General features: G+C 45.6%; 264 non-coding genes across 264 annotated transcripts; all 264 read left to right on the top strand.

Moving 5' to 3' along the window:
• The first annotated feature begins 34,469 nt into the window (after positions 1–34,469).
• TRNAS-ACU (transfer RNA serine (anticodon ACU)) lies at positions 34,470–34,541 on the top strand. The gene has a single exon. It is a non-coding gene; the product is annotated as a tRNA-Ser (tRNA).
• A 115-nt stretch (positions 34,542–34,656) lies between these two features.
• TRNAC-GCA (transfer RNA cysteine (anticodon GCA)) lies at positions 34,657–34,728 on the top strand. The gene has a single exon. It is a non-coding gene; the product is annotated as a tRNA-Cys (tRNA).
• Positions 34,729–35,033: 305 nt separating this feature from the next.
• TRNAC-GCA (transfer RNA cysteine (anticodon GCA)) lies at positions 35,034–35,105 on the top strand. The gene has a single exon. It is a non-coding gene; the product is annotated as a tRNA-Cys (tRNA).
• A 300-nt stretch (positions 35,106–35,405) lies between these two features.
• Positions 35,406–35,477, top strand: TRNAC-GCA (transfer RNA cysteine (anticodon GCA)). The gene has a single exon. It is a non-coding gene; the product is annotated as a tRNA-Cys (tRNA).
• Positions 35,478–35,968: 491 nt separating this feature from the next.
• Positions 35,969–36,040, top strand: TRNAC-GCA (transfer RNA cysteine (anticodon GCA)). Its single transcript has one exon. It is a non-coding gene; the product is annotated as a tRNA-Cys (tRNA).
• A 679-nt stretch (positions 36,041–36,719) lies between these two features.
• Positions 36,720–36,791, top strand: TRNAC-GCA (transfer RNA cysteine (anticodon GCA)). Its single transcript has one exon. It is a non-coding gene; the product is annotated as a tRNA-Cys (tRNA).
• Positions 36,792–37,280: 489 nt separating this feature from the next.
• On the top strand, positions 37,281–37,352 carry TRNAC-GCA (transfer RNA cysteine (anticodon GCA)). The gene has a single exon. It is a non-coding gene; the product is annotated as a tRNA-Cys (tRNA).
• A 115-nt stretch (positions 37,353–37,467) lies between these two features.
• Positions 37,468–37,539, top strand: TRNAC-GCA (transfer RNA cysteine (anticodon GCA)). The gene has a single exon. It is a non-coding gene; the product is annotated as a tRNA-Cys (tRNA).
• A 112-nt stretch (positions 37,540–37,651) lies between these two features.
• On the top strand, positions 37,652–37,723 carry TRNAC-GCA (transfer RNA cysteine (anticodon GCA)). The gene has a single exon. It is a non-coding gene; the product is annotated as a tRNA-Cys (tRNA).
• A 489-nt stretch (positions 37,724–38,212) lies between these two features.
• On the top strand, positions 38,213–38,284 carry TRNAC-GCA (transfer RNA cysteine (anticodon GCA)). Its single transcript has one exon. It is a non-coding gene; the product is annotated as a tRNA-Cys (tRNA).
• Positions 38,285–38,773: 489 nt separating this feature from the next.
• Positions 38,774–38,845, top strand: TRNAC-GCA (transfer RNA cysteine (anticodon GCA)). Its single transcript has one exon. It is a non-coding gene; the product is annotated as a tRNA-Cys (tRNA).
• Positions 38,846–38,960: 115 nt separating this feature from the next.
• Positions 38,961–39,032, top strand: TRNAC-GCA (transfer RNA cysteine (anticodon GCA)). The gene has a single exon. It is a non-coding gene; the product is annotated as a tRNA-Cys (tRNA).
• A 112-nt stretch (positions 39,033–39,144) lies between these two features.
• Positions 39,145–39,216, top strand: TRNAC-GCA (transfer RNA cysteine (anticodon GCA)). The gene has a single exon. It is a non-coding gene; the product is annotated as a tRNA-Cys (tRNA).
• Positions 39,217–39,893: 677 nt separating this feature from the next.
• Positions 39,894–39,965, top strand: TRNAC-GCA (transfer RNA cysteine (anticodon GCA)). Its single transcript has one exon. It is a non-coding gene; the product is annotated as a tRNA-Cys (tRNA).
• Positions 39,966–40,081: 116 nt separating this feature from the next.
• On the top strand, positions 40,082–40,153 carry TRNAC-GCA (transfer RNA cysteine (anticodon GCA)). The gene has a single exon. It is a non-coding gene; the product is annotated as a tRNA-Cys (tRNA).
• A 486-nt stretch (positions 40,154–40,639) lies between these two features.
• On the top strand, positions 40,640–40,711 carry TRNAC-GCA (transfer RNA cysteine (anticodon GCA)). The gene has a single exon. It is a non-coding gene; the product is annotated as a tRNA-Cys (tRNA).
• A 489-nt stretch (positions 40,712–41,200) lies between these two features.
• On the top strand, positions 41,201–41,272 carry TRNAC-GCA (transfer RNA cysteine (anticodon GCA)). The gene has a single exon. It is a non-coding gene; the product is annotated as a tRNA-Cys (tRNA).
• Positions 41,273–41,388: 116 nt separating this feature from the next.
• On the top strand, positions 41,389–41,460 carry TRNAC-GCA (transfer RNA cysteine (anticodon GCA)). Its single transcript has one exon. It is a non-coding gene; the product is annotated as a tRNA-Cys (tRNA).
• A 488-nt stretch (positions 41,461–41,948) lies between these two features.
• TRNAC-GCA (transfer RNA cysteine (anticodon GCA)) lies at positions 41,949–42,020 on the top strand. The gene has a single exon. It is a non-coding gene; the product is annotated as a tRNA-Cys (tRNA).
• A 115-nt stretch (positions 42,021–42,135) lies between these two features.
• TRNAC-GCA (transfer RNA cysteine (anticodon GCA)) lies at positions 42,136–42,207 on the top strand. Its single transcript has one exon. It is a non-coding gene; the product is annotated as a tRNA-Cys (tRNA).
• A 488-nt stretch (positions 42,208–42,695) lies between these two features.
• TRNAC-GCA (transfer RNA cysteine (anticodon GCA)) lies at positions 42,696–42,767 on the top strand. Its single transcript has one exon. It is a non-coding gene; the product is annotated as a tRNA-Cys (tRNA).
• A 301-nt stretch (positions 42,768–43,068) lies between these two features.
• On the top strand, positions 43,069–43,140 carry TRNAC-GCA (transfer RNA cysteine (anticodon GCA)). The gene has a single exon. It is a non-coding gene; the product is annotated as a tRNA-Cys (tRNA).
• Positions 43,141–43,438: 298 nt separating this feature from the next.
• Positions 43,439–43,510, top strand: TRNAC-GCA (transfer RNA cysteine (anticodon GCA)). The gene has a single exon. It is a non-coding gene; the product is annotated as a tRNA-Cys (tRNA).
• Positions 43,511–43,811: 301 nt separating this feature from the next.
• Positions 43,812–43,883, top strand: TRNAC-GCA (transfer RNA cysteine (anticodon GCA)). The gene has a single exon. It is a non-coding gene; the product is annotated as a tRNA-Cys (tRNA).
• A 116-nt stretch (positions 43,884–43,999) lies between these two features.
• Positions 44,000–44,071, top strand: TRNAC-GCA (transfer RNA cysteine (anticodon GCA)). Its single transcript has one exon. It is a non-coding gene; the product is annotated as a tRNA-Cys (tRNA).
• A 488-nt stretch (positions 44,072–44,559) lies between these two features.
• Positions 44,560–44,631, top strand: TRNAC-GCA (transfer RNA cysteine (anticodon GCA)). The gene has a single exon. It is a non-coding gene; the product is annotated as a tRNA-Cys (tRNA).
• A 491-nt stretch (positions 44,632–45,122) lies between these two features.
• TRNAC-GCA (transfer RNA cysteine (anticodon GCA)) lies at positions 45,123–45,194 on the top strand. Its single transcript has one exon. It is a non-coding gene; the product is annotated as a tRNA-Cys (tRNA).
• Positions 45,195–45,683: 489 nt separating this feature from the next.
• On the top strand, positions 45,684–45,755 carry TRNAC-GCA (transfer RNA cysteine (anticodon GCA)). Its single transcript has one exon. It is a non-coding gene; the product is annotated as a tRNA-Cys (tRNA).
• Positions 45,756–45,870: 115 nt separating this feature from the next.
• On the top strand, positions 45,871–45,942 carry TRNAC-GCA (transfer RNA cysteine (anticodon GCA)). Its single transcript has one exon. It is a non-coding gene; the product is annotated as a tRNA-Cys (tRNA).
• A 112-nt stretch (positions 45,943–46,054) lies between these two features.
• TRNAC-GCA (transfer RNA cysteine (anticodon GCA)) lies at positions 46,055–46,126 on the top strand. Its single transcript has one exon. It is a non-coding gene; the product is annotated as a tRNA-Cys (tRNA).
• A 677-nt stretch (positions 46,127–46,803) lies between these two features.
• On the top strand, positions 46,804–46,875 carry TRNAC-GCA (transfer RNA cysteine (anticodon GCA)). The gene has a single exon. It is a non-coding gene; the product is annotated as a tRNA-Cys (tRNA).
• Positions 46,876–46,991: 116 nt separating this feature from the next.
• On the top strand, positions 46,992–47,063 carry TRNAC-GCA (transfer RNA cysteine (anticodon GCA)). The gene has a single exon. It is a non-coding gene; the product is annotated as a tRNA-Cys (tRNA).
• A 302-nt stretch (positions 47,064–47,365) lies between these two features.
• On the top strand, positions 47,366–47,437 carry TRNAC-GCA (transfer RNA cysteine (anticodon GCA)). Its single transcript has one exon. It is a non-coding gene; the product is annotated as a tRNA-Cys (tRNA).
• Positions 47,438–47,549: 112 nt separating this feature from the next.
• Positions 47,550–47,621, top strand: TRNAC-GCA (transfer RNA cysteine (anticodon GCA)). Its single transcript has one exon. It is a non-coding gene; the product is annotated as a tRNA-Cys (tRNA).
• A 489-nt stretch (positions 47,622–48,110) lies between these two features.
• Positions 48,111–48,182, top strand: TRNAC-GCA (transfer RNA cysteine (anticodon GCA)). Its single transcript has one exon. It is a non-coding gene; the product is annotated as a tRNA-Cys (tRNA).
• A 116-nt stretch (positions 48,183–48,298) lies between these two features.
• Positions 48,299–48,370, top strand: TRNAC-GCA (transfer RNA cysteine (anticodon GCA)). Its single transcript has one exon. It is a non-coding gene; the product is annotated as a tRNA-Cys (tRNA).
• A 488-nt stretch (positions 48,371–48,858) lies between these two features.
• Positions 48,859–48,930, top strand: TRNAC-GCA (transfer RNA cysteine (anticodon GCA)). The gene has a single exon. It is a non-coding gene; the product is annotated as a tRNA-Cys (tRNA).
• A 115-nt stretch (positions 48,931–49,045) lies between these two features.
• Positions 49,046–49,117, top strand: TRNAC-GCA (transfer RNA cysteine (anticodon GCA)). The gene has a single exon. It is a non-coding gene; the product is annotated as a tRNA-Cys (tRNA).
• An 861-nt stretch (positions 49,118–49,978) lies between these two features.
• TRNAC-GCA (transfer RNA cysteine (anticodon GCA)) lies at positions 49,979–50,050 on the top strand. Its single transcript has one exon. It is a non-coding gene; the product is annotated as a tRNA-Cys (tRNA).
• Positions 50,051–50,166: 116 nt separating this feature from the next.
• On the top strand, positions 50,167–50,238 carry TRNAC-GCA (transfer RNA cysteine (anticodon GCA)). The gene has a single exon. It is a non-coding gene; the product is annotated as a tRNA-Cys (tRNA).
• A 303-nt stretch (positions 50,239–50,541) lies between these two features.
• Positions 50,542–50,613, top strand: TRNAC-GCA (transfer RNA cysteine (anticodon GCA)). Its single transcript has one exon. It is a non-coding gene; the product is annotated as a tRNA-Cys (tRNA).
• Positions 50,614–51,288: 675 nt separating this feature from the next.
• Positions 51,289–51,360, top strand: TRNAC-GCA (transfer RNA cysteine (anticodon GCA)). Its single transcript has one exon. It is a non-coding gene; the product is annotated as a tRNA-Cys (tRNA).
• A 116-nt stretch (positions 51,361–51,476) lies between these two features.
• On the top strand, positions 51,477–51,548 carry TRNAC-GCA (transfer RNA cysteine (anticodon GCA)). The gene has a single exon. It is a non-coding gene; the product is annotated as a tRNA-Cys (tRNA).
• Positions 51,549–52,039: 491 nt separating this feature from the next.
• Positions 52,040–52,111, top strand: TRNAC-GCA (transfer RNA cysteine (anticodon GCA)). The gene has a single exon. It is a non-coding gene; the product is annotated as a tRNA-Cys (tRNA).
• Positions 52,112–52,223: 112 nt separating this feature from the next.
• On the top strand, positions 52,224–52,295 carry TRNAC-GCA (transfer RNA cysteine (anticodon GCA)). Its single transcript has one exon. It is a non-coding gene; the product is annotated as a tRNA-Cys (tRNA).
• A 677-nt stretch (positions 52,296–52,972) lies between these two features.
• On the top strand, positions 52,973–53,044 carry TRNAC-GCA (transfer RNA cysteine (anticodon GCA)). The gene has a single exon. It is a non-coding gene; the product is annotated as a tRNA-Cys (tRNA).
• A 116-nt stretch (positions 53,045–53,160) lies between these two features.
• On the top strand, positions 53,161–53,232 carry TRNAC-GCA (transfer RNA cysteine (anticodon GCA)). The gene has a single exon. It is a non-coding gene; the product is annotated as a tRNA-Cys (tRNA).
• A 303-nt stretch (positions 53,233–53,535) lies between these two features.
• On the top strand, positions 53,536–53,607 carry TRNAC-GCA (transfer RNA cysteine (anticodon GCA)). Its single transcript has one exon. It is a non-coding gene; the product is annotated as a tRNA-Cys (tRNA).
• Positions 53,608–53,721: 114 nt separating this feature from the next.
• On the top strand, positions 53,722–53,793 carry TRNAC-GCA (transfer RNA cysteine (anticodon GCA)). The gene has a single exon. It is a non-coding gene; the product is annotated as a tRNA-Cys (tRNA).
• A 1,050-nt stretch (positions 53,794–54,843) lies between these two features.
• TRNAC-GCA (transfer RNA cysteine (anticodon GCA)) lies at positions 54,844–54,915 on the top strand. Its single transcript has one exon. It is a non-coding gene; the product is annotated as a tRNA-Cys (tRNA).
• Positions 54,916–55,031: 116 nt separating this feature from the next.
• TRNAC-GCA (transfer RNA cysteine (anticodon GCA)) lies at positions 55,032–55,103 on the top strand. The gene has a single exon. It is a non-coding gene; the product is annotated as a tRNA-Cys (tRNA).
• Positions 55,104–55,406: 303 nt separating this feature from the next.
• Positions 55,407–55,478, top strand: TRNAC-GCA (transfer RNA cysteine (anticodon GCA)). The gene has a single exon. It is a non-coding gene; the product is annotated as a tRNA-Cys (tRNA).
• Positions 55,479–55,592: 114 nt separating this feature from the next.
• TRNAC-GCA (transfer RNA cysteine (anticodon GCA)) lies at positions 55,593–55,664 on the top strand. Its single transcript has one exon. It is a non-coding gene; the product is annotated as a tRNA-Cys (tRNA).
• Positions 55,665–56,339: 675 nt separating this feature from the next.
• On the top strand, positions 56,340–56,411 carry TRNAC-GCA (transfer RNA cysteine (anticodon GCA)). The gene has a single exon. It is a non-coding gene; the product is annotated as a tRNA-Cys (tRNA).
• Positions 56,412–57,087: 676 nt separating this feature from the next.
• Positions 57,088–57,159, top strand: TRNAC-GCA (transfer RNA cysteine (anticodon GCA)). Its single transcript has one exon. It is a non-coding gene; the product is annotated as a tRNA-Cys (tRNA).
• A 301-nt stretch (positions 57,160–57,460) lies between these two features.
• TRNAC-GCA (transfer RNA cysteine (anticodon GCA)) lies at positions 57,461–57,532 on the top strand. The gene has a single exon. It is a non-coding gene; the product is annotated as a tRNA-Cys (tRNA).
• A 489-nt stretch (positions 57,533–58,021) lies between these two features.
• Positions 58,022–58,093, top strand: TRNAC-GCA (transfer RNA cysteine (anticodon GCA)). Its single transcript has one exon. It is a non-coding gene; the product is annotated as a tRNA-Cys (tRNA).
• Positions 58,094–58,395: 302 nt separating this feature from the next.
• On the top strand, positions 58,396–58,467 carry TRNAC-GCA (transfer RNA cysteine (anticodon GCA)). Its single transcript has one exon. It is a non-coding gene; the product is annotated as a tRNA-Cys (tRNA).
• Positions 58,468–60,251: 1,784 nt separating this feature from the next.
• Positions 60,252–60,323, top strand: TRNAC-GCA (transfer RNA cysteine (anticodon GCA)). Its single transcript has one exon. It is a non-coding gene; the product is annotated as a tRNA-Cys (tRNA).
• A 304-nt stretch (positions 60,324–60,627) lies between these two features.
• TRNAC-GCA (transfer RNA cysteine (anticodon GCA)) lies at positions 60,628–60,699 on the top strand. The gene has a single exon. It is a non-coding gene; the product is annotated as a tRNA-Cys (tRNA).
• A 302-nt stretch (positions 60,700–61,001) lies between these two features.
• Positions 61,002–61,073, top strand: TRNAC-GCA (transfer RNA cysteine (anticodon GCA)). The gene has a single exon. It is a non-coding gene; the product is annotated as a tRNA-Cys (tRNA).
• Positions 61,074–62,857: 1,784 nt separating this feature from the next.
• Positions 62,858–62,929, top strand: TRNAC-GCA (transfer RNA cysteine (anticodon GCA)). The gene has a single exon. It is a non-coding gene; the product is annotated as a tRNA-Cys (tRNA).
• A 304-nt stretch (positions 62,930–63,233) lies between these two features.
• On the top strand, positions 63,234–63,305 carry TRNAC-GCA (transfer RNA cysteine (anticodon GCA)). The gene has a single exon. It is a non-coding gene; the product is annotated as a tRNA-Cys (tRNA).
• A 302-nt stretch (positions 63,306–63,607) lies between these two features.
• On the top strand, positions 63,608–63,679 carry TRNAC-GCA (transfer RNA cysteine (anticodon GCA)). Its single transcript has one exon. It is a non-coding gene; the product is annotated as a tRNA-Cys (tRNA).
• Positions 63,680–64,537: 858 nt separating this feature from the next.
• On the top strand, positions 64,538–64,609 carry TRNAC-GCA (transfer RNA cysteine (anticodon GCA)). The gene has a single exon. It is a non-coding gene; the product is annotated as a tRNA-Cys (tRNA).
• Positions 64,610–65,286: 677 nt separating this feature from the next.
• On the top strand, positions 65,287–65,358 carry TRNAC-GCA (transfer RNA cysteine (anticodon GCA)). The gene has a single exon. It is a non-coding gene; the product is annotated as a tRNA-Cys (tRNA).
• Positions 65,359–65,474: 116 nt separating this feature from the next.
• Positions 65,475–65,546, top strand: TRNAC-GCA (transfer RNA cysteine (anticodon GCA)). Its single transcript has one exon. It is a non-coding gene; the product is annotated as a tRNA-Cys (tRNA).
• Positions 65,547–65,848: 302 nt separating this feature from the next.
• On the top strand, positions 65,849–65,920 carry TRNAC-GCA (transfer RNA cysteine (anticodon GCA)). Its single transcript has one exon. It is a non-coding gene; the product is annotated as a tRNA-Cys (tRNA).
• A 116-nt stretch (positions 65,921–66,036) lies between these two features.
• On the top strand, positions 66,037–66,108 carry TRNAC-GCA (transfer RNA cysteine (anticodon GCA)). The gene has a single exon. It is a non-coding gene; the product is annotated as a tRNA-Cys (tRNA).
• An 864-nt stretch (positions 66,109–66,972) lies between these two features.
• Positions 66,973–67,044, top strand: TRNAC-GCA (transfer RNA cysteine (anticodon GCA)). Its single transcript has one exon. It is a non-coding gene; the product is annotated as a tRNA-Cys (tRNA).
• A 116-nt stretch (positions 67,045–67,160) lies between these two features.
• TRNAC-GCA (transfer RNA cysteine (anticodon GCA)) lies at positions 67,161–67,232 on the top strand. The gene has a single exon. It is a non-coding gene; the product is annotated as a tRNA-Cys (tRNA).
• A 490-nt stretch (positions 67,233–67,722) lies between these two features.
• TRNAC-GCA (transfer RNA cysteine (anticodon GCA)) lies at positions 67,723–67,794 on the top strand. The gene has a single exon. It is a non-coding gene; the product is annotated as a tRNA-Cys (tRNA).
• Positions 67,795–69,032: 1,238 nt separating this feature from the next.
• On the top strand, positions 69,033–69,104 carry TRNAC-GCA (transfer RNA cysteine (anticodon GCA)). The gene has a single exon. It is a non-coding gene; the product is annotated as a tRNA-Cys (tRNA).
• Positions 69,105–69,220: 116 nt separating this feature from the next.
• TRNAC-GCA (transfer RNA cysteine (anticodon GCA)) lies at positions 69,221–69,292 on the top strand. The gene has a single exon. It is a non-coding gene; the product is annotated as a tRNA-Cys (tRNA).
• Positions 69,293–69,595: 303 nt separating this feature from the next.
• TRNAC-GCA (transfer RNA cysteine (anticodon GCA)) lies at positions 69,596–69,667 on the top strand. The gene has a single exon. It is a non-coding gene; the product is annotated as a tRNA-Cys (tRNA).
• A 300-nt stretch (positions 69,668–69,967) lies between these two features.
• TRNAC-GCA (transfer RNA cysteine (anticodon GCA)) lies at positions 69,968–70,039 on the top strand. Its single transcript has one exon. It is a non-coding gene; the product is annotated as a tRNA-Cys (tRNA).
• A 489-nt stretch (positions 70,040–70,528) lies between these two features.
• TRNAC-GCA (transfer RNA cysteine (anticodon GCA)) lies at positions 70,529–70,600 on the top strand. Its single transcript has one exon. It is a non-coding gene; the product is annotated as a tRNA-Cys (tRNA).
• A 315-nt stretch (positions 70,601–70,915) lies between these two features.
• TRNAC-GCA (transfer RNA cysteine (anticodon GCA)) lies at positions 70,916–70,987 on the top strand. The gene has a single exon. It is a non-coding gene; the product is annotated as a tRNA-Cys (tRNA).
• Positions 70,988–71,844: 857 nt separating this feature from the next.
• On the top strand, positions 71,845–71,916 carry TRNAC-GCA (transfer RNA cysteine (anticodon GCA)). Its single transcript has one exon. It is a non-coding gene; the product is annotated as a tRNA-Cys (tRNA).
• A 666-nt stretch (positions 71,917–72,582) lies between these two features.
• On the top strand, positions 72,583–72,654 carry TRNAC-GCA (transfer RNA cysteine (anticodon GCA)). The gene has a single exon. It is a non-coding gene; the product is annotated as a tRNA-Cys (tRNA).
• An 865-nt stretch (positions 72,655–73,519) lies between these two features.
• On the top strand, positions 73,520–73,591 carry TRNAC-GCA (transfer RNA cysteine (anticodon GCA)). The gene has a single exon. It is a non-coding gene; the product is annotated as a tRNA-Cys (tRNA).
• Positions 73,592–73,893: 302 nt separating this feature from the next.
• Positions 73,894–73,965, top strand: TRNAC-ACA (transfer RNA cysteine (anticodon ACA)). Its single transcript has one exon. It is a non-coding gene; the product is annotated as a tRNA-Cys (tRNA).
• A 116-nt stretch (positions 73,966–74,081) lies between these two features.
• Positions 74,082–74,153, top strand: TRNAC-GCA (transfer RNA cysteine (anticodon GCA)). Its single transcript has one exon. It is a non-coding gene; the product is annotated as a tRNA-Cys (tRNA).
• A 116-nt stretch (positions 74,154–74,269) lies between these two features.
• Positions 74,270–74,341, top strand: TRNAC-GCA (transfer RNA cysteine (anticodon GCA)). The gene has a single exon. It is a non-coding gene; the product is annotated as a tRNA-Cys (tRNA).
• Positions 74,342–74,642: 301 nt separating this feature from the next.
• TRNAC-GCA (transfer RNA cysteine (anticodon GCA)) lies at positions 74,643–74,714 on the top strand. Its single transcript has one exon. It is a non-coding gene; the product is annotated as a tRNA-Cys (tRNA).
• A 115-nt stretch (positions 74,715–74,829) lies between these two features.
• TRNAC-GCA (transfer RNA cysteine (anticodon GCA)) lies at positions 74,830–74,901 on the top strand. Its single transcript has one exon. It is a non-coding gene; the product is annotated as a tRNA-Cys (tRNA).
• Positions 74,902–75,950: 1,049 nt separating this feature from the next.
• TRNAC-GCA (transfer RNA cysteine (anticodon GCA)) lies at positions 75,951–76,022 on the top strand. The gene has a single exon. It is a non-coding gene; the product is annotated as a tRNA-Cys (tRNA).
• Positions 76,023–76,137: 115 nt separating this feature from the next.
• On the top strand, positions 76,138–76,209 carry TRNAC-GCA (transfer RNA cysteine (anticodon GCA)). The gene has a single exon. It is a non-coding gene; the product is annotated as a tRNA-Cys (tRNA).
• Positions 76,210–76,322: 113 nt separating this feature from the next.
• On the top strand, positions 76,323–76,394 carry TRNAC-GCA (transfer RNA cysteine (anticodon GCA)). Its single transcript has one exon. It is a non-coding gene; the product is annotated as a tRNA-Cys (tRNA).
• A 117-nt stretch (positions 76,395–76,511) lies between these two features.
• Positions 76,512–76,583, top strand: TRNAC-GCA (transfer RNA cysteine (anticodon GCA)). The gene has a single exon. It is a non-coding gene; the product is annotated as a tRNA-Cys (tRNA).
• A 304-nt stretch (positions 76,584–76,887) lies between these two features.
• On the top strand, positions 76,888–76,959 carry TRNAC-GCA (transfer RNA cysteine (anticodon GCA)). Its single transcript has one exon. It is a non-coding gene; the product is annotated as a tRNA-Cys (tRNA).
• A 303-nt stretch (positions 76,960–77,262) lies between these two features.
• On the top strand, positions 77,263–77,334 carry TRNAC-GCA (transfer RNA cysteine (anticodon GCA)). The gene has a single exon. It is a non-coding gene; the product is annotated as a tRNA-Cys (tRNA).
• A 295-nt stretch (positions 77,335–77,629) lies between these two features.
• Positions 77,630–77,701, top strand: TRNAC-GCA (transfer RNA cysteine (anticodon GCA)). The gene has a single exon. It is a non-coding gene; the product is annotated as a tRNA-Cys (tRNA).
• Positions 77,702–77,814: 113 nt separating this feature from the next.
• Positions 77,815–77,886, top strand: TRNAC-GCA (transfer RNA cysteine (anticodon GCA)). The gene has a single exon. It is a non-coding gene; the product is annotated as a tRNA-Cys (tRNA).
• Positions 77,887–78,376: 490 nt separating this feature from the next.
• On the top strand, positions 78,377–78,448 carry TRNAC-GCA (transfer RNA cysteine (anticodon GCA)). The gene has a single exon. It is a non-coding gene; the product is annotated as a tRNA-Cys (tRNA).
• A 301-nt stretch (positions 78,449–78,749) lies between these two features.
• TRNAC-GCA (transfer RNA cysteine (anticodon GCA)) lies at positions 78,750–78,821 on the top strand. The gene has a single exon. It is a non-coding gene; the product is annotated as a tRNA-Cys (tRNA).
• A 487-nt stretch (positions 78,822–79,308) lies between these two features.
• TRNAC-GCA (transfer RNA cysteine (anticodon GCA)) lies at positions 79,309–79,380 on the top strand. The gene has a single exon. It is a non-coding gene; the product is annotated as a tRNA-Cys (tRNA).
• A 115-nt stretch (positions 79,381–79,495) lies between these two features.
• Positions 79,496–79,567, top strand: TRNAC-GCA (transfer RNA cysteine (anticodon GCA)). Its single transcript has one exon. It is a non-coding gene; the product is annotated as a tRNA-Cys (tRNA).
• An 865-nt stretch (positions 79,568–80,432) lies between these two features.
• On the top strand, positions 80,433–80,504 carry TRNAC-GCA (transfer RNA cysteine (anticodon GCA)). Its single transcript has one exon. It is a non-coding gene; the product is annotated as a tRNA-Cys (tRNA).
• Positions 80,505–80,617: 113 nt separating this feature from the next.
• On the top strand, positions 80,618–80,689 carry TRNAC-GCA (transfer RNA cysteine (anticodon GCA)). The gene has a single exon. It is a non-coding gene; the product is annotated as a tRNA-Cys (tRNA).
• Positions 80,690–80,988: 299 nt separating this feature from the next.
• On the top strand, positions 80,989–81,060 carry TRNAC-GCA (transfer RNA cysteine (anticodon GCA)). The gene has a single exon. It is a non-coding gene; the product is annotated as a tRNA-Cys (tRNA).
• Positions 81,061–81,362: 302 nt separating this feature from the next.
• TRNAC-GCA (transfer RNA cysteine (anticodon GCA)) lies at positions 81,363–81,434 on the top strand. Its single transcript has one exon. It is a non-coding gene; the product is annotated as a tRNA-Cys (tRNA).
• Positions 81,435–81,919: 485 nt separating this feature from the next.
• On the top strand, positions 81,920–81,991 carry TRNAC-GCA (transfer RNA cysteine (anticodon GCA)). Its single transcript has one exon. It is a non-coding gene; the product is annotated as a tRNA-Cys (tRNA).
• A 487-nt stretch (positions 81,992–82,478) lies between these two features.
• TRNAC-GCA (transfer RNA cysteine (anticodon GCA)) lies at positions 82,479–82,550 on the top strand. The gene has a single exon. It is a non-coding gene; the product is annotated as a tRNA-Cys (tRNA).
• A 302-nt stretch (positions 82,551–82,852) lies between these two features.
• TRNAC-GCA (transfer RNA cysteine (anticodon GCA)) lies at positions 82,853–82,924 on the top strand. The gene has a single exon. It is a non-coding gene; the product is annotated as a tRNA-Cys (tRNA).
• A 491-nt stretch (positions 82,925–83,415) lies between these two features.
• TRNAC-GCA (transfer RNA cysteine (anticodon GCA)) lies at positions 83,416–83,487 on the top strand. The gene has a single exon. It is a non-coding gene; the product is annotated as a tRNA-Cys (tRNA).
• Positions 83,488–83,973: 486 nt separating this feature from the next.
• On the top strand, positions 83,974–84,045 carry TRNAC-GCA (transfer RNA cysteine (anticodon GCA)). The gene has a single exon. It is a non-coding gene; the product is annotated as a tRNA-Cys (tRNA).
• Positions 84,046–84,534: 489 nt separating this feature from the next.
• TRNAC-GCA (transfer RNA cysteine (anticodon GCA)) lies at positions 84,535–84,606 on the top strand. The gene has a single exon. It is a non-coding gene; the product is annotated as a tRNA-Cys (tRNA).
• A 114-nt stretch (positions 84,607–84,720) lies between these two features.
• TRNAC-GCA (transfer RNA cysteine (anticodon GCA)) lies at positions 84,721–84,792 on the top strand. Its single transcript has one exon. It is a non-coding gene; the product is annotated as a tRNA-Cys (tRNA).
• A 116-nt stretch (positions 84,793–84,908) lies between these two features.
• TRNAC-GCA (transfer RNA cysteine (anticodon GCA)) lies at positions 84,909–84,980 on the top strand. The gene has a single exon. It is a non-coding gene; the product is annotated as a tRNA-Cys (tRNA).
• Positions 84,981–85,467: 487 nt separating this feature from the next.
• On the top strand, positions 85,468–85,539 carry TRNAC-GCA (transfer RNA cysteine (anticodon GCA)). Its single transcript has one exon. It is a non-coding gene; the product is annotated as a tRNA-Cys (tRNA).
• A 488-nt stretch (positions 85,540–86,027) lies between these two features.
• TRNAC-GCA (transfer RNA cysteine (anticodon GCA)) lies at positions 86,028–86,099 on the top strand. Its single transcript has one exon. It is a non-coding gene; the product is annotated as a tRNA-Cys (tRNA).
• A 302-nt stretch (positions 86,100–86,401) lies between these two features.
• On the top strand, positions 86,402–86,473 carry TRNAC-GCA (transfer RNA cysteine (anticodon GCA)). The gene has a single exon. It is a non-coding gene; the product is annotated as a tRNA-Cys (tRNA).
• Positions 86,474–87,693: 1,220 nt separating this feature from the next.
• Positions 87,694–87,765, top strand: TRNAC-GCA (transfer RNA cysteine (anticodon GCA)). The gene has a single exon. It is a non-coding gene; the product is annotated as a tRNA-Cys (tRNA).
• A 116-nt stretch (positions 87,766–87,881) lies between these two features.
• Positions 87,882–87,953, top strand: TRNAC-GCA (transfer RNA cysteine (anticodon GCA)). Its single transcript has one exon. It is a non-coding gene; the product is annotated as a tRNA-Cys (tRNA).
• A 303-nt stretch (positions 87,954–88,256) lies between these two features.
• TRNAC-GCA (transfer RNA cysteine (anticodon GCA)) lies at positions 88,257–88,328 on the top strand. The gene has a single exon. It is a non-coding gene; the product is annotated as a tRNA-Cys (tRNA).
• A 675-nt stretch (positions 88,329–89,003) lies between these two features.
• On the top strand, positions 89,004–89,075 carry TRNAC-GCA (transfer RNA cysteine (anticodon GCA)). Its single transcript has one exon. It is a non-coding gene; the product is annotated as a tRNA-Cys (tRNA).
• Positions 89,076–89,751: 676 nt separating this feature from the next.
• TRNAC-GCA (transfer RNA cysteine (anticodon GCA)) lies at positions 89,752–89,823 on the top strand. The gene has a single exon. It is a non-coding gene; the product is annotated as a tRNA-Cys (tRNA).
• Positions 89,824–89,939: 116 nt separating this feature from the next.
• On the top strand, positions 89,940–90,011 carry TRNAC-GCA (transfer RNA cysteine (anticodon GCA)). The gene has a single exon. It is a non-coding gene; the product is annotated as a tRNA-Cys (tRNA).
• Positions 90,012–90,124: 113 nt separating this feature from the next.
• Positions 90,125–90,196, top strand: TRNAC-GCA (transfer RNA cysteine (anticodon GCA)). Its single transcript has one exon. It is a non-coding gene; the product is annotated as a tRNA-Cys (tRNA).
• A 491-nt stretch (positions 90,197–90,687) lies between these two features.
• Positions 90,688–90,759, top strand: TRNAC-GCA (transfer RNA cysteine (anticodon GCA)). Its single transcript has one exon. It is a non-coding gene; the product is annotated as a tRNA-Cys (tRNA).
• A 114-nt stretch (positions 90,760–90,873) lies between these two features.
• Positions 90,874–90,945, top strand: TRNAC-GCA (transfer RNA cysteine (anticodon GCA)). Its single transcript has one exon. It is a non-coding gene; the product is annotated as a tRNA-Cys (tRNA).
• A 116-nt stretch (positions 90,946–91,061) lies between these two features.
• TRNAC-GCA (transfer RNA cysteine (anticodon GCA)) lies at positions 91,062–91,133 on the top strand. The gene has a single exon. It is a non-coding gene; the product is annotated as a tRNA-Cys (tRNA).
• A 672-nt stretch (positions 91,134–91,805) lies between these two features.
• TRNAC-GCA (transfer RNA cysteine (anticodon GCA)) lies at positions 91,806–91,877 on the top strand. Its single transcript has one exon. It is a non-coding gene; the product is annotated as a tRNA-Cys (tRNA).
• Positions 91,878–92,366: 489 nt separating this feature from the next.
• TRNAC-GCA (transfer RNA cysteine (anticodon GCA)) lies at positions 92,367–92,438 on the top strand. Its single transcript has one exon. It is a non-coding gene; the product is annotated as a tRNA-Cys (tRNA).
• Positions 92,439–92,552: 114 nt separating this feature from the next.
• On the top strand, positions 92,553–92,624 carry TRNAC-GCA (transfer RNA cysteine (anticodon GCA)). The gene has a single exon. It is a non-coding gene; the product is annotated as a tRNA-Cys (tRNA).
• Positions 92,625–92,740: 116 nt separating this feature from the next.
• On the top strand, positions 92,741–92,812 carry TRNAC-GCA (transfer RNA cysteine (anticodon GCA)). The gene has a single exon. It is a non-coding gene; the product is annotated as a tRNA-Cys (tRNA).
• Positions 92,813–93,484: 672 nt separating this feature from the next.
• On the top strand, positions 93,485–93,556 carry TRNAC-GCA (transfer RNA cysteine (anticodon GCA)). The gene has a single exon. It is a non-coding gene; the product is annotated as a tRNA-Cys (tRNA).
• Positions 93,557–93,860: 304 nt separating this feature from the next.
• On the top strand, positions 93,861–93,932 carry TRNAC-GCA (transfer RNA cysteine (anticodon GCA)). Its single transcript has one exon. It is a non-coding gene; the product is annotated as a tRNA-Cys (tRNA).
• Positions 93,933–94,046: 114 nt separating this feature from the next.
• TRNAC-GCA (transfer RNA cysteine (anticodon GCA)) lies at positions 94,047–94,118 on the top strand. The gene has a single exon. It is a non-coding gene; the product is annotated as a tRNA-Cys (tRNA).
• Positions 94,119–94,234: 116 nt separating this feature from the next.
• TRNAC-GCA (transfer RNA cysteine (anticodon GCA)) lies at positions 94,235–94,306 on the top strand. The gene has a single exon. It is a non-coding gene; the product is annotated as a tRNA-Cys (tRNA).
• Positions 94,307–95,533: 1,227 nt separating this feature from the next.
• TRNAC-GCA (transfer RNA cysteine (anticodon GCA)) lies at positions 95,534–95,605 on the top strand. The gene has a single exon. It is a non-coding gene; the product is annotated as a tRNA-Cys (tRNA).
• A 116-nt stretch (positions 95,606–95,721) lies between these two features.
• Positions 95,722–95,793, top strand: TRNAC-GCA (transfer RNA cysteine (anticodon GCA)). The gene has a single exon. It is a non-coding gene; the product is annotated as a tRNA-Cys (tRNA).
• Positions 95,794–96,096: 303 nt separating this feature from the next.
• Positions 96,097–96,168, top strand: TRNAC-GCA (transfer RNA cysteine (anticodon GCA)). Its single transcript has one exon. It is a non-coding gene; the product is annotated as a tRNA-Cys (tRNA).
• Positions 96,169–96,655: 487 nt separating this feature from the next.
• On the top strand, positions 96,656–96,727 carry TRNAC-GCA (transfer RNA cysteine (anticodon GCA)). The gene has a single exon. It is a non-coding gene; the product is annotated as a tRNA-Cys (tRNA).
• A 116-nt stretch (positions 96,728–96,843) lies between these two features.
• TRNAC-GCA (transfer RNA cysteine (anticodon GCA)) lies at positions 96,844–96,915 on the top strand. Its single transcript has one exon. It is a non-coding gene; the product is annotated as a tRNA-Cys (tRNA).
• Positions 96,916–97,590: 675 nt separating this feature from the next.
• Positions 97,591–97,662, top strand: TRNAC-GCA (transfer RNA cysteine (anticodon GCA)). The gene has a single exon. It is a non-coding gene; the product is annotated as a tRNA-Cys (tRNA).
• Positions 97,663–97,778: 116 nt separating this feature from the next.
• Positions 97,779–97,850, top strand: TRNAC-GCA (transfer RNA cysteine (anticodon GCA)). Its single transcript has one exon. It is a non-coding gene; the product is annotated as a tRNA-Cys (tRNA).
• Positions 97,851–97,963: 113 nt separating this feature from the next.
• On the top strand, positions 97,964–98,035 carry TRNAC-GCA (transfer RNA cysteine (anticodon GCA)). The gene has a single exon. It is a non-coding gene; the product is annotated as a tRNA-Cys (tRNA).
• Positions 98,036–98,333: 298 nt separating this feature from the next.
• On the top strand, positions 98,334–98,405 carry TRNAC-GCA (transfer RNA cysteine (anticodon GCA)). The gene has a single exon. It is a non-coding gene; the product is annotated as a tRNA-Cys (tRNA).
• Positions 98,406–98,708: 303 nt separating this feature from the next.
• TRNAC-GCA (transfer RNA cysteine (anticodon GCA)) lies at positions 98,709–98,780 on the top strand. The gene has a single exon. It is a non-coding gene; the product is annotated as a tRNA-Cys (tRNA).
• Positions 98,781–99,084: 304 nt separating this feature from the next.
• On the top strand, positions 99,085–99,156 carry TRNAC-GCA (transfer RNA cysteine (anticodon GCA)). The gene has a single exon. It is a non-coding gene; the product is annotated as a tRNA-Cys (tRNA).
• A 116-nt stretch (positions 99,157–99,272) lies between these two features.
• Positions 99,273–99,344, top strand: TRNAC-GCA (transfer RNA cysteine (anticodon GCA)). Its single transcript has one exon. It is a non-coding gene; the product is annotated as a tRNA-Cys (tRNA).
• Positions 99,345–100,205: 861 nt separating this feature from the next.
• On the top strand, positions 100,206–100,277 carry TRNAC-GCA (transfer RNA cysteine (anticodon GCA)). Its single transcript has one exon. It is a non-coding gene; the product is annotated as a tRNA-Cys (tRNA).
• Positions 100,278–100,392: 115 nt separating this feature from the next.
• On the top strand, positions 100,393–100,464 carry TRNAC-GCA (transfer RNA cysteine (anticodon GCA)). The gene has a single exon. It is a non-coding gene; the product is annotated as a tRNA-Cys (tRNA).
• A 116-nt stretch (positions 100,465–100,580) lies between these two features.
• On the top strand, positions 100,581–100,652 carry TRNAC-GCA (transfer RNA cysteine (anticodon GCA)). The gene has a single exon. It is a non-coding gene; the product is annotated as a tRNA-Cys (tRNA).
• Positions 100,653–100,955: 303 nt separating this feature from the next.
• On the top strand, positions 100,956–101,027 carry TRNAC-GCA (transfer RNA cysteine (anticodon GCA)). Its single transcript has one exon. It is a non-coding gene; the product is annotated as a tRNA-Cys (tRNA).
• Positions 101,028–101,143: 116 nt separating this feature from the next.
• TRNAC-GCA (transfer RNA cysteine (anticodon GCA)) lies at positions 101,144–101,215 on the top strand. Its single transcript has one exon. It is a non-coding gene; the product is annotated as a tRNA-Cys (tRNA).
• Positions 101,216–101,331: 116 nt separating this feature from the next.
• TRNAC-GCA (transfer RNA cysteine (anticodon GCA)) lies at positions 101,332–101,403 on the top strand. Its single transcript has one exon. It is a non-coding gene; the product is annotated as a tRNA-Cys (tRNA).
• A 486-nt stretch (positions 101,404–101,889) lies between these two features.
• Positions 101,890–101,961, top strand: TRNAC-GCA (transfer RNA cysteine (anticodon GCA)). Its single transcript has one exon. It is a non-coding gene; the product is annotated as a tRNA-Cys (tRNA).
• Positions 101,962–102,264: 303 nt separating this feature from the next.
• TRNAC-GCA (transfer RNA cysteine (anticodon GCA)) lies at positions 102,265–102,336 on the top strand. Its single transcript has one exon. It is a non-coding gene; the product is annotated as a tRNA-Cys (tRNA).
• Positions 102,337–102,824: 488 nt separating this feature from the next.
• TRNAC-GCA (transfer RNA cysteine (anticodon GCA)) lies at positions 102,825–102,896 on the top strand. Its single transcript has one exon. It is a non-coding gene; the product is annotated as a tRNA-Cys (tRNA).
• Positions 102,897–104,513: 1,617 nt separating this feature from the next.
• TRNAC-GCA (transfer RNA cysteine (anticodon GCA)) lies at positions 104,514–104,585 on the top strand. Its single transcript has one exon. It is a non-coding gene; the product is annotated as a tRNA-Cys (tRNA).
• A 2,174-nt stretch (positions 104,586–106,759) lies between these two features.
• TRNAI-GAU (transfer RNA isoleucine (anticodon GAU)) lies at positions 106,760–106,831 on the top strand. Its single transcript has one exon. It is a non-coding gene; the product is annotated as a tRNA-Ile (tRNA).
• A 304-nt stretch (positions 106,832–107,135) lies between these two features.
• TRNAC-GCA (transfer RNA cysteine (anticodon GCA)) lies at positions 107,136–107,207 on the top strand. Its single transcript has one exon. It is a non-coding gene; the product is annotated as a tRNA-Cys (tRNA).
• Positions 107,208–107,321: 114 nt separating this feature from the next.
• TRNAC-GCA (transfer RNA cysteine (anticodon GCA)) lies at positions 107,322–107,393 on the top strand. Its single transcript has one exon. It is a non-coding gene; the product is annotated as a tRNA-Cys (tRNA).
• Positions 107,394–108,059: 666 nt separating this feature from the next.
• Positions 108,060–108,131, top strand: TRNAC-GCA (transfer RNA cysteine (anticodon GCA)). The gene has a single exon. It is a non-coding gene; the product is annotated as a tRNA-Cys (tRNA).
• A 1,241-nt stretch (positions 108,132–109,372) lies between these two features.
• Positions 109,373–109,444, top strand: TRNAC-GCA (transfer RNA cysteine (anticodon GCA)). Its single transcript has one exon. It is a non-coding gene; the product is annotated as a tRNA-Cys (tRNA).
• A 301-nt stretch (positions 109,445–109,745) lies between these two features.
• TRNAC-GCA (transfer RNA cysteine (anticodon GCA)) lies at positions 109,746–109,817 on the top strand. Its single transcript has one exon. It is a non-coding gene; the product is annotated as a tRNA-Cys (tRNA).
• A 302-nt stretch (positions 109,818–110,119) lies between these two features.
• On the top strand, positions 110,120–110,191 carry TRNAC-GCA (transfer RNA cysteine (anticodon GCA)). The gene has a single exon. It is a non-coding gene; the product is annotated as a tRNA-Cys (tRNA).
• A 116-nt stretch (positions 110,192–110,307) lies between these two features.
• TRNAC-GCA (transfer RNA cysteine (anticodon GCA)) lies at positions 110,308–110,379 on the top strand. Its single transcript has one exon. It is a non-coding gene; the product is annotated as a tRNA-Cys (tRNA).
• A 488-nt stretch (positions 110,380–110,867) lies between these two features.
• On the top strand, positions 110,868–110,939 carry TRNAC-GCA (transfer RNA cysteine (anticodon GCA)). Its single transcript has one exon. It is a non-coding gene; the product is annotated as a tRNA-Cys (tRNA).
• A 301-nt stretch (positions 110,940–111,240) lies between these two features.
• Positions 111,241–111,312, top strand: TRNAC-GCA (transfer RNA cysteine (anticodon GCA)). The gene has a single exon. It is a non-coding gene; the product is annotated as a tRNA-Cys (tRNA).
• A 115-nt stretch (positions 111,313–111,427) lies between these two features.
• On the top strand, positions 111,428–111,499 carry TRNAC-GCA (transfer RNA cysteine (anticodon GCA)). Its single transcript has one exon. It is a non-coding gene; the product is annotated as a tRNA-Cys (tRNA).
• Positions 111,500–111,615: 116 nt separating this feature from the next.
• Positions 111,616–111,687, top strand: TRNAC-GCA (transfer RNA cysteine (anticodon GCA)). The gene has a single exon. It is a non-coding gene; the product is annotated as a tRNA-Cys (tRNA).
• Positions 111,688–111,990: 303 nt separating this feature from the next.
• Positions 111,991–112,062, top strand: TRNAC-GCA (transfer RNA cysteine (anticodon GCA)). The gene has a single exon. It is a non-coding gene; the product is annotated as a tRNA-Cys (tRNA).
• A 116-nt stretch (positions 112,063–112,178) lies between these two features.
• Positions 112,179–112,250, top strand: TRNAC-GCA (transfer RNA cysteine (anticodon GCA)). Its single transcript has one exon. It is a non-coding gene; the product is annotated as a tRNA-Cys (tRNA).
• Positions 112,251–113,111: 861 nt separating this feature from the next.
• TRNAC-GCA (transfer RNA cysteine (anticodon GCA)) lies at positions 113,112–113,183 on the top strand. Its single transcript has one exon. It is a non-coding gene; the product is annotated as a tRNA-Cys (tRNA).
• A 115-nt stretch (positions 113,184–113,298) lies between these two features.
• Positions 113,299–113,370, top strand: TRNAC-GCA (transfer RNA cysteine (anticodon GCA)). The gene has a single exon. It is a non-coding gene; the product is annotated as a tRNA-Cys (tRNA).
• A 116-nt stretch (positions 113,371–113,486) lies between these two features.
• TRNAC-GCA (transfer RNA cysteine (anticodon GCA)) lies at positions 113,487–113,558 on the top strand. The gene has a single exon. It is a non-coding gene; the product is annotated as a tRNA-Cys (tRNA).
• Positions 113,559–113,861: 303 nt separating this feature from the next.
• TRNAC-GCA (transfer RNA cysteine (anticodon GCA)) lies at positions 113,862–113,933 on the top strand. Its single transcript has one exon. It is a non-coding gene; the product is annotated as a tRNA-Cys (tRNA).
• Positions 113,934–114,237: 304 nt separating this feature from the next.
• Positions 114,238–114,309, top strand: TRNAC-GCA (transfer RNA cysteine (anticodon GCA)). The gene has a single exon. It is a non-coding gene; the product is annotated as a tRNA-Cys (tRNA).
• Positions 114,310–114,795: 486 nt separating this feature from the next.
• TRNAC-GCA (transfer RNA cysteine (anticodon GCA)) lies at positions 114,796–114,867 on the top strand. The gene has a single exon. It is a non-coding gene; the product is annotated as a tRNA-Cys (tRNA).
• Positions 114,868–115,170: 303 nt separating this feature from the next.
• TRNAC-GCA (transfer RNA cysteine (anticodon GCA)) lies at positions 115,171–115,242 on the top strand. The gene has a single exon. It is a non-coding gene; the product is annotated as a tRNA-Cys (tRNA).
• A 488-nt stretch (positions 115,243–115,730) lies between these two features.
• TRNAC-GCA (transfer RNA cysteine (anticodon GCA)) lies at positions 115,731–115,802 on the top strand. The gene has a single exon. It is a non-coding gene; the product is annotated as a tRNA-Cys (tRNA).
• Positions 115,803–117,418: 1,616 nt separating this feature from the next.
• On the top strand, positions 117,419–117,490 carry TRNAC-GCA (transfer RNA cysteine (anticodon GCA)). Its single transcript has one exon. It is a non-coding gene; the product is annotated as a tRNA-Cys (tRNA).
• A 2,736-nt stretch (positions 117,491–120,226) lies between these two features.
• TRNAC-GCA (transfer RNA cysteine (anticodon GCA)) lies at positions 120,227–120,298 on the top strand. The gene has a single exon. It is a non-coding gene; the product is annotated as a tRNA-Cys (tRNA).
• Positions 120,299–122,485: 2,187 nt separating this feature from the next.
• On the top strand, positions 122,486–122,558 carry TRNAS-GGA (transfer RNA serine (anticodon GGA)). Its single transcript has one exon. It is a non-coding gene; the product is annotated as a tRNA-Ser (tRNA).
• A 493-nt stretch (positions 122,559–123,051) lies between these two features.
• Positions 123,052–123,123, top strand: TRNAC-GCA (transfer RNA cysteine (anticodon GCA)). The gene has a single exon. It is a non-coding gene; the product is annotated as a tRNA-Cys (tRNA).
• Positions 123,124–123,429: 306 nt separating this feature from the next.
• TRNAC-GCA (transfer RNA cysteine (anticodon GCA)) lies at positions 123,430–123,501 on the top strand. The gene has a single exon. It is a non-coding gene; the product is annotated as a tRNA-Cys (tRNA).
• Positions 123,502–126,440: 2,939 nt separating this feature from the next.
• Positions 126,441–126,513, top strand: TRNAS-GGA (transfer RNA serine (anticodon GGA)). Its single transcript has one exon. It is a non-coding gene; the product is annotated as a tRNA-Ser (tRNA).
• Positions 126,514–127,006: 493 nt separating this feature from the next.
• Positions 127,007–127,078, top strand: TRNAC-GCA (transfer RNA cysteine (anticodon GCA)). Its single transcript has one exon. It is a non-coding gene; the product is annotated as a tRNA-Cys (tRNA).
• Positions 127,079–127,195: 117 nt separating this feature from the next.
• On the top strand, positions 127,196–127,267 carry TRNAC-GCA (transfer RNA cysteine (anticodon GCA)). Its single transcript has one exon. It is a non-coding gene; the product is annotated as a tRNA-Cys (tRNA).
• A 117-nt stretch (positions 127,268–127,384) lies between these two features.
• Positions 127,385–127,456, top strand: TRNAC-GCA (transfer RNA cysteine (anticodon GCA)). Its single transcript has one exon. It is a non-coding gene; the product is annotated as a tRNA-Cys (tRNA).
• Positions 127,457–130,386: 2,930 nt separating this feature from the next.
• TRNAC-GCA (transfer RNA cysteine (anticodon GCA)) lies at positions 130,387–130,458 on the top strand. Its single transcript has one exon. It is a non-coding gene; the product is annotated as a tRNA-Cys (tRNA).
• A 1,240-nt stretch (positions 130,459–131,698) lies between these two features.
• Positions 131,699–131,770, top strand: TRNAC-GCA (transfer RNA cysteine (anticodon GCA)). The gene has a single exon. It is a non-coding gene; the product is annotated as a tRNA-Cys (tRNA).
• Positions 131,771–136,824: 5,054 nt separating this feature from the next.
• Positions 136,825–136,896, top strand: TRNAC-GCA (transfer RNA cysteine (anticodon GCA)). The gene has a single exon. It is a non-coding gene; the product is annotated as a tRNA-Cys (tRNA).
• A 302-nt stretch (positions 136,897–137,198) lies between these two features.
• Positions 137,199–137,270, top strand: TRNAC-GCA (transfer RNA cysteine (anticodon GCA)). Its single transcript has one exon. It is a non-coding gene; the product is annotated as a tRNA-Cys (tRNA).
• Positions 137,271–137,385: 115 nt separating this feature from the next.
• Positions 137,386–137,457, top strand: TRNAC-GCA (transfer RNA cysteine (anticodon GCA)). Its single transcript has one exon. It is a non-coding gene; the product is annotated as a tRNA-Cys (tRNA).
• Positions 137,458–138,321: 864 nt separating this feature from the next.
• Positions 138,322–138,393, top strand: TRNAC-GCA (transfer RNA cysteine (anticodon GCA)). The gene has a single exon. It is a non-coding gene; the product is annotated as a tRNA-Cys (tRNA).
• A 117-nt stretch (positions 138,394–138,510) lies between these two features.
• On the top strand, positions 138,511–138,582 carry TRNAC-GCA (transfer RNA cysteine (anticodon GCA)). The gene has a single exon. It is a non-coding gene; the product is annotated as a tRNA-Cys (tRNA).
• A 116-nt stretch (positions 138,583–138,698) lies between these two features.
• Positions 138,699–138,770, top strand: TRNAC-GCA (transfer RNA cysteine (anticodon GCA)). Its single transcript has one exon. It is a non-coding gene; the product is annotated as a tRNA-Cys (tRNA).
• Positions 138,771–139,257: 487 nt separating this feature from the next.
• Positions 139,258–139,329, top strand: TRNAC-GCA (transfer RNA cysteine (anticodon GCA)). Its single transcript has one exon. It is a non-coding gene; the product is annotated as a tRNA-Cys (tRNA).
• Positions 139,330–139,442: 113 nt separating this feature from the next.
• TRNAC-GCA (transfer RNA cysteine (anticodon GCA)) lies at positions 139,443–139,514 on the top strand. Its single transcript has one exon. It is a non-coding gene; the product is annotated as a tRNA-Cys (tRNA).
• A 678-nt stretch (positions 139,515–140,192) lies between these two features.
• TRNAC-GCA (transfer RNA cysteine (anticodon GCA)) lies at positions 140,193–140,264 on the top strand. The gene has a single exon. It is a non-coding gene; the product is annotated as a tRNA-Cys (tRNA).
• A 1,227-nt stretch (positions 140,265–141,491) lies between these two features.
• Positions 141,492–141,563, top strand: TRNAC-GCA (transfer RNA cysteine (anticodon GCA)). Its single transcript has one exon. It is a non-coding gene; the product is annotated as a tRNA-Cys (tRNA).
• A 116-nt stretch (positions 141,564–141,679) lies between these two features.
• On the top strand, positions 141,680–141,751 carry TRNAC-GCA (transfer RNA cysteine (anticodon GCA)). Its single transcript has one exon. It is a non-coding gene; the product is annotated as a tRNA-Cys (tRNA).
• Positions 141,752–143,742: 1,991 nt separating this feature from the next.
• TRNAC-GCA (transfer RNA cysteine (anticodon GCA)) lies at positions 143,743–143,814 on the top strand. The gene has a single exon. It is a non-coding gene; the product is annotated as a tRNA-Cys (tRNA).
• Positions 143,815–144,493: 679 nt separating this feature from the next.
• Positions 144,494–144,565, top strand: TRNAC-GCA (transfer RNA cysteine (anticodon GCA)). Its single transcript has one exon. It is a non-coding gene; the product is annotated as a tRNA-Cys (tRNA).
• Positions 144,566–145,806: 1,241 nt separating this feature from the next.
• On the top strand, positions 145,807–145,878 carry TRNAC-GCA (transfer RNA cysteine (anticodon GCA)). Its single transcript has one exon. It is a non-coding gene; the product is annotated as a tRNA-Cys (tRNA).
• A 675-nt stretch (positions 145,879–146,553) lies between these two features.
• TRNAC-GCA (transfer RNA cysteine (anticodon GCA)) lies at positions 146,554–146,625 on the top strand. Its single transcript has one exon. It is a non-coding gene; the product is annotated as a tRNA-Cys (tRNA).
• A 304-nt stretch (positions 146,626–146,929) lies between these two features.
• TRNAC-GCA (transfer RNA cysteine (anticodon GCA)) lies at positions 146,930–147,001 on the top strand. Its single transcript has one exon. It is a non-coding gene; the product is annotated as a tRNA-Cys (tRNA).
• A 116-nt stretch (positions 147,002–147,117) lies between these two features.
• On the top strand, positions 147,118–147,189 carry TRNAC-GCA (transfer RNA cysteine (anticodon GCA)). The gene has a single exon. It is a non-coding gene; the product is annotated as a tRNA-Cys (tRNA).
• A 488-nt stretch (positions 147,190–147,677) lies between these two features.
• TRNAC-GCA (transfer RNA cysteine (anticodon GCA)) lies at positions 147,678–147,749 on the top strand. Its single transcript has one exon. It is a non-coding gene; the product is annotated as a tRNA-Cys (tRNA).
• Positions 147,750–148,049: 300 nt separating this feature from the next.
• On the top strand, positions 148,050–148,121 carry TRNAC-GCA (transfer RNA cysteine (anticodon GCA)). Its single transcript has one exon. It is a non-coding gene; the product is annotated as a tRNA-Cys (tRNA).
• A 115-nt stretch (positions 148,122–148,236) lies between these two features.
• Positions 148,237–148,308, top strand: TRNAC-GCA (transfer RNA cysteine (anticodon GCA)). Its single transcript has one exon. It is a non-coding gene; the product is annotated as a tRNA-Cys (tRNA).
• Positions 148,309–148,424: 116 nt separating this feature from the next.
• Positions 148,425–148,496, top strand: TRNAC-GCA (transfer RNA cysteine (anticodon GCA)). The gene has a single exon. It is a non-coding gene; the product is annotated as a tRNA-Cys (tRNA).
• A 303-nt stretch (positions 148,497–148,799) lies between these two features.
• TRNAC-GCA (transfer RNA cysteine (anticodon GCA)) lies at positions 148,800–148,871 on the top strand. The gene has a single exon. It is a non-coding gene; the product is annotated as a tRNA-Cys (tRNA).
• Positions 148,872–148,987: 116 nt separating this feature from the next.
• TRNAC-GCA (transfer RNA cysteine (anticodon GCA)) lies at positions 148,988–149,059 on the top strand. The gene has a single exon. It is a non-coding gene; the product is annotated as a tRNA-Cys (tRNA).
• Positions 149,060–149,547: 488 nt separating this feature from the next.
• Positions 149,548–149,619, top strand: TRNAC-GCA (transfer RNA cysteine (anticodon GCA)). The gene has a single exon. It is a non-coding gene; the product is annotated as a tRNA-Cys (tRNA).
• A 300-nt stretch (positions 149,620–149,919) lies between these two features.
• Positions 149,920–149,991, top strand: TRNAC-GCA (transfer RNA cysteine (anticodon GCA)). Its single transcript has one exon. It is a non-coding gene; the product is annotated as a tRNA-Cys (tRNA).
• Positions 149,992–150,106: 115 nt separating this feature from the next.
• On the top strand, positions 150,107–150,178 carry TRNAC-GCA (transfer RNA cysteine (anticodon GCA)). Its single transcript has one exon. It is a non-coding gene; the product is annotated as a tRNA-Cys (tRNA).
• Positions 150,179–150,294: 116 nt separating this feature from the next.
• Positions 150,295–150,366, top strand: TRNAC-GCA (transfer RNA cysteine (anticodon GCA)). The gene has a single exon. It is a non-coding gene; the product is annotated as a tRNA-Cys (tRNA).
• Positions 150,367–150,669: 303 nt separating this feature from the next.
• Positions 150,670–150,741, top strand: TRNAC-GCA (transfer RNA cysteine (anticodon GCA)). Its single transcript has one exon. It is a non-coding gene; the product is annotated as a tRNA-Cys (tRNA).
• A 303-nt stretch (positions 150,742–151,044) lies between these two features.
• TRNAC-GCA (transfer RNA cysteine (anticodon GCA)) lies at positions 151,045–151,116 on the top strand. Its single transcript has one exon. It is a non-coding gene; the product is annotated as a tRNA-Cys (tRNA).
• A 116-nt stretch (positions 151,117–151,232) lies between these two features.
• Positions 151,233–151,304, top strand: TRNAC-GCA (transfer RNA cysteine (anticodon GCA)). The gene has a single exon. It is a non-coding gene; the product is annotated as a tRNA-Cys (tRNA).
• Positions 151,305–151,790: 486 nt separating this feature from the next.
• Positions 151,791–151,862, top strand: TRNAC-GCA (transfer RNA cysteine (anticodon GCA)). The gene has a single exon. It is a non-coding gene; the product is annotated as a tRNA-Cys (tRNA).
• A 303-nt stretch (positions 151,863–152,165) lies between these two features.
• TRNAC-GCA (transfer RNA cysteine (anticodon GCA)) lies at positions 152,166–152,237 on the top strand. Its single transcript has one exon. It is a non-coding gene; the product is annotated as a tRNA-Cys (tRNA).
• A 488-nt stretch (positions 152,238–152,725) lies between these two features.
• TRNAC-GCA (transfer RNA cysteine (anticodon GCA)) lies at positions 152,726–152,797 on the top strand. The gene has a single exon. It is a non-coding gene; the product is annotated as a tRNA-Cys (tRNA).
• Positions 152,798–152,913: 116 nt separating this feature from the next.
• Positions 152,914–152,985, top strand: TRNAC-GCA (transfer RNA cysteine (anticodon GCA)). The gene has a single exon. It is a non-coding gene; the product is annotated as a tRNA-Cys (tRNA).
• Positions 152,986–153,101: 116 nt separating this feature from the next.
• On the top strand, positions 153,102–153,173 carry TRNAC-GCA (transfer RNA cysteine (anticodon GCA)). The gene has a single exon. It is a non-coding gene; the product is annotated as a tRNA-Cys (tRNA).
• A 486-nt stretch (positions 153,174–153,659) lies between these two features.
• Positions 153,660–153,731, top strand: TRNAC-GCA (transfer RNA cysteine (anticodon GCA)). Its single transcript has one exon. It is a non-coding gene; the product is annotated as a tRNA-Cys (tRNA).
• Positions 153,732–154,034: 303 nt separating this feature from the next.
• On the top strand, positions 154,035–154,106 carry TRNAC-GCA (transfer RNA cysteine (anticodon GCA)). The gene has a single exon. It is a non-coding gene; the product is annotated as a tRNA-Cys (tRNA).
• Positions 154,107–154,594: 488 nt separating this feature from the next.
• Positions 154,595–154,666, top strand: TRNAC-GCA (transfer RNA cysteine (anticodon GCA)). The gene has a single exon. It is a non-coding gene; the product is annotated as a tRNA-Cys (tRNA).
• A 3,675-nt stretch (positions 154,667–158,341) lies between these two features.
• On the top strand, positions 158,342–158,413 carry TRNAI-GAU (transfer RNA isoleucine (anticodon GAU)). The gene has a single exon. It is a non-coding gene; the product is annotated as a tRNA-Ile (tRNA).
• A 304-nt stretch (positions 158,414–158,717) lies between these two features.
• Positions 158,718–158,789, top strand: TRNAC-GCA (transfer RNA cysteine (anticodon GCA)). Its single transcript has one exon. It is a non-coding gene; the product is annotated as a tRNA-Cys (tRNA).
• A 114-nt stretch (positions 158,790–158,903) lies between these two features.
• TRNAC-GCA (transfer RNA cysteine (anticodon GCA)) lies at positions 158,904–158,975 on the top strand. Its single transcript has one exon. It is a non-coding gene; the product is annotated as a tRNA-Cys (tRNA).
• A 115-nt stretch (positions 158,976–159,090) lies between these two features.
• Positions 159,091–159,162, top strand: TRNAC-GCA (transfer RNA cysteine (anticodon GCA)). The gene has a single exon. It is a non-coding gene; the product is annotated as a tRNA-Cys (tRNA).
• A 116-nt stretch (positions 159,163–159,278) lies between these two features.
• TRNAC-GCA (transfer RNA cysteine (anticodon GCA)) lies at positions 159,279–159,350 on the top strand. The gene has a single exon. It is a non-coding gene; the product is annotated as a tRNA-Cys (tRNA).
• Positions 159,351–159,838: 488 nt separating this feature from the next.
• TRNAC-GCA (transfer RNA cysteine (anticodon GCA)) lies at positions 159,839–159,910 on the top strand. The gene has a single exon. It is a non-coding gene; the product is annotated as a tRNA-Cys (tRNA).
• Positions 159,911–160,026: 116 nt separating this feature from the next.
• TRNAC-GCA (transfer RNA cysteine (anticodon GCA)) lies at positions 160,027–160,098 on the top strand. The gene has a single exon. It is a non-coding gene; the product is annotated as a tRNA-Cys (tRNA).
• Positions 160,099–160,213: 115 nt separating this feature from the next.
• On the top strand, positions 160,214–160,285 carry TRNAC-GCA (transfer RNA cysteine (anticodon GCA)). Its single transcript has one exon. It is a non-coding gene; the product is annotated as a tRNA-Cys (tRNA).
• Positions 160,286–160,401: 116 nt separating this feature from the next.
• TRNAC-GCA (transfer RNA cysteine (anticodon GCA)) lies at positions 160,402–160,473 on the top strand. The gene has a single exon. It is a non-coding gene; the product is annotated as a tRNA-Cys (tRNA).
• A 303-nt stretch (positions 160,474–160,776) lies between these two features.
• On the top strand, positions 160,777–160,848 carry TRNAC-GCA (transfer RNA cysteine (anticodon GCA)). The gene has a single exon. It is a non-coding gene; the product is annotated as a tRNA-Cys (tRNA).
• A 116-nt stretch (positions 160,849–160,964) lies between these two features.
• On the top strand, positions 160,965–161,036 carry TRNAC-GCA (transfer RNA cysteine (anticodon GCA)). Its single transcript has one exon. It is a non-coding gene; the product is annotated as a tRNA-Cys (tRNA).
• Positions 161,037–161,152: 116 nt separating this feature from the next.
• Positions 161,153–161,224, top strand: TRNAC-GCA (transfer RNA cysteine (anticodon GCA)). The gene has a single exon. It is a non-coding gene; the product is annotated as a tRNA-Cys (tRNA).
• A 486-nt stretch (positions 161,225–161,710) lies between these two features.
• TRNAC-GCA (transfer RNA cysteine (anticodon GCA)) lies at positions 161,711–161,782 on the top strand. The gene has a single exon. It is a non-coding gene; the product is annotated as a tRNA-Cys (tRNA).
• A 303-nt stretch (positions 161,783–162,085) lies between these two features.
• TRNAC-GCA (transfer RNA cysteine (anticodon GCA)) lies at positions 162,086–162,157 on the top strand. The gene has a single exon. It is a non-coding gene; the product is annotated as a tRNA-Cys (tRNA).
• A 488-nt stretch (positions 162,158–162,645) lies between these two features.
• On the top strand, positions 162,646–162,717 carry TRNAC-GCA (transfer RNA cysteine (anticodon GCA)). Its single transcript has one exon. It is a non-coding gene; the product is annotated as a tRNA-Cys (tRNA).
• Positions 162,718–164,334: 1,617 nt separating this feature from the next.
• On the top strand, positions 164,335–164,406 carry TRNAC-GCA (transfer RNA cysteine (anticodon GCA)). Its single transcript has one exon. It is a non-coding gene; the product is annotated as a tRNA-Cys (tRNA).
• A 2,174-nt stretch (positions 164,407–166,580) lies between these two features.
• On the top strand, positions 166,581–166,652 carry TRNAI-GAU (transfer RNA isoleucine (anticodon GAU)). The gene has a single exon. It is a non-coding gene; the product is annotated as a tRNA-Ile (tRNA).
• A 304-nt stretch (positions 166,653–166,956) lies between these two features.
• TRNAC-GCA (transfer RNA cysteine (anticodon GCA)) lies at positions 166,957–167,028 on the top strand. The gene has a single exon. It is a non-coding gene; the product is annotated as a tRNA-Cys (tRNA).
• Positions 167,029–167,894: 866 nt separating this feature from the next.
• On the top strand, positions 167,895–167,966 carry TRNAC-GCA (transfer RNA cysteine (anticodon GCA)). The gene has a single exon. It is a non-coding gene; the product is annotated as a tRNA-Cys (tRNA).
• A 1,059-nt stretch (positions 167,967–169,025) lies between these two features.
• Positions 169,026–169,098, top strand: TRNAS-GGA (transfer RNA serine (anticodon GGA)). The gene has a single exon. It is a non-coding gene; the product is annotated as a tRNA-Ser (tRNA).
• Positions 169,099–169,591: 493 nt separating this feature from the next.
• On the top strand, positions 169,592–169,663 carry TRNAC-GCA (transfer RNA cysteine (anticodon GCA)). The gene has a single exon. It is a non-coding gene; the product is annotated as a tRNA-Cys (tRNA).
• Positions 169,664–169,780: 117 nt separating this feature from the next.
• Positions 169,781–169,852, top strand: TRNAC-GCA (transfer RNA cysteine (anticodon GCA)). The gene has a single exon. It is a non-coding gene; the product is annotated as a tRNA-Cys (tRNA).
• Positions 169,853–169,969: 117 nt separating this feature from the next.
• Positions 169,970–170,041, top strand: TRNAC-GCA (transfer RNA cysteine (anticodon GCA)). Its single transcript has one exon. It is a non-coding gene; the product is annotated as a tRNA-Cys (tRNA).
• Positions 170,042–171,846: 1,805 nt separating this feature from the next.
• TRNAC-GCA (transfer RNA cysteine (anticodon GCA)) lies at positions 171,847–171,918 on the top strand. The gene has a single exon. It is a non-coding gene; the product is annotated as a tRNA-Cys (tRNA).
• A 1,227-nt stretch (positions 171,919–173,145) lies between these two features.
• Positions 173,146–173,217, top strand: TRNAC-GCA (transfer RNA cysteine (anticodon GCA)). The gene has a single exon. It is a non-coding gene; the product is annotated as a tRNA-Cys (tRNA).
• A 2,946-nt stretch (positions 173,218–176,163) lies between these two features.
• Positions 176,164–176,235, top strand: TRNAC-GCA (transfer RNA cysteine (anticodon GCA)). Its single transcript has one exon. It is a non-coding gene; the product is annotated as a tRNA-Cys (tRNA).
• A 492-nt stretch (positions 176,236–176,727) lies between these two features.
• TRNAC-GCA (transfer RNA cysteine (anticodon GCA)) lies at positions 176,728–176,799 on the top strand. Its single transcript has one exon. It is a non-coding gene; the product is annotated as a tRNA-Cys (tRNA).
• Positions 176,800–177,289: 490 nt separating this feature from the next.
• TRNAC-GCA (transfer RNA cysteine (anticodon GCA)) lies at positions 177,290–177,361 on the top strand. The gene has a single exon. It is a non-coding gene; the product is annotated as a tRNA-Cys (tRNA).
• Positions 177,362–177,477: 116 nt separating this feature from the next.
• On the top strand, positions 177,478–177,549 carry TRNAC-GCA (transfer RNA cysteine (anticodon GCA)). The gene has a single exon. It is a non-coding gene; the product is annotated as a tRNA-Cys (tRNA).
• A 2,987-nt stretch (positions 177,550–180,536) lies between these two features.
• Positions 180,537–180,608, top strand: TRNAC-GCA (transfer RNA cysteine (anticodon GCA)). Its single transcript has one exon. It is a non-coding gene; the product is annotated as a tRNA-Cys (tRNA).
• Positions 180,609–182,223: 1,615 nt separating this feature from the next.
• Positions 182,224–182,295, top strand: TRNAC-GCA (transfer RNA cysteine (anticodon GCA)). Its single transcript has one exon. It is a non-coding gene; the product is annotated as a tRNA-Cys (tRNA).
• Positions 182,296–182,597: 302 nt separating this feature from the next.
• On the top strand, positions 182,598–182,669 carry TRNAC-GCA (transfer RNA cysteine (anticodon GCA)). The gene has a single exon. It is a non-coding gene; the product is annotated as a tRNA-Cys (tRNA).
• Positions 182,670–182,784: 115 nt separating this feature from the next.
• TRNAC-GCA (transfer RNA cysteine (anticodon GCA)) lies at positions 182,785–182,856 on the top strand. Its single transcript has one exon. It is a non-coding gene; the product is annotated as a tRNA-Cys (tRNA).
• A 684-nt stretch (positions 182,857–183,540) lies between these two features.
• Positions 183,541–183,612, top strand: TRNAC-GCA (transfer RNA cysteine (anticodon GCA)). The gene has a single exon. It is a non-coding gene; the product is annotated as a tRNA-Cys (tRNA).
• Positions 183,613–184,290: 678 nt separating this feature from the next.
• Positions 184,291–184,362, top strand: TRNAC-GCA (transfer RNA cysteine (anticodon GCA)). The gene has a single exon. It is a non-coding gene; the product is annotated as a tRNA-Cys (tRNA).
• Positions 184,363–185,787: 1,425 nt separating this feature from the next.
• On the top strand, positions 185,788–185,859 carry TRNAC-GCA (transfer RNA cysteine (anticodon GCA)). Its single transcript has one exon. It is a non-coding gene; the product is annotated as a tRNA-Cys (tRNA).
• A 489-nt stretch (positions 185,860–186,348) lies between these two features.
• On the top strand, positions 186,349–186,420 carry TRNAC-GCA (transfer RNA cysteine (anticodon GCA)). Its single transcript has one exon. It is a non-coding gene; the product is annotated as a tRNA-Cys (tRNA).
• Positions 186,421–187,104: 684 nt separating this feature from the next.
• Positions 187,105–187,176, top strand: TRNAC-GCA (transfer RNA cysteine (anticodon GCA)). Its single transcript has one exon. It is a non-coding gene; the product is annotated as a tRNA-Cys (tRNA).
• A 115-nt stretch (positions 187,177–187,291) lies between these two features.
• On the top strand, positions 187,292–187,363 carry TRNAC-GCA (transfer RNA cysteine (anticodon GCA)). Its single transcript has one exon. It is a non-coding gene; the product is annotated as a tRNA-Cys (tRNA).
• Positions 187,364–187,854: 491 nt separating this feature from the next.
• TRNAC-GCA (transfer RNA cysteine (anticodon GCA)) lies at positions 187,855–187,926 on the top strand. The gene has a single exon. It is a non-coding gene; the product is annotated as a tRNA-Cys (tRNA).
• Positions 187,927–251,798: the final 63,872 nt, after the last annotated feature.

The following is a 251,798-nucleotide window of genomic DNA, read 5'->3' as shown; positions in this document are numbered from 1 at the left end:
TTTTGCCTGCCATCTTCTGTAAAATGTAGTCTTGTAGCAGAAGTAATGTACTATAAAGCACAGTAACTTAAAAGTCATAGAGGTGAATCTATAGCAATGGCAGTCCGTGTGATTACAATGGGGTCCAGGCTCAGAGCTGTTTGGCTACATCTATGCAGGTGGCAATATAATTTGACAAATAAATATAATAATTATTAAAATTATGTTACCTTAATACAACTGCTATCTGGAGAGTTTTCTGTATTGCTAGAGGAAATGTTTTGAGATGGAAATAAGAGAGACATGAGTCCCTTAATAGTTTTACTACAGGGCACCATCACATCTATTTATGGCTTTGCTTACTTACAACTAGGAATGGGCTTCCAGTTTGGATTGGACCAAATTCTGTCTGTTCGGTGGACAGCCAAGCTAAATGGGTGTTCATCCTAATTGAAATATCAGCGAAAGAACGAACGCTAGATCTGTATGACAGGAGCAGCTGGCATGAAAGGTAATCACCTCAAAAACCTTCTATAACACACATATATCATACACCATGCTGCGCTTAAATAGGTCAATTAGTATCCTTAATGAATATCTGTATAGCGTCTCTGCTTGCAAGAAGAAACAGGTATCCCACAATATTACAAATTGGTGATGAATCGTGACAATATATTAGATTATCATATAGTGACTTCGGTGGTAAGTGTAGCTGTAGAATGCACTAACCAGATAGCGCTTAGTATTGCGCATATAGTAGATGGAATTAGATCATCTGAGGTTGGACATCTAGTATTCGAATCTGATGATAAACACCTCCAGGAATATTGGTATTGCAGCCAGTATAACCCGAGTATTGCGATCCAAATCCACCAGGGGGAGCCGGCGGTCAAGATGTCATCAGAGATCCACAGTTCAAAATCCCAAGCATGTAAGGTGTAGCAGGAATCTTCCAGAAGGTGCTACTGGTTAGTATGTCATCCTCAGGGCTCTTAAAAAGGTGGGCTCAAAGGAAAAAGAGCCCATGCACAAAAAGTTCCATAGTGCAACACTGCTTTATTGGAATTGCGAATCAAAATATACAATAGTAACACTTACACTATCTATTGCCAATTAGCATCTGGCCAGATGAAGCATCCACGTGGAGAGGTCACTGAGAGCAACTTCCTGACATGTTTCGTGCGATAGCACGTTATCAAAAGTTTTATCAAAAGTGCTTTTGATAACGTGCTATCACACGAAACATGTCAGGAAGTTGCTCTCAGTGACCTCTCCACGTGGATGCTTCATCTGGCCAGATGCTAATTGGCAATAGATAGTGTAAGTGTTACTATTGTATATTTTGATTCACAATTCCAATAAAGCAGTGTTGCACTATGGAACATTTTGTGCTTGGGCTCTTTTTCCTTTGAGCCCACCTTTTTAAGAGCCCTGAGGATGACATACTAACCAGTGGCACCTTCTGGAAGATTCCTGCTACACCTTACATGCTTGGGATTTTGAACTGTGGATCTCTGATGACATCTTGACCGCCGGCTCCCCCTGGTGGATTTGGATCGCAATACTCGGGTTATACTGGCTGCAATACCAATATTCCTGGAGGTGTTTATCATCAGATTCGAATACTAGATGTCCAACCTCAGATGATCTAATTCCATCTACTATATGCGCAATACTAAGCGCTATCTGGTTAGTGCTTTCTACAGCTACACTTACCACCGAAGTCACCATATGATAATCTAATATATTGTCACGATTCATCACCAATTTGTAATATTGTGGAATACCTGTTTCTTCTTGTAAGCAGAGACGCTATACAGGTGTTCATCCTAGCCAAACCTAGCTGCAATGGGAAGTGACACATTGAACAGGGATATTAGTACTACTGCTAAATGTGACATCAGGAGGTAGGTAGCTGGCTACATATACTAATATTTCTATTTGACATATACTGGGAATGTACATTCTGAAGTAGCAGTGCATCCGCTAGCAACCAAAAGGAATGACTACCACAAACAGAACAGGTACAGGAGTGAATTAATGGCAAGAGGGGTGATTGTTGCAGGGGACTTTATTATTAGTTGAACATGTATGTCATTTATGTTTCCAACATAGAAAATGCCAAACAGTGTGTTGTCTTCTGGGAGTTCAGGTTCAGGATATTGAGGATGAAACTGACAAATTTGGGTGGGGCTAAAAAAAGACCCCATCAGTCATGATATACATTGATATCAATGAGAAATCTGGGGTGATGCAGAAAGAACTGAGAAAATATTTTAGAGAATTGGAGAAATACTACCAGTTCCAAAAAGTACACCAGCAAGACTGTGGGAGCTCAGGGATTTAATAAAAAAAGTTGCTGAAAGTCGGCGCAGGAAGGAAGGGCTTGGTAGTAAATGTATGTGCTACTTTAACTGCTTGCCCTCCTGAGGATTTACCCCCCTTCCTGACCAGGCCTTTTTTTGGTTTACGGCACTGCGTTACTTTAACTGACAATTATGTGGTCATGCAACGCTGTACCAAAATGAAATTTACGTAATTTTTTTCCCACATATTGAGCTTTCTTTCATTGTTATTTGATCGCCTGTGCATTTTTTATTTTTTACGCTATACAAAAAAACAACAATTTTGAGAAAAAAAAATATATTTTTGACTTTTTGCTATTAAACATGTCCAGTAAAAAATTTAAAAAATCAAATTTCGTCATAAATTTAGGACAAAATGTATTCTGTGACATGTCTTTGCTAAAAAAAAATCCAAATACGTGTAAATCAATTGGTTTATCTGAAAGTTATAGTGTTTACAAATGGCGGTATAGATACTGGAATTTTTTTTTTTAAACTAGTAACAGCGGCGATTAGCGACTTATTGCATGACTGCGGTGGGCTTTCTGACACTGGGGGAAACTGACTAACTGTCACTGACATCCCCAATGACAACAGTGCAGTGATCAGTGCTAAAAAAATTCACTGACACTGTACTAATGGCACTGGGCAGGAAGGGGTTAACATGAGGGGAGATCAAAGGGTTAACTGTGTGCTGGGTGTGTTTTACTAGTGGGCTGTGTGTTTGTGCTTCACTGTAATCAAACTGCTTTGCATGGCTGTGCTGTGCACAGCCATACAAAGCAGTGTACACAAGCTCACAGGGAGGAGAACTGCTTTGTTCACAAACAGTTCTCCCCCCATTAAAGATGCTTGGCAATCAAAGGGTGTCTGCGAGTAATCACCGACCGGAACCCAGTAATTGACAGCCACGGCTGCGAATGGCGGTGCGGGAAGGGTGCGCGCACCCCCTACTCGTAAATGCAAAATCACGTATATATACACATGATTTTGCGCACCCGTGCCGCCCTGTAGCAGTATATCTGCTATAGGGCAGTCAGGGAGTGGTTAAAATTAAAATGGAGCATGAAAAATATGACATGTATTTTAGTGAATGCGTTGTGTCTTTAAAAAAAAATGCTACATTGAAATTGACTAATCCAGCTTATAATTTAATAGAAATAACAGAATCCTGGTTTAGTGATAATCATTATTATATAATTAATTTGAAAGGTTATACTGGGTTTAGAAAAGATAGGAAAGCAGGTAAAGGGTATGTTTGTCTGTTTTTAACTTTTTTATATGAGTGAGCTGTGAATGAAGATACCATACATGTTATACAGTATATGTTATTTTTTAATAAACCATATACCATATACCAGGGGTCTCCAAACTTTTTGTACAAAAGGGGAGTTTACTGTCCTTCAGACTTTGGGGGGGGGGGGCAGACTATGGCTATTGGGAGTAGAAAAGGTCCTGACCTCATGAGGAAGAGACCATGCTCCATTGTTTGTGCCAGTGGGAGGAATAGTGAACCAGGAGTTGGATAAAAGCAGGCAACGGGCAATCTGGAGACCACTGCCATATACTATATGTAATGTGCAGATCTGGAAGATTTTGTGCAAAAGTGATCACTTACCTATCTATAAGAGGGGTAGTAAAGAAGAAGCTGACAACCACAGGCCAGTGAGTGTAACACCTGTACTAGAAAAATTTATGTGATCACTCCTAAATAGAAGGATCAATAATCATTAAGGCCTGCACAGCCTCAGTACTACAGGCAACAGGATTACACCGAGGGCAGGTTATGCCAGGCTAATCTGAATGAATTATTTCTATATCTCACATGTTTTAGACCACAGCAGTGCTATGAAAATGGTCTATCAGTTACTGCTTGGACCTTGAAGAAGGGGGCACACTTTGAAAGCTTGTTCTGAAAAATTGGATGTTCATGCAAATAAAAAAAAAGTATCACTGACAGTACTCAATTGTTTCTGTTGATTTCAGAAAAGCATTTTATATGTGTAGCGCTACCCCCAAAGGAGCCACTTGTATGATGTCCACAGGCTCCCCTTACTTGCCTAGCAGCCAGGCACAGTGTATTTCTTTAGCCAAATACACATACACACACACCACACACACACACTTCAGCTTGCTGTCTTCAATGACCAGTCTAGGGGATGCTTTTTTATGGAGTTTTTTTGTACACTCTGTGTACACTCCAATAAACGTGAAAATTTATGTACACTCAAATAACAAAAAAAATAAAATAAAAATAAAAAATATATAAATAAAATATTATATTAAATTATATTACTATTAATCAATATAACCACATAAAATGAAACAAATTAATCAATCCATGAATCAATGAAGTGAACACTCCGTGACCACCTCTAAACAGTGAGATTAAATACAATTACCCTTATGGAGTAATATCAAGCATAGCAGGATGTACTGTATACAGCAGTCACTTCCAAGCTTGCATCCACCGTATATATAGCAACCTTCAATTCTCCAAATTCCTCATAAAGGTAAAGAAGAGATCCATGTAGTATATATAAAGAATATAGCAAAATTTAATATATATCTTACATTTGGGGTTAATTATGTACAGCATAACTTTCTGGCCAGTCTCAGCAGTCTACATGGCTTCAAGACACATTTTTCCAGTTTTCAAAATGGCCGTGCCGCTACTTTCGGTTTTGCGTATGACATCAGACGTCACGTCCCCTGATGTGTTTCATCACTTCCGAACTTCTTCTGAAGTCTTCCTGGGAAAGACACTGAACCCATGTGCTCCCCGAATATAAATACCACTCCCAGCATTCAATGGGGCAATTCTCCCCTACAATTGACCAGGGCTGTATCCATATTCATGCTGTGCATTTGCCAGGCCCCTGCCCATGTTCTGGAAGGCTCTCATAACTTCCTGAAGGGGGGCAGAACTCAGACCAACTCCAACAGCACCAGGGCAGCATGAGCAGACCTAACTAATCCATCACAGCACTCTGTTAAGCAGAATACCACACCTGACAGCCTCTCTGGTAAATAGAGAACCACAGCTTAACCTGACTATACACATCCTAGCACCTAACTAGAAGGGTGCTACACTTAGTTTCTACATAATTGGTTTCATAAATATGTTGTGCAAGCTTAACCCTTGAGTGGTTCAGTGTTAATGCAGAACAATGACCAGTCACTAGTGGTGTACCACATGGCTCTGCACTAGGTTGTGTTCTATTTAATCTGCATGTAAGTTATATAACTGAACTTTGCCAGTTAAGATTCTAACAGAGACACCACTCCTTCACTTTGGTCTGGAAGTCCTTCAAATTGCTATGTCATTGCTAATGACACCAAGGTATAGAATACTGTCGACATTCATGGCAGTCATTCACAGTGGGTGGGTACCATTCATTGTGATCCACTGTGAGTGAGGTCTCTGTTGAAACTTGGAGGAAGGGAGAGAGTGTGTGTGAGGTTGCAAAACATTTGGGAGAGTTGAGTTGGGTGGGGATGAAGTAATGCTGGGGAAGATCTAAGGAGAAAGAGTGAGATGGTGGTACCAGGGCAAAGAAGAGGAGTCAAGAGTTTTCCTTTCACCTCAGACACTGGGTGATACAGAGGCTCCCACCCAGATGTGCCCCTCACAGCATGGCACCCAATGTGTGTGACTCTTCTGCCCCTGCTTTGGGGTTTTGCCGTGCATGCAGTAAAAATAAGTACAGATTCTGCAAATTCTAACTTATTTACGCAGCAATTTTTCAAATGCGTTTTTTTTATATACTTTTTTGAATTTTATGCACAAAAACACAATATATTGCCCAATTGTTTGATAAAATATAAAAGATGATGTTATGATTAGTAAATACCAAACATGACATGCTTTAAAATTGCAAATGCCCATGCAACGACGACAAACTACGTACATTTTTCATATCCATATGAGATCTTAAAAGCCTTTACAAATTACCACTTTAGATTTACATAGTAGCTGTAGTGCTAAAATTACAGCCCCAGACCTGATGTTCGCGGTGATACCTCACATGCATGGTGCAATCTTTGTTTACATACCAGCACAGGACCGATACTAGAGTTCACCTTTGCACACAAGCACGGGGCACAGGGGTGATTTTTTTAAATAATTTGTTTAGATTTTTTTTATTTTACACTGCCCCCTTAATTTTTTTAAATTGCTTTTAATGTTATCACAGGAAATGTAAATATCCCCTGTGACTGCAATAGGCAGTGACTGGTACTCTTTTCTGAGAAATCTAGGGTCTATTATACTCTAGATCTCTACTCTGTCCTTAAAGCATTTGATCACACCAAGATCAGTGTGGTCAGATGCTTTCCCAATTAAAAAGTGGCGCTGTTTATATTTTGTCGGCTCTGCTATCCACCTGTGCTGTAAATAAAAAGGGGAAAGGCTCGGCTGGGAGAATGGCCTGCATCGGAAGAACTGCCAGCAGCATTTGGAGCACACTGATGGGGAATGCCTAACCAGTACTTTACCACTTATGGAATGCCACCTTGGGGAAGGTATGCACTGGGTAGCCTGAAGTTAATTAGTTAGGAATAAATCGTGATTTCACATTGTTCGACTTATTGCTGAAATAATAAATAAATAATAAATTAATAAATAATGTTTTTCACCTCTTTTCAGCCTGATCTGAAGTTATTCATAGAGTCTGTAAAGCACACACGGGGTGAAGCGTAAGAAGGGAAGGTTAATAAAACTAAGGAGTTGGTGGAAGAAATGTATTTGCTATGGGTAACCATAAACTGGTGGGAATGTAATAGCAGCCAGTCAGCGAATAGTGGTACCAGGCATGGTTGACAGGTTCTCCAGTAGCGAGGGGGTTGGTGCTCTGACTCCCTCCCTAGCGGTCGGTTCTCCAAAAGCATTTGAGACTGAACTGAAAGGCTTTAATTCAACTTCAACAGCTTAGAAACATTGTCTGTTGTGAACTGTCAAGACAAATTTCTCCATAATACCTATAACTAGACAGGTGAATATGTTAATGGTGTAGTGTACATACAGTAGTCTGGGTATAGGTTCATTTTAAGCCAACTGGTACTTACCCAAACTGATATGTGGCAATTACAATGTTGTAATGCTGACCATTACACCTAATTCACTCTGGCACTCCTGTGTTTAGCTTTTCTAAACACAGAAGAAGTTATATGGGACGCATATACAACTTTCCAAGATAATTTTTTCCTGCACTTAGGACCGGTTCACACCAGAACACGGTGCACTAAGAGCATTCAGGGAGCGTTTTCTACACCACATTCAAAACACACTGTTTTTGCAATCTACTGTGGGTGTCAACACATTGCTAACAGCACCCTAAACACAAATTGCAAACACAGTGCATATGCAGGCACTAGATCGCGCAGTAATGCAGTACCATGCAATTTGGTGTGGTGTGATTTTTTTAAAGTAGTGAATGCACTACTTTTTGTGTGTTCTAGAATGAATTGCAGCCCAATCGTATCACAGGGAATGAAAAGAAATGTCACAGGAACGTGGACCGTGTTCCTATGTGATTCTGCTGAACCAGCCCTGCTTTAAAGTAGGTTTAGATGCATTTACATGTATTTAGAATTTCTAAGTGTATCTTCGGAGCACAGAATTCTATGTTCTCTTAATGCAAGTAACCTGCGTGCACCTAAATGCAGTGAATGGCACCATTACATGCATTTATGTGCATTCAGAATTGTCTGCATATAAATGCAGGTTTCACAGTGACATAAATGAGGCCTACAGTTAGCAATTTTGTGGAAGCTTGAAAGCTTTCCATCAGCATTTGTTTGAAAAAATGCACTTGCATAGAACTGAAAATGTGCTACCCTTGATTTCAGTAGTTTCACAGTTTCTTCTACAAAAAAAAGGGAGTGCGCTGTCTCTTAAAAAATTCCAAAGTGCAATTGTGCATACAATATAACTATATCAAACCATATTATTATAGAGAAACGTGATAAAGTGAGCTCAATACATGCAATAACCTGAATAAATATAAAGATGCAGCACAGTTGCTAAATGGTTAGCACTTCCGCCTGGCAGTACTAGGGTCGTTGGTTTGAATCCCAACCATTGCACCACCAGCCTGGAGTTTGCATGTTCTCCCTGTGCCTGCATGGGTTTCCTCCCACAGTCCAAAGACATGCTGGTAGGTGAATTGGATCCTGTCTAAATTGGCCCTAGTATGTGTATGTATGAATGTACGTTAGGGACCTTAGATTGTATGCCCCTTGAGGGTTAGGGACTGATGTGAATGTACAATATATATGTAAAGTGCTGCGTAAATTGATGGCGCTATATAAGTACCTGAAATAAATAAGATGACATTACAAATAAGGTTGTGTCAAAACACCATACTCAACTTTCAAATAAATAAAAATAAAGAGTAGATATCCGTAGATATGGACAAATGTGTGTATGGAAAATATTAAGCTAGATGCCGAAATATGTCAAAAACATGCAAACGTAAAAAGTGTATGTGATATAACCCAGCACTCCACTTTCAAATAGAAAAAACATTTAAAAAGTGTATATGCGTACAGATGGACAAATGTAAATATGGACAAAAGTTAAATGAACGAGCATAAATATTGCAAACAAAGTGTAAGATGGAGAGCATTCAGTGCTGCAGGAACAGAGGGTGCCAGGAAATCACACCACCCACATGTAAGGTGAACTCCTTACCAGAGACACTGATCCCATATAAAGATCATGAAGAACCTTGCTGTCCCACAGCACAAAATATTCAGACACAGAACTCCATCTAGATATGATCCTGTGTAAGTGTGCTTAGCACAGAGAAGTTAAAAACAAGAAGGGGCCACCATAGTGCAGTATGTTAAAACCAAGGGCTTTTAATATGGTAATGTACTTACAGTACAACAAGAAGACAATCACATGCTAATATCAAATGATGAGCATTACCGGATTCTGCCAGAGTGCATAATAGATTCATGTGCTTGGTCCCTGTTTTTAAAGTAGTTGTTTTACATCTAGTATCTAGATTGTGTAGTGGATACAAAAGTCTTTACATATTTTCTGTTTTTGCTACCACAAGGAAATTATCTGCTTAGTTTCACAGTTTGTTTAAAACATGCCCTTTGACTGGAATTTAAATTGTTTAATCATTCAAAGCCAGAAGGAAACAAAAGCCATGGGTGGCAGATTGTTGTAATGGGTTCTCTTTCAAGTGTTTGTTCTATATTTTTTTTATAATTGAAAGCTTATGGAAACTATCCAGGCTTAATAGCTCATGAATAGTGTAACACTCACCTCCGCTTTCTTTTATTGGGTCCTTTCTGCCCTGCACCTGTGATGGCCTGACCTGACTTGGACCCGAGAGCACCAGCACACCTTGAAGATTTAAATTGGTTTTATTTAATGGAAAAGCCCTAGAAAGGAATGGGTAAAATAAAAACAGCTTACAATACAGAAGGGTATTCACAGGGTGTCATTGTTCGTTTGCCAAGTTTGCCTGGGAAGCAACAGGTGCAAAAGCACGTACTATGTGGGCGTTAGAGAGCAATACTGGCTTGTTATGAAGATTAATGACAATCAAGCACAGCAATACAAAGGGCATTTGCAATGGCAATGCAGTCTACATACTGTACTACGTATTGCAGAAATGCCCTGTCTACCATTGGCCAGTGGGACTATGTAGAAAGTCTGCCGGTGATGGGACCTTTGCATTGGAGTGCTCAGTAAAGTAAACAAGATGGTGGCCAGGGGCCTCTCACAACTGATGACTCTACTGGTCCCAAACGGTCCTCACACAAGTAAGTTCTCTGCAGAATATAGCAGGTGGTGGCAGCGGGAACACCTGCCCAGTAACTAACACACTGGAATGGAAGCACAGTGTCTCCTTCCTCACTACAGATAGTAGGACTCAGTAAAGAAGCAGCCTAAAGCCTGGCCCCTGCACACAGTTTGGCATGTGATTCAGGTAGAACTCACCTTTCTTGGCAGAATAGATCCTCTGGCAGCCGCATGTGGTCAGCAGCTCATAACAGACAGTCTTGTGTCTTGCTCTGCCTGAGCTCTAGGCAGCAAAGTCCCTTTGCAGTTTTCCACCTTTAGCACAGCTCAGTAATGGAGAGTCTACATGTGTACCTAAGCTCGGTAGCACACAGACCAGGCAATAGCCCAGTCCAGCAATTTGCTCTCATAAGCACAAAGGAAACTCTCACCAGGATCTAAGTTCCAGCAGTCTGTGAGCCCTCAGTAATGTTCTCCTCCTGCAACACACTCCAGGGCACCATGTGCTCACCTCCTGGGTCCCATGGCACTCTGAATGGGTCTCAGAGCCCTCCAATCACATCCTGTTAGATTGTCTACTCACCACCTGCTTTATCCCCTTGGACGTTGCACTGGAATGCTGCAAACATGTGCAAAGCACGCAGTTGTGGGGCATTTGCAGTGTGGCCCAATGGGTTGCAATAAACGACAGGTAGTATAACTCCTGATGAGGCATGTGTATACCTTCAGCTGCTGCCTCTGCAGGTAAAGGGGGTAGAAGTCTATGTTCCTGTGTGCGGTGCAATTTCATGTAAATAAGAAGTGTATCACACCAGACCACACAAAAAGTATTGCATGCACTGCTTTTCAAAAACACACTGCACCAAATCGCATGTTACTGCAGAACCATGCAATCTGGTGCAGGAAGACACAGCGCTTTTGCAATCTGCATTTGGAATGCCACTAACAATGTATTAGCACCCACAATAAATGACCACGGCAATATGCTTTGTAGTGTGTGAAATGCAAGCTGAACATGCCTCCCCTGCACGCTTTCTGCTGTGAACTGGACCTAACAACAGGACACTGTACCTGGTGATCTTTGACTTCTCCTGTGTTGTTCAGATAGATCACCTCTCTAAGGTTCCCTACCCTGATATAAAGTTTTAGAACAGTATATGGCTCTATTTAAGACTATGGGGAAGTGTGCAAATGCGGCAGAGCTGGATAGATTTGTTGAGGACACAGAGACCACGGAACTGGAAATAATACATAAATGGTAAAATAGGGAAGCCCAGATTCAAACAATACAGAACATGTTGCCCTCATTCTCAGCAATCTCACTGTATCCTCATCCTGCTGCAAAGTTCTGTACAGATAAAGCAGGCAGGAGAACAAATGGTGCACTGTGACTGCAACCTGAGGCCAGCTTCTGGCTGATAATGAATGATCAATCAGAATCTTGGCACAGACTTCACCTGAAAACATTCTGCCACAATCTGCCAGGACACTGCAACAACAGCGGGACACTCAAACAACTTGTGTATAAGGTTCACTCCCCAGCTCTCCTGCATTAGGCAGTGCTTCTTGGGTTTCGGCATAGATTGGGTTCTGTCCCTGTCCCCACAGCACACAGATTTAGTGGCCAGTTACAGGATGATTGCTTTGAGCTTTAGCCAATCGCCATTAAGCAAAGCAGCCAGGAGGTCCACTCAGAGAAGGATTTCTCAAACAGAAAAGAATATCAGTCTCTGGGATTCTACTAGCATATGTGGGACAGCCTACAGTTTCTGGGAAGGTCCTTGTGGTTCAGGGACAGTTGGGAGCAGTGTTGCCAACCATCAGTGTTTTTACTTGCAGCCAGCAGAAAATGGGCACTTTTCTGCTGCCAGTAAATGTCTGTGACAGGAAAAGGTTGCCAGTTAAAAATATGGAGCTGGTTGAAACCATCCGAGTGCCTGCTACAGTAGCCGGTGAAGGGTGGGTCTGGCAAAGGTGGTGCCTGAGCATGTCATGTGATGTCATGGTGCAAGGAAGCCAAGCAGAACATCGGAGACTTGTGTGTGGGTCTGCAGTAGGGGAGCAAGCAGGGGCGTAGATAAGAGGGGGAGTCAAGGGGGATCAAACCTACCCCCAGAGCATATGTCAATGACATGTCAGTCACGGCCTGTTGGTTTACTATTCCATCAGGCCGGGATTCAGGAGAGTATAGGGTAGGGCTCAGCAACCTCCAGCCGCCCTTGATCGTATGTGGCACATGACAGCAATCCTGGAAAATAAGTGGGCTGGGAGAGAGGTGGGTGTGCACCAGCCACACTGCTTTCCATACATACGGCTGCACTACAGTACCTTGCTGGCTTTCATGTGCGGGAGGCAGGTCTGAGACTCACCTCCCGCACATGAAAGCTGGCAAGGTGCTGCGGCCACATATAGGGAAAGCAGTACAGCTGGGAATGTGGCATGCCCAGCTCTCTTCCCGCCCACTGAGACCTACCTCCCGCACATGAAAGCCAGCAAGGTGCTGCATATAGGGAAACTAGTGTGGATGGTGCACCATGCATGCCAACTTCTTTTCCCACTGGATGCTGGTGTAAGTTGAGCTCTTTCTCTTAATCTGCGCAGTGGAGAGGTTGGATCGGATGCCCCAGGACCGGAGAGTGCTCTTTTTGTTAATGGTAAGTCATTTTATTTTCCCCTCTGTGACTACAGCAGTCTACTAATCAGCCAGCTCATGGCCAGGCTTTTCTAATCAGTGTGCGCCTGTTGCCACTGGGCACTCCTCTCTCTCAGCAGCCGTGCTTGGCTCAAGCCGAAGGGCAGACTGTCACCGTTCAACTCAGAAAAGTTGGCTGTGCATGTATTTGGCAATGAAGTATTTAGTATTCTTTGTATGCACTACTAAAAGTAGTCCTCAAAAAGCCAGTTATAAAACTATCCTCCTTTGTAACTGGTGAGTAATGTTTTATAACTGGCTTTGCAGTACTGACAAGGCCAGTTATAAAGCATTACTCGCACAGCCAGTTATAAAGGAGTATTGCTTAAAGCGGAGTTCCACTCACCCTGTCAAAAAATAAAAGTCATCAGTAGAGATGAGCGAATCGAAGTAGGCGAAGTGGAATTCGTTTCGAATATTAGGAACATTTTGATTCGCGTCGAATCCGAAAATAAGCAGACTTCGGATGCGCGAATCGAAATTTTTCCAAAAATGGCGGCGACATGTGCGGCGACGGAGCGGGGATGTCTGGGAAGGCGCGCAGACAAGGCGCGCTGACCCATAATGCATTCATTCATGACATGTGATCGCATTAGCCAATCAGCAGCCAGCCAGCCAGCACAGTGTAATTTTTTTTTTTTTTTTTTTTTTTTTTTAAGTCCGCAAACGTGGAACTGTAACGAAAAAACCCGTAAGTGTCCGCAAAAAAGTGCAAGTGCAGAAACACACACACGAAAAACGTGCACTTAGGGGTGTGTTTGTCCTACCCCCGAAAGGGTTGGACCGTTCACCCGATCCCCCGGGGCACGAAGCTCCTGACAGGGACAAGGTTCCCATTTGGTCCTCCTGGCCAAAAGGCCTGGTGGACCACCGTTCCTTATGCCCAGCCGAAGCCGGACATCCAGTACTAGGCAAGGGGGTTCTCCCGAAGAGAAAACCCCCTAGGGATCAGGGGAGGAAGGAACCGTATGGCCACACATCCTCCCCCTAGACTTCAGGTAAGGCCCGAGGACCCACACCCTCCATCCGTGAAAAACACACACATAAGAAAGCAAAAAGTGACAAAACGTGGGAGTGGTTAAAATAAATAGAATAAAATAAAAAAGTGGTACCGTGCCTAATAGTGCACAGACCAGGCCCTGAGGCCTGTAGCAAAAATTGCCCTGGACTTAGCCAAAAGACCTGGTCCTTAGGGCGCTGTGCAAAAAGAGGTGAAAAACAGTGGCCATGTGTCATCTTCACACCGTGGGGTCCCACACCCAAGTGTTACTAGTGACACCCCTGAGAGCGTCTTCCCCAGGGGGCACTGAGTTTGCGGACTTTTTGCGTCCCCGACCCCAGGCCAGACCAAGGTAGCCTGCTCAAACCAGGAGGAACTGGGTCTTTCCGGTCTCCCCAGAGGAATTACTCCCAAGGCCCCAGAACGAATCATGGCGCTCCCTGGTTTCTGTCCCTCCGGTACTAGCCTTCCGGACCCCCATCATACCAGTGAGGGTACTGTACAACAACCATCCCCGTAAACTAGAATGGTCGGTAGCACCCCCACTGGACACTGATAAGAACAGATACTACACTTGATCTTAGCCAAAAGGCCAGCACAGTGTAATGGTCGAGCTATAAATGGCGGCCATTTTAGAATTCTCCATTTGCCTCCAGTCATTCAACAGAGGCAGAGCTGTCTATATGCAGGGAGAGAGTTAGGGACAGAGAAACGTTAGTTAGGGCCACAGAATCGTTACTTAGGGCCATAGAAACGTTACATAGGGCCACAGAAACGTTACTTAGGGCCACAGAATCGTTAGTTAGGGCCACAGAAACGTTACTTAGGGACACAGAATTGTTACTCAGGGACAGACAGAATTGTTACTGAGGGATACAGAATTGTTACTGAGGGCCACAGAATTGTTACTTAGGGCCACAGAAACGTTACTTAGGGCCACAGAATTGTTACTTAGGGACAGACACAGAATTGTTACTGAGGGACACAGATTTGTTACTGAGGGCCACAGAATCGTTACTTAGGGCCACAGAATTGTTACTTAGGGACAGACACAGAATTGTTACTGAGGGACACAGATTTGTTACTGAGGGCCACAGAATCGTTACTTAGGGCCACAGAAACGTTACTTAGGGCCACAGAATTGTTACTTAGGGACAGACACAGAATTGTTACTGAGGGACACAGATTTGTTACTGAGGGCCACAGAATCGTTACTTAGGGCCACAGAATTGTTACTTAGGGACAGACACAGAATTGTTAGTGAGGGACACAGATTTGTTACTGAGGGCCACAGAATCGTTACTTAGGGCCACAGAAACGTTACTTAGGGCCACAGAATTGTTACTTAGGGACAGACACAGAATTGTTATTGAGGGACACAGAATTGTTACTAAGGGCCACAGAAACGTTACTTAGGGCCACAGAAACGTTACTTAGGGCCACAGAATCGTTACTTAGGGCCACAGAAACGTTACTTAGGGCCACAGAAACGTTACTTAGGGACACAGAATTGTTACTCAGGGACAGACAGAATTGTTACTGAGGGATACAGAATTGTTACTGAGGGCCACAGAATCGTTACTTAGGGCCACAGAAACGTTACTTAGGGCCACAGAATTGTTACTTAGGGACAGACACAGAATTGTTACTGAGGGACACAGATTTGTTACTGAGGGCCACAGAATCGTTACTTAGGGCCACAGAAACGTTACTTAGGGCCACAGAATTGTTACTTAGGGACAGACACAGAATTGTTATTGAGGGACACAGAATTGTTACTGAGGGCCACAGAAACGTTACTTAGGGCCACAGAAACGTTACTTAGGGCCACAGAATCGTTAGTTAGGGCCACAGAAACGTTACTTAGGGCCACAGAAACGTTACTTAGGGCCACAGAATCGTTACTTAGGGCCACAGAATTGTTACTTAGGGACAGACACAGAATTGTTACTGAGGGACACAGATTTGTTACTGAGGGCCACAGAATCGTTACTTAGGGCCACAGAAACGTTACTTAGGGCCACAGAATTGTTACTTAGGGACAGACACAGAATTGTTACTGAGGGACACAGAACCGTTACTTAGGGCCACAGAAACGTTACTTAGGGCCACAGAATTGTTACTTAGGGACAGACACAGAATTGTTACTGAGGGACACAGATTTGTTACTGAGGGCCACAGAATTGTTACTTAGGGCCACAGAATTGTTACTTAGGGACAGACACAGAATTGTTAGTGAGGGACACAGATTTGTTACTGAGGGCCACAGAATCGTTAGTTAGGGCCACAGAAACGTTACTTAGGGCCACAGAAACGTTACTTAGGGCCACAGAATCGTTACTTAGGGCCACAGAATTGTTACTTAGGGACAGACACAGAATTGTTACTGAGGGACACAGATTTGTTACTGAGGGCCACAGAATCGTTACTTAGGGCCACAGAAACGTTACTTAGGGCCACAGAATTGTTACTTAGGGACAGACACAGAATTGTTACTGAGGGACACAGATTTGTTACTGAGGGCCACAGAATCGTTACTTAGGGCCACAGAATTGTTACTTAGGGACAGACACAGAATTGTTAGTGAGGGACACAGATTTGTTACTGAGGGACACAGAACCGTTACTTAGGGCCACAGAAACGTTACTTAGGGACACAGAATTGTTACTCAGGGACAGACACAAAATTGTTACTCAGGGACACAGAATTGTTACTGAGGGACACAGAATTGTTACTCAGGGACACAGAATTGTTACTGAGGGACACAGAATTGTTACTCAGGGACACAGAATTGTTACTCAGGGACAGACACAGAATTGTTACTGAGGGACACAGAATTGTTACTGAGGGACACAGAATTGTTACTGAGGGCCACAGAACTGTTACTTAGGGCCACAGAAATGTTACTCAGGGACACAGAATTGTTACTCAGGGACAGACACAGAATTGTTACTCAGGGACACAGAATCGTTTAATTAAAGAGTATGTCAGACAACATGCAGAGGAGTGGCAGAGGAGGCAATGTTTTAGGAGCGAGCAGACGTGGCAGCAGAGGACGGGGTCGAGGCAGCACTATTCGCAGCCAGAGGCCAGTGCTCCCGGTGTCATCCAGCGGTCGTGTCTCCACCGACAACCCTGCCATCATCGATTGGTTGGCTCGGTCGTCTTCCTCTTCCCAGGTCACCTCTGACACCTACAGCCAACGGTCGGTGGGTACGTCAGACACAACCGTTAGTTGGCATGGCCCGGGACCAAGCCCACTGAAATCACGTGTCCTCTACCTGCCCCTGTCCTTTGGTGTTCCCTCACCAAGCGAAGTATTGCATGCTGTGGGCTCAGCCCCACTGTACAGTGAGGAAGAGCAAACAGAGGGCGGTCAGGAACGGGGGGAAACATCCGCCTCTTCAGCAGCCAGGCGAAGAAGTAGTGGCTCGGAGAGTGGCTCGGTAGCCGGTCTAGAGACAGGTCTGTCTCCTGACCCACACGCAGCCGAGGGGGCTAGTAGTGAGGCGGAGACCCTAATTGATGATGATGAGGCTGATCGCACTTGGCAGCCTCGTCGTCATCAGGCTATTGCTTCCGCATCATCAGGAGAAGAGGGTGGCAGCTTGGCAGCGAGCAAAACAGTCGGTGGGTTGCCCAGGAGGCAGCAGGGTCGCAGCAGTGTCAGTGGAGGCAAACGGCCACGGAGTACAGCACCAGCTCCACTGCAGCCTACCACCACAGCCAGTAGTGGTGCCGGTGTGCACGGAGGAAGCAGCAGTCAGCCAGTGAGGAGTATTGGGGGCAAAGTTTCCTACTCGGCGGTGTGGCAATTTTTTGTCAAGCCGCCCGAGGAAGTAAACATAGCCGTATGTCGACTATGTGGCCAGAAAGTCAAGCGTGGCCAGGGGGCCCATGTTGGGACTACAGCGTTGCGGCAGCATATGCAGCGTTGCCATTTGGTGGCCTGGGAAAACCGTGATAAAGATACGGCGGTTCTGCCCGCCCCAGCCCCCGCTCCATCACCCGCTCCGTTACTTGCTCCGTCACCCGACGTCAATCGCCCTCTATCAGCCAGTCAAGGCTCCAACACCTCTGCTGAGGGGAGTTGTCGCTCGTTGCCATCTTTCGCTCGTTCAGATGCTCCTTCTCCTGCTACTCCTCTTCACGGATTCCGTCAGCAGTCTTTCTTGGAATCCGTTTCCAAGAGACAACAGTTTGCGAGCACGCACCCGACGGTGCAAAAGCTGAACGTCCTCCTGTCCAAGTTGCTGGTGCTGCAGTCCCTCCCTTTCCAAGTGGTGGACTCAGCACCTTTCCGAGAAATGATGGCTTGTGCCGCACCGCGGTGGAGAGTGCCAAGCCGTCATTTCTTCGCCAAAAAGGCAGTGCCAGCCCTGCATTCACATGTAGAAGAGATGGTGGGCCAGTCTTTGAGCATGTCGGTCTCTGCCAAAGTGCACGGCAGCGCCGACGTGTGGAGCTGTAACTACGGTCAGGGACAGTACATGTCATTTACGGCCCACTGGGTGAACGTGGTGCCGTCACAGCCGCACCAGCAACTTGGACAGGTCACGCCGCTTTTGCCTCCACGTTTGCACGTCCTTGGTCCACAAAAGATGTCCGCCTCTACCACCTCTTCTTCCTTCGTGTCCTCAGCCGCCACCCCCGTGCCAAGTCCCATTACCCGACCGGCATATCGCATGTGCAGGGCGCAACGGTGTCACGCTGTGCTGCACCTGGTATGCCTTGGCGAACGTAGTCACACAGGGGAGGAACTTCTGAGTGTAATGAACAGAGAAATCGACAGATGGCTGTCTCCGCGCAAACTGAAAATCGGAACCATGTTGACCGACAACGGAAAGAACATGGTGTCTGCTCTGCGTCAAGGAAGGTTGTGCCATGTGCCATGCATGGCTCACGTGTTCAATCTGGTTGTCAAGTGGTTCCTAAAATCCACCATCCCACTGCAAGACATCCTTAAAATGTCACGTAAACTTTGCATGCATTTCAGCCATTCCTACACCGCAAAGCACACCCTCCTTGAGCTGGAGCGGCAGAACGGAATTCCACAGCATCGCCTGATCTGCGACGTTGCAACAAGGTGGAATTCAACCCTACACATGTTAGACCGCCTTTACGAACAGCGAAAGGCCATCACCGATTTCCTGATGTTACAAGCGGATAAAGGTACTCCCCTGTGTAACTTCGATGTCAGCCATTGGCAGCTCATGCGTGACACCTGCCGCTTGCTCAGGCCCTTTGAGGAGGCCACGCTATTCGTGAGTCGCCAGGACTATGGGATGAACGACGTCATTCCTCTGTTGCAATGTCCTGGAACAAATGCTGTTAACAATGGCTGGTCAGGGTGCGGTAGACGTGGCGCACAGATCTCAACGCCACATGACCCCTGTGGGGGCAGGACAGGAAGAAGAGGAGGAGGTAGAGGAGGACATTTGTGCTCAGGAATTATTGAGTGAAATGGGTGGTTTTTCCACTCAGCGGACAGGAGTGGAGGAGCAGGAGCATGTGGTAGAGGAGGAGGAGGAGGAGATAGAGGACGCAGACGCACCGTGGCAGTATGCTGTGGAGATGGAGGCAGGGAGTCCCTCGCATTCCTTGGCACAAATGGCCCATAGCATGCTCGGTTGCTTGCGTAGCGACAGCCGAATAATAACCATCAGACAGAGGGATGACTTTTGGCTGTCCACCTTGTTGGACCCTCGCTACCGTTCAAAAGTGGTGGCCTTTTTCACACCTGCTGAGAGGGAGGCCAAAATAACGTACTATAAAAAACCACCTATGTAGTCAGTTGGTCTCTGCCTTTCTGCGCCAACGTCCATCCTAAGACACTGTGGGCCCTGTGCGCTCGCGTTCCGCTGCCATGGCAGCAGGGGAGGGGTGGGGTGGTAGGAGCAGTGGTAGCTCCACCAGCAGCGGCTGCCTCAGTCTGCAGTCGATGATGAGTAGCTTTCTTCACCAGCGCAGTGAGGAAACTACTAACCAGCCGCAGCAGCAGCAGCATCAGGTGGACCTGGAGCAGGACCTCAAACAACAGGCTTGGGCCTACTTGGACAGCACCCTGCCAACCGAGGTAGACAATCCCCTTGACTACTGGGCAACGAAACTTGACCTTTGGCCCCAACTAGCTGAATTTGCCCTTGAAAGGCTGTCATGCCCGGCCAGTAGCGTGGCATCGGAGCGCGTGTTTAGTGCGGCAGGAGGTATTGTAACTCCGCGGAGGACACGACTGTCCACCCAAAGTGTGGAGAGACTCACGTTTGTGAAAATGAATCAGGCGTGGATTAGTCTGGATTTCAAACCACCAGTTCCTGACACAACTGACTAAATCCGCCATGAATCATGCCCCTGCCATGTGCCACTTTCAGGTCTACTCACACTGCTGGTGTGTTCCATTTTTTGTCATAGGGTGCTGGCAGATTACGGGCCTCCCATAGCTGCTGCCAGGCCCCTAATCTGCCATGGGCCCCTGTACCGCCTCCTCATGCTGCTGCCAGGTCCACAGTGTCTCATGCCATGTGCCACTTTCAGGTCTCCTCACACTGCTGGTGTGTTCAATTTTTTGACATAGGGTGCTGGCAGATTACGGGCCTCCCATAGCTGCTGCCAGGCCCCTAATCTGCCATGGGCCCCTATACCGCCTCCTCATGCTGCTGCCAGGTCCAGAGTCTCTCATGGGTCCCTGTACGGCCTCCCATTGCTGCTGTCTCCATCGCCACACTCTGCCATGTGCCACTTTCAGGTCTCCTCACACACTGCTGGTGTGTTGAATTTTTTGACATAGGGTGCTGGCAGATTACGGGCCTCCCATAGCTGCTGCCAGGCCCCTAATCTGCCATGGGCCCCTATACCGCCTCCTCATGCTGTTGCCAGGTCCAGAGTCTCTCATGGGTCCCTGTACGGCCTCCCATTGCTGCTGTCTCCATCGCCACACTCTGCCATGTGCCACTTTCAGGTCTCCTCACACACTGCTGGTGTGTTGAATTTTTTGACATAGGGTGCTGGCAGATTACGGGCCTCCCATAGCTGCTGCCAGGCCCCTAATCTGCCATGGGCCTCTATACCGCCTCCTGCTGCTGCCAGGTCCAGAGTCTCTCATGGGTCCCTGTACGGCCTCCCATTGCTGCTGTCTCCATCGCCACACTCTGCCATGTGCCACTTTCAGGTCTCCTCACACTGCTGGTGTGTTCAATTTTTTGACATAGGGTGCTGGCAGATTACGGGCCTCCCATAGCTGCTGCCAGGCCCCTAATCTGCCAAGGGCCCCTATACCGCCTCCTCATGCTGCTGCCAAGTCCAGAGTCTGTCATGGGTCCCTGTACGGCCTCCCATTGCTGCTGTCTCCATCGCCACACTCTGCCATGTGCCACTTTCAGGTCTCCTCACACAATGCTGGTGTGTTGAATTTTTTGACATAGGGTGCTGGCAGATTACGGGCCTCCCATAGCTGCTGCCAGGCCCCTAATCTGCCATGGGCCCCTGTACCGCCTCCTCATGCTGCTGCCAGGTCCACAGTGTCTCATGCCATGTGCTACTTTCAGGTCTCCTCACACTGCTGGTGTGTTGAATTTTTTGACATAGGGTGCTGGCAGATTACGGGCCTCCCATAGCTGCTGCCAGGCCCCTAATCTGCCATGGGCCCCTATACCGCCTCCTCATGCTGCTGCCAAGTCCAGAGTCTGTCATGGGTCCCTGTACGGCCTCCCATTGCTGCTGTCTCCATCGCCACACTCTGCCATGTGCCACTTTCAGGTCTCCTCACACTGCTGGTGTGTTCCATTTTTTGTCATAGGGTGCTGGCAGATTACGGGCCTCCTATAGCTGCTGCCAGGCCCCTAATCTTCCATGGGCCCCTATACCGCCTCCTCATGCTGCTGCCAGGTCCAGAGTCTCTCATGGGTCCCTGTACGGCCTCCCATTGCTGCTGTCTCCATCGCCACACTCTGCCATGTGCCACTTTCAGGTCTCCTCACACACTGCTGGTGTGTTCAATTTTTTGACATAGGGTGCTGGCAGATTACGGGCCTCCCATAGCTGCTGCCAGGCCCCTAATCTGCCATGGGCCCCTGTACCGCCTCCTCATGCTGCTGCCAGGTCCACAGTGTCTCATGCCATGTGCCACTTTCAGGTCTCCTCACACTGCTGGTGTGTTCAATTTTTTGACATAGGGTGCTGGCAGATTACGGGCCTCCCATAGCTGCTGCCAGGCCCCTAATCTGCCATGGGCCCCTATACCGCCTCCTCATGCTGCTGCCAGGTCCAGAGTCTCTCATGGGTCCCTGTATGGCCTCCCATTGCTGCTGTCTCCATCGCCACACTCTGCCATGTGCCACTTTCAGGTCTCCTCACACACTGCTGGTGTGTTGAATTTTTTGACATAGGGTGCTGGCAGATTACGGGCCTCCCATAGCTGCTGCCAGGCCCCTAATCTGCCATGGGCCCCTATACCGCCTCCTCATGCTGCTGCCAGGTCCAGAGTCTCTCATGGGTCCCTGTACGGCCTCCCATTGCTGCTGTCTCCATCGCCACACTCTGCCATGTGCCACTTTCAGGTCTCCTCACACTGCTGGTGTGTTCCATTTTTTGTCATAGGGTGCTGGCAGATTACGGGCCTCCTATAGCTGCTGCCAGGCCCCTAATCTGCCATGGGCCCCTGTACCGCCTCCTCATGCTGCTGCCAGGTCCAGAGTCTCTCATGGGTCCCTGTACGGCCTCCCATTGCTGCTGTCTCCATCGCCACACTCTGCCATGTGCCACTTTCAGGTCTCCTCACACACTGCTGGTGTGTTCAATTTTTTGACATAGGGTGCTGGCAGATTACGGGCCTCCCATAGCTGCTGCCAGGCCCCTAATCTGCCATGGGCCCCTGTACCGCCTCCTCATGCTGCTGCCAGGTCCACAGTGTCTCACGCCATGTGCCACTTTCAGGTCTCCTCACACTGCTGGTGTGTTCAATTTTTTGACATAGGGTGCTGGCAGATTACGGGCCTCCTATAGCTGCTGCCAGGCCCCTAATCTGCCATGGGCCCCTATACCGCCTCCTCATGCTGCTGCCAGGTCCAGAGTCTCTCATGGGTCCCTGTACGGCCTCCCATTGCTGCTGTCTCCATCGCCACACTCTGCCATGTGCCACTTTCAGGTCTCCTCACACACTGCTGGTGTGTTCAATTTTTTGACATAGGGTGCTGGCAGATTACGGGCCTCCCATTGCTGCTGCCAGGCCCGTAATCTGCCATGGGCCCCCGTACCAACTCCTCATGCTGTGACGTTGCAACAAGGTGGAATTCAACCCTACATATGTTAGACCGCCTTTACGAACAGCAAAAGGCCATCACAGATTTCCTGATGTTAAAAGCGGATAAATGTACTCCCTGTGTAACTTAGATGTCAGCCATTGGCAGCTCATGCGTGACACCTGCGCTTGCTCAGGCCCTTTGAGGAGGCCACGCTATTCGTGAGTCGGCAGGACTATGGGATGAACGACGTCATTCCTCTGTTGCACGTCCTGGAACAAATGCTGTTAACAATGGCTGGTCAGGGTGCGGTAGACGTGGCGCACAGATCTCAACGCCACATGACCCCTGTGGGGGCAGGACAGGAAGAAGAGGAGGAGGTAGAGGAGGACATTGGTGCTCAGGAATTATTGAGTGAAATGGGTGGTTTTTCCACTCAGCGGACAGGAGTGGAGGAGCAGGAGCATCTGGTAGAGGAGGAGGAAGAGGAGACAGAGGACCCAGACGCACCGTGGCAGTATGCTGTGGAGATGGAGGCAGGGAGTCCCTCGCATTCCTTGGCACAAATGGCCCATAGCATGCTCGCTTGCTTGCGTACCGACAGCCGAATAATAACCATCAGACAGAGGGATGACTTTTGGCTGTCCACCTTGTTGAACCCTTGCTACCGTTCAAAAATGGTGGCCTTTTTCACACCTGCTGAGAGGGAGGCCAAAATAACGTACTATAAAAACCACCTATGTAGTCAGCTGGTCTCTGCCTGTCTGCGCCAACGTCCATCCTCAGACACTGTGGGCCCTGTGCGCTCGCGTTCCGCTGCCATGGCAGCAGGGGAGGGGTGGGGTGGTAGGAGCAGTGGTAGCTCCACCAGCAGCAGCTGCCTCAGTCTGCAGTCGATGATGAGTAGCTTTCTTCACCAGCGCAGTGAGGAAACTAATAACCAGCCGCAGCAGCAGCAGCAGCAGCATCAGGTGGACCTGGAGCAGGACCTCAAAGAACAGGCTTAGGCCTACTTGGACAGCACCCTGCCAACCGAGGTAGACAATCCCCTTGACTACTGGGCAACGAAACTTGACCTTTGGCCCCAACTAGCTGAATTTGCCCTTGAAAGGCTGTCATGCCCGGCCAGTAGCGTGGCATCGGAGCGCGTGTTTAGTGCGGCAGGAGGTATTGCAACTCCGCGGAGGACACGACTGTCCACCCAAAGTGTGGAGAGACTCACGTTTGTGAAAATGAATCAGGCGTGGATTAGTCTGGATTTCAAACCACCAGTTCCTGACACAACTGACTAAATCCGCCATGAATCATGCCCCAAACATGTGCCACTTTCAGGTCTCCTCACACTGCTGGTGTGTTCCATTTTTTGTCATAGGGTGCTGGCAGATTACGGGCCTCCCATAGCTGCTGCCAGGCCCCTAATCTGCCATGGGCCCCTATACCGCCTCCTCATGCTGCTGCCAAGTCCAGAGTCTGTCATGGGTCCCTGTACGGCCTCCCATTGCTGCTGTCTCCATCGCCACACTCTGCCATGTGCCACTTTCAGGTCTCCTCACACTGCTGGTGGTTTCCATTTTTGTCATAGGGTGCTGTATGGCCTCCCATTGCTGCTGCCTCCACCGCCACACTGTGGCTCCACACTCTGGTTTTGGCCCCGTGACTGCCCAAATGAGTGAAGTGTGCGGTGATTCTAAGATCGACGGCACTCATCTGCATGTCATACTGACTGTCAGTATTATTTCTCTTCCCCAGCAGACTCCAAGGGCATTTAAATTAAAGGTACAGTGTTCTGCACTAATATAAAGGCTCTCTGAAGCCTAGAAACACCCTTTTATAAGTTAAATTCGCAGCGAATATATTCGACTCGAATCAAAATTTTTCCACGAATTCGCCGAATCAGTCGAATCGAATTTTTGAATACTTCGCTCATCTCTAGTCATCAGCTACAAAAACTGTAGCTGCTGACTTTTAAAAAACAGCCACTTACTTGTCCCTCAGTCCTGCAGTGTGTCCCCGCAGCCCGTTTCACCGGCCATCCTGTATTCCAGGAGGCCGGCATCTTCAGTGTGGGCACCCGGCTGTGATAGCTTGCGGCTTCACAGCCGGGTACCCACTGCGCATGCGCGGGTAGCGTTGCGCTTCATGAATGGTCCTATAGTCTTCTGGGACCTGTCACGTGTCCCAAAAGACTACAGGGAGGCAGGGAGGACACCTTCGGTTTCCGATCTCCTAGGCGATCGGACCAGAAGAGGGAGCGGGTACCTATCAAATTCGGGTATCCGCTCCCCCCCGCCCCCCAAAGGTGCCAATCCTTAATGGGGAGTGGGATAGCAGTCCTTAAAGCGTAACTTCCCCTTTTGGGTGGAGCTCTGCTTTAATAACTGGGTTTGTGAGTAATCCTTCATAACTGGCTCTGTGGTAATTCTCAATAACTGGCCTTGTGAGTAATGTTTAATATTTAGCTTTTCAGTAGTCACAGTAGCCAGTTATTAAGAATAACCCACAAAGCCAGTTATGAAGGATTACTCACAAAGCCAGTTATTCAGCAAAAGTCCTTTATAACTGGTTCTATGAGTAATGCTTAATAACTGTCTTTGTGACTACTGAAAAGCTAAATATTAAACATTACTCACAAAGCCAGATATTAAACATTACTCACAAAGCCAGATATTAAATATTACTCACAAAGCCAGTTTTAAAGCATTGCTCACAAAGCCAGCTATTAAGCAAAACTCCTTTTATATCTGGCTTTGTGAGTAATACTTTATAACTGGTTTTGCAGTACTCACAAAGCCAGTTACTAAGCAGTACACACAAAGCCAGTTACAAAGCATTGCTCAAAACCAGTTTTAAAGTGTTGCTCACAAAGCCAGTTAAAAAGAGTTACAAAGCCAGTTATAAAGGAGTGTTGCTTAATAACTGGCTTTCTGAGTTACCCTTTATAACTGGCTTTGTGAGTAATGCTTTATAACTGTCTTTGCAGTACTCACAGAGCCAGCTATAAAGTGTTACTCATACTGGCTTTGTGAGTACTCCTTTATATCTGAATTGGGCTTATTTGAGATTGCAATTTGCAGAAATTGACTTTGATTTGAGGTGCGAAGGTGCAGGAATTGAGGGGTGATCCAAGGTCTCAAGGTGCAGGAATTAGGGTGATTTGAGGTCTGAAGGTACAGGAATTGGGGGGGGGGGGGTTGAGCTGAGAATGAGCAGTAATTGGTGTGATCTGAGGTGCGAATGTGGAGGAATTGGAGTGATCTGGGGTGTGAATGTGTAGGAATTGGAGTGATCTGAGGTGTGAAGGAGCAGGAATTGAGGGGTGATTTAAGGTCTCAAGGTGCAGGAATTAGTGTGATTTGAGGTCTGAAGGTACAGGAATGGGGGGGGTTGAGCTGAGAATGAGCAGTAATTGTGGTGATCTGAGGTGCGAATGTGGAGGAACTGGATGATCTGAGGTGTGAAGGAGCAGGAATTGAGGGGTTATCCAAGGTCTCAAGGTGCAGGAATTAGGTTGAGTTGAGGTCTGAAGGTACAGGAATTGGGGTGATCTGAGGTGTGAAGGAGCAGTGATTGGTGGGATCTGAGGTATGAAGGTGGAGGAATTGGGGTGATCTGGTGTGTGAATGTGCAGGAATTGGGGTGATCTGAGGTGTGAAGGAGCAGTAATTGGTGTGACCTGAGGTGTGAAGGTGGAGGAATTGGGGAAATCTGGGGTGTGAATGTGCAGAATTTGGGGTGATCTGAGGTGTGAAGGAGCAGTAATTGGTGTGACCTGAGGTGTGAAGGTGGAGGAATTGGGGAGATCTGGGGTGTGAATATGCAGAATTTGGGGTGATCTGAGGTGTGAAGGAGCAGTAATTGGTGTGATCTGAGGTGTGAAGGTACGAAGCTCATTATTGATTTCCTACTATTATTTAAGTGGTTTACAGCATTTGCTTTGTAAAGATTCCTTTTCGTGATTGAGATTGTGCTTTTTTACAGCGTGAAAGCAACATGACACGTACAGCAGGTGTCAGTTTATGGTCACCTAGTTAAAAGGACAGGGATATGGGTAGCATTACAATGAGTGTTATTAGGCTTGGTTCACATTAGCCAAAGCTCTGAAAAGTGATCTGCAGTGGATTGCTTTTCATTGTGCAGCTAAGCGGATGGAGGCCAAATGGCAATTTATAATGTTGCTAATGTACTGAGAGGGTGAGCTGGGAGAATGGTTTGTACTGAGGCTGAGGAGTTCTATGCTGATGGGTGTCTTCCTTACTGACAATAAATTATTGTGTAATAGGGTTTGGCTCAAGGTTGTGGCACAGCACTATTGACTTGATTAGAATTGAGTTTGATAGTCTACTTGGCGTGTCACGTCCAATTTTCTGTGGCTGAAGGAGGCATGTGAACAGCCTCCTTCAGCCATATTGTAGACCTATGTAAAGAGCCTGACAGACTGACCTTTTTAGAAATCAGACATTGAAGCCTAACTCCATGTTTACTATTTGCATCACTAACAGATGTTCCTGCTGGGAGCACCGTGTAAACTGCATGGAGCATCATGTGTTCTGGCAGCAGAATGGATACTTTCCACCCCGTTCCCAAAACAAAATTCAGGTTGGGCATTAACAAATACAAGGCTTCCTGTGATTGACTGAGGCTTGCGGATAACATCACTATCTCCCCCCCCCGCCCCAACTTTGTATGTGTTGATAAAGACAAAGCTTCCCGTGAATCAGTGTGATGATGAGAGACCTTCAGATCCCTTATTTGTTTCATATTTGTTTGCTGTCACGGATTTTGTCACCAGTAGAGTTCTGCCTACAGGCGATTGCATATATTAGGCAGTATATGTCATACTCCTGACCCCTGCAATAATTATTCTATATTGTACAATACATGCTGGTTGCTCAGCAGTCACTGTTAATGAAGTTCTTCATAGTAGACTGTGTGCAGAAAAGCAGATGTAATGGTAGATCTTCCTATTTTACAGATCAGTGTACTGAGGATTGTTCATGTCTGTTAGACTCTCTATAGAGAGAAAACAGGTGGCGCACACACCTAGTGCATTATCCAAGGTTTATTGTAGGAGTGAAAGAATAATAAAAACATACTCACAGACGAAGCATGTATCTAAAAAGCATAGAAAAATGACAATGGCCACAATGGCAGGCAAGGTGTTCTCACTGTCAGTGCGGTCAAATGGCTGACGCGTTTCGGGGATGAATCCCTTTCCTCAGAGCTGATGACCAGCCTCTGATGCAGATGTATGATGAAAGGAAAGTAGGAGCCTTGCTGTTGATGCCTCACTTGTAATTAAAATTAAAATACATTTATAGAGTACAAGGACTGTCATATGTTACTGTGTACACAGGGAATAGGGTCAAGTTTTAAGCGCAATTTGTCACACCCACAATTTATCACATTGTGGCAGGAGTGCTGTCAAATCATTGTACCTTGAGTACCCAAGGTTGACCCCCCCCCCAAGAAAAAAATGATCTACGGCCCTGGGAGCAAGGCAAACCAAGAGCATCAGTGCTGTTTGGGCTGGAGTGGACTACAGGGATCACCTGGCGTGGAGAGAGACTTTCACTAAGACTCAGGAGGGGACGTATTATGTTGGTGAGATGTCATCATCATCATCTATGCTGCTGTCACTGTGATAGTCAGTTTTGTGTGTGTGCCTGCCCATTTTAATGTCTTGCTCTCCTGAGTCCTGTCCCTGAGCTACTTACTTATTATATCAAAAATAAAAAAAGAAATATGTTTTTTGCTTTAATAACTACTTCAAATCACATTTCTAATTGCATATTGTACTTCTTTTAGCCTAAATACTGAAATTTGCTCTTAAAACTGTAATTTTGTAACTTTTGGAAATGCCAGTAAAAACTTGGCTGTGCCAGTAAAATTTGGGTGTCATGTCAGTGAATTTCAATCTGGTAGGTTGGCAAAACTGTTTGAAAGGTATGCACAGTGTAGCATAAGGACCTTGTCAGGAGCCGCCACGGCGTGTGGCTTAGCGCAGGCGCAGTGTGCCGGCTCGCACTGGTGTGCGGGCACTAGGTCTTGGCCAGCCGCGGCAGAGACGTAACTCGCGCATGCGCACTCGGGGCCGCGGGTATTTAAATCTGCTCTGCGCTGACACTGGTTGCCGTTTGGTCTATCCTGTGTTCCTGCTCCTGTATCCTTGCTATTTGATCGCTGCTGACCCGGATTGTTCCTGACCGCTGTACTCTCCTGCTCTGACCCCTGGCTTGCCTGACCTCTCTCTTGGATGCCCCTAATTTGCTCTGACCTATTGTTGCTGACCCGCCATGTGACCCGACCATTCTCTGCCTGCTGCCTGGTACTGCGCTGCACCCACGGTTACCAACTCGGCCTGTCTGACCACGCTTCTGCTCATCCATCCGTTCTGCTCGGGCCCATCCGCCTCTTCACATCAGGCTCTCAGTTTGCAGATACCTCTGGCGGATCCCTCTACCACGGGTAGGTGTACTCAGGGGTCTCGGTCTGCTCCAAGTCCATCCCCACCATCAGGGGCCCTGGTGAACAAGCAGACTGGGACTTAGACTCCACGCTCTAGGGAACCCTATTCCGTGGATTGCTAGAGGTACCGCCAGGCGATTCATTACAGTACCTTTCGACCCATCAGTGTCCATCACCAGTGTACCTGTCACCCATCAGTGTCCATCAGCAGTGTAAAAAATAGAAGAATGCCACAAAATTGGTCAATCACCCTATGTAATTACACTCTAACTCATCAATCATATAGATGTGGGTTAATAGCAAAAATTTAAAGCATATAAATAAATAAACAGCCCTAAAGAAATCCTGTAAAGTAATGGTTTACATTAAACCAAAGCAGAGTAGTTAATGGTACAAAAATTCTCTCATAAAAAATGTATGAAACCTTGCAAGGTGAAAAATACCGATCAAAATAATAAAAACATAAGCAATTTGGATTGCAGAAGCCTAAAGCAGGTAAATGGGATCATATGGACCCCACAGAACAAAAAATATTCATATAGGCCCAAGCATTATCACCACTTATAAAAAAAAAATCCACGATGAAATATGGCACCATATAATCACAAGGGGCAACAAAATTGACCATACTGTATATTATACATATAACTAATAGGCCTGGTCCCATTGATAAAATAACATAGACTGACAATAAATCATGTGTGTCATTTTATGGCCTGGTATAGAATAAAGCATAGCATTTGTATGAAATAGTACCAATCATCCCTTAGTAGAAGGGTAGTTAGATAGACAGGTACAGTACCAAACGGCCATGACGGAGCCTGGAAGAGGACCATGCCCACTAGAGGACATATGCCAGCACCTGGCAGCTCTGACCCAAGCCATCAAGACACTGCAAGATGGATACACACATCTGGAGAACCGCATTCAGATGCTAGCGGCACCTGCCACCACCTCCCAGAGTCCAGCTACCCCTGCTTCATCCGGGGAATCTCCAGGACCATCTACTGAAGCTATAGCCGCGCTGCCTACTCCAGAACCCTGCGTTCCACTGCCGGAACGTTTCAGCGGGGACCGAGCACGGTTCAGGGCCTTCTGGAATGCGTGTCCACTCTACTTTAGTCTGCAGCCACGCACATTTTCCACGTAGGCAGTTAAAGTGGGATTTATCGTATCCCTGCTCCAGGATGAACCCCAGGACTGGGCTCACTGTCTGATGGAGAACCACGATTCCCACCTGGAAACAGTAACAGATTTTTTCGATGCTATGGCCATGTTGTACGATGACCCGCAGCGGGCAGCCTCCACAGAAATGGCCCTGTACTCCCTCCAACAAGGCTGCCAGGCAGCAGAGGAATAAGCGTCAGAATTTAGACGATGCATGGGGGATACCCGGTGGAACGACGCTGCTTTACGCCACAAGTTCCGCATAGGGCTCTCCAAGGTTCTTAAGGACGAGTTATCTCGGGCAGGCCTACCCGATTCTTTGGAGGACCTCATTACCTTGGCCATTCAGATAGACCGCAGACTGCGGGAACGCAGATTTGAGAGGACCAGCCAGGGTCAGAGAGCAACATGGGTACCCCCTCGGGGCTCAGTCCAACCTTTGCTGGGAGGAAACCGGATCCCAGAGCCTGTGGATAACCCCGAACCCATGCAGCTTGGATTGGCTCGGCCATCATTATCGGCCGAAGAACGCCAGAGGAGAAGGTCTAGGAATCTGTGCCTGTATTGTGGAGAAGCCGGTCATATGGTGCGTTCCTGTCCAGTGAAAATGAATAAGTCTGCCTCTCTTTTTTCTTCTGTATCTGCTGAAAGTCTCAACCAGTCCAATTACTTAGCCATACCTGTTTCCTTTCAGCTCCCAGGAAGAACTGTGTTGGTGACGGCAATAATTGATTCCGGAGCATGCAGTTGCTTTGTGGATTTAGATTTTGCCCATCAACAGAAAATCCCCCTCCAGACTAGGGAACGGTGTCTTAACATATTTTTGGCTGACGGGTCACGTATCAAGTCGAGGTTGGTAGACCGGGAGACTCCTCCTATCTGCACCACAGTAGCTAGCCATCATCGGGAGTTCCTCCGACTGGACGCTATAGCCTCCCCTCTTTTCCCAGTCATTCTGGGGCTTCCTTGGTTGTGGGCCCATAACCCCCAGATTGATTGGGAGACCGGGTCCATTCAGTTCCAATCCCCGTATTGTCAGAAATACTGCCACGCCTCGGGCCCCGCGGCTCCCCAATTCCTCCTCTGCATGGACGGAGATACCAACCTAATTCAGGCCATCCCTCCAGCCTATTACAGTTTCTTGGACATCTTCAGCAAACGGGGGGCAGACGTTCTCCCTCCACACCGAACATGACTGTCCCATAGACCTCCTACCCGGTTCTGAAATTCTGTTCGGTCGGATTTTCCCCCTGTCTGAGCTAGAACTAGGGGTCCTCAAGGAGTATATCGATGAGAATCTCCAAAAGGGGTTCATCCGCCCCTCCACGTCACCAGCCGGGGCTGGAATCTTTTTTGTGGAGAAAAAAGATAAGTACCTACGGCCCTTCATTGATTATCACGATTTGAACAAGATCACGATAAAAAATCACTACCCACTGCCCCTGGTCCCAGAACTCTTCCAGAGAATAAAGTCAGCAGTGATCTTTACAAAACTAGATTTAAGGGGTGCAGTTAGGGATCCGGGTATGACCAGAAATGTGTGGACTGACACAGGGAAACGCAGACTTCAGGTATAGTGTGAATAAGACAATTTATTAAGACTAAACAAAACATAGACGCAGCGAAAGACTAAACAACAACACAGTGTAAACAAACCAACCCAAACCTCCAACAGATAACAATAGAAACAATACTAAGCGTAGTCGGGCAGGCCGGGTCGGTAGCAAATGGGCAGGCAGGGCACAAGGAGCAGGCGGAAGAGTAGTCAGGAATAGCCGAGGTCAGGACAGGCGGAGTTCATGCAGAGTCTGGGATCGAAGCAGAATCTGGATCAGGCAGAAAGCAGACAGGATGCAGGTACAGGGGCCCATGGGAAACATACACCAAGGCCCTGATCACAGGCCTGGCCATGCCTTAAATACACCTGTTGTAATAAGCTTCAGGTGATGGCTCATTGCAGGAGTGAGCCTCTGATTGCTGAGAGCACCCGCTGGCCAGCCCTGGTACTGCAGCCCACAGGGCAGGTGAGTCCCACCACCACTGGCAAGTCCATTCCTGACAGTACCCCCCCCCTCAAGGAGCGGCCTCAGGACGCTCCAAACAGTCCGTAATGGCCCAAATGTTCCACCGCCTGGGTCTGGCAACTGGCTGGACATCCCACTGCCGGAATCAAGCGATTGGCTGGGTCTCCTGCTGATAGGCCTATCTTTTTGTAGGAGACTGCAGGAAGGCAGATTGCTGGACACAGGATTTCCAGAAGCAGGCTGGGCATCAGGAGCTGGTACGTCAGGCTGGGCAGCAGGCAGAGGCACGTCAGGCTGGGCAGCAGGCAGAGGCACATCAGGCGGGACAGCAGGCAGAGGCGCGGCAGGCGGGACAGCAGGCAGAGGCACGGCAGGCTGGGCAGCAGGCAGAGGCACGTCAGGCTGGGCAGCAGGCAGAGGCACGTCAGGCTGGGCAGCAGGCAAGGCAGTGGGCACCGGGCCATCAGGCGGAGCAGCGGGCACCGGGCCATCAGACGGAGCAGCAGGCAAGGCAGTGGGAACCGGGCCATCAGGCGGAGCAGCAGGCAAGGCAGCGGGCACCAGGCTATCAGGTGGAGCAGCGGGTACCAGGCCATCAGGTGGAGCAGCGGGTACCGGGCCATAAGGTGGAGCAGCAGGTACCGGGCCATCAGACGGAGCAGCGGGCACCGGGACATAAGGCGGAGCAGCAGGAAAGGCAGCGGGCAACGGGCCATCAGGCGAAGAAGCGGGCACCGGGCACCGGGCAATCAGGCGGAGCAGCGGGCACAGGGCCATCAGGCGGAGCAGAGGGCACCAGGCTATCAGGCGGAGCAGCAGGCAAGGCAGCGGGTACCGGGGTCATTAGGCGGAGCAGCAGGTACCGGGCCATCAATCGGAGCAGCGGGCACCGGGCCATCAGGCGGAGCAGCGGGCACCGGGCCATCAGACGGAGCAGCAGGCACCGGGCAATCAGGCGGAGAAGCAGGCAAGGCAGTGGGCACCGGGCCATAAGGCGGAGAAGCGGGTACCGGGCCATCAGGCGGAGCAGCGGGCACCGGGATATTAGATGGAGCAGCGGGCACCGAGTCATCTGGCAGAACCGAGGGCACTGGGTCACCAAGCTCGACAGCGGGAACCGAGTCATCTGGCAGGACAGCGGGTACCGAGTCATCTGGCAGAACCGCGGGCACTGGGTCACCAGGCGGAGCAGCAGGCACTGGGCTATCAGGCGGAGCAGAAGGCACCGGGCCATAAGGCAGAGCAGCGGGCACCGGGCCATCAGGCGGAGCAGCGGGCACCGGGCCATAAGGCGGAGCAGCAGGCAAGGCAGCGGGTACCTGGACAAGAGGCAGAGCAGCGGGCACCGGGCTAAAAGGCGGAGCAGTGGGCATCGGCCATCTGGCAGAACCGTGGGCACTGGGTAACAAAACACAACGCTAGAAAAACCAGAGGGGGCATAGCGCAGTGGCAGAGCATTCGACTGCAGATCAAGAGGTCCTCAATTCAAATCCGGGTGCCCCGTCTACATTTTGCACAGAAAAGGGAAGCCGGCGAACGTGTTTGCCGATTCTCTCCGATGTGTTTAGAGCGATAGAAACAGTAGAAAAAAAAAAAGTAAACAACGCCAGAAAGGCCAAAGGGGGAAGAGCATTTGACTGCAGATCGAGAGGTCTTCGGTTCAAATCCGGGTGCCCCCTCTACCTTTTGCCAAGAAAAGGGAAGCCGGCGAATGTGTTTGCCGATTCTCTCCTATGTGTTTAACGAGATAGAACGAATAGAAAAAAAAACATATAAAAAACGCCAGAAAAGCCAAAAGGGGCATAGCTCAGTGGCAGAGCATTCGACTACTGATTGAGAGGTCTTCGGTTCAAATCCGGGTGCCCCCTGTACATTTTGCCCAGAAAAGGGAAGCCGGCGAACGTGTTTGCCGATTCTCTCCGATGTGTTTAAAGAGATAGAACGAATAGAAAAAAAAATGTAAAAAACGCCAGAGAAGCCAAAGGGGGCATAGCTCAGTGGCAGAGCATTCGACTGCAGATCGAGAGGTCTTCGGTTCAAATCCGGGTGCCCCCTCTACCTTTTGCCCAAGAAAAGTGAAGCCGGCAAACGTGTTTGCCGATTCTCTCCGATGTGCTTAAGGAGATAGAACGAATATAAAAAAAAATGTAAAAAACACCAGAAAAGCCAAGGGGGGCATAGCTCAGTGGCAGAGCTTTCAACTGCAGATCGAGAGGTCTTCGGTTCAAATCCGGGTGCCCCCTCTACCTTTTGCCCAGAAAAGGGAAGCCGGCGAGCGTGTTTGCTGATTCTCTCTGATGTGTTTAAGGAGATAGAACGAATAGAAAAAAAAAAATGTAAAAAACGCCAGAAAAGCCTAAGGGGGCATAGCTCAGTGGCAGAGCATTCGACTGCAGATCGAGAGGTCTTCGGTTCAAATCCGGGTGCCCCCTCTACCTTTTGCCCAGAAAAGGGAAGCCGGCGAATGTGTTTGCCGATTCCCTCCGATGTGTTTAAAGAGATAGAACGAATAGAAAAAAAAAATGTAAAAAACACCTAAAAGCCAAAGTGGGCATAGCTCAGTGGCAGAGCATTAGACTGCAGATCGAGAGGTCTTCGGTTCAAATCCGGGTGCCACCTCCGCCTTTTGCCCAGAAAAGGGAAGCCGGCGAACGTGTTTGCCGATTCTCTCCGATGTGTTTAAAGAGCTAGAACGAATAGAAAAAAAAAGAAAAAAACCCAGAAAAGCCAAAGGGGGCATAGCTCAGTGGCAGAGCATTCGACTGCAGATCGAGAGGTCTTCGGTTCAAATCCGGGTGCCCCCTCTACTTTTTCCCAAGAAAAAGGAAGCCGGCAAACGTGTTTTCCGATTCTCTCCGATGTGTTAAAAGAGATAGAACGAATAGAGAAAAAAAATGTAAAAAACGCCTGAAAAACCAAAGGGGGCATAGCTCAGTGGCAGAGCATTCGACTGCAGATCGAGAGGTCTTCGGTTCAAATCCGGGTACCCCCTCTACATTTTGCCCAGAAAAGGGAAGCCGGCGAACGTGTTTGCCGATTCTCTCCGATGTGTTTAAAGAGATAGAACGAATAGAAAAAAAAATGTAAAAAACGCCAGAAAAGCCTAAGGGGGCATAGCTCAGTGGCAGAGCATTCGAATGCAGATCGAGAGGTCTTCGGTTCAAATCCGGGTGCCCCCTCTACCTTTTGCCCAGAAAAGGGAAGCCGGCGAACGTGTTTTCCGATTCCCTCCGATGTGTTTAAAGAGATAGAACGAATAGAAAAAAAAAATGTAAAAAACGCCTGAAAAGCCAAAGGGGGCATAGCTCAGTGGCAGAGCATTCGACTGCAGATCGAGAGGTCTTCGGTTCAAATCCGGGTGCCACCACCACCTTTTGCCCAGAAAAGGGAAGCCGGCGAACGTGTTTGCCGATTCTCTCCGATGTGTTTAAAGAGCTAGAACGAATAGAAAAAAAAAATGTAAAAAACGCCCAAAAAACTAAAGGGGGCATAGCTCAGTGGCAGAGCATTCGACTGCAGATCGAGAGGTCTTCGGTTCAAATCCGGGAGCCCCCTCTACCTTTTCCCAAGAAAAAGGAAGCCGGCAAACGTGTTTTCCGATTCTCTCCGATGTGTTAAAAGAGATAGAACGAATAGAGAAAAAAAATGTAAAAAACGCCTGAAAAACCAAAGGGGGCATAGCTCAGTGGCAGAGCATTCGACTGCAGATCGAGAGGTCTTCGGTTCAAATCCGGGTACCCCCTCTACATTTTGCCCAGAAAAGGGAAGCCGGCGAACGTGTTTGCCGATTCTCTCCGATGTGTTTAAAGAGATAGAACGAATAGAAAAAAAAATGTAAAAAACGCCAGAAAAGCCTAAGGGGGCATAGCTCAGTGGCAGAGCATTCGAATGCAGATCGAGAGGTCTTCGGTTCAAATCCGGGTGCCCCCTCTACCTTTTGCCCAGAAAAGGGAAGCCGGCGAACGTGTTTTCCGATTCCCTCCGATGTGTTTAAAGAGATAGAACGAATAGAAAAAAAAAATGTAAAAAACGCCTGAAAAGCCAAAGGGGGCATAGCTCAGTGGCAGAGCATTCGACTGCAGATCGAGAGGTCTTCGGTTCAAATCCGGGTGCCACCACCACCTTTTGCCCAGAAAAGGGAAGCCGGCGAACGTGTTTGCCGATTCTCTCCGATGTGTTTAAAGAGCTAGAACGAATAGAAAAAAAAAATGTAAAAAACGCCCAAAAAACTAAAGGGGGCATAGCTCAGTGGCAGAGCATTCGACTGCAGATCGAGAGGTCTTCGGTTCAAATCCGGGAGCCCCCTCTACCTTTTGCCCAGAAAAGGGAAGTCGGCGAACGTGTTTGCCGATTCTCTCTGATGTGTTTAAAGAGATAGAACGACTAGAAAAAAAAAGAAAAAAACCCAGAAAAGCCAAAGGGGGCATAGCTCAGTGGCAGAGCATTCAACTGCAGATCGAGAGGTCTTCGGTTCAAATCCGGGTGCCCCCTCTACATTTTACCCAGAAAAGGGAAGCCGGCGAACGTGTTTGCCGATTCTCTCCGATGTGTTTAAAGAGATAGAACGAATAGAAAAAAAAAATGTAAAAAACGCCAGAAAGGCCTAAGGGGGCATAGCTCAGTGGCAGAGCATTCGACTGCAGATCGAGAGGTCTTCGGTTCAAATCCGGGTGCCCCCTCTACCTTTTGCTTAGAAAAGGGAAGCCGGCGAACGTGTTTGCCGATTCTCTCCAATGTGTTTAAAGAGATAGAACGAATAGAAAAAAAAATGTAAAAAACACTAGAAAAACCAAAGGGGGCATAGCTCAGTGGCAGAGCATTCGACTGCAGATCGAGAGGTCTTCGGTTCAAATCCGGGTGCCCCCTCTACCTTTTGCCCAGAAAAGGGAAGCCGGCGACCGTGTTTGCCGATTCTCTCCGATGTGTTTAAAGAGATAGAACGAATAGAAAAAAAAAGAAAAAACCCAGAAAAGCCAAAGGGGGCATAGCTCAGTGGCAGAGCATTCAACTGCAGATCGAAAGGTCTTCGGTTCAAATCCGGGTGCCCCCTCTACTTTTTGCCTAGAAAAAGGAAGCCGGCGAACGTGTTTTCCGATTCTCTCCGATGTGTTAAAAGAGATAGAACGAATAGAAAAAAAAAATGTAAAAAACGCCTGAAAAACCAAAGGGGGCATAGCTCAGTGGCAGAGCATTCGACTGCAGATCGAGAGGTCTTCGGTTCAAATCCGGGTACCCCCTCTACATTTTGCCCAGAAAAGGGAAGCCGGCGAACGTGCTTGCCGACTCTCTCCGATGTGTTTAAAGAGATAGAACAAATAGAAAAAAAATGAAAAAAACCCAGAAAAGCCTAAGGGGGCATAGCTCAGTGGCAGAGCATTCGACTGCAGATCGAGAAGTCTTCGGTTCAAATCTGGGTGCCCCCTCTACATTTTGCCCAGAAAAGGGAAGCCGGCGAACGTGTTTGCCGATTCTCTCCGATGTGTTTAAAGAGATAGAACGAATAGAAAAAAAAAATGTAAAAAACGCCTGAAAAGCCAAAGGGGGCATAGCTCAGTGGCAGAGCATTCGACTGCAGATCGAGAGGTCTTCGGTTCAAATCCGGGTGCCACCACCACCTTTTGCCCAGAAAAGGGAAGCCGGCGAACGTGTTTGCCGATTCTCTCCGATGTGTTTAAAGAGCTAGAACGAATAGAAAAAAAAAATGTAAAAAACGCCCAAAAAACTAAAGGGGGCATAGCTCAGTGGCAGAGCATTCGACTGCAGATCGAGAGGTCTTCGGTTCAAATCCGGGAGCCCCCTCTACCTTTTGCCCAGAAAAGGGAAGTCGGCGAACGTGTTTGCCGATTCTCTCTGATGTGTTTAAAGAGATAGAACGACTAGAAAAAAAAAGAAAAAAACCCAGAAAAGCCAAAGGGGGCATAGCTCAGTGGCAGAGCATTCAACTGCAGATCGAGAGGTCTTCGGTTCAAATCCGGGTGCCCCCTCTACATTTTACCCAGAAAAGGGAAGCCGGCGAACGTTTTTGCCGATTCTCTCCGATGTGTTTAAAGAGATAGAACGAATAGAAAAAAAAAATGTAAAAAACGCCAGAAAGGCCTAAGGGGGCATAGCTCAGTGGCAGAGCATTCGACTGCAGATCGAGAGGTCTTCGGTTCAAATCCGGGTGCCCCCTCTACCTTTTGCTTAGAAAAGGGAAGCCGGCGAACGTGTTTGCCGATTCTCTCCAATGTGTTTAAAGAGATAGAACGAATAGAAAAAAAAATGTAAAAAACGCTAGAAAAACCAAAGGGGGCATAGCTCAGTGGCAGAGCATTCGACTGCAGATCGAGAGGTCTTCGGTTCAAATCCGGGTGCCCCCTCTACCTTTTGCCCAGAAAAGGGAAGCCGGCGACCGTGTTTGCCGATTCTCTCCGATGTGTTTAAAGAGATAGAACGAATAGAAAAAAAAAGAAAAAACCAAGAAAAGCCAAAGGGGGCATAGCTCAGTGGCAGAGCATTCAACTGCAGATCGAAAGGTCTTCGGTTCAAATCCGGGTGCCCCCTCTACTTTTTGCCTAGAAAAAGGAAGCCGGCGAACGTGTTTTCCGATTCTCTCCGATGTGTTAAAAGAGATAGAACGAATAGAAAAAAAAAATGTAAAAAACGCCTGAAAAACCAAAGGGGGCATAGCTCAGTGGCAGAGCATTCGACTGCAGATCGAGAGGTCTTCGGTTCAAATCCGGGTACCCCCTCTACATTTTGCCCAGAAAAGGGAAGCCGGCGAACGTGCTTGCCGACTCTCTCCGATGTGTTTAAAGAGATAGAACAAATAGAAAAAAAATGAAAAAAACCCAGAAAAGCCTAAGGGGGCATAGCTCAGTGGCAGAGCATTCGACTGCAGATCGAGAAGTCTTCGGTTCAAATCTGGGTGCCCCCTCTACATTTTGCCCAGAAAAGGGAAGCCGGCGAACGTGTTTGCCGATTCTCTCCGATGTGTTTAAAGAGCTAGACAGAATAGAAAAAAAAAATGTAAAAAACGCCAAAAAAGCTAAAGGGTGCATAGCTCAGTGGCGGGGCATTCGACTGCAGATCGAGAGGTCTTCGGTTCAAATCCGCGTGCCCCCTCTACATTTTGCCAAGAAAAAGGAAGCCGGCGAACGTGTTTTTCGATTCTCTCCGATGTGTTTAAAGAGATAGAACGAATAGAAAAAAAAAATGTAAAAAACGACAGAAAAGCCAAAGGGGGCATAGCTCAGTGGCAGAGCATTCGACTGCAGATCGAGAGGTCTTCGGTTCAAATCCGGGTGCCCCCTCTACATTTTGCCCAGAAAAGGGAAGCCGGCGAACGTGTTTTCCGATTCCCTCCGATGTGTTTAAAGAGATAGAACGAATAGAAAAAAAAAATGTAAAAAACGCCTGAAAAGCCAAAGGGGGCATAGCTCAGTGGCAGAGCATTCGACTGCAGATCGAGAGGTCTTCGGTTCAAATCCGGGTGCCCCCTCTACCTTTTGCCCAGAAAAGGGAAGCCGGCGAACGTGTTTGCCGATTCTCTCCGATGTGTTTAAAGAGCTAGAACGAATAGAAAAAAAAATGTAAAAAACGCCAGAAAAACTAAAGGAGGCATAGCTCAGTGGCAGAGCATTCGACTGCAGATCGAGAGGTCTTCGGTTCAAATCCGGGAGCCCCCTCTACCTTTTGCCCAGAAAAGGGAAGCCGGCGAACGTGTTTGCCGATTCTCTCCGATGTGTTTAAAGAGATAGAACGAATAGAAAAAAAAATGTAAAAAACACCAGAAAAGCCTAAGGGGGCATAGCTCAGTGGCAGAGCATTCGACTGCAGATCGTGAGGTCTTCGGTTCAAATCCGGGTGCCCCCTCTACCTTTTGCCCAGAAAAGGGAAGCCGGCGAACGTGTTTGCCGATTCTCTCCGATGTGTTTAAAGAGATAGAACGAATAGAAAAAAAAAGAAAAAACCCAGAAAAACCAAAGGGGGCATAGCTCAGTGGCAGAGCATTCAACTGCAGATCGAAAGGTCTTCGGTTCAAATCCGGGTGCCCCCTCTACTTTTTGCCAAGAAAAAGGAAGCCGGCGAACGTGTTTTCCGATTCTCTCCGATGTGTTAAAAGAGATAGAACGAATAGAAAAAAAAAATGTAAAAAACGCCTGAAAAACCAAAGGGGGCATAGCTCAGTGGCAGAGCATTCGACTGCAGATCGAGAGGTCTTCGGTTCAAATCCGGGTACCCCCTCTACATTTTGCCCAGAAAAGGGAAGCCGGCGAACGTGTTTGCCGACTCTCTCCGATGTGTTTAAAGAGATAGAACAAATAGAAAAAAAATGAAAAAAACCCAGAAAAGCCGAAGGGGGCATAGCTCAGTGGCAGAGCATTTGACTGCAGATCGAGAGGTCTTCGGTTCAAATCTGGGTGCCCCCTTTACATTTTGCCCAGAAAAGGGAAGCCGGCGAACGTGTTTGCCGATTCTCTCCGATGTGTTTAAAGAGCTAGACAGAATAGAAAAAAAAAATGTAAAAAACGCCAGAAAAGCTAAAGGGGGCATAGCTCAGTGGCAGAGCATTCGACTGCAGATCGAGAGGTCTTCGGTTCAAATCCGGGTGCCCCCTCTACCTTTTGCCCAGAAAAGGGAAGCCGGCGAACGTGTTTTCCGATTCCCTCCGATGTGTTTAAAGAGATAGAACGAATAGAAAAAAAAAATGTAAAAAACGCCTGAAAAGCCAAAGGGGGCATAGCTCAGTGGCAGAGCATTCGACTGCAGATCGAGAGGTCTTCGGTTCAAATCCGGGTGCCACCTCCACCTTTTGCCCAGAAAAGGGAAGCCGGCGAACGTGTTTGCCGATTCTCTCCGATGTGTTTAAAGAGTTAGAACGAATAGAAAAAAAAAATGTAAAAAACGCCCAAAAAACTAAAGGGGGCATAGCTCAGTGGCAGAGCATTCGACTGCAGATCGAGAGGTCTTCGGTTCAAATCCGGGAGCCCCCTCTACCTTTTGCCCAGAAAAGGGAAGTCGGCGAACGTGTTTGCCGATTCTCTCTGATTTGTTTAAAGAGATAGAACGACTAGAAAAAAAAAGAAAAAAACCCAGAAAAGCCAAAGGGGGCATAGCTCAGTGGCAGAGCATTCAACTGCAGATCGAGAGGTCTTCGGTTCAAATCCGGGTGCCCCCTCTACATTTTACCCAGAAAAGGGAAGCCGGCGAACGTGTTTGCCGATTCTCTCCGATGTGTTTAAAGGGATAGAACGAATAGAAAAAAAAAATGTAAAAAATGCCAGAAAGGCCAAGGGGGCATAGCTCAGTGGCAGAGCATTCGACTGCAGATCGAGAGGTCTTCGGTTCAAATCCAGGTGCCCCCTCTACCTTTTGCTTAGAAAAGGGAAGCCGGCGAACGTGTTTGCCGATTCTCTCCAATGTGTTTAAAGAGATAGAACGAATAGAAAAAAAAATGTAAAAAACGCTAGAAAAACCAAAGGGGGCATAGCTCAGTGGCAGAGCATTCGACTGCAGATCGAGAGGTCTTCGGTTCAAATCCGGGTGCCCCCTCTACCTTTTGCCCAGAAAAGGGAAGCCGGCGAACGTGTTTGCCGATTCTCTCCGATGTGTTTAAAGAGATAGAACGAATAGAAAAAAAAAGAAAAAACCCAGAAAAGCCAAAGGGGGCATAGCTCAGTGGCAGAGCATTCAACTGCAGATCGAAACGTCTTCGGTTCAAATCCGGGTGCCCCCTCTACTTTTTGCCAAGAAAAAGGAAGCCGGCGAACGTGTTTTCCGATTCTCTCCGATGTGTTAAAAGAGATAGAACGAATAGAAAAAAAAAATGTAAAAAACGCCTGAAAAACCAAAGGGGGCATAGCTCAGTGGCAGAGCATTCGACTGCAGATCGAGAGGTCTTCGGTTCAAATCCGGGTACCCCCTCTACATTTTGCCCAGAAAAGGGAAGCCGGCGAACGTGTTTTTCGATTCTCTCCGATGTGTTTAAAGAGATAGAACGAATAGAAAAAAAAAATGTAAAAAACGCCTGAAAAGCCAAAGGGGGCATAGCTCAGTGGCAGAGCATTCGACTGCAGATCGAGAGGTCTTCGGTTCAAATCCGGGTGCCCCCTCTATCTTTTGCCCAGAAAAGGGAAGCCGGCGAACGTTTGCCGATTCTCTCCGATGTGTTTAAAGAGCTAGAACGAATAGAAAAAAAAAGAAAAAAACCCAGAAAAACCAAAGGGAGCATAGCTCAGTGGCAGAGCATTCAACTGCAGATCGAGAGGTCTTCGGTTCAAATCCGGGTGCCCCCTCTACCTTTTGCCAAGAAAAAGGGAAGCCGGCGAACGTGTTTGCCGATTCTCTCCGATGTGTTTAAAGAGATAGAACGAATAGAAAAAAAAAAATGTAAAAAACGCCAGAAAAGCCTAAGGGGGCATAGCTCAGTGGCAGAGCATTCGACTGCAGATCGAGAGGTCTTTGGTTCAAATCCGGGTGCCCCCTCTACCTTTTGCCCAGAAAAGGGAAGCCGGCGAACGTGTTTGCCGATTCTCTCTGATGTGTTTAAAGAGATAGAACTAATAGAAAAAAAAAGAAAAAACCCAGAAAAGCAAAAGGGGGCATAGCTCAGTGGCAGAGCATTCAACTGCAGATCGAGAGGTCTTCGGTTCAAATCCGGAGGCCCCTCTACTTTTTGCCAAGAAAAAGGAAGGTGGCGAACGTGTTTGCCGATTCTCTCCGATGTGTTTAAAGAGCTAGAACGAATAGAAAAAAAAATGTAAAAAACGCCAAAAAAACTAAAGGGGGCATAGCTCAGTGGCAGAGCATTCGACTGCAGATTGAGAGGTCTTCGGTTCAAATCCGGGTGCCCCCTCTACCTTTTGCCCAGAAAAGGGAAGCCGGCGAACGTGTTTGCCGATTCTCTCTGATGTGTTTAAAGAGATAGAACGAATAGAAAAAAAAAGAAAAAAACCCAGAAAAGCCTAAGGGGGCATAGCTCAGTGGCAGAGCGTTCAACTGCAGATCGAGAGGTCTTCGGTTCAAATCCGGGTGCCCCCTCTACCTTTTGCCAAGAAAAAGGAAGCCGGCGAACGTGTTTTTCGATTCTCTCCGATGTGTTTAAAGAGATAGAACGAATAGAAAAAAAAAATGTAAAAAACGCCTGAAAAACCAAAGGGGGCATAGCTCAGTGGCAGAGCATTCGACTGCAGATCGAGAGGTCTTCGGTTCAAATCCGGGTGCCCCCTCTACATTTTGCCCAGAAAAGGGAAGCCGGCGAACGTGTTTTCCGATTCCCTCCGATGTGTTTAAAGAGATAGAACGAATAGAAAAAAAAAATGTAAAAAACGCCTGAAAAGCCAAAGGGGGCATAGCTCAGTGGCAGAGCATTCGACTGCAGATCGAGAGGTCTTCGGTTCAAATCCGGGTGCCCCTTCTACCTTTTGCCCAGAAAAGGGAAGCCGGCGAACGTGTTTGCCGATTCTCTCCGATGTGTTTAAAGAGCTAGAACGAATAGAAAAAAAAAAAGTAAAAAACGCCAGAAAAACTAAAGGAGGCATAGCTCAGTGGCAGAGCATTCGACTGCAGATCGAGAGGTCTTCGGTTCAAATCCGGGAGCCCCCTCTACCTTTTGCCCAGAAAAGGGAAGCCGGCGAACGTGTTTGCCGATTCTCTCCGATGTGTTTAAAGAGATAGAACGAATAGAAAAAAAAATGTAAAAAACGCCAGAAAAGCCTAAGGGGGCATAGCTCAGTGGCAGAGCATTCAACTGCAGATCGAGAGGTCTTCGGTTCAAATCCGGGTGCCCCCTCTACCTTTTGCCCAGAAAAGGGAAGCCGGCGAACGTGTTTGCCGATTCTCTCCGATGTGTTTAAAGAGATAGAACGAATAGAAAAAAAAAGAAAAAAACCCAGAAAAGCCAAAGGGGGCATAGCTCAGTGGCAGAGCATTCGACTGCAGATCGAGAGGTCTTCGGTTCAAATCCGGGTGCCCCCTCTACTTTTTCCCAAGAAAAAGGAAGCCGGCAAACGTGTTTTCCGATTCTCTCCGATGTGTTAAAAGAGATAGAACGAATAGAGAAAAAAAATGTAAAAAACGCCTGAAAAACCAAAGGGGGCATAGCTCAGTGGCAGAGCATTCGACTGCAGATCGAGAGGTCTTCGGTTCAAATCCGGGTACCCCCTCTACATTTTGCCCAGAAAAGGGAAGCCGGCGAACGTGTTTGCCGATTCTCTCCGATGTGTTTAAAGAGATAGAACGAATAGAAAAAAAAATGTAAAAAACGCCAGAAAAGCCTAAGGGGGCATAGCTCAGTGGCAGAGCATTCGAATGCAGATCGAGAGGTCTTCGGTTCAAATCCGGGTGCCCCCTCTACCTTTTGCCCAGAAAAGGGAAGCCGGCGAACGTGTTTTCCGATTCCCTCCGATGTGTTTAAAGAGATAGAACGAATAGAAAAAAAAAATGTAAAAAACGCCTGAAAAGCCAAAGGGGGCATAGCTCAGTGGCAGAGCATTCGACTGCAGATCGAGAGGTCTTCGGTTCAAATCCGGGTGCCACCACCACCTTTTGCCCAGAAAAGGGAAGCCGGCGAACGTGTTTGCCGATTCTCTCCGATGTGTTTAAAGAGCTAGAACGAATAGAAAAAAAAAATGTAAAAAACGCCCAAAAAACTAAAGGGGGCATAGCTCAGTGGCAGAGCATTCGACTGCAGATCGAGAGGTCTTCGGTTCAAATCCGGGAGCCCCCTCTACCTTTTGCCCAGAAAAGGGAAGTCGGCGAACGTGTTTGCCGATTCTCTCTGATGTGTTTAAAGAGATAGAACGACTAGAAAAAAAAAGAAAAAAACCCAGAAAAGCCAAAGGGGGCATAGCTCAGTGGCAGAGCATTCAACTGCAGATCGAGAGGTCTTCGGTTCAAATCCGGGTGCCCCCTCTACATTTTACCCAGAAAAGGGAAGCCGGCGAACGTGTTTGCCGATTCTCTCCGATGTGTTTAAAGAGATAGAACGAATAGAAAAAAAAAATGTAAAAAACGCCAGAAAGGCCTAAGGGGGCATAGCTCAGTGGCAGAGCATTCGACTGCAGATCGAGAGGTCTTCGGTTCAAATCCGGGTGCCCCCTCTACCTTTTGCTTAGAAAAGGGAAGCCGGCGAACGTGTTTGCCGATTCTCTCCAATGTGTTTAAAGAGATAGAACGAATAGAAAAAAAAATGTAAAAAACGCTAGAAAAACCAAAGGGGGCATAGCTCAGTGGCAGAGCATTCGACTGCAGATCGAGAGGTCTTCGGTTCAAATCCGGGTGCCCCCTCTACCTTTTGCCCAGAAAAGGGAAGCCGGCGACCGTGTTTGCCGATTCTCTCCGATGTGTTTAAAGAGATAGAACGAATAGAAAAAAAAAGAAAAAACCAAGAAAAGCCAAAGGGGGCATAGCTCAGTGGCAGAGCATTCAACTGCAGATCGAAAGGTCTTCGGTTCAAATCCGGGTGCCCCCTCTACTTTTTGCCTAGAAAAAGGAAGCCGGCGAACGTGTTTTCCGATTCTCTCCGATGTGTTAAAAGAGATAGAACGAATAGAAAAAAAAAATGTAAAAAACGCCTGAAAAACCAAAGGGGGCATAGCTCAGTGGCAGAGCATTCGACTGCAGATCGAGAGGTCTTCGGTTCAAATCCGGGTACCCCCTCTACATTTTGCCCAGAAAAAGGAAGCCGGCGAACGTGCTTGCCGACTCTCTCCGATGTGTTTAAAGAGATAGAACAAATAGAAAAAAAATGAAAAAAACCCAGAAAAGCCTAAGGGGGCATAGCTCAGTGGCAGAGCATTCGACTGCAGATCGAGAAGTCTTCGGTTCAAATCTGGGTGCCCCCTCTACATTTTGCCCAGAAAAGGGAAGCCGGCGAACGTGTTTGCCGATTCTCTCCGATGTGTTTAAAGAGCTAGACAGAATAGAAAAAAAAAATGTAAAAAACGCCAAAAAAGCTAAAGGGTGCATAGCTCAGTGGCGGGGCATTCGACTGCAGATCGAGAGGTCTTCGGTTCAAATCCGCGTGCCCCCTCTACATTTTGCCAAGAAAAAGGAAGCCGGCGAACGTGTTTTTCGATTCTCTCCGATGTGTTTAAAGAGATAGAACGAATAGAAAAAAAAAATGTAAAAAACGACAGAAAAGCCAAAGGGGGCATAGCTCAGTGGCAGAGCATTCGACTGCAGATCGAGAGGTCTTCGGTTCAAATCCGGGTGCCCCCTCTACATTTTGCCCAGAAAAGGGAAGCCGGCGAACGTGTTTTCCGATTCCCTCCGATGTGTTTAAAGAGATAGAACGAATAGAAAAAAAAAATGTAAAAAACGCCTGAAAAGCCAAAGGGGGCATAGCTCAGTGGCAGAGCATTCGACTGCAGATCGAGAGGTCTTCGGTTCAAATCCGGGTGCCCCCTCTACCTTTTGCCCAGAAAAGGGAAGCCGGCGAACGTGTTTGCCGATTCTCTCCGATGTGTTTAAAGAGCTAGAACGAATAGAAAAAAAAATGTAAAAAACGCCAGAAAAACTAAAGGAGGCATAGCTCAGTGGCAGAGCATTCGACTGCAGATCGAGAGGTCTTCGGTTCAAATCCGGGAGCCCCCTCTACCTTTTGCCCAGAAAAGGGAAGCCGGCGAACGTGTTTGCCGATTCTCTCCGATGTGTTTAAAGAGATAGAACGAATAGAAAAAAAAATGTAAAAAACACCAGAAAAGCCTAAGGGGGCATAGCTCAGTGGCAGAGCATTCGACTGCAGATCGAGAGGTCTTCGGTTCAAATCCGGGTGCCCCCTCTACCTTTTGCCCAGAAAAGGGAAGCCGGCGAACGTGTTTGCCGATTCTCTCCGATGTGTTTAAAGAGATAGAACGAATAGAAAAAAAAAGAAAAAACCCAGAAAAACCAAAGGGGGCATAGCTCAGTGGCAGAGCATTCAACTGCAGATCGAAAGGTCTTCGGTTCAAATCCGGGTGCCCCCTCTACTTTTTGCCAAGAAAAAGGAAGCCGGCGAACGTGTTTTCCGATTCTCTCCGATGTGTTAAAAGAGATAGAACGAATAGAAAAAAAAAATGTAAAAAACGCCTGAAAAACCAAAGGGGGCATAGCTCAGTGGCAGAGCATTCGACTGCAGATCGAGAGGTCTTCGGTTCAAATCCGGGTACCCCCTCTACATTTTGCCCAGAAAAGGGAAGCCGGCGAACGTGTTTGCCGACTCTCTCCGATGTGTTTAAAGAGATAGAACAAATAGAAAAAAAATGAAAAAAACCCAGAAAAGCCGAAGGGGGCATAGCTCAGTGGCAGAGCATTTGACTGCAGATCGAGAGGTCTTCGGTTCAAATCTGGGTGCCCCCTTTACATTTTGCCCAGAAAAGGGAAGCCGGCGAACGTGTTTGCCGATTCTCTCCGATGTGTTTAAAGAGCTAGACAGAATAGAAAAAAAAAATGTAAAAAACGCCAGAAAAGCTAAAGGGGGCATAGCTCAGTGGCAGAGCATTCGACTGCAGATCGAGAGGTCTTCGGTTCAAATCCGGGTGCCCCCTCTACCTTTTGCCCAGAAAAGGGAAGCCGGCGAACGTGTTTTCCGATTCCCTCCGATGTGTTTAAAGAGATAAAACGAATAGAAAAAAAAAATGTAAAAAACGCCTGAAAAGCCAAAGGGGGCATAGCTCAGTGGCAGAGCATTCGACTGCAGATCGAGAGGTCTTCGGTTCAAATCCGGGTGCCACCTCCACCTTTTGCCCAGAAAAGGGAAGCCGGCGAACGTGTTTGCCGATTCTCTCCGATGTGTTTAAAGAGTTAGAACGAATAGAAAAAAAAAATGTAAAAAACGCCCAAAAAACTAAAGGGGGCATAGCTCAGTGGCAGAGCATTCGACTGCAGATCGAGAGGTCTTCGGTTCAAATCCGGGAGCCCCCTCTACCTTTTGCCCAGAAAAGGGAAGTCGGCGAACGTGTTTGCCGATTCTCTCTGATGTGTTTAAAGAGATAGAACGACTAGAAAAAAAAAGAAAAAAACCCAGAAAAGCCAAAGGGGGCATAGCTCAGTGGCAGAGCATTCAACTGCAGATCGAGAGGTCTTCGGTTCAAATCCGGGTGCCCCCTCTACATTTTACCCAGAAAAGGGAAGCCGGCGAACGTGTTTGCCGATTCTCTCCGATGAGTTTAAAGGGATAGAACGAATAGAAAAAAAAAATGTAAAAAATGCCAGAAAGGCCAAGGGGGCATAGCTCAGTGGCAGAGCATTCGACTGCAGATCGAGAGGTCTTCGGTTCAAATCCAGGTGCCCCCTCTACCTTTTGCTTAGAAAAGGGAAGCCGGCGAACGTGTTTGCCGATTCTCTCCAATGTGTTTAAAGAGATAGAACGAATAGAAAAAAAAATGTAAAAAACGCTAGAAAAACCAAAGGGGGCATAGCTCAGTGGCAGAGCATTCGACTGCAGATCGAGAGGTCTTCGGTTCAAATCCGGGTGCCCCCTCTACCTTTTGCCCAGAAAAGGGAAGCCGGCGAACGTGTTTGCCGATTCTCTCCGATGTGTTTAAAGAGATAGAACGAATAGAAAAAAAAAGAAAAAACCCAGAAAAGCCAAAGGGGGCATAGCTCAGTGGCAGAGCATTCAACTGCAGATCGAAACGTCTTCGGTTCAAATCCGGGTGCCCCCTCTACTTTTTGCCAAGAAAAAGGAAGCCGGCGAACGTGTTTTCCTATTCTCTCCGATGTGTTAAAAGAGATAGAACGAATAGAAAAAAAAAATGTAAAAAACGCCTGAAAAACCAAAGGGGGCATAGCTCAGTGGCAGAGCATTCGACTGCAGATCGAGAGGTCTTCGGTTCAAATCCGGGTACCCCCTCTACATTTTGCCCAGAAAAGGGAAGCCGGCGAACGTGCTTGCCGACTCTCTCCGATGTGTTTAAAGAGATAGAACAAATAGAAAAAAAATGAAAAAAACCCAGAAAAGCCGAAGGGGGCATAGCTCAGTGGCAGAGCATTCGACTGCAGATCGAGAGGTCTTCGGTTCAAATCTGGGTGCCCCCTCTACATTTTGCCCAGAAAAGGGAAGCCGGCGAACGTGTTTGCCGATTCTCTCCGATGTGTTTAAAGAGCTAGACAGAATAGAAAAAAAAAATGTAAAAAACGCCAAAAAAGCTAAAGGGGGCATAGCTCAGTGGCGGGGCATTCGACTGCAGATCGAGAGGTCTTCGGTTCAAATCTGCGTGCCCCCTCTACATTTTGCCAAGAAAAAGGAAGCCGGCGAACGTGTTTTTCGATTCTCTCCGATGTGTTTAAAGAGATAGAACGAATAGAAAAAAAAAATGTAAAAAACGACAGAAAAGCCAAAGGGGGCATAGCTCAGTGGCAGAGCATTCGACTGCAGATCGAGAGGTCTTCGGTTCAAATCCGGGTGCCCCCTCTACATTTTGCCCAGAAAAGGGAAGCCGGCGAACGTGTTTTCCGATTCCCTCCGATGTGCTTAAAGAGATAGAACGAATAGAAAAAAAAAATGTAAAAAACGCCTGAAAAGCCAAAGGGGGCATAGCTCAGTGGCAGAGCATTCGACTGCAGATCGAGAGGTCTTCGGTTCAAATCCGGGTGCCCCCTCTACCTTTTGCCCAGAAAAGGGAAGCCGGCGAACGTGTTTGCCGATTCTCTCCGATGTGTTTAAAGAGCTAGAACGAATAGAAAAAAAAAGAAAAAAACCCAGAAAAACCAAAGGGGGCATAGCTCAGTGGCAGAGCATTCAACTGCAGATCGAGAGGTCTTCGGTTCAAATCCGGGTGCCCCCTCTACCTTTTGCCAAGAAAAAGGGAAGCCGGCGAACGTGTTTGCCGATTCTCTCCGATGTGTTTAAAGAGATAGAACGAATAGAAAAAAAAAAATGTAAAAAACGCCAGAAAAGCCTAAGGGGGCATAGCTCAGTGGCAGAGCATTCGACTGCAGATCGAGAGGTCTTTGGTTCAAATCCGGGTGCCCCCTCTACCTTTTGCCCAGAAAAGGGAAGCCGGCGAACGTGTTTGCCGATTCTCTCTGATGTGTTTAAAGAGATAGAACGAATAGAAAAAAAAAGAAAAAAACCCAGAAAAGCCTAAGGGGGCATAGCTCAGTGGCAGAGCGTTCAACTGCAGATCGAGAGGTCTTCGGTTCAAATCCGGGTGCCCCCTCTATCTTTTGCCAAGAAAAAGGAAGCCGGCGAACGTGTTTTTCGATTCTCTCCGATGTGTTTAAAGAGATAGAACGAATAGAAAAAAAAATGTAAAAAACGCCAGAAAAGCCTAAGGGGGCATAGCTCAGTGGCAGAGCATTCGACTGCAGATCAAGAGGTCTTCGGTTCAAATCCGGGTGCCTCCTCTACTTTTTGCCAAGAAAAAGGAAGCTGGCGAACGTGTTTTCCGATTCTCTCCGATGTGTTAAAAGAGATAGAACTAATAGAGAAAAAAAATGTAAAAAACGCCTGAAAAACCAAAGGGGGCATAGCTCAGTGGCAGAGCATTCGACTGCAGATCGAGAGGTCTTCGGTTCAAATCCGGGTACCCCCTCTACATTTTGCCCAGAAAAGGGAAGCCGGCGAACGTGTTTGCCGATTCTCTCCGATGTGTTTAAAGAGATAGAACGAATAGAAAAAAAAATGTAAAAAACGCCAGAAAAGCCTAAGGGGGCATAGCTCAGTGGCAGAGCATTTGACTGCAGATCGAGAGGTCTTCGGTTCAAATCCGGGTGCCCCCTCTACCTTTTGCCCAGAAAAGGGAAGCCGGCGAACGTGTTTTCCGATTCCCTCCGATGTGTTTAAAGAGATAGAACGAATAGAAAAAAAAAATGTAAAAAACGCCAGAAAAGCTAAAGGGGGCATAGCTCAGTGGCAGAGCATTCGACTGCAGATCGAGAGGTCTTCGGTTCAAATCCGCGTGCCCCCTCTACTTTTTGCCAAGAAAAAGGAAGCCGGCGAACGTGTTTTCCGATTCTCTCCGATGTGTTAAAAGAGATAGAACGAATAGAAAAAAAAAATGTAAAAAACGCCTGAAAAACCAAAGGGGGCATAGCTCAGTGGCAGAGCATTCGACTGCAGATCGCGAGGTCTTCGGTTCAAATCCGGGTGCCCCCTCGACCTTTTGCCCAGAAAAGGGAAGCCGGCGAACGTGTTTGCCGATTCTCTCCGATGTGTTTAAAGAGCTAGAACGAATAGAAAAAAAAAATGTAAAAAACGCCAAAAAAGCTAAAGGGGGCATAGCTCAGTGGCGGGGCATTCGACTGCAGATCGAGAGGTCTTCGGTTCAAATCCGCGTGCCCCCTCTATATTTTGCTTAGAAAAGGGAAGCCGGCGAACGTGTTTGCCGATTCTCTCCAATGTGTTTAAAGAGATAGAACGAATAGAAAAAAAAATGTAAAAAACGCTAGAAAAACCAAAGGGGGCATAGCTCAGTGGCAGAGCATTCGACTGCAGATCGAGAGGTCTTCGGTTCAAATCCGGGTGCCCCCTCTACCTTTTGCCCAGAAAAGGGAAGCCGGCGAACGTGTTTGCCGATTCTCTCCGATGTGTTTAAAGAGATAGAACGAATAGAAAAAAAAAGAAAAAACCCAGAAAAGCCAAAGGGGGCATAGCTCAGTGGCAGAGCATTCAACTGCAGATCGAAAGGTCTTCGGTTCAAATCCGGGTGCCCCCTCTACTTTTTGCCAAGAAAAAGGAAGCCGGCGAACGTGTTTTCCGATTCTCTCCGATGTGTTAAAAGAGATAGAACGAATAGAATAAAAAAATGTAAAAAACGCCTGAAAAACCAAAGGGGGCATAGCTCAGTGGCAGAGCATTCGACTGCAGATCGAGAGGTCTTCGGTTCAAATCCGGGTACCCCCTCTACATTTTGCCCAGAAAAGGGAAGCCGGCGAACGTGCTTGCCGACTCTCTCCGATGTGTTTAAAGAGATAGAACAAATAGAAAAAAAATGAAAAAAACCCAGAAAAGCCGAAGGGGGCATAGCTCAGTGGCAGAGCATTCGACTGCAGATCGAGAGGTCTTCGGTTCAAATCTGGGTGCCCCCTCTACATTTTGCCCAGAAAAGGGAAGCCGGCGAACGTGTTTGCCGATTCTCTCCGATGTGTTTAAAGAGCTAGACAGAATAGAAAAAAAAAATGTAAAAAACGCCAAAAAAGCTAAAGGGGGCATAGCTCAGTGGCGGGGCATTCGACTGCAGATCGAGAGGTCTTCGGTTCAAATCCGCGTGCCCCCTCTACATTTTGCCAAGAAAAAGGAAGCCGGCGAACGTGTTTTTCGATTCTCTCCGATGTGTTTAAAGAGATAGAACGAATAGAAAAAAAAAATGTAAAAAACGACAGAAAAGCCAAAGGGGGCATAGCTCAGTGGCAGAGCATTCGACTGCAGATCGAGAGGTCTTCGGTTCAATTCCGGGTGCCCCCTCTACATTTTGCCCAGAAAAGGGAAGCCGGCGAACGTGTTTTCCGATTCCCTCCGATGTGTTTAAAGAGATAGAACGAATAGAAAAAAAAAATTTAAAAAACGCCTGAAAAGCCAAAGGGGGCATAGCTCAGTGGCAGAGCATTCGACTGCAGATCGAGAGGTCTTCGGTTCAAATCCGGGTGCCCCCTCTACCTTTTGCCCAGAAAAGGGAAGCCGGCGAACGTGTTTGCCGATTCTCTCCGATGTGTTTAAAGAGCTAGAACGAATAGAAAAAAAAAGAAAAAAACCCAGAAAAACCAAAGGGGGCATAGCTCAGTGGCAGAGCATTCAACTGCAGATCGAGAGGTCTTCGGTTCAAATCCGGGTGCCCCCTCTACCTTTTGCCAAGAAAAAGGGAAGCCGGCGAACGTGTTTGCCGATTCTCTCCGATGTGTTTAAAGAGATAGAACGAATAGAAAAAAAAAAATGTAAAAAACGCCAGAAAAGCCTAAGGGGGCATAGCTCAGTGGCAGAGCATTCGACTGCAGATCGAGAGGTCTTTGGTTCAAATCCGGGTGCCCCCTCTACCTTTTGCCCAGAAATGGGAAGCCGGCGAACGTGTTTGCCGATTCTCTCCGATGTGTTTAAAGAGATAGAACAAATAGAAAAAAAATGAAAAAAAACCAAGAAAAGTCGAAGGGGGTATAGCTCAGTGGCAGAGCATTCGACTGCAGATCGAGAGGTCTTCGGTTCAAATCCGGGTGCCCCCTCTACCTTTTGCCCAGAAAAGGGAAGCCGGCGAACGTTTTTGCTGATTCTCTCCGATGTGTTTAAAGAGCTAGAACGAATAGAAAAAAAAAATGTAAAAAACGCCAGAAAAGCTAAAGGGGGCATAGCTCAGTGGCAGAGCATTCGACTGCAGATCAAGAGGTCTTCGGTTCAAATCCGGGTGCCCCCTCTACCTTTTGCCCAGAAAAGGGAAGCCGGCGAACGTGTTTGCCGATTCTCTCTGATGTGTTTAAAGAGATAGAACGAATAGAAAAAAAAAGAAAAAAACCCAAAAAAGCCTAAGGGGGCATAGCTCAGTGGCAGAGCGTTCAACTGCAGATCGAAAGGTCTTCGGTTCAAATCCGACAGCCCCCTCTACTTTTTGCCAAGAAAAAGGAAGCCGGCGAACGTGTTTTCCGATTCTCTCCGATGTGTTAAAAGAGATAGAACGAATAGAAAAAAAAAATGTAAAAAACGCCTGAAAAACCAAAGGGGGCATAGCTCAGTGGCAGAGCATTCGACTGCAGATCGAGAGGTCTTCGGTTCAAATCCGGGTACCCCCTCTACATTTTGCCCAGAAAAGGGAAGCCGGCGAACGTGCTTGCCGACTCTCTCCGATGTGTTTAAAGAGATAGAACAAATAGAAAAAAAATGAAAAAAACCCAGAAAAGCCGAAGGGGGCATAGCTCAGTGGCAGAGCATTCGACTGCAGATCGAGAGGTCTTCGGTTCAAATCTGGGTGCCCCCTCTACATTTTGCCCAGAAAAGGGAAGCCGGCGAACGTGTTTGCCGATTCTCTCCGATGTGTTTAAAGAGCTAGACAGAATAGAAAAAAAAAATGTAAAAAACGCCAAAAAAGCTAAAGGGGGCATAGCTCAGTGGCGGGGCATTCGACTGCAGATCGAGAGGTCTTCGGTTCAAATCCGCGTGCCCCCTCTACATTTTGCCAAGAAAAAGGAAGCCGGCGAACGTGTTTTTCGATTCTCTCCGATGTGTTTAAAGAGATAGAACGAATAGAAAAAAAAAATGTAAAAAACGACAGAAAAGCCAAAGGGGGCATAGCTCAGTGGCAGAGCATTCGACTGCAGATCGAGAGGTCTTCGGTTCAAATCCGGGTGCCCCCTCTACATTTTGCCCAGAAAAGGGAAGCCGGCGAACGTGTTTTCCGATTCCCTCCGATGTGTTTAAAGAGATAGAACGAATAGAAAAAAAAAATGTAAAAAACGCCTGAAAAGCCAAAGGGGGCATAGCTCAGTGGCAGAGCATTCGACTGCAGATCGAGAGGTCTTCGGTTCAAATCCGGGTGCCCCCTCTACCTTTTGCCCAGAAAAGGGAAGCCGGCGAACGTGTTTGCCGATTCTCTCCGATGTGTTTAAAGAGCTAGAACGAATAGAAAAAAAAAGAAAAAAACCCAGAAAAACCAAAGGGGGCATAGCTCAGTGGCAGAGCATTCAACTGCAGATCGAGAGGTCTTCGGTTCAAATCCGGGTGCCCCCTCTACCTTTTGCCAAGAAAAAGGGAAGCCGGCGAACGTGTTTGCCGATTCTCTCCGATGTGTTTAAAGAGATAGAACGAATAGAAAAAAAAAAATGTAAAAAACGCCAGAAAAGCCTAAGGGGGCATAGCTCAGTGGCAGAGCATTCGACTGCAGATCGAGAGGTCTTTGGTTCAAATCCGGGTGCCCCCTCTACCTTTTGCCCAGAAATGGGAAGCCGGCGAACGTGTTTGCCGATTCTCTCCGATGTGTTTAAAGAGATAGAACAAATAAAAAAAAAATGAAAAAAAACCAAGAAAAGTCGAAGGGGGTATAGCTCAGTGGCAGAGCATTCGACTGCAGATCGAGAGGTCTTCGGTTCAAATCCGGGTGCCCCCTCTACCTTTTGCCCAGAAAAGGGAAGCCGGCGAACGTTTTTGCTGATTCTCTCCGATGTGTTTAAAGAGCTAGAACGAATAGAAAAAAAAAATGTAAAAAACGCCAGAAAAACTAAAGGGGGCATAGCTCAGTGGCAGAGCATTCGACTGCAGATCAAGAGGTCTTCGGTTCAAATCCGGGTGCCCCCTCTACCTTTTGCCCAGAAAAGGGAAGCCGGCGAACGTGTTTACCGATTCTCTCTGATGTGTTTAAAGAGATAGAACGAATAGAAAAAAAAAGAAAAAAACCCAGAAAAGCCTAAGGGGGCATAGCTCAGTGGCAGAGCGTTCAACTGCAGATCGAGAGGTCTTCGGTTCAAATCCGGGTGCCCCCTCTATCTTTTGCCAAGAAAAAGGAAGCCGGCGAACGTGTTTTTCGATTCTCTCCGATGTGTTTAAAGAGATAGAACGAATAGAAAAAAAAAATTTAAAAAACGACAGAAAAGATAAAGGGGGCATAGCTCAGTGGCAGAGCATTCGACTGCAGATCGAGAGGTCTTCGGTTCAAATCCAGGTGCCCACTCTACCATTTGCCCAGAAAAGGGAAGCCGGCGAACGTGTTTGCCGATTCTCTCCGATGTGTTTAAAGAGATAGAACAAATAGAAAAAAAATGAAAAAAAACCAAGAAAAGTCAAAGGGGGTATAGCTCAGTGGCAGAGCATTCGACTGCAGATCGAGAGGTCTTCGGTTCAAATCCGGGTGCCCCCTCTACCTTTTGCCCAGAAAAGGGAAGCCGGCGAACGTTTTTACTGATTCTCTCCGATGTGTTTAAAGAGCTAGAACGAATAGAAAAAAAAAATGTAAAAAACGCCAGAAAAACTAAAGGGGGCATAGCTCAGTGGCAGAGCATTCGACTGCAGATCAAGAGGTCTTCGGTTCAAATCCGGGTGCCCCCTCTACCTTTTGCCCAGAAAAGGGAAGCCGGCGAACGTGTTTGCCGATTCTCTCTGATGTGTTTAAAGAGATAGAACGAATAGAAAAAAAAAGAAAAAAACCCAGAAAAGCCGAAGGGGGCATAGCTCAGTGGCAGAGCGTTCAACTGCAGATCGAGAGGTCTTCGGTTCAAATCCGGGTGCCCCCTCTATCTTTTGCCAAGAAAAAGGAAGCCGGCGAACGTGTTTTTCGATTCTCTCCGATGTGTTTAAAGAGATAGAACGAATAGAAAAAAAAAGAAAAAAACCCAGAAAAACCAAAGGGGGCATAGCTCAGTGGCAGAGCATTCAACTGCAGATCGAGAGGTCTTCGGTTCAAATCCGGGTGCCCCCTCTACCTTTTGCCAAGAAAAAGGGAAGCCGGCGAACGTGTTTGCCGATTCTCTCCGATGTGTTTAAAGAGATAGAACGAATAGAAAAAAAAAAATGTAAAAAACGCCAGAAAAGCCTAAGGGGGCATAGCTCAGTGGCAGAGCATTCGACTGCAGATCGAGAGGTCTTTGGTTCAAATCCGGGTGCCCCCTCTACCTTTTGCCCAGAAATGGGAAGCCGGCGAACGTGTTTGCCGATTCTCTCTGATGTGTTTAAAGAGATAGAACTAATAGAAAAAAAAAGAAAAAACCCAGAAAAGCAAAAGGGGGCATAGCTCAGTGGCAGAGCATTCAACTGCAGATCGAGAGGTCTTCGGTTCAAATCCGGGTGCCCCCTCTACCTTTTGCCAAGAAAAAGGGAAGCCGGCGAACGTGTTTGCCGATTCTCTCCGATGTGTTTAAAGAGCTAGAACGAATAGAAAAAAAAAATGTAAAAAACGCCAGAAAAACTAAAGGGGGCATAGCTCAGTGGCAGAGCATTCGACTGCAGATTGAGAGGTCTTCGGTTCAAATCCGGGTGCCCCCTCTACCTTTTGCCCAGAAAAGGGAAGCCGGCGAACGTGTTTGCCGATTCTCTCTGATGTGTTTAAAGAGATAGAACGAATAGAAAAAAAAAGAAAAAAACCCAGAAAAGCCTAAGGGGGCATAGCTCAGTGGCAGAGCGTTCAACTGCAGATCGAGAGGTCTTCGGTTCAAATCCGGGTGCCCCCTCTACCTTTTGCCAAGAAAAAGGAAGCCGGCGAACGTGTTTTTCGATTCTCTCCGATGTGTTTAAAGAGATAGAACGAATAGAAAAAAAAAATGTAAAAAACGACAGAAAAGCCAAAGGGGGCATAGCTCAGTGGCAGAGCATTCGACTGCAGATCGAGAGGTCTTCGGTTCAAATCTGGGTGCCCCCTCTACATTTTGCCCAGAAAAGGGAAGCCGGCGAACGTGTTTTCCGATTCCCTCCGATGTGTTTAAAGAGATAGAACGAATAGAAAAAAAAAATGTAAAAAACGCCTGAAAAGCCAAAGGGGGCATAGCTCAGTGGCAGAGCATTCGACTGCAGATCGAGAGGTCTTCGGTTCAAATCCGGGTGCCCCCTCTACCTTTTGCCCAGAAAAGGGAAGCCGGCGAACGTGTTTGCCGATTCTCTCTGATGTGTTTAAAGAGCTAGAACGAATAGAAAAAAAAATGCAAAAAACGCCAGAAAAACTAAAGGAAGCATAGCTCAGTGGCAGAGCATTCGACTGCAGATCGAGAGGTCTTCGGTTCAAATCCGGGAGCCCCCTCTACCTTTTGCCCAGAAAAGGGAAGCCGGCGAACGTGTTTGCCGATTCTCTCCGATGTGTTTAAAGAGATAGAACGAATAGAAAAAAAAATGTAAAAAACACCACAAAAGCCTAAGGGGGCATAGCTCAGTGGCAGAGCATTCGACTGCAGATCGAGAGGTCTTCGGTTCAAATCCGGGTGCCCCTTCTACCTTTTGCCCAGAAAAGGGAAGCCGGCGACCGTGTTTGCCGATTCTCTCCGATGTGTTTAAAGAGATAGAACGAATAGAAAAAAAAAGAAAAAACCCAGAAAAGCCAAAGGGGGCATAGCTCAGTGGCAGAGCATTCAACTGCAGATCGAAAGGTCTTCGGTTCAAATCCGACAGCCCCCTCTACTTTTTGCCAAGAAAAAGGAAGCCGGCGAACGTGTTTTCCGATTCTCTCCGATGTGTTAAAAGAGATAGAACGAATAGAAAAAAAAAATGTAAAAAACGCCTGAAAAACCAAAGGGGGCATAGCTCAGTGGCAGAGCATTCGACTGCAGATCGAGAGGTCTTCGGTTCAAATCCGGGTACCCCCTCTACATTTTGCCCAGAAAAGGGAAGCCGGCGAACGTGTTTGCCGACTCTCTCCGATGTGTTTAAAGAGATAGAACAAATAGAAAAAAAATGAAAAAAACCCAGAAAAGCCGAAGGGGGCATAGCTCAGTGGCAGAGCATTTGACTGCAGATCGAGAGGTCTTCGGTTCAAATCTGGGTGCCCCCTTTACATTTTGCCCAGAAAAGGGAAGCCGGCGAACGTGTTTGCCGATTCTCTCCGATGTGTTTAAAGAGCTAGACAGAATAGAAAAAAAAAATGTAAAAAACGCCAGAAAAGCTAAAGGGGGCATAGCTCAGTGGTGGGGCATTCGACTGCAGATCGAGAGGTCTTCGGTTCAAATCCGGGTACCCTCTCTACCTTTTGCCCAGAAAAGGGAAGCCGGCGAACGTGTTTGCCGATTCCCTCTGATGTGTTTAAAGAGATAGAACGAATAGAAAAAAAAAGAAAAAAACCCAGAAAAGCCAAAGGGGGCATAGCTCAGTGGCAGAGCATTCGACTGCAGATCGAGAGGTCGTCAGTTCAAATCCGGGTGCCCCCTCTACCTTTTGCCAAGAAAAAGGAAGCCGGCGAACGTGTTTGCCGATTCTCTCCGATGTGTTTAAAGAGATAGAACGAATAGAAAAAAAAAAATGTAAAAAACGCCAGAAAAGCCTAAGGGGGCAGAGCATTCGACTGCAGATCGAGAGGTCTTCGGTTCAAATCCGGGTGCCCCCTCTACCTTTTGCCCAGAAAAGGGAAGCCGGCGAACGTGTTTGCCGATTCCATCCGATGTGTTTAAAGAGATAGAACGAATAGAAAAAAAAAATGTAAAAAACGCCTGAAAAGCCAAAGGTGGCACAGCTCAGTGGCAGAGCATTCGACTGCAGATCGAGAGGTCTTCGGTTCAAATCCGGGTGCCCCCTCTACATTTTGCCCAGAAAAGGGAAGCCGGCGAACGTGTTTGCCGATTCTCTCCTATGTGTTTAAAGAGATAGAACAAATAGAAAAAAAATTAAAAAAAACCCAGAAAAGCCAAAGGGGGCATAGCTCAGTGGCAGAGCATTAGACTGCAGATCAAGAGGTCTTCGGTTCAAATCCGGGTGCCCCCTCTACCTTTTGCCCAGAAAAGGGAAGCCGGCGAACGTGTTTGCCAATTCTCTCCGATGTGTTTAAAGAGCTAGACCGAATAGAAAAAAAAAATGTAAAAAACGCCAGAAAAGTTAAAGGGGGCATAGCTCAGTGGCAGAGCATTTGACTGCAGATCGAGAGGTCTTCGGTTCAAATCCGCGTGCCCCCTCTACATTTTGCCCAGAAAAGGGAAGCCGGCGAACGTGTTTTCCGATTCCCTCCGATGTGTTTAAAGAGATAGAACGAATAGAAAAAAAAAATGTAAAAAACGGCTGAAAAGCCAAAGGGGGCATAGCTCAGTGGCAGAGCATTCGACTGCAGATCGAGAGGTCTTCGGTTCAAATCCGGGTGCCCCCTCTACCTTTAGCCCAGAAAAGGGAAGCCGGCGAACGTGTTTGCCGATTCTCTCCGATGTGTTTAAAGAGCTAGAACGAATAGAAAAAAAAAATGTAAAAAACGCCAGAAAAACTAAAGGGGGCATAGCTCAGTGGCAGAGCATTCGACTGCAGATCGAGAGGTCTTCGGTTCAAATCCGGGAGCCCCCTCTACCTTTTGCCCAGAAAAGGGAAGCCGGCGAACGTGTTTTCCGATTCCCTCCGATGTGTTTAAAGAGATAGAACGAATAGAAAAAAAAAATGTAAAAAACGCCTGAAAAGCCAAAGGGGGCATAGCTCAGTGGCAGAGCATTCGACTGCAGATCGAGAGGTCTTCGGTTCAAATCCGGGTGCCCCCTCTACCTTTTGCCCAGAAAAGGGAAGCCGGCGAACGTGTTTGCCGATTCTCTCCGATGTGTTTAAAGAGCTAGAACGAATAGAAAAAAAAATGTAAAAAACGCTAGAAAAACTAAAGGAGGCATAGCTCAGTGGCAGAGCATTCGACTGCAGATCGAGAGGTCTTCGGTTCAAATCCGGGAGCCCCCTCTACCTTTTGCCCAGAAAAGGGAAGCCGGCGAACGTGTTTGCCGATTCTCTCCGATGTGTTTAAAGAGATAGAACGAATAGAAAAAAAAATGTAAAAAACACCACAAAAGCCTAAGGGGGCATAGCTCAGTGGCAGAGCATTCGACTGCAGATCGAGAGGTCTTCGGTTCAAATCCGGGTGCCCCTTCTACCTTTTGCCCAGAAAAGGGAAGCCGGCGACCGTGTTTGCCGATTCTCTCCGATGTGTTTAAAGAGATAGAACGAATAGAAAAAAAAAGAAAAAACCCAGAAAAGCCAAAGGGGGCATAGCTCAGTGGCAGAGCATTCAACTGCAGATCGAAAGGTCTTCGGTTCAAATCCGACAGCCCCCTCTACTTTTTGCCAAGAAAAAGGAAGCCGGCGAACGTGTTTTCCGATTCTCTCCGATGTGTTAAAAGAGATAGAACGAATAGAAAAAAAAAATGTAAAAAACGCCTGAAAAACCAAAGGGGGCATAGCTCAGTGGCAGAGCATTCGACTGCAGATCGAGAGGTCTTCGGTTCAAATCCGGGTACCCCCTCTACATTTTGCCCAGAAAAGGGAAGCCGGCGAACGTGTTTGCCGACTCTCTCCGATGTGTTTAAAGAGATAGAACAAATAGAAAAAAAATGAAAAAAACCCAGAAAAGCCGAAGGGGGCATAGCTCAGTGGCAGAGCATTTGACTGCAGATCGAGAGGTCTTCGGTTCAAATCTGGGTGCCCCCTTTACATTTTGCCCAGAAAAGGGAAGCCGGCGAACGTGTTTGCCGATTCTCTCCGATGTGTTTAAAGAGCTAGACAGAATAGAAAAAAAAAATGTAAAAAACGCCAGAAAAGCTAAAGGGGGCATAGCTCAGTGGTGGGGCATTCGACTGCAGATCGAGAGGTCTTCGGTTCAAATCCGGGTACCCTCTCTACCTTTTGCCCAGAAAAGGGAAGCCGGCGAACGTGTTTGCCGATTCCCTCTGATGTGTTTAAAGAGATAGAACGAATAGAAAAAAAAAGAAAAAAACCCAGAAAAGCCAAAGGGGGCATAGCTCAGTGGCAGAGCATTCGACTGCAGATCGAGAGGTCGTCAGTTCAAATCCGGGTGCCCCCTCTACCTTTTGCCAAGAAAAAGGAAGCCGGCGAACGTGTTTGCCGATTCTCTCCGATGTGTTTAAAGAGATAGAACGAATAGAAAAAAAAAAATGTAAAAAACGCCAGAAAAGCCTAAGGGGGCAGAGCATTCGACTGCAGATCGAGAGGTCTTCGGTTCAAATCCGGGTGCCCCCTCTACCTTTTGCCCAGAAAAGGGAAGCCGGCGAACGTGTTTGCCGATTCCATCCGATGTGTTTAAAGAGATAGAACGAATAGAAAAAAAAAATGTAAAAAACGCCTGAAAAGCCAAAGGTGGCACAGCTCAGTGGCAGAGCATTCGACTGCAGATCGAGAGGTCTTCGGTTCAAATCCGGGTGCCCCCTCTACATTTTGCCCAGAAAAGGGAAGCCGGCGAACGTGTTTGCCGATTCTCTCCTATGTGTTTAAAGAGATAGAACAAATAGAAAAAAAATTAAAAAAAACCCAGAAAAGCCAAAGGGGGCATAGCTCAGTGGCAGAGCATTAGACTGCAGATCAAGAGGTCTTCGGTTCAAATCCGGGTGCCCCCTCTACCTTTTGCCCAGAAAAGGGAAGCCGGCGAACGTGTTTGCCAATTCTCTCCGATGTGTTTAAAGAGCTAGACCGAATAGAAAAAAAAAATGTAAAAAACGCCAGAAAAGTTAAAGGGGGCATAGCTCAGTGGCAGAGCATTTGACTGCAGATCGAGAGGTCTTCGGTTCAAATCCGCGTGCCCCCTCTACATTTTGCCCAGAAAAGGGAAGCCGGCGAACGTGTTTTCCGATTCCCTCCGATGTGTTTAAAGAGATAGAACGAATAGAAAAAAAAAATGTAAAAAACGGCTGAAAAGCCAAAGGGGGCATAGCTCAGTGGCAGAGCATTCGACTGCAGATCGAGAGGTCTTCGGTTCAAATCCGGGTGCCCCCTCTACCTTTAGCCCAGAAAAGGGAAGCCGGCGAACGTGTTTGCCGATTCTCTCCGATGTGTTTAAAGAGCTAGAACGAATAGAAAAAAAAAATGTAAAAAACGCCAGAAAAACTAAAGGGGGCATAGCTCAGTGGCAGAGCATTCGACTGCAGATCGAGAGGTCTTCGGTTCAAATCCGGGAGCCCCCTCTACCTTTTGCCCAGAAAAGGGAAGCCGGCGAACGTGTTTTCCGATTCCCTCCGATGTGTTTAAAGAGATAGAACGAATAGAAAAAAAAAATGTAAAAAACGCCTGAAAAGCCAAAGGGGGCATAGCTCAGTGGCAGAGCATTCGACTGCAGATCGAGAGGTCTTCGGTTCAAATCCGGGTGCCCCCTCTACCTTTTGCCCAGAAAAGGGAAGCCGGCGAACGTGTTTGCCGATTCTCTCCGATGTGTTTAAAGAGCTAGAACGAATAGAAAAAAAAATGTAAAAAACGCTAGAAAAACTAAAGGAGGCATAGCTCAGTGGCAGAGCATTCGACTGCAGATCGAGAGGTCTTCGGTTCAAATCCGGGAGCCCCCTCTACCTTTTGCCCAGAAAAGGGAAGCCGGCGAACGTGTTTGCCGATTCTCTCCGATGTGTTTAAAGAGATAGAACGAATAGAAAAAAAAATGTAAAAAACACCACAAAAGCCTAAGGGGGCATAGCTCAGTGGCAGAGCATTCGACTGCAGATCGAGAGGTCTTCGGTTCAAATCCGGGTGCCCCCTCTACCTTTTGCCCAGAAAAGGGAAGCCGGCGACCGTGTTTGCCGATTCTCTCCGATGTGTTTTAAGAGATAGAACGAATAGAAAAAAAAAGAAAAAACCCAGAAAAGCCAAAGGGGGCATAGCTCAGTGGCAGAGCATTCAACTGCAGATCGAAAGGTCTTCGGTTCAAATCCGACAGCCCCCTCTACTTTTTGCCAAGAAAAAGGAAGCCGGCGAACGTGTTTTCCGATTCTCTCCGATGTGTTAAAAGAGATAGAACGAATAGAAAAAAAAAATGTAAAAAACGCCTGAAAAACCAAAGGGGGCATAGCTCAGTGGCAGAGCATTCGACTGCAGATCGAGAGGTCTTCGGTTCAAATCCGGGTACCCCCTCTACATTTTGCCCAGAAAAGGGAAGCCGGCGAACGTGTTTGCCGACTCTCTCCGATGTGTTTAAAGAGATAGAACAAATAGAAAAAAAATGAAAAAAACCCAGAAAAGCCAAAGGGGGCATAGCTCAGTGGCAGAGCATTTGACTGCAGATCGAGAGGTCTTCGGTTCAAATCTGGGTGCCCCCTTTACATTTTGCCCAGAAAAGGGAAGCCGGCGAACGTGTTTGCCGATTCTCTCCGATGTGTTTAAAGAGCTAGACAGAATAGAAAAAAAAAATGTAAAAAACGCCAGAAAAGCTAAAGGGGGCATAGCTCAGTGGTGGGGCATTCGACTGCAGATCGAGAGGTCTTCGGTTCAAATCCGGGTACCCTCTCTACCTTTTGCCCAGAAAAGGGAAGCCGGCGAACGTGTTTGCCGATTCCCTCTGATGTGTTTAAAGAGATAGAACGAATAGAAAAAAAAAGAAAAAAACCAAGAAAAGCCAAAGGGGGCATAGCTCAGTGGCAGAGCATTCGACTGCAGATCGAGAGGTCTTCGGTTCAAATCCGGGTGCCCCCTCTACCTTTTGCCAAGAAAAAGGAAGCCGGCGAACGTGTTTTCCGATTCTCTCCGATGTGTTAAAAGAGATAGAACGAATAGAAAAAAAAAATGTAAAAAACGCCCAAAAAACCAAAGGGGGCATAGCTCAGTGGCAGAGCATTCGACTGCAGATCGAGAGGTCTTCGGTTCAAATCCGGGTACCCCCTCTACATTTTGCCCAGAAAAGGGAAGCCGGCGAACGTGCTTGCCGACTCTCTCCGATGTGTTTAAAGAGATAGAACAAATAGAAAAAAAATGAAAAAAACCCAGAAAAGCCGAAGGGGGCATAGCTCAGTGGCAGAGCATTCGACTGCAGATCAAGAGGTCTTCGGTTCAAATCTGGGTGCCCCCTCTACATTTTGCCCAGAAAAGGGAAGCCGGCGAACGTGTTTGCCGATTCTCTCCGATGTGTTTAAAGAGCTAGACAGAATAGAAAAAAAAAATGTAAAAAACGCCAAAAAAGCTAAAGGGGGCATAGCTCAGTGGCGGGGCATTCGACTGCAGATCGAGAGGTCTTCGGTTCAAATCCGCGTGCCCCCTCTACATTTTGCCAAGAAAAAGGAAGCCGGCGAACGTGTTTTTCGATTCTCTCTGATGTGTTTAAAGAGATAGAACGAATAGAAAAAAAAAATGTAAAAAACAACAGAAAAGCCAAAGGGGGCATAGCTCAGTGGCAGAGCATTCGACTGCAGATCGAGAGGTCTTCGGTTCAAATCCGGGTGCCCCCTCTACATTTTGCCCAGAAAAGGGAAGCCGGCGAACGTGTTTTCCGATTCCCTCCGATGTGTTTAAAGAGATAGAACGAATAGAAAAAAAAAATGTAAAAAACCTCTGAAAAGCCAAAGGGGGCATAGCTCAGTGGCAGAGCATTCGACTGCAGATCGAGAGGTCTTCGGTTCAAATCCGGGTGCCCCCTCTACCTTTTGCCAAGAAAAAGGAAGCCGGCGAACGTGTTTTTCGAATCTCTCCGATGTGTTTAAAGAGATAGAACGAATAGAAAAAAAAATGTAAAAAACGCCAGAAAAACTAAAGGGGGCATAGCTCAGTGGCAGAGCATTCGACTGCAGATCGCGAGGTCTTCGGTTCAAATCCGGGTGCCCCCTCGACCTTTTGCCCAGAAAAGGGAAGCCGGCGAACTTGTTTGCCGATTCTCTCCGATGTGTTTAAAGAGCTAGAACGAATAGAAAAAAAAATGTAAAAAACGCCAGAAAAACTAAAGGGGGCATAGCTCAGTGGCAGAGCATTCGACTGCAGATCGAGAGGTCTTCGGTTCAAATCCGGGTGCCCCCTCTACCTTTTGCCAAGAAATAGGAAGCCGGCGAACGTGTTTTTCGATTCTCTCCGATGTGTTTAAAGAGATAGAACGAATAGAAAAAAAAAATGTAAAAAACGACAGAAAAGCCAAAGGGGGCATAGCTCAGTGGCAGAGCATTCGACTGCAGATCGAGAGGTCTTCGGTTCAATTCCGGGTGCCCCCTCTACCCTTTGCCCAGAAAAGGGAAGCCGGCGAACGTGTTTGCCGATTCTCTCCGATGTGTTTAAAGAGATAGTACGAATAGAAAAAAAAAATGTAAAAAACACCAGAAAAGCCAAAGGGGGCATAGCTCAGTGGCAGAGCATTCAACTGCAGATCGAGAGGTCTTCGGTTCAAATCCAGGTGCCCCCTCTACATTTTGCCCAGAAAAGGGAAGCCGGCGAACGTGTTTGCCGATTCTCTCCGATGTGTTTAAAGAGATAGAACGAATAGAAAAAAAATGAAAAAAAACCCAAGAAAAGCAGAAGGGGGAATAGCTCAGTGGCAGAGCATTCGACTGCAGATCGAGAGGTCTTCGGTTCAATTCCGGGTGCCCCCTCTACATTTTGCACAGAAAAGGGAAGCCGGCGAACGTGTTTGCCGATTCTCTCTGATGTGTTTAAAGAGATAGAACGAATAGAAAAAAAAAGAAAAAAACCTAGAAAAGCCGAAGGGGGCATAGCTCAGTGGCAGAGCATTCGACTGCAGATCAAGAGGTCTTCGGTTCAAATCTGGGTGCCCCCTCTACATTTTGCCCAGAAAAGGGAAGCCGGCGAACGTGTTTGCCGATTCTCTCCGATGTGTTTAAAGAGCTAGACAGAATAGAAAAAAAAAATGTAAAAAACGCCAAAAAAGCTAAAGGGGGCATAGCTCAGTGGCGGGGCATTCGACTGCAGATCGAGAGGTCTTCGGTTCAAATCCGCGTGCCCCCTCTACATTTTGCCAAGAAAAAGGAAGCCGGCGAACGTGTTTTTCGATTCTCTCTGATGTGTTTAAAGAGATAGAACGAATAGAAAAAAAAAATGTAAAAAACAACAGAAAAGCCAAAGGGGGCATAGCTCAGTGGCAGAGCATTCGACTGCAGATCGAGAGGTCTTCGGTTCAAATCCGGGTGCCCCCTCTACATTTTGCCCAGAAAAGGGAAGCCGGCGAACGTGTTTTCCGATTCCCTCCGATGTGTTTAAAGAGATAGAACGAATAGAAAAAAAAAATGTAAAAAACCTCTGAAAAGCCAAAGGGGGCATAGCTCAGTGGCAGAGCATTCGACTGCAGATCGAGAGGTCTTCGGTTCAAATCCGGGTGCCCCCTCTACCTTTTGCCAAGAAAAAGGAAGCCGGCGAACGTGTTTTTCGAATCTCTCCGATGTGTTTAAAGAGATAGAACGAATAGAAAAAAAAATGTAAAAAACGCCAGAAAAACTAAAGGGGGCATAGCTCAGTGGCAGAGCATTCGACTGCAGATCGCGAGGTCTTCGGTTCAAATCCGGGTGCCCCCTCGACCTTTTGCCCAGAAAAGGGAAGCCGGCGAACTTGTTTGCCGATTCTCTCCGATGTGTTTAAAGAGCTAGAACGAATAGAAAAAAAAATGTAAAAAACGCCAGAAAAACTAAAGGGGGCATAGCTCAGTGGCAGAGCATTCAACTGCAGATCGAGAGGTCTTCGGTTCAAATCCGGGTGCCCCCTCTACCTTTTGCCAAGAAATAGGAAGCCGGCGAACGTGTTTTTCGATTCTCTCCGATGTGTTTAAAGAGATAGAACGAATAGAAAAAAAAAATGTAAAAAACGACAGAAAAGCCAAAGGGGGCATAGCTCAGTGGCAGAGCATTCGACTGCAGATCGAGAGGTCTTCGGTTCAATTCCGGGTGCCCCCTCTACCCTTTGCCCAGAAAAGGGAAGCCGGCGAACGTGTTTGCCGATTCTCTCCGATGTGTTTAAAGAGATAGTACGAATAGAAAAAAAAAATGTAAAAAACACCAGAAAAGCCAAAGGGGGCATAGCTCAGTGGCAGAGCATTCAACTGCAGATCGAGAGGTCTTCGGTTCAAATCCAGGTGCCCCCTCTACATTTTGCCCAGAAAAGGGAAGCCGGCGAACGTGTTTGCCGATTCTCTCCGATGTGTTTAAAGAGATAGAACGAATAGAAAAAAAATGAAAAAAAAACCAAGAAAAGCAGAAGGGGGAATAGCTCAGTGGCAGAGCATTCGACTGCAGATCGAGAGGTCTTCCGTTCAATTCCGGGTGCCCCCTCTACATTTTGCACAGAAAAGGGAAGCCGGCGAACGTGTTTGCCGATTCTCTCTGATGTGTTTAAAGAGATAGAACGAATAGAAAAAAAAAGAAAAAAACCCAGAAAAGCCAAAGGGGGCATAGCTCAGTGGCAGAGCATTCAACTGCAGATCGAGAGGTCTTCGGTTCAAATCCGGGTGCCCCCTCTACCTTTTGCCAAGAAAACGGAAGCCGGAGAACGTGTTTTTCGAATCTCTCTGATGTGTTTAAAGAGATAGAACGAATAGAAAAAAAAATGTAAAAAACGCCAGAAAAACTAAAGGGGGCATAGCTCAGTGGCAGAGCATTCGACTGCAGATCGCGAGGTCTTCGGTTCAAATCCGGGTGCCCCCTCACCTTTTTGCCCAGAAAAGGGAAGCCGGCGAACGTGTTTGCCGATTCTCTCCGATGTGTTTAAAGAGCTAGAACGAATAGAAAAAAAAATGTAAAAAACGCCAGAAAAACTAAAGGGGGCATAGCTCAGTGGCAGAGCATTCGACTGCAGATCGAGAGGTCTTCGGTTCAAATCTGGGTGCCCCCTCTACATTTTGCCCAGAAAAGGGAAGCCGGCGAACGTGTTTGCCGATTCTCTCCGATGTGTTTAAAGAGCTAGACAGAATAGAAAAAAAAAATGTAAAAAACGCCAAAAAAGCTAAAGGGGGCATAGCTCAGTGGCGGGGCATTCGACTGCAGATCGAGAGGTCTTCGGTTCAAATCCGCGTGCCCCCTCTACATTTTGCCAAGAAAAAGGAAGCCGGCGAACGTGTTTTTCGATTCTCTCCGATGTGTTTAAAGAGATAGAACGAATAGAAAAAAAAAATTTAAAAAACGACAGAAAAGCCAAAGGGGGCATAGCTCAGTGGCAGAGCATTCGACTGCAGATCGAGAGGTCTTCGGTTCAAATCCGGGTGCCCCCTCTACATTTTGCCCAGAAAAGGGAAGCCGGCGAACGTGTTTTCCGATTCCCTCCGATGTGTTTAAAGAGATAGAACGAATAGAAAAAAAAAATGTAAAAAACGCCTGAAAAGCCAAAGGGGGCATAGCTCAGTGGCAGAGCATTCGACTGCAGATCGAGAGGTCTTCGGTTCAAATCCGGGTGCCCCCTCTACCTTTTGCCCAGAAAAGGGAAGCCGGCGAACGTGTTTGCCGATTCTCTCCGATGTGTTTAAAGAGCTAGAACGAATAGAAAAAAAAAGAAAAAAACCCAGAAAAACCAAAGGGGGCATAGCTCAGTGGCAGAGCATTCAACTGCAGATCGAGAGGTCTTCGGTTCAAATCCGGGTGCCCCCTCTACCTTTTGCCAAGAAAAAGGGAAGCCGGCGAACGTGTTTGCCGATTCTCTCCGATGTGTTTAAAGAGATAGAACGAATAGAAAAAAAAAAATGTAAAAAACGCCAGAAAAGCCTAAGGGGGCATAGCTCAGTGGCAGAGCATTCGACTGCAGATCGAGAGGTCTTTGGTTCAAATCCGGGTGCCCCCTCTACCTTTTGCCCAGAAATGGGAAGCCGGTGAACGTGTTTGCCGATTCTCTCTGATGTGTTTAAAGAGATAGAACTAATAGAAAAAAAAAGAAAAAACCCAGAAAAGCAAAAGGGGGCATAGCTCAGTGGCAGAGCATTCAACTGCAGATCGAGAGGTCTTCGGTTCAAATCCGGGTGCCCCCTCTACTTTTTGCCAAGAAAAAGGAAGGTGGCGAACGTGTTTGCCAATTCTCTCCGATGTGTTTAAAGAGCTAGAACGAATAGAAAAAAAAAATGTAAAAAACGCCAGAAAAACTAAAGGGGGCATAGCTCAGTGGCAGAGCATTCGACTGCAGATTGAGAGGTCTTCGGTTCAAATCCGGGTGCCCCCTCTACCTTTTGCCCAGAAAAGGGAAGCCGGCGAACGTGTTTGCCGATTCTCTCTGATGTGTTTAAAGAGATAGAACGAATAGAAAAAAAAAGAAAAAAACCCAGAAAAGCCTAAGGGGGCATAGCTCAGTGGCAGAGCGTTCAACTGCAGATCAAGAGGTCTTCGGTTCAAATCCGGGTGCCCCCTCTACCTTTTGCCAAGAAAAAGGAAGCCGGCGAACGTGTTTTTCGATTCTCTCCGATGTGTTTAAAGAGATAGAACGAATAGAAAAAAAAAATGTAAAAAACGACAGAAAAGCCAAAGGGGGCATAGCTCAGTGGCAGAGCATTCGACTGCAGATCGAGAGGTCTTCGGTTCAAATCTGGGTGCCCCCTCTACATTTTGCCCAGAAAAGGGAAGCCGGCGAACGTGTTTTCCGATTCCCTCCGATGTGTTTAAAGAGATAGAACGAATAGAAAAAAAAAATGTAAAAAACGCCTGAAAAGCCAAAGGGGGCATAGCTCAGTGGCAGAGCATTCGACTGCAGATCGAGAGGTCTTCGGTTCAAATCCGGGTGCCCCCTCTACCTTTTGCCCAGAAAAGGGAAGCCGGCGAACGTGTTTGCCGATTCTCTCCGATGTGTTTAAAGAGCTAGAACGAATAGAAAAAAAAATGTAAAAAACGCCAGAAAAACTAAAGGAAGCATAGCTCAGTGGCAGAGCATTCGACTGCAGATCGAGAGGTCTTCGGTTCAAATCCGGGAGCCCCCTCTACCTTTTGCCCAGAAAAGGGAAGCCGGCGAACGTGTTTGCCGATTCTCTCCGATGTGTTTAAAGAGATAGAACGAATAGAAAAAAAAATGTAAAAAACACCACAAAAGCCTAAGGGGGCATAGCTCGGGGGCATAGCTCAGTGGCAGAGCATTCGACTGCAGATCGAGAGGTCTTCGGTTCAAATCCGGGTGCCCCCTCTACCTTTTGCCCAGAAAAGGGAAGCCGGCGACCGTGTTTGCCGATTCTCTATGATGTGTTTAAAGAGATAGAACGAATAGAAAAAAAAAGAAAAAACCCAGAAAAGCCAAAGGGGGCATAGCTCAGTGGCAGAGCATTCAACTGCAGATCGAAAGGTCTTCGGTTCAAATCCGACAGCCCCCTCTACTTTTTGCCAAGAAAAAGGAAGCCGGCGAACGTGTTTTCCGATTCTCTCCGATGTGTTAAAAGAGATAGAACGAATAGAAAAAAAAAATGTAAAAAACGCCTGAAAAACCAAAGGGGGCATAGCTCAGTGGCAGAGCATTCGACTGCAGATCGAGAGGTCTTCGGTTCAAATCCGGGTACCCCCTCTACATTTTGCCCAGAAAAGGGAAGCCGGCGAACGTGTTTGCCGACTCTCTCCGATGTGTTTAAAGAGATAGAACAAATAGAAAAAAAATGAAAAAAACCCAGAAAAGCCGAAGGGGGCATAGCTCAGTGGCAGAGCATTTGACTGCAGATCGAGAGGTCTTCGGTTCAAATCTGGGTGCCCCTTTACATTTTGCCTAGAAAAGGGAAGCCGGCGAACGTGTTTGCCGATTCTCTCCGATGTGTTTAAAGAGCTAGACAGAATAGAAAAAAAAAATGTAAAAAACGCCAGAAAAGCTAAAGGGGGCATAGCTCAGTGGTGGGGCATTCGACTGCAGATCGAGAGGTCTTCGGTTCAAATCCGGGTACCCTCTCTACCTTTTGCCCAGAAAAGGGAAGCCGGCGAACGTGTTTGCCGATTCCCTCTGATGTGTTTAAAGAGATAGAACGAATAGAAAAAAAAAGAAAAAAACCCAGAAAAGCCAAAGGGGGCATAGCTCAGTGGCAGAGCATTCGACTGCAGATCGAGAGGTCGTCGGTTCAAATCCGGGTGCCCCCTCTACCTATTGCCAAGAAAAAGGAAGCCGGCGAACGTGTTTGCCGATTCTCTCCGATGTGTTTAAAGAGATAGAACGAATAGAAAAAAAAAAATGTAAAAAACGCCAGAAAAGCCTAAGGGGGCATAGCATTCGACTGCAGATCGAGAGGTCTTCGGTTCAAATCCGGGTGCCCCCTCTACCTTTTGCCCAGAAAAGGGAAGCCGGCGAACGTGTTTGCCGATTCCATCCGATGTGTTTAAAGAGATAGAACGAATAGAAAAAAAAAATGTAAAAAACGCCTGAAAAGCCAAAGGTGGCACAGCTCAGTGGCAGAGCATTCGACTGCAGATCGAGAGATCTTCGGTTCAAATCCGGGTGCCCCCTCTACATTTTGCCCAGAAAAGGGAAGCCGGCGAACGTGTTTGCCGATTCTCTCCTATGTGTTTAAAGAGATAGAACAAATAGAAAAAAAATTAAAAAAAACCCAGAAAAGCCAAAGGGGGCATAGCTCAGTGGCAGAGCATTAGACTGCAGATCAAGAGGTCTTCGGTTCAAATCCGGGTGCCCCCTCTACCTTTTGCCCAGAAAAGGGAAGCCGGCGAACGTGTTTGCCAATTCTCTCCGATGTGTTTAAAGAGCTAGACCGAATAGAAAAAAAAAATGTAAAAAACGCCAGAAAAGTTAAAGGGGGCATAGCTCAGTGGCAGAGCATTCGACTGCAGATCGAGAGGTCGTCGGTTCAAATCCGGGTGCCCCCTCTACCTTTTGCCAAGAAAAAGGAAGCCGGCGAACGTGTTTTCCGATTCTCTCCGATGTGTTAAAAGAGATAGAACGAATAGAAAAAAAAAATGTAAAAAACGCCCAAAAAACCAAAGGGGGCATAGCTCAGTGGCAGAGCATTCGACTGCAGATCGAGAGGTCTTCGGTTCAAATCCGGGTACCCCCTCTACATTTTGCCCAGAAAAGGGAAGCCGGCGAACGTGCTTGCCGACTCTCTCCGATGTGTTTAAAGAGATAGAACAAATAGAAAAAAAATGAAAAAAACCCAGAAAAGCCGAAGGGGGCATAGCTCAGTGGCAGAGCATTCGACTGCAGATCGAGAGGTCTTCGGTTCAAATCTGGGTGCCCCCTCTACATTTTGCCCAGAAAAGGGAAGCCGGCGAACGTGTTTGCCGATTCTCTCCGATGTGTTTAAAGAGCTAGACAGAATAGAAAAAAAAAATGTAAAAAACGCCAAAAAAGCTAAAGGGGGCATAGCTCAGTGGCGGGGCATTCGACTGCAGATCGAGAGGTCTTCGGTTCAAATCCGCGTGCCCCCTATACATTTTGCCAAGAAAAAAGAAGCCGGCGAACGTGTTTTTCGATTCTCTCTGATGTGTTTAAAGAGATAGAACGAATAGAAAAAAAAAATGTAAAAAACAACAGAAAAGCCAAAGGGGCCATAGCTCAGTGGCAGAGCATTCGACTGCAGATCGAGAGGTCTTCGGTTCAAATCCGGGTGCCCCCTCTACATTTTGCCCAGAAAAGGGAAGCCGGCGAACGTGTTTTCCGATTCCCTCCGATGTGTTTAAAGAGATAGAACGAATAGAAAAAAAAAATGTAAAAAACGCCTGAAAAGCCAAAGGGGGCATAGCTCAGTGGCAGAGCATTCGACTGCAGATCGAGAGGTCTTCGGTTCAAATCCGGGTGCCCCCTCTACCTTTTGCCAAGAAAAAGGAAGCCGGCGAACGTGTTTTTCGAATCTCTCCGATGTGTTTAAAGAGATAGAACGAATAGAAAAAAAAATGTAAAAAACGCCAGAAAAACTAAAGGGGGCATAGCTCAGTGGCAGAGCATTCGACTGCAGATCGCGAGGTCTTCGGTTCAAATCCGGGTGCCCCCTCGACCTTTTGCCCAGAAAAGGGAAGCCGGCGAACTTGTTTGCCGATTCTCTCCGATGTGTTTAAAGAGCTAGAACGAATAGAAAAAAAAATGTAAAAAACGCCAGAAAAACTAAAGGGGGCATAGCTCAGTGGCAGAGCATTCGACTACAGATCGAGAGGTCTTCGGTTCAAATCCGCGTGCCCCCTCTACCTTTTGCCAAGAAATAGGAAGCCGGCGAACGTGTTTTTCGATTCTCTCCGATGTGTTTAAAGAGATAGAACGAATAGAAAAAAAAAATGTAAAAAACGACAGAAAAGCCAAAGGGGGCATAGCTCAGTGGCAGAGCATTCGACTGCAGATCGAGAGGTCTTCGGTTCAATTCCGGGTGCCCCCTCTACCCTTTGCCCAGAAAAGGGAAGCCGGCGAACGTGTTTGCCGATTCTCTCCGATGTGTTTAAAGAGATAGTACGAATAGAAAAAAAAAATGTAAAAAACACCAGAAAAGCCAAAGGGGGCATAGCTCAGTGGCAGAGCATTCGACTGCAGATCGAGAGGTCTTCGGTTCAAATCCGGGTGCCCCCTCTACCTTTTGCCCAGAAAAGGGAAGCCGGCGAACGTGTTTGCCGATTCTCTCTGATGTGTTTAAAGAGATAGAACGAATAGAAAAAAAAAGAAAAAAACCCAGAAAAGCCTAAGGGGGCATAGCTCAGTGGCAGAGCGTTCAACTGCAGATCGAGAGGTCTTCGGTTCAAATCCGGGTGCCCCCTCTATCTTTTGCCCAGAAAAGGGAAGCCGGCGAACGTGTTTGCCGACTCTCTCCGATGTGTTTAAAGAGCTAGAACGAATAGAAAAAAAAAATGTAAAAAACGCGAGAAAAACTAAAGGGGGCATAGCTCAGTGGCAGAGCATTCGACTGCAGATCGCAAGGTCTTCGGTTCAAATCCGGGTGCCCCCTCTACCTTTTGCCCAGAAAAGGGAAGCCGGCGAACGTGTTTGCCGATTCTCTCCGATGTGTTTAAAGAGCTAGAACGAATAGAAAAAAAAATGTAAAAAACGCCAGAAAAACTAAAGGGGGCATAGCTCAGTGGCAGAGCATTCGACTGCAAATCGAGAGGTCTTCGGTTCAAATCCAGGTGCCCCCTCTACCCTTTGCCCAGAAAAGGGAAGCCGGCGAACGTGTTTGCCGATTCTCTCCGATGTGTTTAAAGAGATAGTACGAATAGAAAAAAAAAATGTAAAAAACCCCTGAAAAGCCAAAGGGGGCATAGCTCAGTGGCAGAGCATTCAACTGCAGATCGAGAGGTCTTCGGTTCAAATCCAGGTGCCCCCTCTACATTTTGCCCAGAAAAGGGAAGCCGGCGAACGTGTTTGCCGATTCTCTCCGATGTGTTTAAAGAGATAGAACGAATAGAAAAAAAATGAAAAAAAAACCAAGAAAAGCAGAAGGGGGAATAGCTCAGTGGCAGAGCATTCGACTGCAGATCGAGAGGTCTTCCGTTCAATTCCGGGTGCCCCCTCTACATTTTGCACAGAAAAGGGAAGCCGGCGAACGTGTTTGCCGATTCTCTCTGATGTGTTTAAAGAGATAGAACGAATAGAAAAAAAAAGAAAAAAACCCAGAAAAGCCAAAGGGGGCATAGCTCAGTGGCAGAGCATTCAACTGCAGATCGAGAGGTCTTCGGTTCAAATCCGGGTGCCCCCTCTACCTTTTGCCAAGAAAACGGAAGCCGGAGAACGTGTTTTTCGAATCTCTCCGATGTGTTTAAAGAGATAGAACGAATAGAAAAAAAAATGTAAAAAACGCCAGAAAAACTAAAGGGGGCATAGCTCAGTGGCAGAGCATTCGACTGCAGATCGCGAGGTCTTCGGTTCAAATCCGGGTGCCCCCTCACCTTTTTGCCCAGAAAAGGGAAGCCGGCGAACGTGTTTGCCGATTCTCTCCGATGTGTTTAAAGAGCTAGAACGAATAGAAAAAAAAATGTAAAAAACGCCAGAAAAACTAAAGGGGGCATAGCTCAGTGGCAGAGCATTTGACTGCAGATCGAGAGGTCTTCGGTTCAAATCAGGGTGCCCCCTCTACCTTTTGCCAAGAAATAGGAATCCGGCGAACGTGTTTTTCGATTCTCTCCGATGTGTTTAAAGAGATAGAACGAATAGAAAAATAAATGTAAAAAATGACAGAAAAGCCAAAGGGGGCATAGCTCAGTGGCAGAGCATTCGACTGCAGATCGAGAGGTCTTCGGTTCAAATCCAGGTGCCCCCTCTACCCTTTGCCCAGAAAAGGGAAGCCGGCGAACGTGTTTGCCTATTCTCTCCGATGTGTTTAAAGAGATAGAACGAATAGAAAAAAAAATGTAAAAAACGCTAGAAAAACCAAAGGGGGCATAGCTCAGTGGCAGAGCATTCGACTGCAGATCGAGAGGTCTTCGGTTCAAATCCGCGTGCCCCCTCTACTTTTTGCCCAGAAAAGGGAAGCCGGCGAACGTGTTTGCCGATTCTCTCCGATGTGTTTAAAGAGATAGAACGAATAGAAAAAAAAAGAAAAAAACCCAGAAAAGCCAAAGGGGGCATAGCTCAGTGGCAGAGCATTCGACTGCAGATCGAGAGGTCTTCGGTTCAAATCCGGTTGCCCCCTCTACCTTTTGCCAAGAAAAAGGAAGCCGGCGAACGTGTTTGACGATTCTCTCCGATGTGTTTAAAGAGATAGAACGAATAGAAAAAAAAAAATGTAAAAAACGCCAGAAAAGCCTAAGGGGGCATAGCTCAGTGGCAGAGCATTCGACTGCAGATCGAGAGGTCTTCGGTTCAAATCCGGGTGCCCCCTCTACCTTTTGCCCAGAAAAGGGAAGCCGGCGAACGTGTTTGCCGATTCCCTCCGATGTGTTTAAAGAGATAGAACGAATAGAAAAAAAAAATGTAAAAAACGCCTGAAAAGCCAAAGGGGGCATAGCTCAGTGGCAGAGCATTAGACTGCAGATCGAGAGGTCTTCGGTTCAAATCCGGGTGCCCCCTCTACCTTTTGCCCAGAAAAGGGAAGCCGGCGAACGTGTTTGCCGATTCTCTCTGATGTGTTTAAAGAGCTAGACCGAATAGAAAAAAAAAATGTAAAAAACGCCAGAAAAGCTAAAGGGGGCATAGCTCAGTGGCAGAGCATTCGACTGCAGATCGAGAGGTCTTCGGTTCAAATCCGCGTGCCCCCTCTACTTTTTGCCAAGAAAAAGGAAGCCGGCGAACGTGTTTTCCGATTCTCTCCGATGTGTTAAAAGAGATAGAACGAATAGAAAAAAAAAATGTAAAAAACGCCTGAAAAACCAAAGGGGGCATAGCTCAGTGGCAGAGCATTCGACTGCAGATCGCGAGGTCTTCGGTTCAAATCCGGGTGCCCCCTCGACCTTTTGCCCAGAAAAGGGAAGCCGGCGAACGTGTTTGCCGATTCTCTCCGATGTGTTTAAAGAGCTAGAACGAATAGAAAAAAAAATGTAAAAAACGCCAGAAAAACTAAAGGGGGCATAGCTCAGTGGCAGAGCATTCGACTGCAGATCGAGAGGTCTTCGGTTCAAATCCGGGTGCCCCCTCTACCTTTTGCCAAGAAATAGGAAGCCGGCGAACGTGTTTTTCGATTCTCTCCGATGTGTTTTAAGAGATAGAACGAATAGAAAAAAAAAATGTAAAAAACGTCAGAAAAGCCAAAGGGGGCATAGCTCAGTGGCAGAGCATTCGACTGCAGATTGAGAGGTCTTCGGTTCAAATCCAGGTGCCCCCTCTACCCTTTGCCCAGAAAAGGGAAGCCGGCGAACGTGTTTGCCGATTCTCTCCAATGTGTTTAAAGAGATAGTACATATAGAAAAAAAAAATGTAAGAAAAGCCAAAGGGGGCATAGCTCAGTGGCAGAGCATTCGACTGCAGATCGAGAGGTCTTCGGTTCAAATCCGGGTGCCCCCTCTACATTTTGCCCAGAAAAGGGAAGCCGGCGAACGTGTTTGCCAATTCTCTCTGATGTGTTTAAAGAGATAGAACGAATAGAAAAAAAAAGAAAAAAACCCAGAAAAGCCAAAGGGGGCATAGCTCAGTGGCAGAGCATTCGACTGCAGATCGAGAGGTCTTCGGTTCAAATCCGGGTGCCCCCTCTACCTTTTGCCCAGAAAAGGGAAGCCGGCGAACGTGTTTTTCGAATCTCTCCGATGTGTTTAAAGAGATAGAACGAATAGAAAAAAAAATGTAAAAAACGCCAGAAAAACTAAAGGGGGCATAGCTCAGTGGCAGAGCATTCGACTGCAGATCGCGAGGTCTTCGGTTCAAATCCGGGTGCCCCCTCGACCTTTTGTCCAGAAAAGGGAAGCCGGCGAACGTGTTTGCCGATTCTCTCCGATGTGTTTAAAGAGCTAGAACGAATAGAAAAAAAAATGTAAAAAACGCCAGAAAAACTAAAATGGGCATAGCTCAGTGGCAGAGCATTCGACTGCAGATCGAGAGGTCTTCGGTTCAAATCCGGGTGCCCCCTCTACCTTTTGCCAAGAAATAGGAAGCCGGCGAACGTGTTTTTCGATTCTCTCCGATGTGTTTAAAGAGATAGAACGAATAGAAAAAAAAAATGTAAAAAACGACAGAAAAGCCAAAGGGGGCATAGCTCAGTGGCAGAGCATTCGACTGCAGATCGAGAGGTCTTCGGTTCAATTCCAGGTGCCCCCTCTACCCTTTGCCCAGAAAAGGGAAGCCGGCGAACGTGTTTGCCGATTCTCTCCGATGTGTTTAAAGAGATAGTACGAATAGAAAAAAAAAATGTAAAAAACGCCAGAAAAGCCAAAGGGGGCATAGCTCAGTGGCAGAGCATTCAACTGCAGATCGAGAGGTCTTCGGTTCAAATCCAGGTGCCCCCTCTACATTTTGCCCAGAAAAGGGAAGCTGGCGAACGTGTTTGCCGATTCTCTCCGATGTGTTTAAAGAGATAGAACAAATAGAAAAAAAATGAAAAAAACCAAGAAAAGCAGAAGGGGGTATAGCTCAGTGGCAGAGCATTCGACTGCAGATCGAGAGGTCTTCGGTTCAAATCCGGGTGCCCCCTCTACCTTTTGCCCAGAAAAGGGAAGCCGGCGAACGTGTTTGCCGATTCTCTCCGATGTGTTTAAAGAGCTAGAACGAATAGAAAAAAAAATGTAAAAAACGCCAGAAAAACAAAAGGGGGCGTAGCTCAGTGGCAGAGCATTCGACTGCAGATTGAGAGGTCTTCGGTTCAAATCCGGGTGCCCCCTCTACCTTTTGCCCAGAAAAGGGAAGCCGGCGAACGTGTTTGCCGATTCTCTCTGATGTGTTTAAAGAGATAGAACGAATAGAAAAAAAAAGAAAAAAACCCAGAAAAGCCAAAGGGGGCATAGCTCAGTGGCAGAGCATTCAACTGCAGATCGAGAGGTCTTCGGTTCAAATCCGGGTGCCCCCTCTACCTTTTGCCAAGAAAAAGGAAGCCGGCGAACGTGATTTTCGAATCTCTCCGATGTGTTTAAAGAGATAGAACGAATAGAAAAAAAAAATGTAAAAAACGACAGAAAGCCAAAGGGGGCATAGCTCAGTGGCAGAGCATTCGACTGCAGATCGAGAGGTCTTCGGTTCAAATCCAGGTGCCCCCTCTACCTTTTCCCAGAAAAGGGAAGCCGGCGAACGTGTTTGCCGATTCTCTCCGATGTGTTTAAAGAGATAGTACGAATAGAAAAAAAAAATGTGAAATACGCCAGAAAAGCCAAAGGGGGCATAGCTCAGTGGCAGAGCATTCGACTGCAGATCGAGAGGTCTTCGGTTCAAATCCGGGTGCCCCCTCTACATTTTGCCCAGAAAAGGGAAGCCGGCGAACGTGTTTGCCGATTCTCTCCGATGTGTTTAAAGAGATAGAACAAATAGAAAAAAAATGAAAAAAAACCAAGAAAAGAAGAAGAGGGTATAGCTCAGTGGCAGAGCATTTGACTGCAGATCGAGAGGTCTTCGGTTCAAATCCGGGTGCCCCCTCTACCTTTTGCCAAGAAAAAGGAAGCCGGCGAACGTGTTTTTCGATTCTCTCCGATGTGTTTAAAGAGATAGAACGAATAGAAAAAAAAAATGTAAAAAACGACAAAAAAGCCAAAGATGGTATAGCTCAGTGGCAGAGCATTCAACTGCAGATCGAGAGGTCTTCGGTTCAAATCCGGGTGCCACCTCTACATTTTACCAAGAAAAGGGAAGCCGGCGAACGTGTTTGCCGATTCTCTCCGATGTGTTTAAAGAGATAGAACGAATAGAAAAAAAAAATGTAAAAAACGCCAGAAAGGCCTAAGGGGGCATAGCTCAGTGGCAGAGCATTCGACTGCAGATCAAGAGGTCTTCGGTTCAAATCCGGGTGCCCCCTCTACCTTTTGCCCAGAAAAGGGAAGCCGGCGATCGTGTTTGCCGATTCTCTCCAATGTGTTTAAAGCGATAGAACGAATAGAAAAAAAAATGTAAAAAACGCTAGAAAAACCAAACGGGGCATAGCTCAGTGGCAGAGCATTCGACTGCAGATCGAGAGGTCTTCGGTTCAAATCCGGGTGCCCCCTCTACCTTTTGCCCAGAAAAGGGAAGCCGGCGAACGTGTTTGCCGATTCTCTCCGATGTGTTTAAAGAGATAGTACGAATAGAAAAAAAAAATGTAAAAAACGCCAGAAAAGCCAAAGGGGGCATAGCTCAGTGGCAGAGCATTCGACTGCAGATCGAGAGGTCTTCGGTTCAAATCCGGGTGCCCCCTCTACATTTTGCCCAGAAAAGGGAAGCCGGCGAACGTGTTTGCCGATTCTCTCCGATGTGTTTAAAGAGATAGAACAAATAGAAAAAAAATGAAAAAAAAAAAGAAAAGACGAAGGGGGTATAGCTCAGTGGCAGAGCATTCGACTGCAGATCGAGAGGTCTTCGGTTCAAATCCGGGTGCCCCCTCTACCTTTTGCCCAGAAAAGGGAAGCCGGCGAACGTGTTTGCCGATTCTCTCCCATGTGTTTAAAGAGCTAGAACGAATAGAAAAAAAAAATGTAAAAAAGCCAGAAAAACTAAAGGGGGCATAGCTCAGTGGCAGAGCATTCGACTGCAGATCGAGAGGTCTTCGGTTCAAATTCGGGAGCCCCCTCTACCTTTTGCCCAGAAAAGGGAAGCCGACGAACTTGTTTGCCGATTCTCTCTGATGTGTTTAAAGAGATAGAACGAATAAAAAAAAAAGAAAAAAACCTAGAAAAGCCTAAGGGGGCATAGCTCAGTGGCAGAGCATTCGACTGCAGATCGAGAGGTCTTCGGTTCAAATCCGGGTGCCACCTCTACCTTTTGCCCAGAAAAGGGAAGCCGGCGAACGTGTTTGCCGATTCTCTATGATGTGTTTAAAGAGATAGTACGAATAGAAAAAAAAAGAAAAAAACCAAGAAAAGCCAAAGGGGGCATAGCTCAGTGGCAGAGCATTCAACTGCAGATCGAGAGGTCTTCAGTTCAAATCCGGGTGCCCCTCTACCTTTTGCCAAGAAAAAGGAAGCCGGCGAACGTGTTTTTCGATTCTCTCCGATGTGTTTAAAGAGATAGAACGAATAGAAAAAAAAAAATGTAAAAAAACGACAGAAAAGCCAAAGGGGGCATAGCTCAGTGGCAGAGCATTCGACTGCAGATCGAGAGGTCTTCGGTTCAAATCCGGGTGCCCCCTCTACCTTTTGCCCAGAAAAGGGAAGCCGGCGAACGTGTTTGCCGATTCTCTCCGATGTGTTTAAAGAGATAGAACAAATAGAAAAAAAAAGAAAAAAAACCAAGAAAAGCTGAAGGGGGTATAGCTCAGTGGCAGAGCATTCGACTGCAGATCGAGAGATCTTCGGTTCAAATCCGGCTGCCCCCTCTACATTTTGCCCAGAAAAGGGAAGCCGGCGAACGTGTTTGCCGATTCTCTCCGATGTGTTTAAAGAGCTAGAACGAATAGAAAAAAAAATGTAAAAAACGCCAGAAAAACTAAAGGGGGCATAGCTCAGTGGCAGAGCATTCGACTGCAGATCGAGAGGTCTTCGGTTCAAATCCGGGAGCCCCCTCTACCTTTTGCCCAGAAAAGGGAAGCCGGCGAACGTGTTTGCCGATTCTCTCTGATGTGTTTAAAGAGATAGAACGAATAAAAAAAAAAGAAAAAAACCCAGAAAAGCCAAAGGGGGCATAGCTCAGTGGCAGAGCATTCGACTGCAGATCGAGAGGTCTTCGGTTCAAATCCGGGTGCCCCCTCTACCTTTTGCCCAGAAAAGGGAAGCCGGCGAACGTGTTTGCCGATTCTCTCCGATGTGTTTAAAGAGCTAGAACGAATAGAAAAAAAAAATGTAAAAAACGCCAGAAAAACTAAAGGGGGCATAGCTCAGTGGCAGAGCATTCGACTGCAGATCGAGAGGTGTTCGGTTCAAATCCGGGTGCCCCCTCTACCTTTTGCCCAGAAAAGGGAAGCCGGCGAACGTGTTTGCCGATTCTCTCCGATGTGTTTAAAGAGATAGAACGAATAGAAAAAAAATGTAAAAAACGCCAGACAAGCCTAAGGGGGCATAGCTCAGTGGCAGAGCATTCGACTGCAGATCGAGAGGTCTTCGATTCAAATCCGGTTGCCCCCTCTACCTTTTGCCCAGAAAAGGGAAGCCGGCGAACGTGTTTGCCGATTCTCTCTGATGTGTTTAAAGAGATAGAACGAATAGAAAAAAAAAGAAAAAAACCCAGAAAAGCCTAAGGGGGCATAGCTCAGTGGCAGAGCATTCGACTGCAGATCGAGAGGTCTTCGGTTCAAATCCGGTTGCCCCCTCTACCTTTTGCCCAGAAAAGGGAAGCCGGCGAAAGTGTTTGCCGATTCTCTATGATGTGTTGAAAGAGATAGTACGAATAGAAAAAAAAAGAAAAAAACCCAGAAAAGCCAAAGGGGGCATAGCTCAGTGGCAGAGCATTCAACTGCAGATCGAGAGGTCTTCGGTTCAAATCCGGGTGCCCCCTCTACCCTTTGCCAAGAAAAAGGAAGCCGGCGAACGTGTTTTACAATTCTCTCCGATGTGTTTAAAGAGATAGAACGAATAGAAAAAAAAAATGTAAAAAAACAACAGAAAAGCCTAAGGGGGCATAGCTCAGTGGCAGAGCATTAGACTGCAGATCGAGAGGTCCTCGGTTCAAATCCGGGTGCCCCCTCTACCTTTTGCCCAGAAAAGGGAAGCCGGCGAACGTGTTTGCCGATTCTCTCCGATGTGTTTAAAGAGCTAGACCAAATAGAAAAAAAAAATGTAAAAAACGCCAGAAAAGCTAAAGGGGGCATAGCTCAGTGGCAGAGCATTCGACTGCTGATCAAGAGGTCTTCAGTTCAAATCCGCGTGCCCCCTCTACTTTTTGCCAAGAAAAAGGAAGCCGGCGAACGTGTTTTCCGATTCTCTCCGATGTGTTAAAAGAGATAGAACGAATAGAAAAAAAAATGTAAAAAACACCTGAAAAACCAAAGGGGGCATAGCTCAGTGGCAGAGCATTCGACTGCAGATCGAGAGGTCTTCTGTTCAAATCCGGGTGCCCCCTCGACCTTTTGCCCAGAAAAGGGAAGCCGGCGAACGTGTTTGCCGATTCTCTCCGATGTGTTTAAAGAGATAGAACGAATAGAAAAAAAAAATGTAAAAAACGACAGAAAAGCCAAAGGGGGCATAGCTCAGTGGCAGAGCATTCGACTGCAGATCGAGAGGTCTTCGGTTCAAATCCAGGTGCCCCCTCTACCTTTTGCCCAGAAAAGGGAAGCCGGCGAACGTGTTTGCCGATTCTCTCCGATGTGTTTAAAGAGATAGTACGAAGAGAAAAAAAAATGTAAAAAACGCCAGAAAAGCCAAAGGGGGCATAGCTCAGTGGCAGAGCATTCGACTGGAGAATCGAGAGGTCTTTGGTTCAAATCGGGTGCCCCCTCTACATTCTGCCCAGAAAAGGGAAGCCGGCGAACGTGTTTGCCGATTCTCTCCGATGTGTTTAAATAGATAGAACAAATAGAAAAAAAATGAAAAAAAAACAAGAAAAGCAGAAGGGGCTATAGCTCAGTGGCAGAGCATTCGACTGCAGATCGAGAGGTCTTCGGTTCAGATCCGGGTGCCCCCTCCACCTTTTGCCCAGAAAAGGGAAGCCGGCGAACGTGTTTGCCGATTCTCTCTGATGTGTTTAAAGAGATAGAACGAATAGAAAAAAAAAGAAAAAAACCCAGAAAAGCCTAAGGGGGCATAGCTCAGTGGCAGAGCATTCGACTGCAGATCGAGAGGTCTTCGGTTCAAATCCGGTTGCCCCCTCTACCTTTTGCCCAGAAAAGGGAAGCCGGCGAACGTGTTTGCCGATTCTCTATGATGTGTTTAAAGAGATAGTACGAATAGAAAAAAAAAGAAAAAAACCCAGAAAAGCCAAAGGGGGCATAGCTCAGTGGCAGAGCATTGAACTGCAGATCGAGAGGTCTTCGGTTCAAATCCGGGTGCCCCCTCTACCTTTTGCCCAGAAAAGGGAAGCCGGCGAACGTGTTTTTCGATTCTCTCCAATGTGTTTAAAGAGATAGAACGAATAGAAAAAAAAAATGTAAAAAATGGCAAAAGAGCCAAAGATGGTATAGCTCAGTGGCAGAGCATTCGACTGCAGATCGAGAGGTCTTCGGTTCAAATTCAGGTGCCCCCTCTACCTTTTGCCCAGAAAAGGGAAGCCGGCGAACGTGTTTGCCGATTCTCTCCGATGTGTTTAAAGAGATAGTACGAATAGAAAAAAAAAATGTAAAAAACGGCAGAAAAGCCAAAGGGGGCATAGCTCAGTGGCAGAGCATTCGACTGCAGATCGAGAGGTCTTCGGTTCAAATCCGGCTGCCCCCTCTACATTTTGCCCAGAAAAGGGAAGCCGGCGAACGTGTTTGCCGATTCTCTCCGATGTGTTTAAAGAGATAGAACAAATAGAAAAAAAATGAAAAAAAACCAAGAAAAGTCGAAGGGGGTATAGCTCAGTGGCAGAGCATTCGACTGCAGATCGAGAGGTCTTCGGTTCAAATCCGGGTGCCCCCTCTACCTTTTGCCCAGAAAAGCGAAGCCGGCGAACGTGTTTGCCGATTCTCTCCGATGTGTTTAAAGAGCTAGAACGAATAGAAAAAAAAAATGTAAAAAACGCCAGAAAAACTAAAGGGGGCATAGCTCAGTGGCAGAGCATTCGACTGCAGATCGAGAGGTCTTCGGTTCAAATCCGGGTGCCCCCTCTACCTTTTGCCCAGAAAAGGGAAGCCGGCGAACGTGTTTGCCGATTGTCTCTGATGTGTTTAAAGAGATAGAACGAATAGAAAAAAAAAGAAAAAAACCCAGAAAAGCCTAAGGGGGCATAGCTCAGTGGCAGAGCGTTCAACTGCAGATCGAGAGGTCTTCGGTTCAAATCCGGGTGCCCCCTCTACCTTTTGCCAAGAAAAAGGAAGCCGGCGAACGTGTTTTTCGATTCTCTCCGATGTGTTTAAAGAGATAGAACGAATAGAAAAAAAAATGTAAAAAACGCCAGAAAAGCCTAAGGGGGCATAGCTCAGTGGCAGAGCATTCGACTGCAGATCAAGAGGTCTTCGGTTCAAATCCAGGTGCCCCCTCTACCCTTTGCCCAGAAAAGGGAAGCAGGCGAACGTGTTTGCCGATTCTCTCCGATGTGTTTAAAGAGATAGAACGAATAGAAAAAAAAATGTAAAAAACGCTAGAAAAACCAAAGGGGGCATAGCTCAGTGGCAGAGCATTCGACTGCAGATCGAGAGGTCTTCGGTTCAAATCCAGGTGCCCCCTCTACATTTTGCCCAGAAAAGGGAAGCCGGCGAACGTGTTTGCCGATTCTCTCTGATGTGTTTAAAGAGATAGAACGAATAGAAAAAAAAAGAAAAAAACCCAGAAAAGCCAAAGGGGGCATAGCTCAGTGGCAGAGCATTCGACTGCAGATCGAGAGGTCTTCGGTTGAAATCCGGGTGCCCCCTCGACCTTTTGCCAAGAAAAAGGAAGCCGGCGAACGTGTTTTTCGATTCTCTCCGATGTGTTTAAAGAGATAGAACGAATAGAAAAAAAAATGTAAAAAAAAACAAAAAAGCCAAAGATGGTATAGATCAGTGGCAGAGCATTCGACTGCAGATCGAGAGGTCTTCGGTTCAAATCCAGGTGCCCCCTCTACCTTTTGCCCAGAAAAGGGAAGCCGGCGAACGTGTTTGCCGATTCTCTCCGATGTGTTTAAAGAGATAGTACGAATAGAAAAAAAAAATGTAAAAAACGGCAGAAAAGCCAAAGGGGGCATAGCTCAGTGGCAGAGCATTCGACTGCAGATCGAGAGGTCTTCGGTTCAAATCCGGCTGCCCCCTCTACATTTTGCCCAGAAAAGGGAAGCCGGCGAACGTGTTTGCCGATTCTCTCCGATGTGTTTAAAGAGATAGAACAAATAGAAAAAAAATGAAAAAAAACCAAGAAAAGTCGAAGGGGGTATAGCTCAGTGGCAGAGCATTCGACTGCAGATCGAGAGTTCTTCGGTTCAAATCCGGGTGCCCCCTCTACCTTTTGCCCAGAAAAGCGAAGCCGGCGAACGTGTTTGCCGATTCTCTCCGATGTGTTTAAAGAGCTAGAACGAATAGAAAAAAAAAATGTAAAAAACGCCAGAAAAACTAAAGGGGGCATAGCTCAGTGGCAGAGCATTCGACTGCAGATCGAGAGGTCTTCGGTTCAAATCCGGGTGCCCCCTCTACCTTTTGCCCAGAAAAGTGAAGCCGGCGAACGTGTTTGCCGATTCTCTCTGATGTGTTTAAAGAGATAGAACGAATAGAAAAAAAAAGAAAAAAACCCAGAAAAGCCTAAGGGGGCATAGCTCAGTGGCAGAGCGTTCAACTGCAGATCGAGAGGTCTTCGGTTCAAATCCGGGTGCCCCCTCTACCTTTTGCCAAGAAAAAGGAAGCCGGCGAACGTGTTTTTCGATTCTCTCCGATGTGTTTAAAGAGATAGAACGAATAGAAAAAAAAATGTAAAAAACGCCAGAAAAGCCTAAGGGGGCATAGCTCAGTGGCAGAGCATTCGACTGCAGATCGAGAGGTCTTCGGTTCAAATCCGGGTACCCCCTCTACATTTTGCCCAGAAAAGGGAAGCCGGCGAACGTGTTTGCCGATTCTCTCCGATGTGTTTAAAGAGATAGAACGAATAGAAAAAAAAATGTAAAAAACGCCAGAAAAGCCTAAGGGGGCATAGCTCAGTGGCAGAGCATTCAACTGCAGATCAAGAGGTCTTCGGTTCAAATCCGGGTGCCCCCTCTACCTTTTGCCCAGAAAAGGGAAGCCGTGTTTTCCGATTCCCTCCGATGTGTTTTAAGAGATAGAACGAATAGAAAAAAAAAATGTAAAAAACGCCTGAAAAACCAAAGGGGGCATAGCTCAGTGGCAGAGCATTCGACTGCAGATCGAGAGGTCTTCGGTTCAAATCCGGGTACCCCCTCTACATTTTGCCCAGAAAAGGGAAGCCGGCGAACGTGTTTGCCGACTCTCTCCGATGTGTTTAAAGAAATAGAAAAAAAATGAAAAAAACCCAGAAAAGCCGAAGGGGGCATAGCTCAGTGGCAGAGCATTCGACTGCAGATCGAGAGGTCTTCGGTTCAAATCTGGGTGCCCCCTATACATTTTGCCCAGAAAAGGGAAGCCGGCGAACGTGTTTGCCGATTCTCTCCGATGTGTTTAAAGAGCTAGACAGAATAGAAAAAAAAAATGTAAAAAACGCCAGAAAAGCTAAAGGGGGCATAGCTCAGTGTCGGGGCATTCGACTGCAGATCGAGAGGTCTTCGGTTCAAATCCGCGTGTCCCCTCTACCTTTTGCCAAGAAAAAGGAAGCCGGCGAACGTGTTTTTCGATTCTCTCCGATGTGTTTAAAGAGATAGAACGAATAGAAAAAAAAAATGTAAAAAACAACAGAATAGCCAAAGGGGGCATAGCTCAGTGGCAGAGCATTCGACTGCAGATCGAGAGGTCTTCGGTTCAAATCCGGGTGCCCCTTCTACATTTTGCCCAGAAAAGGGAAGCCGGCGAACGTGTTTTCCGATTCCCTCCGATGTGTTTAAAGAGATAGAACGAATAGAAAAAAAAAATGTAAAAAACGCCTGAAAAGCCAAAGGGGGCATAGCTCAGTGGCAGAGCATTCGACTGCAGATCGAGAGGTCTTCGGTTCAAGTCCGGGTGCCCCCTCTACCTTTTGCCCAGAAAAGGGAAGCCGGCGAACGTGTTTGCCGATTCTCTCCGATGTGTTTAAAGAGCTAGAACGAATAGAAAAAAAAAATGTAAAAAACGCTAGAGAAACTAAAAGAGGCATAGCTCAGTGGCAGAGCATTCGACTGCAGATCGAGAGGTCTTCGGTTCAAATCCGGGAGCCCCCTCTACCTTTTGCCCAGAAAAGGGAAGCCGGCGAACGTGTTTGCCGATTCTCTCCGATGTGTTTAAAGAGATAGAACGAATAGAAAAAAAAATGTAAAAAACGCCAGAAAAGCCTAAGGGGGCATAGCTCAGTGGAAGAGCATTCGACTGCAGATCGAGAGGTCTTCGGTTCAAATCCGGGTGCCCCCTCTACCTTTTGCCCAGAAAAGGGAAGCCGGCGAACGTGTTTGCCGATTCTCTCTGATGTGTTTAAAGAGATAGAACGAATAGAAAAAAAAAGAAAAAAACCCAGAAAAGCCAAAGGGGGCATAGCTCAGTGGCAGAGCATTCAACTGCAGATCGAGAGGTCTTCGGTTCAAATCCGGGTGCCTCCTCTACTTTTTGCCAAGAAAAAGGAAGCTGGCGAACGTGTTTTCCGATTCTCTCCGATGTGTTAAAAGAGATAGAACGAATAGAAAAAAAAATGTAAAAAACGCCTGAAAAACCAAAGGGGGCATAGCTCAGTGGCAGAGAATTCGACTGCAGATCGAGAGGTCTTTGGTTCAAATCCGGGTACCCCCTCTACATTTTGCCCAGAAAAGGGAAGCCGGCGAACGTGTTTGCCGATTCTCTCCGATGTGTTTAAAGAGATAGAACGAATAGAAAAAAAAATGTAAAAAACGCCAGAAAAGCCTAAGGGGGCATAGCTCAGTGGCAGAGCATTCGACTGCAGATCAAGAGGTCTTCGGTTCAAATCCGGGTGCCCCCTCTACCTTTTGCCCAGAAAAGGGAAGCCGGCGAACGTGTTTTCCGATTCCCTCCGATGTGTTTAAAGAGATAGAACGAATAGAAAAAAAAAATGTAAAAAACGCCTGAAAAGCCAAAGGGGGCATAGCTCAGTGGCAGAGCATTCGACTGCAGATCGAGAGGTCTTCGGTTCAAATCCGGGTGCCACCTCTACCTTTTGCCTAGAAAAGGGAAGCCGGCGAACGTGTTTGCCGATTCTCTCCGATGTGTTTAAAGAGCTAGAACGAATAGAAAAAAAAAATGTAAAAAACGCCAGAAAAACTAAAGGGGGCATAGCTCAGTGGCAGAGCATTCGACTGCAGATCGAGAGGTCTTCGGTTCAAATCCGGGAGCCCCCTCTACCTTTTGCCCAGAAAAGGGAAGCCGGCAAACGTGTTTGCCGATTCTCTCTGATGTGTTTAAAGAGATAGAACGACTAGAAAAAAAAAGAAAAAAACCCAGAAAAGCCAAAGGGGGCATAGCTCAGTGGCAGAGCATTCAACTGCAGATCGAGAGGTCTTCGGTTCAAATCCGGGTGCCACCTCTACATTTTACCAAGAAAAGGGAAGCCGGCGAACGTGTTTGCCGATTCTCTCCGATGTGTTTAAAGAGATAGAACGAATAGAAAAAAAAAATGTAAAAAACGCCAGAAAGGCCTAAGGGGGCATAGCTCAGTGGCAGAGCATTCGACTGCAGATCAAGAGGTCTTCGGTTCAAATCCGGGTGCCCCCTCTACCTTTTGCCCAGAAAAGGGAAGCCGGCGAACGTGTTTGCCGATTCTCTCCAATGTGTTTAAAGCGATAGAACGAATAGAAAAAAAAATGTAAAAAAGGCTAGAAAAACCAAAGGGGGCATAGCTCAGTGGCAGAGCATTCGACTGCAGATCGAGAGGTCTTCGGTTCAAATCCGGGTGCCCCCTCTACCTTTTGCCCAGAAAAGGGAAGCCGGCGAACGTGTTTGCCGATTCTCTCCGATGTGTTTAAAGAGATAGTACGAATAGAAAAAAAAAATGTAAAAAACGCCAGAAAAGCCAAAGGGGGCATAGCTCAGTGGCAGAGCATTCGACTGCAGATCGAGAGGTCTTCGGTTCAAATCCGGGTGCCCCCTCTACATTTTGCCCAGAAAAGGGAAGCCGGCGAACGTGTTTGCCGATTCTCTCCGATGTGTTTAAAGAGATAGAACAAATAGAAAAAAAATGAAAAAAAATATGAAAAGCCGAAGGGGGTATAGCTCAGTGGCAGAGCATTCGACTGCAGATCGAGAGGTCTTTGGTTCAAATCCGGGTGCCCCCTCTACCTTTTGCCCAGAAAAGGGAAGCCGGCGAACGTGTTTGCCGATTCTCTCCCATGTGTTTAAAGAGCTAGAACGAATAGAAAAAAAAAATGTAAAAAAGCCAGAAAAACTAAAGGGGGCATAGCTCAGTGGCAGAGCATTCGACTGCAGATCGAGAGGTCTTCGGTTCAAATTCGGGAGCCCCCTCTACCTTTTGCCCAGAAAAGGGAAGCCGGCGAACGTGTTTTTCGATTCTCTCCAATGTGTTTAAAGAGATAGAACGAATAGAAAAAAAAAATGTAAAAAATGACAAAAGAGCCAAAGATGGTATAGCTCAGTGGCAGAGCATTCGACTGCAGATCGAGAGGTCTTCGGTTCAAATTCAGGTGCCCCCTCTACCTTTTGCCCAGAAAAGGGAAGCCGGCGAACGTGTTTGCCGATTCTCTCCGATGTGTTTAAAGAGATAGTACGAATAGAAAAAAAAAATGTAAAAAACGGCAGAAAAGCCAAAGGGGGCATAGCTCAGTGGCAGAGCATTCGACTGCAGATCGAGAGGTCTTCGGTTCAAATCCGGCTGCCCCCTCTACATTTTGCCCAGAAAAGGGAAGCCGGCGAACGTGTTTGCCGATTCTCTCCGATGTGTTTAAAGAGATAGAACAAATAGAAAAAAAATGAAAAAAAACCAAGAAAAGTCGAAGGGGGTATAGCTCAGTGGCAGAGCATTCGACTGCAGATCGAGAGGTCTTCGGTTCAAATCCGGGTGCCCCCTCTACCTTTTGCCCAGAAAAGCGAAGCCGGCGAACGTGTTTGCCGATTCTCTCCGATGTGTTTAATGAGCTAGAACGAATAGAAAAAAAAAATGTAAAAAACGCCAGAAAAACTAAAGGGGGCATAGCTCAGTGGCAGAGCATTCGACTGCAGATCGAGAGGTCTTCGGTTCAAATCCGGGTGCCCCCTCTACCTTTTGCCCAGAAAAGTGAAGCCGGCGAACGTGTTTGCCGATTCTCTCTGATGTGTTTAAAGAGATAGAACGAATAGAAAAAAAAAGAAAAAAACCCAGAAAAGCCTAAGGGGGCATAGCTCAGTGGCAGAGCGTTCAACTGCAGATCGAGAGGTCTTCGGTTCAAATCCGGGTGCCCCCTCTACCTTTTGCCAAGAAAAAGGAAGCCGGCGAACGTGTTTGCCGATTCTCTCCGATGTGTTTAAAGAGATTGTACGAAGAGAAAAAAAAAATGTAAAAAACGCCAGAAAAGCCAAAGGGGGCATAGCTCAGTGGCAGAGCATTCGACTGGAGAATCGAGAGGTCTTTGGTTCAAATCGGGTGCCCCCTCTACATTCTGCCCAGAAAAGGGAAGCCGGCGAACGTGTTTGCCGATTCTCTCCGATGTGTTTAAATAGATAGAACAAATAGAAAAAAAATGAAAAAAAAACAAGAAAAGCAGAAGGGGCTATAGCTCAGTGGCAGAGCATTCGACTGCAGATCGAGAGGTCTTCGGTTCAGATCCGTGTGCCCCCTCCACCTTTTGCCCAGAAAAGGGAAGCCGGCGAACGTGTTTGCCGATTCTCTCTGATGTGTTTAAAGAGATAGAACGAATAGAAAAAAAAAGAAAAAAACCCAGAAAAGCCTAAGGGGGCATAGCTCAGTGGCAGAGCATTCGACTGCAGATCGAGAGGTCTTCGGTTCAAATCCGGTTGCCCCCTCTACCTTTTGCCCAGAAAAGGGAAGCCGGCGAACGTGTTTGCCGATTCTCTATGATGTGTTTAAAGAGATAGTACGAATAGAAAAAAAAAGAAAAAAACCCAGAAAAGCCAAAGGGGGCATAGCTCAGTGGCAGAGCATTGAACTGCAGATCGAGAGGTCTTCGGTTCAAATCCGGGTGCCCCCTCTACCTTTTGCCCAGAAAAGGGAAGCCGGCGAACGTGTTTTTCGATTCTCTCCAATGTGTTTAAAGAGATAGAACGAATAGAAAAAAAAAATGTAAAAAATGACAAAAGAGCCAAAGATGGTATAGCTCAGTGGCAGAGCATTCGACTGCAGATCGAGAGGTCTTCGGTTCAAATTCAGGTGCCCCCTCTACCTTTTGCCCAGAAAAGGGAAGCCGGCGAACGTGTTTGCCGATTCTCTCCGATGTGTTTAAAGAGATAGTACGAATAGAAAAAAAAAATGTAAAAAACGGCAGAAAAGCCAAAGGGGGCATAGCTCAGTGGCAGAGCATTCGACTGCAGATCGAGAGGTCTTCGGTTCAAATCCGGCTGCCCCCTCTACATTTTGCCCAGAAAAGGGAAGCCGGCGAACGTGTTTGCCGATTCTCTCCGATGTGTTTAAAGAGATAGAACAAATAGAAAAAAAATGAAAAAAAACCAAGAAAAGTCGAAGGGGGTATAGCTCAGTGGCAGAGCATTCGACTGCAGATCGAGAGGTCTTCGGTTCAAATCCGGGTGCCCCCTCTACCTTTTGCCCAGAAAAGCGAAGCCGGCGAACGTGTTTGCCGATTCTCTCCGATGTGTTTAAAGAGCTAGAACGAATAGAAAAAAAAAATGTAAAAAACGCCAGAAAAACTAAAGGGGGCATAGCTCAGTGGCAGAGCATTCGACTGCAGATCGAGAGGTCTTCGGTTCAAATCCGGGTGCCCTCTCTACCTTTTGCCCAGAAAAGGGAAGCCGGCGAACGTGTTTGCCGATTCTCTCTGATGTGTTTAAAGAGATAGAACGAATAGAAAAAAAAAGAAAAAAACACAGAAAAGCCTAAGGGGGCATAGCTCAGTGGCAGAGCGTTCAACTGCAGATCGAGAGGTCTTCGGTTCAAATCCGGGTGCCCCCTCTACCTTTTGCCAAGAAAAAGGAAGCCGGCGAACGTGTTTTTCGATTCTCTCCGATGTGTTTAAAGAGATAGAACGAATAGAAAAAAAAATGTAAAAAACTCCAGAAAAGCCTAAGGGGGCATAGCTCAGTGGCAGAGCATTCGACTGCAGATCAAGAGGTCTTCGGTTCAAATCCAGGTGCCCCCTCTACCCTTTGCCCAGAAAAGGGAAGCAGGCGAACGTGTTTGCCGATTCTCTCCGATGTGTTTAAAGAGATAGAACGAATAGAAAAAAAAATGTAAAAAACGCTAGAAAAACCAAAGGGGGCATAGCTCAGTGGCAGAGCATTCGACTGCAGATCAAGAGGTCTTCGGTTCAAATCCAGGTGCCCCCTCTACATTTTGCCCAGAAAAGGGAAGCCGGCGAACGTGTTTGCCGATTCTCTCTGATGTGTTTAAAGAGATAGAACGAATAGAAAAAAAAAGAAAAAAACCCAGAAAAGCCAAAGGGGGCATAGCTCAGTGGCAGAGCATTCGACTGCAGATCGAGAGGTCTTCGGTTCAAATCCGGGTGCCCCCTCGACCTTTTGCCAAGAAAAAGGAAGCCGGCGAACGTGTTTTTCGATTCTCTCCGATGTGTTTAAAGAGATAGAACGAATAGAAAAAAAAAATGTAAAAAAAAACAAAAAAGCCAAAGATGGTATAGATCAGTGGCAGAGCATTCGACTGCAGATCGAGAGGTCTTCGGTTCAAATCCAGGTGCCCCCTCTACCTTTTGCCCAGAAAAGGGAAGCCGGCGAACGTGTTTGCCGATTCTCTCCGATGTGTTTAAAGAGATAGTACGAATAGAAAAAAAAAATGTAAAAAACGGCAGAAAAGCCAAAGGGGGCATAGCTCAGTGGCAGAGCATTCGACTGCAGATCGAGAGGTCTTCGGTTCAAATCCGGCTGCCCCCTCTACATTTTGCCCAGAAAAGGGAAGCCGGCGAACGTGTTTGCCGATTCTCTCTGATGTGTTTAAAGAGATAGAACAAATAGAAAAAAAATGAAAAAAAACCAAGAAAAGTCGAAGGGGGTATAGCTCAGTGGCAGAGCATTCGACTGCAGATCGAGAGGTCTTCGGTTCAAATCCGGGTGCCCCCTCTACCTTTTGCCCAGAAAAGCGAAGCCGGCGAACGTGTTTGCCGATTCTCTCCGATGTGTTTAATGAGCTAGAACGAATAGAAAAAAAAAATGTAAAAAACGCCAGAAAAACTAAAGGGGGCATAGCTCAGTGGCAGAGCATTCGACTGCAGATCGAGAGGTCTTCGGTTCAAATCCGGGTGCCCCCTCTACCTTTTGCCCAGAAAAGTGAAGCCGGCGAACGTGTTTGCCGATTCTCTCTGATGTGTTTAAAGAGATAGAACGAATAGAAAAAAAAAGAAAAAAACCCAGAAAAGCCTAAGGGGGCATAGCTCAGTGGCAGAGCGTTCAACTGCAGATCGAGAGGTCTTCGGTTCAAATCCGGGTGCCCCCTCTACCTTTTGCCAAGAAAAAGGAAGCCGGCGAACGTGTTTTTCGATTCTCTCCGATGTGTTTAAAGAGATAGAACGAATAGAAAAAAAAATGTAAAAAACGCCAGAAAAGCCTAAGGGGGCATAGCTCAGTGGCAGAGCATTCGACTGCAGATCGAGAGGTCTTCGGTTCAAATCCGGGTACCCCCTCTACATTTTGCCCAGAAAAGGGAAGCCGGCGAACGTGTTTGCCGATTCTCTCCGATGTGTTTAAAGAGATAGAACGAATAGAAAAAAAAATGTAAAAAACGCCAGAAAAGCCTAAGGGGGCATAGCTCAGTGGCAGAGCATTCAACTGCAGATCAAGAGGTCTTCGGTTCAAATCCGGGTGCCCCCTCTACCTTTTGCCCAGAAAAGGGAAGCCGGCGAACGTGTTTTCCGATTCCCTCCGATGTGTTTAAAGAGATAGAACGAATAGAAAAAAAAAATGTAAAAAACGCCTGAAAAACCAAAGGGGGCATAGCTCAGTGGCAGAGCATTCGACTGCAGATCGAGAGGTCTTCGGTTCAAATCCGGGTACCCCCTCTACATTTTGCCCAGAAAAGGGAAGCCGGCGAACGTGTTTGCCGACTCTCTCCGATGTGTTTAAAGAAATAGAAAAAAAATGAAAAAAACCCAGAAAAGCCGAAGGGGGCATAGCTCAGTGGCAGAGCATTCGACTGCAGATCGAGAGGTCTTCGGTTCAAATCTGGGTGCCCCCTATACATTTTGCCCAGAAAAGGGAAGCCGGCGAACGTGTTTGCCGATTCTCTCCGATGTGTTTAAAGAGCTAGACAGAATAGAAAAAAAAAATGTAAAAAACGCCAGAAAAGCTAAAGGGGGCATAGCTCAGTGTCGGGGCATTCGACTGCAGATCGAGAGGTCTTCGGTTCAAATCCGCGTGTCCCCTCTACCTTTTGCCAAGAAAAAGGAAGCCGGCGAACGTGTTTTTCGATTCTCTCCGATGTGTTTAAAGAGATAGAACGAATAGAAAAAAAAAATGTAAAAAACAACAGAAAAGCCAAAGGGGGCATAGCTCAGTGGCAGAGCATTCGACTGCAGATCGAGAGGTCTTCGGTTCAAATCCGGGTGCCCCCTCTACATTTTGCCCAGAAAAGGGAAGCCGGCGAACGTGTTTTCCGATTCCCTCCGATGTGTTTAAAGAGATAGAACGAATAGAAAAAAAAAATGTAAAAAACGCCTGAAAAGCCAAAGGGGGCATAGCTCAGTGGCAGAGCATTCGACTGCAGATCGAGAGGTCTTCGGTTCAAGTCCGGGTGCCCCCTCTACCTTTTGCCCAGAAAAGGGAAGCCGGCGAACGTGTTTGCCGATTCTCTCCGATGTGTTTAAAGAGCTAGAACGAATAGAAAAAAAAAATGTAAAAAACGCTAGAGAAACTAAAAGAGGCATAGCTCAGTGGCAGAGCATTCGACTGCAGATCGAGAGGTCTTCGGTTCAAATCCGGGAGCCCCCTCTACCTTTTGCCCAGAAAAGGGAAGCCGGCGAACGTGTTTGCCGATTCTCTCCGATGTGTTTAAAGAGATAGAACGAATAGAAAAAAAAATGTAAAAAACGCCAGAAAAGCCTAAGGGGGCATAGCTCAGTGGCAGAGCATTCGACTGCAGATCGAGAGGTCTTCGGTTCAAATCCGGGTGCCCCCTCTACCTTTTGCCCAGAAAAGGGAAGCCGGCGAACGTGTTTGCCGATTCTCTCTGATGTGTTTAAAGAGATAGAACGAATAGAAAAAAAAAGAAAAAAACCCAGAAAAGCCAAAGGGGGCATAGCTCAGTGGCAGAGCATTCAACTGCAGATCGAGAGGTCTTCGGTTCAAATCCGGGTGCCTCCTCTACTTTTTGCCAAGAAAAAGGAAGCTGGCGAACGTGTTTTCCGATTCTCTCCGATGTGTTAAAAGAGATAGAACGAATAGAAAAAAAAATGTAAAAAACGCCTGAAAAACCAAAGGGGGCATAGCTCAGTGGCAGAGCATTCGACTGCAGATCGAGAGGTCTTTGGTTCAAATCCGGGTACCCCCTCTACATTTTGCCCAGAAAAGGGAAGCCGGCGAACGTGTTTGCCGATTCTCTCCGATGTGTTTAAAGAGATAGAACGAATAGAAAAAAAAATGTAAAAAACGCCAGAAAAGCCTAAGGGGGCATAGCTCAGTGGCAGAGCATTCGACTGCAGATCGAGAGGTCTTCGGTTCAAATCCGGGTGCCCCCTCTACCTTTTGCCCAGAAAAGGGAAGCCGGCGAACGTGTTTTCCGATTCCCTCCGATGTGTTTAAAGAGATAGAACGAATAGAAAAAAAAAATGTAAAAAACGCCTGAAAAGCCAAAGGGGGCATAGCTCAGTGGCAGAGCATTCGACTGCAGATCGAGAGGTCTTCGGTTCAAATCCGGGTGCCACCTCTACCTTTTGCCCAGAAAAGGGAAGCCGGCGAACGTGTTTGCCGATTCTCTCCGATGTGTTTAAAGAGCTAGAACGAATAGAAAAAAAAATGTAAAAAACGCCAGAAAAACTAAAGGGGGCATAGCTCAGTGGCAGAGCATTCGACTGCAGATCGAGAGGTCTTCGGTTCAAATCCGGGAGCCCCCTCTACCTTTTGCCCAGAAAAGGGAAGCCGGCAAACGTGTTTGCCGATTCTCTCTGATGTGTTTAAAGAGATAGAACGACTAGAAAAAAAAAGAAAAAAACCCAGAAAAGCCAAAGGGGGCATAGCTCAGTGGCAGAGCATTCAACTGCAGATCGAGAGGTCTTCGGTTCAAATCCAGGTGCCACCTCTACATTTTACCAAGAAAAGGGAAGCCGGCGAACGTGTTTGCCGATTCTCTCCGATGTGTTTAAAGAGATAGAACGAATAGAAAAAAAAAATGTAAAAAACGCCAGAAAGGCCTAAGGGGGCATAGCTCAGTGGCAGAGCATTCGACTGCAGATCAAGAGGTCTTCGGTTCAAATCCGGGTGCCCCCTCTACCTTTTGCCCAGAAAAGGGAAGCCGGCGAACGTGTTTGCCGATTCTCTCCAATGTGTTTAAAGCGATAGAACGAATAGAAAAAAAAATGTAAAAAAGGCTAGAAAAACCAATGGGGGCATAGCTCAGTGGCAGAGCATTCGACTGCAGATCGAGAGGTCTTCGGTTCAAATCCGGGTGCCCCCTCTACCTTTTGCCCAGAAAAGGGAAGCCGGCGAACGTGTTTGCCGATTCTCTCCGATGTGTTTAAAGAGATAGTACGAATAGAAAAAAAAAATGTAAAAAACGCCAGAAAAGCCAAAGGGGGCATAGCTCAGTGGCAGAGCATTCGACTGCAGATCGAGAGGTCTTCGGTTCAAATCCGGGTGCCCCCTCTACATTTTGCCCAGAAAAGGGAAGCCGGCGAACGTGTTTGCCGATTCTCTCCGATGTGTTTAAAGAGATAGAACAAATAGAAAAAAAATGAAAAAAAATAAGAAAAGCCGAAGGGGGTATAGCTCAGTGGCAGAGCATTCGACTGCAGATCGAGAGGTCTTCGGTTCAAATCCGGGTGCCCCCTCTACCTTTTGCCCAGAAAAGGGAAGCCGGCGAACGTGTTTGCCGATTCTCTCCCATGTGTTTAAAGAGCTAGAACGAATAGAAAAAAAAAATGTAAAAAAGCCAGAAAAACTAAAGGGGGCATAGCTCAGTGGCAGAGCATTCGACTGCAGATCGAGAGGTCTTCGGTTCAAATTCGGGAGCCCCCTCTACCTTTTGCCCAGAAAAGGGAAGCCGACGAACGTGTTTGCCGATTCTCTCTGATGTGTTTAAAGAGATAGAACGAATAAAAAAAAAAGAAAAAACCTAGAAAAGCCTAAGGGGGCATAGCTCAGTGGCAGAGCATTCGACTGCAGATCGAGAGGTCTTCGGTTCAAATCCGGGTGCCACCTCTACCTTTTGCCCAGAAAAGGGAAGCCGGCAAACGTGTTTGCCGATTCTCTATGATGTGTTTAAAGAGATAGTACGAATAGAAAAAAAAAGAAAAAAACCAAGAAAAGCCAAAGGGGGCATAGCTCAGTGGCAGAGCATTCAACTGCAGATCGAGAGGTCTTCGTTTCAAATCCGGGTGCCCCCTCTACCTTTTGCCAAGAAAAAGGAAGCCGGCGAACGTGTTTTTCGATTCTCTCCGATGTGTTTAAAGAGATAGAACGAATAGAAAAAAAAAAATGTAAAAAAACGACAGAAAAACCAAAGGGGGCATAGCTCAGTGGCAGAGCATTAGACTGCAGATCGAGAGGTCCTCGGTTCAAATCCGGGTGCCCCCTCTACCTTTTGCCCAGAAAAGGGAAGCCGGCGAACGTGTTTGCCGATTCTCTCCGATGTGTTTAAAGAGCTAGACCGAATAGAAAAAAAAAATGTAAAAAACGCCAGAAAAGCTAAAGGGGGCATAGCTCAGTGGCAGAGCATTCGACTGCAGATTAAGAGGTCTTCGGTTCAAATCCGCGTGCCCCCTCTACTTTTTGCCAAGAAAAAGGAAGCCGGCGAACGTGTTTTCCGATTCTCTCCGATGTGTTAAAAGAGATAGAACGAATAGAAAAAAAAAATGTAAAAAACGCTGGAAAAACCAAAGGGGGCATAGCTCAGTGGCAGAGCATTCGACTGCAGATCGAGAGGTCTTCGGTTCAAATCCGGGTGCCCCCTCGACCTTTTGCCCAGAAAAGGGAAGCCGGCGAACGTGTTTGCCGATTCTCTCCGATGTGTTTAAAGAGATAGAACGAATAGAAAAAAAAAATGTAAAAAACGACAGAAAAGCCAAAGGGGGCATAGCTCAGTGGCAGAGCATTCGACTGCAGATCGAGAGGTCTTCGGTTCAAATCCAGGTGCCCCCTCGACCTTTTGCCCAGAAAAGGGAAGCCGGCGAACGTGTTTGCCGATTCTCTCCGATGTGTTTAAAGAGATAGTACGAATAGAAAAAAAAAATGTAAAAAACGCCAGAAAAGCCAAAGGGGGCATAGCTCAGTGGCAGAGCATTCGACTGCTGAATCGAGAGGTCTTCGGTTCAAATCCGGGTGCCCCCTCTACATTCTGCCCAGAAAAGGGAAGCCGGCGAACGTGTTTGCCGATTCTCTCCGATGTGTTTAAATAGATAGAACAAATAGAAAAAAAATGAAAAAAAAACAAGAAAAGCAGAAGGGGCTATAGCTCAGTGGCAGAGCATTCGACTGCAGATCGAGAGGTCTTCGGTTCAAATCCGGGTGCCCCCTCTACCTTTTGCCCAGAAAAGGGAAGCCGGCGAACGTGTTTGCCGATTCTCTCTGATGTGTTTAAAGAGATAGAACGAATAGAAAAAAAAAGAAAAAAACCCAGAAAAGCCTAAGGGGGCATAGCTCAGTGGCAGAGCATTCGACTGCAGATCGAGAGGTCTTCGGTTCAAATCCAGTTGCCCCCTCTACCTTTTGCCCAGAAAAGGGAAGCCGGCGAACGTGTTTGCCGATTCTCTATGATGTGTTTAAAGAGATAGTACGAATAGAAAAAAAAAGAAAAAAACCCAGAAAAGCCAAAGGGGGCATAGCTCAGTGGCAGAGCATTGAACTGCAGATCGAGAGGTCTTCGGTTCAAATCCGGGTGCCCCCTCTACATTTTGCCCAGAAAAGGGAAGCCGGCGAACGTGTTTGCCGATTCTCTCCGATGTGTTTAAAGAGCTAGACCGAATAGAAAAAAAAAATGTAAAAAACGCCAGAAAAGCTAAAGGGGGCATAGCTCAGTGGCAGAGCATTCGACTGCAGATCGAGAGGTCTTCGGTTCAAATCCGCGTGCCCCCTCTACTTTTTGCCAAGAAAAAGGAAGCCGGCGAACGTGTTTGCCGATTCTCTCTGATGTGTTTAAAGAGGTAGAACGAATAGAAAAAAAAATGTAAAAAACACTAGAAAGGCCAGAGGGGGCATAGCTCAGTGGCAGAGCATTCGACTGCAGATCGAGAGGTCTTCGGTTCAAATCCGGGTGCCCTCTCGACCTTTTGCCCAGAAAAGGGAAGCCGGCGAACGTGTTTGCCGATTCTCTCCGATGTGTTTAAAGAGATAGGACGAATAGAGAAAAAAAATGTAAAAAACGCCAGAAAAGCCAAAGGGGGCATAGCTCAGTGGCAGAGCATTCGACTGCAGATCGAGAGGTCTTCGGTTCAAATCCGGGTGCCCCCTCTACCCTTTGCCCAGAAAAGGGAAGCCGGCGAACGTGTTTGCCGATTCTCTCTGATGTGTTTAAAGAGATAGAACGAATAGAAAAAAAAATGTAAAAAACACTAGAAAGGACAGAGGGGGCATAGCTCAGTGGCAGAGCATTCGACTGTAGATCGAGAGGTCATCGGTTCAAATCCAGGTGCCCCCTCTACCTTTTGCCCAGAAAAGGGAAGCCGGCGAACGTGTTTGCCGATTCTCTCCGATGTGTTTAAAGAGCTAGAACGAATAGAAAAAAAAAATGTAAAAAACGCCAGAAAAACTAAAGGGGGCATAGCTCAGTGGCAGAGCATTCGACTGCAGATCGAGAGGTCTTCGGTTCAAATCCGGGTGCCCCCTCTACCTTTTGCCCAGAAAAGGGAAGCCGGCGAACGTGTTTGCCGATTCTCTCCGATGTGTTTAAAGAGCTAGACCGAATAGAAAAAAAAAATGTAAAAAACATCAGAAAAGCTAAAGGGGGCATAGCTCAGTGGCAGAGCATTCGACTGCAGATCGAGAGGTCTTCGGTTCAAATCCGCGTGCCCCCTCTACATTTTGCCCAGAAAAGGGAAGCCGGCGAACGTGTTTTCCGATTCCCTCAGATGTGTTTAAAGAGATAGAACGAATAGAAAAAAAAAATGTAAAAAAACCCAGAAAAGCCAAAGGGGGCATAGCTCAGTGGCAGAGCATTCGACTGCAGATCGAGAGGTCTTCGGTTCAAATCCGGGTGCCCCCTCTACCTTTTGCCCAGAAAAGGGAAGCCGGCGAACGTGTTTGCCGATTCTTTCCGATGTGTTTAAAGAGCTAGAACGAATAGAAAAAAAAAATGTAAAAAACGCCAGAAAAACTAAAGGGGGCATAGCTCTGTGGCAGAGCATTCGACTGCAGATCGAGAGGTGTTCGGTTCAAATCCGGGTGCCCCCTCTACCTTTTGCCCAGAAAAGGGAAGCCGGCGAACGTGTTTGCCGATTCTCTCTGTGTTTAAAGAGATAGAACGAATAGAAAAAAAAAGAAAAAAACCCAGAAAAGCCTAAGGGGGCATAGCTCAGTGGCAGAGCGTTCAACTGCAGATCGAGAGGTCTTCGGTTCAAATCCGGGTGCCCCCTCTACATTTTGCCCAGAAAAGGGAAGCCGGCGAACGTGTTTTCCGATTCCCTCCGATGTGTTTAAAGAGATAGAACGTATAGAAAAAAAAAATGTAAAAAACGCCTGAAAAGCCAAAGGGGGCATAGCTCAGTGGCAGAGCATTCGACTGCAGATCGAGAGGTCTTCGGTTCAAATCCGGGTGCCCCCTCTACCTTTTGCCCAGAAAAGGGAAGCCGGCGAACGTGTTTGCCGATTCTCTCCGATGTGTTTAAAGAGCTAGAACGAATAGAAAAATAAAATGTAAAAAACGCCAGAAAAACTAAAGGAGGCATAGCTCAGTGGCAGAGCATTCGACTGCAGATCGAGAAGTCTTCGGTTCAAATCCGGGAGCCCCCTCTACCTTTTGCCCAGAAAAGGGAAGCCGGCGAACGTGTTTGCCGATTCTCTCCGATGTGTTTAAAGAGATAGAACGAATAGAAAAAAAAATGTAAAAAACGCCAGAAAAGCCTAAGGGGGCATAGCTCAGTGGCAGAGCATTCGACTGCAGATCGAGAGGTCTTCGGTTCAAATCCGGGTGCCCCCTCTACCTTTTGCCCAGAAAAGTGAAGCCGGCGAACGTGTTTGCCGATTCTCTCTGATATGTTTAAAGAGATAGAACGAATAGAAAAAAAAAGAATAAAACCCAGAAAAGCCAAAGGGGGCATAGCTCAGTGGCAGAGCATTCAACTGCAGATCGAGAGGTCTTCGGTTCAAATCCGGGTGCCCCCTCTACTTTTTGCCAAGAAAAAGGAAGCTGGCGAACGTGTTTTCCGATTCTCTCCGATGTGTTAAAAGAGATAGAACGAATAGAGAAAAAAAATGTAAAAAACGCCTGAAAAACCAAAGGGGGCATAGCTCAGTGGCAGAGCATTCGACTGCAGATCGAGAGGTCTTCGGTTCAAATCCGGGTACCCCCTCTACATTTTGCCCAGAAAAGGGAAGCCGGCGAACGTGTTTGCCGATTCTCTCCGATGTGTTTAAAGAGATAGAACGAATAGAAAAAAAAATGTAAAAAATGCCAGAAAAGAATAAGGGGGCATAGCTCAGTGGCAGAGCATTCGACTGCAGATCGAGAGGTCTTCGGTTCAAATCCGGGTGCCCCCTCTACCTTTTGCCCAGAAAAGGGAAGCCGGCGAACGTGTTTGCCGATTCTCTCCGATGTGTTTAAAGAGATAGAACGAATAGAAAAAAAAAATGTAAAAAACGCCAGAAAAACTAAAGGGGGCATAGCTCAGTGGCAGAGCATTCGACTGCAGATCGAGAGGTCTTCGGATCAAATCCGGGAGCCCCCTCTACCTTTTGCACAGAAAATGGAAGCCGGCGAACGTGTTTGCCGATTCTCTCTGATGTGTTAAAAGAGATAGAACGACTAGAAAAAAAAAGAAAAAAACCCAGAAAAGCCAAAGGGGGCATAGCTCAGTGGCAGAGCATTCAACTGCAGATCAAGAGGTCTTCGGTTCAAATCAGGGTGCCCCCTCTACATTTTACCCAGAAAAGGGAAGACGGCGAACGTGTTTGCCGATTCTCTCCGATGTGTTTAAAGAGATAGAACGAATAGAAAAAAAAAATGTAAAAAACGCCAGAAAGGAATAAGGGGGCATAGCTCAGTGGCAGAGCATTCAACTGCAGATCGAGAGGTCTTCGGTTCAAATCCGGGTGCCCCCTCTACCTTTTGCCCAGAAAAGGGAAGCCGGCGAACGTGTTTGCCGATTCTCTCCAATGTGTTTAAAGAGATAGAACGAATAGAAAAAAAAATGTAAAAAACGCTAGAAAAACCAAAGGGGGCATAGCTCAGTGGCAGAGCATTCGACTGCAGATTGAGAGGTCTTCGGTTCAAATCCGGGTTCCCCCTCTACCTTTTGCCCAGAAAAGGGAAGCCGGCGAGCGTGTTTGCCGATTCTCTCCGATGTGTTTAAAGAGATAGAACGAATAGAAAAAAAAAATGTAAAAAATGCCTGAAAAGCCAAAGGGGGCATAGCTCAGTGGCAGAGCATTCAACTGCAGATCGAGAGGTCTTCGGTTCAAATCCGGGTGCCCTCTCTACCTTTTGCCCAGAAAAGGGAAGCTGGCGAACGTGTTTGCCGATTCTCTCCTATGTGTTTAAAGAGATAGAACGAATAGGAAAAAAAAATGTAAAAAACACCAGAAAAGCCAAAGGGGGCATAGCTCAGTGGCAGAGCATTCGACTGCAGATCGTAGAGGTCTTCGGTTCAAATCCGGGTGCCCCCTCTACCTTTTGCCCAGAAAAGGGAAGCCGGCGAACGTGTTTGCCGATTCTCTCCGATGTGTTTAAAGAGATAGAACGAATAGAAAAAAAAATGTAAAAAACGCTAGAAAAGCCAAAGGGGGCGTAGCTCAATGGCAGAGCATTCGACTGCAGATCGAGAGGTCTTCAGTTCAAATCCAGGTGCCCCCTCTACCCCTTTGCCCAGAAAAGGGAAGCCGGCGAACGTGTTTGCGGATTCTCTCCAATGTGTTTAAAGAGATAGTACAAATAGAAAAAAAAAATGTAAACAACAACAGAAAAGCCAAAGGGGGCATAGCTCAGTGGCAGAGCATTCGACTGCAAATTGAGACATCTTTGGTTCAAATCCAAATTCCCCCTCTACCTTTTGCCCAGAAAAGGGAAGCCGGCGAACTTGTTTGCCGATTCTCTCCTATGTGTTTAAAGAGATAGAACGAATAGAAAAAAAAAATGTAAAAAACGCCTGAAAAGCCAAAGGGGGCATAGCTTAGTGGCAGAGCATTCGACTGCAGATCGAGAGGTCTTCGGTTCAAATCCGGGTGCCCTCTCTACCTTTTGCCCAGAAAAGGGAAGCCGGCGAACGTGTTTGCCGATTCTCTCCGATGTGTTTAAAGAGATAGAACCGATAGAAAAAAAATGTAAACAACTACAGAAAAGCCAAAGGGGGCATAGCTCAGTGGCAGAGCATTCGACTGCAAATTGAGACGTCTTTGGTTCAAATCCAAATTCCCCCTCTACCTTTTGCCCAGAAAAGGGAAGCCAGCGAACGTGTTTGCCGATTCTCTCCGATGTGTTTAAAGAGATAGAACGAATAGAAAAAAAATGAAAAAAAACCCAGGAAAGCCAAAGGGGGCATAGCTCAGGGGCAGAGCATTCGACTGCAAATTGGAGGTCTTCGGTTCAAATCCGGGTGCCCCCTCTACCTTTTGCCCAGAAAAGGGAAGCCGGCGAACGTGTTTGCCGATTCTCTCCGATGTGTTTAAAGAGATAGAACGGATAGGAAAAAAAAATGTAAACAACGACAGAAAAGCCAAAGGGGGCATAGCTCAGTGGCAGAGCATTCGACTGCAAATTGAGACGTCTTTGGTTCAAATCCAAATTCCCCCTCTACCTTTTGCCCAGAAAAGGGAAGCCGGCGAACGTGTTTGCCGATTCTCTCTGATGTGTTTAAAGAGATAGAACCAATAGAAAAAAAATGAAAAAAACCCAGAAAAGCCGAAGGGGGCATATCTCAGTGGCAGAGCATTCGACTGCAGATCGAGAGGTCTTCGGTTCAAATCCGGGTGCCCTCTCTACCTTTTGCCCAGAAAAGGGAAGCCGGAGAACGTGTTTGCCGATTCTCTCCGATGTGTTTAAAGAGCTAGAACGAATAGAAAAAAAAAATGTTAAAAATGCCAGAAAAACTAAAGGGGGAATAGCTCAGTGGCAGAGCATTCGAATGCAGATCGAGAGGTCTTCGGTTCAAATCTGGGTGCCCCCTCTACCATTCGCCCAGAAAAGGGAAGCCGGCGAATGGGTTTGCCGATTCTCTCCCATGTGTTTAAAGAGTTAGAACGAACATAAAAAAAAATGTAAAAAACGCCAGAAAAGCCAAAGGGGGCATAGCTCAGTGGCAGAGCATTCGACTGCAGATCAAGAGGTCTTCGGATCAAATCCAGGTGCCCCCTCTACCTTTTGCCCAGAAAAGGGAAGCCGGCGAACGTGTTTGCCGATTCTCTCCGATGTGTTTAAAGAGATAGTACGAATAGAAAAAAAAATGTAAAAAACGCTAGAAAAGCCAAAGGGGGCATAGCTCAGTGGCAGAGCAATTCGACTGCAAATCGAGAGGTCTTCTGTTCAAATCCGGGTGCCCTCTCTACATTTTGCCCAGAAAAGGGAAGCCGGCGAAAATGTTTGCCGATTCTCTCCGATGTGTTTAAAGAGATAGAACGAAAAGAAAAAAAAAATGTAAAAAACACCAGAAACTCCAAAGGGGGCATAGCTCAGTGGCAGAGCATTCGACTGCAGATCGCGAGGTCTTCTGTTCAAATCCGGGTGCCCCCTCTACCCTTCGCCAAGAAAAAGGAAGCCGGCAAACGTGTTTGCCGATTCTCTCCGATGTGTTTAAAGAGATAGAAGGAATAGAAAAAAAAATGTAAAAAACGCTAGAAAAGCCAAAGGGGAATAGCTTAGTGGCAGAGAATTCGACTGCCGATCGAGAGGTCTTCGGTTCATATCTGGGTACCCTCTCTACCCTTTACCCAGAAAAGGGAAGCCGGCGAACGTGTTTGCCGATTCTCTCCGATGTGTTTAAAGAGATAGAATGAATAGAAAAAAAAATGTAAAAAATGTAAACAACGACAGAAAAGCCAAAGGGGGCATAGCTCAGTGGCAGAGCGTTCGACTGCAGATCGAGAGGTCTTCTGTTCAAATCCGGGAGCCCTCTCCACATTTTGGCCAGAAAAGGGAAGCCGGCGAACGTGTTTGCCGATTCTCTCCGATGTGTTTAAAGAGATAGAACGAATAGAAAAAAAAAATGTAAAAAACGCCAGAAAAAACAAATGGGGCATAGCTCAGTGGTAGAGCGTTCGACTGCAGATCGAGAGGTCTTCGGTTCAAATCCCCTTCTACCTTTTGCTCAGAAAAGGGAAGCCGGCGAACGTGTTTGCCGATTCTCTCCGATGTTTTTAAAGAGATAGAATGGATAGAAAAAAAAAATGTAAACAACGACAATAAAGCCAAAGGGGGCATAGCTAAGTGGCAGAGCATTCGACTGATGATCGAGAGGTCTTCGGTTCAAATCCGGGTGCCCTCTCTACCTTTTGCCCAGAAAAGGGAAGCCGGCGAACGTGTTTGCCGATTCTCTCCGATGTGTTTAAAGAGATAGAATGAATAGGAAAAAAAAATGTAAAAAACACGAGAAAAGCCTAAGGGGGCATAGCTCAGTGGCAGAGCATTCGACTGCAGATCGTAGAGGTCTTCGGTTCAAATCCAGGTGCCCCCTCTACCTTTTGCCCAGAAAAGGGAAGCCGGCGAAGGTGTTTGCCGATTCTCTCTGATGTGTTTAAAGAGATAGAATGGATAGAAAAAAAAATGTAAAAAACACCTGAAAAGCCAAAGGGGGCATAGCTCAGTGGCAGAGCATTCGACTGCAGATCGAGAGGTTTTCGGTTCAAATCCGGGTGCCCCCTCTACATTTTGCCCAGAAAAGGGAAGCCGGCGAACGTGTTTGCCGATTCTCTCCGATGTGTTTAAAGAGATAGAACAAATAGAAAAAAAATGAAAAAAAACCAAGAAAAGCCGAAGGGGGTATAGCTCAGTGGCAGAGCATTCGACTGCAGATCGAGAGGTCTTCGGTTCAAATCCGGGTGCCCCCTATATATTTTGCCAAGAAAAGGGAAGCCGGCGAACTTGTTTGCCGATTCTCTCCGATGTGTTTAAAGAGATAGAAAGAATAGAAAAAAAATGAAAAAAAAACCCAGCAAAGCCAAAGGGGGCATAGCTCAGTGGCAGAGCATTCGACTGCAGATCTAGAGGTCTTCGGTTCAAATCCGAGTGCCCTCTCTACGTTTTGCCAAGAAAAAGGAAGCCGGCGAACGTGTTTGCCGATTCTCTCCGATGTGTTTAAAGAGATAGAACGAATAGAAAAAAAAATGTAAAAAACGCCAGAAAAGCCAAAGGGGGCATAGCTCAGTGGCAGAGCATTCGACTGCAGATCGAGAGGTCTTCGGATCAAATCCAGGTGCCCCCTCTACCTTTTGCCCAGAAAAGGGAAGCCGGCGAACGTGTTTGCCGATTCTCTCCGATGTGTTTAAAGAGATAGTACGAATAGAAAAAAAAAATGTAAAAAACGCTAGAAAAGCCAAAGGGGGCAGAGCAATTCGACTGCAAATCGAGAGGTCTTCGGTTCAAATCCGGGTGCCCTCTCTACATTTTGCCCAGAAAAGGGAAGTCGGCGAAAATGTTTGCCGATTCTCTCCGATGTGTTTAAAGAGATAGAACGAAAAGAAAAAAAAAATGTAAAAAACGCCAGAAACGCCAAAGGGGGCATAGCTCAGTGGCAGAGCATTCGACTGCAGATCGAGAGGTCTTCGGTTCAAATCCAGGTGCCCCCTCTACCTTTCGCCAAGATAAAAGGAAGCCGACGAACGTATTTGCCGATTCTCTCCGATGTGTTTAAAGAGATAGAACAAATAGAAAAAAAAAATGTAAAAAACGCCAGAAAAGCCAAAGGGGGCATAGCTCAGTGGCAGAGCATTCGACTGCAGATCAAGAGGTCTTCGGTTCAAATCCGGATGCCCCCTCTACCCTTCGCCAAGAAAAAGGAAGCCGGCGAACATGTTTGACAATTCTCTCCGATGTGTTTAAAGAGATAGAAAGAGTAGAAAAAAAAGATATAAAAAACGCTAGAAAAGCCAAAGGGGGTATAGTTTAGTGGCAGAGAATTCGACTGCCGAGCGAGAGGTCTTCGGTTCATATCTGGGTACCCTCTCTACCCTTTGCCCAGAAAAGGGAACCCGGCGAACATGTTTGCCGATTCTCTCCGATGTGTTTAAAGAGATAGAATGAATAGAAAAAAAAAATGTAAACAACAACAGAAAAGCCAAAGGGGGCATAGCTCAGTGGCAGAACATTCGACTGCAGATCGAGAGGTCTTCTGTTCAAATCCGGGTGCCCCCTCCACATTTTGGCCAGAAAAGGGAAGCCGGCGAACGTGTTTGCCGATTCTCTCCGATGTGTTTAAAGAGATAGAACGAATAGAAAAAAAAAATGTAAAAAACGCCAGAAAAAACAAATGGGGCATAGCTCAGTGGTAGAGCGTTCGACTGCAGATCGAGAGGTCTTCGGAACAAATCCAGGTGCCCCCTCTACCTTTTGCCCAGAAAAGGGAAGCCGGCGAACGTGTTTGCCGAATCTCTCCAATGTGTTTAAAGAGATAGTACGAATAGAAAAAAAAAATGTAAAAAACGCTAGAAAAGCCAAAAGGGGCATAGCTCAGTGGCAGAGCAATTCGACTGCAGATCGAGAGGTCTTCGGTTCAAATCCGGGTGCCCCCTCTACCTTTTGCCCAGAAAAGGGAAGCCGGCGAACGTGTTTGCCGATTCTCTCCGATGTGTTTAAAGAGCTAGAACGAATAGAAAAAAAAATGTAAAAAACGCCCGAAAAACTAAAGGGGGCATAGCTCAATGGCAGAGCATTCGACTGCAGATCGAGAGGTCTTCGGTTCAAATCCTGGAGCCCCCACTACCTTTTGCCCAGAAAAGGGAAGCCGGCGAACGTGTTTGCCGATTCACTCTGATGTGTTTAAAGAGATAGAACGAATAAAAAAAAAAGAAAAAAACCCAGAAAAGCCAAAGGGGGCATAGCTCAGTGGCAGAGCATTCGACTGCAGATCGAGAGGTCTTCGGTTCAAATCCGGGTGCCCCCTCTACCTTTTGCCCAGAAAAGGGAAGCCGGCGAACGTGTTTGCCGATTCTCTCCGATGTGTTTAAAGAGCTAGAACGAATAGAAAAAAAAAATGTAAAAAACGCCAGAAAAACTAAAGGGGGCATAGCTCAGTGGCAGAGCATTCGACTGCAGATCGAGAGGTGTTCGGTTCAAATCCGGGTGCCCCCTCTACCTTTTGCCCAGAAAAGGGAAGCCGGCGAACGTGTTTGCCGATTCTCTCTGATGTGTTTAAAGAGATAGAACGAATAGAAAAAAAAAGAAAAAAACCCAGAAAAGCCTAAGGGGGCATAGCTCAGTGGCAGAGCATTCGACTGCAGATCGAGAGGTCTTCGGTTCAAATCCGGTTGCCCCCTCTACCTTTTGCCCAGAAAAGGGAAGCCGGCGAACGTGTTTGCCGATTCTCTATGATGTGTTTAAAGAGATAGTACGAATAGAAAAAAAAAGAAAAAAACCCAGAAAAGCCAAAGGGGGCATAGCTCAGTGGCAGAGCATTCAACTGCAGATTGAGAGGTCTTCGGTTCAAATCCGGGTGCCCCCTCTACCCTTTGCCAAGAAAAATGAAGCCGGCGAACGTGTTTTTCGATTCTCTCCGATGTGTTTAAAGAGATAGAACGAATAGAAAAAAAAAATGTAAAAAAACGCCTGAAAAACCAAAGGGGGCATAGCTCAGTGGCAGAGCATTCGACTGCAGATCGAGAGGTCTTCGGTTCAAATCCGGGTGCCCCCTCGACCTTTTGCCCAGAAAAGGGAAGCCGGCGAACGTGTTTGCCGATTCTCTCCGATGTGTTTAAAGAGATAGAACGAATAGAAAAAAAAAATGTAAAAAACGACAGAAAAGCCAAAGGGGGCATAGCTCAGTGGCAGAGCATTCGACTGCAGATCGAGAGGTCTTCGGTTCAAATCCAGGTGCCCCCTCTACCTTTTGCCCAGAAAAGGGAAGCCGGCGAACGTGTTTGCCGATTCTCTCCGATGTGTTTAAAGAGATAGTACGAATAGAAAAAAAAAATGTAAAAAACGCCAGAAAAGCCAAAGGGGGCATAGCTCAGTGGCAGAGCATTCGACTGCTGAATCGAGAGGTCTTCGGTTCAAATCCGGGTGCCCCCTCTACATTCTGCCCAGAAAAGGGAAGCCGGCGAACGTGTTTGCCGATTATCTCCGATGTGTTTAAATAGATAGAACAAATAGAAAAAAAATGAAAAAAAAACAAGAAAAGTAGAAGGGGCTATAGCTCAGTGGCAGAGCATTCGACTGCAGATCGAGAGGTCTTCGGTTCAAATCCGGGTGCCCCCTCTACCTTTTGCCCAGAAAAGGGAAGCCGGCGAACGTGTTTGCCGATTCTCTCTGATGTGTTTAAAGAGATAGAACGAATAGAAAAAAAAAGAAAAAAACCCAGAAAAGCCTAAGGGGGCATAGCTCAGTGGCAGAGCATTCGACTGCAGATCGAGAGGTCTTCGGTTCAAATCCGGTTGCCCCCTCTACCTTTTGCCCAGAAAAGGGAAGCCGGCGAACGTGTTTGCCGATTCTCTATGATGTGTTTAAAGAGATAGTACGAATAGAAAAAAAAAGAAAAAAACCCAGAAAAGCCAAAGGGGGCATAGCTCAGTGGCAGAGCATTGAACTGCAGATCGAGAGGTCTTCGGTTCAAATCCGGGTGCCCCCTCTACATTTTGCCCAGAAAAGGGAAGCCGGCGAACGTGTTTGCCGATTCTCTCCGATGTGTTTAAAGAGCTAGACCGAATAGAAAAAAAAAATGTAAAAAACGCCAGAAAAGCTAAAGGGGGCATAGCTCAGTGGCAGAGCATTCGACTGCAGATCGAGAGGTCTTCGGTTCAAATCCGCGTGCCCCCTCTACTTTTTGCCAAGAAAAAGGAAGCCGGCGAACGTGTTTGCCGATTCTCTATGATGTGTTTAAAGAGGTAGAACGAATAGAAAAAAAAATGTAAAAAACACTAGAAAGGCCAGAGGGGGCATAGCTCAGTGGCAGAGCATTCGACTGCAGATCGAGAGGTCTTCGGTTCAAATCCGGGTGCCCTCTCGACCTTTTGCCCAGAAAAGGGAAGCCGGCGAACGTGTTTGCCGATTCTCTCCGATGTGTTTAAAGAGATAGGACGAATAGAAAAAAAAAATGTAAAAAACGCCAGAAAAGCCAAAGGGGGCATAGCTCAGTGGCAGAGCATTCGACTGCAGATCGAGAGGTCTTCGGTTCAAATCCAGGTGCCCCCTCTACCCTTTGCCCAGAAAAGGGAAGCCGGCGAACGTGTTTGCCGATTCTCTCTGATGTGTTTAAAGAAATAGAACGAATAGAAAAAAAAATGTAAAAAACACTAGAAAGGCCAGAGGGGGCATAGCTCAGTGGCAGAGCATTCGACTGTAGATCGAGAGGTCTTCGGTTCAAATCCAGGTGCCCCCTCTACCTTTTGCCCAGAAAAGGGAAGCCGGCGAACGTGTTTGCCGATTCTCTCCGATGTGTTTAAAGAGCTAGAACGAATAGAAAAAAAAAATGTAAAAAACGCCGGAAAAACTAAAGGGGGCATAGCTCAGTGGCAGAGCATTCGACTGCAGATCGAGAGGTCTTCGGTTCAAATCCGGGTGCCCCCTCTACCTTTTGCCCAGAAAAGGGAAGCCGGCGAACGTGTTTGCCGATTCTCTCCGATGTGTTTAAAGAGCTAGACCGAATAGAAAAAAAAAATGTAAAAAACGTCAGAAAAGCTAAAGGGGGCATAGCTCAGTGGCAGAGCATTCGACTGCAGATCGAGAGGTCTTCGGTTCAAATCCAGGTGCCCCCTCTACCTTTTGCCCAGAAAAGGGAAGCCGGCGAACGTGTTTGCCGATTCTCTCCGATGTGTTTAAAGAGATAGTACGAATAGAAAAAAAAAATGTAAAAAACGCCAGAAAAGCCAAAGGGGGCATAGCTCAGTGGCAGAGCATTCGACTGCTGAATCGAGAGGTCTTCGGTTCAAATCCGGGTGCCCCCTCTACATTCTGCCCAGAAAAGGGAAGCCGGCCAACGTGTTTGCCGATTCTCTCCGATGTGTTTAAATAGATAGAACAAATAGAAAAAAAATGAAAAAAAAACAAGAAAAGCAGAAGGGGCTATAGCTCAGTGGCAGAGCATTCGACTGCAGATCGAGAGGTCTTCGGTTCAAATCCGGGTGCCCCCTCTACCTTTTGCCCAGAAAAGGGAAGCCGGCGAACGTGTTTGCCGATTCTCTCTGATGTGTTTAAAGAGATAGAACGAATAGAAAAAAAAAGAAAAAAACCCAGAAAAGCCTAAGGAGGCATAGCTCAGTGGCAGAGCATTCGACTGCAGATCGAGAGGTCTTCGGTTCAAATCCGGGTGCCCCCTCTACCTTTTGCCCAGAAAAGGGAAGCCGGCGAACGTGTTTGCCGATTCTCTATGATGTGTTTAAAGAGATAGTACGAATAGAAAAAAAAAGAAAAAAACCCAGAAAAGCCAAAGGGGGCATAGCTCAGTGGCAGAGCATTGAACTGCAGATCGAGAGGTCTTCGGTTCAAATCCGGGTGCCCCCTCTACATTTTGCCCAGAAAAGGGAAGCCGGCGAACGTGTTTGCCGATTCTCTCCGATGTGTTTAAAGAGCTAGACCGAATAGAAAAAAAAAATGTAAAAAACGCCAGAAAAGCTAAAGGGGGCATAGCTCAGTGGCAGAGCATTCGACTGCAGATCGAGAGGTCTTCGGTTCAAATCCGCGTGCCCCCTCTACTTTTTGCCAAGAAAAAGGAAGCCGGCGAACGTGTTTGCCGATTCTCTCTGATGTGTTTAAAGAGGTAGAACGAATAGAAAAAAAAATGTAAAAAACACTAGAAAGGCCAGAGGGGGCATAGCTCAGTGGCAGAGCATTCGACTGCAGATCGAGAGGTCTTCGGTTCAAATCCGGGTGCCCTCTCGACCTTTTGCCCAGAAAAGGGAAGCCGGCGAACGTGTTTGCCGATTCTCTCCGATGTGTTTAAAGAGATAGGACGAATAGAAAAAAAAAATGTAAAAAACGCCAGAAAAGCCAAAGGGGGCATAGCTCAGTGGCAGAGCATTCGACTGCAGATCGAGAGGTCTTCGGTTCAAATCCGGGTGCCCCCTCTACCCTTTGCCCAGAAAAAGGAAGCCGGCGTACGTGTTTGCCGATTCTCTCTGATGTGTTTAAAGAGATAGAACGAATAGAAAAAAAAATGTAAAAAACACTAGAAAGGCCAGAGGGGGCATAGCTCAGTGGCAGAGCATTCGACTGTAGATCGAGAGGTCTTCGGTTCAAATCCAGGTGCCCCCTCTACCTTTTGCCCAGAAAAGGGAAGCCGGCGAACGTGTTTGCCGATTCTCTCCGATGTGTTTAAAGAGCTAGAACGAATAGAAAAAAAAAATGTAAAAAACGCCAGAAAAACTAAAGGGGGCATAGCTCAGTGGCAGAGCATTCGACTGCAGATCGAGAGGTCTTCGGTTCAAATCCGGGTGCCCCCTCTACCTTTTGCCCAGAAAAGGGAAGCCGGCGAACGTGTTTGCCGATTCTCTCCGATGTGTTTAAAGAGCTAGACCGAATAGAAAAAAAAAATGTAAAAAACATCAGAAAAGCTAAAGGGGGCATAGCTCAGTGGCAGAGCATTCGACTGCAGATCGAGACGTCTTCGGTTCAAATCCGCGTGCCCCCTCTACATTTTGCCCAGAAAAGGGAAGCCGGCGAACGTGTTTTCCGATTCCCTCAGATGTGTTTAAAGAGATAGAACGAATAGAAAAAAAAAATGTAAAAAAACCAAGAAAAGCCAAAGGGGGCATAGCTCAGTGGCAGAGCATTCGACTGCAGATCGAGAGGTCTTCGGTTCAAATCCGGGTGCCCCCTCTACCTTTTGCCCAGAAAAGGGAAGCCGGCGAACGTGTTTGCCGATTCTCTCCGATGTGTTTAAAGAGCTAGAACGAATAGAAAAAAAAAATGTAAAAAACGCCAGAAAAACTAAAGGGGGCATAGCTCTGTGGCAGAGCATTCGACTGCAGATCGAGAGGTGTTCGGTTCAAATCCGGGTGCCCCCTCTACCTTTTGCCCAGAAAAGGGAAGCCGGCGAACGTGTTTGCCGATTCTCTCTGTGTTTAAAGAGATAGAACGAATAGAAAAAAAAAGAAAAAAACCCAGAAAAGCCTAAGGGGGCATAGCTCAGTGGCAGAGCGTTCAACTGCAGATCGAGAGGTCTTCGGTTCAAATCCGGGTGCCCCCTCTACATTTTGCCCAGAAAAGGGAAGCCGGCGAACGTGTTTTCCGATTCCCTCCGATGTGTTTAAAGAGATAGAACGAATAGAAAAAAAAAATGTAAAAAACGCCTGAAAAGCCAAAGGGGGCATAGCTCAGTGGCAGAGCATTCGACTGCAGATCGAGAGGTCTTCGGTTCAAATCCGGGTGCCCCCTCTACCTTTTGCCCAGAAAAGGGAAGCCGGCGAACGTGTTTGCCGATTCTCTCCGATGTGTTTAAAGAGCTAGAACGAATAGAAAAAAAAAATGTAAAAAACGCCAGAAAAACTAAAGGAGGCATAGCTCAGTGGCAGAGCATTCGACTGCAGATCGAGAAGTCTTCGGTTCAAATCCGGGAGCCCCCTCTACCTTTTGCCCAGAAAAGGGAAGCCGGCGAACGTGTTTGCCGATTCTCTCCGATGTGTTTAAAGAGATAGAACGAATAGAAAAAAAAATGTAAAAAACGCCAGGAAAGCCTAAGGGGGCATAGCTCAGTGGCAGAGCATTCGACTGCAGATCGAGAGGTCTTCGGTTCAAATCCGGGTGCCCCCTCTACCTTTTGCCCAGAAAAGTGAAGCCGGCGAACGTGTTTGCCGATTCTCTCTGATATGTTTAAAGAGATAGAACGAATAGAAAAAAAAAGAATAAAACCCAGAAAAGCCAAAGGGGGCATAGCTCAGTGGCAGAGCATTCAACTGCAGATCGAGAGGTCTTCGGTTCAAATCCGGGTGCCCCCTCTACTTTTTGCCAAGAAAAAGGAAGCTGGCGAACGTGTTTTCCGATTCTCTCCGATGTGTTAAAAGAGATAGAACGAATAGAGAAAAAAAATGTAAAAAACGCCTGAAAAACCAAAGGGGGCATAGCTCAGTGGCAGAGCATTCGACTGCAGATCGAGAGGTCTTCGGTTCAAATCCGGGTACCCCCTCTACATTTTGCCCAGAAAAGGGAAGCCGGCGAACGTGTTTGCCGATTCTCTCCGATGTGTTTAAAGAGATAGAACGAATAGAAAAAAAAATGTAAAAAATGCCAGAAAAGAATAAGGGGGCATAGCTCAGTGGCAGAGCATTCGACTGCAGATCGAGAGGTCTTCGGTTCAAATCCGGGTGCCCCCTCTACCTTTTGCCCAGAAAAGGGAAGCCGGCGAACGTGTTTGCCGATTCTCTCCGATGTGTTTAAAGAGATAGAACGAATAGAAAAAAAAAATGTAAAAAACGCCAGAAAAACTAAAGGGGGCATAGCTCAGTGGCAGAGCATTCGACTGCAGATCGAGAGGTCTTCGGATCAAATCCGGGAGCCCCCTCTACCTTTTGCCCAGAAAATGGAAGCCGGCGAACGTGTTTGCCGAATCTCTCTGATGTGTTTAAAGAGATAGAACGACTAGAAAAAAAAAGAAAAAAACCCAGAAAAGCCAAAGGGGGCATAGCTCAGTGGCAGAGCATTCAACTGCAGATCAAGAGGTCTTCGGTTCAAATCAGGGTGCCCCCTCTACATTTTACCCAGAAAAGGGAAGACGGCGAACGTGTTTGCCGATTCTCTCCGATGTGTTTAAAGAGATAGAACGAATAGAAAAAAAAAATGTAAAAAACGCCAGAAAGGAATAAGGGGGCATAGCTCAGTGGCAGAGCATTCAACTGCAGATCGAGAGGTCTTCGGTTCAAATCCGGGTGCCCCCTCTACCTTTTGCCCAGAAAAGGGAAGCCGGCGAACGTGTTTGCCGATTCTCTCCAATGTGTTTAAAGAGATAGAACGAATAGAAAAAAAAATGTAAAAAACGCTAGAAAAACCAAAGGGGGCATAGCTCAGTGGCAGAGCATTCGACTGCAGATCGAGAGGTCTTCGGTTCAAATCCGGGTTCCCCCTCTACCTTTTGCCCAGAAAAGGGAAGCCGGCGAACGTGTTTGCCGATTCTCTCCGATGTGTTTAAAGAGATAGAACGAATAGAAAAAAAAAATGTAAAAAATGCCTGAAAAGCCAAAGGGGGCATAGCTCAGTGGCAGAGCATTCAACTGCAGATCGAGAGGTCTTCGGTTCAAATCCGGGTGCCCTCTCTACCTTTTGCCCAGAAAAGGGAAGCCGGCGAACGTGTTTGCCGATTCTCTCCTATGTGTTTAAAGAGATAGAACGAATAGGAAAAAAAATGTAAAAAACACCAGAAAAGCCAAAGGGGGCATAGCTCAGTGGCAGAGCATTCGACTGCAGATCGTAGAGGTCTTCGGTTCAAATCCGGGTGCCCCCTCTACCTTTTGCCCAGAAAAGGGAAGCCGGCGAACGTGTTTGCCGATTCTCTCCGATGTGTTTAAAGAGATAGAACGAATAGAAAAAAAAATGTAAAAAACGCTAGAAAAGCCAAAGGGGGCGTAGCTCAGTGGCAGAGCATTCGACTGCAGATCGAGAGGTCTTCAGTTCAAATCCAGGTGCCCCCTCTACCCCTTTGCCCAGAAAAGGGAAGCCGGCGAACGTGTTTGCGGATTCTCTCCAATGTGTTTAAAGAGATAGTACGAATAGAAAAAAAAAATGTAAACAACGACAGAAAAGCCAAAGGGGGCATAGCTCAGTGGCAGAGCATTCGACTGCAAATTGAGACGTCTTTGGTTCAAATCCAAATTCCCCCTCTACCTTTTGCCCAGAAAAGGGAAGCCGGCGAACGTGTTTGCCGATTCTCTCCTATGTGTTTAAAGAGATAGAACGAATAGAAAAAAAAAATGTAAAAAACGCCTGAAAAGCCAAAGGGGGCATAGCTCAGTGGCAGAGCATTCGACTGCAGATCGAGAGGTCTTCGGTTCAAATCCGGGTGCCCTCTCTACCTTTTGCCCAGAAAAGGGAAGCCGGCGAACGTGTTTGCCGATTCTCTCCGATGTGTTTAAAGAGATAGAACCGATAGAAAAAAAATGTAAACAACTACAGAAAAGCCAAAGGGGGCATAGCTCAGTGGCAGAGCATTCGACTGCAAATTGAGACGTCTTTGGTTCAAATCCAAATTCCCCCTCTACCTTTTGCCCAGAAAAGGGAAGCCAGCGAACGTGTTTGCCGATTCTCTCCGATGTGTTTAAAGAGATAGAACGAATAGAAAAAAAATGAAAAAAAACCCAGGAAAGCCAAAGGGGGCATAGCTCAGGGGCAGAGCATTCGACTGCAAATTGGAGGTCTTCGGTTCAAATCCGGGTGCCCCCTCTACCTTTTGCCCAGAAAAGGGAAGCCGGCGAACGTGTTTGCCGATTCTCTCCGATGTGTTTAAAGAGATAGAACGGATAGGAAAAAAAAATGTAAACAACGACAGAAAAGCCAAAGGGGGCATAGCTCAGTGGCAGAGCATTCGACTGCAAATTGAGACGTCTTTGGTTCAAATCCAAATTCCCCCTCTACCTTTTGCCCAGAAAAGGGAAGCCGGCGAACGTGTTTGCCGATTCTCTCTGATGTGTTTAAAGAGATAGAACCAATAGAAAAAAAATGAAAAAAACCCAGAAAAGCCGAAGGGGGCATATCTCAGTGGCAGAGCATTCGACTGCAGATCGAGAGGTCTTCGGTTCAAATCCGGGTGCCCTCTCTACCTTTTGCCCAGAAAAGGGAAGCCGGAGAACGTGTTTGCCGATTCTCTCCGATGTGTTTAAAGAGCTAGAACGAATAGAAAAAAAAAATGTTAAAAATGCCAGAAAAACTAAAGGGGGAATAGCTCAGTGGCAGAGCATTCGAATGCAGATCGAGAGGTCTTCGGTTCAAATCTGGGTGCCCCCTCTACCATTCGCCCAGAAAAGGGAAGCCGGCGAATGGGTTTGCCGATTCTCTCCCATGTGTTTAAAGAGTTAGAACGAACATAAAAAAAAATGTAAAAAACGCCAGAAAAGCCAAAGGGGGCATAGCTCAGTGGCAGAGCATTCGACTGCAGATCAAGAGGTCTTCGGATCAAATCCAGGTGCCCCCTCTACCTTTTGCCCAGAAAAGGGAAGCCGGCGAACGTGTTTGCCGATTCTCTCCGATGTGTTTAAAGAGATAGTACGAATAGAAAAAAAAATGTAAAAAACGCTAGAAAAGCCAAAGGGGGCATAGCTCAGTGGCAGAGCAATTCGACTGCAAATCGAGAGGTCTTCTGTTCAAATCCGGGTGCCCTCTCTACATTTTGCCCAGAAAAGGGAAGCCGGCGAAAATGTTTGCCGATTCTCTCCAATGTGTTTAAAGAGATAGAACGAAAAGAAAAAAAAAATGTAAAAAACACCAGAAACTCCAAAGGGGGCATAGCTCAGTGGCAGAGCATTCGACTGCAGATCGCGAGGTCTTCTGTTCAAATCCGGGTGCCCCCTCTACCCTTCGCCAAGAAAAAGGAAGCCGGCAAACGTGTTTGCCGATTCTCTCCGATGTGTTTAAAGAGATAGAAGGAATAGAAAAAAAAATGTAAAAAACGCTAGAAAAGCCAAAGGGGAATAGCTTAGTGGCAGAGAATTCGACTGCCGATCGAGAGGTCTTCGGTTCATATCTGGGTACCCTCTCTACCCTTTACCCAGAAAAGGGAAGCCGGCGAACGTGTTTGCCGATTCTCTCCGATGTGTTTAAAGAGATAGAATGAATAGAAAAAAAAATGTAAAAAATGTAAACAACGACAGAAAAGCCAAAGGGGGCATAGCTCAGTGGCAGAGCGTTCGACTGCAGATCGAGAGGTCTTCTGTTCAAATCCGGGTGCCCCCTCCACATTTTGGCCAGAAAAGGGAAGCCGGCGAACGTGTTTGCCGATTCTCTCCGATGTGTTTAAAGAGATAGAACGAATAGAAAAAAAAAATGTAAAAAACGCCAGAAAAAACAAATGGGGCATAGCTCAGTGGTAGAGCGTTCGACTGCAGATCGAGAGGTCTTCGGTTCAAATCCCCTTCTACCTTTTGCTCAGAAAAGGGAAGCCGGCGAACGTGTTTGCCGATTCTCTCCGATGTTTTTAAAGAGATAGAATGGATAGAAAAAAAAAATGTAAACAACAACAATAAAGCCAAAGGGGGCATAGCTAAGTGGCAGAGCATTCGACTGATGATCGAGAGGTCTTCGGTTCAAATCCAGGTGCCCTCTCTACCTTTTGACCAGAAAAGGGAAGCCGGCGAACGTGTTTGCCGATTCTCTCCGATGTGTTTAAAGAGATAGAACGAATAGGAAAAAAAAATGTAAAAAACACGAGAAAAGCCTAAGGGGGCATAGCTCAGTGGCAGAGCATTCGACTGCAGATCGTAGAGGTCTTCGGTTCAAATCCAGGTGCCCCCTCTACCTTTTGCCCAGAAAAGGGAAGCCGGCGAAGGTGTTTGCCGATTCTCTCTGATGTGTTTAAAGAGATAGAATGGATAGAAAAAAAAATGTAAAAAACACCTGAAAAGCCAAAGGGGGCATAGCTCATTGGCAGAGCATTCGACTGCAGATCGAGAGGTTTTCGGTTCAAATCCGGGTGCCCCCTCTACATTTTGCCCAGAAAAGGGAAGCCGGCGAACGTGTTTGCCGATTCTCTCCGATGTGTTTAAAGAGATAGAACAAATAGAAAAAAAATGAAAAAAAACCAAGAAAAGCCGAAGGGGGTATAGCTCAGTGGCAGAGCATTCGACTGCAGATCGAGAGGTCTTCGGTTCAAATCCGGGTGCCCCCTATATATTTTGCCAAGAAAAGGGAAGCCGGCGAACTTGTTTGCCGATTCTCTCCGATGTGTTTAAAGAGATAGAAAGAATAGAAAAAAAATGAAAAAAAAACCCAGCAAAGCCAAAGGGGGCATAGCTCAGTGGCAGAGCATTCGACTGCAGATCTAGAGGTCTTCGGTTCAAATCCGAGTGCCCTCTCTACGTTTTGCCAAGAAAAAGGAAGCCGGCGAACGTGTTTGCCGATTCTCTCCGATGTGTTTAAAGAGATAGAACGAATAGAAAAAAAAATGTAAAAAACGCCAGAAAAGCCAAAGGGGGCATAGCTCAGTGGCAGAGCATTCGACTGCAGATCGAGAGGTCTTCGGATCAAATCCAGGTGCCCCCTCTACCTTTTGCCCAGAAAAGGGAAGCCGGCGAACGTGTTTGCCGATTCTCTCCGATGTGTTTAAAGAGATAGTACGAATAGAAAAAAAAAATGTAAAAAACGCTAGAAAAGCCAAAGGGGGCATAGCTCAGTGGCAGAGCAATTCGACTGCAAATCGAGAGGTCTTCGGTTCAAATCCGGGTGCCCTCTCTACATTTTGCCCAGAAAAGGGAAGTCGGCGAAAATGTTTGCCGATTCTCTCCGATGTGTTTAAAGAGATAGAACGAAAAGAAAAAAAAAATGTAAAAAACGCCAGAAACACCAAAGGGGGCATAGCTCAGTGGCAGAGCATTCGACTGCAGACCGAGAGGTCTTCGGTTCAAATCCAGGTGCCCCCTCTACCTTTCGCCAAGATAAAAGGAAGCCGACGAACGTATTTGCCGATTCTCTCCGATGTGTTTAAAGAGATAGAACAAATAGAAAAAAAAAATGTAAAAAACGCCAGAAAAGCCAAAGGGGGCATAGCTCAGTGGCAGAGCATTCGACTGCAGATCAAGAGGTCTTCGGTTCAAATCCGGATGCCCCCTCTACCCTTCGCCAAGAAAAAGGAAGCCGGCGAACATGTTTGACAATTCTCTCCGATGTGTTTAAAGAGATAGAAAGAGTAGAAAAAAAAGATATAAAAAACGCTAGAAAAGCCAAAGGGGGTATAGTTTAGTGGCAGAGAATTCGACTGCCGAGCGAGAGGTCTTCGGTTCATATCTGGGTACCCTCTCTACCCTTTGCCCAGAAAAGGGAACCCGGCGAACATGTTTGCCGATTCTCTCCGATGTGTTTAAAGAGATAGAATGAATAGAAAAAAAAAAATGTAAACAACAACAGAAAAGCCAAAGGGGGCATAGCTCAGTGGCAGAGCATTCGACTGCAGATCGAGAGGTCTTCTGTTCAAATCCGGGTGCCCCCTCCACATTTTGGCCAGAAAAGGGAAGCCGGCGAACGTGTTTGCCGATTCTCTCCGATGTGTTTAAAGAGATAGAACGAATAGAAAAAAAAAATGTAAAAAACGCCAGAAAAAACAAATGTGGCATAGCTCAGTGGTAGAGCGTTCGACTGCAGATCGAGAGGTCTTCGGAACAAATCCAGGTGCCCCCTCTACCTTTTGCCCAGAAAAGGGAAGCCGGCGAACGTGTTTGCCGAATCTCTCCAATGTGTTTAAAGAGATAGTACGAATAGAAAAAAAAAATGTAAAAAACGCTAGAAAAGCCAAAAGGGGCATAGCTCAGTGGCAGAGCAATTCGACTGCAAATCGAGAGGTCTTCGGTTCATATCTGGGTACCCTCTCTACCCTTTGCCCAGAAAAAGAAAGCCGGCGAACGTGTTTGCCGATTCTCTCCGATGTGTTTAAAGAGATAGAATGAATAGAAAAAAAAAATGTAAACAACGACAGAAAAGCCAAAGGGGGCATAGCTCAGTGGCAGAGCGTTCGACTGCAGATCGAGAGGTCTTCTGTTCAAATCCGGGTGCCCCCTCCACATTTTGGCCAGAAAAGGGAATCCGGCGAACGTGTTTACCGATTCTCTCCGATGTGTTTAAAGAGATAGAACGAATAGAAAAAAAAAATGTAAAAAACGCCAGAAAAAACAAATGGGGCATAGCTCGGTGGTAGAGCGTTCGACTGCAGCTCGAGAGGTCTTCGGTTCAAATACGGGTGCCCCCTCTACCTTTTGCTCAGAAAAGGGAAGCCGGCGAACGTGTTTGCCGATTCTCTCCGATGTTTTTAAAGAGATAGAACGGATAGAAAAAAACAAATGTAAACAACGCCAGAAAAGCCAAAGGGGGCATAGCTCAGTGGCAGAGCAATTCGACTGGAAATCGAGAGGTCTTCGGTTTAAATCCGGGTGCCCTCTCTACATTTTGCCCAGAAAAGGGAAGCCGGCGAAAATGTTTGCCGATTCTCTCCGATGTGTTTAAAGAGATAGAACGAAAAGAAAAAAAAAATGTAAAAAACGCCAGAAAAGCCAAAGGGGGCATAGCTCAGTGGCAGAGCATTCGACTGCAGATCGAGAGGTCTTCGGATCAAATCCAGGTGCCCCCTCTACCTTTTGCCCAGAAAAGGGAAGCCGGCGAACGTGTTTGCCGATTCTCTCCGATGTGTTTAAAGAGATAGTACGAATAGAAAAAAAAAATGTAAAAAACGCTAGAAAAGCCAAAGGGGGCATAGCTCAGTGGCAGAGCAATTCGACTGCAAATCGAGAGGTCTTCGGTTCAAATCCGGGTGCCCTCTCTACATTTTGCCCAGAAAAGGGAAGCCGGCGAAAATGTTTGCCGATTCTCTCCGATGTGTTTAAAGAGATAGAACGAAAAGAAAAAAAAAATGTAAAAAATGCCAGAAACGCCAAAGGGGGCATAGCTCAGTGGCAGAGCATTCGACTGCAGATCGAGAGGTCTTCGGTTCAAATCCGGGTGCCCCCTCTACCCTTCGCCAAGATAAAAGGAAGCCGACGAACGTGTTTGCCGATTCTCTCCGATGTGTTTAAAGAGATAGAACGAAAAGAAAAAAAAAATTTAAAAAACGCCAGAAACACCAAAGGGGGCATAGCTCAATGGCAGAGCATTCGACTGCAGATCGAGAGGTCTTCGGTTCAAATCCAGGTGCCCCCTCTACCCTTCGCCAAGATAAAAGGAAGCCGACGAACGTGTTTGCCGATTCTCTCCGATGTGTTTAAAGAGATAGAACAAATAGAAAAAAAAAATGTAAAAAACGCCAGAAAAGCCAAAGGGGGCATAGCTCAGTGGCAGAGCATTCGACTGCAGATCGAGAGGTCTTCGGTTCAAATCCGGGTGCCCCCTCTACCCTTCACCAAGAAAAAGGAAGCCGGCAAACATGTTTGCCGATTCTCTCCGATGTGTTTAAAGAGATAGAAAGAGTAGAAAAAAAAATATATAAAAAACGCTAGAAAAGCCAAAGGGGGAATAGCTTAGTGGCAGAGAATTCGACTGCCGATCGAGAGGTCTTCGGTTCATATCTGGGTACCCTCTCTACCCTTTGCCCAGAAAAGGGAAGCCGGCGAACGTGTTTGCCGATTCTCTCCGATGTGTTTAAAGAGATAGAATGAATAGAAAAAAAAAATGTAAACAACGACAGAAAAGCCAAAGGGGGCATAGCTCAGTGGCAGAGCGTTCGACTGCAGATCGAGAGGTCTTCTGTTCAAATCCGGGTGCCCCCTCCACATTTTGGCCAGAAAAGGGAAGCCGGCGAACGTGTTTGCCGATTCTCTCCGATGTGTTTAAAGAGATAGAACGAATAGAAAAAAAAAATGTAAAAAACGCCAGAAAAAACAAATGGGGCATAGCTCGGTGGTAGAGCGTTCGACCGCAGATCGAGAGGTCTTCGGTTCAAATCCGGATGCCCCCTCTACCTTTTGCTCAGAAAAGGGAAGCCGGCGAACGTGTTTGCCGATTCTCTCCGATGTTTTTAAAGAGATAGAACGGATGGAAAAAAAAAATGTAAACAACGATAGAAAAGCCAAAGGGGCCATAGCTCAGTGGCAGAGCATTCGACTGCAAATTGAGACGTCTTTGGTTCAAATCCAGGTGCCCCCTCTACCTTTTGCCCAGAAAAGGGAAGCCGGCGAACGTGTTTGCCGATTCTCTCCGATGTGTTTAAAGAGATAGAACGAATAGAAAAAAAAATGTAAAAAACGCCTGAAAAGCCAAAGGGGGCATAGCTGAGTGGCAGAGCATTCGACTGCAGATCGAGAGGTTTTCGGTTCAAATCCGGGTGCCCTCTCTACCTTTTGCCCAGAAAAGGGAAGCCGGCGAACGTGTTTGCCGATTCTCTCCGATGTGTTTAAAGAGATAGAACGAATAGGAAAAAAAAATGTAAAAAACACCAGAAAAGCCTAAGGGGGCATAGCTCAGTGGCAGAGCATTCGACTGCAGATCGTAGAGGTCTTCGGTTCAAATCCGGGTGCCCCCTCTACCTTTTGCCCAGAAAAGGGAAGCCGGCGAAGGTGTTTGCCGATTCTCTCCGATGTGTTTAAAGAGATAGAACGAATAGAAAAAAAAAATGTAAAAAACGCCAGAAAAAACAAATGGGGCATAGCTCGGTGGTAGAGCGTTCGACCGCAGATCGAGAGGTCTTCGGTTCAAATCCGGATGCCCCCTCTACCTTTTGCTCAGAAAAGGGAAGCCGGCGAACGTGTTTGCCGATTCTCTCCGATGTTTTTAAAGAGATAGAACGGATGGAAAAAAAAAATGTAAACAACGATAGAAAAGCCAAAGGGGCCATAGCTCAGTGGCAGAGCATTCGACTGCAAATTGAGACGTCTTTGGTTCAAATCCAGGTGCCCCCTCTACCTTTTGCCCAGAAAAGGGAAGCCGGCGAACGTGTTTGCCGATTCTCTCCGATGTGTTTAAAGAGATAGAACGAATAGAAAAAAAAATGTAAAAAACGCCTGAAAAGCCAAAGGGGGCATAGCTGAGTGGCAGAGCATTCGACTGCAGATCGAGAGGTTTTCGGTTCAAATCCGGGTGCCCTCTCTACCTTTTGCCCAGAAAAGGGAAGCCGGCGAACGTGTTTGCCGATTCTCTCCGATGTGTTTAAAGAGATAGAACGAATAGGAAAAAAAAATGTAAAAAACACCAGAAAAGCCTAAGGGGGCATAGCTCAGTGGCAGAGCATTCGACTGCAGATCGTAGAGGTCTTCGGTTCAAATCCGGGTGCCCCCTCTACCTTTTGCCCAGAAAAGGGAAGCCGGCGAAGGTGTTTGCCGATTCTCTCTGATGTGTTTAAAGAGATAGAATGGATAGAAAAAAAAAATGTAAAAAACACCTCAAAAGCCAAAGGGGGCATAGCTCAGTGGCGGAGCATTCGACTGCAGATCGAGAGGTCTTCGGTTCAAATCCGGGTGCCCCCTCTACATTTTGCCCAGAAAAGGGAAGCCGGCGAACGTGTTTGCCGATTCTCTCCGATGTGTTTAAAGAGATAGAACGAATAGAAAAAAAAAATGTAAAAAACGCCAGAAAAAACAAATGTGGCATAGCTCAGTGGTAGAGCGTTCGACTGCAGATCGAGAGGTCTTCGGAACAAATCCAGGTGCCCCCTCTACCTTTTGCCCAGAAAAGGGAAGCCGGCGAACGTGTTTGCCGAATCTCTCCAATGTGTTTAAAGAGATAGTACGAATAGAAAAAAAAAATGTAAAAAACGCTAGAAAAGCCAAAAGGGGCATAGCTCAGTGGCAGAGCAATTCGACTGCAAATCGAGAGGTCTTCGGTTCATATCTGGGTACCCTCTCTACCCTTTGCCCAGAAAAAGAAAGCCGGCGAACGTGTTTGCCGATTCTCTCCGATGTGTTTAAAGAGATAGAATGAATAGAAAAAAAAAATGTAAACAACGACAGAAAAGCCAAAGGGGGCATAGCTCAGTGGCAGAGCGTTCGACTGCAGATCGAGAGGTCTTCTGTTCAAATCCGGGTGCCCCCTCCACATTTTGGCCAGAAAAGGGAATCCGGCGAACGTGTTTACCGATTCTCTCCGATGTGTTTAAAGAGATAGAACGAATAGAAAAAAAAAATGTAAAAAACGCCAGAAAAAACAAATGGGGCATAGCTCGGTGGTAGAGCGTTCGACTGCAGCTCGAGAGGTCTTCGGTTCAAATACGGGTGCCCCCTCTACCTTTTGCTCAGAAAAGGGAAGCCGGCGAACGTGTTTGCCGATTCTCTCCGATGTTTTTAAAGAGATAGAACGGATAGAAAAAAACAAATGTAAACAACGCCAGAAAAGCCAAAGGGGGCATAGCTCAGTGGCAGAGCAATTCGACTGGAAATCGAGAGGTCTTCGGTTTAAATCCGGGTGCCCTCTCTACATTTTGCCCAGAAAAGGGAAGCCGGCGAAAATGTTTGCCGATTCTCTCCGATGTGTTTAAAGAGATAGAACGAAAAGAAAAAAAAAATGTAAAAAACGCCAGAAAAGCCAAAGGGGGCATAGCTCAGTGGCAGAGCATTCGACTGCAGATCGAGAGGTCTTCGGATCAAATCCAGGTGCCCCCTCTACCTTTTGCCCAGAAAAGGGAAGCCGGCGAACGTGTTTGCCGATTCTCTCCGATGTGTTTAAAGAGATAGTACGAATAGAAAAAAAAAATGTAAAAAACGCTAGAAAAGCCAAAGGGGGCATAGCTCAGTGGCAGAGCAATTCGACTGCAAATCGAGAGGTCTTCGGTTCAAATCCGGGTGCCCTCTCTACATTTTGCCCAGAAAAGGGAAGCCGGCGAAAATGTTTGCCGATTCTCTCCGATGTGTTTAAAGAGATAGAACGAAAAGAAAAAAAAAATGTAAAAAATGCCAGAAACGCCAAAGGGGGCATAGCTCAGTGGCAGAGCATTCGACTGCAGATCGAGAGGTCTTCGGTTCAAATCCGGGTGCCCCCTCTACCCTTCGCCAAGATAAAAGGAAGCCGACGAACGTGTTTGCCGATTCTCTCCGATGTGTTTAAAGAGATAGAACGAAAAGAAAAAAAAAATTTAAAAAACGCCAGAAACACCAAAGGGGGCATAGCTCAGTGGCAGAGCATTCGACTGCAGATCGAGAGGTCTTCGGTTCAAATCCAGGTGCCCCCTCTACCCTTCGCCAAGATAAAAGGAAGCCGACGAACGTGTTTGCCGATTCTCTCCGATGTGTTTAAAGAGATAGAACAAATAGAAAAAAAAAATGTAAAAAACGCCAGAAAAGCCAAAGGGGGCATAGCTCAGTGGCAGAGCATTCGACTGCAGATCGAGAGGTCTTCGGTTCAAATCCGGGTGCCCCCTCTACCCTTCACCAAGAAAAAGGAAGCCGGCAAACATGTTTGCCGATTCTCTCCGATGTGTTTAAAGAGATAGAAAGAGTAGAAAAAAAAATATATAAAAAACGCTAGAAAAGCCAAAGGGGGAATAGCTTAGTGGCAGAGAATTCGACTGCCGATCGAGAGGTCTTCGGTTCATATCTGGGTACCCTCTCTACCCTTTGCCCAGAAAAGGGAAGCCGGCGAACGTGTTTGCCGATTCTCTCCGATGTGTTTAAAGAGATAGAATGAATAGAAAAAAAAAATGTAAACAACGACAGAAAAGCCAAAGGGGGCATAGCTCAGTGGCAGAGCGTTCGACTGCAGATCGAGAGGTCTTCTGTTCAAATCCGGGTGCCCCCTCCACATTTTGGCCAGAAAAGGGAAGCCGGCGAACGTGTTTGCCGATTCTCTCCGATGTGTTTAAAGAGATAGAACGAATAGAAAAAAAAAATGTAAAAAACGCCAGAAAAAACAAATGGGGCATAGCTCGGTGGTAGAGCGTTCGACCGCAGATCGAGAGGTCTTCGGTTCAAATCCGGATGCCCCCTCTACCTTTTGCTCAGAAAAGGGAAGCCGGCGAACGTGTTTGCCGATTCTCTCCGATGTTTTTAAAGAGATAGAACGGATGGAAAAAAAAAATGTAAACAACGATAGAAAAGCCAAAGGGGCCATAGCTCAGTGGCAGAGCATTCGACTGCAAATTGAGACGTCTTTGGTTCAAATCCAGGTGCCCCCTCTACCTTTTGCCCAGAAAAGGGAAGCCGGCGAACGTGTTTGCCGATTCTCTCCGATGTGTTTAAAGAGATAGAACGAATAGAAAAAAAAATGTAAAAAACGCCTGAAAAGCCAAAGGGGGCATAGCTGAGTGGCAGAGCATTCGACTGCAGATCGAGAGGTTTTCGGTTCAAATCCGGGTGCCCTCTCTACCTTTTGCCCAGAAAAGGGAAGCCGGCGAACGTGTTTGCCGATTCTCTCCGATGTGTTTAAAGAGATAGAACGAATAGGAAAAAAAAATGTAAAAAACACCAGAAAAGCCTAAGGGGGCATAGCTCAGTGGCAGAGCATTCGACTGCAGATCGTAGAGGTCTTCGGTTCAAATCCGGGTGCCCCCTCTACCTTTTGCCCAGAAAAGGGAAGCCGGCGAAGGTGTTTGCCGATTCTCTCTGATGTGTTTAAAGAGATAGAATGGATAGAAAAAAAAAATGTAAAAAACACCTCAAAAGCCAAAGGGGGCATAGCTCAGTGGCGGAGCATTCGACTGCAGATCGAGAGGTCTTCGGTTCAAATCCGGGTGCCCCCTCTACATTTTGCCCAGAAAAGGGAAGCCGGCGAACGTGTTTGCCGATTCTCTCCGATGTGTTTAAAGAGATAGAACCGATAGAAAAAAAATGTAAACAACGACAGAAAAGCCAAATGGGGCATAACTCAGTGGCAGAGCATTCGACTGCAAATAGAGATGTCTTTGGTTCAAATCCAAATTCCTCCTCTACCTTTTGCCCAGAAAAGGGAAGCCAGCGAACGTGTTTGCCGATTCTCTCCGATGTGTTTAAAGAGATAGAACGAATAGAAAAAAAATGAAAAAAAACACAGAAAAGCCGAAGGGGGCATAGCTCAGGGGTAGAGCATTCGACTGCAAATCGGAGGTCTTCGGTTCAAATCCGGGTGCCCCCTCTACCTTTTGCCCAGAAAAGGGAAGCCGGTGAACGTGTTTGCCGATTCTCTCCGATGTGTTTAAAGAGATAGAACGGATAGGAAAAAAAAATGTAAACAACGACAGAAAAGCCAAAGGGGGCATAGCTCAGTGGCAGAGCATTCGACTGCAAATTGAGACGTCTTTGGTTCAAATCCAAATTCCTCCTCTACCTTTTGCCCAGAAAAGGGAAGCCGGCGAACGTGTTTGCCGATTCTCTCCGATGTGTTTAAAGAGATAGAACGAATAGAAAAAAGAAAACGTAAAAAACGCCTGAAAAGCCAAAGGGGGCATAGCTCAGTGGCAGAGCATTCGACTGCAGATCGTAGAGGTCTTCGGTTCAAATCCGGGTGCCCCCTCTACCTTTTGCCCAGAAAAGGGAAGCCGGCGAAGGTGTTTGCCGATTCTCTCTGATGTGTTTAAAGAGATAGAATGGATAGAAAAAAAAAATGTAAAAAACACCTCAAAAGCCAAAGGGGGCATAGCTCAGTGGCGGAGCATTCGACTGCAGATCGAGAGGTCTTCGGTTCAAATCCGGGTGCCCCCTCTACATTTTGCCCAGAAAAGGGAAGCCGGCGAACGTGTTTGCCGATTCTCTCCGATGTGTTTAAAGAGATAGAACCGATAGAAAAAAAATGTAAACAACGACAGAAAAGCCAAATGGGGCATAACTCAGTGGCAGAGCATTCGACTGCAAATAGAGATGTCTTTGGTTCAAATCCAAATTCCTCCTCTACCTTTTGCCCAGAAAAGGGAAGCCAGCGAACGTGTTTGCCGATTCTCTCCGATGTGTTTAAAGAGATAGAACGAATAGAAAAAAAATGAAAAAAAACACAGAAAAGCCGAAGGGGGCATAGCTCAGGGGTAGAGCATTCGACTGCAAATCGGAGGTCTTCGGTTCAAATCCGGGTGCCCCCTCTACCTTTTGCCCAGAAAAGGGAAGCCGGTGAACGTGTTTGCCGATTCTCTCCGATGTGTTTAAAGAGATAGAACGGATAGGAAAAAAAAATGTAAACAACGACAGAAAAGCCAAAGGGGGCATAGCTCAGTGGCAGAGCATTCGACTGCAAATTGAGACGTCTTTGGTTCAAATCCAAATTCCTCCTCTACCTTTTGCCCAGAAAAGGGAAGCCGGCGAACGTGTTTGCCGATTCTCTCCGATGTGTTTAAAGAGATAGAACGAATAGAAAAAAGAAAACGTAAAAAACGCCTGAAAAGCCAAAGGGGGCATAGCTCAGTGGCAGAGCATTCGACTGCAGATCGAGAGGTCTTCGGTTCAAATCCGGATGCCCCCTCTACATTTTGCCCAGAAAAGGTAAGCCGGCGAACGTGTTTGCCGATTCTCTCTGATGTGTTTAAAGAGATAGAACCAATAGAAAAAAAATGAAAAAAAACCCAGAAAAGCCGTAGGGGGCATATCTCAGTGGCAGAGCATTCGACTGCAGATTCGAGAGGTCTTCGGTTCAAATCCGGGTGCCCTCTCTACCCTTTGCCCAGAAAAGGGAAGCCGGCGAACGTGTTTGCCGATTCTCTCCGATGTGTTTAAAGAGCTAGAACGAATAGAAAAAAAAAATGTTAAAAATGCCAGAAAAACTAAAGGGGGCATAGCTCAGTGGCAGAGCATTCGACTGCAGATCGAGAGGTCATCGGTTCAAATCTGGGTGCCCCCTCTACCATTCGCCCAGAAAAGGGAAGCCGGCGAACGTGTTTGCCGATTCTCTCCGATGTGTTTAAAGAGATAGAACGAATAGAAAAAAAAATGTAAAAAATGCCAGAAAAGCCAAAGGGGGCATAGCTCAGTGGCAGAGCATTCAACTGCAGATCGCGAGGTCTTCGGTTCAAATGCAGGTGCCCCCTCTACCCTCTGCCCAGAAAAGGGAAGCTGGCAAACGTGTTTGCCGATTCTCGCCGATGTGTTTAAAGAGATAGAACGGATAGGAAAAAAAAATGTAAACAACGACAGAAAAGCCAAATGGGGCATAACTCAGTGGCAGAGCATTCGACTGCAAATAGAGATGTCTTTGGTTCAAATCCAAATTCCTCCTCTACCTTTTGCCCAGAAAAGGGAAGCCAGCGAACGTGTTTGCCGATTCTCTCCGATGTGTTTAAAGAGATAGAACGAATAGAAAAAAAATGAAAAAAAACCCAGAAAAGCCGAAGGGGGCATAGCTCAGGGGCAGAGCATTCGACTGCAAATCGGAGGTCTTCGGTTCAAATCCGGGTGCCCCCTCTACCTTTTGCCCAGAAAAGGGAAGCCGGCGAACGTGTTTGCCGATTCTCTCCGATGTGTTTAAAGAGATAGAATGGATAGGAAAAAAAAATGTAAACAACGACAGAAAAGCCAAAGGGGGCATAGCTCAGTGGCAGAGCATTCGACTGCAAATTGAGACGTCTTTGGTTCAAATCCAAATTCCTCCTCTACCTTTTGCCCAGAAAAGGGAAGCCGGCGAACGTGTTTGCCGATTCTCTCCGATGTGTTTAAAGAGATAGAACGAATAGAAAAAAGAAAACGTAAAAAACGCCTGAAAAGCCAAAGGGGGCATAGCTCAATGGCAGAGCATTCGACTGCAGATCGAGAGGTCTTCGGTTCAAATCCGGATGCCCCCTCTACATTTTGCCCAGAAAAGGTAAGCCGGCGAACGTGTTTGCCGATTCTCTCTGATGTGTTTAAAGAGATAGAACCAATAGAAAAAAAATGAAAAAAAACCCAGAAAAGCCGTAGGGGGCATATATCAGTGGCAGAGCATTCGACTGCAGATTCGAGAGGTCTTCGGTTCAAATCCGGGTGCCCTCTCTACCTTTTGCCCAGAAAAGGGAAGCCGGCGAACGTGTTTGCCGATTCTCTCCGATGTGTTTAAAGAGCTAGAACGAATAGAAAAAAAAAATGTTAAAAATGCCAGAAAAACTAAAGGGGGCATAGCTCAGTGGCAGAGCATTCGACTGCAGATCGAGAGGTCATCGGTTCAAATCTGGGTGCCCCCTCTACCATTCGCCCAGAAAAGGGAAGCCGGCGAACGTGTTTGCCGATTCTCTCCAATGTGTTTAAAGAGATAGAACGAATAGAAAAAAAAAAATGTAAAAAATGCCAGAAAAGCCAAAGGGGGCATATCTCAGTGGCAGAGCATTCCACTGCAGATCGAGAAGTCTTCGGTTCAAATCTGGGTGCCCCCTCTACATTTTGCCCAGAAAAGAGAAGCCGGCGAACGTGTTTGCCGATTCTCTCTGATGTGTTTAAAGAGATAGAACGAATAGAAAAAAAAATGTAAAAACGCCAGAAAAGCCAAAGGGGGCATATCTCAGTGGCATAGCATTCAACTGCAGATCTAGAGGTCTTCTGTTCAAATCCGGGTGCCCCCTCTACCTTTTGCCCAGAAAAGGGAAGCCGGGGAACGTGTTTGCCTATTCTCTCCGATGTGTTTAAAGAGATAGAAATAGTAGGAAAAAAAAAAGTAAACAACAACAGAAAAGCCAAATGGGGCGTAGCTCAGTGGCAGAGCATTCGACTGCAAATCAAGACGTCTTTGGTTCAAATCCAAATTCCCCCTCTACCTTTTGCTCAGAAAAGGGAATCCGGCGAACGTGTTTGCCGATTCTCTCCGATGTGTTTAAAGAGATAGCTACCCTAGACTCTCTGGCACCCCTAACCACACGCTACATCAAACCCAGACCGCTCCAACCATGGCAGAACGACCACACTAAATGCCTCAAACGTCGCAGTCGTGCGCTGGAGAGACTATGGCGCAAAACCAGGTCCCCCCGTTCATTCTCCCTCTACAAATCTGCCTTCCTCACTTACACCTCCTCCCTCCACGCCGCCAAGCAGGCTTACTTCGTAAACCTGATTAACACCCTCTCCTCCTGCCCTCGCCGACTCTTCTCCACCTTCAACTCCCTGCTCTCTCCCCCCCCTCCTCCACTCAGTACCTCACTCACCGCCCACGAGATAGCCACTCATTTCCACAATAAAATTGATGCTATCCGTCAGGACATAGTCAACTCGCAATCTACCTCCCCACCTAGCCTCCCCCCCCCTATCTCCCCCTCATCTCTTCCCTCCTCTGACCTCGCAACCGCACTGCCCCCCTCCACACCCAAGACCCCGCTTACCGTAACCCCACCAGCTCTGCACTCCTTCAGCCCCGCTACCACTGAGGAAGTCACCAGGGTCTTCTCTGAAGCCCGCCTCACTACCTGCCCCCTAGACCCTATCCCCTCTCGACTCCTCCAGTCACCCCCCTCTTCCCTCATCTGCTCCCTCACCCACATCTTCAATCTCTCCCTCTCTACCGGCGTATTCCCCTCCCCCTTAAAGCATGCGCACATCACCCCCATACTCAAAAAGCCCTCCCTGGACCCCTCTGACCCAAACAACCTCAGACCCATCTCCCTGCTGCCACTCACTTCCAAACTCCTGGAGCGCTTAGTCTACAACCGCCTAAGCACCCACCTAACTGACAACAACCTCCTTGATCCACTACAGTCCGGCTTCCGTCCCCTACACTCCACCGAAACCGCCCTCCTCAAAATCACCAACGACCTACTTACCGCCAAAGCCAAAGGCGACTACTCTGTCCTCCTCCTCCTGGACCTCTCCGCGGCCTTCGACACAGTTGACCACCCCCTCCTCCTTAATAAACTATTCTCCCTTGGCATCAGAGACACCACTCTCTCCTGGTTCTCCTCTTACCTATCCCGACGCTCCTTCAGCGTTTCCTACAATGGTGCCACCTCCCCTTCCCTCCCCCTCTCTGTTGGGGTCCCCCAGGGCTCTGTCCTTGGACCCCTTCTCTTCTCCATCTACACCTCCTCCCTTGGCAAACTCATACACTCCCACGGCTTCAACTACCATCTCTATGCTGATGACACTCAAATTTACCTCTCCACCCCTCACCTCACCTCCACTTTCTCCGCCCGCATCACTCACCTCCTAAACGACATCTCTGACTGGATGTCGCTCCATTTCCTCAAATTCAACCTCTCCAAAACCGAGCTTCTCGTCTTCCCTCCTGCCCGCGCCCCCCCCCCCCATCCTATCCATCACTACTAACATCACCACCATCAATCCCGCCCCGCAAGCCAAAGTCCTTGGGGTCATTCTGGACTCTAACCTCTCCTTCCAACCTCATGTCAAATCACTGACAAACACATGCAGGCTCCACCTCCGCAATATCGCCAAAATACGCACCTTCCTTACCCCAGACACCGCTAAACTACTTGTGCACTCCCTGATTATCTCACGCCTTGACTACTGCAACTCCCTCCTCACCGGCCAACCCCAGTGCAAACTCTCCCCGCTTCAGACCATCCTGAACTCAGCTGCCAGACTCATCCACCTCACCAGCCGCTCCACCTCTGCCACCCCCCTCTGCCTCTCCCTCCACTGGCTCCCTATCGCCCAACGCATCAAATTCAAACTACTCACTCTGACCTACAAAGCCATTCACAACACTGCCCCTAACTACCTCACCGACCTGATTCCCAAGTACCACCCTACCCGTACCCTTCGCTCTTCACAGGACCTCCTTCTATCTTGCTCCCTGGTCTCCTCCTCACACGCACGTCTGCAAGACTTCTCCAGGTCCTCCCCCATCCTCTGGAACTCACTACCCCAATCCATCAGACTGTCACCTTCCCTCCTCACCTTCAGGCGCTCCCTGAAAACCCACCTCTTCAGGGAAGCCTACCCCACCCTCACCTAACTGCTGCTCTCCTTCATTCCTCCTACCACTCCATCCCCCACAGCCACTTCCTCCTGTACCACTACCCCCTCCCTCCCAGATTGTACGCTCGAAAGAGTAGGGCCCTCTTACCCCTCGTGTGCTGTTCGTAGCTGCTGTAATGTTTCATGTATTGTCCCCCCCTCTATTGTACAGCGCTGAGCAAACCCTTTGGCGCTATATAAACTCAATGTAATGTAATGTAATGTAATAATGAAAAGAAAAAAAAAATGTAAAAAACGCCAGAAAAGCCAAAGGGGGCATAGCTCAGTGGCAGAGCATTCGACTGCAGATCGAGAGGTCTTCAGTTCAAATCCGGGTGCCCCCTCTACCCTCTGCCCAGAAAAGGGAAGCCGGCGAACGTGTTTGCCGATTCTCTCCGATGTGTTTAAAGAGATAGAACGAATAGAAAAAAAAAATTTAAAAAATGCCAGAAAAGCCAAAGGGGGCATAGCTCAGTGGCAGAGAATTCGACTGCAGATCGAGAGGTCTTCGGTTCAAATCCGGGTGCCCCCTCTACCCTCTGCCCAGAAAAGGGAAGCCGGCGATCGTGTTTGCAGATTCTCTCCAATGTGTTTAAAGAGATAGAATGAATAGAAAAAAAAAAATGTTACAAAAACCGAAGGGGGCATAGCTCAGTGGCAGAGCATTCAACTGCAGATCGAGAAGTCTTCTGTTCAAATTTGGGTGCCACCTCTACCTTTTGCCAAGAAAAAGGAAGCCGGCGAACGTGTTTGCCAATTCTCTCCGATGTGTTTAAAGAGATAGAATGAATAGAAAAAAAAAATGTAAAAAACACCAGAAAAGCCAAAGGGGGCATAGCTCAGTGGCAGAGCATTCGACTGCAGATCGAGAGGTCTTCGGTTCAAATCCGGGAGCCCCTTCTACCTTTTGCCCAGAAAAGGGAAGCCGGCGAACGTGTTTGCCGATTCTCTCCGATGTGTTTAAAGAGATAGAAAGAGTAGAAAAAAAAAATATAAAAAACGCCAGAAAAGCCAAAGGGGGCATAACTCAGTGGCAGAGCATTCGACTGCCGATCGAGAGGTCTTCGGTTCATATCCGGGTACCCCCTCTACCCTTTGCCCAGAAAAGGGAAGCCGGCGAACGTGTTTGCCGATTCTCTCCGATGTGTTTAAAGAGATAGAATGAATAGAAAAAAAAAATTTAAAAAACGCCAGAAAAGCCATAGGGGGCATAACTCAGTGGCAGAGCATTCGACTGCCGATCGAGAGGTCTTCGGTTCATATCCGGGTACCCCCTCTACCCTTTGCCCAGAAAAGGGAAGCCGGCGAACGTGTTTGCCGATTCTCTCCGATGTGTTTAAAGAGATAGAATGAATAGAAAAAAAAAATTTGAAAAACGCCTGAAAAGCCAAAGGGGGCATAGCTCAGTGGCAGAGCATTCGACTGCCGATCGAGAGGTCTTCGGTTCATATCCGGGTACCCCCTCTACCCTTTGCCCAGAAAAGGGAAGCCGGCGAACGTGTTTGCCGATTCTCTCCGATGTGTTAAAAGAGATAGAATGAATAGAAAAAAAAAATGATAGAAAAGCCAAAGGGGGCATAGCTCAGTGGCAGAGCATTCAAGTGCAGATTGAGAGGTCTTCGGTTCAAATCCGTATGCCACCTCTACCTTTTGCCAAGAAAAAGGAAGCCGGCGAACGTGTTTGCCGATTCTCTTCGATGTGTTTAAAGAGATAGAACGAATAGAAAAAAAAAATGTAAAAAACGCCAGAAAAGCCAAAGGGGGCATAGCTCGGGGGCATAGCTCAGTGGCAGAGCATTCGACTGCAGATCGAGAGGTCTTCGGTTTACATCCGGGTGCCCCCTCTACCCTTTACCCAGAAAAGGGAAGCCGGCGAACGTGTTTGCCGATTCTCTCCGATGTGTTTAAAGAGATAGAACGAATAGAAAAAAAAAAAGTAAAAAACTCCAGAAAAGCCAAAGGGGGCGTAGCTCAGTGGCAGAGCATTCGACTGCAGATCGAGAGGTCTTCGGTTCAAATCCGGGTGCCCCCTCCACCTTTTGCCTAGAAAAGGGAAGCCGGCGTACGTGTTTGCCGATTCTCTCCGATGTGTTTAAAGAGATAGAACGAATAGAAAAAAAAAATGTAAAAAACGCCAGAAATGCCAAATGGCGTAGCTCAGTGGCAGAGCATTCGACTGCAGATCGAGAGGTTTTCGGTTCAAATCCGGGTGCCCCCTCCACCTTTTGCCCAGAAAAGGGAAGCCGGCGAACGTGTTTGCCGATTCTCTCCGATGTGTTTAAAGAGATAGAACGAATAGAAAAAATAATTGTAAAAAACGCCAGAAAAGCCAAAGGGGGCATAGCTCAGTGGCAGAGCATTCGACTGCAGATCGAGAGGTCTTCGGTTCAAATCCGGGTGCCCCCTCCACCTTTTGCCCAGAAAAGGGAAGCCGGCGAACGTGTTTGCCGATTCTCTCCGATGTGTTTAAAGAGATAGAACGAATAGAAAAAAAAATGTAAAAAACGCCAGAAAAGCCAAAGGGGGCATAGCTCAGTGGCAGAGCATTCGACTGCAGATCGAGAGGTCTTCGGTTCAAATCCGGGTGCCCCCTCCACCTTTTGCCCAGAAAAGGGAAGCCGGCGAACGTGTTTGCCGATTCTCTCCGATGTGTTTAAAGAGATAGAATGAATAGAAAAAAAAATGTTAAAAACGCCAGAAAAGCCAAAGAGGGCATAGCTCGGGGGCATAGCTCAGTGGCAGAGCATCAACTGCAGATTGAGAGGTCTTCAGTTCAAATCCAGGTGCCCCCCTTGCCCAGAAAAGGGAAGCCGGCAAACATGTTTGCCAATTCTCTCCAATGTGTTTAAAGAGATAGAACAAATAGAAAAAAATGAAAAAAAACCCAGAAAAGCCAAAGGGGGCATAGCTCAGTGGCAGAGCATTCGACTGCAGATCAAGAGGTTTTCGGTTCAAATCCAGGTGCCCCCTCTACCTTTTGCCCAGAAAAGGGAAGCCAGCGAACGTGTTTGCCGATTCTCTCCGATGTGTTTAAAGAGATAGAACGAATAGAAAAAAAAAATGTAAAAAACGCCAGAAATGCCAAATGGCGTAGCTCAGTGGCAGAGCATTCGACTGCAGATCGAGAGGTTTTCGGTTCAAATCCGGGTGCCCCCTCCACCTTTTGCCCAGAAAAGGGAACCCGGCGAACGTGTTTGCCGATTCTCTCCGATGTGTTTAAAGAGATAGAACAAATAGAAAAAATAATTGTAAAAAACGCCAGAAAAGCCAAAGGGGGCATAGCTCAGTGGCAGAGCATTTGACTGCAGATCGAGAGGTCTTCGGTTCAAATCCGCGTGCCCCCTCTACTTTTTGCCCAGAAAAGGGAAGCCGGCGAACGTGTTTGCCGATTCTCTCCGATGTGTTTAAAGAGATAGAACGAATAGAAAAAAAAAGAAAAAAACCCAGAAAAGCCAAAGGGGGCATAGCTCAGTGGCAGAGCATTCGACTGCAGATCGAGAGGTCTTCGGTTCAAATCCGGTTGCCCCCTCTACCTTTTGCCAAGAAAAAGGAAGCCGGCGAACGTGTTTGACGATTCTCTCCGATGTGTTTAAAGAGATAGAACGAATAGAAAAAAAAAAATGTAAAAAACGCCAGAAAAGCCTAAGGGGGCATAGCTCAGTGGCAGAGCATTCGACTGCAGATCGAGAGGTCTTCGGTTCAAATCCGGGTGCCCCCTCTACCTTTTGCCCAGAAAAGCGAAGCCGGCGAACGTGTTTGCCGATTCTCTCCGATGTGTTTAAAGAGCTAGAACGAATAGAAAAAAAAAATGTAAAAAACGCCAGAAAAACTAAAGGGGGCATAGCTCAGTGGCAGAGCATTCGACTGCAGATCGAGAGGTCTTCGGTTCAAATCCGGGTGCCCCCTCTACCTTTTGCCCAGAAAAGGGAAGCCGGCGAACGTGTTTGCCGATTCTCTCTGATGTGTTTAAAGAGATAGAACGAATAGAAAAAAAAAGAAAAAAACCCAGAAAAGCCTAAGGGGGCATAGCTCAGTGGCAGAGCGTTCAACTGCAGATCGAGAGGTCTTCGGTTCAAATCCGGGTGCCCCCTCTACCTTTTGCCAAGAAAAAGGAAGCCGGCGAACGTGTTTTTCGATTCTCTCCGATGTGTTTAAAGAGATAGAACGAATAGAAAAAAAAATGTAAAAAACGCCAGAAAAGCCTAAGGGGGCATAGCTCAGTGGCAGAGCATTCGACTGCAGATCAAGAGGTCTTCGGTTCAAATCCAGGTGCCCCCTCTACCCTTTGCCCAGAAAAGGGAAGCAGGCGAACGTGTTTGCCGATTCTCTCCGATGTGTTTAAAGAGATAGTACGAATAGAAAAAAAAATGTAAAAAACGCTAGAAAAACCAAAGGGGGCATAGCTCAGTGGCAGAGCATTCGACTGCAGATCGAGAGGTCTTCGGTTCAAATCCAGGTGCCCCCTCTACATTTTGCCCAGAAAAGGGAAGCCGGCGAACGTGTTTGCCGATTCTCTCTGATGTGTTTAAAGAGATAGAACGAATAGAAAAAAAAAGAAAAAAACCCAGAAAAGCCAAAGGGGGCATAGCTCAGTGGCAGAGCATTCGACTGCAGATCGAGAGGTCTTCGGTTCAAATCCGGGTGCCCCCTCGACCTTTTGCCAAGAAAAAGGAAGCCGGCGAACGTGTTTTTCGATTCTCTCCGATGTGTTTAAAGAGATAGAACGAATAGAAAAAAAAAATGTAAAAAAAAACAAAAAAGCCAAAGATGGTATAGATCAGTGGCAGAGCATTCGACTGCAGATCGAGAGGTCTTCGGTTCAAATCCAGGTGCCCCCTCTACCTTTTGCCCAGAAAAGGGAAGCCGGCGAACGTGTTTGCCGATTCTCTCCGATGTGTTTAAAGAGATAGTACGAATAGAAAAAAAAAATGTAAAAAATGGCAGAAAAGCCAAAGGGGGCATAGCTCAGTGGCAGAGCATTCGACTGCAGATCGAGAGGTTTTCGGTTCAAATCCGGCTGCCCCCTCTACATTTTGCCCAGAAAAGGGAAGCCGGCGAACGTGTTTGCCGATTCTCTCCGATGTGTTTAAAGAGATAGAACAAATAGAAAAAAAATGAAAAAAAACCAAGAAAAGTCGAAGGGGGTATAGCTCAGTGGCAGAGCATTCGACTGCAGATCGAGAGGTCTTCTGTTCAAATCCGGGTGCCCCCTCTACCTTTTGCCCAGAAAAGCGAAGCCGGCGAACGTGTTTGCCGATTCTCTCCGATGTGTTTAAAGAGCTAGAACGAATAGAAAAAAAAAATGTAAAAAACGCCAGAAAAACTAAAGGGGGCATAGCTCAGTGGCAGAGCATTCGACTGCAGATCGAGAGGTCTTCGGTTCAAATCCGGGTGCCCCCTCTACCTTTTGCCCAGAAAAGTGAAGCCGGCGAACGTGTTTGCCGATTCTCTCTGATGTGTTTAAAGAGATAGAACGAATAGAAAAAAAAAGAAAAAAACCCAGAAAAGCCTAAGGGGGCATAGCTCAGTGGCAGAGCGTTCAACTGCAGATCGAGAGGTCTTCGGTTCAAATCCGGGTGCCCCCTCTACCTTTTGCCAAGAAAAAGGAAGCCGGCGAACGTGTTTTTCGATTCTCTCCGATGTGTTTAAAGAGATAGAACGAATAGAAAAAAAAATGTAAAAAACGCCAGAAAAGCCTAAGGGGGCATAGCTCAGTGGCAGAGCATTCGACTGCAGATCGAGAGGTCTTCGGTTCAAATCCGGGTACCCCCTCTACATTTTGCCCAGAAAAGGGAAGCCGGCGAACGTGTTTGCCGATTCTCTCCGATGTGTTTAAAGAGATAGAACGAATAGAAAAAAAAATGTAAAAAACGCCAGAAAAGCCTAAGGGGGCATAGCTCAGTGGCAGAGCATTCAACTGCAGATCAAGAGGTCTTCGGTTCAAATCCGGGTGCCCCCTCTACCTTTTGCCCAGAAAAGGGAAGCCGGCGAACGTGTTTTCCGATTCCCTCCGATGTGTTTAAAGAGATAGAACGAATAGAAAAAAAAAATGTAAAAAACGCCTGAAAAACCAAAGGGGGCATAGCTCAGTGGCAGAGCATTCGACTGCAGATCGAGAGGTCTTCGGTTCAAATCCGGGTACCCCCTCTACATTTTGCCCAGAAAAGGGAAGCCGGCGAACGTGTTTGCCGACTCTCTCCGATGTGTTTAAAGAAATAGAAAAAAAATGAAAAAAACCCAGAAAAGCCGAAGGGGGCATAGCTCAGTGGCAGAGCATTCGACTGCAGATCGAGAGGTCTTCGGTTCAAATCTGGGTGCCCCCTATACATTTTGCCCAGAAAAGGGAAGCCGGCGAACGTGTTTGCCGATTCTCTCCGATGTGTTTAAAGAGCTAGACAGAATAGAAAAAAAAAATGTAAAAAACGCCAGAAAAGCTAAAGGGGGCATAGCTCAGTGTCGGGGCATTCGACTGCAGATCGAGAGGTCTTCGGTTCAAATCCGCGTGTCCCCTCTACCTTTTGCCAAGAAAAAGGAAGCCGGCGAACGTGTTTTTCGATTCTCTCCGATGTGTTTAAAGAGATAGAACGAATAGAAAAAAAAAATGTAAAAAACAACAGAAAAGCCAAAGGGGGCATAGCTCAGTGGCAGAGCATTCGACTGCAGATCGAGAGGTCTTCGGTTCAAATCCGGGTGCCCCCTCTACATTTTGCCCAGAAAAGGGAAGCCGGCGAACGTGTTTTCCGATTCCCTCCGATGTGTTTAAAGAGATAGAACGAATAGAAAAAAAAAATGTAAAAAACGCCTGAAAAGCCAAAGGGGGCATAGCTCAGTGGCAGAGCATTCGACTGCAGATCGAGAGGTCTTCGGTTCAAGTCCGGGTGCCCCCTCTACCTTTTGCCCAGAAAAGGGAAGCCGGCGAACGTGTTTGCCGATTCTCTCCGATGTGTTTAAAGAGCTAGAACGAATAGAAAAAAAAAATGTAAAAAACGCTAGAGAAACTAAAAGAGGCATAGCTCAGTGGCAGAGCATTCGACTGCAAATTGAGACGTCTTTGGTTCAAATCCAAATTCCCCCTCTACCTTTTGCCCAGAAAAGGGAAGCCGGCGAACGTGTTTGCCGATTCTCTCTGATGTGTTTAAAGAGATAGAACCAATTGAAAAAAAATGAAAAAAACCCAGAAAAGCCGAAGGGGGCATATCTCAGTGGCAGAGCATTCGAATGCAGATCGAGAGGTCTTCGGTTCAAATCTGGGTGCCCCCTCTACCATTCGCCCAGAAAAGGGAAGCCGGCGAATGGGTTTGCCGATTCTCTCCCATGTGTTTAAAGAGTTAGAACGAACATAAAAAAAAATGTAAAAAACGCCAGAAAAGCCAAAGGGGGCATAGCTCAGTGGCAGAGCATTCGACTGCAGATCAAGAGGTCTTCGGATCAAATCCAGGTGCCCCCTCTACCTTTTGCCCAGAAAAGGGAAGCCGGCGAACGTGTTTGCCGATTCTCTCCGATGTGTTTAAAGAGATAGTACGAATAGAAAATAAAATGTAAAAAACGCTAGAAAAGCCAAAGGGGGCATAGCTCAGTGGCAGAGCAATTCGACTGCAAATCGAGAGGTCTTCTGTTCAAATCCGGGTGCCCTCTCTACATTTTGCCCAGAAAAGGGAAGCCGGCGAAAATGTTTGCCGATTCTCTCCGATGTGTTTAAAGAGATAGAACGAAAAGAAAAAAAAAATGTAAAAAACACCAGAAACTCCAAAGGGGGCATAGCTCAGTGGCAGAGCATTCGACTGCAGATCGCGAGGTCTTCTGTTCAAATCCGGGTGCCCCCTCTACCCTTCGCCAAGAAAAAGGAAGCCGGCAAACGTGTTTGCCGATTCTCTCAGATGTGTTTAAAGAGATAGAAGGAATAGAAAAAAAAATGTAAAAAACGCTAGAAAAGCCAAAGGGGAATAGCTTAGTGGCAGAGAATTCGACTGCCGATCGAGAGGTCTTCGGTTCATATCTGGGTACCCTCTCTACCCTTTACCCAGAAAAGGGAAGCCGGCGAACGTGTTTGCCGATTCTCTCCGATGTGTTTAAAGAGATAGAATGAATAGAAAAAAAAATGTAAAAAATGTAAACAACGACAGAAAAGCCAAAGGGGGCATAGCTCAGTGGCAGAGCGTTCGACTGCAGATCGAGAGGTCTTCTGTTCAAATCCGGGTGCCCCCTCCACATTTTGGCCAGAAAAGGGAAGCCGGCGAACGTGTTTGCCGATTCTCTCCGATGTGTTTAAAGAGATAGAACGAATAGAAAAAAAAAATGTAAAAAACGCCAGAAAAAACAAATGGGGCATAGCTCAGTGGTAGAGCGTTCGACTGCAGATCGAGAGGTCTTCGGTTCAAATCCCCTTCTACCTTTTGCTCAGAAAAGGGAAGCCGGCGAACGTGTTTGCCGATTCTCTCCGATGTTTTTAAAGAGATAGAATGGATAGAAAAAAAAAATGTAAACAACGACAATAAAGCCAAAGGGGGCATAGCTAAGTGGCAGAGCATTCGACTGATGATCGAGAGGTCTTCGGTTCAAATCCGGGTGCTCTCTCTACCTTTTGCCCAGAAAAGGGAAGCCGGCGAACGTGTTTGCCGATTCTCTCCGATGTGTTTAAAGAGATAGAACGAATAGGAAAAAAAAATGTAAAAAACACGAGAAAAGCCTAAGGGGGCATAGCTCAGTGGCAGAGCATTCGACTGCAGATCGTAGAGGTCTTCGGTTCAAATCCAGGTGCCCCCTCTACCTTTTGCCCAGAAAAGGGAAGCCGGCGAAGGTGTTTGCCGATTCTCTCTGATGTGTTTAAAGAGATAGAATGGATAGAAAAAAAAATGTAAAAAACACCTGAAAAGCCAAAGGGGGCATAGCTCAGTGGCAGAGCATTCGACTGCAGATCGAGAGGTTTTCGGTTCAAATCCGGGTGCCCCCTCTACATTTTGCCCAGAAAAGGGAAGCCGGCGAACTTGTTTGCCGATTCTCTCCGATGTGTTTAAAGAGATAGAAAGAATAGAAAAAAAATGAAAAAAAAACCCAGCAAAGCCAAAGGGGGCATAGCTCAGTGGCAGAGCATTCGACTGCAGATCTAGAGGTCTTCGGTTCAAATCCGAGTGCCCTCTCTACGTTTTGCCAAGAAAAAGGAAGCCGGCGAACGTGTTTGCCGATTCTCTCCGATGTGTTTAAAGAGATAGAACGAATAGAAAAAAAAATGTAAAAAACGCCAGAAAAGCCAAAGGGGGCATAGCTCAGTGGCAGAGCATTCGACTGCAGATCGAGAGGTCTTCGGATCAAATCCAGGTGCCCCCTCTACCTTTTGCCCAGAAAAGGGAAGCCGGCGAACGTGTTTGCCGATTCTCTCCGATGTGTTTAAAGAGATAGTACGAATAGAAAAAAAAAATGTAAAAAACGCTAGAAAAGCCAAAGGGGGCATAGTTCAGTGGCAGAGCAATTCGACTGCAAATCGAGAGGTCTTCGGTTCAAATCCGGGTGCCCTCTCTACATTTTGCCCAGAAAAGGGAAGTCGGCGAAAATGTTTGCCGATTCTCTCCGATGTGTTTAAAGAGATAGAACGAAAAGAAAAAAAAAATGTAAAAAACGCCAGAAACGCCAAAGGGGGCATAGCTCAGTGGCAGAGCATTCGACTGCAGATCGAGAGGTCTTCGGTTCAAATCCAGGTGCCCCCTCTACCTTTCGCCAAGATAAAAGGAAGCCGACGAACGTATTTGCCGATTCTCTCCGATGTGTTTAAAGAGATAGAACAAATAGAAAAAAAAAATGTAAAAAACGCCAGAAAAGCCAAAGGGGGCATAGCTCAGTGGCAGAGCATTCGACTGCAGATCAAGAGGTCTTCGGTTCAAATCCGGATGCCCCCTCTACCCTTCGCCAAGAAAAAGGAAGCCGGCGAACATGTTTGACAATTCTCTCCGATGTGTTTAAAGAGATAGAAAGAGTAGAAAAAAAAGATATAAAAAACGCTAGAAAAGCCAAAGGGGGTATAGTTTAGTGGCAGAGAATTCGACTGCCGAGCGAGAGGTCTTCGGTTCATATCTGGGTACCCTCTCTACCCTTTGCCCAGAAAAGGGAACCCGGCGAACATGTTTGCCGATTCTCTCCGATGTGTTTAAAGAGATAGAATGAATAGAAAAAAAAAATGTAAACAACAACAGAAAAGCCAAAGGGGGCATAGCTCAGTGGCAGAGCGTTCGACTGCAGATCGAGAGGTCTTCTGTTCAAATCCGGGTGCCCCCTCCACATTTTGGCCAGAAAAGGGAAGCCGGCGAACGTGTTTGCCGATTCTCTCCGATGTGTTTAAAGAGATAGAACGAATAGAAAAAAAAAATGTAAAAAACGCCAGAAAAAACAAATGGGGCATAGCTCAGTGGTAGAGCGTTCGACTGCAGATCGAGAGGTCTTCGGAACAAATCCAGGTGCCCCCTCTACCTTTTGCCCAGAAAAGGGAAGCCGGCGAACGTGTTTGCCGAATCTCTCCAATGTGTTTAAAGAGATAGTACGAATAGAAAAAAAAAATGTAAAAAACGCTAGAAAAGCCAAAAGGGGCATAGCTCAGTGGCAGAGCAATTCGACTGCAGATCGAGAGGTCTTCGGTTCAAATCCGGGTGCCCCCTCTACCTTTTGCCCAGAAAAGGGAAGCCGGCGAACGTGTTTGCCGATTCTCTCTGATGTGTTTAAAGAGCTAGAACGAATAGAAAAAAAAATGTAAAAAACGCCCGAAAAACTAAAGGGGGCATAGCTCCATGGCAGAGCATTCGACTGCAGATCGAGAGGTCTTCGGTTCAAATCCTGGAGCCCCCTCTACCTTTTGCCCAGAAAAGGGAAGCCGACGAACGTGTTTGCCGATTCTCTCTGATGTGTTTAAAGAGATAGAACGAATAAAAAAAAAAGAAAAAAACCCAGAAAAGCCAAAGGGGGCATAGCTCAGTGGCAGAGCATTCGACTGCAGATCGAGAGGTCTTCGGTTCAAATCCGGGTGCCCCCTCTACCTTTTGCCCAGAAAAGGGAAGCCGGCGAACGTGTTTGCCGATTCTCTCCGATGTGTTTAAAGAGCTAGAACGAATAGAAAAAAAAAATGTAAAAAACGCCAGAAAAACTAAAGGGGGCATAGCTCAGTGGCAGAGCATTCGACTGCAGATCGAGAGGTGTTCGGTTCAAATCCGGGTGCCCCCTCTACCTTTTGCCCAGAAAAGGGAAGCCGGCGAACGTGTTTGCCGATTCTCTCTGATGTGTTTAAAGAGATAGAACGAATAGAAAAAAAAAGAAAAAAACCCAGAAAAGCCTAAGGGGGCATAGCTCAGTGGCAGAGCATTCGACTGCAGATCGAGAGGTCTTCGGTTCAAATCCAGTTGCCCCCTCTACCTTTTGCCCAGAAAAGGGAAGCCGGCGAACGTGTTTGCCGATTCTCTATGATGTGTTTAAAGAGATAGTACGAATAGAAAAAAAAAGAAAAAAACCCAGAAAAGCCAAAGGGGGCATAGCTCAGTGGCAGAGCATTCAACTGCAGATCGAGAGGTCTTCGGTTCAAATCCGGGTGCCCCCTCTACCCTTTGCCAAGAAAAATGAAGCCGGCGAACGTGTTTTTCGATTCTCTCCGATGTGTTTAAAGAGATAGAACGAATAGAAAAAAAAAATGTAAAAAAACGACAGAAAAGCCAAAGGGGGCATAGCTCAGTGGCAGAGCATTAGACTGCAGATCGAGAGGTCCTCGGTTCAAATCCGGGTGCCCCCTCTACCTTTTGCCCAGAAAAGGGAAGCCGGCGAACGTGTTTGCCGATTCTCTCCGATGTGTTTAAAGAGCTAGACCGAATAGAAAAAAAAAATGTAAAAAACGCCAGAAAAGCTAAAGGGGGCATAGCTCAGTGGCAGAGCATTCGACTGCAGATCAAGAGGTCTTCGGTTCAAATCCGCGTGCCCCCTCTACTTTTTGCCAAGAAAAAGGAAGCCGGCGAACGTGTTTTCCGATTCTCTCCGATGTGTTAAAAGAGATAGAACGAATAGAAAAAAAAAATGTAAAAAACGCCTGAAAAACCAAAGGGGGCATAGCTCAGTGGCAGAGCATTCGACTGCAGATCGAGAGGTCTTCGGTTCAAATCCGGGTGCCCCCTCGACCTTTTGCCCAGAAAAGGGAAGCCGGCGAACGTGTTTGCCGATTCTCTCCGATGTGTTTAAAGAGATAGAACGAATAGAAAAAAAAAATGTAAAAAACGACAGAAAAGCCAAAGGGGGCATAGCTCAGTGGCAGAGCATTCGACTGCAGATCGAGAGGTCTTCGGTTCAAATCCAGGTGCCCCCTCTACCTTTTGCCCAGAAAAGGGAAGCCGGCGAACGTGTTTGCCGATTCTCTCCGATGTGTTTAAAGAGATAGTACGAATAGAAAAAAAAAATGTAAAAAACGCCAGAAAAGCCAAAGGGGGCATAGCTCAGTGGCAGAGCATTCGACTGCTGAATCGAGAGGTCTTCGGTTCAAATCCGGGTGCCCCCTCTACATTCTGCCCAGAAAAGGGAAGCCGGCGAACGTGTTTGCCGATTATCTCCGATGTGTTTAAATAGATAGAACAAATAGAAAAAAAATGAAAAAAAAACAAGAAAAGTAGAAGGGGCTATAGCTCAGTGGCAGAGCATTCGACTGCAGATCGAGAGGTCTTCGGTTCAAATCCGGGTGCCCCCTCTACCTTTTGCCCAGAAAAGGGAAGCCGGCGAACGTGTTTGCCGATTCTCTCTGATGTGTTTAAAGAGATAGAACGAATAGAAAAAAAAAGAAAAAAACCCAGAAAAGCCTAAGGGGGCATAGCTCAGTGGCAGAGCATTCGACTGCAGATCGAGAGGTCTTCGGTTCAAATCCGGTTGCCCCCTCTACCTTTTGCCCAGAAAAGGGAAGCCGGCGAACGTGTTTGCCGATTCTCTATGATGTGTTTAAAGAGATAGTACGAATAGAAAAAAAAAGAAAAAAACCCAGAAAAGCCAAAGGGGGCATAGCTCAGTGGCAGAGCATTGAACTGCAGATCGAGAGGTCTTCGGTTCAAATCCGGGTGCCCCCTCTACATTTTGCCCAGAAAAGGGAAGCCGGCGAACGTGTTTGCCGATTCTCTCCGATGTGTTTAAAGAGCTAGACCGAATAGAAAAAAAAATGTAAAAAACGCCAGAAAAGCTAAAGGGGGCATAGCTCAGTGGCAGAGCATTCGACTGCAGATCGAGAGGTCTTCGGTTCAAATCCGCGTGCCCCCTCTACTTTTTGCCAAGAAAAAGGAAGCCGGCGAACGTGTTTGCCGATTCTCTATGATGTGTTTAAAGAGGTAGAACGAATAGAAAAAAAAATGTAAAAAACACTAGACAGGCCAGAGGGGGCATAGCTCAGTGGCAGAGCATTCGACTGCAGATCGAGAGGTCTTCGGTTCAAATCCGGGTGCCCTCTCGACCTTTTGCCCAGAAAAGGGAAGCCGGCGAATGTGTTTGCCGATTCTCTCCGATGTGTTTAAAGAGATAGGACGAATAGAAAAAAAAAATGTAAAAAACGCCAGAAAAGCCAAAGGGGGCATAGCTCAGTGGCAGAGCATTCGACTGCAGATCGAGAGGTCTTCGGTTCAAATCCGGGTGCCCCTTCTACCCTTTGCCCAGAAAAGGGAAGCCGGCGAACATGTTTGCCGATTCTCTCCGATGTGTTTAAAGAGATAGAACGAATAGAAAAAAAAATGTAAAAAGCACTAGAAAGGCCAGAGGGGGCATAGCTCAGTGGCAGAGCATTCGACTGTAGATCGAGAGGTCTTCGGTTCAAATCCAGGTGCCCCCTCTACCTTTTGCCCAGAAAAGGGAAGCCGGCGAACGTGTTTGCCGATTCTCTCCGATGTGTTTAAAGAGCTAGAACGAATAGAAAAAAAAAATGTAAAAAACGCCGGAAAAACTAAAGGGGGCATAGCTCAGTGGCAGAGCATTCGACTGCAGATCGAGAGGTCTTCGGTTCAAATCCGGGTGCCCCCTCTACCTTTTGCCCAGAAAAGGGAAGCCGGCGAACGTGTTTGCCGATTCTCTCCGATGTGTTTAAAGAGCTAGACCGAATAGAAAAAAAAAATGTAAAAAACGTCAGAAAAGCTAAAGGGGGCATAGCTCAGTGGCAGAGCATTCGACTGCAGATCGAGAGGTCTTCGGTTCAAATCCAGGTGCCCCCTCTACCTTTTGGCCAGAAAAGGGAAGCCGGCGAACGTGTTTGCCGATTCTCTCCGATGTGTTTAAAGAGATAGTACGAATAGAAAAAAAAAATGTAAAAAACGCCAGAAAAGCCAAAGGGGGCATAGCTCAGTGGCAGAGCATTCGACTGCTGAATCGAGAGGTCTTCGGTTCAAATCCGGGTGCCCCCTCTACATTCTGCCCAGAAAAGGGAAGCCGGCGAACGTGTTTGCCGATTCTCTCCGATGTGTTTAAATAGATAGAACAAATAGAAAAAAAATGAAAAAAAAACAAGAAAAGCAGAAGGGGCTATAGCTCAGTGGCAGAGCATTCGACTGCAGATCGAGAGGTCTTCGGTTCAAATCCGGGTGCCCCCTCTACCTTTTGCCCAGAAAAGGGAAGCCGGCGAACGTGTTTGCCGATTCTCTCTGATGTGTTTAAAGAGATAGAACGAATAGAAAAAAAAAGAAAAAAACCCAGAAAAGCCTAAGGGGGCATAGCTCAGTGGCAGAGCATTTGACTGCAGATCGAGAGGTCTTCGGTTCAAATCCGGGTGCCCCCTCTACCTTTTGCCCAGAAAAGGGAAGCCGGCGAACGTGTTTGCCGATTCTCTATGATGTGTTTAAAGAGATAGTACGAATAGAAAAAAAAAAAAAAAACCCAGAAAAGCCAAAGGGGGCATAGCTCAGTGGCAGAGCATTGAACTGCAGATCGAGAGGTCTTCGGTTCAAATCCGGGTGCCCCCTCTACATTTTGCCCAGAAAAGGGAAGCCGGCGAACGTGTTTGCCGATTCTCTCCGATGTGTTTAAAGAGCTAGACCGAATAGAAAAAAAAAATGTAAAAAACGCCAGAAAAGCTAAAGGGGGCATAGCTCAGTGGCAGAGCATTCGACTGCAGATCGAGAGGTCTTCGGTTCAAATCCGCGTGCCCCCTCTACTTTTTGCCAAGAAAAAGGAAGCCGGCGAACGTGTTTGCCGATTCTCTCTGATGTGTTTAAAGAGGTAGAACGAATAGAAAAAAAAATGTAAAAATCACTAGAAAGGCCAGAGGGGGCATAGCTCAGTGGCAGAGCATTCGACTGCAGATCGAGAGGTCTTCGGTTCAAATCCGGGTGCCCTCTCGACCTTTTGCCCAGAAAAGGGAAGCCGGCGAACGTGTTTGCCGATTCTCTCCGATGTGTTTAAAGAGATAGGACGAATAGAAAAAAAAAATGTAAAAAACGCCAGAAAAGCCAAAGGGGGCATAGCTCAGTGGCAGAGCATTCGACTGCAGATCGAGAGGTCTTCGGTTCAAATCCGGGTGCCCCCTCTACCCTTTGCCCAGAAAAGGGAAGCCGGCGAACGTGTTTGCCGATTCTCTCTGATGTGTTTAAAGAGATAGAACGAATAGAAAAAAAAATGTAAAAAACACTAGAAAGGCCAGAGGGGGCATAGTTCAGTGGCAGAGCGTTCGACTGTAGATCGAGAGGTCTTCGGTTCAAATCCAGGTGCCCCCTCTACCTTTTGCCCAGAAAAGGGAAGCCGGCGAACGTGTTTGCCGATTCTCTCCGATGTGTTTAAAGAGCTAGAACGAATAGAAAAAAAAAATGTAAAAAACGCCAGAAAAACTAAAGGGGGCATAGCTCAGTGGCAGAGCATTCGACTGCAGATCGAGAGGTCTTCGGTTCAAATCCGGGTGCCCCCTCTACCCTTTGCCCAGAAAAGGGAAGTCGGCGAACGTGTTTGCCGATTCTCTCTGATGTGTTTAAAGAGATAGAACGAATAGAAAAAAAAATGTAAAAAACACTAGAAAGGCCAGAGGGGGCATAGCTCAGTGGCAGAGCATTCGACTGTAGATCGAGAGGTCTTCGGTTCAAATCCAGGTGCCCCCTCTACCTTTTGCCCAGAAAAGGGAAGCCGGCGAACGTGTTTGCCGATTCTCTCCGATGTGTTTAAAGAGCTAGAACGAATAGAAAAAAAAAATGTAAAAAACGCCAGAAAAACTAAAGGGGGCATAGCTCAGTGGCAGAGCATTCGACTGCAGATCGAGAGGTCTTCGGTTCAAATCCGCGTGCCCCCTCTACATTTTGCCCAGAAAAGGGAAGCCGGCGAACGTGTTTTCCGATTCCCTCAGATGTGTTTAAAGAGATAGAACGAATAGAAAAAAAAAATGTAAAAAAACCCAGAAAAGCCAAAGGGGGCATAGCTCAGTGGCAGAGCATTCGACTGCAGATCGAGAGGTCTTCGGTTCAAATCCGGGTGCCCCCTCTACCTTTTGCCCAGAAAAGGGAAGCCGGCGAACGTGTTTGCCGATTCTCTCCGATGTGTTTAAAGAGCTAGAACGAATAGAAAAAAAAAATGTAAAAAACGCCAGAAAAACTAAAGGGGGCATAGCTCTGTGGCAGAGCATTCGACTGCAGATCGAGAGGTGTTCGGTTCAAATCCGGGTGCCCCCTCTACCTTTTGCCCAGAAAAGGGAAGCCGGCGAACGTGTTTGCCGATTCTCTCTGTGTTTAAAGAGATAGAACGAATAGAAAAAAAAAGAAAAAAACCCAGAAAAGCCTAAGGGGGCATAGCTCAGTGGCAGAGCGTTCAACTGCAGATCGAGAGGTCTTCGGTTCAAATCCGGGTGCCCCCTCTACATTTTGCCCAGAAAAGGGAAGCCGGCGAACGTGTTTTCCGATTCCCTCCGATGTGTTTAAAGAGATAGAACGAATAGAAAAAAAAAATGTAAAAAACGCCTGAAAAGCCAAAGGGGGCATAGCTCAGTGGCAGAGCATTCGACTGCAGATCGAGAGGTCTTCGGTTCAAATCCGGGTGCCCCCTCTACCTTTTGCCCAGAAAAGGGAAGCCGGCGAACGTGTTTGCCGATTCTCTCCGATGTGTTTAAAGAGCTAGAACGAATAGAAAAAAAAAATGTAAAAAACGCCAGAAAAACTAAAGGAGGCATAGCTCAGTGGCAGAGCATTCGACTGCAGATCGAGAAGTCTTCGGTTCAAATCCGGGAGCCCCCTCTACCTTTTGCCCAGAAAAGGGAAGCCGGCAAACGTGTTTGCCGATTCTCTCCGATGTGTTTAAAGAGATAGAACGAATAGAAAAAAAAATGTAAAAAACGCCAGGAAAGCCTAAGGGGGCATAGCTCAGTGGCAGAGCATTCGACTGCAGATCGAGAGGTCTTCGGTTCAAATCCGGGTGCCCCCTCTACCTTTTGCCCAGAAAAGTGAAGCCGGCGAACGTGTTTGCCGATTCTCTCTGATATGTTTAAAGAGATAGAACGAATAGAAAAAAAAAGAATAAAACCCAGAAAAGCCAAAGGGGGCATAGCTCAGTGGCAGAGCATTCAACTGCAGATCGAGAGGTCTTCGGTTCAAATCCGGGTGCCCCCTCTACTTTTTGCCAAGAAAAAGGAAGCTGGCGAACGTGTTTTCCGATTCTCTCCGATGTGTTAAAAGAGATAGAACGAATAGAGAAAAAAAATGTAAAAAACGCCTGAAAAACCAAAGGGGGCATAGCTCAGTGGCAGAGCATTCGACTGCAGATCGAGAGGTCTTCGGTTCAAATCCGGGTACCCCCTCTACATTTTGCCCAGAAAAGGGAAGCCGGCGAACGTGTTTGCCGATTCTCTCCGATGTGTTTAAAGAGATAGAACGAATAGAAAAAAAAATGTAAAAAATGCCAGAAAAGAATAAGGGGGCATAGCTCAGTGGCAGAGCATTCGACTGCAGATCGAGAGGTCTTCGGTTCAAATCCGGGTGCCCCCTCTACCTTTTGCCCAGAAAAGGGAAGCCGGCGAACGTGTTTGCCGATTCTCTCCGATGTGTTTAAAGAGCTAGACCGAATAGAAAAAAAAAATGTAAAAAACATCAGAAAAGCTAAAGGGGGCATAGCTCAGTGGCAGAGCATTCGACTGCAGATCGAGAGGTCTTCGGTTCAAATCCGCGTGCCCCCTCTACATTTTGCCCAGAAAAGGGAAGCCGGCGAACGTGTTTTCCGATTCCCTCAGATGTGTTTAAAGAGATAGAACGAATAGAAAAAAAAAATGTAAAAAAACCCAGAAAAGCCAAAGGGGGCATAGCTCAGTGGCAGAGCATTCGACTGCAGATCGAGAGGTCTTCGGTTCAAATCCGGGTGCCCCCTCTACCTTTTGCCCAGAAAAGGGAAGCCGGCGAACGTGTTTGCCGATTCTCTCCGATGTGTTTAAAGAGCTAGAACGAATAGAAAAAAAAAATGTAAAAAACGCCAGAAAAACTAAAGGGGGCATAGCTCTGTGGCAGAGCATTCGACTGCAGATCGAGAGGTGTTCGGTTCAAATCCGGGTGCCCCCTCTACCTTTTGCCCAGAAAAGGGAAGCCGGCGAACGTGTTTGCCGATTCTCTCTGTGTTTAAAGAGATAGAACGAATAGAAAAAAAAAGAAAAAAACCCAGAAAAGCCTAAGGGGGCATAGCTCAGTGGCAGAGCGTTCAACTGCAGATCGAGAGGTCTTCGGTTCAAATCCGGGTGCCCCCTCTACATTTTGCCCAGAAAAGGGAAGCCGGCGAACGTGTTTTCCGATTCCCTCCGATGTGTTTAAAGAGATAGAACGAATAGAAAAAAAAAATGTAAAAAACGCCTGAAAAGCCAAAGGGGGCATAGCTCAGTGGCAGAGCATTCGACTGCAGATCGAGAGGTCTTCGGTTCAAATCCGGGTGCCCCCTCTACCTTTTGCCCAGAAAAGGGAAGCCGGCGAACGTGTTTGCCGATTCTCTCCGATGTGTTTAAAGAGCTAGAACGAATAGAAAAAAAAAATGTAAAAAACGCCAGAAAAACTAAAGGAGGCATAGCTCAGTGGCAGAGCATTCGACTGCAGATCGAGAAGTCTTCGGTTCAAATCCGGGAGCCCCCTCTACCTTTTGCCCAGAAAAGGGAAGCCGGCAAACGTGTTTGCCGATTCTCTCCGATGTGTTTAAAGAGATAGAACGAATAGAAAAAAAAATGTAAAAAACGCCAGGAAAGCCTAAGGGGGCATAGCTCAGTGGCAGAGCATTCGACTGCAGATCGAGAGGTCTTCGGTTCAAATCCGGGTGCCCCCTCTACCTTTTGCCCAGAAAAGTGAAGCCGGCGAACGTGTTTGCCGATTCTCTCTGATATGTTTAAAGAGATAGAACGAATAGAAAAAAAAAGAATAAAACCCAGAAAAGCCAAAGGGGGCATAGCTCAGTGGCAGAGCATTCAACTGCAGATCGAGAGGTCTTCGGTTCAAATCCGGGTGCCCCCTCTACTTTTTGCCAAGAAAAAGGAAGCTGGCGAACGTGTTTTCCGATTCTCTCCGATGTGTTAAAAGAGATAGAACGAATAGAGAAAAAAAATGTAAAAAACGCCTGAAAAACCAAAGGGGGCATAGCTCAGTGGCAGAGCATTCGACTGCAGATCGAGAGGTCTTCGGTTCAAATCCGGGTACCCCCTCTACATTTTGCCCAGAAAAGGGAAGCCGGCGAACGTGTTTGCCGATTCTCTCCGATGTGTTTAAAGAGATAGAACGAATAGAAAAAAAAATGTAAAAAATGCCAGAAAAGAATAAGGGGGCATAGCTCAGTGGCAGAGCATTCGACTGCAGATCGAGAGGTCTTCGGTTCAAATCCGGGTGCCCCCTCTACCTTTTGCCCAGAAAAGGGAAGCCGGCGAACGTGTTTGCCGATTCTCTCCGATGTGTTTAAAGAGATAGAACGAATAGAAAAAAAAAATGTAAAAAACGCCAGAAAAACTAAAGGGGGCATAGCTCAGTGGCAGAGCATTCGACTGCAGATCGAGAGGTCTTCGGATCAAATCCGGGAGCCCCCTCTACCTTTTGCCCAGAAAATGGAAGCCGGCGAACGTGTTTGCCGATTCTCTCTGATGTGTTTAAAGAGATAGAACGACTAGAAAAAAAAAGAAAAAAACCCAGAAAAGCCAAAGGGGGCATAGCTCAGTGGCAGAGCATTCAACTGCAGATCAAGAGGTCTTCGTTTCAAATCAGGGTGCCCCCTCTACATTTTACCCAGAAAAGGGAAGACGGCGAACGTGTTTGCCGATTCTCTCCGATGTGTTTAAAGAGATAGAACGAATAGAAAAAAAAAATGTAAAAAACGCCAGAAAGGAATAAGGGGGCATAGCTCAGTGGCAGAGCATTCAACTGCAGATCGAGAGGTCTTCGGTTCAAATCCGGGTGCCCCCTCTACCTTTTGCCCAGAAAAGGGAAGCCGGCGAACGTGTTTGCCGATTCTCTCCAATGTGTTTAAAGAGATAGAACGAATAGAAAAAAAAATGTAAAAAACGCTAGAAAAACCAAAGGGGGCATAGCTCAGTGGCAGAGCATTCGACTGCAGATCGAGAGGTCTTCGGTTCAAATCCGGGTTCCCCCTCTACCTTTTGCCCAGAAAAGGGAAGCCGGCGAACGTGTTTGCCGATTCTCTCCGATGTGTTTAAAGAGATAGAACGAATAGAAAAAAAAAATGTAAAAAATGCCTGAAAAGCCAAAGGGGGCATAGCTCAGTGGCAGAGCATTCAACTGCAGATCGAGAGGTCTTCGGTTCAAATCCGGGTGCCCTCTCTACCTTTTGCCCAGAAAAGGGAAGCCGGCGAACGTGTTTGCCGATTCTCTCCTATGTGTTTAAAGAGATAGAACGAATAGGAAAAAAAAATGTAAAAAACACCAGAAAAGCCAAAGGGGGCATAGCTCAGTGGCAGAGCATTCGACTGCAGATCGTAGAGGTCTTCGGTTCAAATCCGGGTGCCCCCTCTACCTTTTGCCCAGAAAAGGGAAGCCGGCGAACGTGTTTGCCGATTCTCTCCGATGTGTTTAAAGAGATAGAACGAATAGAAAAAAAAATGTAAAAAACGCTAGAAAAGCCAAAGGGGGCGTAGCTCAGTGGCAGAGCATTCGACTGCAGATCGAGAGGTCTTCAGTTCAAATCCAGGTGCCCCCTCTACCCCTTTGCCTAGAAAAGGGAAGCCGGCGAACGTGTTTGCGGATTCTCTCCAATGTGTTTAAAGAGATAGTACGAATAGAAAAAAAAAATGTAAACAACGACAGAAAAGCCAAAGGGGGCATAGCTCAGTGGCAGAGCATTCGACTGCAAATTGAGACGTCTTTGGTTCAAATCCAAATTCCCCCTCTACCTTTTGCCCAGAAAAGGGAAGCCGGCGAACGTGTTTGCCGATTCTCTCCGATGTGTTTAAAGATATAGAACCGATAGAAAAAAAATGTAAACAACTACAGAAAAGCCAAAGGGGGCATAGCTCAGTGGCAGAGCATTCGACTGCAAATTGAGACGTCTTTGGTTCAAATCCAAATTCCCCCTCTACCTTTTGCCCAGAAAAGGGAAGCCAGCGAACGTGTTTGCCGATTCTCTCTGATGTGTTTAAAGAGATAGAACGAATAGAAAAAAAATGAAAAAAAACCCATTAAAGCCAAAGGGGGCATAGCTCAGGGGCAGAGCATTCGACTGCAAATTGGAGGTCTTCGGTTCAAATCCGGGTGCCCCCTCTACCTTTTGCCCAGAAAAGGGAAGCCGGCGAACGTGTTTGCCGATTCTCTCCGATGTGTTTAAAGAGATAGAACGGATAGGAAAAAAAAATGTAAACAACGACAGAAAAGCCAAAGGGGGCATAGCTCAGTGGCAGAGCATTCGACTGCAAATTGAGACGTCTTTGGTTCAAATCCAAATTCCCCCTCTACCTTTTGCCCAGAAAAGGGAAGCCGGCGAACGTGTTTGCCGATTCTCTCTGATGTGTTTAAAGAGATAGAACCAATAGAAAAAGAATGAAAAAAACCCAGAAAAGCCGAAGGGGGCATATCTCAGTGGCAGAGCATTCGACTGCAGATCGAGAGGTCTTCGGTTCAAATCCGGGTGCCCTCTCTACCTTTTGCCGAGAAAAGGGAAGCCGGAGAACGTGTTTGCCGATTCTCTCCGATGTGTTTAAAGAGCTAGAACGAATAGAAAAAAAAAATGTTAAAAATGCCAGAAAAACTAAAGGGGGAATAGCTCAGTGGCAGAGCATTCGAATGCAGATCGAGAGGTCTTCGGTTCAAATCTGGGTGCCCCCTCTACCATTCGCCCAGAAAAGGGAAGCCGGCGAATGGGTTTGCCGATTCTCTCCCATGTGTTTAAAGAGTTAGAACGAACATAAAAAAAAATGTAAAAAACGCCAGAAAAGCCAAAGGGGGCATAGCTCAGTGGCAGAGCATTCGACTGCAGATCAAGAGGTCTTCGGATCAAATCCAGGTGCCCCCTCTACCTTTTGCCCAGAAAAGGGAAGCCGGCGAACGTGTTTGCCGATTCTCTCCGATGTGTTTAAAGAGATAGTACGAATAGAAAAAAAAATGTAAAAAACGCTAGAAAAGCCAAAGGGGGCATAGCTCAGTGGCAGAGCAATTCGACTGCAAATCGAGAGGTCTTCTGTTCAAATCCGGGTGCCCTCTCTACATTTTGCCCAGAAAAGGGAAGCCGGCGAAAATGTTTGCCGATTCTCTCCAATGTGTTTAAAGAGATAGAACGAAAAGAAAAAAAAAATGTAAAAAACACCAGAAACTCCAAAGGGGGCATAGCTCAGTGGCAGAGCATTCGACTGCAGATCGCGAGGTCTTCTGTTCAAATCCGGGTGCCCCCTCTACCCTTCGCCAAGAAAAAGGAAGCCGGCAAACGTGTTTGCCGATTCTCTCCGATGTGTTTAAAGAGATAGAAGGAATAGAAAAAAAAATGTAAAAAACGCTAGAAAAGCCAAAGGGGAATAGCTTAGTGGCAGAGAATTCGACTGCCGATCGAGAGGTCTTCGGTTCATATCTAGGTACCCTCTCTACCCTTTACCCAGAAAAGGGAAGCCGGCGAACGTGTTTGCCGATTCTCTCCGATGTGTTTAAAGAGATAGAATGAATAGAAAAAAAAATGTAAAAAATGTAAACAACGACAGAAAAGCCAAAGGGGGCATAGCTCAGTGGCAGAGCGTTCGACTGCAGATCGAGAGGTCTTCTGTTCAAATCCGGGTGCCCCCTCCACATTTTGGCCAGAAAAGGGAAGCCGGCGAACGTGTTTGCCGATTCTCTCCGATGTGTTTAAAGAGATAGAACGAATAGAAAAAAAAAATGTAAAAAACGCCAGAAAAAACAAATGGGGCATAGCTCAGTGGTAGAGCGTTCGACTGCAGATCGAGAGGTCTTCGGTTCAAATCCCCTTCTACCTTTTGCTCAGAAAAGGGAAGCCGGCGAACGTGTTTGCCGATTCTCTCCGATGTTTTTAAAGAGATAGAATGGATAGAAAAAAAAAATGTAAACAACGACAATAAAGCCAAAGGGGGCATAGCTAAGTGGCAGAGCATTCGACTGATGATCGAGAGGTCTTCGGTTCAAATCCGGGTGCCCTCTCTACCTTTTGCCCAGAAAAGGGAAGCCTGCGAACGTGTTTGCCGATTCTCTCCGATGTGTTTAAAGAGATAGAACGAATAGGAAAAAAAAATGTAAAAAACACGAGAAAAGCCTAAGGGGGCATAGCTCAGTGGCAGAGCATTCGACTGCAGATCGTAGAGGTCTTCGGTTCAAATCTAGGTGTCCCCTCTACCTTTTGCCCAGAAAAGGGAAGCCGGCGAAGGTGTTTGCCGATTCTCTCTGATGTGTTTAAAGAGATAGAATGGATAGAAAAAAAAATGTAAAAAACACCTGAAAAGCCAAAGGGGGCATAGCTCAGTGGCAGAGCATTCGACTGCAGATCGAGAGGTTTTCGGTTCAAATCCGGGTGCCCCCTCTACATTTTGCCCAGAAAAGGGAAGCCGGCGAACGTGTTTGCCGATTCTCTCCGATGTGTTTAAAGAGATAGAACAAATAGAAAAAAAATGAAAAAAAACCAAGAAAAGCCGAAGGGGGTATAGCTCAGTGGCAGAGCATTCGACTGCAGATCGAGAGGTCTTCGGTTCAAATCCGGGTGCCCCCTATATATTTTGCCAAGAAAAGGGAAGCCGGCGAACTTGTTTGCCGATTCTCTCCGATGTGTTTAAAGAGATAGAAAGAATAGAAAAAAAATGAAAAAAAAAACCAGCAAAGCCAAAGGGGGCATAGCTCAGTGGCAGAGCATTCGACTGCAGATCGAGAGGTCTTCGGTTCAAATCCGGGTGCCCTCTCGACCTTTTGCCCAGAAAAGGGAAGCCGGCGAACGTGTTTGCCGATTCTCTCCGATGTGTTTAAAGAGATAGGACGAATAGAAAAAAAAAATGTAAAAAACGCCAAAAAAGCCAAAGGGGGCATAGCTCAGTGGCAGAGCATTCGACTGCAGATCGAGAGGTCTTCGGTTCAAATCCAGGTGCCCCCTCTACCTTTTGCCCAGAAAAGGGAAGCCGGCGAACGTGTTTGCCGATTCTCTCCGATGTGTTTAAAGAGATAGTACGAATAGAAAAAAAAAATGTAAAAAACGCCAGAAAAGCCAAAGGGGGCATAGCTCAGTGGCAGAGCATTCGACTGCTGAATCGAGAGGTCTTCGGTTCAAATCCGGGTGCCCCCTCTACATTCTGCCCAGAAAAGGGAAGCCGGCGAACGTGTTTGCCGATTCTCTCCGATGTGTTTAAATAGATAGAACAAATAGAAAAAAAATGAAAAAAAAACAAGAAAAGCAGAAGGGGCTATAGCTCAGTGGCAGAGCATTCGACTGCAGATCGAGAGGTCTTCGGTTCAAATCCGGGTGCCCCCTCTACCTTTTGCCCAGAAAAGGGAAGCCGGCGAACGTGTTTGCCGATTCTCTCTGATGTGTTTAAAGAGATAGAACGAATAGAAAAAAAAAGAAAAAAACCCAGAAAAGCCTAAGGGGGCATAGCTCAGTGGCAGAGCATTCGACTGCAGATCGAGAGGTCTTCGGTTCAAATCCGGGTGCCCCCTCTACCTTTTGCCCAGAAAAGGGAAGCCGGCGAACGTGTTTGCCGATTCTCTCCGATGTGTTTAAAGAGCTAGACCGAATAGAAAAAAAAAATGTAAAAAACGCCAGAAAAGCTAAAGGGGGCATAGCTCAGTGGCAGAGCATTCGACTGCAGATCGAGAGGTCTTCGGTTCAAATCCGCGTGCCCCCTCTACTTTTTGCCAAGAAAAAGGAAGCCGGCGAACGTGTTTGCCGATTCTCTCTGATGTGTTTAAAGAGGTAGAACGAATAGAAAAAAAAATGTAAAAAACACTAGAAAGGCCAGAGGGGGCATAGCTCAGTGGCAGAGCATTCGACTGCAGATCGAGAGGTCTTCGGTTCAAATCCGGGTGCCCTCTCGACCTTTTGCCCAGAAAAGGGAAGCCGGCGAACGTGTTTGCCGATTCTCTCCGATGTGTTTAAAGAGATAGGACGAATAGAAAAAAAAAATGTAAAAAACGCCAGAAAAGCCAAAGGGGGCATAGCTCAGTGGCAGAGCATTCGACTGCAGATCGAGAGGTCTTCGGTTCAAATCCGGGTGCCCCCTCTACCCTTTGCCCAGAAAAGGGAAGCCGGCGAACGTGTTTGCCGATTCTCTCTGATGTGTTTAAAGAGATAGAACGAATAGAAAAAAAAATGTAAAAAACACTAGAAAGGCCAGAGGGGGCATAGCTCAGTGGCAGAGCATTCGACTGTAGATCGAGAGGTCTTCGGTTCAAATCCAGGTGCCCCCTCTACCTTTTGCCCAGAAAAGGGAAGCCGGCGAACGTGTTTGCCGATTCTCTCCGATGTGTTTAAAGAGCTAGAACGAATAGAAAAAAAAAATGTAAAAAACGCCAGAAAAACTAAAGGGGGCATAGCTCAGTGGCAGAGCATTCGACTGCAGATCGAGAGGTCTTCGGTTCAAATCCGGGTGCCCCCTCTACCTTTTGCCCAGAAAAGGGAAGCCGGCGAACGTGTTTGCCGATTCTCTCCGATGTGTTTAAAGAGCTAGACCGAATAGAAAAAAAAAATGTAAAAAACATCAGAAAAGCTAAAGGGGGCATAGCTCAGTGGCAGAGCATTCGACTGCAGATCGAGAGGTCTTCGGTTCAAATCCGCGTGCCCCCTCTACATTTTGCCCAGAAAAGGGAAGCCGGCGAACGTGTTTTCCGATTCCCTCAGATGTGTTTAAAGAGATAGAACGAATAGAAAAAAAAAATGTAAAAAAACCCAGAAAAGCCAAAGGGGGCATAGCTCAGTGGCAGAGCATTCGACTGCAGATCGAGAGGTCTTCGGTTCAAATCCGGGTGCCCCCTCTACCTTTTGCCCAGAAAAGGGAAGCCGGCGAACGTGTTTGCCGATTCTCTCCGATGTGTTTAAAGAGCTAGAACGAATAGAAAAAAAAAATGTAAAAAACGCCAGAAAAACTAAAGGGGGCATAGCTCTGTGGCAGAGCATTCGACTGCAGATCGAGAGGTGTTCGGTTCAAATCCGGGTGCCCCCTCTACCTTTTGCCCAGAAAAGGGAAGCCGGCGAACGTGTTTGCCGATTCTCTCTGTGTTTAAAGAGATAGAACGAATAGAAAAAAAAAGAAAAAAACCCAGAATAGCCTAAGGGGGCATAGCTCAGTGGCAGAGCGTTCAACTGCAGATCGAGAGGTCTTCGGTTCAAATCCGGGTGCCCCCTCTACATTTTGCCCAGAAAAGGGAAGCCGGCGAACGTGTTTTCCGATTCCCTCCGATGTGTTTAAAGAGATAGAACGAATAGAAAAAAAAAATGTAAAAAACGCCTGAAAAGCCAAAGGGGGCATAGCTCAGTGGCAGAGCATTCGACTGCAGATCGAGAGGTCTTCGGTTCAAATCCGGGTGCCCCCTCTACCTTTTGCCCAGAAAAGGGAAGCAGGCGAACGTGTTTGCCGATTCTCTCCGATGTGTTTAAAGAGCTAGAACGAATAGAAAAAAAAAATGTAAAAAACGCCAGAAAAACTAAAGGAGGCATAGCTCAGTGGCAGAGCATTCGACTGCAGATCGAGAAGTCTTCGGTTCAAATCCGGGAGCCCCCTCTACCTTTTGCCCAGAAAAGGGAAGCCGGCAAACGTGTTTGCCGATTCTCTCCGATGTGTTTAAAGAGATAGAACGAATAGAAAAAAAAATGTAAAAAACGCCAGGAAAGCCTAAGGGGGCATAGCTCAGTGGCAGAGCATTCGACTGCAGATCGAGAGGTCTTCGGTTCAAATCCGGGTGCCCCCTCTACCTTTTGCCCAGAAAAGTGAAGCCGGCGAACGTGTTTGCCGATTCTCTCTGATATGTTTAAAGAGATAGAACGAATAGAAAAAAAAAGAATAAAACCCAGAAAAGCCAAAGGGGGCATAGCTCAGTGGCAGAGCATTCAACTGCAGATCGAGAGGTCTTCGGTTCAAATCCGGGTGCCCCCTCTACTTTTTGCCAAGAAAAAGGAAGCTGGCGAACGTGTTTTCCGATTCTCTCCGATGTGTTAAAAGAGATAGAACGAATAGAGAAAAAAAATGTAAAAAACGCCTGAAAAACCAAAGGGGGCATAGCTCAGTGGCAGAGCATTCGACTGCAGATCGAGAGGTGTTCGGTTCAAATCCGGGTACCCCCTCTACATTTTGCCCAGAAAAGGGAAGCCGGCGAACATGTTTGCCGATTCTCTCCGATGTGTTTAAAGAGATAGAACGAATAGAAAAAAAAATGTAAAAAATGCCAGAAAAGAATAAGGGGGCATAGCTCAGTGGCAGAGCATTCGACTGCAGATCGAGAGGTCTTCGGTTCAAATCCGGGTGCCCCCTCTACCTTTTGCCCAGAAAAGGGAAGCCGGCGAACGTGTTTGCCGATTCTCTCCGATGTGTTTAAAGAGATAGAACGAATAGAAAAAAAAAATGTAAAAAACGCCAGAAAAACTAAAGGGGGCATAGCTCAGTGGCAGAGCATTCGACTGCAGATCGAGAGGTCTTCGGATCAAATCCGGGAGCCCCCTCTACCTTTTGCCCAGAAAATGGAAGCCGGCGAACGTGTTTGCCGATTCTCTCTGATGTGTTTAAAGAGATAGAACGACTAGAAAAAAAAAGAAAAAAACCCAGAAAAGCCAAAGGGGGCATAGCTCAGTGGCAGAGCATTCAACTGCAGATCAAGAGGTCTTCGGTTCAAATCAGGGTGCCCCCTCTACATTTTACCCAGAAAAGGGAAGACGGCGAACGTGTTTGCCGATTCTCTCCGATGTGTTTAAAGAGATAGAACGAATAGAAAAAAAAAATGTAAAAAACGCCAGAAAGGAATAAGGGGGCATAGCTCAGTGGCAGAGCATTCAACTGCAGATCGAGAGGTCTTCGGTTCAAATCCGGGTGCCCCCTCTACCTTTTGCCCAGAAAAGGGAAGCCGGCGAACGTGTTTGCCGATTCTCTCCAATGTGTTTAAAGAGATAGAACGAATAGAAAAAAAAATGTAAAAAACGCTAGAAAAACCAAAGGGGGCATAGCTCAGTGGCAGAGCATTCGACTGCAGATCGAGAGGTCTTCGGTTCAAATCCGGGTTCCCCCTCTACCTTTTGCCCAGAAAAGGGAAGCCGGCGAACGTGTTTGCCGATTCTCTCCGATGTGTTTAAAGAGATAGAACGAATAGAAAAAAAAAATGTAAAAAATGCCTGAAAAGCCAAAGGGGGCATAGCTCAGTGGCAGAGCATTCAACTGCAGATCGAGAGGTCTTCGGTTCAAATCCGGGTGCCCTCTCTACCTTTTGCCCAGAAAAGGGAAGCCGGCGAACGTGTTTGCCGATTCTCTCCTATGTGTTTAAAGAGATAGAACGAATAGGAAAAAAAAATGTAAAAAACACCAGAAAAGCCAAAGGGGGCATAGCTCAGTGGCAGAGCATTCGACTGCAGATCGTAGAGGTCTTCGGTTCAAATCCGGGTGCCCCCTCTACCTTTTGCCCAGAAAAGGGAAGCCGGCGAACGTGTTTGCCGATTCTCTCCGATGTGTTTAAAGAGATAGAACGAATAGAAAAAAAAATGTAAAAAACGCTAGAAAAGCCAAAGGGGGCGTAGCTCAGTGGCAGAGCATTCGACTGCAGATCGAGAGGTCTTCAGTTCAAATCCAGGTGCCCCCTCTACCCCTTTGCCCAGAAAAGGGAAGCCGGCGAACGTGTTTGCGGATTCTCTCCAATGTGTTTAAAGAGATAGTACGAATAGAAAAAAAAAATGTAAACAACGACAGAAAAGCCAAAGGGGGCATAGCTCAGTGGCAGAGCATTCGACTGCAAATTGAGACGTCTTTGGTTCAAATCCAAATTCCCCCTCTACCTTTTGCCCAGAAAAGGGAAGCCGGCGAACGTGTTTGCCGATTCTCTCCTATGTGTTTAAAGAGATAGAACGAATAGAAAAAAAAAATGTAAAAAACGCCTGAAAAGCCAAAGGGGGCATAGCTCAGTGGCAGAGCATTCGACTGCAGATCGAGAGGTCTTCGGTTCAAATCCGGGTGCCCTCTCTACCTTTTGCCCAGAAAAGGGAAGCCGGCGAACGTGTTTGCCGATTCTCTCCGATGTGTTTAAAGATATAGAACCGATAGAAAAAAAATGTAAACAACTACAGAAAAGCCAAAGGGGGCATAGCTCAGTGGCAGAGCATTCGACTGCAAATTGAGACGTCTTTGGTTCAAATCCAAATTCCCCCTCTACCTTTTGCCCAGAAAAGGGAAGCCAGCGAACGTGTTTGCCGATTCTCTCTGATGTGTTTAAAGAGATAGAACGAATAGAAAAAAAATGAAAAAAAACCCAGGAAAGCCAAAGGGGGCATAGCTCAGGGGCAGAGCATTCGACTGCAAATTGGAGGTCTTCGGTTCAAATCCGGGTGCCCCCTCTACCTTTTGCCCAGAAAAGGGAAGCCGGCGAACGTGTTTGCCGATTCTCTCCGATGTGTTTAAAGAGATAGAACGGATAGGAAAAAAAAATGTAAACAACGACAGAAAAGCCAAAGGGGGCATAGCTCAGTGGCAGAGCATTCGACTGCAAATTGAGACGTCTTTGGTTCAAATCCAAATTCCCCCTCTACCTTTTGCCCAGAAAAGGGAAGCCGGCGAACGTGTTTGCCGATTCTCTCTGATGTGTTTAAAGAGATAGAACCAATAGAAAAAGAATGAAAAAAACCCAGAAAAGCCGAAGGGGGCATATCTCAGTGGCAGAGCATTCGACTGCAGATCGAGAGGTCTTCGGTTCAAATCCGGGTGCCCTCTCTACCTTTTGCCCAGAAAAGGGAAGCCGGAGAACGTGTTTGCCGATTCTCTCCGATGTGTTTAAAGAGCTAGAACGAATAGAAAAAAAAAATGTTAAAAATGCCATAAAAACTAAAGGGGGAATAGCTCAGTGGCAGAGCATTCGAATGCAGATCGAGAGGTCTTCGGTTCAAATCTGGGTGCCCCCTCTACCATTCGCCCAGAAAAGGGAAGCCGGCGAATGGGTTTGCCGATTCTCTCCCATGTGTTTAAAGAGTTAGAACGAACATAAAAAAAAATGTAAAAAACGCCAGAAAAGCCAAAGGGGGCATAGCTCAGTGGCAGAGCATTCGACTGCAGATCAAGAGGTCTTCGGATCAAATCCAGGTGCCCCCTCTACCTTTTGCCCAGAAAAGGGAAGCCGGCGAACGTGTTTGCCGATTCTCTCCGATGTGTTTAAAGAGATAGTACGAATAGAAAAAAAAATGTAAAAAACGCTAGAAAAGCCAAAGGGGGCATAGCTCAGTGGCAGAGCAATTCGACTGCAAATCGAGAGGTCTTCTGTTCAAATCCGGGTGCCCTCTCTACATTTTGCCCAGAAAAGGGAAGCCGGCGAAAATGTTTGCCGATTCTCTCCAATGTGTTTAAAGAGATAGAACGAAAAGAAAAAAAAAATGTAAAAAACACCAGAAACTCCAAAGGGGGCATAGCTCAGTGGCAGAGCATTCGACTGCAGATCGCGAGGTCTTCTGTTCAAATCCGGGTGCCCCCTCTACCCTTCGCCAAGAAAAAGGAAGCCGGCAAACGTGTTTGCCGATTCTCTCCGATGTGTTTAAAGAGATAGAAGGAATAGAAAAAAAAATGTAAAAAACGCTAGAAAAGCCAAAGGGGAATAGCTTAGTGGCAGAGAATTCGACTGCCGATCGAGAGGTCTTCGGTTCATATCTGGGTACCCTCTCTACCCTTTACCCAGAAAAGGGAAGCCGGCGAACGTGTTTGCCGATTCTCTCCGATGTGTTTAAAGAGATAGAATGAATAGAAAAAAAAATGTAAAAAATGTAAACAACGACAGAAAAGCCAAAGGGGGCATAGCTCAGTGGCAGAGCGTTCGACTGCAGATCGAGAGGTCTTCTGTTCAAATCCGGGTGCCCCCTCCACATTTTGGCCAGAAAAGGGAAGCCGGCGAACGTGTTTGCCGATTCTCTCCGATGTGTTTAAAGAGATAGAACGAATAGAAAAAAAAAATGTAAAAAACGCCAGAAAAAACAAATGGGGCATAGCTCAGTGGTAGAGCGTTCGACTGCAGATCGAGAGGTCTTCGGTTCAAATCCCCTTCTACCTTTTGCTCAGAAAAGGGAAGCCGGCGAACGTGTTTGCCGATTCTCTCCGATGTTTTTAAAGAGATAGAATGGATAGAAAAAAAAAATGTAAACAACGACAATAAAGCCAAAGGGGGCATAGCTAAGTGGCAGAGCATTCGACTGATGATCGAGAGGTCTTCGGTTCAAATCCGGGTGCCCTCTCTACCTTTTGCCCAGAAAAGGGAAGCCGGCGAACGTGTTTGCCGATTCTCTCCGATGTGTTTAAAGAGATAGAACAAATAGGAAAAAAAAATGTAAAAAACACGAGAAAAGCCTAAGGGGGCATAGCTCAGTGGCAGAGCATTCGACTGCAGATCGTAGAGGTCTTCGGTTCAAATCTAGGTGTCCCCTCTACCTTTTGCCCAGAAAAGGGAAGCCGGCGAAGGTGTTTGCCGATTCTCTCTGATGTGTTTAAAGAGATAGAATGGATAGAAAAAAAAATGTAAAAAACACCTGAAAAGCCAAAGGGGGCATAGCTCAGTGGCAGAGCATTCGACTGCAGATCGAGAGGTTTTCGGTTCAAATCCGGGTGCCCCCTCTACATTTTGCCCAGAAAAGGGAAGCCGGCGAACGTGTTTGCCGATTCTCTCCGATGTGTTTAAAGAGATAGAACAAATAGAAAAAAAATGAAAAAAAACCAAGAAAAGCCGAAGGGGGTATAGCTCAGTGGCAGAGCATTCGACTGCAGATCGAGAGGTCTTCGGTTCAAATCCGGGTGCCCCATATATATTTTGCCAAGAAAAGGGAAGCCGGCGAACTTGTTTGCCGATTCTCTCCGATGTGTTTAAAGAGATAGAAAGAATAGAAAAAAAATGAAAAAAAAAACCAGCAAAGCCAAACGGGGGCATAGCTCAGTGGCAGAGCATTCGACTGCAGATCTAGAGGTCTTCGGTTCAAATCCGAGTGCCCTCTCTACGTTTTGCCAAGAAAAAGGAAGCCGGCGAACGTGTTTGCCGATTCTCTCCGATGTGTTTAAAGAGATAGAACGAATAGAAAAAAAAATGTAAAAAACGCCAGAAAAGCCAAAGGGGGCATAGCTCAGTGGCAGAGCATTCGACTGCAGATCGAGAGGTCTTCGGATCAAATCCAGGTGCCCCCTCTACCTTTTGCCCAGAAAAGGGAAGCCGGCGAACGTGTTTGCCGATTCTCTCCGATGTGTTTAAAGAGATAGTACGAATAGAAAAAAAAAATGTAAAAAACGCTAGAAAAGCCAAAGGGGGCATAGCTCAGTGGCAGAGCAATTCGACTGCAAATCGAGAGGTCTTCGGTTCAAATCCGGGTGCCCTCTCTACATTTTGCCCAGAAAAGGGAAGTCGGCGAAAATGTTTGCCGATTCTCTCCGATGTGTTTAAAGAGATAGAACGAAAAGAAAAAAAAAATGTAAAAAACGCCAGAAACGCCAAAGGGGGCATAGCTCAGTGGCAGAGCATTCGACTGCAGATCGAGAGGTCTTCGGTTCAAATCCAGGTGCCCCCTCTACCTTTCGCCAAGATAAAAGGAAGCCGACGAACGTATTTGCCGATTCTCTCCGATGTGTTTAAAGAGATAGAACAAATAGAAAAAAAAAATGTAAAAAACGCCAGAAAAGCCAAAGGGGGCATAGCTCAGTGGCAGAGCATTCGACTGCAGATCAAGAGGTCTTCGGTTCAAATCCGGATGCCCCCTCTACCCTTCGCCAAGAAAAAGGAAGCCGGCGAACATGTTTGACAATTCTCTCCGATGTGTTTAAAGAGATAGAAAGAGTAGAAAAAAAAAATGTAAAAAACGCCAGAAAAAACAAATGGGGCATAGCTCAGTGGTAGAGCGTTCGACTGCAGATCGAGAGGTCTTCGGAACAAATCCAGGTGCCCCCTCTACCTTTTGCCCAGAAAAGGGAAGCCGGCGAACGTGTTTGCCGAATCTCTCCAATGTGTTTAAAGAGATAGTACGAATAGAAAAAAAAAATGTAAAAAACGCTAGAAAAGCCAAAAGGGGCATAGCTCAGTGGCAGAGCAATTCGACTGCAAATCGAGAGGTCTTCGGTTCATATCTGGGTACCCTCTCTACCCTTTGCCCAGAAAAAGAAAGCCGGCGAACGTGTTTGCCGATTCTCTCCGATGTGTTTAAAGAGATAGAATGAATAGAAAAAAAAAATGTAAACAACAACAGAAAAGCCAAAGGGGGCATAGCTCAGTGGCAGAGCGTTCGACTGCAGATCGAGAGGTCTTCTGTTCAAATCCGGGTGCCCCCTCCACATTTTGGCCAGAAAAGGGAATCCGGCGAACGTGTTTACCGATTCTCTCCGATGTGTTTAAAGAGATAGAACGAATAGAAAAAAAAAATGTAAAAAACGCCAGAAAAAACAAATGGGGCATAGCTCGGTGGTAGAGCGTTCGACTGCAGCTCGAGAGGTCTTCGGTTCAAATACGGGTGCCCCCTCTACCTTTTGCTCAGAAAAGGGAAGCCGGCGAACGTGTTTGCCGATTCTCTCCGATGTTTTTAAAGAGATAGAACGGATAGAAAAAAACAAATGTAAACAACGCCAGAAAAGCCAAAGGGGGCATAGCTCAGTGGCAGAGCAATTCGACTGGAAATCGAGAGGTCTTCGGTTTAAATCCGGGTGCCCTCTCTACATTTTGCCCAGAAAAGGGAAGCCGGCGAAAATGTTTGCCGATTCTCTCCGATGTGTTTAAAGAGATAGAACGAAAAGAAAAAAAAAATGTAAAAAACGCCAGAAAAGCCAAAGGGGGCATAGCTCAGTGGCAGAGCATTCGACTGAAGATCGAGAGATCTTCGGATCAAATCCAGGTGCCCCCTCTACCTTTTGCCCAGAAAAGGGAAGCCGGCGAACGTGTTTGCCGATTCTCTCCGATGTGTTTAAAGAGATAGTACGAATAGAAAAAAAAAATGTAAAAAACGCTAGAAAAGCCAAAGGGGGCATAGCTCAGTGGCAGAGCAATTCGACTGCAAATCGAGAGGTCTTCGGTTCAAATCCGGGTGCCCTCTCTACATTTTGCCCAGAAAAGGGAAGCCGGCGAAAATGTTTGCCGATTCTCTCCGATGTGTTTAAAGAGATAGAACGAAAAGAAAAAAAAAATGTAAAAAATGCCAGAAACGCCAAAGGGGGCATAGCTCAGTGGCAGAGCATTCGACTGCAGATCGAGAGGTCTTCGGTTCAAATCCGGGTGCCCCCTCTACCCTTCGCCAAGATAAAAGGAAGCCGACGAACGTGTTTGCCGATTCTCTCCGATGTGTTTAAAGAGATAGAACGAAAAGAAAAAAAAAATTTAAAAAACGCCAGAAACACCAAAGGGGGCATAGCTCAGTGGCAGAGCATTCGACTGCAGATCGAGAGGTCTTCGGTTCAAATCCAGGTGCCCCCTCTACCCTTCGCCAAGATAAAAGGAAGCCGACGAACGTGTTTGCCGATTCTCTCCGATGTGTTTAAAGAGATAGAACAAATAGAAAAAAAAAATGTAAAAAACGCCAGAAAAGCCAAAGGGGGCATAGCTCAGTGGCAGAGCATTCGACTGCAGATCGAGAGGTCTTCGGTTCAAATCCGGGTGCCCCCTCTACCCTTCACCAAGAAAAAGGAAGCCGGCAAACATGTTTGCCGATTCTCTCCGATGTGTTTAAAGAGATAGAAAGAGTAGAAAAAAAAATATATAAAAAACGCTAGAAAAGCCAAAGGGGAATAGCTTAGTGGCAGAGAATTCGACTGCCGATCGAGAGGTCTTCGGTTCATATCTGGGTACCCTCTCTACCCTTTGCCCAGAAAAGGGAAGCCGGCGAACGTGTTTGCCGATTCTCTCCGATGTGTTTAAAGAGATAGAATGAATAGAAAAAAAAAATGTAAACAACGACAGAAAAGCCAAAGGGGGCATAGCTCAGTGGCAGAGCGTTCGACTGCAGATCGAGAGGTCTTCTGTTCAAATCCGGGTGCCCCCTCCACATTTTGGCCAGAAAAGGGAAGCCGGCGAACGTGTTTGCCGATTCTCTCCGATGTTTTTAAAGAGATAGAACGGATGGAAAAAAAAAATGTAAACAACGACAGAAAAGCCAAAGGGGCCATAGCTCGGTGGCAGAGCATTCGACTGCAAATTGAGACGTCTTTGGTTCAAATCCAGGTGCCCCCTCTACCTTTTGCCCAGAAAAGGGAAGCCGGCGAACGTGTTTGCCGATTCTCTCCGATGTGTTTAAAGAGATAGAACGAATAGAAAAAAAAATGTAAAAAACGCCTGAAAAGCCAAAGGGGGCATAGCTGAGTGGCAGAGCATTCGACTGCAGATCGAGAGGTTTGTCGGTTCAAATCCGGGTGCCCTCTCTACCTTTTGCCCAGAAAAGGGAAGCCGGCGAACGTGTTTGCCGATTCTCTCCGATGTGTTTAAAGAGATAGAACGAATAGGAAAAAAAAATGTAAAAAACACCAGAAAAGCCTAAGGGGGCATAGCTCAGTGGCAGAGCATTCGACTGCAGATCGTAGAGGTCTTCGGTTCAAATCCGGGTGCCCCCTCTACCTTTTGCCCAGAAAAGGGAAGCCGGCGAAGGTGTTTGCCGATTCTCTCTGATGTGTTTAAAGAGATAGAATGGATAGAAAAAAAAAATGTAAAAAACACCTCAAAAGCCAAAGGGGGCATAGCTCAGTGGCGGAGCATTCGACTGCAGATCGAGAGGTCTTCGGTTCAAATCCGGGTGCCCCCTCTACATTTTGCCCAGAAAAGGGAAGCCGGCGAACGTGTTTGCCGATTCTCTCCGATGTGTTTAAAGAGATAGAACCGATAGAAAAAAAATGTAAACAACGACAGAAAAGCCAAATGGGGCATAACTCAGTGGCAGAGCATTCGACTGCAAATAGAGATGTCTTTGGTTCAAATCCAAATTCCTCCTCTACCTTTTGCCCAGAAAAGGGAAGCCAGCGAACGTGTTTGCCGATTCTCTCCGATGTGTTTAAAGAGATAGAACGAATAGAAAAAAAATGAAAAAAAACACAGAAAAGCCGAAGGGGGCATAGCTCAGGGGTAGAGCATTCGACTGCAAATCGGAGGTCTTCGGTTCAAATCCGGGTGCCCCCTCTACCTTTTGCCCAGAAAAGGGAAGCCGGTGAACGTGTTTGCCGATTCTCTCCGATGTGTTTAAAGAGATAGAACGGATAGGAAAAAAAAATGTAAACAACGACAGAAAAGCCAAAGGGGGCATAGCTCAGTGGCAGAGCATTCGACTGCAAATTGAGACGTCTTTGGTTCAAATCCAAATTCCTCCTCTACCTTTTGCCCAGAAAAGGGAAGCCGGCGAACGTGTTTGCCGATTCTCTCCGATGTGTTTAAAGAGATAGAACGAATAGAAAAAAGAAAACGTAAAAAACGCCTGAAAAGCCAAAGGGGGCATAGCTCAGTGGCAGAGCATTCGACTGCAGATCGAGAGGTCTTCGGTTCAAATCCGGATGCCCCCTCTACATTTTGCCCAGAAAAGGTAAGCCGGCGAACGTGTTTGCCGATTCTCTCTGATGTGTTAAAAGAGATAGAACCAATAGAAAAAAAATGAAAAAAAACCCAGAAAAGCCGTAGGGGGCATATCTCAGTGGCAGAGCATTCGACTGCAGATTCGAGAGGTCTTCGGTTCAAATCCGGGTGCCCTCTCTACCCTTTGCCCAGAAAAGGGAAGCCGGCGAACGTGTTTGCCGATTCTCTCCGATGTGTTTAAAGAGCTAGAACGAATAGAAAAAAAAAATGTTAAAAATGCCAGAAAAACTAAAGGGGGCATAGCTCAGTGGCAGAGCATTCGACTGCAGATCGAGAGGTCATCGGTTCAAATCTGGGTGCCCCCTCTACCATTCGCCCAGAAAAGGGAAGCCGGCGAACGTGTTTGCCGATTCTCTCCGATGTGTTTAAAGAGATAGAACGAATAGAAAAAAAAATGTAAAAAATGCCAGAAAAGCCAAAGGGGGCAGAGCATTCAACTGCAGATCGCGAGGTCTTCGGTTCAAATGCAGGTGCCCCCTCTACCCTCTGCCCAGAAAAGGGAAGCTGGCAAACGTGTTTGCCGATTCTCGCCGATGTGTTTAAAGAGATAGAACGGATAGGAAAAAAAAATGTAAACAACGACAGAAAAGCCAAATGGGGCATAACTCAGTGGCAGAGCATTCGACTGCAAATAGAGATGTCTTTGGTTCAAATCCAAATTCCTCCTCTACCTTTTGCCCAGAAAAGGGAAGCCAGCGAACGTGTTTGCCGATTCTCTCCGATGTGTTTAAAGAGATAGAACGAATAGAAAAAAAATGAAAAAAAACCCAGAAAAGCCGAAGGGGGCATAGCTCAGGGGCAGAGCATTCGACTGCAAATCGGAGGTCTTCGGTTCAAATCCGGGTGCCCCCTCTACCTTTTGCCCAGAAAAGGGAAGCCGGCGAACGTGTTTGCCGATTCTCTCCGATGTGTTTAAAGAGATAGAATGGATAGGAAAAAAAAATGTAAACAACGACAGAAAAGCCAAAGGGGGCATAGCTCAGTGGCAGAGCATTCGACTGCAAATTGAGACGTCTTTGGTTCAAATCCAAATTCCTCCTCTACCTTTTGCCCAGAAAAGGGAAGCCGGCGAACGTGTTTGCCGATTCTCTCCGATGTGTTTAAAGAGATAGAACGAATAGAAAAAAGAAAACGTAAAAAACGCCTGAAAAGCCAAAGGGGGCATAGCTCAATGGCAGAGCATTCGACTGCAGATCGAGAGGTCTTCGGTTCAAATCCGGATGCCCCCTCTACATTTTGCCCAGAAAAGGTAAGCCGGCGAACGTGTTTGCCGATTCTCTCTGATGTGTTTAAAGAGATAGAACCAATAGAAAAAAAATGAAAAAAAACCCAGAAAAGCCGTAGGGGGCATATATCAGTGGCAGAGCATTCGACTGCAGATTCGAGAGGTCTTCGGTTCAAATCCGGGTGCCCTCTCTACCTTTTGCCCAGAAAAGGGAAGCCAGCGAACGTGTTTGCCGATTCTCTCCGATGTGTTTAAAGAGCTAGAACGAATAGAAAAAAAAAATGTTAAAAATGCCAGAAAAACTAAAGGGGGCATAGCTCAGTGGCAGAGCATTCGACTGCAGATCGAGAGGTCATCGGTTCAAATCTGGGTGCCCCCTCTACCATTCGCCCAGAAAAGGGAAGCCGGCGAACGTGTTTGCCGATTCTCTCCGATGTGTTTAAAGAGATAGAACGAATAGAAAAAAAAAAAATGTAAAAAATGCCAGAAAAGCCAAAGGGGGCATAGCTCAGTGGCAGAGCATTCAACTGCAGATCAAGAGGTCTTCGGTTCAAATCAGGGTGCCCCCTCTACATTTTACCCAGAAAAGGGAAGACGGCGAACGTGTTTGCCGATTCTCTCCGATGTGTTTAAAGAGATAGAACGAATAGAAAAAAAAAATGTAAAAAACGCCAGAAAGGAATAAGGGGGCATAGCTCAGTGGCAGAGCATTCAACTGCAAATCGAGACGTCTTTGGTTCAAATCCAAATTCCCCCTCTACCTTTTGTCCAGAAAAGGGGAACCGGCGAACGTGTTTGCCGATTCTCTCCGATGTGTTTAAAAAGATAGAAATAGTAGAAAAAAAATATATAAAAAACGCCAGAAAAGCCAAAGAGGGCATAGCTCGAGGGCATAGCTCAATGGCAGAGCACTCGACTGCAGATCGAGAGGTCTTCGGTTCATATCCGGGTACCCCCTCTACCCTTTGCCCAGAAAAGGGAAGCCGGCAAACGTGTTTGCTGATTCTCTCCGATGTGTTTAAAGAGATAGTACGAATAGAAAAAAAAAATGTAAAAAACACCAGAAAAGCCAAAGGAGGCACAGCTCAGTGGCAAAGCATTCGACTGCAGATAGAGAGGTCTTCGGTTCAAATCCGGGTGCCCCCTCTACATTTTGCCCAGAAAAGGGAAGCCGGCGAACGTGTTTGCCGATTCTCTCCGATGTGTTTAAAGAGATAGAAATAGTAGAAAAAAAAATGTAAACAACAACAGAAAAGCCAAATGGGGCATAGCTCAGTGGCAGAGCATTCGACTGCAAATCGAGAAGTCTTTGGTTCAAATCCAAATTCCCCCTCTGCCTTTTGCCCAGAAAAGGGGAACCGGCGAACGTGTTTGCCGATTCTCTCCGATATGTTTAAAGAGATAGAAATAGTAGAAAAAAAATATAAAAAAAGCCAGAAAAGCCAAAGGGGGCATAGCTCAGTGGCAGAGCATTCGACTGCAGATCAAGACGTCTTTGGTTCAAATCCAAATTCCTCCTCTACCTTTTGCCCAGAAAAGGGAAGCCGGCGAACGTGTTTGCCGATTCTCTCCGATGTGTTTAAAGAGATAGAAATAGTAGAAAAAAAAATGTAAACAACGACATAAAAGCCAAATGGGGCATAGCTCAGTGGCAGAGCATTCGACTGCAGATCAAGACGTCTTTGATTCAAATCCAAATTCCCCCTCTACCTTTTGCCCAGAAAAGGGAAGCCGGCGAACGTGTTTGCCGATTCTCTCCCATGTGTTTAAAGAGATAGAAAGAGTAGAAAAAAAAAATATAAAAAACGCCGAAAAAGCCAAAGGGGGCATAGCTCAGTGGCAGAGCATTCGACTGCCGATCGAGAGGTCTTCGGTTCATATCCGGGTGCCCCCTCTACCCTTTGCCCAGGAAAGAGACGCCGGCGAACGTGTTTGCCGATTCTCTCCGATGTGTTTAAAGAGATAGAATGAATAGAAAAAAAAAATGCATAAAACGCCAGAAATGCCAAAGGGGGCATAGCTCAGTGGCAGAGCATTCGACTGCAGATCAAGAGGTCTTTGGTTTAAATCCGGGTGCCCCCTCTACCTTTTGCCTAGAAAAGGGAAGCCGGCGAACGTGTTTGCCGATTCTCTCCGATATGTTTAAAGAGATAGAACGAATAGAGAAAAAAAATGTAAAAAACGCCAGAAAAGCCAAAAGGGGCATAGCTCAGGGGCAGAGCATTTGACTGCAGATCGAGAGGTCTTCGGTTCAAATCCGGGTTCCCCTCTATATTTTGCCAAGAAAAGGGAAGCCGGCGAACGTGTTTGCCGATTCTCTCCGATGTGTTTAAAGAGATAGAACGAATAGAAAAAAAAATGTAAAAAACGCCTGAAAAGCCAAAGGGGGCATAGCTCAGTGGCAGAGCATTCGACTGCAGATCGAGAGGTCTTCGGATCAAATCCAGGTGCCCCCTCTACCTTTTGCCCAGAAAAGGGAAGCCGGCGAACGTGTTTGCCGATTCTCTCCGATGTGTTTAAAGAGATAGTACGAATAGAAAAAAAAAATGTAAAAAACGCTAGAAAAGCCTAAGGGGGCATAGCTCAGTGGCAGAGCAATTCGACTGCAAATCGAGAGGTCTTCGGTTCAAATCCGGGTGCCCTCTCTACATTTTGCCCAGAAAAGGGAAGCCGGCGAAAATGTTTGCCGATTCTCTCCGATGTGTTTAAAGAGATAGAACGAAAAGAAAAAAAAAATGTAAAAAACGCCAGAAACACCAAAGGGAGCATAGCTCAGTGGCAGAGCATTCGACTGCAGATCGAGAGGTCTTCGGTTCAAATCGGGGTGCCCCCTCTACCTTTTGCCAAGATAAAAGGAAGCCGACGAACGTGTTTGCCGATTCTCTCCGATGTGTTTAAAGAGATAGAACGAAAAGAAAAAAAAAATTTAAAAAACGCCAGAAACGCCAAAGGGGGCATAGCTCAGTGGCAGAGCATTCGACTGCAGATCGAGAGGTCTTCGGTTCAAATCCGGGTGCCCCCTCTACCCTTCGCCAAGATAAAAGGAAGGCGACGAACGTGTTTGCCGATTCTCTCCGATGTGTTTAAAGAGATAGAACAAATAGAAAAAAAAAATGTAAAAAACGCCTGAAAAGCCAAAGGGGGCATAGCTCAGTGGCAGAGCATTCAACTGCAGATCGAGAGGTCTTCGGTTCAAATCCGGGTGCCCCCTCTACCTTTCGCCAAGAAAAAGGAAGCCGGCAAACATGTTTGCCGATTCTCTCCGATGTGTTTAAAGAGATAGAAAGAGTAGAAAAAAAAATATAAAAAACGCCAGAAAAGCCAAAGGGGGAATAGCTTAGTGGCAGAGAATTCGACTGCCGATCGAGAGGTCTTCAGTTCATATCTGGGTACCCTCTCTACCCTTTGCCCAGAAAAGGGAAGCTGGCGAACGTGTTTGCCGATTCTCTCCGATGTGTTTAAAGAGATAGAATGAATAGAAAAAAAAAATGTAAACAACGACAGAAAAGCCAAAGGGGGCATAGCTCAGTGGCAGAGCGTTCGACTGCAGATCGAGAGGTCTTCGGTTCAAATCCGGGTGCCCCCTCCATATTTTGGCCAGAAAAGGGAAGCCGGCGAACGTGTTTGCCGATTCTCTCCGATGTGTTTAAAGAGATAGAACGGATAGAAAAAAAAAATGTAAAAAACGCCAGAAAAAACAAATGGGGTATAGCTCAGTGGTAGAGCGTTCGACTGCAGATCGAGAGGTCTTCGGTTCAAATCCGGGTGCCCCCTCTACCTTTTGCCCAGAAAAGGGAAGCCGGCGAACGTGTTTGCCGATTCTCTCCGATGTGTTTAAAGAGATAGAACGGATAGAAAAAAAAAATGTAAACAACAACAGAAACGCCAAAGGGGGCATAGCTCAGTGGCAGAGCATTCGACTGCAGATCGAGAGGTTTTCGGTTCAAATCCAGGTGCCCCCTCCACCTTTTGCCCAGAAAAGGGAAGCCGGCGAACGTGTTTGCGATTCTCTCCGATGTGTTTAAAGAGATAGAACGAATAGAAAAAAAAATGTAAAAAACGCCAGAAAAGCCAAAGGGGGCATAGCTCAGTGGCAGAGCATTCGACTGCAGCTCGAGAGGTCTTCGGTTCAAATCCGGGTGCCCCCTGTACCTTTTGCCCAGAAAAGGGAAGCCGGCGAACGTGTTTTCCGATTCTCTCCGATGTGTTTAAAGAGATAGAACGAATAGAAAAAAAAAATGTAAAAAACGCTTGAAAAGCCAAAGGGGGCATAGCTCAGTGGCAGAGCATTCGACTGCAGATCGAGAGGTCTTCGGTTCAAATCCGAGTGCCCCCGCTACCTTTTGCACAGAAAAGGGAAGCCGGCGAACGTGTTTGCCGATTCTCTCCGATGTGTTTAAAGAGATAGAACGAATAGAAAAAAAAAGAAAAAACCCCAGAATAGCCAAAGGGGGCATAGCTCAGTGGCAGAGCATTCCACTGCAGATCGAGAAGTCTTCGGTTCAAATCTGGGTGCCCCCTCTACATTTTGCCCAGAAAAGAGAAGCCGGCGAACGTGTTTGCCGATTCTCTCTGATGTGTTTAAAGAGATAGAACGAATAGAAAAAAAAATGTAAAAACGCCAGAAAAGCCAAAGGGGGCATATCTCAGTGGCATAGCATTCAACTGCAGATCTAGAGGTCTTCTGTTCAAATCCGGGTGCCCCCTCTACCTTTTGCCCAGAAAAGGGAAGCCGGGGAACGTGTTTGCCTATTCTCTCCGATGTGTTTAAAGAGATAGAAATAGTAGGAAAAAAAAAAGTAAACAACAACAGAAAAGCCAAATGGGGCGTAGCTCAGTGGCAGAGCATTCGACTGCAAATCAAGACGTCTTTGGTTCAAATCCAAATTCCCCCTCTACCTTTTGCTCAGAAAAGGGAATCCGGCGAACGTGTTTGCCGATTCTCTCCGATGTGTTTAAAGAGATAGCTACCCTAGACTCTCTGGCACCCCTAACCACACGCTACATCAAACCCAGACCGCTCCAACCATGGCAGAACGACCACACTAAATGCCTCAAACGTCGCAGTCGTGCGCTGGAGAGACTATGGCGCAAAACCAGGTCCCCCCGTTCATTCTCCCTCTACAAATCTGCCTTCCTCACTTACACCTCCTCCCTCCACGCCGCCAAGCAGGCTTACTTCGTAAACCTGATTAACACCCTCTCCTCCTGCCCTCGCCGACTCTTCTCCACCTTCAACTCCCTGCTCTCTCCCCCCCCTCCTCCACTCAGTACCTCACTCACCGCCCACGAGATAGCCACTCATTTCCACAATAAAATTGATGCTATCCGTCAGGACATAGTCAACTCGCAATCTACCTCCCCACCTAGCCTCCCCCCCCCTATCTCCCCCTCATCTCTTCCCTCCTCTGACCTCGCAACCGCACTGCCCCCCTCCACACCCAAGACCCCGCTTACCGTAACCCCACCAGCTCTGCACTCCTTCAGCCCCGCTACCACTGAGGAAGTCACCAGGGTCTTCTCTGAAGCCCGCCTCACTACCTGCCCCCTAGACCCTATCCCCTCTCGACTCCTCCAGTCACCCCCCTCTTCCCTCATCTGCTCCCTCACCCACATCTTCAATCTCTCCCTCTCTACCGGCGTATTCCCCTCCCCCTTAAAGCATGCGCACATCACCCCCATACTCAAAAAGCCCTCCCTGGACCCCTCTGACCCAAACAACCTCAGACCCATCTCCCTGCTGCCACTCACTTCCAAACTCCTGGAGCGCTTAGTCTACAACCGCCTAAGCACCCACCTAACTGACAACAACCTCCTTGATCCACTACAGTCCGGCTTCCGTCCCCTACACTCCACCGAAACCGCCCTCCTCAAAATCACCAACGACCTACTTACCGCCAAAGCCAAAGGCGACTACTCTGTCCTCCTCCTCCTGGACCTCTCCGCGGCCTTCGACACAGTTGACCACCCCCTCCTCCTTAATAAACTATTCTCCCTTGGCATCAGAGACACCACTCTCTCCTGGTTCTCCTCTTACCTATCCCGACGCTCCTTCAGCGTTTCCTACAATGGTGCCACCTCCCCTTCCCTCCCCCTCTCTGTTGGGGTCCCCCAGGGCTCTGTCCTTGGACCCCTTCTCTTCTCCATCTACACCTCCTCCCTTGGCAAACTCATACACTCCCACGGCTTCAACTACCATCTCTATGCTGATGACACTCAAATTTACCTCTCCACCCCTCACCTCACCTCCACTTTCTCCGCCCGCATCACTCACCTCCTAAACGACATCTCTGACTGGATGTCGCTCCATTTCCTCAAATTCAACCTCTCCAAAACCGAGCTTCTCGTCTTCCCTCCTGCCCGCGCCCCCCCCCCCCATCCTATCCATCACTACTAACATCACCACCATCAATCCCGCCCCGCAAGCCAAAGTCCTTGGGGTCATTCTGGACTCTAACCTCTCCTTCCAACCTCATGTCAAATCACTGACAAACACATGCAGGCTCCACCTCCGCAATATCGCCAAAATACGCACCTTCCTTACCCCAGACACCGCTAAACTACTTGTGCACTCCCTGATTATCTCACGCCTTGACTACTGCAACTCCCTCCTCACCGGCCAACCCCAGTGCAAACTCTCCCCGCTTCAGACCATCCTGAACTCAGCTGCCAGACTCATCCACCTCACCAGCCGCTCCACCTCTGCCACCCCCCTCTGCCTCTCCCTCCACTGGCTCCCTATCGCCCAACGCATCAAATTCAAACTACTCACTCTGACCTACAAAGCCATTCACAACACTGCCCCTAACTACCTCACCGACCTGATTCCCAAGTACCACCCTACCCGTACCCTTCGCTCTTCACAGGACCTCCTTCTATCTTGCTCCCTGGTCTCCTCCTCACACGCACGTCTGCAAGACTTCTCCAGGTCCTCCCCCATCCTCTGGAACTCACTACCCCAATCCATCAGACTGTCACCTTCCCTCCTCACCTTCAGGCGCTCCCTGAAAACCCACCTCTTCAGGGAAGCCTACCCCACCCTCACCTAACTGCTGCTCTCCTTCATTCCTCCTACCACTCCATCCCCCACAGCCACTTCCTCCTGTACCACTACCCCCTCCCTCCCAGATTGTACGCTCGAAAGAGTAGGGCCCTCTTACCCCTCGTGTGCTGTTCGTAGCTGCTGTAATGTTTCATGTATTGTCCCCCCCTCTATTGTACAGCGCTGAGCAAACCCTTTGGCGCTATATAAACTCAATGTAATGTAATGTAATGTAATAATGAAAAGAAAAAAAAAATGTAAAAAACGCCAGAAAAGCCAAAGGGGGCATAGCTCAGTGGCAGAGCATTCGACTGCAGATCGAGAGGTCTTCGGTTCAAATCCGGGTGCCCCCTCTACCCTCTGCCCAGAAAAGGGAAGCCGGCGAACGTGTTTGCCGATTCTCTCCGATGTGTTTAAAGAGATAGAACGAATAGAAAAAAAAAATTTAAAAAATGCCAGAAAAGCCAAAGGGGGCATAGCTCAGTGGCAGAGAATTCGACTGCAGATCGAGAGGTCTTCGGTTCAAATCCGGGTGCCCCCTCTACCCTCTGCCCAGAAAAGGGAAGCCGGCGATCGTGTTTGCAGATTCTCTCCAATGTGTTTAAAGAGATAGAATGAATAGAAAAAAAAAAATGTTACAAAAGCCGAAGGGGGCATAGCTCAGTGGCAGAGCATTCAACTGCAGATCGAGAAGTCTTCTGTTCAAATTTGGGTGCCACCTCTACCTTTTGCCAAGAAAAAGGAAGCCGGCGAACGTGTTTGCCAATTCTCTCCGATGTGTTTAAAGAGATAGAATGAATAGAAAAAAAAAATGTAAAAAACACCAGAAAAGCCAAAGGGGGCATAGCTCAGTGGCAGAGCATTCGACTGCAGATCGAGAGGTCTTCGGTTCAAATCCGGGAGCCCCTTCTACCTTTTGCCCAGAAAAGGGAAGCCGGCGAACGTGTTTGCCGATTCTCTCCGATGTGTTTAAAGAGATAGAAAGAGTAGAAAAAAAAAATATAAAAAACGCCAGAAAAGCCAAAGGGGGCATAACTCAGTGGCAGAGCATTCGACTGCCGATCGAGAGGTCTTCGGTTCATATCCGGGTACCCCCTCTACCCTTTGCCCAGAAAAGGGAAGCCGGCGAACGTGTTTGCCGATTCTCTCCGATGTGTTTAAAGAGATAGAATGAATAGAAAAAAAAAATTTAAAAAACGCCAGAAAAGCCATAGGGGGCATAACTCAGTGGCAGAGCATTCGACTGCCGATCGAGAGGTCTTCGGTTCATATCCGGGTACCCCCTCTACCCTTTGCCCAGAAAAGGGAAGCCGGCGAACGTGTTTGCCGATTCTCTCCGATGTGTTTAAAGAGATAGAATGAATAGAAAAAAAAAATTTGAAAAACGCCTGAAAAGCCAAAGGGGGCATAGCTCAGTGGCAGAGCATTCGACTGCCGATCGAGAGGTCTTCGGTTCATATCCGGGTACCCCCTCTACCCTTTGCCCAGAAAAGGGAAGCCGGCGAACGTGTTTGCCGATTCTCTCCGATGTGTTAAAAGAGATAGAATGAATAGAAAAAAAAAATGATAGAAAAGCCAAAGGGGGCATAGCTCAGTGGCAGAGCATTCAAGTGCAGATTGAGAGGTCTTCGGTTCAAATCCGTATGCCACCTCTACCTTTTGCCAAGAAAAAGGAAGCCGGCGAACGTGTTTGCCGATTCTCTTCGATGTGTTTAAAGAGATAGAACGAATAGAAAAAAAAATGTAAAAAACGCCAGAAAAGCCAAAGGGGGCATAGCTCGGGGGCATAGCTCAGTGGCAGAGCATTCGACTGCAGATCGAGAGGTCTTCGGTTTACATCCGGGTGCCCCCTCTACCCTTTACCCAGAAAAGGGAAGCCGGCGAACGTGTTTGCCGATTCTCTCCGATGTGTTTAAAGAGATAGAACGAATAGAAAAAAAAAAAGTAAAAAACTCCAGAAAAGCCAAAGGGGGCGTAGCTCAGTGGCAGAGCATTCGACTGCAGATCGAGAGGTCTTCGGTTCAAATCCGGGTGCCCCCTCCACCTTTTGCCTAGAAAAGGGAAGCCGGCGTACGTGTTTGCCGATTCTCTCCGATGTGTTTAAAGAGATAGAACGAATAGAAAAAAAAAATGTAAAAAACGCCAGAAATGCCAAATGGCGTAGCTCAGTGGCAGAGCATTCGACTGCAGATCGAGAGGTTTTCGGTTCAAATCCGGGTGCCCCCTCCACCTTTTGCCCAGAAAAGGGAAGCCGGCGAACGTGTTTGCCGATTCTCTCCGATGTGTTTAAAGAGATAGAACGAATAGAAAAAATAATTGTAAAAAACGCCAGAAAAGCCAAAGGGGGCATAGCTCAGTGGCAGAGCATTCGACTGCAGATCGAGAGGTCTTCGGTTCAAATCCGGGTGCCCCCTCCACCTTTTGCCCAGAAAAGGGAAGCCGGCGAACGTGTTTGCCGATTCTCTCCGATGTGTTTAAAGAGATAGAACGAATAGAAAAAAAAATGTAAAAAACGCCAGAAAAGCCAAAGGGGGCATAGCTCAGTGGCAGAGCATTCGACTGCAGATCGAGAGGTCTTCGGTTCAAATCCGGGTGCCCCCTCCACCCTTTGCCCAGAAAAGGGAAGCCGGCGAACGTGTTTGCCGATTCTCTCCGATGTGTTTAAAGAGATAGAATGAATAGAAAAAAAAATGTTAAAAACGCCAGAAAAGCCAAAGAGGGCATAGCTCGGGGGCATAGCTCAGTGGCAGAGCATCAACTGCAGATTGAGAGGTCTTCGGTTCAAATCCGGGTGCCCCCCTTGCCCAGAAAAGGGAAGCCGGCAAACATGTTTGCCAATTCTCTCCAATGTGTTTAAAGAGATAGAACAAATAGAAAAAAATGAAAAAAAACCCAGAAAAGCCAAAGGGGGCATAGCTCGGGGGCATAGCTCAGTGGCAGAGCATCAACTGCAGATTGAGAGGTCTTCGGTTCAAATCCGGGTGCCCCCCTTGCCCAGAAAAGGGAAGCCAGCGAACGTGTTTGCCGATTCTCTCCGATGTGTTTAAAGAGATAGAACGAATAGAAAAAAAAAATGTGAAAAACGCCAGAAATGCCAAATGGCGTAGCTCAGTGGCAGAGCATTCGACTGCAGATCGAGAGGTTTTCGGTTCAAATCCGGGTGCCCCCTCCACCTTTTGCCCAGAAAAGGGAACCCGGCGAACGTGTTTGCCGATTCTCTCCGATGTGTTTAAAGAGATAGAACAAATAGAAAAAATAATTGTAAAAAACGCCAGAAAAGCCAAAGGGGGCATAGCTCAGTGGCAGAGCATTCGACTGCAGATCGAGAGGTCTTCGGTTCAAATCCGGGTGCCCCCTCCACCTTTTGCCCAGAAAAGGGAAGCCAGCGAACGTGTTTGCCGATTCTCTCCGATGTGTTTAAAGAGATAGAACGAATAGAAAAAAAAATGTAAAAAACACCTGAAAAGCCAAAGGGGGCATAGCTCAGTGGCAGAGAATTTGACTGCAGATCGAGAGGTCTTCGGTTCAAATCCGGGTGCCCCCTCCACCTTTTGCCCAGAAAAGGGAAGCCGGCGAACGTGTTTGCCGATTCTCTCCGATGTGTTTAAAGAGATAGAATGAATAGAAAAAAAAATGTTAAAAACGCCAGAAAAGCCAAAGAGGGCATAGCTCGGGGGCATAGCTCAGTGGCAGAGCATCAACTGCAGATTGAGAGGTCTTCGGTTCAAATCCAGGTGCCCCCTTGCCCAGAAAAGGGAAGCCGGCAAACATGTTTGCCAATTCTCTCCAATGTGTTTAAAGAGATAGAACAAATAGAAAAACATGAAAAAAACCCAGAAAAGCCAAAGGGGGCATAGCTCAGTGGCAGAGCATTCGACTGCAGATCAAGAGGCTTTCGGTTCAAATCCGGGTGCCCCCTCTACCCTTTGCCCAGAAAAGGGAAGCCAGCGAACGTGTTTGCCGATTCTCTCCGATGTGTTTAAAGAGATAGAACGAATAGAAAAAAAAAATGTAAAAAACGCCAGAAAAGCCAAAGGGGGCATAGCTCAGTGGCAGAGCATTCGACTGCAGATCGAGAGGTCTTCGGTTCAATTCCGGGTGCCCTCTCTACCTTTTGCCCAGAAAAGGGAAGCCGGCGAACGTGTTTGCCGATTCTCTCCGATGTGTTTAAAGAGATAGAACGAATAGAAAAAAAATGAAAAAAAACCCAGAAAAGCCAAATGGGGCATAGCTCAGTGGCAGAGCATTCGACTGCAGATCGAGAGGTCTTCGGTTCAAATCCGGGTGCCCCTCTACATTTTGCCCAGAAAAGGGAAGCCAGCGAACGTGTTTGCCGATTCTCTCCGATGTGTTTAAAGAGATAGAACGAATAGAAAAAAAAAATGTAAAAAACGCCAGAAAAGCCAAAGGGGGCATAGCTCAGTGGCAGAGCAGTCAACTGCAGATCGAGAGGTCTTCGGTTCAAATCCAGGTGCCCCCTCTACCTTTTGCCCAGAAAATGGAAGCCGGCCAACGTGTTCTCCGATGTGTTTAAAGAGATAGAAATAGTAGAAAAAAAATTGTTAACAGTGCCATAAAAGCAAAAGGGGGCATAACTCAGTGGCAGAGCATTCAACTGCAGATCATGAGGTCTTTGGTTCAAATCCGGGTGCCCCCTCTACATTTTGCCCAGAAAAGGGAAGCCGGCGAACGTGTTTGCCGATTCTCTCCGATGTGTTTAAAGAGATAGAACGAATAGAAAAAAAAAATGTAAACAATGCCTGAAAAGCCAAAGGCAGTGGCAAAGCTTTCGACTGCAGATGGAGATGTCCTCGGTTCAGATCCAGGTTTCCCCTCTACGCTTTCCTCAGAAAAGGGAACCTGGCGAACGTGTTTTCCGATTCCCTACAAATGGTTTAAAAAGCTAGAACGAATGGAGAGAAAAAAAAAATGGTACACATCGCCAGAAAAGCCAAACGGGCATAGCTCAGTGGCAGAGCATTTGACTGCAGATCTAGAGGTCCTTGGTTCAAATCTGGGTGCTCCCTCTACATGTTTCCCAGAAAAGGGAAGCCGGTGAATGTGTTTGACGATTTTCTCCAAAGGGTTTAAAGAGCTTGAAAAAAAAAAAAAAAAAAAAGGTAAACAATGCTAGAAAAGTCTAAGGGGGCATATCTCAGTGGCAGAGCATTTGACTTCAAATCAAGAGGTCATCTGTTCAAATCCGTATGCCACCTCTACCTTTTGCCAAGAAAAAGGAAGCCGGCGAACGTGTTTGCCGATTCTCTTCGATGTGTTTAAAGAGATAGAACGAATAGAAAAAAAAATGTAAAAAACGCCAGAAAAGCCAAAGGGGGCATAGCTCGGGGGCATAGCTCAGTGGCAGAGCATTCGACTGCAGATCGAGAGGTCTTCGGTTTACATCCGGGTGCCCCCTCTACCCTTTACCCAGAAAAGGGAAGCCGGCGAACGTGTTTGCCGATTCTCTCCGATGTGTTTAAAGAGATAGAACGAATAGAAAAAAAAAAAGTAAAAAACTCCAGAAAAGCCAAAGGGGGCGTAGCTCAGTGGCAGAGCATTCGACTGCAGATCGAGAGGTCTTCGGTTCAAATCCGGGTGCCCCCTCCACCTTTTGCCTAGAAAAGGGAAGCCGGCGTACGTGTTTGCCGATTCTCTCCGATGTGTTTAAAGAGATAGAACGAATAGAAAAAAAAAATGTAAAAAACGCCAGAAATGCCAAATGGCGTAGCTCAGTGGCAGAGCATTCGACTGCAGATCGAGAGGTTTTCGGTTCAAATCCGGGTGCCCCCTCCACCTTTTGCCCAGAAAAGGGAAGCCGGCGAACGTGTTTGCCGATTCTCTCCGATGTGTTTAAAGAGATAGAACGAATAGAAAAAATAATTGTAAAAAACGCCAGAAAAGCCAAAGGGGGCATAGCTCAGTGGCAGAGCATTCGACTGCAGATCGAGAGGTCTTCAGTTCAAATCCGGGTGCCCCCTCCACCTTTTGCCCAGAAAAGGGAAGCCGGCGAACGTGTTTGCCGATTCTCTCCGATGTGTTTAAAGAGATAGAACGAATAGAAAAAAAAATGTAAAAAACGCCAGAAAAGCCAAAGGGGGCATAGCTCAGTGGCAGAGCATTCGACTGCAGATCGAGAGGTCTTCGGTTCAAATCCGGGTGCCCCCTCCACCCTTTGCCCAGAAAAGGGAAGCCGGCGAACGTGTTTGCCGATTCTCTCCGATGTGTTTAAAGAGATAGAATGAATAGAAAAAAAAATGTTAAAAACGCCAGAAAAGCCAAAGAGGGCATAGCTCGGGGGCATAGCTCAGTGGCAGAGCATCAACTGCAGATTGAGAGGTCTTCGGTTCAAATCCGGGTGCCCCCCTTGCCCAGAAAAGGGAAGCCGGCAAACATGTTTGCCAATTCTCTCCAATGTGTTTAAAGAGATAGAACAAATAGAAAAAAATGAAAAAAAACCCAGAAAAGCCAAAGGGGGCATAGCTCGGGGGCATAGCTCAGTGGCAGAGCATCAACTGCAGATTGAGAGGTCTTCGGTTCAAATCCGGGTGCCCCCCTTGCCCAGAAAAGGGAAGCCAGCGAACGTGTTTGCCGATTCTCTCCGATGTGTTTAAAGAGATAGAACGAATAGAAAAAAAAAATGTGAAAAACGCCAGAAATGCCAAATGGCGTAGCTCAGTGGCAGAGCATTCGACTGCAGATCGAGAGGTTTTCGGTTCAAATCCGGGTGCCCCCTCCACCTTTTGCCCAGAAAAGGGAACCCGGCGAACGTGTTTGCCGATTCTCTCCGATGTGTTTAAAGAGATAGAACAAATAGAAAAAATAATTGTAAAAAACGCCAGAAAAGCCAAAGGGGGCATAGCTCAGTGGCAGAGCATTCGACTGCAGATCGAGAGGTCTTCGGTTCAAATCCGGGTGCCCCCTCCACCTTTTGCCCAGAAAAGGGAAGCCAGCGAACGTGTTTGCCGATTCTCTCCGATGTGTTTAAAGAGATAGAACGAATAGAAAAAAAAATGTAAAAAACACCTGAAAAGCCAAAGGGGGCATAGCTCAGTGGCAGAGCATTTGACTGCAGATCGAGAGGTCTTCGGTTCAAATCCGGGTGCCCCCTCCACCTTTTGCCCAGAAAAGGGAAGCCGGCGAACGTGTTTGCCGATTCTCTCCGATGTGTTTAAAGAGATAGAATGAATAGAAAAAAAAATGTTAAAAACGCCAGAAAAGCCAAAGAGGGCATAGCTCGGGGGCATAGCTCAGTGGCAGAGCATCAACTGCAGATTGAGAGGTCTTCGGTTCAAATCCAGGTGCCCCCTTGCCCAGAAAAGGGAAGCCGGCAAACATGTTTGCCAATTCTCTCCAATGTGTTTAAAGAGATAGAACAAATAGAAAAACATGAAAAAAACCCAGAAAAGCCAAAGGGGGCATAGCTCAGTGGCAGAGCATTCGACTGCAGATCAAGAGGCTTTCGGTTCAAATCCGGGTGCCCCCTCTACCCTTTGCCCAGAAAAGGGAAGCCAGCGAACGTGTTTGCCGATTCTCTCCGATGTGTTTAAAGAGATAGAACGAATAGAAAAAAAAAATGTAAAAAACGCCAGAAAAGCCAAAGGGGGCATAGCTCAGTGGCAGAGCATTCGACTGCAGATCGAGAGGTCTTCGGTTCAATTCCGGGTGCCCTCTCTACCTTTTGCCCAGAAAAGGGAAGCCGGCGAACGTGTTTGCCGATTCTCTCCGATGTGTTTAAAGAGATAGAACGAATAGAAAAAAAATGAAAAAAAACCCAGAAAAGCCAAATGGGGCATAGCTCAGTGGCAGAGCATTCGACTGCAGATCGAGAGGTCTTCGGTTCAAATCCGGGTGCCCCTCTACATTTTGCCCAGAAAAGGGAAGCCAGCGAACGTGTTTGCCGATTCTCTCCGATGTGTTTAAAGAGATAGAACGAATAGAAAAAAAAAATGTAAAAAACGCCAGAAAAGCCAAAGGGGGCATAGCTCAGTGGCAGAGCAGTCAACTGCAGATCGAGAGGTCTTCGGTTCAAATCCAGGTGCCCCCTCTACCTTTTGCCCAGAAAATGGAAGCCGGCCAACGTGTTCTCCGATGTGTTTAAAGAGATAGAAATAGTAGAAAAAAAATTGTTAACAGTGCCATAAAAGCAAAAGGGGGCATAACTCAGTGGCAGAGCATTCAACTGCAGATCATGAGGTCTTTGGTTCAAATCCGGGTGCCCCCTCTACATTTTGCCCAGAAAAGGGAAGCCGGCGAACGTGTTTGCCGATTCTCTCCGATGTGTTTAAAGAGATAGAACGAATAGAAAAAAAAAATGTAAACAATGCCTGAAAAGCCAAAGGCAGTGGCAAAGCTTTCGACTGCAGATGGAGATGTCCTCGGTTCAGATCCAGGTTTCCCCTCTACGCTTTCCTCAGAAAAGGGAACCTGGCGAACGTGTTTTCCGATTCCCTACAAATGGTTTAAAAAGCTAGAACGAATGGAGAGAAAAAAAAAATGGTACACATCGCCAGAAAAGCCAAACGGGCATAGCTCAGTGGCAGAGCATTTGACTGCAGATCTAGAGGTCCTTGGTTCAAATCTGGGTGCTCCCTCTACATGTTTCCCAGAAAAGGGAAGCCGGTGAATGTGTTTGACGATTTTCTCCAAAGGGTTTAAAGAGCTTGAAAAAAAAAAAAAAAAAAAAAGGTAAACAATGCTAGAAAAGTCTAAGGGGGCATATCTCAGTGGCAGAGCATTTGACTTCAAATCAAGAGGTCATCTGTTCAAATCCGACTGTCCCCCTCTATATTTTGCCCAGAAAAGGGAAGCCGGCGAACGTGTTTGCCGATTCTCTCCGACGTGTTTAAAAAGATAGAACGAAGAGAAAAAAAAAGTAAACAATGGCAGAAAAGCCAAAGAGGGCATAGCTCAGCGGCAGAGCATTCAACTGCAAATCGAGAGGTCCTTGGTTTAAATCTGGGTGCCCCCTATATGTTTTTCCCAGAAAAGGGAAGCTGGCGAATGTGTTTGCCGATTCCCTACGAATGGTTTAAAAAGCTAGATCGATTCTAGAGAAAAAAAAATAAAAGGTATACAATGCCAGAAATGCCTAAGGGGGCGTAGCTCAGTGGCAGAGCAGATTCGACTGCAGATTGAGAGGTCCTCATTTCAAATCCGGATGCCCACTCTACATTTTGCCCAGAAAAGGTAAGCTGGCGAACGTGTTTGCCGATTCCCTCTGACTGTTTTAAAGAGATAGAACGAATAGAAAAAAAAAAATATACACAACACCAGGTAAGGTAATGGGGGCATAGCTCAGTGGCAGAGAATTCAACTGCAGATCAAGAGGTCCTTGATTCAAATCCTAGTTCCCCTTCTACATTTTGCCTTGAAAAGGGAAGCCGGTGGACGGGTTTTACCGATTCCCTCCGAAGGGTTTAAAGACCTAGAATGAATAGAGAAGAAAAAAAAAAAAGGCAAACAACGCCAGAAAAGCCAAAGGGGGCATAGCTCCCATGCAAGGCTTGAATGAAGTTGCATTTCCATGAAGTTCTTTATACACTGTTGTTGTGCTAATCTGAAGACCACATGAAGTTTGGAGGTCTTTAGCTTTTGACTTTGCAGACAATTTACGACTTCTGCGTACTGTGCTCTTCAGCTTCTATCATTTTACATGTCCTACCACTTTTCGGTTAACTTGCTGTTGTTCCCAGTTGCTTCCACTTTGTTATAATACCACTAACAGTTGACCGTGGAATATTTAGTAGCAAGGAAATTTTACGGATGGCTTTATTGTACAGGTGGCAACCTATCACGATAACACTCTTGAATTCACTGAGCTCCTGAGAGCAACCTATCCTTTCTGTAGAAGACGTCTGAATGTCTAGGTGCTTGATTTTATATACCTGTGGCCATGGAGGTGATTGGAACATCTGAATCCAATGATTTGAAGGGGTGTGCCAATACTTTTGGCAATATAGTGTAGTTTATTTGCATCATCTTGGTCTAAACAAACTATTTGAACTTCACTACAACCTGGAGATCAGCTTTAAATATTACAACTTACACAAATTTGCAATTTGCATCATGACCATCAAAAGTTTAAACTTTACAAAACATTACATTGCAGTTTTATTGTACAGTGTTCCAACCCAGGGCTGGCAGCATAAGAAAATGAAAACAGATTTAAAGCAGGTAATGCTCATTATAAACATCTAAAAGAAATTTTGGCAGTAGCATTTCTTAAAACTCAAAACCTTGTCTACAGTCACTCTAAGAAGTTGTATCGTCTGTTACTCTACTCAAACCTACATAATTGATTTGGCATTTAATAAACATGTACTCTTAGCTAGGGGTGAGTGAAGGTGCTTGGGTTTGGTTTGTGGACATTCATTGAACCTATTTTAAGTCTCAACAACTGTCAACTTAAATCTAAACCCCATTGAAGTCTATAGGTGGCAGATCTGGAAAATCACTCACAGCAATTTTCAGGTGTAATTGGCAAGGGATGCTTGAACCAAGAATGTGGAAAGTTGGGCTCGTCATGGCGAACAATTACCTATGCAAGAAAAAGTTCAAAAACTGATGCACAGTTGTGAGAGGGTCCTCCTTTTATATTAACTTTTGGAACAACATTGAAAAGCACCAATCATTTTAATTACAAGCTTGAGAGATGTATTCAGGCTGTAAGTGATGTTATGAAATGAAACAGTACAATTACCAAGGACAGTTTTAACCACACGGTATTCTGGCATCACATAATTTGTATGTGTGCTGCATTTTTTTTACTGTTACATTATTGCTTGGTTTTGATAGAACAGCAGAAGCAGCACCAGAGTCTGAATCATTATAACCAGATTTTTAGGGTAAGTTTGCAACGCCTGATTTTTTTTCCAGAGGTAACAGACATTAATTGGTTAGTAGGAGTAGCAGCCATAGCAATTCTAAAAGTTAAAGAAAATTATACATAGAAATTGAATAGCAAGAAAATAGTATGCAGAGGTGCTAGGAAATGTGGAAGTTGTGATTATTGCTCTTTCATTCAGGAGGGTGCAAGTATAAGGTTATCCAAGGGAATGCATGTGCAAGGAAAGATGTCTGCTACATATAACACTTAAAGAGTCATCTACATCCTTTTATCTAAATGCTGGACCTATTCGAAGGTAGACCCGACCAATGCTTAGACAAGGTTCCATTAGAATCTGTATAATATTAATACATATAATTTGATGTCCACAGAGCCCATCACTTTGTATTCAATCATGGAGAGAATAAATCAAGACTACAGAACTGGGCGGTAGACTGGATACCTCAATGTGATAGGGGAAGACAAACTGATAAATTTCTCCTACAAAAGGAAAGTAGATTAATAGGACAATTAAAGGTCACCTCCACACCAGATCTGAATAACCAGTTCAATGTGGTCCAATTTCTGTAATTTATTAATTATGGTTACCCCGTGATGGGGTGTGAGAATTTGTTTATATATATTTAAAATAGTGATAATAATTTGGAGAATACTGTGGGGCATTTTGAATTTTATAATATTTTTAATATGTAAAATACAGGTTTATGTTCAGTATATATACTGATCTACTGTATAACATGATTATTAGGATTTTAAATGCCATAATGGCGTTGTTTTTATCCTATACTCCACACCATGTTCAGGCTTGCATCTTGTATTGCTTTCATATGTGTACTGGGGCTAGAATGAAAGTATTGTCTGGGCTGATGTAATTCTGGTTCTGAGCCATACACTTTCACCTGTGTCTTAGGTGGAGAGATGCTTACATAAATTACGTGCACACGTTGTAGGAGGATGCATATAATCAAGTCTCTGACACAGTCAGGGTGATTTAACCACTTCAATACCGGGCACTTCCTGCCCAGGCCAATTTCCAGCTTTCAGCGCTGTCGCACTTTGAATGACAATTGCGCTGTCATGCAACACTGTACCCATATGAAATTTTTATCATTTTTTCACATAGAGATTTCTTTTGGTGGTATTTAATCATAACTGAGATTTTTAATTTTTGCTAAATAAAACAAAAAAACCCTGAAACTTTTGAAATAAAAATCGCATTTTTCTTAATTTCTGTTATAAAGTGTTGCAAATAAAAAACATTTATTCATAAATTTAGGTCAAAATGTATTCTGCTACATTTCTTTGGTGAATATACAACAAATTAGTGTATATTATTTAGTCTGTAGGAAAGTTATAGAGCCCACAAACCAATCTGACAATTGATCAATCCTGATGTACTGATGGCCCATCTCATTTCTTGAGGCCCAAAAATGCCAAAATAGTACAAATACCGCCGAAATCATCCATTTTTGGAAAATAGACAGTTCAAGGTATATAGTAAGAGGAATGGTGAGTTTTTTGGAGATTGTAATTTTTTTGTTCCTATTTTATGTAAAATGTAGAAATTAAAAAAAAAATCAAAATTTTTCTTTTTTTACATATTGTAACTAGTCCAGTACAGCATTATTATATAACTGGTATGGTGGTGATCAGTGACACTGACTGGTGACAGTATATATATATATATATATATATATATAAATAATAATTTAATTTGTATTTTTTTATTTTTATTACATTATTTTTTCTCTATTTTACTATTTTTCAACACACTGTGACCAAAGCTGACCATAGTAACTTTGAACTACTCTGGGCAAGTGATCAGGATTTTTTTTAATACATTATGATTGCTAATACAATATATTTCATTGGTATTTGCAATCATCACATTGATCCTGTCTGATTGGCCCTGTCTGTATCATGTGACTGCTTTGACCAGTCACAGCTAACAACATAATACTATACAATGGATTGCATGACAGGAAGCCATCCATTGTATACAATTGACATGTGATCTGCTGTGATTGGTCACAGTGGTCACATGACACTGGCAACTGGCCAGTGTAGTGATATGTCATCAGCTGTGTCCTGTGGACACAGCCTGTGACAGATCGCAGCCATGTGAGCGGCTCGTTTTGATAGGATGTCGTTGTGATAGGAGTGTCCCGCCTGACCTTCAATCTGCTATAGGCTGGGCGGGAAGGTGTTAATTAGCATGTGATTTGTTGATGCGCATTTAGGGATGAAACTATACACATCCATTAATATTCCTGCTCTCCTGAAGTCTGGTCTGGATTTCTCTTTGCTATTGACATGTGTGGTGTTATCAGGCCAAGGTCAAAAGAACTCTCTAATGCCCTCAGATGAAATATTGAAAAAAACTCTCTAAAGTCCTCAGTTAAAAGATTGTGGATGTCAATGTGTCTGGCATGAGATTTAAAAAGATCACCAAATTATTTGAAATAAATCATTCCACTGTAAGGAAAATAATGTAAACTCGGAATAGATTTTAAACAACTGCTAGTTTGTCCACAACTTGCTAGACTAGAAAACTTAACTCAGAAGCTGAGCGTTTCGAGTTTAGAAAAGTCCCTAAAAACAGAAAAAAACACATAGCGGGATTTGAAGGTAAATTTTGCAACAGTTTGTGTCAAAGTGCATTCATCTATAATCAGCAAGAGGTTGCACCGATTTAATCCAAACTAAACTGCAGCCGGCAACTCAGTATTATCAAAATGCTATAAAATTTATTGCCTACATGGTAAGTACGGTATGAATACGGTATCGTGTTTCAGCCACTAGGCCTTAATCATAGCATGCTAACATTGGGCAAACATTTTTATAACATACTACCCTCCCTCCATACAAAAAAAACTCAAGTGAATACAATTAAAGGCAATTAAATCCAATAAAAAGGATAAAAGGAAACCCAAAACATTCAAAATGTAATGCAAAACACATGTGCAAAGTAATACTTGTAAAACAATATTATCGAAACATTAGCTTAAAGTATGGTAACCAGTAGAGACAACTACAGTTTGAATAAATATTCTGCAGATGCGAGTAAAACAGCAATCCACTTAGAGGAACGAAGATGAGACGCCCCTCTCCAAAACAAACAACCCAGGTGTGGAGAAGAGTAAGAGCAGCTTCAGTCCAACTCCTCCCTGTCCTTTCCTCCCCTCCCATGCATTTTACCCTTCCCACAGGGCTTAGTCATAGGGGTGGGGATGTGGAGTAATTGTTAGAATTTATGCAATCAAGACGAAAATAATACTAATAATTTTACTTGCTCTTATAAGAAGATGGAGAGAAAATGCAGGGAAGGGAGATGGGGACGGGGTGGGGGGAGAAGGAGGGGGGGGATAGAGAAATATTCCTGGAAAGGGAAAATAGAGTATGATGTTATATTTTATATTTTATTTTTTATATATATAAAGTGATGATGATATGTATTTACATTGGAAAATCAATAAATATTTAAATTAAAAAAAAAAAAAAAGAAAGAAATACAAATCTTTTGGCAAGTAAAAAAAAAAGAAAAAAATAAAAGACGAAAATAATAAACAAATACAGTAAACACCAACTGGATACAAATAGGGCATAGGAAAGATCAGTAATGTTAATATGTCCAGAATGGCTTCAGATGAAACACATGTGTGGTACATACTTTATAAACAATGGTGTCCAACACTTCTGTTGGTATAGAACAAGAGCAGAACAATAAACAAAACAAAAAAAAAATACATTACAGTATGTGTACTTTTTTTGATAATATCAGTTTATTTTCTTTTGAAGCATAATTTCTTCATCTTTGACAACATGTTTAACGACGGTGGAGCATCTATGAGGGCCAAGTTTTCCCCGTCATTATGCAATTTGTATATGGGTTGGTGGGAAGAATCGTTTTTATTTTCCCACCGTAGCCCTTATAAGTACATCATCTGGTATGGCAGGTACATAGACAAACCTGTCTTAGTATGGAACAACACTGCTGTGTGCCTGTCATCCTTCATGTAGTATGTTGATTGAAACAACTTGAATCTTGAATTCTTGTATGAAAGTGGTTCTGAAATTATAAATTTTTTGGATATCACGTTGATGAGTAATGGTGCTACTGGGTTAGTAAACACTTCAATATCATGTAAAGAATGTGCTGGCAATTCTCTTTTAGTGAGCAGATGCCACCCCACACACACCATACAATTTATACCTGTTGGTGAGTTTATTAGAGCAAAAAGGAACTGCTCTACCTTTAACCACATGCCGCCCAGCCACTGTAGAAATACGGCGGCAGGGCGGCAGGGCGGCACGGCTGGGCAAAACCACGTTTTAAAACGTGTGTTTGCAAAACAGGTAGGGGGCGCGCGCGAGGCGCGCACCGCCGTACCTGTCCCGCCGATCATGACCGTGGATGTCAGTCGCCGGGTCACAGCCGTTCGTTACCGGCTGTGTCCCACAGATTAGCGGCAATCACTGACAGAGAGCAGGGCTGCAGTAGCTCTGCTTTCTGTCAGTTCCCTGTCAGCTCCTGACATGCTAAGCCAGAGAGAAGAGTTTATCTCTCCTGATCAGCGTGTCCCCCGTACAGTACACACCCCCGCCCCCTAGTAAAACATTCCCCTCACACAGTTAACCCTTTCAGTAAATAAAAAAGTTAACCCCTTCCTCCCCAGTGCCATTAGTACAGTGTCAGTGTTTTTTTTTTGCACTGATCACTATATTGGTGTAACTGGGGATGTCAGTGACCCCAAGTCAGTTCCCCTCCAGTGTCAGAATGTCCGCCGCAGTCCCGCAGTCCCACCATAAGTTGCTGATTGCCACCATAAGTCGCTGATTGCCGCCATATGTCGCTGATCGCCGCCCTTATTAGTATAAAAAAAATTAAAAATCCCAGTATCTTTCCCGTCATTTGTAAATGCTATAACTTTCACGTAAACCAATTAATTTACATGTAGCGGGGTTTTTTTTTAGCAAAGACATGTCGCAGAATGCATTTTGGCAGAAATTTATGATGAAATGTGATTTTTACATTTTTTTACTGGACATGTTTTATAGCAAAAAGTCCAAAATATTGTTTTTTTTTCTCAAAATTGTCAGCCTTTTTTTTTTATAGCGCAAAAAATAAAAAACGCACAGGCGATCAAATACCACCAAAAGAAAGCTCTATTTGTATGAAAAAAAGGATGTAAATTTCATTTATGTACCGTATTGCATGACCGCACAATTGCAGTATCTATACCATAGTTTGTAGACGCTAGAACTTTCACACAAAGCAATCAATATACACTTATTGGGATTTTTTTTACCAAAATCATGTAGCAGAATACATTTTGGCCTAAATTTATAACTAACTTTGAGTTTACTATATATTTTTTATAGCTGAAAGTAAAAAATATCATTTTTCTTCAAAATTTTTGGTATTTTTTTGTTTTTAGCGTAAAAAATAAAAAGCGCACAGGTGATCAAATACCACCGAAAGAAAGCTCTATTTGTGTGAAAAAAGGATGTAAATTTTGTTTGGGTGCAGCATTGCATGACCGCGCAATTATCAGTTGAATTAGTGCAGCGCCGAGTAGCAAAAAGAGGCCTGGTCATTAAGGGGAGTAAATCCTCAGGAGGGCAAGTGGTCAAAACTTATACCCAGGAGTGTGATCAGATCTCCAACAGGCTTAGGGAATGGGGATGCAACAAATGACATATTTATAGGAGCAAATGTATTGTATCCATTAGAGAAAATACCCCTTTGGTCAGCAAGGGGTTAAAATCTATATCCTGTTGCAGAGGAGGAAAAGATAATCCAGTCATCTTTGTTACAACTTTTTCTATGGAATATAGTGCCGGATATCATAAGAAAACATTTAGCTGTATTATATACAGATAATGATTGACTCCCCATTCTGAAAAATGAATGCGGATTTTCCATTCGATGGCCACCACACTTAGTAGCATTTTCTTTTCCAGTTTATTTAGTTATCAGTATAATAAACAAACTTGTCTCACCACTCAAGATGCTTACTGTTGCAGTTCAAGCGCTTGTTGATGTGAAAAACCATCCGCTCTTAAGTGGATGTTGAACATCTCATAAAATATCCCATAAAACAATACATTAAATGCGGGCCTGAAAATGTAGTCTACAGTATGTTGTTGAATGCAGTTCATGTGCACTTCAATAAGTGGGGTGCCCAGTTAGACCTCTTCGGATGAGAATAGGGGAACATTTTAATAATGCTATTAATTTTAATGCTAAAGACATATCTAATGTTCATAAGAACTTTAGAGATAAACATGTTAGTAATATAAACTTGTCTATTTCTGTGGGGTTGAACATCTTTTTAAATCTGTTAGAGGTGGTGATGTTTACTGGAGATTACTTCAGAAGGAAGTTTGGTGGATTTTCACATTGTGTACTAGAATTCCATTGGGTCTTACTTATAGATGGGTTGTGGAACTATTTTTTGAAGTTTTTTTTTATTATTTAGTTGTATTGTATATATTATAATTTATCATTTTGATCCTCCTCCCATCTTTTACGCCCATACTTTTGAAATGCAGATACACACCTGTGCCTACAGTATCCCGCTAGTTTTTTTTTTATCAGGAATATATGGACTGGACAAGGTGGACTGTTGTCATTACTGCATATGTCTGGGCTTTATATATCCATTCTTATAGATGCTTTAATTTATTTCCACAAGTGAATTGCTGTTTTACTCGCATCTGCTAAAAAATGTATTTAAACTGTAGTTGTCTCTACTGGTTATCAGGTTGTCATACATAATGCTGATGTTTTAATAATATTTTACATGTATTACTTTGAACGTGTTTTGCATTACATTTTGGATCTTTTGGGTTTCCTTTTCTCCTGTTAATTGGATTTAATTGCCTTTAATTGTACTCACTTGGATCTTTTTCTCTTTTGTATGGAGGGAGGGTAGTACAAAATGAAAATGCTTGCCTTGTGTTAACATGCTATGAATACAGTATGTGTTAGCATATTCATGCTGTACTTACAATGTAGCCAATTTGGATGATACTGAGTCACTGTCTGGAGTTGACTGTGGATTTGGTATTCTAGTGAGAGTGGAGACACTATCAGCCTGAGCATTGACATTTCTAACTCCTATATGGGCCTTGGGATTGAGAGATGCTTATTTGTGTTTGCGTGCACAGATTTAACCTGCATCGGTGATGCTGTCCAAAAATCACATTACCACACTCTGGATTAGATTTCAGCTTGATGTACGTAAGTTCCACCCGAACATCAGACGTTCGTGTGTTTGGCGAACAAATGAACAGTAAGGGTGTTGGGTGGACTGTTTGCCCGCTGCGCCCCACAATGCAGTGTGCCCTGACAGTTCATTGTGATTGGCCAAAGCAATGCGCCTGACCACAGCTGTGGCCAGTCACAGCGCATGATGATGTCACAAGGGGGCAGGGTCACCCAGTTGACATCCCCGGGTGTCCACCTCCTGTTAGATATTTAAGAACTGTCAGGCCGGCACAGCTGTCAGATGGCTGGAGCCAGCATCGAGAGTGTAGTGTTTTCTTTTTTCAGGTTGGTGTCAGCCAGGTATAGTGAATGACGGGATTTTTTTTTATTTTTGTTTTTAATAAAGGACTTGTCAAAGACTACCTTTTATCATTTTTTACACTACTTTTTTTTGTGAATGAGTAGCGGTACCATGCACCCCATACTCATTCATTTGTTAAAAGGGGCTTCCAGATTCCGATAAGCCCCCCGCCCACAGACCTCCACAACAACATGGTTGTGGGGAAGAGGCCCTTGACCCCATCAACATGGCGACAAGGTGCTTTGGTGGGGAGCCTCCCTGTCCTAAAGCACATCCCTATGTTGAGGGCATGTGGGCTGATATGATTTAGGATGGGGAGGTGATCGCTCGTGACCACCCCTCTTTGCAAAGTCCACCTTAATGTTGACAGGCAATCGTGTCCTAGACTTTTACAGGAAGGGGGTTGTTCACACTCACTGCCAAGCCTTACCTTGCCACCCAGGTTGCAGGCATAGATACAGATTAGCGTGCAGAAGAATGTCCTAAATGATGCAGATACATTGCTCGACATCTTGATTGTCCCTGGATTGCAATGCAAGACATTATTATACTTTTTTTTTTATAATTAAAGGACTTTTTTAAATTGTCTGTTTCTAAACCCTGAACAACTTCAATGAGCAATAAGGGGTGCTTATGTATTATGTACTAATGTCACTAGGTGTGTGAAGATGTCAGGGCCCCCTTTATTCTTAAAGCGGAGTTCCACCTGAAAAGAAAAAAAAAGTGGAACTTCCCCTTTTGGGTGGAGCTCTGCTTTATTAAGGGAGGCCCTTCCAGATCCTAGATTATAACTCTGCCCTGCAAATCCCCACTTACTCTTCTGGCTTCAAGATGGACAGGATGTGGGGATGAGGTCCTTTTTTATTTCCACAAGGGGACAAGGTGCCTTTTAAGATGGGGCTTAGCCTCCCCTCCTTAAAAGGTCCACCCCAAAGTTGACAAGCAAGTGTCCTTTTTTTTTTACAAGAAAACGGGTGGTGTGCACTTGCTGCCCTCCCTTTCCTGTCACCATGCCAGGCATGCAACATTATGTTGTTTTATAAATACAAGAAAAAAATCTATACTGGCGCTACCAGGATAAATTTCTATCAAGGGTGAAAAGTAATTAATCCTGCAGCCCTAGGTGAGGTGATGGACATGGATATTCCATACATAAATCAATTAATGGGTAAAAGAACAGACCAGGCACACAGTCCTACTGTAAGTGCACTGGGAATGGGCTGGAGCCACAAACCAGACATTTTGCAATTGAGAAAAAAAAAGAAAGGAAGGCTTTATCTTCAAGTATCAGAAAAAGTCCTTTAAAATGTAGCTTTATTGTTAGACTATCATAAAAGTTCCTACAATAAAATTGTTTTTTAACTAAAAAATTAAATAATAAAATATTGTGAGCTAAAACTAGAAAGTAAAAATGAAACAAGACATTATGCTGCAGATTGCCACTAGAGGGAAACCTTATAAAAGGAAAGCTCTAAAATATTCAACAATGTAACAATGTTGCTAAAAACTTTCTAATGGGAATCTATACAATTTCAACACAAGAAATGCTCAGAAAATGGGATGGTGATCTTGAATGTAGAGCAATATTGTCTGAATTTTATATCTTATGTGGAGGACAAACATCTCTGGGATAAAAAGGGGCATATATTAAAAAATGGTTAGGTTTAAAGTGTTACTAAACCCACAACAGTAAAATCAGTCTGTATATGCAGTAAAGCATGTGTGTTATACTCACTGTGGAACCTAAGGGGTTAATCTTCGGCATTGTGTAAACATGTTCTTTGATCCTGACTTCTCTGATCTTCTTCTTCGTCCAGTGTCCCCCTCTTATCTCCTGATAAGACATATCATGTGGAGACACACTGCACATGATTAGTTTGGTGTGTATTGCTAGAGAGTTTTTTTTTTATCTTTGGAGAGTGCATGTGATCAGCACAGGGCCAACAGCACTGCTCAGACAGATGTCAGGGGTTTTGCATCCTTCTACAGCAGAATGAAAACTCCTCCTACAAGCTTTAACATGTGCTTTACTGGACACTGATAGAAATCACAAGACTGCTCTAACTGCTTATGAGAAAAGGTATTTAGCAGTTTATATTTACTAAAATAATTGCATTGTTCTGTGTACTGTGAGAGACCAGATATAGTGAATGCAGGGTCCTGGGTTTTGTAACACCTTAAGGGCCCTTTTACACAAGAAACTACACATCTACTGCACATTTTTTCAAGCACATTTGCATCCATTTGATAATCATTTTTATGCTCATTTACATGAAGTTGATATGCATTTACATACATGTTTCCACCTGCATTTCTCCTGTGAGGCTACTTTCTTTTTTTTTCATTCTTTGAGGTTTTATTGGGCATTGTGGTGTTTTGTGGTGCATTTGCATAGGTTTTAGTGTGTTGGCAGTGTGGCGAAAAGGAGCATGCTGTGCTTTTTTTTCACTGCACTTTAATAGCCCCTAGGACAACCTGGATTTTGGATTGCCTATGCAGTTGTGATGTCAATAATGCATCCAACTGTATCCAACTGCATCTGGTGTGAATAGACTCTAAAAGTAAAAAATGATGATAAAAATTAAAAGAAAAAGACAAACATCTAGTTTTCTAACAATTACATGATAGTGCTTAAATCTAATACTTCATTTTGCCCTTTAGAGCTAAAAGTATTAAAAACAAAGATCCAGTATGTTTTGTTTTCTGACTGCAGTCTTTCTGCTAGAGTGATATTTTAAAAAATATGTTTAATAGCAAAAAATACATCTTCAAAGGATTTTTTTAGTGTTTGACTGCAAAATATCACAGTGGTTTAACCTCTTGCCCAGTGCCCTATAGTAGAAGTACTGCTACAAGGCAGCAGGGCTGCACAAAATCACGCATATGTATGTGATTTGCATTTCCGTTTAGGGGGCGTGCGTGCGCGCCACCCTAGCCATGCCGCTATTGGTGGCTAGAGATGTCATTCACCAGGTCCTGGCCGGTGATTCCAGACCAGCACATGACGATCGTTGGGGAAAGCTAATAGGGGAGAGACCTGTGTGTAAACACAATCACAGCAGATAAATACAAAGCAGCATGTCTCCGTAGTAAAACACACACAGCACATAATGTAAAATGCACACAGATAACCCTTTGATCGCCCCAGATGTCAACCCCAGTGTCATTAGTACAGTGTCAGTGCTTTTTATTAGCACTGATCACTGTATTAGTGTCACTGGGGATGTCAGTGGCAGTTAGTCAGTTGCTACCCAGTGTCAGAATGCCCACCGCAGTCCCCCTATAAGTCGCTGATTACTAGTATAAAAAAAATTCCTGTATATATACCGCCATTTGTAGACGCTATAACTTTCACGTAAACCAATTCATTTACACAAGAGGCCTCCAAACTTTTCAAACAAAGGGCCAGTATACTGTCCTTTAGACTTTAGGAGAGCAGGATTAGGGCCAGCAAGGATAGAAAATGTCCTGGCCCCAGCATCAGTGAGAATAAACATGGTTGCAGGGTTGATGGTCAGTAGGAGTAGTGCCCCATCATTGGTATTAGTGGGAAGAATAGTGCCCCATTATTGGTTTTAATGGAAGAAGTACTGCCCCATTGTTGATCTCAGTGGGAGGAATAGTGCCCTAAGGGCTGGATAAAGGGTAGCAAAGGGCCACATCTGGCCCTCAGGCTGCCATTTGGGGACCCCTGATTTATACATATTAGGATTTCTATTTTAGCAAAGACGTAGCAGAATACATTTTGGCCTAAATTTATGCAGACATTTGATTTTTTAAATGTTTTATTGGATATGTTTTATAGCAAAAAATTCAAAAATATTGCTAAATTGAAAGAGCTGGGTAGATAATTACTTGACTAACAATGATTGCCTCTAATCACATGTAGTCACTATTGGTGTCTTCAGGCAACTGCTGTTGCTGCAGTTTCAATAGCTAGCAAGGAAGATTCCTCTATCCATACCTTTTAACAATAAACTCACATTAACCTCCTCACTCCACCTCAACAAATTAATTATACAAACATACAAAATGTGCAAGCAATACTATGAGAAATGTTTAAAATGTTTCCTAAGGGAAAGGGAGGTATGCAATGGTCTAACAATTATTATATGTTCAAAGTTTTAACACAAACCACAAAGAGACAGTAATATGCAAAGAGTGCATACCATTCAAATGCAAAGTGTAGAGATAATAAATGATAGATGCACTTTCCTATTGTTTAACAGTTTTTTCACTATTGTGAAGTCAAATCACGTAGAGTGCATACTGGCATAGTTTACCCAAAGGAAACATTAGCCATATTTAGTTCCTAAAATATATTTGGACCATATCTGATGTCTCCCAGGATCCCCTACTGGTGCATCTGCAAACAGCAGCTAAAAAAGGATCTCTCATTTTGTGGTGGGTGGAGGGTTATTGTAGCAGCATGGAAACATTTTTGGACTTTTGAGAAACATTGTTGGGCACCAGGTTGTTGTGATTTAATGTCACCTTTTGAAAGGATTAGCACTTTTTTAAGGGATAACCTCACATGCAGATTTAAGATATCCCCAAGTGTGGTATGTAAAGGATTTGTGTAAATTTCAATGTTACCCTTTAAGTCGCATTAAAGGACCCTCTACATGGACCAAGTGGACCATCCAACCACTCCACACTATTGAGCTGGTCTACCCTTTGCAGCTATTACAGCTTCAACCCTTCTGGGAAGGCTGTCCACAAGGTTTAGGAGTGTGTCTAAGGGAATGTTTGACCATTCTTCCAGAAGCGCATTTGTGAGGTCAGGCACTGATGTCGGACTAGAAGGCCTGGCTCGCAGTCTCCGCTCTAATTCATCCCAAATGTGTTATGTGGGGTTGAGGTCTGGACTTTGTGCAGAGCAGTCAAGTCCTTCTACCCCAAACTCGCTCATCCATGTCTTTACGGACCTTGCTTTGTGTACTGGTGTGCAGTCATATTGGAACAGGAAGGGGCCATCTCAAAACTGTTCCCACAAAGTTGGGAGCATGAAATTGGCCAAAATGTCTTGGTATGCTGATGCTTTAAGAGTTCCTTCCACTGGAACTAAGGGCCCAAGCCCAATCCCTGAAAAACAACCCCATACCATAATTCCCCCTCCACCAAAATTTACACTTGGTACCAGTGGTGTATTAAGGCTTTGTGCCGCCGCAGGCAACACAAAAAGCGATGCTCCCCGCAGAGAGAGCCTGACATTGACCAAGAGAACCCCTGCTTTCCACCTGAGCCTTCCACTACCACTGCCCCCCGTACACCAGCCACCCTGCCCCATGGGGAGAGAGAGAAAGACACTCACCTTCAAAGCTCCAGACATCCCCGGGAACAAGAATCAGGCTGTGCATACACTGTCATGAAACCCACAGCATCTCTCGGAACCCACCAGGTCCCCATGACGCGTGTGTCCCTTCTTCCATCCTTTCTTCCAAGGGGCAGTGCTGCCCCCCCTGAAAAATGCAACCCTAGGCAAATGTCTTGTTTGCCTTGTGGTCAATACACCCCTGCTTGGTACAATGCAGTCAGGCAAGTACCATTCTTCTGGCAACTGCCTAAACCCAGACATATTATATTATTTCAACAGTGACTGACTTCTTTATAAATTTCATGGCCAGACCATTGATGGCATCTGCCCCAGATCTTGCACAGCTTATGATTACTAAGCAACATCATCTGTGCAGGAGATACAGTAACTGAATAAACACTTTTCCACAATTGTGCCATTCAGCTTGAGAACCACGTGGAAGGTTCTAGTGGCTGTAAATCCTCCCAGGAGGCAGCTGGAAGGCACTGGCTAAGGCTCTAGCACCTCGGGAAAGTTAGATTTTTTTTAAAGAATATGTGATTTTGTTTTACAAAGGTTAATTGTTTATTAACGGGTGTAAAAAGTAGATGCAAATTTGCATATTACTACAAAGAGATGAAAGGCCATACAAAGACTTGTTTCCTCTTTATTTACTGAAGGTGAAAAATACAGTTTAAAATACAAAAGGTTGTGCCTAAGTGCCCCTAGTATTCAGCATAGGTATCTTACATAGAAAAAAAGGGACACAACAAAATTAGGGCTGTATACATAGAAAAAAAGTTTGCATATCTATTCATCCTGCAAAACTGCTGGTACTTTTGTTCTGTGTGAATGGGGAAAAAAATAAAATGTCCTCCTTCTATATCCTAAAAAGCTCAAAGTGGCTCAAGAAAATACCACATTATAGCCACTAAATGAAGCTAAGGATCATATTCATTGATATTGACATTATTGATTTATCTAGTGGCCATAATGATGCATTTTCAAGAACCACTCTATTTTGTATGGATGAATGACCTTTGACCTGTTGACGAATAAAAGGTGAACATTTGATTTTGTCCCACAGAACGAATGTGCCAGCAGTTTCACTAGACCGATAGCTATGCAAACTCTTTGTAAATATAAGTTTTCAGGTTCAAACCTCAGGTTTAATCAGGTGTGCTTTCAGCATTATATCAATTCCCCAAGTCTAAGTCAGAGTTAAGCTCCCTCTACGCAAGATACCCAATTCATCCCTTACCGTGCATGCAATACTCAGCTACATAATGAGATAACTAGCCATGTAATGTTTGTCAATATGCAGCTGTTTATACATGCGTAAACACTACTCAAGAAAACTGAAAGTATAGAGAGATTATAATATTAATGGAAAGTGGAAAGATCAAACAAATATATACATCTCCCTTGCTGAGCATAAATGAAAGCTTTTGCAAGCTAATAAGCATATGTAGTAAATGTATTGCACATAAATATAATAATATTAAAAAGATAAAGATATATAGCCCTAAAATTTGTGTATTCTGATTTTGCAACAAACTCGTGACATTTCAGCATCTTACAGTTCTTATGTTCTTTATTAAATGAAAATGTTTGCATACAACTACATTAAAGCTCAATTCACACTGCTCAACTTGGGATCCAACTTGTGAAAAACCTAAGTTGCATGACATGTGAAATCCCACGTTGTTCAATGATAGCTGTCTTAATTAGCACTGCTGAAGTTGTGTCGACTTTAGAAAAGGTTCCTGTGCTGCTTCAAGGCTTCTTCTACCCAATTTGTGCCCATAGACTTTAATGGAAGTCACCTCCAAGTCAGATCCTCATGTATATTGATGTCATTTGGGAAGATTACCCAGAACTTGTGTGGCTTACAAAATAAGCATCCCTTGTTTTTAAATATATTGTTGTTTAAGTATACAAATTGTTTTCAAGGGTATCACCACATGCATTAGTCTTTTGATGTTTTCTGAAGTAGTGTGCTAATGTCTTTTTTGTGATGAATACACAAAAAAATACTGCAACAAAGATGAATCTTGTCATACTTCTAACATTTTGAAGGGGAGCTAAAAATACATATATAAAAAGAGTAATGAAAAAGTGGAGAGGTGTAATAGTAAATGATTTCTACATTAAAAGCAAACGCAATAGTAAAACTACAAAAAAAAAAGATAGATGAGGCACACTTAGACTGCAAACTGATGAACTTAATATAGATATATACACTTACATTTAACCATTTTTTAAACAAATTATTGTTAAAAGAATTATGTAATTTAAAAAGTAAGTTACATTGTCCGTAAATGTCATCATGAGATACCAAAAGTCAAACCTAGCAAGACCAAATTGAGATATGAATCACATAAATCTTTTTTAAAATTTTTCATAAAAACTAAAAAATCACAATGATAATAAATAATAAATAATATTGAGCCAAAAATTATATGGTCATAAATTTGTAAATATCAAATCATAATATAATGATATCTGTTGCTTAAATCCAAATTCATGTTCAAGAATAAAGGGTTAGAATTTTTTCAACTTATTATTGCTATCAGCAATGCTGTGCAGAAGGGGCTGGGGTGCCATGTGTTGGCTGCAGGGGTGCAGTCCGCACCAGGCACTGAGGAGATAGTTAGACTGAAAAGTGGTCCATACTGAGGGATTAGGCTGAAAGAGGGGTCTGTACTTAGGAGGTATGGTACTAGGAAGTACTGAGGAAGTCTGTACTGAAGGGTTAGGATGGGAGGGTGGTTTTTACTCAGGGCATTTGTACTGAGGGAGTCTGTACTGAGGAGTTAGGCTGACAGGGGGGATCTGTACTGGTAGGTTTTTTACTGGGAGGGGTCTATACTTTGGGTGTGTACTGAACGATTAGGCTTGGAGGGGGGTTTGTAATTTGGGGGGGTAGGGTGGTCTATACTAGGAATATCTGTAGTAAAAGGTTAGGCCTGGGGGTCTGTACTGAGGTAGTGGACTGGAAGAGGGCATTCAGGGCTGAGGGGGTAGATCTGTACTGAGGGGAAATGGGGCTATTGGTTGAAATTTATGCTATGGGAGGAGAGGGGATTTCTATTGGCAGGAGGGGGTATTTTGTGGTTGCATTCTGTGCAGTTGCCTGTGGTACCCAGCATTCTTGAGAGTGTGGGTATAAGCATGTTGGCATATGTGTGCTGTTTATACAGTGAGTAGGGTTAGGTTTTATTTAACCATGGCCCTTTAAGTCCCTCTCAATGTTAGCACAACTCGGTCACACTCACAATTCAGCGCTGCCCTTTTTTCAGGTTTTTTTTTTTGTGTATTGTGTTGAAAAACGGTTCCCCCCTGGTTCCAGATATGCAAGGTACACCAATGATTATCTGCATCAATATTTGTGAAATTACTCCTTACTTCCAATCTATTTGATGAGTGTCAGACAAAAACAAAGGGCCATTCTCTTTTATGTGCATTAATTCAACAATGCGTGCCCCTGTTTGGGCTGTCAATGCACCCCAATGCAAAATATAGTGCACCCACACTATTGATGGTGACATCAATGGTCAGGTGCATTGCTTTGGCCAATCATGGCTCTCACGGTGAGTGAACAGCCTACTGTGTTTGGCGAACACATGAACGGCCAATGCTTGAGTCGAACATATGTTCGACACAAACATCGAGCCCAACACTAGCAGCCATGAAGAAGAAAATATCTCTGTCATGGCTGGAAAGCCCCTATTAGTCCTGCATTTACATTTACTTGGTAACATTTCTATAACGTTTTAATTTTTTTTTTTATAAAGTTCTTTTTACAAGAAACTTGCAGTGATACATTGATTACAGAATCACAAACTTTATACATGACCAGAAAAAAATGGCATGGGGAGGCAGTGGGAACTGCCCTAGGGAACATGAACCAGTGCTAATTTTTTTTGTTACATTTTATTTGCCTGGTGAAAGGATGATTTTCTTATCCCCTCAAAGACCCCCGGTCTGTGGAGAGATTCCTGGTTTATCAGCAGAATTCTGGGAACACAATAATGGCAGCTTATGTTCAGAGATGTTCAAAGTTTATTAGACATTACTAAGATTATATAGGATACAGAAATAATAAGGGAGGGGGGAGTGAGTTCTAAAACTGTAACTTGTAAGTTTCCATCATGAGCTAACTACTTGAAACATGACATATACATTTCTTGGTATAAATTGTTTTTGCTAGCTTTCTGAGAAATAGCCGAACAGAGAAAGCTTCAGGGTCATTTTATCTTTTGTTGATAAATCCTTGAGCAAACTAAAACAGTTTCATTAAACTTCTAATATATCTGCAAAAACCTAACTTAATACTTAAAATGGTGTACATTAACAAAATGGAGGTTATCTAGATCCTTTCACCTGGGAGCAGTGATTTTTTTTTTTTTAAAGCACTGACATTTACAAAGGAAAGATTTTTGGGTCTGGCATATATTTTAATTGAGAGGGATAAACAAGATGTCATGCATTTGATTTATCTGCTGCAGTAAAGACATCTCAATTCGGGAGTGTATTTTCAGCAAGTTTGCCCTTGCACTGAAACTCCAAGGGAGGCACTGACACCTCTTTGAAGTTGTCACACTCAGAAAATACAATGCTCATCTGACTGCCAAGACAGCACTTTCTTTTGGTATTCTCCATTGTTTGCAGCTATGCAGTGTCTATCAGGGGCGGACTGACCATTTGGGCCCAGGGTCAGTAGGGGGCCCCATCAGATGCCCCTGGTACCTTTTTCATAGGCTTTTTTGAGTTTGGGCAAGGACACAGGGGCCCCATGATCCCTTATTGCCCGGGGGCCCCATGAGTTGTCAGTCCGCCCCTGGTGTCTATATGTCCCTGTGTCTATATACTGTATGTGCACAGTTAATCTCCCCTCTCAGCTTCAACCTTCTGCTAGACCATTACCAGATAACCACAATCTATAGGTGTGTATCTCTGAAGAGCAGTACCCTGCCTGTCAGATTGGCGTGAGAGCGCTGACAGCACCCGACTCCTCCCCACATGTATTGTCACAAACCACGTGACTTCATCAGCTCTCACGCCGATCTGACAGGCAGGAAATTGCTCTTCACTAATTGCTTCTGTTGTTGTTTTTACAGCATTTTTTTACACTGGTTACCAGGGGCAGACTGACAATTCATGGGGCCCCTGGGCAATAGGGGATCACAGGGCCCCTGTGTCCTTGCCCACACTCAAAGCACACCCAAAAAAGCCTATAAAAAGGTACCAGGGGCATTTCATGGGGCCCCCTACTGACCCTGGGACCTCGGGCAGTGACCGAGTGCTCAAATGGTCAGTCCGCCCTTGCTGGTTACCATTTGAGTGTAAATGTTTTAATAAATTACATGTCATTTTAAAGAAGCATACTGCTCTACGGTCTTCTTTGTGGCTGTCGATCTTTACCTACAGAGCCGGTTGTACTGAAATCAGGTGCCATTGGAAGGTTCAGCGGTGATTCATAAGGGGAAGATTGCCCACAGAGGAGCAAGTTATGTGTTACCCCCACTTGTAGGGGAGATGCTTTTCTGACCTGTGTCCACATACAGGTCCATTTGAGAAGGTGAGGGTTCACCTGGACTTATATGTTCACTGTGGTGATTCACGTACATTGAGGACTTACATCACTGGGATTCTGGATGCAGTCACCAGTAGGAAGATGTTCCACTCCTTTTGAAATTCTGAAGAATTTGTTTTTCATCGTTTTTTCTGTGGACTCTAGTCACTTTTGAGTTTGTCTTTAGATTTGCTTTTAATAATATTGTTTGTTAATAGCAGCGCACACATTTTTATTTCATTTACATTGCCAGGTACCTCCAGCCAAATAAGCAGAGAGGGTGTTATCGGTAGGATAGCAGTAACATTACTACCTAAATAATGGTCAGTTACCATATTTGAGCAATGATATTGACCAAAAATGACCAATGATGGATTTGGTTAAAGATGCCACTTCTATGTCCACCCCTTCTCTTGTGTCCTAGTTCTGTTATACTGCCTCAGTCTGTAAGTTCATTTCTATGTTTAGCAGTAACGTTTTTTTTTTACAGAGAACACTACTGGCTCTTCCTTTGCTTTTCTATGTATATACATCTACCCCATGCTTGGAGTCCTGTTTGAGGTACTGCTGGTGATCACCAGTGGATTAACCCCTGAAGGGGAAAGCCCATTATGTCCTGTATGATTGTTTAGAGGCCATAGTGGTGGGGTGAGTGGCTTGCACACTCTCTTGGTGGTGGCACAGAGAACTTTTCAGTTCATGGATTTAAGATTCATTTCACATATTTTATACTGGTATACAACAGACTTTTTTACTTTCCTTATGGGACTTTTTTGATATGTGTTTGTGAATTTATTGATTTATATGTTTATTCAGTCATTGCTTGTACTGCACTGGTTTGTTCACATTCATAAATGTATCAGATATACAGCAATTAATCTGTTGGGTTAAGTCAATAGCTGGTTTAACTAATATTTGGTCATGATGTGCAATGGTTGTAAATAACTGCAATAAAAAGCTAAAAACAAACTTTAAACTAAAAATGTAAGCTATTGCCCATTGGGACTGGATCTTTTACTGATGTTTATGTCAGACCTGCTACTAATGTATTAGTGTCTGTTTTAATTTGTAGACTTGGAGACACTGTTTATTGTAACTATGGGAAGAGAACTTAAGTTAATTTACCTGAAAATGTGAATAATGATGAGTCAGAGGTCACAAACTGAGACTGAAACCATAGAAGTATTTGACCGGAGGGAAGATAAGATGTTAATGTAATGTAAAGTGATTAGAGATGAGCGAATTATTCAAAAATTCGGTTCGGCTGATTCGCCGAATTCGCCGAATAAATTCGCTTCGAGCCGAATATATTCGCTGTGAATTTAACTTATAAAAAGGGTGTTTCTAGGCTTCAGAGAGCCTTTATATTAGTGCAGAACACTGTACCTTTAATTTAAATGCCCTTGGAGTCTGCTGGAGAAGCAAAATAATACTGTCAGTCAGTATGACATGCAGATGAGTGCCGTCGATCTTAGAATCACCGCACACTTCACTCATTTGGGCAGTCACGGGGCCAAAACCAGAGTGTGGAGCCACAGTGTGGCGGTGGAGGCAGCAGCAATGGGAGGCCATACAGCACCCTATGACAAAATGGAACCCACCAGCAGTGTGAGGAGACCTGAAAGTGGCACATGGCAGAGTGTGGCGATGGAGACAGCAGCAATGGGAGGCCGTACAGGGACCCATGACACACTCTGGACCTGGCAGCAGCATGAGGAGGCGGTACAGGGGCCCATGACAGATTACGGGCCTGGCAGCAGCATGAGGAGTTGGTACGGGGGCCCATGGCAGATTACGGGCCTGGCAGCAGCATGAGGAGGCGGTACAGGGGCCCATGGCAGAGTGGCGGAGCGTAAGCAGCTAAAATTGAAGGCCATACAGAGGCTCATGTTAAAAAGTCCCCCCAGCAGCAGCGTGGGGAGACGACTATCAAGAGTCCAATGGCAGAGTGGCGGAGCAGAAGCAGCTTCAATTGAAGGCCATACACAGGCCTAGGTTTAAAAGTCCCTCACAGTTAATTCCAATAACGAACTCTACTCCTCCGTGCAATCTACTTACGAGACCCTGGGCAGATCTGGGTCCAATTTGTGGTAGAGACTGGTTTTGTTCAGCCATGCTTGAGCGAGTAATAACAGGTCTGTGCTGCCCTTTGGTGTCTGGCTTAATGCGCACAACACTGAACGTCCCAGCGTTTGTCAACGATTTGCCGTTAAGTGATGCAAACCCGCTGAACCACGTTCATGAGGAGCCGGTACAGGGGGCCATGAATCAGTATGGACCTGGCAGCAGCGTGAGCAGACGACAGAGGCACATGGCGCAGGGTGGCGGTGTAGGCAGCATTATTCTGAAGCCATACACAGGCCTAGGTTAAAAAGCGGAAGCCGTCAGCAGCGTGAGCAGACGACAGAGACACATGGCGCAGGGTGGCGGTGGATGCAGCAGTATTCGGAAGCCAAACACAGGCCTCGGTTAAAAAGCTGAAGCCGTCAGCAGCGTGAGCAGACGACAGAGGCACATGGCGCAGGGTGGCGGTGGATGCAGCAGCAATGGAAGGCCATACAGCACCCTATCACAAAATGGAACCCACCAACAGTGTAAGGAGACCTGAAAGTGGCACATGGCAGAGTCTGGCGATGAAGTCAGCAGCAATGGGAGGCCGTACAGGGACCCATGACACACTCTGGACCTGGCAGCAGCAAGAGGAGGCGGTACAGGGGCCCATGGCAGAGTGGCGAAGCGTAAGCAGCTTAAATTGAAGGCCATACAGAGGCCTATGTTAAAAAGTCCCCCCAGCAGCAGTGTGGGGAGACGACTATCAAGAGTCCAATGGCAGAGTGGCGGAGCGGAAGCAGCTTCAATTGAAGGCCATACACAGGCCTAGGTTAAAAAGTCCCCCCAGCAGCAGTGTGGGGAGACGACTATCAAGAGTCCAATGGCTGAGTGGCGATCCGGGAAGTCAGCGTTGTGATTGCAGATGCAATGCAGAGATTCTATGAGGTGATGCCGTGGGTGCGAAGAAGATCATATACCGTCGTACTTCCATCCATAAGACGGAACAACCTGCGAACTGGGAGCTTTATTGCCCTGACCCGCTGAGCAGCTTCTGGGATACCCAAGAGGCCCATGGCAGAGTGGCGGAGCGTAAGCAGCTTCAATTAAAGGCCATACAGAGGCCTATGTTAAAAAGTCCCCCCAGCAGCAGCGTGGGGAGACGACTATCAAGAGTCCAATGGCAGAGTGGCGGAGCGGAAGCAGCTTCAATTGAAGGCCATACACAGGCCTAGGTTAAAAAGTCCCCCCAGCAGCAGTGTGGGGAGACGACTATCAAGAGTCCAATGGCTGAGTGGCGATCCGGGAAGTCAGCGTTGTGATTGCAGATGCAATGCAGAAATTTTATGAGGTAATGCCGTGGGTGCGAAGAAGATCATATATAGAGATGAGCGAATCGAACCAGGCGAACCGGAATTCGATACGAATTTCAGGAAAAATTAGATTCACGGCGAATCCGAATATTTGCCTACTTCGGGTGCGCGAATCGGATTTTTCCCGATCAGCCGGCAAAAGTGTCCCTGCAGAGAGCTCCGCTATTTCTGACAGTTCTCTGACAGAAGGAACACATGTACAGCGGTTGAAACATTGTATCTATTAGTTTCCATTTAGGATACAGATGTTTCAACCGCTGTACATGTGAAGAAGCTGTCAGAGAACTGTCAGAAATAGAGGAACTCTGCACATACACTTTTTGCCGGTTTGGAATTCTTATTTTCATCCTACTTCTTCTTCTTCATCCTCATCCTCATCCTCAGAAGAAGAGGATGAGGATGAGGATGAAGAAGAAGAAGAAGAAGTAGGATGAAAATAAGAATAATTCCAAGCCGGCAAAAAGTGTATGTGCAGAGTTCCTCTATTCTGCAGATACACTTAGAGGAGCTCTGCAGATACACTTAGAGGAGCTCTGCAGATACACTTTTTGCCGGCTTGGAATTAATCTTATTTTCATCCTACTTCTTCTTCATCCTCATCCTCAGAAGAAGAAGAAGAGGATGAGGATGAAGAAGAAGAAGAAGAAGAAGAAGTAGGATGAAAATAAGAATAATTCCAAGCCGGCAAAAAGTGTATGTGCAGAGTTCCTCTATTCTGCAGATACACTTAGAGGAGCTCTGCTGATACACTTAGAGGAGCTCTGCAGATACACTTTTTGCCGGCTTGGAATTAATCTTATTTTCATCCTACTTCTTCTTCTTCATCCTCATCCTCATCCTCAGAAGAAGAAGAAGAGGATGAGGATGAGGATGAAGAAGAAGAAGAAGAAGAAGTAGGATGAAAATAAGAATAATTCCAAGCCGGCAAAAAGTGTATGTGCAGAGTTCCTCTATTCTGCAGATACACTTAGAGGAGCTCTGCTGATACACTTAGAGGAGCTCTGCAGATACACTTTTTGCCGGCTTGGAATTAATCTTATTTTCATCCTACTTCTTCTTCTTCTTCATCCTCATCCTCATCCTCAGAAGAAGAAGAAGAAGAGGATGAGGATGAGGATGAAGAAGAATAAGAAGAAGTAGGATGAAAATAAGATTAATTCCAAGCTGGCAAAAAGTGTATGTGCAGAGTTCCTCTATTCTGCAGATACACTTAGAGGAGCTCTGCTGATACACTTAGAGGAGCTCTGCAGATACACTTTTTGCCGGCTTGGAATTAATCTTATTTTCATCCTACTTCTTCTTCTTCTTCTTCTTCTTCTTCTTCTTCTTCATCCTCATCCTCATCCTCAGAAGAAGAAGAGGATGAGGATGAGGATGAAGAAGAAGAAGAAGAAGAAGAAGTAGGATGAAAATAAGAATAATTCCAAGCCGGCAAAAAGTGTATGTGCAGAGTTCCTCTATTCTGCAGATACACTTAGAGGAGCTCTGCAGATACACTTTTTGCCGGCTTGGAATTAATCTTATTTTCATCCTACTTCTTCTTCTTCTTCTTCATCCTCATCCTCATCCTCAGAAGAAGAAGAAGAGGATGAGGATGAGGATGAAGAAGAAGAAGAAGAAGTAGGATGAAAATAAGAATAATTCCAAGCCGGCAAAAAGTGTATCTGCAGAGCTCCTCTAAGTGTATCTGCAGAATGTCATTTATGGAAACAAATAGATACAATGTTTCAACCGCTGTATGGAGTGAATGTCCCAGAACTGTCAGAAATAGACTATTTCTGACAGTTCTGGGACATTCCCTCCATACAGCGGTTGAAACATTGTATCTATTTGTTTCCATAAATGGATCCATTTATGGAAACAAATAGATACAATGTTTCAACCGCTGTATGGAGTGAATGTCCCAGAACTGTCAGAAATAGACTATTTATGACAGTTCTGGGACATTCCCTCCATACAGCGGTTGAAACATTGTATCTATTTGTTTCCATAAATGGATCCATTTATGGAAACAAATAGATACAATGTTTCAACCGCTGTATGGAGTGAATGTCCCAGAACTGTCAGAAATAGACTATTTATGACAGTTCTGGGACATTCCCTCCATACAGCGGTTGAAACCGCTGTATGGAGTGAATGTCCCAGAACTGTCAGAAATAGACTATTTCTGACAGTTCTGGGACATTCACTCCATACATGTCCCAGAACTGTCAGAAATAGACTATTTCTGACAGTTCTGGGACATTCCCTCCATACAGCGGTTGAAACCGCTGTATGGAGTGAATGTCACAGAACTGTCAGAAATAGACAGAAACTGTTACAGAACTGTCCTTCTTCTCATCCTTCTCCTTCTTCTCATCCTTCTTCTCATCCTTCTTCTCATCCTTCTCCTTCTTCTCATCCTTCTTCTCATCCTTCTCCTTCTCCTTCTGCTCATCCTTCTCCTTCTTCTCATCCTTCTTCTCATCCTTCTCCTTCTTCTCATCCTTCTTCTCATCCTTCTCCTTCTTCTCATCCTTCTTCTCATCCTTCTCCTTCTTCTCATCCTTCTTCTCATCCTTCTTCTCATCCTTCTCCTTCTTCTCATCCTTCTCCTTCTTCTCATCCTTCTCCTTCTCCTTCTTCTCATCCTTCTCCTTCTTCTCATCCTTCTCCTTCTCCTTCTTCTCATCCTTCTCCTTCTATTTCTTCTCATCCTTCTCCTTCTCCTCCTTCTCCTTCTCCTTCTTCTCATCCTTCTCCTTCTTCTCATCCTTCTCCTTCTCCTTCTTCTCATCCTTCTCCTTCTTCTCATCCTTCTCCTTCTCCTTCTTCTCATCCTTCTCCTTTTCCTTCTCCTTCTCCTTCCTCATCTCCAAGGGCATTTAAATTAAAGGTACAGTGTTCTGCACTAATTTAAAGGCTCTCTGAGGCCTAGAAACCCTTTTTATAAGTTAACTTCGTAGCGAATTAATTCGCATCGAATCGAATTTCTTCCTGGAATTCGCCGAATCAGCCGAATCGAATTTTTGAAAAATTCGCTCATCTCTAATCATATACCGTCGTACTTCCATCCATAAGACGGAACAACCTGCGAACCGGGAGCTTTATTGCCCTGACCCGCTGAGCAGCTTCTGGGATACCCAAGAGTTTGGCTTCTGTGGGGAATATGGTTGAAAACTGAAACTTAAAGGCATGTTGACGGAAGGGCACCAGTGTCAGTGCTCCGGAGGGAATATAGCTTCAAAGCTGACACTTAAAGGTATATCGACGGTCAGAGACCACAGGAAGTGGAGCTTGCGTCTTAAATCGACTGAATGTGGCAGACGTGAAACGTCTACGGGCCGTATATGAAACGGGTTGTTCCTCTTTCTGGAATAAGTGTTGGAAATGGCCACTCTTTTTGGTGTGGCGTTTTGTCTATTTAATTCCGATAACGGACTCTACTCCTCCGTGCAATCTAGTTACGAGACCCTGGGCAGGTCTGGGTCCAATTTGTGGTAGAGACTGGTTTTGTTCAGCCATGCTTGAGCGAGTAATAACAGGTCTGTGCTGCCCTTTGGTGTCTGGCTTAATGCGCACAACACTGAACGTCCCAGCATTTGTCAACGATTTGCCGTTAAGTGATGCAAACCCGCTGAACCACGTTCATGAGGAGCCGGTACAGGGGGCCATGAATCAGTATGGACCTGGCAGCAGTGTGAGGAGACCCGAAAGTGGCACATGGCGCAGGGTGGCGGTGGAGGCAGCAGTATTCGGAAGACATACACAGGACTAGTTTAAAAAGCGGAAGCCTTCAGCAGCGTGAGCAGATGACAGAGGCACATGGCGCAGGGTGGCGGTGGAGGCAGCAGTATTCGGAAGCCATACACAGGCCTAGGTTAAAAAGCTGAAGCCGTCAGCAGCGTGAGCAGATGACAGAGGCACATGGCGCAGGGTGGCGGTGGAGGCAGCAGTATTCGGAAGCCATACACAGGCCTAGGTTAAAAAGCGGAAGCCGTCAGCAGCGTGAGCAGATGACAGAGGCACATGGCGCAGGGTGGCGGTGGAGGCAGCAGTATTCGGAAGCCATACACAGGCCTAGGTTTAAAACTGGAACCCAGCAGCGTGAGCAGACGACAAAGACGCACATGGCAGAGGATGGATCTGGCAGCAGTATGAGAAGGCGGTACAGGGGCCCGTGGCACAGTGTGGTGATGGGGGCTACAGCAACTGGATGCCAGAAAGTGGCCGATAGGGCTATATACTGCATGGAATTATAAAGTTGTAAAGACAGCGGCCTATAAGGCTATACACACTATAACAATCATGACTTGATTGACCATTGGCCTATAAGGCTATACACAGCATGAATATCATGACTTATTCTGAGAGTGGTTTGGAAGGCTATATACAAAAAGTAATTCATGAGCTGTCCGGACAGCGGACAATAAGTACATATATACAAATCAATTCATCAGCTGTCCAGCCAGCGGCCTCAAAGGCGACACATATAGAAAGCAATTCATGAGCTGTTCAGACAGTGGCCTCTAAGGCGACAGATATACAAAGCAATTCCCGAGGTGTTCAGGGAGCGGCCTGAACGGCTAGGTTATTACTAAATATATTTTTGTGGCCAAACATCGGCCTATAAATAGATGTCTACACAGTGACAAAAAATTATGTCGCCAGACAGCGGCCCCTAAGGCGACAGATATACAAAGCAATTCCCGAGGTGTTCAGTGAGCGGCTTGAACGGCTAGGTTATTACTAAATATATCTTTCTGGCCAAACATCGGCCTATAAATAGATGTCTACACAGTGACAAAAAAGTAGGTCGCCTTACAGCGGCGTATCCTACAAATTGACATTATAAGAAATGGTTTAGACCAACAAAAAAAAAAAAAACTTTGATGCGATGCTATACCTTAGTAGATTGTGGAAAGTCGACAAGTCAAGCGTAACTGTGTACATTACAGAAAATCTTAACAAGACAACCAAACATGTGGCCAAACCGTGACCGATACAACAAGTTAACAATGTAAGAAACAGGAGGGGGCCAAACCGTGCCCAATAAATAAACAGTCCACCTCATTGATGAGATGGACAACACGTGTCAAATAAATATTTAAAAAAATTGCTATTCCATCGGTCTGGAACTGGTCGACTATAAATAATTAAAAAGTTTAAATTCATGTGACAGTCGTCCAGCGACGTATAAATAATTTAAAAACACCAATTCATGAGGGGCCCGACCAGCAGAGTATAAGTCATTAAAAAGGTTCAATTCATGTGACGGTCGTCCAGCGAAGTATAAATAATTTAAAAACCCCAATTCATGAGGGGCCCGACCTGCAGAGTATAAGTCATTAAAAATGTGCAAAACATGAGTCGGCCGACCAGCAGCCTCTCAATAAAATATATATACAAATGTACGGATCAGGTGGAGGTCTTCCATTTGTCCCTAATAACATGTTTGGGGCATGATTCATGGCGGATTTAGTCAGTTGTGTCAGGAACTGGTGGTTTGAAATCCAGACTAATCCACGCCTGATTCATTTTCACAAACGTGAGTCTCTCCACACTTTGGGTGGACAGTCGTGTCCTCCGCGGAGTTACAATACCTCCTGCCGCACTAAACACGCGCTCCGATGCCACGCTACTGGCCGGGCATGACAGCCTTTCAAGGGCAAATTCAGCTAGTTGGGGCCAAAGGTCAAGTTTCGTTGACTACCTCGGTTGGCAGGGTGCTGTCCAAGTAGGCCCAAGCCTGTTGTTTGAGGTCCTGCTCCAGGTCCACCTGATGCTGCTGCTGCTGCGGCTGGTTAGTAGTTTCCTCACTGCGCTGGTGAAGAAAGCTACTTATCTTCGACTGCAGACTGAGGCAGCCGCTGCTGGTGGAGCTGCCACTGCTCCTACCACCCCACCCCTCCCCTGCTGCCATGGCAGCGGAACGCGAGCGCACAGGGCCCACAGTGTCTGAGGATGGACGTTGACGCAGAAAGGCAGAGACCAACTGACTACATAGGTGGTTTTTATAGTACGTTATTTTGGCCTCCCTCTCAGCAGGTGTGAAAAAGGCCACCATTTTTGAACGGTAGCGAGGGTACAACAAGGTGGACAGCCAAAAGTCATCCCTCTGTCTGATGGTTATTATTCGGCTGTCGCTACACAAGCAACCGAGCATGCTATGGGATATTTGTGCCAAGGAATGCGAGGGACTCCCTGCCTCCATCTCCACAGCATACTGCCACGGTGCGTCTGGGTCCTCTGTCTCCTCCTCCTCCTCCACCAGATGCTCCTGCTCCTCCACTCCTGTCACCTGAGTGGAAAAACCACCCATTTCACTCAATAATTCCTGAGCACCAATGTCCTCCTCTACCTCCTCCTCTTCTTCCTGTCCTGCCCCCACAGGGGTCATGTGGCGTTGAGATCTGTGCACCACGTCTACCGCACCCTGATCAGCCATTGTTAACAGCATTTGTTCCAGGACGTGCAACAGAGTAATGACGTCGTTCATCCCATAGTCCTGCCGACTCACGAATAGCGTGGCCTCCTCAAAGGGCCCGAGCAAGCGGCAGGTGTCACGCATGAGCTGCCAATGGCTGACATCTAAGTTACACAGGGGAGTACCTTTATCCGCTTGTAACATCAGGAAATCGGTGATGGCCTTTCGCTGTTCGTAAAGGCGGTCTAACATGTGTAGGGTTGAATTCCACCTTGTTGCAACGTCGCAGATCAGGCGATGCTGTGGAATTCCGTTCTGCCGCTGCAGCTCAAGGAGGGTGTGCTTTGCGGTGTAGGAATGGCTGAAATGCATGCAAAGTTTACGTGACATTTTAAGGATGTCTTGCAGTGGGATGGTGGATTTTAGGAACCGCTTGACAACCAGATTGAACACGTGAGCCATGCATGGCGCATGGCACAACCTTCCTTGACGCAGAGCAGACACCATGTTCTTTCCGTTGTCGGTCAACATGGTTCCGATTTTCAGTTTGCACGGAGACAGACATCTGTCGATTTCTCTGTTCATTACACTCAGAAGTTCCTCCCCTGTGTGACTACGTTCGCCAAGGCATACCAGGTGCAGCACAGCGTGACACCGTTGCGCCCTGCACATGTGATATGCCGGTCGGGTAATGGGACTTGGCACGGGGTGGTGGCTGAGGACACGGCGGAAGAAGAGGTGGTAGAGGCGGACATCTTTGCTGGACCAAGGACGTGCAAACGTGGAGGCAAAAGTGGCGTGACCTGTCCAAGTTGCTGGTGCGGCTGTGACGGCACCACGTTCACCCAGTGGGCCGTAAATGACATGTACTGTCCCTGACCGTAGTTACAGCTCCACACGTCGGCGCTGCCGTGCACTTTGGCAGAGACCGACATGCTCAAAGACTGGCCCACCGTCTCTTCTACATGTGAATGCAGGGCTGGCACTGCCTTTTTGGCGAAGAAATGCCGGCTTGGCACTCTCCACCGCGGCTCGGCACAAGCCATCATTTCTCGGAAAGGTGCTGAGTCCACCACTTGGAAAGGGAGGGACTGCAGCACCAGCAACTTGGACAGGAGGACGTTCAGCTTCTGCACCGTCGGGTGCGTGCTCGCAAACTGTTGTCTCTTGGAAACGGATTCCAAGAAAGACTGCTGACGGAATCTGTGAAGAGGAGTAGCAGGAGAAGGAGCATCTGAACGAGCGGAAGATGCCAACGAGCGACAACTCCCCTCAGCAGAGGTGTTGGAGCCTTGACTGGCTGATAGAGGGTGATTGACGTCGGGTGACGGAGCAAGTAACGGAGCGGGTGATGGAGCGGGGGCTGGGGCAGGCAGAACCGCCGTATCTTTATCACGGTTTTCCCAGGCCACCGAATGGCGACGCTGCATATGCTGACGCAACGCTGTAGTCCCAACATTGGCCCCCTGGCCACGCTTGACTTTCTGGCCACATAGTCGACATACGGCTACGTTTACTTCCTCGGGCGGCTTGACGAAAAATTGCCACACCGCCGAGTAGGAAACTTTGCCCCCGCTACTCCTCACTGGCTGACTGCTACTTCCTCCTTGCACACCGGCACCACTACTGGCCGTGGTGGTAGGCTGCAGTGGAGCTGGTGCTCTACTCCGTGGCCGTTTGGCTCCACTGACACTGCTGCGACCCTGCTGCTGTCTCCTGGGCAACCCACCGACTGTTTTGCTTGCTGGCAAGCTGGCACCCTCTTCTCCTGATGATGCGGAAGCAATAGCCTGATGACGACGAGGCTGCCAAGTGCGATCAGCCTCATCATCATCAATTAGGGTCTCCGCGTCACTACTAGCCCCCTCGGCTGCGTGTGGGTCAGGAGACAGACCTGTCTCTAGAGCGGCTACCGAGCCACACTCCTCGCCAGTACTTCTTCGCCTGGCTGCTGAAGAGGCGGATGTCTCCCCCCGTTCCTGACCGCCCTCTGTTAGCTCTTCCTCACTGTACAGTGGGGCTGAGCCCACAGCATGCGATACTTCGCTTGGTGAGGGAACACCAAAGGACAGGGGCAGGTAGAGGACACGTGATTTCAGTGGGCTTGCTCCCGGGCCATGCCAACTAACGGTTGTGTCTGACGTACCCACCGACCGTTGGCTGTAGGTGTCAGAGGTGACCTGGGAAGAGGAAGACGACCGAGTCAACCAATCGATGACGGCAGGGTTGTCGGTGGAGACACGACCGCTGGATAACACCGGGACCACTGGCCTCTGGCTGCGACTAGTGCTGCCTCGACCCCTTCCTCTGCTGCCACGTCTGCTCGCTCCTGAAACATTGCCTCCTCTGCCACTCCAATGCGTGTTGTCTGACATACTCTTTAATTCAATAAGCACCCCAAAAATAAAACCGGATTTAATTCTTTGAACGTACAATAGTGCTGGGAAGCAGAAAGTCCGTTTATTTAACACAATCGGTCAATTGCAGCTTGCCGTTGGCTGTAAACTGTACATTTATGTCACTGGAATGCACTAATCACCCAAAAAATATTACCGCCACGCGGCGTGTATATGGATTTAACTCTTTGAACGTACAATAGTGGTTGTGAAGCAGAAAGTCGGTTTATTTAGCACAATCGGTCAATTGCAGCTTGCCGTTGGCTGGAAACTGTACGTTTCTGTCACTGGAATGCACTAATCACCCAAAAAATATTACCGCCACCCGGCGTGTAAATGGATTTAACTCTTTGAACGTACAATAGTGGTTGTGAAGCAGAAAGTCAGTTTATTGCACACAATCGGTCAATTGCAGCTTGCCGTTGGCTGTAAACTGTACGTTTATGTCACTGGAATGCACTAATCACCCAAAAAATATTACCGCCAGCCGGCGTGTAAATGGATTTAACACATTGAACGTACAATAGTGGTTGTGAAGCAGAAAGTCAGTTTATTTAGCACAATCGGTCAATTGCAGCTTGCCGTTGGCTGGAAACTGTACGTTTCTGTCACTGGAATGCACTAATCACCCAAAAAATATTACCGCCAGCCGGCGTGTAAATGGATTTAACTCTTTGAACGTACAATAGTGGTTGTGAAGCAGAAAGTCAGTTTATTTAGCACAATCGGTCAATTGCAGCTTGCCGTTGGCTGGAAACTGTACGTTTATGTCACTGGAATGCACTAATCACCCAAAAAATATTACCGCCACCTGGCGTGTAAATGGATTTAACTCTTTGAACGTACAATAGTGGTTGTGAAGCAGAAAGTCAGTTTATTTAGCACTACCGGTCAATTGCAGCTTGCCGTTGGCTGGAAACTGTACGTTTATGTCACTGGAATGCACTAATCACCCAAAAAATATTACTGCCAGACGGCGTGTAAATGGATTTAACTCTTTGAACGTACAATAGTGGTTGTGAAGCAGAAAGTCAGTTTATTTAGCACAATCGGTCAATTGCAGCTTGCCGTTGGCTGGAAACTGTACGTTTCTGTCACTGGAATGCACTAATCACCCAAAAAATATTACCGCCAGCCGGCGTGTTAATGGATTTAACTCTTTGAACGTACAATAGTGGTTGTGAAGCAGAAAGTCAGTTTATTTAGCACAATCGGTCAATTGCAGCTTGCCGTTGGCTGGAAACTGTACGTTTATGTCACTGGAATGCACTAATCACCCAAAAAATATTACCGCCACCCGGCGTGTAAATGGATCTAACTCTTTGAACGTACAATAGTGGTTGTGAAGCAGAAAGTCAGTTTATTTAGCACAATCGGTCAATTGCAGCTTGCCGTTGGCTGGAAACTGTACGTTTCTGTCACTGGAATGCACTAATCACCCAAAAAATATTACCGCCAGCCGGCGTGTAAATGGATTTAACTCTTTGAACGTACAATAGTGGTTGTGAAGCAGAAAGTCAGTTTATTTAGCACAATCGGTCAATTACAGCTTGCCGTTGGCTGGAAACTGTACGTTTATGTCACTGGAATGCACTAATCACCCAAAAAATATTACCTCCACCCGGCGTGTAAATGGATCTAACTCTTTGAACGTACAATAGTGGTTGTGAAGCAGAAAGTCAGTTTATTTAGCACAATCGGTCAATTGCAGCTTGCCGTTGGCTGGAAACTGTACGTTTATGTCACTGGAATGCACTAATCACCCAAAAAATATTACCGCCACCCGGCGTGTATATGGATATAACTCTTTGAACGTACAATAGTGGTTGTGAAGCAGAAAGTCAGTTTATTTAGCACAATCGGTCAATTGCAGCTTGCCGTTGGCTGGAAACTGTACGTTTATGTCACTGGAATGCACTAATCACTCAAAAAATATTACCGCCAGCCGGCGTGTAAATGGATTTAACTCTTTGATCGTACAATAGTGGTTGTGAAGCAGAAAGTCAGTTTATTGTACACAGTCGGTCAATTGCAGCTTGCCGTTGGCTGGAAACTGTACGTTTCTGTCACTGGAATGCACTAATCACCCAAAAAATATTACCGCCAGCCGGCGTGTAAATGGATTTAACTCTTTGAACGTACAATAGTGGTTGTGAAGCAGAAAGTCAATTTATTTAGCACAATCGGTCAATTGAAGCTTGCCGTTGGATGGAAACTGTACGTTTATGTCACTGGAATGCACTAATCACCCAAAAAATATTACCGCCAGCCGGCGTGTAAATGGATTTAACTCTTTGAACGTACAATAGTGGTTGTGAAGCAGAAAGTCAGTTTATTTAGCACAATCGGTCAATTGCAGCTTGCCGTTGGCTGGAAACTGTACGTTTATGTCACTGGAATGCACTAATCACCCAAAAAATATTACCGCCACCGGCGTGTAAATGGATCTAACTCTTTGAACGTACAATAGTGGTTGTGAAGCAGAAAGTCAGTTTATTTAGCACAATCGGTCAATTGCAGCTTGCCGTTGGCTGGAAACTGTACGTTTATGTCACTGGAATGCACTAATCACCCAAAAAATATTACCGCCACCCGGCGTGTAAATGGATTTAACTCTTTGAACGTACAATAGTGGTTGTGAAGCAGAAAGTCAGTTTATTTAGCACAATCGGTCAATTGCAGCTTGCCGTTGGCTGGAAACTGTACGTTTATGTCACTGGAATGCACTAATCACCCAAAAAATATTACCGCCACCCGGCGTGTAAATGGATCTAACTCTTTGAACGTACAATAGTGGTTGTGAAGCAGAAAGTCAGTTTATTTAGCACAATCGGTCAATTGCAGCTTGCCGTTGGCTGGAAACTGTACGTTTATGTCACTGGAATGCACTAATCACCCAAAAAATATTACCGCCACCCGGCGTGTAAATGGATCTAACTCTTTGAACGTACAATAGTGGTTGTGAAGCAGAAAGTCAGTTTATTTAGCATAATCGGTCAATTGCAGCTTGCCGTTGGCTGGAAACTGTACGTTTCTGTCACTGGAATGCACTAATCACCCAAAAAATATTACCGCCAGCCGGTGTGTAAATGGATTTAACTCTTTGAACGTACAATAGTGGTTGTGAAGCAGAAAGTCAGTTTATTTAGCACAATCGGTCAATTGCAGCTTGCCGTTGGCTGGAAACTGTACGTTTATGTCACTGGAATGCAATAATCACCCAAAAAATATTACCGCCACCCGGCGTGTATATGGATTTAACTCTTTGAACGTACAATAGTGGTTGTGAAGCAGAAAGTCAGTTTATTTAGCACAATCGGTCAATTGCAGCTTGCCGTTGGCTGGAAACTGTACGTTTATGTCACTGGAATGCACTAATCACCCAAAAAATATTACCGCCAGCCGGCGTGTAAATGGATTTAACTCTTTGAACGTACAATAGTGGTTGTGAAGCAGAAAGTCAGTTTATTTAGCACAATCGGTCAATTGCAGCTTGCCGTTGGCTGGAAACTGTACGTTTCTGTCACTGGAATGCACTAATCACCCAAAAAATATTACCGCCAGCCGGCGTGTAAATGGATTTAACTCTTTGAACGTACAATAGTGGTTGTGAAGCAGAAAGTCAGTTTATTTAGCACAATCGGTCAATTGCAGCTTGCCGTTGGCTGGAAACTGTACGTTTATGTCACTGGAATGCACTAATCACCCAAAAAATATTACCGCCCCCCGGCGTGTAAATGGATCTAACTCTTTGAACGTACAATAGTGGTTGTGAAGCAGAAAGTCAGTTTATTTAGCACAATCGGTCAATTGCAGCTTGCCGTTGGCTGGAAACTGTACGTTTATGTCACTGGAATGCACTAATCACCCAAAAAATATTACCGCCACCCGGCGTGTATATGGATTTAACTCTTTGAACGTACAATAGTGGTTGTGAAGCAGAAAGTCAGTTTATTTAGCACAATCGGTCAATTGCAGCTTGCCGTTGGCTGGAAACTGTACGTTTATGTCACAGAAATGCACTAATCACCCAAAAAATATTACCGCCAGCCGGCGTGTAAATGGATTTAACTCTTTGAACGTACAATAGTGGTTGTGAAGCAGAAAGTCAGTTTATTTAGCACAATCGGTCAATTGCAGCTTGCCGTTGGCTGGAAACTGTACGTTTGTGTCACTGGAATGCACTAATCACCCAAAAAATATTACCGCCAGCCGGCGTGTAAATGGATTTAACTCTTTGAACGTACAATAGTGGTTGTGAAGCAGAAAGTCAGTTTATTTAGCACAATCGGTCAATTGCAGCTTGCCGTTGGCTGGAAACTGTACGTTTATGTCACTGGAATGCACTAATCACCCAAAAAATATTACCGCCACCCGGCGTGTAAATGGATTTAACTCTTTGAACGTACAATAGTGGTTGTGAAGCAGAAAGTCAGTTTATTTAGCACAATCGGTCAATTGCAGCTTGCCGTTGGCTGGAAACTGTACGTTTATGTCACTGGAATGCACTAATCACCCAAAAAATATTACCGCCACCCGGCGTGTAAATGGATCTAACTCTTTGAACGTACAATAGTGGTTGTGAAGCAGAAAGTCAGTTTATTTAGCACAATCGGTCAATTGCAGCTTGCCGTTGGCTGGAAACTGTATGTTTATGTCACTGGAATGCACTAATCACCCAAAAAATATTACCGCCACCCGGCGTATAAATGGATCTAACTCTTTGAACGTACAATAGTGGTTGTGAAGCAGAAAGTCAGTTTATTTAGCATAATCGGTCAATTGCAGCTTGCCGTTGGCTGGAAACTGTACGTTTATGTCACTGGAATGCACTAATCACCCAAAAAATATTACCGCCACCCGGCGTGTATATGGATTTAACTCTTTGAACGTACAATAGTGGTTGTGAAGCAGAAAGTCAGTTTATTTAGCACAATCGGTCAATTGCAGCTTGCCGTTGGCTGGAAACTGTACGTTTATGTCACTGGAATGCACTAATCACCCAAAAAATATTACCGCCACCCGGCGTGTATATGGATTTAACTCTTTGAATGTACAATAGTGGTTGTGAAGCAGAAAGTCAGTTTATTTAGCACAATCGGTCAATTGCAGCTTGCCGTTGGCTGGAAACTGTACGTTTATGTCACTGGAATGCACTAATCACCCAAAAAATATTACCGCCAGCCGGCGTGTAAATGGATTTAACTCTTTGAACGTACAATAGTGGTTGTGAAGCAGAAAGTCAGTTTATTTAGCACAATCGGTCAATTGCAGCTTGCCGTTGGCTGGAAACTGTACGTTTCTGTCACTGGAATGCACTAATCACCCAAAAAATATTACCGCCACCCGACGTGTAAATGGATCTAACTCTTTGAACGTACAATAGTGGTTGTGAAGCAGAAAGTCAGTTTATTTAGCATAATCGGTCAATTGCAGCTTGCCGTTGGCTGGAAACTGTACGTTTATGTCACTGGAATGCACTAATCACCCAAAAAATATTACCGCCACCCGGTGTGTATATGGATTTAACTCTTTGAACGTACAATAGTGGTTGTGAAGCAGAAAGTCAGTTTATTTAGCACAATCGGTCAATTGCAGCTTGCCGTTGGCTGGAAACTGTACGTTTATGTCACTGGAATGCACTAATCACCCAAAAAATATTACCGCCAGCCGGCGTGTAAATGGATTTAACTCTTTGAACGTACACTAGTGGTTGTGAAGCAGAAAGTCAGTTTATTTAGCACAATCGGTCAATTGCAGCTTGCCGTTGGCTGGAAACTGTACGTTTATGTCACTGGAATGCACTAATCACCCAAAAAATATTACCGCCAGCCGGCGTGTAAATGGATTTAACTCTTTGAACGTACAATAGTGGTTGTGAAGCAGAAAGTCAATTTATTTAGCACAATCGGTCAATTGCAGCTTGCCGTTGGCTGGAAACTGTACGTTTATGTCACTGGAATGCACTAATCACCCAAAAAATATTACCGCCACCCGGCGTGTAAATGGATTTAACTCTTTGAACGTACAATAGTGGTTGTGAAGCAGAAAGTCAGTTTATTTAGCACAATCGGTCAATTGCAGCTTGCCGTTGGCTGGAAACTGTACGTTTATGTCACTGGAATGCACTAATCACCCAAAAAATATTACCGCCACCCGGCGTGTAAATGGATCTAACTCTTTGAACGTACAATAGTGGTTGTGAAGCAGAAAGTCAGTTTATTTAGCACAATCGGTCAATTGCAGCTTGCCGTTGGCTGGAAACTGTACGTTTATGTCACTGGAATGCACTAATCACCCAAAAAATATTACCGCCACCCGGCGTGTAAATGGATCTAACTCTTTGAACGTACAATAGTGGTTGTGAAGCAGAAAGTCAGTTTATTTAGCATAATCGGTCAATTGCAGCTTGCCGTTGGCTGGAAACTGTACGTTTATGTCACTGGAATGCACTAATCACCCAAAAAATATTACCGCCACCCGGCGTGTATATGGATTTAACTCTTTGAACGTACAATAGTGGTTGTGAAGCAGAAAGTCAGTTTATTTAGCACAATCGGTCAATTGCAGCTTGCCGTTGGCTGGAAACTGTACGTTTATGTCACTGGAATGCACTAATCACCCAAAAAATATTACCGCCAGCCGGCGTGTAAATGGATTTAACTCTTTGAACGTACAATAGTGGTTGTGAAGCAGAAAGTCAGTTTATTGTACACAATCGGTCAATTGCAGCTTGCCGTTGGCTGGAAACTGTACGTTTGTGTCACTGGAATGCACTAATCACCCAAAAAATATTACCGCCAGCCGGCGTGTAAATGGATTTAACTCTTTGAACGTACAATAGTGGTTGTGAAGCAGAAAGTCAGTTTATTTAGCACAATCGGTCAATTGCAGCTTGCCGTTGGCTGGAAACTGTACGTTTATGTCACTGGAATGCACTAATCACCCAAAAAATATTACCGCCACCCGGCGTGTATATGGATTTAACTCTTTGAACGTACAATAGTGGTTGTGAAGCAGAAAGTCAGTTTATTTAGCACAATTGGTCAATTGCAGCTTGCCGTTGGCTGGAAACTGTACGTTTATGTCACTGGAATGCACTAATCACCCAAAAAATATTACCGCCAGCCGGCGTGTAAATGGATTTAACTCTTTGAACGTACAATAGTGGTTGTGAAGCAGAAAGTCAGTTTATTTAGCACAATCGGTCAATTGCAGCTTGCCGTTGGCTGGAAACTGTACGTTTCTGTCACTGGAATGCACTAATCACCCAAAAAATATTACCGCCAGCCGGCGTGTAAATGGATTTAACTCTTTGAACGTACAATAGTGGTTGTGAAGCAGAAAGTCAGTTTAGTTAGCACAATCGGTCAATTGCAGCTTGCCGTTGGCTGGAAACTGTACGTTTATGTCACTGGAATGCACTAATCACCCAAAAAATATTACCGCCAGCCGGCGTGTAAATGGATCTAACTCTTTGAACGTACAATAGTGGTTGTGAAGCAGAAAGTCAGTTTATTGTACACAATCGGTCAATTGCAGCTTGCCGTTGGCTGGAAACTGTACGTTTGTGTCACTGGAATGCACTGATCACCCAAAAAATATTACCGCCAGCCGGTGTGTAAATGGATTTAACTCTTTGAACGTACAATAATGGTTGTGAAGCAGAAAGTCAGTTTATTGTACACAATCGGTCAATTGCAGCTTGCCGTTGGCTGGAAACTGTACGTTTCTGTCACTGGAATGCACTAATCACCCAAAAAATATTACCGCCAGCCGGCGTGTAAATGGATTTAACTCTTTGAACGTACAATAGTGGTTGTGAAGCAGAAAGTCAGTTTATTTAGCACAATCGGTCAATTGCAGCTTGCCGTTGGCTGGAAACTGTACGTTTATGTCACTGGAATGCACTAATCACCCAAAAAATATTACCGCCAGCCGGCGTGTAAATGGATTTAACTCTTTGAACGTACAATAGTGGTTGTGAAGCAGAAAGTCAGTTTATTGTACACAATCGGTCAATTGCAGCTTGCCGTTGGCTGGAAACTGTACGTTTGTGTCACTGGAATGCACTAATCACCCAAAAAATATTACCGCCAGCCGGCGTGTAAATGGATTTAACTCTTTGAACGTACAATAGTGGTTGTGAAGCAGAAAGTCAGTTTATTTAGCACAATCGGTCAATTGCAGCTTGCCGTTGGCTGGAAACTGTACGTTTATGTCACTGGAATGCACTAATCACCCAAAAAATATTACCGCCACCCGGCGTGTAAATGGATTTAACTCTTTGAACGTACAATAGTGGTTGTGAAGCAGAAAGTCAGTTTATTTAGCACAATCGGTCAATTGCAGCTTGCCGTTGGCTGGAAACTGTACGTTTATGTCACTGGAATGCACTAATCACCCAAAAAATATTACCGCCACCCGGCGTGTAAATGGATCTAACTCTTTGAACGTACAATAGTGGTTGTGAAGCAGAAAGTCAGTTTATTTAGCACAATCGGTCAATTGCAGCTTGCCGTTGGCTGGAAACTGTATGTTTATGTCACTGGAATGCACTAATCACCCAAAAAATATTACCGCCACCCGGCGTATAAATGGATCTAACTCTTTGAACGTACAATAGTGGTTGTGAAGCAGAAAGTCAGTTTATTTAGCATAATCGGTCAATTGCAGCTTGCCGTTGGCTGGAAACTGTACGTTTATGTCACTGGAATGCACTAATCACCCAAAAAATATTACCGCCACCCGGCGTGTATATGGATTTAACTCTTTGAACGTACAATAGTGGTTGTGAAGCAGAAAGTCAGTTTATTTAGCACAATCGGTCAATTGCAGCTTGCCGTTGGCTGGAAACTGTACGTTTATGTCACTGGAATGCACTAATCACCCAAAAAATATTACCGCCACCCGGCGTGTATATGGATTTAACTCTTTGAATGTACAATAGTGGTTGTGAAGCAGAAAGTCAGTTTATTTAGCACAATCGGTCAATTGCAGCTTGCCGTTGGCTGGAAACTGTACGTTTATGTCACTGGAATGCACTAATCACCCAAAAAATATTACCGCCAGCCGGCGTGTAAATGGATTTAACTCTTTGAACGTACAATAGTGGTTGTGAAGCAGAAAGTCAGTTTATTTAGCACAATCGGTCAATTGCAGCTTGCCGTTGGCTGGAAACTGTACGTTTCTGTCACTGGAATGCACTAATCACCCAAAAAATATTACCGCCACCCGGCGTGTAAATGGATCTAACTCTTTGAACGTACAATAGTGGTTGTGAAGCAGAAAGTCAGTTTATTTAGCATAATCGGTCAATTGCAGCTTGCCGTTGGCTGGAAACTGTACGTTTATGTCACTGGAATGCACTAATCACCCAAAAAATATTACCGCCACCCGGTGTGTATATGGATTTAACTCTTTGAACGTACAATAGTGGTTGTGAAGCAGAAAGTCAGTTTATTTAGCACAATCGGTCAATTGCAGCTTGCCGTTGGCTGGAAACTGTACGTTTATGTCACTGGAATGCACTAATCACCCAAAAAATATTACCGCCAGCCGGCGTGTAAATGGATTTAACTCTTTGAACGTACAATAGTGGTTGTGAAGCAGAAAGTCAGTTTATTGTACACAATCGGTCAATTGCAGCTTGCCGTTGGCTGGAAACTGTACGTTTCTGTCACTGGAATGCACTAATCACCCAAAAAATATTACCGCCAGCCGGCGTGTAAATGGATTTAACTCTTTGAACGTACAATAGTGGTTGTGAAGCAGAAAGTCAGTTTATTTAGCACAATCGGTCAATTGCAGCTTGCCGTTGGCTGGAAACTGTACGTTTATGTCACTGGAATGCACTAATCACCCAAAAAATATTACCGCCAGCCGGCGTGTAAATGGATCTAACTCTTTGAACGTACAATAGTGGTTGTGAAGCAGAAAGTCAGTTTATTTAGCACAATCGGTCAATTGCAGCTTGCCGTTGGCTTGAAACTGTACGTTTATGTCACTGGAATGCACTAATCACCCAAAAAATATTACCGCCACTCGGCGTGTATATGGATTTAACTCTTTGAACGTACAATAGTGGTTGTGAAGCAGAAAGTCAGTTTATTTAGCACAATCGGTCAATTGCAGCTTGCCGTTGGCTGGAAACTGTACGTTTATGTCACTGGAATGCACTAATCACCCAAAAAATATTACCGCCAGCCGGCGTGTAAATGGATTTAACTCTTTGAACGTACACTAGTGGTTGTGAAGCAGAAAGTCAGTTTATTTAGCACAATCGGTCAATTGCAGCTTGCCGTTGGCTGGAAACTGTACGTTTCTGTCACTGGAATGCACTAATCACCCAAAAAATATTACCGCCAGCCGGCGTGTAAATGGATTTAACTCTTTGAACGTACAATAGTGGTTGTGAAGCAGAAAGTCAATTTATTTAGCACAATCGGTCAATTGCAGCTTGCCGTTGGCTGGAAACTGTACGTTTATGTCACTGGAATGCACTAATTACCCAAAAAATATTACCGCCACCCGGCGTGTAAATGGATTTAACTCTTTGAACGTACAATAGTGGTTGTGAAGCAGAAAGTCAGTTTATTTAGCACAATCGGTCAATTGCAGCTTGCCGTTGGCTGGAAACTGTACGTTTATGTCACTGGAATGCACTAATCACCCAAAAAATATTACCTCCACCCGGCGTGTAAATGGATCTAACTCTTTGAACGTACAATAGTGGTTGTGAAGCAGAAAGTCAGTTTATTTAGCACAATCGGTCAATTGCAGCTTGCCGTTGGCTGGAAACTGTACGTTTATGTCACTGGAATGCACTAATCACCCAAAAAATATTACCGCCACCCGGCGTGTAAATGGATCTAACTCTTTGAACGTACAATAGTGGTTGTGAAGCAGAAAGTCAATTTATTTAGCACAATTGGTCAATTGCAGCTTGCCGTTGGCTGGAAACTGTACGTTTATGTCACTGGAATGCACTAATCACCCAAAAAATATTACCGCCACCCGGCGTGTAAATGGATTTAACTCTTTGAACGTACAATAGTGGTTGTGAAGCAGAAAGTCAGTTTATTTAGCACAATCGGTCAATTGCAGCTTGCCGTTGGCTGGAAACTGTACGTTTATGTCACTGGAATGCACTAATCACCCAAAAAATATTACCGCCACCCGGCGTGTAAATGGATCTAACTCTTTGAACGTACAATAGTGGTTGTGAAGCAGAAAGTCAGTTTATTTAGCACAATCGGTCAATTGCAGCTTGCCGTTGGCTGGAAACTGTACGTTTATGTCACTGGAATGCACTAATCACCCAAAAAATATTACCGCCACCCGGCGTGTAAATGGATCTAACTCTTTGAACGTACAATAGTGGTTGTGAAGCAGAAAGTCAGTTTATTTAGCATAATCGGTCAATTGCAGCTTGCCGTTGGCTGGAAACTGTACGTTTATGTCACTGGAATGCACTAATCACCCAAAAAATATTACCGCCACCCGGCGTGTATATGGATTTAACTCTTTGAACGTACAATAGTGGTTGTGAAGCAGAAAGTCAGTTTATTTAGCACAATCGGTCAATTGCAGCTTGCCGTTGGCTGGAAACTGTACGTTTATGTCACTGGAATGCACTAATCACCCAAAAAATATTACCGCCAGCCGGCGTGTAAATGGATTTAACTCTTTGAACGTACAATAGTGGTTGTGAAGCAGAAAGTCAGTTTATTGTACACAATCGGTCAATTGCAGCTTGCCGTTGGCTGGAAACTGTACGTTTGTGTCACTGGAATGCACTAATCACCCAAAAAATATTACCGCCAGCCGGCGTGTAAATGGATTTAACTCTTTGAACGTACAATAGTGGTTGTGAAGCAGAAAGTCAGTTTATTTAGCACAATCGGTCAATTGCAGCTTGCCGTTGGCTGGAAACTGTACGTTTATGTCACTGGAATGCACTAATCACCCAAAAAATATTACCGCCACCCGGCGTGTATATGGATTTAACTCTTTGAACGTACAATAGTGGTTGTGAAGCAGAAAGTCAGTTTATTTAGCACAATCGGTCAATTGCAGCTTGCCGTTGGCTGGAAACTGTACGTTTATGTCACTGGAATGCACTAATCACCCAAAAAATATTACCGCCAGCCGGCGTGTAAATGGATTTAACTCTTTGAACGTACAATAGTGGTTGTGAAGCAGAAAGTCAGTTTATTTAGCACAATCGGTCAATTGCAGCTTGCCGTTGGCTGGAAACTGTACGTTTCTGTCACTGGAATGCACTAATCACCCAAAAAATATTACCGCCAGCCGGCGTGTAAATGGATTTAACTCTTTGAACGTACAATAGTGGTTGTGAAGCAGAAAGTCAGTTTAGTTAGCACAATCGGTCAATTGCAGCTTGCCGTTGGCTGGAAACTGTACGTTTATGTCACTGGAATGCACTAATCACCCAAAAAATATTACCGCCACCCGGCGTGTAAATGGATCTAACTCTTTGAACGTACAATAGTGGTTGTGAAGCAGAAAGTCAGTTTATTTAGCATAATCGGTCAATTGCAGCTTGCCGTTGGCTGGAAACTGTACGTTTCTGTCACTGGAATGCACTAATCACCCAAAAAATATTACCGCCAGCCGGTGTGTAAATGGATTTAACTCTTTGAACGTACAATAGTGGTTGTGAAGCAGAAAGTCAGTTTATTTAGCACAATCGGTCAATTGCAGCTTGCCGTTGGCTGGAAACTGTACGTTTATGTCACTGGAATGCAATAATCACCCAAAAAATATTACCGCCACCCGGCGTGTATATGGATTTAACTCTTTGAACGTACAATAGTGGTTGTGAAGCAGAAAGTCAGTTTATTTAGCACAATCGGTCAATTGCAGCTTGCCGTTGGCTGGAAACTGTACGTTTATGTCACTGGAATGCACTAATCACCCAAAAAATATTACCGCCAGCCGGCGTGTAAATGGATTTAACTCTTTGAACGTACAATAGTGGTTGTGAAGCAGAAAGTCAGTTTATTTAGCACAATCGGTCAATTGCAGCTTGCCGTTGGCTGGAAACTGTACGTTTCTGTCACTGGAATGCACTAATCACCCAAAAAATATTACCGCCAGCCGGCGTGTAAATGGATTTAACTCTTTGAACGTACAATAGTGGTTGTGAAGCAGAAAGTCAGTTTATTTAGCACAATCGGTCAATTGCAGCTTGCCGTTGGCTGGAAACTGTACGTTTATGTCACTGGAATGCACTAATCACCCAAAAAATATTACCGCCCCCCGGCGTGTAAATGGATCTAACTCTTTGAACGTACAATAGTGGTTGTGAAGCAGAAAGTCAGTTTATTTAGCACAATCGGTCAATTGCAGCTTGCCGTTGGCTGGAAACTGTACGTTTATGTCACTGGAATGCACTAATCACCCAAAAAATATTACCGCCACCCGGCGTGTATATGGATTTAACTCTTTGAACGTACAATAGTGGTTGTGAAGCAGAAAGTCAGTTTATTTAGCACAATCGGTCAATTGCAGCTTGCCGTTGGCTGGAAACTGTACGTTTATGTCACAGAAATGCACTAATCACCCAAAAAATATTACCGCCAGCCGGCGTGTAAATGGATTTAACTCTTTGAACGTACAATAGTGGTTGTGAAGCAGAAAGTCAGTTTATTTAGCACAATCGGTCAATTGCAGCTTGCCGTTGGCTGGAAACTGTACGTTTGTGTCACTGGAATGCACTAATCACCCAAAAAATATTACCGCCAGCCGGCGTGTAAATGGATTTAACTCTTTGAACGTACAATAGTGGTTGTGAAGCAGAAAGTCAGTTTATTTAGCACAATCGGTCAATTGCAGCTTGCCGTTGGCTGGAAACTGTACGTTTATGTCACTGGAATGCACTAATCACCCAAAAAATATTACCGCCACCCGGCGTGTAAATGGATCTAACTCTTTGAACGTACAATAGTGGTTGTGAAGCAGAAAGTCAGTTTATTTAGCACAATCGGTCAATTGCAGCTTGCCGTTGGCTGGAAACTGTATGTTTATGTCACTGGAATGCACTAATCACCCAAAAAATATTACCGCCACCCGGCGTATAAATGGATCTAACTCTTTGAACGTACAATAGTGGTTGTGAAGCAGAAAGTCAGTTTATTTAGCATAATCGGTCAATTGCAGCTTGCCGTTGGCTGGAAACTGTACGTTTATGTCACTGGAATGCACTAATCACCCAAAAAATATTACCGCCACCCGGCGTGTATATGGATTTAACTCTTTGAACGTACAATAGTGGTTGTGAAGCAGAAAGTCAGTTTATTTAGCACAATCGGTCAATTGCAGCTTGCCGTTGGCTGGAAACTGTACGTTTATGTCACTGGAATGCACTAATCACCCAAAAAATATTACCGCCACCCGGCGTGTATATGGATTTAACTCTTTGAATGTACAATAGTGGTTGTGAAGCAGAAAGTCAGTTTATTTAGCACAATCGGTCAATTGCAGCTTGCCGTTGGCTGGAAACTGTACGTTTATGTCACTGGAATGCACTAATCACCCAAAAAATATTACCGCCAGCCGGCGTGTAAATGGATTTAACTCTTTGAACGTACAATAGTGGTTGTGAAGCAGAAAGTCAGTTTATTTAGCACAATCGGTCAATTGCAGCTTGCCGTTGGCTGGAAACTGTACGTTTCTGTCACTGGAATGCACTAATCACCCAAAAAATATTACCGCCACCCGACGTGTAAATGGATCTAACTCTTTGAACGTACAATAGTGGTTGTGAAGCAGAAAGTCAGTTTATTTAGCATAATCGGTCAATTGCAGCTTGCCGTTGGCTGGAAACTGTACGTTTATGTCACTGGAATGCACTAATCACCCAAAAAATATTACCGCCACCCGGTGTGTATATGGATTTAACTCTTTGAACGTACAATAGTGGTTGTGAAGCAGAAAGTCAGTTTATTTAGCACAATCGGTCAATTGCAGCTTGCCGTTGGCTGGAAACTGTACGTTTATGTCACTGGAATGCACTAATCACCCAAAAAATATTACCGCCAGCCGGCGTGTAAATGGATTTAACTCTTTGAACGTACACTAGTGGTTGTGAAGCAGAAAGTCAGTTTATTTAGCACAATCGGTCAATTGCAGCTTGCCGTTGGCTGGAAACTGTACGTTTATGTCACTGGAATGCACTAATCACCCAAAAAATATTACCGCCAGCCGGCGTGTAAATGGATTTAACTCTTTGAACGTACAATAGTGGTTGTGAAGCAGAAAGTCAATTTATTTAGCACAATCGGTCAATTGCAGCTTGCCGTTGGCTGGAAACTGTACGTTTATGTCACTGGAATGCACTAATCACCCAAAAAATATTACCGCCACCCGGCGTGTAAATGGATTTAACTCTTTGAACGTACAATAGTGGTTGTGAAGCAGAAAGTCAGTTTATTTAGCACAATCGGTCAATTGCAGCTTGCCGTTGGCTGGAAACTGTACGTTTATGTCACTGGAATGCACTAATCACCCAAAAAATATTACCGCCACCCGGCGTGTAAATGGATCTAACTCTTTGAACGTACAATAGTGGTTGTGAAGCAGAAAGTCAGTTTATTTAGCACAATCGGTCAATTGCAGCTTGCCGTTGGCTGGAAACTGTACGTTTATGTCACTGGAATGCACTAATCACCCAAAAAATATTACCGCCACCCGGCGTGTAAATGGATCTAACTCTTTGAACGTACAATAGTGGTTGTGAAGCAGAAAGTCAGTTTATTTAGCATAATCGGTCAATTGCAGCTTGCCGTTGGCTGGAAACTGTACGTTTATGTCACTGGAATGCACTAATCACCCAAAAAATATTACCGCCACCCGGCGTGTATATGGATTTAACTCTTTGAACGTACAATAGTGGTTGTGAAGCAGAAAGTCAGTTTATTTAGCACAATCGGTCAATTGCAGCTTGCCGTTGGCTGGAAACTGTACGTTTATGTCACTGGAATGCACTAATCACCCAAAAAATATTACCGCCAGCCGGCGTGTAAATGGATTTAACTCTTTGAACGTACAATAGTGGTTGTGAAGCAGAAAGTCAGTTTATTGTACACAATCGGTCAATTGCAGCTTGCCGTTGGCTGGAAACTGTACGTTTGTGTCACTGGAATGCACTAATCACCCAAAAAATATTACCGCCAGCCGGCGTGTAAATGGATTTAACTCTTTGAACGTACAATAGTGGTTGTGAAGCAGAAAGTCAGTTTATTTAGCACAATCGGTCAATTGCAGCTTGCCGTTGGCTGGAAACTGTACGTTTATGTCACTGGAATGCACTAATCACCCAAAAAATATTACCGCCACCCGGCGTGTATATGGATTTAACTCTTTGAACGTACAATAGTGGTTGTGAAGCAGAAAGTCAGTTTATTTAGCACAATTGGTCAATTGCAGCTTGCCGTTGGCTGGAAACTGTACGTTTATGTCACTGGAATGCACTAATCACCCAAAAAATATTACCGCCAGCCGGCGTGTAAATGGATTTAACTCTTTGAACGTACAATAGTGGTTGTGAAGCAGAAAGTCAGTTTATTTAGCACAATCGGTCAATTGCAGCTTGCCGTTGGCTGGAAACTGTACGTTTCTGTCACTGGAATGCACTAATCACCCAAAAAATATTACCGCCAGCCGGCGTGTAAATGGATTTAACTCTTTGAACGTACAATAGTGGTTGTGAAGCAGAAAGTCAGTTTAGTTAGCACAATCGGTCAATTGCAGCTTGCCGTTGGCTGGAAACTGTACGTTTATGTCACTGGAATGCACTAATCACCCAAAAAATATTACCGCCAGCCGGCGTGTAAATGGATCTAACTCTTTGAACGTACAATAGTGGTTGTGAAGCAGAAAGTCAGTTTATTGTACACAATCGGTCAATTGCAGCTTGCCGTTGGCTGGAAACTGTACGTTTGTGTCACTGGAATGCACTGATCACCCAAAAAATATTACCGCCAGCCGGTGTGTAAATGGATTTAACTCTTTGAACGTACAATAATGGTTGTGAAGCAGAAAGTCAGTTTATTGTACACAATCGGTCAATTGCAGCTTGCCGTTGGCTGGAAACTGTACGTTTCTGTCACTGGAATGCACTAATCACCCAAAAAATATTACCGCCAGCCGGCGTGTAAATGGATTTAACTCTTTGAACGTACAATAGTGGTTGTGAAGCAGAAAGTCAGTTTATTTAGCACAATCGGTCAATTGCAGCTTGCCGTTGGCTGGAAACTGTACGTTTATGTCACTGGAATGCACTAATCACCCAAAAAATATTACCGCCAGCCGGCGTGTAAATGGATTTAACTCTTTGAACGTACAATAGTGGTTGTGAAGCAGAAAGTCAGTTTATTGTACACAATCGGTCAATTGCAGCTTGCCGTTGGCTGGAAACTGTACGTTTGTGTCACTGGAATGCACTAATCACCCAAAAAATATTACCGCCAGCCGGCGTGTAAATGGATTTAACTCTTTGAACGTACAATAGTGGTTGTGAAGCAGAAAGTCAGTTTATTTAGCACAATCGGTCAATTGCAGCTTGCCGTTGGCTGGAAACTGTACGTTTATGTCACTGGAATGCACTAATCACCCAAAAAATATTACCGCCACCCGGCGTGTAAATGGATTTAACTCTTTGAACGTACAATAGTGGTTGTGAAGCAGAAAGTCAGTTTATTTAGCACAATCGGTCAATTGCAGCTTGCCGTTGGCTGGAAACTGTACGTTTATGTCACTGGAATGCACTAATCACCCAAAAAATATTACCGCCACCCGGCGTGTAAATGGATCTAACTCTTTGAACGTACAATAGTGGTTGTGAAGCAGAAAGTCAGTTTATTTAGCACAATCGGTCAATTGCAGCTTGCCGTTGGCTGGAAACTGTATGTTTATGTCACTGGAATGCACTAATCACCCAAAAAATATTACCGCCACCCGGCGTATAAATGGATCTAACTCTTTGAACGTACAATAGTGGTTGTGAAGCAGAAAGTCAGTTTATTTAGCATAATCGGTCAATTGCAGCTTGCCGTTGGCTGGAAACTGTACGTTTATGTCACTGGAATGCACTAATCACCCAAAAAATATTACCGCCACCCGGCGTGTATATGGATTTAACTCTTTGAACGTACAATAGTGGTTGTGAAGCAGAAAGTCAGTTTATTTAGCACAATCGGTCAATTGCAGCTTGCCGTTGGCTGGAAACTGTACGTTTATGTCACTGGAATGCACTAATCACCCAAAAAATATTACCGCCACCCGGCGTGTATATGGATTTAACTCTTTGAATGTACAATAGTGGTTGTGAAGCAGAAAGTCAGTTTATTTAGCACAATCGGTCAATTGCAGCTTGCCGTTGGCTGGAAACTGTACGTTTATGTCACTGGAATGCACTAATCACCCAAAAAATATTACCGCCAGCCGGCGTGTAAATGGATTTAACTCTTTGAACGTACAATAGTGGTTGTGAAGCAGAAAGTCAGTTTATTTAGCACAATCGGTCAATTGCAGCTTGCCGTTGGCTGGAAACTGTACGTTTCTGTCACTGGAATGCACTAATCACCCAAAAAATATTACCGCCACCCGGCGTGTAAATGGATCTAACTCTTTGAACGTACAATAGTGGTTGTGAAGCAGAAAGTCAGTTTATTTAGCATAATCGGTCAATTGCAGCTTGCCGTTGGCTGGAAACTGTACGTTTATGTCACTGGAATGCACTAATCACCCAAAAAATATTACCGCCACCCGGTGTGTATATGGATTTAACTCTTTGAACGTACAATAGTGGTTGTGAAGCAGAAAGTCAGTTTATTTAGCACAATCGGTCAATTGCAGCTTGCCGTTGGCTGGAAACTGTACGTTTATGTCACTGGAATGCACTAATCACCCAAAAAATATTACCGCCAGCCGGCGTGTAAATGGATTTAACTCTTTGAACGTACAATAGTGGTTGTGAAGCAGAAAGTCAGTTTATTGTACACAATCGGTCAATTGCAGCTTGCCGTTGGCTGGAAACTGTACGTTTCTGTCACTGGAATGCACTAATCACCCAAAAAATATTACCGCCAGCCGGCGTGTAAATGGATTTAACTCTTTGAACGTACAATAGTGGTTGTGAAGCAGAAAGTCAGTTTATTTAGCACAATCGGTCAATTGCAGCTTGCCGTTGGCTGGAAACTGTACGTTTATGTCACTGGAATGCACTAATCACCCAAAAAATATTACCGCCAGCCGGCGTGTAAATGGATCTAACTCTTTGAACGTACAATAGTGGTTGTGAAGCAGAAAGTCAGTTTATTTAGCACAATCGGTCAATTGCAGCTTGCCGTTGGCTTGAAACTGTACGTTTATGTCACTGGAATGCACTAATCACCCAAAAAATATTACCGCCACTCGGCGTGTATATGGATTTAACTCTTTGAACGCACAATAGTGGTTGTGAAGCAGAAAGTCAGTTTATTTAGCACAATCGGTCAATTGCAGCTTGCCGTTGGCTGGAAACTGTACGTTTATGTCACTGGAATGCACTAATCACCCAAAAAATATTACCGCCAGCCGGCGTGTAAATGGATTTAACTCTTTGAACGTACACTAGTGGTTGTGAAGCAGAAAGTCAGTTTATTTAGCACAATCGGTCAATTGCAGCTTGCCGTTGGCTGGAAACTGTACGTTTCTGTCACTGGAATGCACTAATCACCCAAAAAATATTACCGCCAGCCGGCGTGTAAATGGATTTAACTCTTTGAACGTACAATAGTGGTTGTGAAGCAGAAAGTCAATTTATTTAGCACAATCGGTCAATTGCAGCTTGCCGTTGGCTGGAAACTGTACGTTTATGTCACTGGAATGCACTAATCACCCAAAAAATATTACCGCCACCCGGCGTGTAAATGGATTTAACTCTTTGAACGTACAATAGTGGTTGTGAAGCAGAAAGTCAGTTTATTTAGCACAATCGGTCAATTGCAGCTTGCCGTTGGCTGGAAACTGTACGTTTATGTCACTGGAATGCACTAATCACCCAAAAAATATTACCTCCACCCGGCGTGTAAATGGATCTAACTCTTTGAACGTACAATAGTGGTTGTGAAGCAGAAAGTCAGTTTATTTAGCACAATCGGTCAATTGCAGCTTGCCGTTGGCTGGAAACTGTACGTTTATGTCACTGGAATGCACTAATCACCCAAAAAATATTACCGCCACCCGGCGTGTAAATGGATCTAACTCTTTGAACGTACAATAGTGGTTGTGAAGCAGAAAGTCAATTTATTTAGCACAATTGGTCAATTGCAGCTTGCCGTTGGCTGGAAACTGTACGTTTATGTCACTGGAATGCACTAATCACCCAAAAAATATTACCGCCACCCGGCGTGTAAATGGATTTAACTCTTTGAACGTACAATAGTGGTTGTGAAGCAGAAAGTCAGTTTATTTAGCACAATCGGTCAATTGCAGCTTGCCGTTGGCTGGAAACTGTACGTTTATGTCACTGGAATGCACTAATCACCCAAAAAATATTACCGCCACCCGGCGTGTAAATGGATCTAACTCTTTGAACGTACAATAGTGGTTGTGAAGCAGAAAGTCAGTTTATTTAGCACAATCGGTCAATTGCAGCTTGCCGTTGGCTGGAAACTGTACGTTTATGTCACTGGAATGCACTAATCACCCAAAAAATATTACCGCCACCCGGCGTGTAAATGGATCTAACTCTTTGAACGTACAATAGTGGTTGTGAAGCAGAAAGTCAGTTTATTTAGCATAATCGGTCAATTGCAGCTTGCCGTTGGCTGGAAACTGTACGTTTATGTCACTGGAATGCACTAATCACCCAAAAAATATTACCGCCACCCGGCGTGTATATGGATTTAACTCTTTGAACGTACAATAGTGGTTGTGAAGCAGAAAGTCAGTTTATTTAGCACAATCGGTCAATTGCAGCTTGCCGTTGGCTGGAAACTGTACGTTTATGTCACTGGAATGCACTAATCACCCAAAAAATATTACCGCCAGCCGGCGTGTAAATGGATTTAACTCTTTGAACGTACAATAGTGGTTGTGAAGCAGAAAGTCAGTTTATTGTACACAATCGGTCAATTGCAGCTTGCCGTTGGCTGGAAACTGTACGTTTGTGTCACTGGAATGCACTAATCACCCAAAAAATATTACCGCCAGCCGGCGTGTAAATGGATTTAACTCTTTGAACGTACAATAGTGGTTGTGAAGCAGAAAGTCAGTTTATTTAGCACAATCGGTCAATTGCAGCTTGCCGTTGGCTGGAAACTGTACGTTTATGTCACTGGAATGCACTAATCACCCAAAAAATATTACCGCCACCCGGCGTGTATATGGATTTAACTCTTTGAACGTACAATAGTGGTTGTGAAGCAGAAAGTCAGTTTATTTAGCACAATCGGTCAATTGCAGCTTGCCGTTGGCTGGAAACTGTACGTTTATGTCACTGGAATGCACTAATCACCCAAAAAATATTACCGCCAGCCGGCGTGTAAATGGATTTAACTCTTTGAACGTACAATAGTGGTTGTGAAGCAGAAAGTCAGTTTATTTAGCACAATCGGTCAATTGCAGCTTGCCGTTGGCTGGAAACTGTACGTTTCTGTCACTGGAATGCACTAATCACCCAAAAAATATTACCGCCAGCCGGCGTGTAAATGGATTTAACTCTTTGAACGTACAATAGTGGTTGTGAAGCAGAAAGTCAGTTTAGTTAGCACAATCGGTCAATTGCAGCTTGCCGTTGGCTGGAAACTGTACGTTTATGTCACTGGAATGCACTAATCACCCAAAAAATATTACCGCCAGCCGGCGTGTAAATGGATCTAACTCTTTGAACGTACAATAGTGGTTGTGAAGCAGAAAGTCAGTTTATTGTACACAATCGGTCAATTGCAGCTTGCCGTTGGCTGGAAACTGTACGTTTGTGTCACTGGAATGCACTGATCACCCAAAAAATATTACCGCCAGCCGGTGTGTAAATGGATTTAACTCTTTGAACGTACAATAATGGTTGTGAAGCAGAAAGTCAGTTTATTGTACACAATCGGTCAATTGCAGCTTGCCGTTGGCTGGAAACTGTACGTTTCTGTCACTGGAATGCACTAATCACCCAAAAAATATTACCGCCAGCCGGCGTGTAAATGGATTTAACTCTTTGAACGTACAATAGTGGTTGTGAAGCAGAAAGTCAGTTTATTTAGCACAATCGGTCAATTGCAGCTTGCCGTTGGCTGGAAACTGTACGTTTATGTCACTGGAATGCACTAATCACCCAAAAAATATTACCGCCAGCCGGCGTGTAAATGGATTTAACTCTTTGAACGTACAATAGTGGTTGTGAAGCAGAAAGTCAGTTTATTGTACACAATCGGTCAATTGCAGCTTGCCGTTGGCTGGAAACTGTACGTTTGTGTCACTGGAATGCACTAATCACCCAAAAAATATTACCGCCAGCCGGCGTGTAAATGGATTTAACTCTTTGAACGTACAATAGTGGTTGTGAAGCAGAAAGTCAGTTTATTTAGCACAATCGGTCAATTGCAGCTTGCCGTTGGCTGGAAACTGTACGTTTATGTCACTGGAATGCACTAATCACCCAAAAAATATTACCGCCACCCGGCGTGTATATGGATTTAACTCTTTGAACGTACAATAGTTGTTGTGAAGCAGAAAGTCAGTTTATTTAGCACAAACGGTCAATTGCAGCTTGCCGTTGGCTGGAAACTGTACGTTTATGTCACTGGAATGCACTAATCACCCAAAAAATATTACCGCCAGCCGGCGTGTAAATGGATTTAACTCTTTGAACGTACAATAGTGGTTGTGAAGCAGAAAGTCAGTTTATTTAGCACAATCGGTCAATTGCAGCTTGCCGTTGGCTGGAAACTGTACGTTTCTGTCACTGGAATGCACTAATCACCCAAAAAATATTACCGCCAGCCGGCGTGTAAATGGATTTAACTCTTTGAACGTACAATAGTGGTTGTGAAGCAGAAAGTCAGTTTAGTTAGCACAATCGGTCAATTGCAGCTTGCCGTTGGCTGGAAACTGTACGTTTATGTCACTGGAATGCACTAATCACCCAAAAAATATTACCGCCAGCCGGCGTGTAAATGGATCTAACTCTTTGAACGTACAATAGTGGTTGTGAAGCAGAAAGTCAGTTTATTGTACACAATCGGTCAATTGCAGCTTGCCGTTGGCTGGAAACTGTACGTTTGTGTCACTGGAATGCACTGATCACCCAAAAAATATTACCGCCAGCCGGTGTGTAAATGGATTTAACTCTTTGAACGTACAATAATGGTTGTGAAGCAGAAAGTCAGTTTATTGTACACAATCGGTCAATTGCAGCTTGCCGTTGGCTGGAAACTGTACGTTTCTGTCACTGGAATGCACTAATCACCCAAAAAATATTACCGCCAGCCGGCGTGTAAATGGATTTAACTCTTTGAACGTACAATAGTGGTTGTGAAGCAGAAAGTCAGTTTATTTAGCACAATCGGTCAATTGCAGCTTGCCGTTGGCTGGAAACTGTACGTTTCTGTCACTGGAATGCACTAATCACCCAAAAAATATTACCGCCACCCGGCGTGTAAATGGATTTAACTCTTTGAACGTACAATAGTGGTTGTGAAGCAGAAAGTCAGTTTATTTAGCACAATCGGTCAATTGCAGCTTGCCGTTGGCTGGAAACTGTACGTTTATGTCACTGGAATGCACTAATCACCCAAAAAATATTACCGCCACCCGGCGTGTATATGGATTTAACTCTTTGAACGTACAATAGTGGTTGTGAAGCAGAAAGTCAGTTTATTTAGCACAATCGGTCAATTGCAGCTTGCCGTTGGCTGGAAACTGTACATTTAGGTCACTGGAATGCACTAATCACCCAAAAAATATTACCGCCACCCGGCGTGTAAATGGATCTAACTCTTTGAATGTACAATAGTGGTTGTGAAGCAGAAAGTCAGTTTATTGTACATAATCGGTCAATTGCAGCTTGCCGTTGTCTGGAAACTGTACGTTTGTGTCACTGGAATGCACTGATCACCCAAAAAATATTACCGCCAGCCGGCGTGTAAATGGATTTAACTCTTTGAACGTACAATAGTGGTTGTGAAGCAGAAAGTCAGTTTATTGTACACAATCGGTCAATTGCAGCTTGCCATTGGCTGGAAACTGTACGTTTCTGTCACTGGAATGCACTAATCACCCAAAAAATATTACCGCCACCCGGCGTGTATATGGATTTAACTCTTTGAACGTACAATAGTGGTTGTGAAGCAGAAAGTCAGTTTATTTAGCACAATCGGTCAATTGCAGCTTGCCGTTGGCTGGAAACTGTACGTTTATGTCACTGGAATGCACTAATCACCCAAAAAATATTACCGCCACCCGGCGTGTAAATGGATCTAACTCTTTGAACGTACAATAGTGGTTGTGAAGCAGAAAGTCAGTTTATTGTACACAATCGGTCAATTGCAGCTTGCCGTTGGCTGGAAACTGTACGTTTGTGTCACTGGAATGCACTAATCACCCAAAAAATATTACCGCCAGCCGGCGTGTAAGTGGATTTAACTCTTTGAACGTACAATAGTGGTTGTGAAGCAGAAAGTCAGTTTATTTTGCACAATCGGCAAACTGCAGCACCAACTGTGCACGACAGCCACCAAAAAAAAAAAGGGTGTATGTCACTTTAAATTTTCGATTCTTTGATAGCTGTGGCCCTAAGTAACGATTCTGTGTCCCTGAGTAACGATTCTGTGTTCCTGAGTAACGATTCTGTGTCCCTGAGTAACGATTCTGTGGCCCTAAAGTCTCTGTGGCCCTAACTCTGTTCCTTAATACACACAGGTCTGTCTCTCTTGAATGACCGGAGGCTAATGGAGAATTCTAAGATGGCCGCGATTTATAGCTCCACCATTACACAGTGCTGGCTGGCTGCTGATTGGCTAATGCGATCACATGTCATGAATGCATTATGGGTCAGCGCGCCTTGTCTGCGCGCCTTCCCAGAGATCCCCGCCCCATCTTCTCTGTCCATTTTCTCCGTCGCCACACATGTCGCCGCCATTTTTGGGAAAATTCGATTCGTGCATCCGTGCGTCGATTCGTGCGTCGCGAATAGAATTTTTCCAAATCTTCGGAACTAATTATGTTCGATTCGCTCATCTCTAAAAGTGATATTATTTAACTGCTTTACTGCCTCCCTATAGCAGAAATACTGCTACCGAGCATCAGGGGTGCGCAAAATCATGTATATATAAGTACCTAACAAAAAACATATTTTTTTAGGTAAAAAGAACCCTCAAAAACAAACTGCGCTGTTACTGTGTGGATGTGAATCAAAGAAATATACTCATATATCTCATAACATGCTGCCACATTGCACTAAATACACAAAAAAAATCAAAATAATATTTTGAAAATACAAAATATTAATGTGGCGCTCTAAAATGATTATAAAATAAACGCATAAAAAGTCCATATATTCCAGTCCTTTTATGATCATCACGTGAAATGACTTCATAATCATATTTCAAAAATCACTACGTGAATATTCAAGAAACAAGCTCCCCGCTCAGGTGTGCACTCACCAGAAATATTTGCCTTCCATTCTCATGGTTGGCATTTTGCGCATTTGGGTAAATATTTCTCCAAGGAACAGATTCTCTCTCAAGACACAAAACAAATTCTTCCAAAGATGGCTCAGATTCTCCAAGATAATAGTACCTCTTGTGGATACTCCCAACAAACAGATGTCAGGTGCCCCTATCGATGTTTGAAGTCTGACTCTACTCCAGCACCATAAGGAGCATTTGGACGTCACGGCCGTGCGGAGCAGCACAAAAACGTAAGTGGCCGCGCATGCCCAGTAAGTCCGCCCGGCTTAGGGTCAGTGTACACTTCGGAAAATAGTCCCCACCCAAGCACAGCATTAGGGCGGCAAAATCCTCCTCAGCACATATGTATCCTGTTCTCGAGCCGTCCGGGTAGGAGTTGAGCGTGAGCCGCTATTCGTGGCCTCGGCTGTCAATCACCGGGTCCCGGCCGGTGATTACTCGCCAGCACCCGGTGATTGCTGGAGAGAACGATATGTAAACAATACAGTTCTTTCCCCTGTCGGCTACAGCACACTGCTTTGTATGGCTCTGCATAGCTTACTGTGAAATAGCACACAGCACACAGTTCTCTTTGATTGCCCCACATATTAACCCCTTTCTGCCCAGTGCCATTAGTACAGTGTCAGTGCTTTTTATTAGCACTGATCAATGTATTGGTGCCACTGAAGATGTCAGTGACACCACCCAGTGTCAGAATGCCCGCCGCAGTCCCGCTATAAGTCACTGATCGCCGTCATTACTAGTAAAAAAAAATAAAATCCAATATCTATACTGCCATTTGTAAAAGCTAGAACTTTCATGTAAACCAATTAATTTACATGTATTGGGATTTTTTTTTAGCAAAGACATGTAGCAGAATACATTTTGGCCTAAATTCATGATGAAATTTGATTTTTAAATTTTTTTTACTGGACATGTTTAACCTCCCTGGCGGTATGATTCTTTCCGATTTTTGGTGCTGAAAGCGGTACCATTTTTTTGCATGGAAATACAGTCATGGCCGAAATTGTTGGCACCCTTGATATTTTTCCTGAAAATCAAGTATTTCACACAAAAAAGGTATTGCATTAACACATGTTTTGCTATACACATGTTTATTCCCTTTGTATGTATTGGAACAAATATAAAACAGAGGCAGAAAAGCAAATATGACATAATGTCACACAAAACCCCAAAAATGGGCTGGACAAAAGTATTGGCACCCTTAACTTAATATTTGGTTGCACACCCTTTGGAAAACATAACTGAAATCAGTCGCTTCCTATAACCATCAATAAGCTTCTGACACCTCTCACCCGGAATTTTGGACCACTCTTCCTTTGCAAACAGCTCCAGGTCTCTCTTATTGGAAGGACACCTTTTCCCAACAGCAATTTTAAGATCTCTCCACAGGTGTTCAATGGGATTTAGATCTGGGCTCATTGCTGGCCACTTCAGAACTCTCCAGCGCTTCTTTGCCATCCATTTCTGAGTGCTTTTTGACGTATGTTTGGGGTCATTGTCCTGCTGGAAGACCCAGGATCTTGGACGCAAACCCAGCTTTCTGACACTGGGCCCTACAGTGCGACCCAAAATCCTTTGGTAATCCTCAGATTTCATGATGCCTTGCACACAGTCAAGGCACCCAGTGCCAGAGGCAGCAAAACAACCCCAAAACATCATTGAACCTCCACCATATTTTACCGTAGGTACTGTGTTTTGTTCTTTGTAGGCCTCATTCCGTTTTCGGTAAACAGTAGAATGATGTGCTTTACCGAAAAGCTCTATCTTGGTCTCATCTGTCCACAAGACGTTTTCCCAGAAGGCTTTTGGCTTACTCAAGTACATTTTGGCAAACTGTAGTCTTGCTTTTTTATGTCTCTGTGTCAGCAGTGGGGTCCTCCTGGGTCTCCTGCCATAGCGTTTCATTTCATTTAAATGTCGACGGATAGTTCGCGCTGACACTGATGCTCCCTGAGCCTGCAGGACAGCTTGAATGTCTTTGGAACATGTTTGGGGCTGCTTATCCACCATCCGGACTATTCTGCGTTGCAATCTTTCATCAATTTTCCTCATCCGTCCACGACCAGGGAGATTAGCTACAGTGCCATGGGTTGCAAACTTCTTGATAATGTTGCGCACTGTGGACAAAGGCAAATCTAGTTCTCTGGAGATGGACTTGTAACCTTGAGATTGTTGATATTTTGCCACAATTTTGGTTCTCAGGTCCTCAGACAGTTCTCGTCTCCTCTTTCTGTTGTCCATGCTTAGTGTGGCACAGACAGACACACAATGCAAAGGTTAAGTGAACGTCTCTCCTTTTTATCTGCTTTCAGGTGTGATTTCTATATTGCCCACACCTGTTACTTGCCCCAGGTGAGTTTACAGGAGCATCACATGCTTGTAACATTCTTATTTATCCGCAGTTGTGAAAGGGTGCCAATACTTTTGTCCAGCCCATTTTTGGAGGTTTGTGTGACATTATGTCGAATTTGCTTTCTTTCCTCCCTTTTTTTGTTTTGTCCCAATACACACAAAGGGAATAAACATGTGTATAGCAAAACATGTGTTAATGCAATACGTTTCGTGAGAAATACATGATTTCCTGGAGAAATATCAAGGGTGCCAACAATTTCGGCCATGACTGTATGTAGTTTTTTTATTGTAGGCCTGTAATTCTTAGGAATAACTCACTGAAATCTGTCCGAACAAGAGTCTAGTAAACATCCCGGGTAGGATAAAATTTGAAACACGTAATCATAAATTATAATTTAATAAATAATCATAAAAAATAATAATATAATAATAATACATTTAATTCAATAATATAATCAAACCAAAAACACTGATATTTGAAATATAGCGCCAAGTTAGCACATTGCTGAGCAAAGTCGCAAAATCGTTTTCAGTGTCTGATGACGAATTTCCCCACAAATCATTATCACTCAATTCTGCAAGTGGTTCTGATTTACTATCGCTGTTCTCTAGCTGATCTAAACCACTTTTGACCTAAAGGGACACTTTTTGGATGCCATGGACATTTCTCAGTTTCCAGGCAGAAAGAACAGACAAAATGCAGGCAGGGCGCAGGACAAAGCATTAGGGACAAGATGTATGTGAAATTGGTTGAGACAGCAATGTTTTACTATGTAAAATGTAAAAAAAAAAAAAAGACATTTTTTAAAATTTTTCAATTTCCCGCCGCCAGCGGCGCCCGTACGTCCCGACGTCACAGGGACAGGACACAGAAGCCGGATGCCGGCATCGGCCGAAGGAAATGGCCGGGGACGCTGCAGAGGACACATCGCGGGAGCGCAGGGTAAGGTAAGTAAAGAACAAATGCCGGAGCAGTGCCGCATGGTATTCCCGAGTGTAGCTCGGGGTTACCGTTTGTGGTACTGAAATGTTACCCCGAGCTACACTCGGGAATACCGCCAAGGAGGTTAATAGCAAAAAGTCAAAATTATTGTTTTTTCCTCAAAATTGTGGGTCTTTTTTTTTATAGCGCAAAAAATAAAAACTGCACAGGCGATCAAATACCACCAAAAGCAAGCTCTATTCATGGGTAAAAAAGGACGTGAATTTCATTTGGGTGCAGCATTGCATGACCGTGCAATTGTCAGTTAAAATAACACAGCGCTGTAATGCAAAAAATGGCCTGGTCAGGAACGGGGATAAAACCCCTGGAGGGCAAGTGGTTAAGAAATCTAATGCTGATCGCTGAGAACAATGTATCTCTTCCAAAAGTTATTAATATTTTATATTCAATGACTAAAGTGTAATCTCTTTCAGTATGTATGTTTTGGTGTGTGTGTAAATAACTAAGGTGGGTTGAGGTCTTAGGGTGGCATAGATGGAACACAATTCAGCTGGTTCAGCATGAACCATCTATAGCTATTCCCACTACAGAGAAGTCAATTTAACCTCTTCACGCCTGCGCCTCCTGGCCCTTTAACCACTTCAAGTCCAGACACTTTTACCCCCTTCCTGTCCAGGCCAATTTTCAGCTTTCAGCACTGTCACACTTTGAATGACAATTGCGCGGTCATGCAACACTGTACCCATATGAATTTTTTAGCATTTTTTTGAGACAGATAAAACTTTATTTTGATGATATTTATTCACCATTGCTATATAAATGAAAAAGTCCAAAAATTTTGAAAAAAAGTGTTTTTCTTCAAAAATTTTGCAAATAAATAATCTTTCTTCATAAATCTTAGCCAAAATTTATTCACTTATCTTTTTAGTAAACAAAGATAACCCAAATTAGTTTATAACTAAAAATTATAATTTTTTAAAACTTTCTTTTCATTTTTATTTTATATATTATTATTTTTTTTATTTTTTTTTTTAAC

The sequence above is a fragment of the Staurois parvus genome, unplaced genomic scaffold, assembly GCF_062004578.1.
Source record: "Staurois parvus isolate SC_StPar_1 unplaced genomic scaffold, SC_StPar_1.0 ptg000011l, whole genome shotgun sequence".
NCBI lineage: Eukaryota > Metazoa > Chordata > Amphibia > Anura > Ranidae > Staurois > Staurois parvus.
Note: the sequence above shows the minus strand (reverse complement) of the source record. Positions and strands in the feature narration are given on the sequence as shown.